Genomic DNA, 218793 nt, shown 5'->3' with positions numbered 1-218793 from the left:
TCTGGTTCGACTGAGACGGCGCACTAACAGACCACCGTTACCCAGTTTATTACTGGCTAATGTGCAGTCTCTGGAGAACAAGCTGTGCGAGCTTCGGGCACGGATCTCATTCCAGCGAGAGATGCGGGACTGCTGCGTGATCTGCCTCACAGAAACCTGGCCATCGGACAAGGTACCGGACTCCGCAATACAACTACCGGGGTTCTCCGTGCATCGCGCGGACAGGTCACAGGATCTTACTGGAAAAGCAGAGGCGGTGGTGTGTGTTTCATGATCAACAACAGCTGGTGTGATTATGCGAACGTGCACCCGGTCAAATCCTTCTGCTCACCGGACCTGGAGTACCTGATGATTAAGTGCCGGCCATTCTGGCTACCGAGGGAATTTACAGCAGTGATTATTACGGTTGTTTACATTCCCCCACAAGCCGACACTGACCGAGCACTCAGGGAACTGTACAGCGCGATCAGCAGCGAGGAAACCGCACACCCAGAGGCAGCGTTTATCACAGCCGGAGACTTTAATAAGGGAAACCTGAAGAAAGTCTCACCCAAACTCCACCAACACATCCATTTTAACACGCGTGGAGACCGGCTACTCGACCACTGCTACACCTCTTTCCGGGATGCGTACAAAGCCCTCCCCCGCGCCCCATTCGGCCAATCAGATCACCGCTCCATCCTGCTCCTGCCCACCTACAGGCAGAAGCTGAAACAGGAGGCTCCAACCCGGAGGGCGGTGCACTGTTGGACGGACCAATCGGAGTCTGCGCTGCGGGACTGTTTTGATCACGCGGACTGGGAAATGTTTCACGTGGCTGCTAGGGACATTGATGAATACACAGACTCAGTCTGCGGATTTATCAGGAAATGCGTGGAAGATGTCGTCCCATCCAGAACAGTTAAATCCTTCCCAAATCAAAAACCCTGGATTAACGGAGATGTTCGCGCGGCACTGGCGGCACGGAGCACCGCCTTTGCCTCCGCGAACACATCGGACTACAAACACGCACATTACCAACTCCGGAAGACGATCAAAGCAGCCAAACGTGAGTACAGGGACAGGGTGGAACAACAGTTTGACCACCCTCGGAGTATGTGGCAGGGACTAAACACGATCACAGACTTTAGAGGGAAAACCAGAACACCGCGGACCACGGCCTCTCTGTGTGAGGATCTAAACGTATTCTACGCTAGATTCGACACAGCGAACACCATGAGACCGGACAGTGTGCGCACCGCGGATGACGTCAGTGCGCACACTGTGTCTGAGGAGGATGTGCGGAGGTGCTTCAGGAAGGTGAACGCACGCAAAGCTACTGGTCCGGACGGGATTCCCGGCCGCGTCCTCAAGTCATGCGCGGCTCAGCTGGCTGGAGTGTTCACGCACATCTTCAACCTTTCCCTCTCTCTGTCTGTAGTCCCAGCCTGCTTCAAAATGGCCACCATCGTCCCTGTACCCAAATCCTCCACCATCTCCTCATTGAACGACTGGCGACCTGTAGCCCTGACCCCCATCGTAAGCAAATGCTTCGAGAAGCTGGTCAGGGACTTCATCTGCTCTGCACTACCCGACTCACTGGACCCTCTACAGTTCGCATACCGCCACAACAGGTCCACTGATGATGCCATAGCCCTGACACTACATACTGCCCTGTCACACCTGGAGAAGAGAGACACGTATGTGAGAATGGTGTTTGTAGATTACAGCTCAGCATTCAATACCATCGTTCCCTCGAAGCTGGACAGGAAACTGCAGGATCTAGGACTGAGCAGCTCCCTCTGCAGCTGGATCCTTAGCTTCCTGTCTGACAGACGCCAAGTGGTCAGACTGGGCAGCATCACCTCATCCCCCATCACACTGAACACTGGTGCTCCACAGGGGTGTGTACTGAGCCCTCTCCTGTACTCACTCTACACCTACGACTGCACGGCCACTAACAACTCCAACATCATTGTGAAGTTTGCGGACGACACTACAGTGGTGGGTCTTATCACCAACAGTGATGAGACAGCTTACAGGGAGGAGGTCAGCGCCCTGACCCACTGGTGTCAAGACAACCATCTCACCCTCAACGTCGCAAAGACAAAGGAGTTGATAGTGGACTTCCGGAGGTGCAGAGAAGTACACACCCCCATCACCATCAACGGCGCTGCTGTGGAGAGAGTGAGCAGCTTCCGGTTCCTTGGTGTACATCTGGCTGAGGATCTTACGTGGTCAGTACACACAAACAAAACAGTGAAGAAGGCGCAGCAGCGCCTCTTCTTTCTCAGGAGACTGAAAAGATTCGGCATGAGCCCCCGCATCCTCAGGACCTTCTATCACTGTGCCATTGAGAGCATCCTCACTGGATGCATCACCACCTGGTATGGCAACAGCACCGCCTACAACTGCAAAGCTCTCCAGCGAGTAGTGCGGTGCTCTGAACGGATAATTGGAGGTGAGCTTCCCTCCCTCCAAGACATCTACAGGAAGCGGTGCCTGAGGAAAGCAGGGAGGATCATCAAGGACTCCAGTCACCCCAGCCATAAACTGTTCAGACTACTTCCATCAGGAAGGAGGTTCTGCAGCATCCGGTCCCGTACCAGCAGACTGAGAGACAGCTTTTTCCATCAGGCCATCAGACTGCTGAACACTTCATAGACACCTCAGCTTCACTACTGGAACTTTAACATTATGCACTCCATACTGTACAGTAACGCCACTGTTTTGCACATGTCTCACTCTGTATATTTTATTTTATATATTTTATTTATTGTTTACTCTATTTAATTTGGAAAATATGTGTACACACACACACACACACACACACACACACACACGTAGAAAAATATTTAGTATACACATCCAGAAATGCATATACTATTATATATTGTACATATATTTATTAGTTTCAGATGTAGCCATTCTTGTATTTTGCTTGTTTACATTATTGTATTTTGCACAACTCTGTTGCTTGTGAAGCTCGCACACAAGAATTTCACTCACATGTGCTGTACCAATGTACCTGCACATGTGATGTGACAATAAAAGTGATTTGATTTGATTTGATCAATGCTAACAGCTGACCTGATTGGATGCCTCCCTGGACTTTTTTAGGGGGGAGGTAACAATGTTTAAAACAATAACAATAATATTTATATTTATAACAAGGTGCAATAATAATTAATGTGCAATAATAACAGTGTGCAATACACATACACTTATTCTTCTTTTTTATACGAAGTTAATATACTGTGTTGTGTTGTTTGTTGCGTTGTGATGTGTCATATCGTGTCGTGTTGTGTTATATGTAGTGCCGACGTAGGACAGTTTTTCCAATTTCATTGTACTACTGTACTATGTATGACTGTGCAATGACAATAAAGAGTTATCTTATCTTATCTTATCTGTGCCGAGTATAACCTGGAAGTCTCGAGGTCAAAATGGGAGACGCCCCCAAGGGTGGTGGAGATCGAGCTAAGATCCTGTGGGACTTCCAGATACAGACGGACAAAATGGTGGTGGCTGACCAGTGATAGATGTAGTGAATAACAGCAACATCAGAAACATGAGAGGCTCGAGGAGGAGTCACAGACACATGGCTAGGCCAGTGAGCGCCCAAACTGGGCTATTTACAAAGAGGATTGATGTGAGAGACGTAATCTTATCTGTGTTTTTTTTTTAAATACGACTAGAACTGGAGAGATGAAAAGATATTTGACAAATAACATTATAGTTGTCACAGTATCATGGTGTTTTCAGCGTGCTAGCAGCAAGGTGCAGAGCGAGTGGGGCTGTGCAGAAGAGCAGCTGCATCACGTTCCTGGGCATGCACCTGGCACATGATCACTGTGTGGAGGAGCAGGGACAATTACAATGACAGGATTCTTTTCTATTCACTTTTCTTTGCTCAAAGTAGGTTTTGATTCCAAATACAAACTGTGAGGAATGACGAAATATTAATGGGGGTTACTGAGGACAAACTGGGAGGAGTGGGGCCAGGAGCTGGTTTTCTCTGCACCTGTCACAGAGCGACACACACAGACAAAAACACCTGACGCTCTAGTGTGTCGTTCCTCATCGTCGTCGCTCTGTCAGAAATGAGTTGACTTTACAACATGTTCAGCAACATTTTGACATATGTACAGGAACGTGTGTGTGCATGTGTGTGTGTGGTGTGTGTGTGTGTGCATGTGTGTGTGTGTGTGTGCATGTGTGTGTGCGCGCGCGTGTGTGTGTGCGCATGTGTGTGTGTGCGCGCGTGTGTGTGTGCGCATGTGTGTGTGTGCGCGCGTGTGTGTGTGTGTGTGTGTGTGTGTGTGTGTGTGTGCATGTGTGTGTGTGTGTGTGTGTGAAAGTCAGCAAATAAGTAAACACACACACACACACATTCCAGTACATATACCAAAGTGAATCCAGAGACACACATACTGCATAGGTGATGTGTGGTACAGTAATAACACACACACACACACACACACACACACACACACACACACACACACACACACACACACACACACACAGCTCTCTCTCATGCCCCCTCCTCTCCCTCCCTCCCCTCCTCAGCCTCTCTCTCTGACTCGCAGCAGTTATTTCATCAGAGCAGTATATCAGAGTGGAGTGTGTATTTGCTGCGGCGCGTCTCTCCAAGCAGCGACTGCACGGAAAACAACAAGAGACGGACGGAGCAGCAGAAGAGGAGAGAGCGAGTGAGAGAGAGACATCCAGAGGCAGCACAGAGTGGAAGCAGCACTCCTGACCACGGTGAGTACAGTGCTGTCTGCACATGCTCTCCTCCATCCACTCAGTGCCGTGGGAGCTGTTTCCTGACTAACCAGTGTGTGGGTAATACAGCAGTGAGGTGGGCACAGTGCGGCACGCACAGCAAGGACTCACACCAGGAAGATGCTCTTTTTGCTTTTACTGCGCTCCTCAGTGGGAGACAGAGTGTCCTGTGTGAACGGCTGTGTCTGTGATTGTGTGTTTGTGAGTGGGATAATTTGTCTGAACAGTCTAGACAAAAAATATTATCTGGCTCTCACATAGAAACAAAGTAATGATAAGAGGTGTGTGTGTGTGTGTTAAAAACAAACACACACTGACAGACATGCTGAAAATGTATTTTTTAAATTTGTTTGTAATTTTATTCTTTAAGCGTTGTTGGTTGACACATTCAGACAGCAGTGCATGCTGCACCGCATGGTCAGCATTCACAAACACCAACGCCGCATGTGTGACCAACATGGTGACTGTACTCTGACTCTGTTCTCTGGGATTTCCCACTCAGCCACCAAAGGGTGAGGAAAGGCTGGAGTCGGCCGCTGTAACCATCTGTGCAGTCAGTTCATTTTAGAAATGACAAGTCAGATTTTACCTGAGGCGTATTGTAAGGTGCAATTCTGACGGACAGCATGGTGAAGAGTTTAAGAACTAAAAGAGTGATTATGATAACTGCTGCCATCCCCTCTCTGTCAGCGCTGTTTCCTTTCAGAGGGGACAAAGTCCAAATCAAATCCACTGCTTCACATTTCTGCTCTTCTCACGTTTACAGTGACCTCATGTGTTTAACAGTTGTGCTGTTGTTAGTGAATATTATCAGACATGTTTGATATTGGTTGGCTGACAGTCCAGAATATGTTAATACAGCAACAAAGAAATGTTCATATCTTCGATCTGTGTGCAGAGTCTCATCGAGGAAGTTACAAACAAGTATTTGTAGAGGCTCAGATGTTCAGCTTCCACATCTTTGCGTGCCGGTGTTTCCTGAGGCATCAAAGAATGTGAAACAGAGGACACCAGCTTCCAGAGAGAAGTGTTAGGCGGAGGATATCCGTGGCTTTTGTCGGGATTTACTCTCACAATAAGGATTTAGTGGATGACAGTTTAGCGGGGTGCGCCTACATCAAAGAGGCTTCTCAGGAGGGAGCAGGAGGGAGCAGCAGTGAGCGCTAACACATCAGGAGACGCTGCTGCTGATGTTTCAGGCAGTGAGACGACCGGCATCTTTATTTCTTCCCTTCATCTCATTTTCTTTATGTTCGGAAAACGAGTCCAGACAGAGTTTGAGTAAAGATGCAAATTTACAGGTTTGCCATAACTTGTCAAACAATCAAGAGCAGAATGAAAACAGCACCTGTCTGATTACTGAACATCATCCGATCATGTGTACAATAACAACGTATTCTGATATTCTTTCTTTTCCCCGTAAACATCAGTTTTCATAAGAGAACGTTACTTTGGCCTTCATCTCCTTCTGACTGTCAAAGTTTCCCCACAGAACTTCTTCAGAAGAAGCCTGTGAATCTCACATACAGCTAATCCTGTAAGCAGAGTTGTTATCCACCCCCCGAGAACTGTATCGGTACTGGAGCAACTACAAGCTGTTTTTAGTTGGTACAAAATAAATATATTGGCAGTGTGTGTGTGTGTGTGTGTGTGTTTTGCCGGAGGTGCTGTACTGACAGCACAGATAAGTCTTTCCTCCTGAAGCCTAATCCCTCCTCTACACAAGAATGTGAGATAGATGGAGAAAAAGATGAGTGACGGCAAGAGAGAGACATCGGTGTTGAACATGGCGATGAGTCCCCGAGAAGGCGAGCGTGCATTGTTGTGCACACTGGTGGAAACAACGTAGTGATGGAGGCTTTCAGGAGGGAGCGAGGGAGGGATTTGCATGTGAACAAGGGCTTTAACGGAGCCCTGAACCGTTAATTCAGAGAGGTTTTGTAGCGGGCGGCCGGAGCTGTTCAGAAACAGGTGTTCTGCACATCGCAGTAAATATGCGCTCTTCCTAAATCTTTCCCTCAGCAACTTTAAGCTCTTGGGAAAATCTGCAGTCTCTGGTGCAGTTTGCTTCGGGCTCTTGTTCAGGAAACATCGTGATTTGATGGTGAGCAAAAGACAGCATTGGGGAAGTTTTCTGCATTTTAATCCGTGGATGTAATGAATCCTGCTCCATGGAATAAAGTTTGGAAAGTTACTACAGGTTGACAGTGATTCCTAATCTGTTCTGTAGTCACAGCTGGTGTCAGCTTCAGCAGTGAGAGTGCGGGGTGAGGCCACACTTCAAATTATATTATTGTCAAAGAACATTTGACATAAATATTAAATTGCTTGAAGCAGTTTTTTCTGTTGCACCATATTGAAGTGAGCAGCTGCCACAGTGGAGTGTAGAACAAGTCACGCTCACAGATTCACCAACAGTCATTACAGGTGGAGAATCCACTCGGATACACTGAAGATAAGCAGAGGGGCTCGTGCTATTCGCATGTTTTGGACTGCACTCTACTCCCAGTGCAGTGTGTTTGGTCATGATTTGTCTTTGCACATAATTATTCAGATTTTGATTGAATATCAGGATAGAATAAAAACATGCTCAGCTTTGTTTCACGTGTGCTGTGCTTCATGGATCAAAGGCCAGCGGAGGCGTCCATGACTTACAGCTCGACTTATTACTGATTTATTTACTGTATTTATTATTAGCAACTTTGGATGCAATAAAATATCATTTTTGTAGCCAGAAATCTTTATAGAATATTACTATGAGTTATTATGATTTTATTACTATTTTATTTTATCACTATTACTACTGTTCTGAAGATTATAAACAAAATGATTGGCTTTAGATTAAGTCTGTCGACTTTGGCCATGCTAGTCATCCTAATAATATTTCTGATATGAATTCACATCGGCGTAAGAGCAGAATCTAAGAGTAGAATATTATTATTAGTATAATTAACTATAATTAGTATAGTAGTTATATAATTTTATATCCATCCAGCTTGTCTGTGCACTTTTATTTACATCGATCATAATTGTTTTTCTTTCTGAGGAGTCCAGTTTGTGTTCATAGTGTCCGTTTTAATTATACAGTGCAGCACCTCAAGGTGCTTTATGTTGTAAGATATGGACCCTGCAGTAACACAGAGAAGACCCCAACAATCAAACAACCCCTATGAGCAAGCACTTTGGCGACAGAGGAAATCCGCTCTTTTAAAAGGAAGAAACCTCCGGCAGAAGCAGGCTCAGGGAGCCACAAGGGGAGAAGGATGTTCGATTAAACCGAACCAGCAGCACAGAGTGCTCCGAAACAAACAGGACATCTTCTGGTTTGAATCTTCATAGTCCTAATTTCAAATTATGAATCATCTAAAATTTCCTTATTAATTTCTTGTCAGTGCTATGAACAAATGTTAAAAAGCATGTAATATATTTAGCATTTGCGTGTATACTGTTAGTGGACACATGCAGGGAAGGCAGCATAGAAAGTAAAGGGAGAGATGGACGGTGCTCTGACGTCTGCAGACACTCACCTCTGTCTCACTGCTGCTCCTCCAGTGCTTAAAGGTATCACTGTAGTTGTCTCACTCGCAGACGCTCTTCTTCTTTCAGAGTCGCTCCTCTGGGCTTTGAGCCAGGCTGGATGCTGTTAATGAATACATATTTTGCAGATGTGTATTGTTAGTATGATTAATAAATCTATTAAGAAATGGTGCCATATTCCTTTTGATCAATGTAATGTTTAATATATTATGTTTTTGGTAGTGTGTGCGTGGCTGTCATCATTCTGTCTGTAAACATGAGCTTGAGTTAAACTCTGGTAAAACTGGATCATGTTAACAGTCCATTAAAAACTGGTTAAAAATCCACTGAGGTCTGCAAGGTCAATGTAACGATTTACTGTTTAAATCCTGACAAAAAGCCTTCTAACTTAGAAACTATAGTCGTGTCCAAATTCATGGGCTGCATCCTCCTGAGGACCCGGCCTTCGTGATCTACTTGGGCCGGGTCCTCAGAAGGTCGGGTAGGCTGGAAGTAAATGGCCGTGAAACTGGACGGTCTCGCCTTCAGATTAGCGTCACCGCTGTCTCGGTGGAGTTTAATAAACTCAGCCGTCTGCTCCTTGCTGTCTAAAATATAACAGGACACTGGCGTAAACTCTCGACCGTCTCACACTTATGTTTAATCAGTTTTCTGTTTGATGTTATTCAGCTGTGTGAAAACTAAGGAGGAACCCACCCGGGGGATTAATAAAGTTTTATCTAATCTAATCTAATCTAATCTAATCTAATATAATAACTTTAATCTCAGCCAAACCGATTTACTCACGAACAAATAAAACACTGAAAAAAGCCCAACAATAACATTTTTAGGTTGTCTAAGTGACTTATATATCACGTTTAACCTGAGTAGCAAAAGTCCGCGGTGATCTGAAAATGATGTGCCAGGAGTTGTGCCGTTCTCGGCGGCTTCAGTGACCCTCGAGCTCTCGGCTTGCTATTGAGCTGGTGGGTAGCAGACTTCTCCGAAAACGTCGGAGCACTTTTGCAAATATGTCATATGTTGATAAACCGAGCAGATATTTGAAGTTTGCACAGCTACTTTCTGGCCTGAAAATATGTTAAAAGTTTATTTTGTGACCCAGAAAGGTTAGTAAGACTAATTTTAAAACTTAGTAGCAGTCGCCATTGCCGGAAACTGGAGTTTGGCTGGGCCGCGCTATGAATTCTGGGATATGGTAGGCCACGAAGGACACACCCAACCCATCCTTCAAATTCGGGGAAAAGGAGGACACATTTGTCGGCTGCATTCGGAGGAGTCAACGAATTTGGACAGCCTTCGGCGCGTCGCTGTGACGTAATCGGTCTACAAATGCGGCCTCAGGAGGATGCAGCCCATGAATTTGGACACGACCAATGACCCTGAAAAGTGTGCTGTATATTGTCATGTCGCAATACCTCTGACCTCTGACCTCCATAGATTAATGTCAGAGTCAAAGTGATGATAATGCTAAATAAATAATATATAAGTTCATATTGACAGCATATATGCATATAAGGAATGATATTTCATTGCAGTAACAGGTTAGAATCTGTTAATGTTCCTGAATAATATTTTTTTTAAAACAACTTTTTTCACTTGATATTTCTTCCTAAATATTGAAATGAATTTACGAACCATTGAAATGAATGCCCTGCCACATGAATAAAAAACAACTTATGTCTAGCCTACACTTGCTTTTACTGCATTAAAAACTTCTCAAAGTAAAAAAACAAATAAAACAAAAAATATTATATAGAAAATGATCACATACTACTACTAATAATAATATACCCATAAAAGGAAATACCTCACAGAGAGGGAGCTGCCTTGGTGGAAATTTGCGCTCTGTGGGCTTTTTGGGGAAATTGATTTGAACATCAACATTAAGATGATGAACACATTGTTTAATCAATAATCTTCTAACTAAAATAGGAGGTATGATTATAAAACAGGGCCATTCTTCATCTTTAAGTTAATTATATACTTTTTTATTTAAATAAGATTCGCAATGTAGCAGAATGTTTTACATTGTTACTCCTTGTTCAAAGACTTTTCACCACAATCAAAAACGATACATTCAAAATTTGGTGGTTTGGTGAACCAGCTTCTGCTAGGCAACAATGTTGCTTAGGCAACAAAACTTCTCGGTGAGGCTTTGGGTTAAAGAAGATGCTTTCACAAACATATGTTGGGAAGCTCCAGCTTGGAGGTTAGTACGTTAAACACAGTTTTTCACTAGATGGTTCTTAATTTTAAAATGTAACAATGAGTTAAACCACAAATAACTCGATGCAAATATGTATAAAATAGCATCCAAGAGCCACATAACAGCCTCTGATGTCCTAAAAGGTCAACCAGCTGCTGATTCAGCAGGGCGCTATTGCATGTGACAAGAGTTCTTACTTACTTCTCAACCAGCTTCAGGTTCTTGTTTGAGTGATCCTCCAGATCAGAGCAGATACAGCAGCACCATCACCAACTGCAGTCCAAGATGGTGGAAATGAGTCTGACAACAGTGGCCCAAAGAGCTTCCTAGCAGGAAAACAGGAGACAGGAAGAGCCAGTGTTTACTAATTGTGAAGGGACTTTCAAAATAAGAGCAGGTAAATTAACCAGTAGTTGATCATGTTGTTGTCCCTGCTAATTCAGGGTCGTAGGTGGGCTGTAGCCAGCCCCAGCTGTCACAGGGTGAGAGGTGTTGCATACCCTGCGTGGGCCACCAGTCTGTTGCAGTGCTAACACAGAGAATCACACAACTATTCATGCTCGCGTTCACACACAGTCAGTTTAGAGTCATCAGCTAAGCTAACATGTGTGTCTTTGGACTGTGAAAGGAAGCCAGAGTGTGTAGAGAGAGCATATGTGGGCTCAGTGTGAGCATCTGAATAATGATCCAGGTTTATTTGTAATAATCTGTCATGTTTAATAACATTTGTGAACTTCAACACATCTTTCTCTTTGGTTGTTTAATGTGCAGCTGTTTGCTTACTGTGCTGCATGAAAGTTAGTGCGACACCCTGACAAAAAGGACCTAATAGGTACTTTTAATGTCTAACAAGTTGCTTCTTTAAACAGGCTTTCTTAGTGAACACATGAACTGCAGCTCTTACAGTGCAACACTTTCTGAACAAAACAAGTATTTATACCCTGTTAGTTAAATCTATTTCCTTATTTATCACCTTTATACTTGGTGAGGACTCAAAGTGCTTTCTACTCTCATTCACCAAATCACACGCACGTCCTGCCCAAAGATGTCTCGACATGAGGAGAGCCCTGCTTTACCACCTGTGCCTCAGCCGCCCCAAATCAGTCTCTTCTCTGTTGTTTACTTCTTCTCATGCCGTTGTTTTATCAGTACAGTAGCACAGTGTGTCCAGTTTCAGGTGTGACCACAACACCTGATACAGTGTTCTAGTGGGCATTCAGGAACATTGGAGAGGGCTGACAATTTAAGTTTCACATTGCAAATGTCCAGGCCAATATGTGCAGTGTCTCCAGTCTAACGCACACAAACAGTCAATGCCGCACAGCACACTGAAGATTTTAACTGTGAACATTGCACAGTCATAAATATTCAGATGCCTCTGACTTGCACACAGCATGAACATGCCTACCAGCTACTGTACCTTTGATCAAAGTAATAGGATGCATCAGCACAGAACAAAGTTTTCTTTGCAGGGAATCATCACTCATTTTTAAGTTCTGAAACTTCCTGTTTACTTTATTTTATAACTTCCCTCTGGCTTTATGAATTTCATTTGTGCATGCAGGCACAGACTGCTGTGTCTCAATTAAGAGAGATGAAACATCTCTCTGCTGAAATGATAAAACAATTTGGATTTCACACTACAGTGTTGTCTTCAGGAACAAAAGGCAGGGGTAAAGGAATTTGACCGACTCCCTCTCTGCCATCTTCGTCTACCCATGCATGGCTCACAGCAGCCAGGCTGTCACTGGATCTTTTTGTAATTCTTCTAACCCAGCTCAGCTTCACTGTATGCCTCCAAAATGGTGCCACAAACCTACAAATCCATTAAGTAGTAACACACATCATTTTCCAATAGCTGGGCCAAATCCTCATTTTAGGTTCGACGGCGTATTTTAGTAGATAAAAGCAAATGGCAACACGGTGCCAGGAATGCACACTGTTATATTTTGTGATGATGGTTACTCCCCAACACCGGGACCAACTACATACAGGGGACGGTAGGGTGGGCACACAGACGACACCAAGGAAAGGGAACTCAACTCCTCATCCTTCTTCAGATCAGTTACGTTTTTCCTGGAGACAAGTGTAGTTCGTCACAGTGGACTGGGAGCAGTGCATGAACAGTGCTGTTGTACATCAGTGACACTCAGTACAAGTAACAGCGTTCATGCTTTTTGATCTTTGCTGCTGCCACTGTTGAAAGCAGGCCACATGTTGTAAATGATGGACTGAGAGGAACTGATTTGGTGGTTCAGAGAGAGAGACATACAATAGACAGCTTATATTAATCCAAACCAGGCCAGAGAGAGAGCCATGGGAAAGGAGGAGAGGAGGGATAAATGTGGAGGAACCGAGCTGACTTGAATGAATAATCATTTGCTACTTCTCCCTCTTTTCCCTGCATTTCTTCTTCTTACTTTCTACTCCGTAACATTTTACCCTTTCCATCCACCTTTGCTGTCTTTCCATCTGGCTTTTCTATCCATCGCCGTCTTTCTTTCTCGCTGTGCTCAGCCTCAACCTTCCGATTCCACACTCCAGACTGATTTGCCTCGCTCAGTGGTGGAGGTTTTCACAGACCTGCTGTGGGTAGATAGCACAATTGAATGTGAGTCCCTGGGGAGGGAAGAGGAGGAGGGTAAAAAGGGGTGAAGTGGTATTAGCTGGTGAAAAGAGGTCGGCATTAGATGATGGCAGGGACAGGAGGGGAGAGGGGGTGGATGGGATATAGAAGGAAGAGAGACAACCATGAGGCTTAGGGTGAGCCATGGAGACTGATGCCACTACAGAGAGACAGTGAGCTGGAGCAGAGATGGAAAGGGTGAAAACTTTGTTGACAAAGTCAGATGTCAGACATTGAGGGACTCAGCATATGTTGTTTTGTTTATTTCATGTTCAGGATGAGCCAGTTTCATACAAAATAGTAAATGGATTGGTTGCTATGTCAGGCTTTGCTTCTCTACCTAACATGCCTCATTCAAACACTTTTTTCTCTCTACTGAATGTTTTGTGTTTAACATTCACACTCCAATAGATGCATTAGAGAGCAATTTGGGGTTAGTATCTTTCCCAAGGGTATTTGGCCTGCAGACCTGAGCAGCCAGGGATCCAAACACCAACCTTCTGATCTGCTCTACCTCCTGAGCCCCAGATCATTCATACACACCATCGAATTCATAAACGCAAGTTTTGGCTCTCCAAACATTATGTCTCTGTGTGGAGAAAAGAGGTGAAGGTCATTTAGATGTCTTCATGTCTTCAAAGGGCGAGAAGTGTTTGATCACAGTCAGAATATTTCATGCTGAAACAAAGCAAATGTTTTAACATTTGCTTCCTTTCTCTCTGTCCTTCTTCATGTAATGTATTTATTACTTTTCTGTGTCCATCACTTTAATTCTAATTCCTCTCAGTCTAATAAGAGTGTCGTTGGAGCCCTGGCCTGTTATATGCAAAAGGCTGATTTGCTATCAGCCTCATCCACGTTTTAACTTCTCCATCCCGATCATCTTCTTCCAGTTACTCATCTTCCTCTTCCCCCCCACTCATCCACTGGCTCACCCCCAGTCAACCTCGGTGTTTCTGACAGATGAAAGTGAGAGAGACACAGTGGGGGAAGTAGAGCTGAGGGTTATCACAGTGCGTGCGTGTGTGTGCGTGTGTGTGTGTGTGTGCGTGTGTGTGTGTGTGTGTGTGTGTGTGTGTGTGTGTGCGTGCGTGCGTGCGTGTGCGTGTGTGTGTGTGTGTGTGCGTGTGTGTGTAGCCAAGATGGCTATGTCAGAAATGCTCCAAAATGGTACATCATAAACCAAAGGGTGACATCACAGTAGCTGCGTCCATGTTTTATACTGCCTCTGTGAGCCATGCTGGCCCACATGGTTGTCCTAGTCCTGTGAAGAGTCAGTCATTTATTTTATGTCTGTCTGTTTTCAGACAATAATTTATTTTACCAACAAATAAAGTTCTTAACCAATGAAATTCACATTTCTATCCATGGAAAAGTAGTTTATTTGACTTGCATCATGTTTTTCATTCGTTTGGTGAATCGCATGCAAAAGTCTGCAGGTCTGTCTTTGCGTGTCTGCTCTACATGTGTCACGGTCTGGCTGGCAGACCGTGGGGATGTGGGGAAAGGAGGACCCAAAACGCAGACTCTGCGATGCAAACAGTGCTCTTTATTCACAGTGAAAAGCTGTAAACACAATAACTCCCCGTTGCTCCCTTGAACCCCGTGTGCGTGCTTCCCTCCGACGTCTGTGCTCGTGCTCGTGCTCCCCGCTGTTGTGTTTCCGCACACCCCGTGCGTGCTGCCTTTCTGGACCACTCTTCCTCCTGCAGGGAAACCATAGAGGCAGCCGTCAACACCAACCCTCGGCGGGCATATACGAACAACACAGACATATGCTGACACACTAACTTGGTACGATAACTCAATGATCCCGCGCCGGTGGGAGCTCCAACACTCTCCTAAGTAGCTCCCCCGACGAGCCCTGATCACCAACAGGTGTGGCAGGAACTTCAGGTGTGGCCAGTCCTTCGCAGGGCCACACCCATCAGGCCTGCAGGTGGCTGTGCTCCATCCTCCAGCCACACCCGCAGACATACACACGTATACACCCACACCCTGCCTATACATACGAGTGGGACACAGACTAACACAGCATTGTGGAGAAAACACACATCACCAAATAATAATAATACTAACAACAATAACAACAGTCAAAACTGGTCACGGACCCCCGAGTCCTCCAGAGCCGGGTCCGTGACAACATGGAGGTTTGTAGTGATTTTCTACCTTCCTTAAACTCTCAGAGCTTTTGATATGAGATAGATGACTCCCATCCACCCACTGGTGTGGCCGCAGGGTCGTAGTACTGCAGACTAATGTTGTCAAATCAGTACTCATTCGCTTGCCTCCCTCTCTACATGTTGGAACCTAACAGAGCGCAGGGGAAATCTCCTGTGCCAGATCATAATACTAATCAGTAATCCATTAATTCCACTGATGAACACAGGAACACCTCAGCCATTGCCCTCTCCTTTGTGTGCTGGAAGAACCAGCCTAACATACAGTGGGGCAAAAAAGTATTTAGTCAGCCACCGATTGTGCAAGTTCCCCCACTTAAAATGATGACAGAGGTCAGTAATTTGCACCAGAGGTACACTTCAACTGTGAGAGACAGAATGTGAAAAAAAAATCCATGAATCCACATGGTAGGATTTGTAAAGAATTTATTCGTAAATTAGGGTGACAGGTGACAGGAGTTCTCTTTGTGTGTCTGTGTGTGTGTGTAGGAGAGAAATAGTGTGATAACGTGTCCAACCCTGTGTCACAGTATTACTACAGATATGCATTTCTGTGTGTATGTGTGCTTCAGTGCTGTCGATGTCAGTGCTCTTGTGTTTGTGTGATTATGTGTGTTCTGCACGAACGCATTTGTGTATTCTCCAGCTCTGACGATAAATGAAATAATCAAATGTTTATGGTGCGTAAAATGGCAACTGGCAGTAGTGGTGACCGTGTGTGTGTGTGTCATGCTGTCAGATGCAAGGTTGTTATTAACAACTCTACACAAAGAAATGGAGCAGAGGCAATACAGGGGATGTCAGCAAGCAGAGAGAGTGAGAGACAAAGCAGTAAACGTGAGAGATATGTATTACATTTTGGTTTTTGCCAGTAGCACAAACACATAAACCCACACTTGTGCAAACACTTGTCAAACATACCTGTTTATTTAGGTTCAGGTGAAGGTCAGATACGTGGCTCGTTGTTTAGCTGCACTAAATGAAGAAGGTTTAAAATAAGCCCAGGGGTTCGAGTGTACTCTTACTGTCACCACAAATGTCTAATAACTGCAGTCTAACCTCTTCTGCAGACATTCAATCATTTCTCATTGGATCTGCTGGAAATGGCAAGACTGAGCCACAAAACCACATTAGTTCTGACAGTCATTTGAGTAAACAGAGAGCGCATACAAACACAACGTTGTTCCTATTTCATCATATAAGTGACAGCTAAATCACTCGCTGAAGATCCTGGTAGCAAGGATAAATGAATCCATGTCTCACACACTCCTGGGGCACAGCTCGGTGTTATCCATATACAGCAGGTGACTTAATTCCCTCCACTCTACATATGTACTACTTCCAGTCCAGTGGGATTGAGGCCTGTGCAGAACAGCAGCAGGGACCGTCCATCAACCTGGTAGATTCTGCACTTTATGGAGACTTCAAGTTGGCCTCTATTGTTGTCTTCCACAGTCCCACTGAGTTCCTAATGAGTGTTATCTGTGCACTAATAGCCCTGTACAACAGGAAAAGCCCCACACCAGTATCCATGTATGGGCTTTCCTGCTGTCAGTCCAGGCAGTGGTCTGGTTGATCTGACTGGTCTTATAGTCCTGGTGAACTTCTCGTGTGCCTGCTCAGCTTGGTTGTTACGATGCCTAACAGGAGCTTTCATGTTGTTGAGAAGCAGGTAGCAGTTTAATAGTGTTGATCCTTCATGACCAGGATTTTCCTGCTCCATGTTATCCAGTCTGGATGATTACCTGCTGTATTTTGGAGTGCTGTTAGCTTCTTTAGCCAGTAAGTGTGCATCCTCCCAGGTCATGGTGCTGTCCAGTTCTTCATACTGGAGACTCATTGCCAGGTATCTGATCATGGATCGTAGTGTATGCACTGTGAGTAGTCAGCAAGACTACAAAAGTAAATGTGGGGTGTGAAAATGCATGACAAAAATTCATTGTGTTAATGTACAGAACCAAAATGAGAGAAAAAGTTTTCTCTGTCCAAATATTTATGGACATAACTATATCCATGTGTGGTGTAAAATTATGAAATTAAGATAATTAAGGATGCAGTTATTGATTATTTTAGTAACTGAGTATTTTAGCAGTTTAGTAATTAATTGGATTGGAAATTATTTTGTCTTATTAATAAGCCATAATAAATATTCAACAGAGAAATAAACACAGGTCTTTGTAAATGTCCTGCTCATTGGTTACCATTTCATAAACTGCAGTGTTTTAATCATCCAACTGAATCTGTCAAAAAAAGACGAATTCAGATGTGACATTAAAATTGACATTTTTAAAGAAAAATATTTCTTAAATACATAAAAATAAGTAATAAATGATCTCAGCACAGTAATGTCAAACAAAATCAGGTTGAACCTAAACCACCTAAACATGGAACTAAAGCGCCTTGAGGCGACTTTTGTTGTGATTTGGCGCTGTATAAAAAATAAGATTGAATTGAACTAAGGAATAAAATAAAACTCCCTATTATCTGTTCTTTTAGAAGCTTTCTGACATTAATAGGAGACAAATAGAAGTGTGACCGTGTTTTATGTCCTGGATGACAAAGATTTGGTGTGTATTCATGTGCATGTGTGTGTCTGCATATTTAAGTGTGCAAGTGAATGAGTGAGTTTGTGGCTCTAAGCCTTGACAGCCTTTAGTGGCGGCTGCAGTGAAGCAAAGCCAGCGTATCAGCATTCTGAGGTTAGCCCAGTTCTTTGGTGTACACGTTAATTAGTATTAATAATAATTCAGCCCCTCAGGTAAACTGTAGATCTTTCTCTGTGTAAAACAAACGGTGGTGGACGGAGCAGCTACAGAGTTTTCTTCACATCGGCGTTTGTGGATCAGGTGCTTTGATGGACTCCTGTTAGCTTTTTCCCAGTAAAGATTTTAATGGTGATCACAGGAACAACTTTGCTGTTTTGGACAATAGAAGCACGTTTTCTTTTATTCAACCTGAGGCTCCGCCTCTTCGCGGTGTGTAGGCCAGCGTCATCATCACTGCTGCCGTCGCGTTCTCAGTGTTTTTGTTTAAAAGTTCAGCTGTGTGGGTTTAATGCTGTCAGAGCTGTTATTCATACGCTGCTCCTAAATAGGTTTGTATTGCAGGTCACAAATGTGATTTGGTGCTGTATGAAAAACCAGAACTGAAATGTGAGCGAGGGCTGCAGAGTGATGCGATCGTGGCTCAAGAGTTGGGAGTTCGCCTTGTTGCCGAAGGTTGCCGGTTCGAGCCCTGGCTCCGACAGTCTCGGTCGTTGTGTCCTTGGGCAAGACACTTCACCCGTTGTCTACTGGTGGTGGTCAGAGGGCCCGGTGGCGCCAGTGTCCGGCAGCCTCGCCTCTGTCAGTGCGCCCCAGGGTGGCTGTGGCTACAATGTAGCTGCCATCACCAGTGTGTGAATGTGTGTGTGAATGGGTGGATGACTGGTTGTGTAAAGCACTTTGGGGTCCTTAGGGACTAGTAAAGCGCTATAGGGTACCTGGATAGACAACGCAGAATAACACAACATCAGTTTGTGCTTGTTACATGTTTAACCTCATCCTGGGGAATACGTAGCAGGTCTTTCACTAACGATTGAATTTAGAGCGCCATGCATTAAAACATGAGTAAAGGTTAACCTTCCCAGTACAGTCCAGTGTTTCCAGCACTGCTTTTAGGAAAGTCCACTTCATCTGGTTCTGTTCCCCACTCTGGCAGACAGCTGATACTAAAATCTGTTTCTATGTTCAAGTGAACCGCTAGCTTCCAAATCATCGCCCTTCCCTGGTTTGATAAGGTTTTGAATAATGATCCTCTGCACAGTGATGCATGGAGTGCTATCTTACATTCACAATCCTATCTTGTGCAGCATCAGCAGCTGGAGCACACCGCATCCATCATGACAGCACCGCTAATGCTCCTTATCTATCATTTTCTATGGAAATGAAATTCAGGCACCTGTTCAACTAATATTCAATAAGGTATCATAATCACCTCGTTTCCTTTTTTGACTTTTTAAAAAAAATGTTGCTAGCTGTCGTCAGGGCGGCTGTGACTCAGGAGGCAGACCAGGCTGTCCTACAGCTAAAAGCTTCAAAATGCTTTACAAGCAAAAAACATTCTGAAAATGCTCAGGTACCCGATGTCTGTGAAGGTTCTCAGTCCTCCAGGTCATCGTAGTCTAAGGAGCTTGGAAAGAAAAGCGTCTGAACTTCTTTAAGTTGTTTGAAGACGTTTCACCTCTCATCCGAGAAGCTTCTTCAGTTCTAAGGTCAAATGGTGGAGAGTCCCAGATTTAAGCTCTGTGGGAGTGTCCCCCCACCGAGAGGGACATGGACCCCCTAATGATCATCTACCTAATCACACGGGCCAAGGTGTGAAAGCGGGTGTGGGTCACAATCAGCCAGGGTTTCAGGTGAGCTCATTGGGAAACCTGGCCCCACCCTATCATGTGATTTCCTGAGGTCAGAAGGCCCAGGATGTGAGTGGGCTTTAAGGCGTCTGGGAAGGATCTCAAAACTGGATTATAGATGGCAGACAGTTGGTGTCATAAGATGGCTGTTCAAACCATCTATCTCTCTGTCCAAAATGTGAACACTGGCATCATCAAAAGAGTGACCTTTGACCTTTAGATGCAGATGAACTGCTGAGTCTTGTCCCGTTGAGTTGGCTCCTCTACGTTGTGCGTTTATGAAGAAGCTTCTCGGATGAGAGGTGAAACGTCTTCAAGCAACTTAAAGAAGTCCAGACGCTTTTCTTTCCAAGCTCCTTAGATGCAAGGATTGAACTGAAGATGAAGACTGATTGAAATGAAAAGAAAGTCTGGCTCCTTGGAAGCAAAGTGTTTCGAGGTGAAGGAGGGGAAGGATGGACCTCTCCGACCCCACGGCTCTCTGCTCGCTCATTTCTCTGCTGATTTCTTACCTGAGCAACAAACTTATTTGAGTACAATGAAGAAACAGATGATTATATGAAATGATGATGATCAGTGTTTATAACTTCTCATACTCAGCACACATATTGTTTGGGTTTAATTTGGCCAGAGTTCATTGTTTGCTAATTCTAGTGTGCATGTGCTTGTGGTCGTTGTGGGTGTTGACCAAGCTGACGACTTTCCCTCGTCTTACTGGACTTTACAAATGAAACTATTTAGTTTGTCCAAGTTTATTTCACAGCCTTGATTTTCTTCCGTGTGCTAGCTCACAGTAATGAAGCAGCACAGGGGTCACCTGCCGCCTCCTGAGTGGATGGCACATGTGAAGTGAGTAATCTAATTAAATTCTTGTTCTAAAATGACACTTCATGGTATTTGCAGCTGTACTAATGTCCCCCTATTACATATGACCACAGCCCGTGTGCTGGGCAGCGAGAGCGAGACATGAAATTAAAGCTGATTGGGGGGGTTACTGCTGGTGATGGGGCGGAGAGAGGAGGCGGGCCACTGCTGGTCACATGGCAGTATTGATCCAATTAGTACTGAAATGCGGTTTTCATGTTTTATGTAAATGAAATGGCCTCTGAACATATCCAAAGACATCAGTTCCTTCCTCATAGTGAGGAGGGATTTCCTGATAATTATGTTTCACTGGTTGAGGCAGCATGTTACCTCGTTAGTCAGCACAGAGAGCCGCACATTTCTGATGAGTAAGGGTGCAATAAAAATGAATGCGTTTTCTCACTGAGCATGATTTTTACAGGAAGGGTTTAGTTTTTTTATTAACCTTGACTTTGGAGGAGCTCACGAGGCTTTTCTTCGGTGCCTCGGAGAGTCCGATGCTTTGTTTTTATATTCTGAAGAACTTTTGCTTTGAGCTAGTTGACACGCTGAGGATTTGCTGACTTGTATTCCAGTCTCGTCTGCAGTGCTCAGAGTGTACCTGTGTTTGCTGTTTGGATCCTCAGAAATCGAAGCTGTGATTTTTCTAAATGCGCGCCCCCATGGCTTCTACCTAGGCTTCCCTCATATCTCCGTGGGGAACTGTGAAATCCATTTACAGCATAGAGGAGCTACAGGTTACCAATGTTCTGCCTAAAGCTTCAGGGAACAAATGACAGCATCAATAATCCACACACAGTGGAGTTTTGGTATTTTGGTATTCCACAGGACAAAGTGCCTGTGATGCCTGTTAGCTCCACCAGAAAATGAAGAACGTGTGAGCAAAAGCATCATCAACAACGCTGGAATACAAAAGCAGGATTTCAGCTTGTCGAGCACACGTGGCGGATCTTATTTATGCTTTGTTAAAAAGACATTAGCATCTTTGAACTCTCTCTGTCTGCAGTCTCTTTGCCTTTATGAGTCCAACAAACCACAAACTTTTCTTTGTGAGAGGTCACAGCACTAACAGACATTACACACAGGAGTGTAACGTTTCCGTTGTTACAGCTATTATAGGTCGTCTGTCTACCAGCTGGTGGGATGTCTTGAGTTGATGTGACAGTAGGGTCATTGTGTCTGATTTGTCTAATCGCAGCTTAATCTTTTTCAAGGTACTGCAGTGCCATGTTGACGTGGGGATGACAAGGCCTTGGTTTTAATCCTGGTATCTGAAGCGCCGCTGGTGGAGCAAATGAACCTAATCTGCAGTCAGATAAAAGGCGTGATTCCCAGCAAACACCGAGATGATGCTGTTTATTGTTTTACCCGACTTATCGGCTTAACATGTAAAGATTTCACAAGAAACAGCTTAGAGGTTTTAGAAAGATAAAGACGGCTTAGTACCAGAGCTGTGTTTTCCTCACATGGTGTCATCAGGAAAATGAGAGGAAGAGTGCAGTGGGACGTTAGAATGTATAGGCTCGATGGAAGAACCGTTTCACTTTGATGAGTAAGGTATGTTTTTATTAGTTTGTACAAGTCTGAGATATCCAAAATGACAATTATATAATGATAATTTGACAAGTAATAGTTGTCCTAGTATTAAAATGATTGTAGACTAATGCATTCAGCTCTAACTAACAGACTGCTCATCATTTTCACAGAGATTATCCTTCCTGTAGGAGCTTCCTGTAGGTAAGAGCTGGGAATATTTTTGCGAATGGTTCTTTGGAAAAATGAAAAGTTCTTAACTCACAAATGTCTAAGCTGAGTAAATTTATTCAAATTATGATCAAGTTGAAATAGTTCATGTACCTGGTATTATATTAATATGACACAAAGTTCAGTTTGCATTGGACAGAAATAGCTCGATGATGTCCTGCCTAACATCGTAGACATTTACAGGTTTTCTACATTTAGACTGTCTCCTAGAGTGTCTTTGACTTCTTTCTAATGCTTTCTCCATATTCTTGTGTATGCCTTATATCTCTGGGTGGAAGCAGGACTTGTGCAGACTCTCTTAAAAATCAAATCAGTGATGTGAAAATTGTCCAAGTCTTTAAGAAACTACTTACAGAGCGACCATGACACTACCCCCACCTTAATGGGAGCCTCCCGCCACCCTAATGAAATTCTCACAACACTTTTAAAATGAGAATGCAAGTCCAGGCACCCCTCTGAATGTTACCCCTTCCAGTTCGCAAAGTTTACGGTGCTTGCATACGTACTTCAAGTTATGGAGTAACTCTTGACTGTCATGCTCAGTTTGGCCATTTTTCTGCGGTTGGAAACCTGAAGACAAACTGACCCGGGCCCTAAGTTCAGCACAGAACTCCGTCAATACCCAGGGAGTGAACTGGGGTCCAGGGTCGAAGACTCTATGGTGGGATGCCACAGAGCTGGAAAACATGGTCCAAGGAGTTGGGCAGTTTCTATGGCAGAGGGTAGAAACTTGGGCAAGGCCACAAAAATGAGCTGCTTTAGAAACTATTAAAACCCGATTCTTTGATCCCCATAATAGAACAGAGAAAAGCTGACTCATAGAGGTCAAAACATTTATATTTCTTTTTTATTCAATCATCTTCCAGAAGAGAGGGCCCTGCACAGCCCCAAAAGCCAGCTGCAGAAACTCTAACATTAGACTCTAAGAACGTCTCACATATAGATGTTATTTTGGTACTTTACACGTCACACAGTTTCGAAACAAACATTCCTTATATGGTACAAGTTCCTCTTTTCTGTGTCTGATTTATTAATATTCCTGTGCACTAGTCAAGTCTGGGCCTCTCATAAAACAATCTAATCAGCAGATAAGCAATAAAAAATATATATTTATTTCTTAACAAAACACAACCTACAATTGTCACAATTACTGTGTTACCTGAGAAGGGAGGTAAACCAGTCAAAAAAAAATCCAGTGCATATGACCACGGTGGACCTGGCATGGGCGGGATTCTTAGCAGGACAGCTGGAGGAGAGGAGGTTTTGTTCTGAGCACAGATGGAGCAGGCAGAGACATTCTGGTTAGGGATGGTCACCAAAACAGGTTTTGCAAAAATGTGATTGTGTGCTTCTTCCTGGGTTAACAGGTAAATTTGGCAGTTGTAACCAGTGTATTACCTTAGCTCTGACTCCCGAGGGAATGTACAAAGGTCCATTCCTCATGTTCGGCTCCTCCCACTGGGCATCCGAGATTAGTGAGTCAATCTCCTAAATGAGGGCTTCGGTAACAATTGGTCTCCTCCTTGGTAGACTCTCTGTCGAGATAAGGTGTCAGGCTTAACGCTGCGTGACCATTGTTTATAAGTTACAGTAAAATTAACCCAAATGAAGAAGAGAGCCCACCTGGCCTGATGAGCATTGAGGCATTTTGGTAAATGGACTGGTTCTTATATAGCGCTTTTTCTCCTCTACCTGAGCACTCAAAGCGCTTTACACAACTGGGCCCATTCACGCCCATACTTTTCAAACTGTTTAGTGCTTATTGTCTAACATTCATACACACATTCACACTCCGATGAACGCATCGGAGAGCAACATGGGGTCAGTACCTGACATGCAGACTGGTGGAGAGCCTGGGATCGAACTGCCAACCTTCTGGTTAGTAGCTGCTCTACCACCTGAGCTACAGCCACCCCAGTATTTCGCATACTGTCAAAGGATTGGAGCAGGAGCAAAGCATTGTTTCAGCGTGTTGAAGGCCGAGTCAACTGACTGTAAAGTAATCTTAGGAGAGCTTAAGTGGCTCAAAGGGAAGGTAATCTTGATCAAATTCAGAATGAAGAATCTGTAAAACCTTCAAAGCCCAGAAAGTGTTGTTGTTGTTTTCTATTGGGAGGAACCGGCTGGTTGACCACTGGTTGGACCTTGACTGGGCCTGTTTCCACTTGACCCTTTGTCACAATGAAACCCTAGAAGGAGACAGACTGGACATGAACTCGCACGTTTCAACCCAGGAGACGTTGAATGTCATTTAAATAAACAAAAGATGAAGTGATTGATGAAGTATCTGAGGGCCTGAAACTATGCTGGGGCATCGTTAAACCCAAAGACAAGACAAGATACTCAGAGTAGTCTAGGTGAACATCAAAGGCAGTTTTCCCCCTGTGTTGGTTTGCATAGATAAGGAGGCTCCACAAGTAAGTTCTCTTCTGGGGTGCCAGCTAGATTTCTCTCCTGACATATCAGATTGATTTAGTTTGAAGGTAAACCACACAAAGGATGTTTGTACATTATAAAGAGACACAACACTCTGAACACTGAAGGAAAACAACGTAGTGCAATACACACAGATTCAAAACACCCAACCACAACAACAATACACAACGCCATCAACCAGTAAACTCAGTGCACAAAGAATCCATAATCTCAGTAAATAAGAGGTGCCTGCGTTCATTCACAAGACAAGAAATCCACTGTGGGGTTTTTAACCCGTCAAAGCCTGACCTGTCGCTCGCACCACACAGGTGTGTTTTGCACATTTCTTTTTTCAAGACACAAAAAACAACACACACATACACACCCCAACACTGTGTGTGTTGGGGTGTGTATGTGTACATGTGCCGGTGTTTTGTATTTAAAATACAAAATATGAGTAACTGTATTCAGTTACAGTTACAGTTTAAAAGGTGGTATTTAGAATACAGTTACTTTGTTATATTAAATGGATTACACGGCGCTCTTTTCCTGTTTCATATGTTCGGCTATGCTCTCTCTATTTTTGGTAATTCCACGCCGGTGGAAACCCAAACAAAACACGCATTAAGAGGCTCAAATGTCTGTGTCTCAATCTATTTTTAACAATGATTTAATATGAAGGCAACAGGCAGAGTGTTACAGGCATCGCCCTAAAGCATGCAGCCTGATGGGCAGTGTAGTCCGTGCTGCAGGGAGAATGGACTGCTGTACCCGTGATGTGTCTGTGAGCGAGGGAGGGAGAAAAAGGAAAAGTACGAGTTGTCACCGAGCAGAAACGGGAGCTGGAAGTAAATATAATAATAACCACTTCAGCCAAGAAGAGTGCCTGACGAGCCCAGTTGTAAGTAAGCTATTAAGACTCGACTGTACACTGTGTTCGTGTTTTCCTCCGGAACAATAAGTTCTGTTGGAGCAGCCTTTCAACGCCTCTCTCTGTCTCTCGCAAGAAAAGTTGACCCAGACAACAAAGTAAAGCTATTTTTCAGCTACGAGCCTGACACGAACCCGACGTATTAGCCAGAGGTCCCTTTACTACGGTTCGGAGCTCCGGACCTGTTTTATATACGCACGGAATAGTTTTCAAAATTCAAATTCAAATTTTATTTGTCACGTACACAGTCATACACAGTACGATATGCAGTGAAATGCTTAGACAACTGCTCGTGACCTAAAGAAAAAAAAGGAAAAGGCTATGAATAAGATAGGAAATAAATATGAAAAATTAAAAAGGGTAAATTTAACTAGGAAGAAATAAAATATAAATTAAGGTTAAAATGAAATAACTGTACAACACAAATTAGAATGAAGGGTAAATTTAACTGGGAAAGAATGAGATAAAATATATAAATTAAAGTTGAAAATAAAATAACTGTACAACAAAATACACAATATAGAACTATATAAGAATGTATGAATAAATATAAATAAATATATACACAATAACAGCAGCTGTACAAGTATTAACTGGAAGTGAAGAATGTAGTGACCAGTGTTGTGCAATCCACATTATGTCTTGTGCAGTGCAAATATGCTTAAAGTGATTTAAGTGATGAAGTGAAAACAAAGTCCAGAATGTCCAGTGTGTGTAAGAACTGTATGTGTGGGTCAGTACTGTGTGGTGGTGTGATTGAGAGACCGTATCGCCTGCGGGAAGAAGCTCCTCCTCAGTCTCTCTGTGTTGGTCTTCAGGGAGCGGAATCGCTTTCCTGACCTCAACAGAGAGAACAGTCTGTTGTTGGGATGGCTGAGGTCCCTCACGATCTTCCTGGCCTTGGTCCAGCACCGCCTGCTGTAGATTGAGTTCAGGTCAGGGAGCTCGGAGCGGATGGTGCGCTCAGCTGATCGCACAACCCTCTGTAGAGCTCGTCTGTCCTGCACGGTGCTGTTCCCGAACCAGGTTGAGATGTTTCTCGTCAGGATGCTCTCTATGGTGCAGGAGTAAAAGTTCCTGAGCACCTTGGAGGGCAGTTGGAAGTCTCTCAAGCGTCTGAGGTGGTAGAGACGCTGACGGGCCTTTTTCACCACGGTGTTGATGTGACAGGACCATGACAGGTCCTGCGTGATGTGAACTCCGAGGTATTTGAAGCTGTCCACTCTCTCCACTGGGCACTCGTTGATGACGGGGGTCTGGTAGTTCCTCTTCTGCTTAGTGCTGAAGTCCACTATCAACTCCTTTGTCTTACTGACGTTTAGAAGGAGGTTGTTCCTCTGGCACCAGTTCTCCAGATTCCTAATCTCCTTCAGGTAGGCCGTCTCGTTGTTGTCAGAGATCAGGCCCACCACGACGGTGTCGTCAGCAAACTTGATGATGGTGGTGGAGCTGGTAGTGGCCACACAGTCACAGTCAGTTCTACACGAGATCGCTGCAAAAAGTGCAGCCTTACCTAATGTCCACCTACTGTTACTCATTTATATTAAGATTTAAACATCTAGTTGGTGTTGGTGTGGAGAGTAACCTTCAGTAATAGTAATAAATCACACAGCAATAGTACATTCATGTAGTTGTAAACAGCATGAATACTTTTTAAAAGTAACCTTCCCAACACTGTGCACGCACACACACACACACACACACACACACACACACACACACACACACACACACACACACACACACACACACACACATAAATGGGGATAGAGGAGAAGCAAGAAGAGAAAAGAACAGTTATGGTGTCCAAAGCTTGCCTGCCTATCTGTGCAAGTGCTTGCCGTGGATTAAAAATGTAACTTTTAAACTTTCACATGTTCTGGCTTTATGTAGCTCACTCTTTCAATTATGACAGATTCCCTTCTTTTGACTTAAAATGAAGATTCAGTATTTTCCATTTGTTTTTGTGTGTTTGTGTTAATCATGTTAAATTCTTGAAAGAAAAAGCCTGCATTGCTCTTCGCCAACACACACTCAACATTTCTGTCTTGCCTCACTTTCTTTCACGCATCCTGCAGCAGAGATGATCCTTGGCAAATACTGAAGATTGAAAAGGATGGAGGGAAGAGACGATGTGTGTTCACAGCAAGGTTAAAGCTAGCTGAGACCCACCTTGAGCCCTGTGCTGGCTAACAGGCAGCAGGCTAATAACTTCAATTATCTCAGCACTCAGCTTCAAGGCACTGCTGACAGGACTGTACACACACACACACACACACACACACACACACACACACACACACACACACACACACACACACACACACACACACACACATGCCTGATAGATAAGTAGGTGTTGAGCATTTTTCCAGCTATGGTAAAAACGTTTGCTGCATGAACTGAAAGGAAGACCAGGTTTGACTTTCCTCAGCTGTATACTTGTATACTGTTTACTTGTAGAAATTTGAGAAAGAGCTGCGGTTGTTTGAATGTACGGGGTTAATGGCTGCTGTCATTTACTGTCTTTGCAGCAGATTTTGTAAGAGTGAATGGACTCGTTGGTTACTTTGTAATGTACACCGCTTTGTAGTTTTAGTATGTGCAGTGGTAACTTGTGCCACTGCACTCTGACTAAACATAGATATTTTTACTATATGTGAAATTTGAATGTAGAATAACCCGACAAAGATATCCAGTGTGCAACATGGACTTTTGTGGCTATCAAAAGCTTGTAAGAGATCTCAGAATCACTGTAATGAATAAAAAGAATGACAAAGGCAGAAGAATGCATAGAAGAGGCCATTTGCGCTCTTAGAATTACATCACCAGCATCTGAGCTTACAGTTCTGTATGGTCAAAATAAACATCACTGATAATAATGGATTGCATTTATATAGCACTTTTCGGGGCCCTCAAAGCGCTTTACAATTCCACTATTCATTCACTCTCACATTCACACACTGGTGGAGGCAGCTACAGTCGTAGCCACAGCTGCCCTGGGGCAAACTGACAGAGGCGAGGCTGCCACATCACACCATCGGCCCCTCTGGCCATCACCAGTAGGCAGTCGGTGCCTAAGGACACATCACTGACTGGGACAGACAGAGCTGGGGGATCAAACCGCCAACCTTCCGGTTACGAGATGAGCTTCCAAACCCCATCAACCACAGTTGCCCCAAGTAACAGATGATTCTAGTAACGTGCCATGAAAAAATAGAATAGACTAAAGTCCCAGGCACGTGCAGGGGAGGGAGGGGCTTGAGCACCCACCCCTTTCCTGATGGCTGCCCAAAGTGCCCTTTTATTCAGGCAATTTTAAAAAATTTGTTTATTTAAAAAAGAAAATGTGTGTGTGCGTGCGGACTCCTATCTGTGCCCCTCAACAATAATATTTAACTATTAATCACAGTTTTCTAAATAAAAGGATCAGTCACATGATGACCATTAACCAATGATCGCCCTTGACGGCACAGCGCGCTGGTTAGGAGCCGGAAACGAGCTCACAAACAACACGCACATTTTTTGTGGTCCAGAGCTGCAGGAGAAACACAAATTAACTCAGAGACACAGACTGATGCAACAAAACCAGTAAGTAGGTGTGCAGCGTACACTGTAGTCTATAGCACACAGGAGTATTAGCTTATCATGTACACGTTGGTAAGTTGTCTTGTGGCAACTGACGAACTGAAACAAACGAGCGTGCTGTGTGTGTAACAGCGTGACAAACATTACCTGTCCTTGTATTAACTGCACAAGTAGTGCTGGTCATAGCTGCTGGCTGACTGGGTAAGGCTGCCATGGGTCTGTAGCTCTGTCACCGTTTTAGGGAACATATTTAGTTTTAAAGTAAGTTACCGGGCTTTTCCTGCCTTTCTGGGGGGATTATATTGCACTAAAAACAATGTAATATGCATGTCCACATAATTATGGATTATTATAATTATGATATTTAAAAAACACACGCTGTATTTTAAAGAACATACATTAAGAAACAGATTATATTAGATTTATATTTCAACATGAGGAGGAAACAGCAGGGGCTGTGTGAGGATACTAAAGGCAGTGGATCCCTCAGCAGCTGGATTACAAAGAGCACAGGTAACATTAACACATGTACCAGTTGTTGGAGAGGTATTCCAGTATAAAAATAATAATAAGCACAACTGGAATGTTTTGTTTCTATAACATTTTTCCGGCATCATTTTATTACAGGTTAAGTGCAGGAGTTGTTAGGTGTGGATAATTAAATAATAGTTTATTGCAATAGCAAGTTGTGCCTTGTTCTCAGATGGACAACAAGTGGAGAGTGATATATGAGATGAGGAGATGAAGGAGGAAGAGAAGCAGAGAGTGATTCACAGGCAGAGCCGAGTTTATGTCTCATAGTTTGTTGTTGCCTTATGGTTCCAAGCGCTGTCACCTATCTTTGCATTTTGTTATTATCTCAAGACACTTGTTTAATCAGCTACCATCTCTCCTGTGGACTCTTTAATGTCTACAGTCTCAGATCAGCCCCGCCCTCCAGCACCATCAGCTGCAGGAGCAGCAGCAACTTCTCAACAGCAACATTGTACCCATCAGGTCAAACACAGGCTACATTTGCTTTGCATTGTCTCCACCTCACAACAGTGATATAGTATGATGCAATCCCATATTAGATTCTTGATGAATGTGTGTTGTTGTTATTCAGCCTGGTTCATTGTGCCCCTTTTAAACTTTGAGCACCCTTTAAACGTCTCTGCACGGCCCTGTAAAGTCCTAAATAGTAGCTGGGACAGGCTGTGTGGTAAAAAAACACACAACAAATAGTGAAGCTGGAGCTGTCGGTTGGCTTTGCTTTGCACAGCTTCGAGCATGTTAGTAACAAAAATGTTTCAAAGGAAAGAAAGCTGGGGTTTGGGCTGATGTCAGACTCTTTTTACACTGATGTTAATTGCACTGGAACAGATTTTCTATGTGCAGGTCAAAAATCACCAAGCTTTGCAATTCTAGACTGAATTTGACTGAAAGCCTCTGATTGCCTTAGTGTGTAAATGCAGTGCATCATAATTATGGAAAGCATGTTGAAATGACAGTTGTTACTTGTTATTTGTTTCTGCTTGGGTGTTAAAGTCTTCTTCTGCTGAACATTTCTGTTACGGGTCTTAATGTCAGTACTTTCTAAAAACGTGATGGAGCATTTTTAATCTTACAGCTATCTGAACTGAAGCTCATTTTTAAACTGCAGCTAATGGTTTTCTTTTTCAGCAGAAAGCAAAAACAACAACAACTGTGAAAAGTCAGTTACATGACAGAAAGAGCAGCAGCAGAATTTTTATACTTTTGTGTTTTGAGCCTTTTTCAGTTTCAGTACTTTGGTTCATTATTTCAGTTTTCAGTCTTTCTAATCATTCATCTTCGCTTCATTTCAGATTTGAGTTATTTTATGACACAGACCGCAAGAAGTTTGAAAAAGCAAAATCGTACTGAAGTGTCCCATTCACACACATCTGAAGCAAAGCCTCCTTTGGTTGTGCTGACAGACTAAAACTAAAGCAGTTTCCCCTGCATTTTCATTCTGGAGCTTTTCTACGAACAGATCGTTTATTTGATTTCAGTTAGCTAGAATGCTTTCTTCAAACAGTTTGTAGCTTGCTTTAAGCTAATAGTGCTAACTGTGTACAGCACACCGTTCAGAGACATCAGCAGGATTCATGGAAACAAAATACAGTCTACCACTAAATCACATCCACACACACACAACTGCTGAAGGAGCATTCAGGTCGGGAGCAGACGGGCCTGTGTGTGAAGGTTACAGAGGAGTGTGAATGAGCCTGGAGGCACTGCTGACTGCGCTCTGTTACTATGGAGCCACGTATTGAACCCCTTCCCCTTCTTCTCTCCAGTCATCAGATCGTTTCTGAATATGTACTGGACGTGTGTGTCCACGTGTCGGTACATGAATATTTATCTTTTTGTGCTTAGGTGACATTGTGTGTGTGTGTGTGTGTGTGTGTGTGTGTGTGTGTGTGTGTGTGTGTGTGTGTGTGTGTGTGTGTGTGTGTGTGTGTGGATTCGATTGCACTGAAGTCTTTAAAGGTGTTTCAGCACCACAGCACTCCAACAATAATCCCACGCCCCCATGCCCTCACGTGTCAGGTTTCCTACAAATCCTGAAGAATGCATGTATAATTGTAGCAGAACTATCACTAAATGACTAAACAGAAAGATTTCATGGACAAACAGCAACAGAGTGCTTCAAACTGTTCAAATGTCATCCTTGATGCCAGTCGATATCTGAGCTGGCTGAGCGCCTCAGAGGAGGCTCACAATTTCAACAGCACTGTCCTACCCTCACAGACCTCTTTATACAACATTCACACAAGCACTTTTCCTGCTTGTACAGTTTTTTCTGATGGCTTAAGCACATTTTTTGTAACTATTGGCTATTTTTGCAAAACTCTACACACAAATAAGAAAACCCTTCACCAAATCAGCAAAACATTGCAGTTTTCTTGCAAAAACTAACCTTGCTTAACTCTCCAAACCTTCGTAAAAATTGTATTTTCGTATCAAACAAGCCATCACATTAATAAGCACACAATGCACCAACTACACACTGATGGTATGAATGAAAAACACATCTGGCTTTTGCTTTCTCTGTGCACAAGGTAGGCCATGTCAGTTTGAGATCATACTTTTGTCATAGGTCCGTAAACATAGAGGGAGCCAAACTTCAAGTACTGGTGTTTATTCACACAATTCAAAACAAACACAAGTGTTTATTTCCAAGTCAAAACAGAATAGTAATTTCACTGAGGAAAAGAAGAAATTAGTCTACATCGTGTCGTCGTTATGGTTTGGAGGAGGACTCAAGCGCAGGACTCCGGGCTCAGATGCACACAAGAAAGATTTATTTACAATTCACCAGGTGTATACACAAGAAGGTGCAGGGGGGGTGCTATGTACAGCTGCGTGAAGGAAAAGGGGCTCCAGGGAAGTCCAGGGGAAAAGCCCGCGTTCTTCAGATCATCCACACACACGATCACAGGCTCTCACTCCAACACGGGAATTACACGGGGGGAAAATCCAGGGAGCTCTGTGGACAGGGAGATGGGGTTAAATACAGCGCACAAAGGAAACACACTGAACTGGACTTGCAGTAGCTTGGCTTCACTAACACGTGGTAGTGGTAGAGGGCGTGGGCCGAGGGCGTGGGCCCACAGTGAGTTCCGCCCCGGCGAGAGAGAAGAGGAGAGAGAGGAAGAGATAGAGCGTGCTGATCAGCGTGCAGCTGATCCGCCTGGCCGTGACAGTGGTCTCTCGGGGTCCAGCCACAAAATTTTGTCTACATCACATGCAATGTCCTCTAGTCCAAGGCACCGGGGAATATATCTTGTGGAATGGCGTATCCAGGCCTGACATGATACCTGGTCAATATCCCCACATGCCTCCTCCACTGCCTGTAAAAGGGCTATGCGTTGATGGGGATGACGGTCATAGACCTCCCAGCGCCAGGCAGAGAAGAACTCTTGGATTCAAGAATGGAGAGTATGGGGGGAGGTTGAGTACAGGGAAGAGTGGGTGATCTATAAACCAGTTGCGGACCAAAGCAGCCCTATGGAAACTAACATTGTCCCATATGATGATGTATCTGGTCTGCTCGTGTGCAGTGTTATATGGGCCCAGGGTTGCATGATGGTGAACAACACCATTTTGACTTATGGCTACACGCATAGTTGTGTTACCACCACGTTGTCCTGGGACATGATTATGGCACGGTGTCCAATGATGTTCCTGCCACGTCTCCTTGTCTTAGTGAGGTGGAAACCAGCCTCATCCACAAAAAACTGCTCATGACCCATCTGCCTCGAGCTCCATCACTCTCTAGACAAGACAAAACAAATTCAGCACAGCAGGCACATGCACAGCACTACAGTGTGCACTTCCAGATTCCGTACCAATGATACTATACCTGCACATAGTCATATCGCAGCTGTTTTACACGTTCACTGTTTCTTTCCAAAGGTGCTCTGTAGATTTGTTTCATTCAGATTCTGTTGTGGGCAAGTACACGACCTCATACAGAAATGCTCACATTTTGTATGTTTTGGAAGGTGGAATCATCCTCAATTATGCGCTGCTGAATTTCACGTAGCCTTATGGAATTATTTGCAATCACCATATTGACTATATGGGTTTCTTGGTCTGCAGTGGACATTCTTCCTCTGCCCCAGCATCTGGTCAGCTAGCAATTCTGTAAAGTAACAGTTTCAGTATTGTTACATCTATGGTATTGTTGTGTTCCTCATTAGCATACGGCAGTGCTACAAGTCTTAGTGCAAAGTGACTGTGCTAACGATGCTCATTTCAAAATGTCCTTATGATGCCTGGTATAGTGTAGCGGCTCAAGTTAGGCTGAACCCGTTGGCCAGCTTCCCTCAGGGTCACTCCACGGTTGATTACATGGTCCACTATTGTAGCTCTGATGTCGTCAGTAATTCTATTTCTTACTCTTCTTATCCTTCCTCTTCCCCCTCCTTGTCCTCCTCTTGCTCCTCCTTGTCCTCTTCCTCTAACTTCACCTCCTTGTCCTTGTCCTTGTCCTGTTCGTCCTACTTCTTCACCTCCACGTCCTCTTCCTCGGCCTCCTCTAATTCTCACTCTTCCTGCTCCCTCCATTGTACTCCACACGGACAGCTTACCTGTAGCTTATTTATAGTGCTTAGGCTGATTGCAAGAGTGCTGTGCAGTGGATTGTACCTACAGGTTTGCAAAGTGTGTGTTACAAAATGGCAAACTGAGTGCAAACAGTGTTTGTGTTTTTAGTTTTGCAAACTCAGTGAGTGGTTTTGCTATAAGTATCAATAGTTTTAGAAATTGTGCTGTAAGAATCACAGTTAGGGTTTAAGCATTCAGAAAAAAACTGTAAGCTTATAACTAACATTCACACATCAGAGAGCAACTGAGTGTTAGTACCTTACCCAAGGATATTTGGCATGCAGACTGGGCGGAGCCAGCGATTGAACCACCAATCAGTAGATGACCTCTACCTCCTGAGCTACAGCCACCCTGAAGAGGAGCACAAAGGGGGGCTTCCCTAGAAAACTTCCCACAACCTCTGTGTGTGTGTGTGTGTGTGTGTGTGTGTGCAAACAAACACTGTTATGAGAAAAGCTCCTGCTCAGAAATCGAACCAGTGATGTAGCAAATAAGATCAAAGCCCCAAACGTGTGCAAGTGTAGCAGACAGTAGAAAGTTGTGTTTTTATTTTACAACTCTTTCTTCTCACGTCAGAAATTGTTTGTCAGAAGCTCCACATTGTATATGAATTAATGTTCTGTGAAATTAAACCCTGTTAAAAAGCATCTTGTACGATAGCCACGTTTGTGCTCGGCCACCAAAAATGGAGCTCATCCCTCGTGGAGCAGGACTGTAGCTGACAGGAGAGGGAGGAGGGCCCGTGGCCTCAGAGGAAGGTCAAAACTTCTACTCTTGCTGTTCCAACAGTTTTGAAAAACATTTATCTTTTTCATTTTCTATTGACGTCCAGACATCCTCTGTTTTGGTTTGTTGTTTATTTTTTACTTCATTTGGGGTGTTTGGAAACCCTGCCTGGAGATCACTTTAGGTCAGCCATGTTGTTTCAAACGTCTACTTACAGTAAACAGTTTCCTGTTGAGTACATCGTCTCAGTCACTGGTTCTACCTGTGTTCAGCTTTCAGATTGTGCTTCCTGTGAGTGTCCAGGTGGACGCTAAAGTTAGGTATGCTTTCCCCTGTGACTCATCCTGTTTCAGTCAGATTGTCCCCTTGTCCATTACTCATGACAAGACGATGATGCTCGTCTTACAGCTCCATGATGAAACTTTGCAGTAGGTGTTGTCATAGTGACTGTATTCTCTCTATGGGTGGTTGTTGTATTATTTGCAAAAATTGTGTTTTTGAAGACAACACATGATGAAAATATATTTCAGAGAAGGCAGACTAACTGTGTCTGCAACAAGTGTGTGCTTTCAAGTTTGTTTCTTTCATTAATTTATTTGATAAAATCAAAAACAGTTTAACTGACACAGACACATCTGGCCTGACTGCCTCTATTATCTAGCTAAGAGATACTGTTTGAAGAGAAAAGCCACATAACACACCAACAGGCAGCTTTTAGCTGAAATAAACACTTTATTTATGGAGAAGCTACTAAACAGAATAATGCTGACAGTCTGAATGGATAACGAGGAGAACTGGAGAACAGAAGCTGATTAGATGAGAGAGCTGTTAGGCCCCGTCAAGGCGCGGCCAGACCACAACATAAAGGGTGATCCATCCCCGTCCGACCCCAAGCAGCACTTCACACAATTAATACTTTGTGACAGTGATTTATTTACAATTAGTGAATTTAAACAAAGGAAGGGAGCGAATTATAACTTTGGGGTGAAGCCAAGGCCAAAATAACAAACAAAAGGTAGCCTATCTCAGGAGTAAATACAACTTACCTAGTCAAAAGAACTAAACCAAATGACAATTACTTTCCTCCCTACCTAACAAAAACAGGAGAAAACTAATCAAACAAAAATGCTCCTACATTAAATCAACATAGTGAAACACATGGTCTGCCGGTTGGGTTGGGCCGAGGATGAATGACCTGGCAGTCCCTGGCGGGGTCTTCTTATGCGCTGCCTCCCGGTCGTTAGCCAATCGGTACGGTCCATCCACCCTGGATGCACCAATCATGGAGGAGCACCTGCACACTCAAATTTACATATTATAATTACGACAACAGTCGTAACAGAGCTGTATTTGAAGTGGAGAAGAGCAAAGCTGACGAATACGATAAGTGGAGGACCTCAAGGTCCCTTTAGCCACCTCAGTGAATGTAAGTGCAGAGCTATCAGCTATCTCTCTGAGCTTCTTCATCCATACATACCTTCCCGGTCCCTCAGGTCGGCAGACCAGCTCCTCCTGAGTGTGCCCAGGACTAATCGTAAGCTCAGAGGGGATCGGGCGTTTGCTGTGGCAGCACCAAAATTGTGGAATGAGTTGCCTTTACATGTTAGACAGGCACCTTCCTTATCTGTTTTTAAATCACGTCTTAAAACATATTTATTTACCTTGGCTTTTAGCACAGCAGGACTTGTTGATGTCTCTTAATATGTTTTCTTATTAATTATATTATTTTTAATTTTAAGATATTTTATATGTAATTTAAACTGTTTCCTCTCTTATATTTGTAGCACTTTGGTCAACATTGTTGGATGTAAAGTGCGTTATAAATAAAGATGCTATGCTATGCTATCAGGAAATAACCTAAGGACAATACACCGTGGCATTTTCCATGGCCATGATATCAACTTTTCTGAAGCTGCCACTCACTGCCTCATCCATCCATCCGTCCATCCGTCCATCCATCCATCCACTGCACAATTATCTTTTGGCATGAAAATGATGACCTAGAAAATGCTTAAGATAATTATCAGAAACATGTATTTTATTTAACCTACTCAGGTGACTGATGAAGGAATGGTCCACAGCAGCGTTAGCCACACATTCACAACTAAAACAACCCTGCTCTTTGACAGCTAGATGTAATATGCAGTCTTAGTCTTCTACAGGGCGTGGCTTACCCTGTGACAGTGTCATTAAGAAATTAATGTTCACTGAAGAGTATTGCCATGATTACGTTCAGTCCACTGAAAGTGGGTGTAGAAGTTTTAATTTCCTGTAGCGTCAGTTCACAAACCAAATAAATCTCTGATATGTGTCATATACATGGGCAGGTACACAATGCACTAATTATAATCTTTAAATTCAAGCCTGTGATATAAATCACTTACACAGAGCCCAGTCTTCCCAGGACACATCATAACTGTAGCTGATTGGATGAAAGACAGACTTTGTGTGAAATGGGCTTATATGATGCCAAATAACATCACAATACTAAATATATCCTAACATAAGATATTACTTACAAGCTATGCACAGGCAAATATAGCATACTCTAATGCCAGCTCATTAAAAAGATGGTGGATGTTGCAGACAGTGTGACTGCAGTTCAAGCCTAAGCATTTTAACAGGACAGCAAAGACAGGACACTCATTTCTCAAGTTACAGCCCAGAACCTGTTGGTGTGTCAGCTGACCACAAACCTTTATTTAAGCTTTATTTTAAAAACTAACATGATTTTAGGATTCTTATTATACCCACAGCCTCATTTTTATGTTTTGGATTTTTTAAAATTATGCAAAAGCAGCTGAGCCAAAGAACGTGCTGGTGTGGTAAAAAAGAACTGCACTGTCACTGTAATCAGTGCTTTCAGACTGACATCACCACAGGGTCAGGCCGCTTCTGCTCCGAGATGCAGTAAAACTGCAGTCTTACCAGGATTACAGCCAAACACAGGAGAACATCCCTCAGACTAAGCCAGTCCAGCAGCGTACAGATAAAACAATAAATATCAAACAGAAAGGACAAAACACATTGTGATATATAAATTTAGTTCACTGCTGCTTTTTATGTTTTAAGAAAGAGGATGGAGTGTTTCTGCTGCATCCTGTCATCTTACAGCTTGAAATAAAAAAAGTTTTGGTGAGTGAAAATCCACATTTGCTTTCACTGCAAGACCAAGGAGTTCATTTCCAGCTGTGTGTGTGTGTGTGTGTCTGTTCTTCACCAGGTCCAGAGACTGGTCATACACTGGCTTACCAGCACTACAAACCCTCCCTCATCCCAGTCACTGCTGCTGTCACTCAGCAGGAGTTTAATAAATAACATGAAGTAACATGTTTACCATGGATACACAAATTTCTATCCTCTCTCTGAGTCACACTAAAACGGGATTTTGTCATCTTTGTATAGACTCGTGTGTTGTGTGTGTGTCAGGCTGCCGCTCGGCCTGACCTTTGAGTTAAACGCAGCCATGCAGAACCAGCTGCTGCTCCTCCTCCTCCCCCTTCATCATCTTCTCTGTCTCAACATCTCCCTTTGTCCTTACTGACCACGCGTGGCACCTTTGCACTACAGTCACACTTTTACTGTGTGCTGTATTGTGTACTCTGTAAGCAGGTTTGCTGTTCTTTCTCTTTTTTCAGTATTCCACACTTACTTGCATGGATACAGTTTGGGTTTCAGTACCTCGAACAAACAGCGAGGGATTATAGCTCTGACCTCCCTGTTAGTAGACAACATGCTCTGTGTTCTGAGCCACAGCACAGAATACTGGCTTTTACAGCTTAAACATCTTGTGTGCAGATCTGTTTTCAGGTGTGCACACTTGCTCCATCCACGTTCACACACCCACGCTTTGATGGATGCAGTGGGATAATCTTGTCTAAGGATATTTCCCCACCACTTTCCAATCGGTAGACAACCCAGTGTACCACCTGAGCCACATCCCCAGTAACACCAGTCACCCTGTTGTGGTTGGCAGCTGCATATTATCCTGCAAACCACATACACGTGCTGCATTCCCAAAGTCAGCAGGCTCTTATTGTTTATCAGCCACTTTTAATTTCCACACTGTGCCATAAATCAAAAGAGACTCCAAAGTTCACCTTTTGAGCTCGAGTTACCTTCAGAGAGATCAGCGGGTTTTCTGACCACCTGTAACGGTAGGTTTTCTTCCTGCACCAGCAAACGGCATTAGCTGCAGAAACTCAGGGTTTAGTCAACTGATGCTCCTTTGTGATTATATGGCACTTCAAGAACAATGCAATTTATACAGCCAGGATGAGGAGTCTTACAGGCTTTTTAGGGCAGAGGGGCTGTTAGGAAAGATATTGGGGGGTGCTTGGCGCCAGAGCTACTCTCTAGACTAGACGCATGGTGTCAGGTTGGGCCTGTCAGCAGTAAGTGATCCAAGGATCACAGTAGGATGGTCTGTTTTTCAGACACTGGTAGACCTGCTACTTAACAGAAAAAGCTGATCTCATGTCTCGGTGCCTTGGAAGAGTTCAGTAGTGATCCAATAAATAAGAGCTACCGTATGTAAGATATGCTGAATGGCACAAAAAAAAAAAAGAAAAAAAAAAGAAAAGAAAAAAGATTTACTGTATGAGAGGAATACTAATGAGTCATACTCAAGACCACAGAGCTCTAAACTTATCGTATTGCTGTGATGCCGCCTACCGTTTAGTGTGAGATACATTAATGTCCATAAATACTTGGACAATGACTCAATGTTATTATTATCAGGATGTGATTGAAGTGCAGGCTTTCAGCTTAAATTTACCTAGTTCAACAAAACCATTGCATTTACTTTTTAGGAATTACGGCCATTTTTATCCAGTCCCCCACTTTCAGAGGCTCAGAAGTAATTGGATAAAACTAAAATCATTTTAAACCAAAGCATTGTTTTTAATAATTGGATGAAAATCATTTCCAGCCAATCACCAAATGCTGTGTTTCCTTCCTTGAGATGCTCTGTCAGGTCTTTACTGCAGCTTCACCTTCAGCTGCTGCTTCGGGTCATTATCCATTTGTATTGTGAAAGGCTGTCCAATCACCAGAGTGTATAGGCCTGTAGACTTTTGGATTCATTCAGCTACAGATATCAGCAGTCACATGATCAATAAACACTAGCGACCTGGTTCCACTGGCAGTCATAGCATTGGCCTCAGAGAGAATATGATGTGGCCTGAATCACAAGCTTGTTTTTCTCCTTCATACTTTAACTGATGGTTAATTTCATGGGTTTTCAGCCTAATTATGGCCTTCTTTACTTGCACTAAAAGCTCTCGGGACCTCGTATTGAGAGTTCCAGTGAAAAGCTATAAAATGTAATTCAACACTTGGAATCAGCGCCATATATTTAATCAGAAAAGTGAATAATGAGGGACTAGGCTTTGAAAAGGGGGTACTGTTAGTTTTTTTAAACTCTTGGCATTGAAGTTGAAAGTCTGCATTTTAGTGCCAACTAGGTTATTTAATTTTACATCTACTATGGTGATGTACAGAGAATAATTACAAAAATGATTTCACTGTTCAAAATCTTTTAGATTTAGAAATCAAACCATTTTTGACTCCTATACAACTCCTGCAGTGTTTTCCCCTCACAGTGCTGCTACAACAGGTGCTTGTCTCTGCAGTGCAACGAGGAAGCAAGCGGATCCTTCTGGTCCACCTCCTGTCTCTGAATTCAGACACCGTTCTGTTTGTCTCAGTAAATCTGTCGCACTCCAAACATTTACCATTTTCTGGGACAGTTGCTCAGCCAGCAGCTGGTTTTGCAGCCCCTTCTCCTCCACTTCCTGGCTCTTCTGGTCATAGTTGATGGCCAGTTCCTCCAGAGCTTGCAGCACCTCCTTCACCTCAGCCTTGGCGCAGTCGCTCTCCACCTGCAGCCTGCCGAGTTCAGCCTGGACCTTGTCCCCGTCACCCCTGGATGAGGCCAGAAGCTGAAGAATGGGAGGTAATAAAAAGAATGGGAGATAACAAGGAAGATAGAGGCAAATGTGGGCATTAAGAGGCATCTACCGTTGTCCAAACATCAGAGTTGACTTGGTCTCAGTATCGTTGTAGCTGGAGGGAGAGCAGCAGATGAACATGGTGGTGCGACAGTTACCGCCGAGGGAGTCCTGCAGGATGCGGGTCATTTTGCTGTCACGCCAGATCCACCAGGTACAGTTTTCCACACAGCTTCTGCTCCGTCTCCACGTGCTCCTGCTTGATGTTGATCAGGAAGATGCTGTGGCTACGAGAGCTGTGCTCATTCATGTCTACACAAACAACGACAACACAACATTCAGAGAAACATCCATTTTCTTCCGCTTATCCACTTCAGAGTCACAGGAGGGCTAGAGCCTAACACAGAGAGACAGCCAACCAGTCACACTCACAACTACGACCAACTGAGAATCAACAGTTAACCAAACTACACTAACTACAACTAACTGAGTCTATTAAGTAGAAATGCAGAAAATGGAATAAACAAAGGTCCTAGAATTGATTTTTTTTTAATCTATTTAATAACTACAATACTGTGACTCATCCTTTCTGCTGATGGAAGACAATTACACTTCAGTCCTAATCATGCTTTCACAACCAACAACATGAATTTAAAAAATGTGGCTTCTAGATTTTTATCCAAAATTTTGTTCAAAAGTTGTCTTTGTACCAAGAAAAAATATGTATTATGTGCTACATGTTATTATAACACAGTAACTCAGTAGAAAAAAAAAAAAAAGATATGCTGAATGATGATTGTGGCCACTGCTTTCAGTCGGTATAGGTGTGTGCACGTCTGTATATGTACCGTTAACAGGATATTGATTTGACTAGATGTTAGAAAACTTCCTTTATTAAGTGAGACACACAGAGTAGCCAGTTAAAATGCTTTATTTTACTTGCAAGGAAGCAAAGGTGTAAACAGTGAACGTCTATGTGCTCGCCGCGGTAGTCCCGCAAGATTCATCCAACATTATCCTGAGAACAGGTATGTGTGTGACTTACAGAAAAGGAGTTCAGGTACACGGTGTACTTATACATGATAACAGACAAGCTGCAACACGACCTGAGAAGAGGACACATTAGAGCGACAGAGAGACATTCTTTCACCTAAATGAGTTTAACTTTAATAATTTTCTATCAGTAGATGCAGGGACTGTGTCTATGCCCTGACGGTATCACTACATCGAATCAGGCTGAACCTCGTGTCAGCATAATATCTAAGGGGATGCGGAAACAAACAGCATGTTTAAAATGTGTCCTGCATACAAATGTGTCACTGTTCTGGACACTGAGAGCTTTATTGTGATTAAGTGCTGTTTCACAAACTTGTGCAATCCACTGTGACAAGAAAATCCCAAACTGTAGGCAGTGAAACATAAAAAGTGCTGAAACAATGCTGCGTTGTTGTGTTCATGGTATGTGTCTGCAGAATTTCATGGTGCCAGACAATTGCACTGTTTCATGCACTCATTATGGACATATTTGGACTTCGTCAGGAAGAGCCCAAATGAATAGGTCCGTGTTCTGAGGAAAGTGAAGGTAATAGAAAATCAATGTTTTTGTCCAATATATTTAGGATTTGGTCAAATGTCACAAAGAGCTCTGAGGAATATGCATGCTATTGTTGTAAAGCCACCAACATGCTGCACTGAGTTCCAGCTCGAGTGAACAGTAGAGGTTAGAAAAATGGGACAATTTGTGAATTTTTGTGTGGAAAGGTTTTTAAGGAAGGGTGGTGTGGAGATGGGGGGCAGATCCCACAGAAGACGAATGAAACAAATACATTTGAAATGCTTTTTGATGCTATGACTGCACAGAATGAGAACATGGAGCCAGGCTTTTCTCCCTAAAGGTTGGCCAGGGGCTCTCGCTTTCAACACAGCTCTGTCTCACGCTGTAACACAACAGCAGCTCAAATGGAAAGCTTCTCTTCATCCCAAAACTAATTACCTGAGGGTGCCTGTGTGCTTATTAAAAATCCCTTTAAAAAGTTCTTAGTGATTTTCTAAGCAGTCTTCCTTCTCAACTAAGAAAGTGAAAAACTGAGGATGATGATGAAGACAGAATCAAACAGCCTAGCAGTCTGTTTTTCTTCATCCGGAGAGAAAAGTTTTTTTCACTGGGACATTGTGGTAATATAGAGTAAAGCTGGCTGACATTGTGAATTCAGGAATAAACAAAGCAAGAAATAAAAGTGATGATGCTGTAGTCTTATGAAATTAATATTTCCACAGACTCCCACATAGCAAAATTGGTATGGCCCAGATCTGGCCCACACAATGTGCTCACACAGGGCCAGCAGTGTGTCTGCAACTGGCCCATGGCTGCACACAACTTACACATGGCCCACATACTGCAAAGAATGATGGCCCTTTGTTGGCCCTAATCAGGTTTGCCAGAGGTGGCCCACACATGGGCCAGCACAAGACCAGTTGCAGACACACTGCTGGCCCTGTGCTGGCCCAGAACAGTTTCAGCTCTGGCCCCAGATGTCAGCCTAATGTGTACCTAATCAAGCCATGTAATACCAAAATGTGACTAAACTCTGTTCAGACAGTGAATGGACTGATTCTTATATAGCGCTTTTCTACTCTCCCAGATTACTCAAAGTGCTCTATACAACATGCCACATTCACGATATCACACACTTTCTCTAAACTGAGTGCTGCCTAACTACATTCATACACATTCATACTCTTGACATGCAGACTGGAGGAGCCAGGGATCAAATCACCAACCTTCCAATCAGTAGGTGACCTGCTCTACCTCCTGCGCTACAGCCACCCACTGGCAAACATGAGTAAACCCTAACTAGGTTTTGGATAAAGTGTACACTCACAAACCTGTCAAACCTGCATTTGAAATGTTGGCTACCATAGCAGTATAGTATTGCAACATGGCATTTGGGTCTTCTAACTAAAATTGGAAAATGGGAACATAAATAGTGCCATCATTGCCAGACCTGGCCCACATCTGGTTGACATACACTCTGCCATGACACCAGTCAGTCAGAAGGACCAGCTTGATGCCGGATCAGGGCCAGACCTGTTTTTTATGAGCCTGGGCCACATAAACCAAACTCCAATCGAGCCAGATGTGGCATGCCATCACATAAACAGTGCCATCTATGCCAGGCCTGGCCCACATCTGGATGACATAAGTCTTATCATGCCAGAAGTCAGCCAGCAGTGGCGGCTTGATACCAGATCTGGGCCAGACCTGCTTGATATGTGGGCTACTTCTATTCAATCAGCAGGAGATGCTCCTGGGCTCATTGCTGACAGCTTTTATGACGAGATTTATTTTATTCAAATGAAAAACCAGAGCAGACCTCTGGTAAGAGGTCTGATACTCATGTTCAACTTCCCACTTCTGTTTTCTTTGTGAAAGTACCAGCGATTTATCGCATTGATCGAAGAAACTGCCGTACAATTAATGCTATATAACAGTTATTTATTCCATAGATAAAATGTCTATTCATTGATAGGGGAATTAATTCTTGTTTAATTGTTCCCCTATTACAGTGGTTGTGATGGCAGCAGCTGGGCTAAGGTAATTTATTTCCTGCTTAGGATGAGAGATGGTACACAGCCGAGGCTGCCGAGGGAGGAGTAGTTAATTGCAGCAGATTGCCTTATCTCCTTGTAATTATGCCTGTCTCTTTGGCGTCCCCTGACTCCAAATGGCCAATCGATACTATCAGACCACCGCCAAGGAGGAAGAGATGGAGGCAGGGATACGGGTCCCAGACTGGACTCCTGCTTTATGGAAGGCGGCAGCTTTGGACCACAGATAGCAAAAGACTAAATCATATCAAAGACAGATAAAAAAGGCTGTTCTGGTTTGGATAGTTTTACCGAAAGAGTGCTGGAACCACTGACTTTGATTCATTTGGACTTAAATCATCACGTCACTTAAAACAGCTGGAGATAAATAAATATAAAAACATCATCTCACTTTTTTTTATAAATACATTATCAAATGATTTATGTATGTGTTGTGAGTGTAAAGACAATTTTCACAGTAAAAACTAAGTGCAGTCAGCTGTTTCCATAGAAATCAAGAAAGTGAGGAGCAGCCAGGTCCTAAAATTCTTCCATCAGTGATGGGAGAGACTAATAAAGTCATACAGAAAATAATTACTTCATGTTATTACTGCTGAGGGTGTTTCTAAAAGCTACACACACAACCAAAACAAAGATGGTAATATGAGGAAAATCCACTAACCACTAGAACAATTAGAAATAACTTCAAGCTCACATTTATAAATGTGGGACTCATCGTGGCTCTGTCATACATACACGCAAACATTTTTACATCTGTCTTACATACACGCAAACATTTTTACATCTGTCATGCATACACGCGAACATTTTTACATCTCTCATAGATACACGCAAACATTTTTACATCTGTCTTACATACACGCAAACATTTTTACATCTGTCATACATACACGCGAACATTTTTACATCTCTCATAGATACACGCAAACATTTTTACATCTGTCGTACATACACGCAAACATTTTTACAACTGTCGTATACACACGCAAACATTTTTACACTGTCATACATACACGCAAACATTTTTACATCTGTCATACATACACGCAAACATTTTTACATCTGTCATACATACACGCAAACATTTTTACATCTGTCATACATACACGCAAACATTTTTACATCTCTCATACATACACGCAAACATTTTTACATCTGTCATACATACACGCAAACATTTTTACATCTGCCGTACATACACGCAAACATTTTTACATCTGTCGTACATACACGCAAACATTTTTACATCTGTCATACATACACGCAAACATTTTTACATCTGTCATACATACACGCAAACATTTTTACATCTCTCATAGATACACGCAAACATTTTTACATCTGTCGTACATACACGCAAACATTTTTACAACTGTCGTACATACACGCAAACATTTTTACATCTGTCGTACATACACGCAAACATTTTTACACCTGTCATAGATACACGCAAACATTTTTACATCTGTCATACATACACGCAAACATTTTTACATCTGTCATACATACACGCAAACATTTTTACATCTGTCATACATACACGCAAACATTTTTACATCTGTCATACATACACGCAAACATTTTTACATCTGTCATACATACACGCAAACATTTTTACATCTGTCATGCATACACGCAAACATTTTTACATCTGTCATACATACACGCAAACATTTTTACATCTGCCGTACATGCACGCAAACATTTTTACAACTCTCATGCATACACGCAAACATTTTTACATCTGCCGTACATGCACGCAAACATTTTTACAACTGTCATACATACACGCAAACATTTTTACATCTGTCATACATACACGCAAACATTTTTACATCTGTCATACATACACTCAAACATTTTTACATCTGTCATATATACACTCAAACATTTTTATGTGTCATACATACACGCAAACATTTTTACATCTCTCATATATACACGCAAACATTTTTACATCTGTCATACATACACGCAAACATTTTTATGTGTCATACATACACGCAAACATTTTTACATCTGTCATATATACACTCAAACATTTTTATGTTGTCATACCTACACGGCAAACATTTTTACATCTCTCATATATACACGCAAACATTTTTACATCTGTCATACATACACTCAAACATTTTTACATCTGTCATGCATACACTCAAACATTTTTACATCTGTCATATATACACTCAAACATTTTTACATCTGTCATACATACACGCAAACATTTTTACATCTGTCATACATACACGCAAACATTTTCACATCTGTCATGCATACACGCAAACATTTTTACATCTGTCATACATACACGCAAACATTTTTACAACTGTCATGCATACACGCAAAACATTTTTAACATCTGTCATACATCACGCAACCATTTTTACATCTCTCATATTTACACGCAAACATTTTTACATCTGTCATACATACACTCAAACATTTTACATCTGTCATGCCTACACTCAACATTTTTATGCTGTCATACATACACGCAAACATTTTTACATCTGTCATATATCACGCAAAACATTTTTACATCTCTCCAAAACATTTTTATGGTTCAACATACACGCAAACATTTTTACATCTGTCATATATCAAACATTTTATGTGATACACGCAACATTTTTATACATATCACGCAAATTTTACATCTTCATACATACACTCAAACATTTTTACATCTGTCATGCATACACTCAAACATTTTTACATCTGTCATACATACACGCAAACATTTTTACATCTGTCATACATACACGCAAACATTTTTCACATCTGTCATACATACACGCAAACATTTTTACATCTCTTGCCCTGCAAACACTATTTTACTATATTTAATAGTTTCTTGAATATTTACATTTAATACTGTATTCTAATATTTTTTTCAATTTGTATTTAATGCTGCACTATAATAATATAATAATAATATACTTACATGTTCTGTCTTGTAGTTGCTCTAAACTGTACTGTGAAATGTAAAAATAAATGTTATGACCAGTGCTGGTCAAGTTACTTGAAAGAAATAATTAGTTGCTAATTACTGATTACTTCTCCAAGAAAGTAACCCTGTTACTTTACTGATTACTCACCTTCAAAAGTAATTAGTTACTTTAACACTTAGATTCTTTTTAAAGACATGATACACAACCTGAATGCATAATAAAGCAATAAACCTTTCAGCCCAATTCTATTTTTTCGTCATATAAAATGTAATCAAATGGAAAAAGTCTCTTTTTAAAACTTGTTTTTTTAGTTTTAATCTTTTAACTTTTTGCATTAAGCAAAAATTAAATTATATGCAACAGTCTTTGACTGGAAGAAATGTGTTTAACAGCCTTAAACCTATTTTCTGTATATTCCAGCATATAAAATGAAATCATGTTTTGTGTTTACACTCTTTCAAATAGATGCAAATAAAACACAGTAAAAAATAAATAAAAGCAAAGATTCAGCAGCACTGAGTCCTGTCGCTCTTAAATCTATTGTCACCTGTTTAGCAGGAGTGGGGCGGGTGGAGGTTTGCCCACAGCGGTCATGTCAGTGGGGGGATCCGGGGGTTTCTCTGTGAATGTCACATTCCCGTGGCAGCGTGCTCGCTGCTCGCTCAGAATTGAAGTTTAATTTTTTGCTGTTTTCTTCCCACACAGAGTGAACAGTGGACGCTAATGTTTTTGTCACTTTTTACAGACTAAAACTTGTAATGTGAAGTAATGTGATCACTTCCAAGCTTTAAATGCTACATGGTCGTACTCTCTCCTGCTCTCCATAGTATCCATTGTTGATCTGCACACGTCTGTTGCTGCCACGGACGTCATATGCTCGTACGTTGTTGTCATGAGACACCCTCACAAACAAAATCACGTTTTAGATTGGGGCATCTAAAGTACTGGTGACAGCCTAATTGAACTAAACCACATGCTTCATTGCCTCGGGGTGTTTGGAGTTTGTTGAATTGTTTTGTTGTTAATTGTTGATTATTTTTGTTGATTATTGATTATTGTTTGTATATAAATATATGCATTTAGATACCATGTGTTATTCTACAAGTCAATATTGTGACCTTGCAACACGCTTAACAAGTTTGAGTAGTTTTAAATGTATATAACATTCTTAGACAATATAATACGGAGCCCCGCAAGGGACATGGGAGAAAAAAAATTGAGACGGACTTTTGCAAGATCTCGCAAAAGTTTTAGCCGCATTCTTCAGAGGCCGCCAGCTCGAAGCCGACCAGGAGATCGAGGCACGATGTGCCGGGAAAGCGGTGTTCCTCCCGGCTGTAGTAGGTCTTGACCTCCCGTTAGCTTCGAGATGGTGGATGTCAGATCTCCGAAAACGTCGGAGCACTTTTGAAAATATGTGATGTCTTGTAAACCAAGCAGATATCTGACGTTTACACAACTACATTCACGCCTCAAAATATCTTAAAAGTTTATTTTGTGACCCAGTATGAGTAATATTACAACTAAGTAGCTGCCGCCATTGTTGGAATTCAACTTTTGCGAGATCTCGCACAAGTTCATCGTAATTTTTTTTTCTCCCATGTCCCTTGCGGGGCTCCATAATATAAAGATCATGTGTACCAAAAATATTTGTCCTCTGCTGTATTTATCATACTTCCCATAACCTTTTGTTTAAGAGCTTTGAGGTATTCATCCACTTCTCAAAATCAGGACCTAAACAGCTCTGGTCATGTGACAATATACTCTACACATGTGTACTGCACACAGTTTCCCAGTCATTGTAATATCAAACAGTGAAAAATCCCTCAGCATCTTAGCTCCTAATAAGTAAAACTATTTTTACAGTCACTATTGTAACTGATTGGTTGAAATGGGGAACTGAGGACTAACACAATACAATCAAAACTAACATTTTACTAGCCGGGCCGACGTCCTCATTTTAGGTTTGTCAATGTTTTTAGATAAAGGTGAATGGCTTTATCAAGAATTGAGCTGCGGTTTGGGTAAGGCCTCGATGGGGCCTGGCAGATCCTAAAAGAAGGCACAGCCTAGAAGCAGTAATACCTGTGAGTTACGAAGGTCAAAGACCTCTGGAGTAACATAAGTGGTAGGCAGGCTAGAGGATAAGTAGCCCCTGGCCTCAAAAGGTACTTGAGAATTCTCTAGAGTGGAGCGGATGAGCCCGGAAAATTAGGAAGGAATAGTGGGAGAAAAGATCAAAGGAAATTTTGGACAATGAAAGACCTTGATGGATGATTGAGGGGAACCCTCGCTCAGGTAGAGATGTGGCTTAACTCTGAACTGAAGCTCTGACAGTGATGCCTGCTGGGATTTTGAGACTTGAGGTCATGGCTTGACGGATCGTAAATGCTTACGTGAGCTTGTCTACGTGAGCAGAAGGTGGAGAAGGGGGTTTACTTTGGGTAAGGTAGTGATAACTACTGTGCCGATTTCTTTCTTCTTTTTTTTTGCCTGTCCCGTTTGGATCTTTAGCCATCAGAATTGTTGTCTGAAGGCCAAGAAAGATGTCAAGCAGATTTACTTTACCAAGTGGATCATCATGGCCTTGCCATATTGGTCCATTTGATTGACCTTTATTATAATTATGTATTTATTTGATTTGATTTTTGATTGTTACAGACGGGACAGACATGACTGGGGGATAGGACAGGGAGAAAGAATGAAAGAAAGAGAGGGAGAGAAAGAAAATTAGAGGGGAGAAGAGATGGTGAGAAAGGGGGGAAGAAAAAAAAGAAAAACAAACAAAACACCTGGATCACCTTATGGAGATAAAAAAAACAATAGAAAAGAAGCAAAAAAGAGCAACATAATAAATACAACACCATCACAATAAACTAGCTAACAGCAGATAACAGTAGATACTAAATACTACATGTTATTGTGCAGCACGCAAGATCAACAGCGCACAATGTGCTTTGAGGTATCAACCAAGAAAGGTGTAGTTTGTGTCTGTGAACACCTGTGTGCACACCTGTGTGGATCAGCACGCTTGTATTCAAAAGGTTTCTCCATGTAACGATCTGCTAGGGAGTGTGGGGAGCCATAACCCCGTCCCCCAGGGCATGAAGCAGGTATGGAGGAGATCCAGGCCCCAGACATCCAGAGGCCCCAGAGTATGAGGACCCAAGGAGGACCACCAGGGGGGCAACTGTGCCACCCTCCTGGGAAGAGCTGAGGAGAGCCCCAAACGAGACGTCACCCAGCAGACACGGAGCAGAGGCAAGAGGGGGTTGCAGTGACATGCCCGCGTGCTCTGCCGGCAGACAGCTGCACAGGGGCCTGAGGGCACCCCACCCCCGAGAAGGGGCCCAGCCGGGCCACAGGCACCAGGCCCCACCAATCGGCCACCAGGAGTTAGTCGGTACATACATGAGCGCCCAGCTCCAGACACCAAGAACCACCAACACACCAACGTCTGAGGGCATCAGCCACTGGCAGGGAGTGTGGTGAGGGGAGATAAACTTCCATACCTCGGAGAACCTGAGATGTTCCCAGAGAGGTGGAGTCTAAGACCCAATCTGACACATAGACACAGACGAACAGGCGCACGCAGACACAAACATGCATTCCCACCCCCATATAAACAAACAAATACTCAGCACTCACCCGACGTCGAGACAGACACAAATATACACCGTACACACATTCACACTCCCCAAACATACTCTATATCCCAGGTCCAGGTACCCCCGCCCCCAGAGGGGCAAACCGTACCAAGACCCAGGAGATGTAACCCTTCTCTCTGGGGTGGAGGCAAGCAGACCGCCTCCTTATCTGCAGTAGCAGGGAGGCCCCGCATCCCAGACCCCAGCCCCGACGGTTAACAGAACGGGGGTGAGTGAAGACCCCAAACCTCCCTCTGCCCGCTCATATGTAGTGTTGCTGTGTGCTGTTCTAAAGTGCATTTAAAACACAGGAGGGCATGGTGCTTCCTGCACCCCAAGCCCTGCATGTGTGTGTGGGTGTGGTGGAGCGGGAAGAGGGAGGCAGCTGAGAATGGGGAGGGAAGAAAGGGAGGGGCAAGGGGCCCCTCCCTGGGGCCAGCTCCCCTGCTGACCCCAGTAGGCACCCCCACACTCTGGAACCCACCAGGGCAAGGGGGCCCAGGCCCATCTGGACCGGGGCCAACCGCAGCACTACCACCCCGCCCCACAGAGTCCGGGGCAGCCCACCCCACCCCACCGCAGAGAAAACTGCACCCACCCCATAATCCAATACTGTGCCGATTTCTGAAACAAGCAGAGGTGATGTTGAGCAGTTTTGGAAGGGTTGGCTGAATTGAAAGACTGATTAGAGGAGAACTTTCTTACATGATGATGACCCCCAAAACCGGCAAAGCCAAGTAGAACACCACCAATCGTGATGGCTAAACCTCACAGGAGATGATAATCCCATCTCCTCCTGTCTCCTCCGAGTCGGCTTGGAGGGCTGTCTTGAATCATTGTTTTAAGGAGGGCGGGTTTAGCAAAAGCACATGAGAAGTGAAGGGACACCTTGAGAAATTATGCGTGCAGTGGAGTTTGGTTGACTTAAAAGGAGCGTAGAGGTTGAAAGAAGGACCTAAGATGCTTCAGATGAGAGTGAGCTTTATTGTGACCGTGACGGTACAAACAGCAAAGGAGGTGGCAAGTGCAGAACCTAAGATTAACTAAACTGGAAAAACTAACACAAGCAGACCTAAAATGGAGCCTCAGGGAATGACACAGGGAAATAACGCAGACCAGCAACAGGCAGGAGAACACACAGGGCTTAAATACTCACAGCAGTAATCAAGGGATGGGAAACAGGAGGGAAACACACCTGGAAGAAATCAGAGCTGATGAGACAGGGGAAACGTAAACTGAACACACTGACATCAGACATGGACCTTCAAAGTAAAACAGGAAAGTCAACACACACGCAAAGATACAGACTCAGAGACGCGGACATTACACAGATACCTGACTACACTGGAACAGAGGGAACACACACAGGCAGGGATGACTAGACACAGAACAGAGGGAGCACAGAATATCATGAGGGGCAAAGAGATCAAAACCTACGACCTAGAATTACCAAAACTAAAACACAGACAGCAATAACATCAGAGAAATAAATAATAAACTATTCAAATCACTGGGTCACAGACCCAGGACCATGACAGATGGTAGGGCGATAACTGGCAACCCGGTGCTGATAAATTGTTTTTATGTTTTTGGCAAATGATAGATGTCAAAAGCTGCCAGTTCAGTGCTGGAAAAGTGAGCTGCTGTTTTTTGCGAAGGAAGGTTAGGGAAGAGAGAACCTGGCAAACTGGCGTAAAAAGGATTTCTGCCGCATTTGCAAATAACGGATAGAGCTGGAGAACCTGGTGTCTTAGTGCCATAAAGAATCGCTGCTGCCTATCATATGGAAGTTAGATGAAAAGAGAAACTGGCATCCCAGTGATAGAAAAGCTTGCTACTGCGTTAGCGAATGAGAACCTGGCATGCCGGTGTTAGGAAGTATGCTGCTGCATATTGCAAAGGAATGATAGTAGAGCAAAGATGTTTTTGTTTTGTTTTGTTTTTTGCAAACAATAGATGGCAGAGAACTAACATCCTGAAGGCAGACGGGTTCCCTGTTGGTTTTGCAACGATAGATGCAGAGAAACTGGCAACTCTTTGCCAAGAGCATGCTGCTGATTTTTGTGAAGGAGGGGAAGGGGGACTGGCAACCCGGTGCCTTTAAAACAAAAAAAAATCTATGCAGAGAAACAATGGCAATTTGGTGGTAGGAAGCAGGGCCTGTTTCAGAGCAATGTGAGTGGAGCTGTGAGCTTTGCTGGTGGGTAATCTTGCTGAATTTTGCAGAGATGATGAGTGGTCAGTGTTACTTCATAACTGGATTTAGCGGAGAGAAGACGACTGAATGGATCAATATAGCAGAACAAATTGTCGGGTGGCGAGAGAACTCCAAGAAAGTTAGAAAAGGAGCCAAAAGAAAGAAATGTCGATGGTAGTCTGTCAGGTCCTAACAGCCCTGTGTTGGTTCTAACTGGTGAAAGCATCAATAACGTGTTTGCTCATATCCACATGCGATGTAAGACATTCACCTACACACACATAAATTCATTCACTCATCGTAGTGATATCTAAAAAGTTGGGCTTCCTACTTGTCTTTAGAGTGAACTTGAGAATTTTACTCTACAAAGTCAGAGGATCAGAAATCATTTGAAGGTTTCTGGGCCTCTGAGACAAAGCTCCTTTTTCTCACTTTACTTCTGTGCCTTTTTCTCTCTTGGTTTTTATTTTCTTCTTTTTTTGTCTCATATCTAATTTTAAAGCTTAAAATCACTGACTGATGATGAGACAACTCTGCTCTGGATAAGCCCTTTGTTATATGTCCTGTAATTCTAAGGGGAAGTCTGTGGTCTGCAGTGGGTTTATTTGTTGGGTTTATTTTTGATAAATAATGTAATGTGTCCTGTAATAACAGACTTTTAAATGTGCCTCATCCGACTGGCCTAGTTATCCTGTTCTTCCTTGGCAAACAGAAAGAAATGCAAGTTGTTGTATAATTAGTGAAGAAGTGCCATTCAGATGTTTTCAGACAGTCTCCCAGCCACTGTTTAGGCCCACATGCTGAACAAGGACAAAACACCTGATTTTTATCGTCATGAAAAGCCTCCATTAAATGGTCTTTCCAAAATCATCTCTTTACTACTCTCCAGGAGGTACTGGACTTCTAGACTCTTCCTCTGCTGTGTTAACTTTGATTTAGCTCAAGGTTTCAGGTTTAAAAGCCTTTGGCTTCTCTGCAGCTGACTGAGGTTCAGCTTGTGTTGAAGCAGGAGGTGGGGGAGGGAGTTTCCTTTATCACCAGGCCTCCTTCAAAGAAAGGGTTCTGTAGGAATGAGAGGTTGGCATGGAGAGAAAAGGAGCTAAAGGTGTCATGGACTGGTATAACTGTTGAGTTGCAGTGTCTTTTTCTTCAAGGTTCAGAGAAACTTGCAGACATTAATTTCCAGGCACATTCTGTCTCTATGAGGTGACACAAAAAGGCTGAAGGCTGCGAGAGAGAAAAGGAGGGAGCCAAATATACCTGTTAGCAAATAAAAGCCTGTTGGACCCCATGCTGTGACCACAGTGGCAGTTGGAATGGGTGGGAGTGGGTATGAATAGTAGGTGGTGTGTATCAGTGTGTATACTTGTGTAAATGTGCAGCTTCAGTCTTGTTTGTAGCTGAAGAAATGAAAAATGTGTGTGCGAACACTTTTGTGTAAATGAATTGGTCAGTGATTGTAACTTGCGCTTAGTTTGTACTTTCTTTCACCTGCTGTCCTACCTTACTCTTAGGTGCACATTAGATTTCTATTTTCTTTGAAATATTTTTTCCATTTGCTATTAGAATTCAGCCGGCGGCATGAAAATGCATGCTTTATGGTTGATCTGGAGTGACTGTTAGTACTTCATCCTGAACATTTAACTGCAAATCTCTAACAAATTCCTCTAAATTCTCATTATTATAAGTAAGCAGAGCATTTGGTACACTGCTTCCCAGGAGTGCGGCTATAATGGAGCCACAAATATCTTTGCTCCTAGTTAATGTAATGCTGAAGGGCACTAAGGCACATGCGTTATCAGTAGATACATATATCTTAATTAGATGTCTTTTAAATTGAGAATAACAAGAGAATTGCAAGAAACGTCCTATTTGGCCAAACTTCATTCTCACATTTCCCCAGGACATGTTCCAGGAAATCACTCATTAGAATTTCTGGTGTGAAGGTGGAACAAAAGGATGAAGCACAGTGGAAACATGTCCACAACTTTGCTGTGCAAACTAATCACTGCTGGTTCTTTGACTGATGCAGTTTTATTATAAGCTGAGCTCATATGGAGCAAATTGTGATAACTTTATGACGATACATTTGGTAATGATGTGAACTCTGGTTGCGGAGACCCATACTCCTTTAAACTGTGCTCTTTACAAGTCTAATGAAACATATAAGAGATGTCAAGGACCGACAATGGTCAAAGTGAGCAGCGACAACTTGGAAGTCAAGGGCCTTTAAAATAGCTCATTTGCACATTAAATAATATTAGATTATTATTAAATCAGATTCATAATGAATAGAGTTGACCTCGTTACATGTTTGCATCTTCAAATATAATATATTGAAGCTCTCTTGGCTCTCGGCGAAGGCGGTCGCACTTTTCTCCTCTCCTCCTCTCCCTTAGCTTCCCTGCTTAGCCTCTATGTCCTTGTTTAGTCTCGTGTTTTTTTGTATTACTTTCCCTGGAACATTCTCTCACAGTCTTTTCTCTAAAACCTAAAAGAGAATTATGGATTTGATCAACTGGTCCCTGAATGCTATTGACACCCTTTTCTCAACGAGAAGTCTGGGCTCGGGTGAGCTTGAGTGTCCGGGTGGTACTTTCCCTGCCGGATACACGATGGACGGGTGGACGAACTGGAGGGTCGTGTGTCTGGCAGGACTGTCGATGCTGAAGATATCTACCTGTTCGGAACCATGATAACAGGGTTCTTGTTGATTGGAGCTGGCTTGGCCCTGGCTTATCGGAGAATTAAGAAAGCGGAACCGGCTGTTCAAACCCCCACAAGGCTGCCCGCTGGAATTGAAACGATGGGACGAGGCGCGACTTCTCAGAAAGGGCTCATGGAGTGCAGCATGGATAAGATCTTGGAGAAGCTTATGGCTGCGTAAGTTGGATCACATCTTGGAGCAGCTCACTGCGGTCGTGAGTTCTCAGAATCGGCTCTCTGAGCACAAGAATGACAACATCACAGAGCGCAAGTTTGATAACATCATGGAGAAGCTCACGGCTCTCCAACGGGAGATTGAGAGACCAGTGTCGGAGTGTTAAAGAACAGCTTTGAAATTCATATGAGCTGTTCGCACTAAAGAAAAACCACCATCATAATGCAGCTATCCCTTCGGCCCCAGCTGTGGGCTCAAGGCTGGAGCCGAACAACAACACCCTGATAACGACTGTGTTTAGACTGTTCCTCCCACTCCATGCAAGGCCACCTGGGTTGGCTGGTAGACTGTTTACTTAGCCTGGCAGGGAGAAGGACACTGTCTCAGCTGAACTCTGGACAGGCACACACATACAGTACACATACACTGATACGCACTCACTCATACCCCCCTCCCTTTCCAAACGCCTTCGATGCTTGTCCCCTCCCTCTGCAGGGCAACCTGCATGTGGCGAATAAAGCCTTGATTGATTGATTGATTGACTGATTGATATAACAGTGAGGTGTTTTACACAGAACAGAACTGTAGATCAGAGGTCATTCAAGACAGCAATGGCAAATTAATCTCAATTTATATGTTCAGCTAATACTCGTCCACTTCTGATAGGTAATCATGACTGGCTAATTTGTATGTCGACATGTAAATGGCTCTTTATGATGGGAGTGAGAACGAAACTGTGTGTGTGTCAGGCAGAGTAGGACCCAAACACAGGACTCTGAAAGTAGGATTTAAAACTCAGGAGCATCTTTAATGCCGAGAACTGCCGAGAAAACAAACTTAAGTCAGGAGTAAATAACTGGACAAAAGGGCAGGAGAAGACTGAGACAATGTATCCACACACGATGATGAGGGAACAGGTGGGAACAAAGCTAACGACAGACGACACAGAGGAAGTGGAATTAGACAAGATGCACAGGAGACCGAAGACCACCAAAGTAAGAGAGGAAGTAACAAACTTATGACATGACTGAGAGACAGAAAACAAACACAGAGGCTGAAGGAACAGACAAAAGGTGATTATGTCACGGTCAGTAGTAGGACTCAGGCGCAGAGTTCAATACAAGGAACGGCGTTTATTTACAAAGTCACCAGGTGCAGATATATACAGTGGGGGAATAGCAGGGGTCCAAGGTCCAAAGGGAAAGTCCGGGAAGGGAATCAAATTCACTCTCACTCCTCTCTTCACAAAGGTTCACACGTCGGGTTGGTCACGGGTCCGGGGAAACTGTGCACAGGGAAAGGTGGGTTACGCTAATGCAGAAAATCACAAGGACAATTCACAGAGCTAGAGATACACAAAGCTGAGGTTCACTAACGTGTCTCGCACAATCATCCAGCGATGAGACTGTCTGCATCCCGGCCTTAAGTGTCCAACCCGCAATTGGAGCCTGATGAGACACAGGTGTGTGTGCGCCGGGAGGCGAGAGGAGAACGTACACAAAAACACATGTGGCCTGACACGGGGACCATGACAGTTTAAAAACAACCCATCAAATAAATCAGGGAACTACAGGTAAAGAACTAATACCAGACTAGAACTAATACTAGAGCATTCATATTTATTAGCATTTCTAGAATCTTTGATTTGAAACTTGTTAAGACTGCTGAGCAATTTTAATGAAGTCTTTGATTCGTAATTATAAGCAATATTTTTTCCTTCACTCATTTAACATTTCTATGCAGCGTGATAGATGTTGTCTCTATTAGGACATTCTATAAAGTTTAGCTTCAAACACACCTTTTGAAAACATCACATCCAAACTGTTTTATTCATAAAGTAACAAATTACAAAAACAGTTCACTCAAGGTGGGTTATATTTGAATGTAAAGGAACGACAAGAATACAGAGAAAACCCAAACAATGGGAACTCTTGCTATGAGCAAGCACTTTGGCGACAGTAGGAAGGAAAAAACTCCCTTTTAACAGGAAGAAACCTCCAGCAGAACCAGGCTCAGGGATCTGCTGTGAAGCAGAAGGAGGCAGGATAAAAGACACACTGTGGAAGAATATCAATGATTAAATACACAATTTCATACAGGCGATGAAACTGTAAGTGAAGAAGAAACACCCAGTGCATCATGGGAATCCCCCGGCAGCCTACACCTATTGCAGCATAACTAAGGGAGGATTCAGGGTCCCCTGATCCAGCCCTAACTATATGCTTTAGCAAAAAGGAAAGTTTGCAGCTCAAAGTAGAGACAGTGTCTGTCTCCTGAATCCACACTGGAAGCTGGTTCCACAGGAGCTGAAGGCTCTGCCTCCCACTCCTGAGACCGAGACATATCCTCTCCAGCTTACAGGTTATCTGCTTCAAGGTCTGGATTTGTAAGTTATACCAGAGAATAAAGCACTTAGAGGCTTTCTTTTTAGAGGACACAGTATTCAGAGTCTTACACCGTGAGGATGTAACACTATGAATGACATAATTAACCTCTGTGGGAGTTCAGGTAGCTGCTCTGCATGTTTTGGGATATGGCATCGAAGAACACACAACATAGAATAAATTATATTCTAAAACGTAATTAAAGCTTTCAGGGAGAAATTTGCTATGATAACATTTATTCCCAACTGCAGTTTAACCAGTTATTATAATTTTATTAGAATATTATTTAGAATCAGAATCAGAGAAACTTTATTAATCTCATAGGGAAACTGAGCTGTCATAGCAACAAATATACAACAAACAACAAGCATTCATATAAAATGAGTGTAGAAACAGAGATGTTGATAGTTAAATATTAAGATAAATAGATAAATACAAAGATATAGGTATAAATATAATATAAAAGGACAAGTATGTGTGAAAAATGATCAGAAAAAAAGAGGGTTTTCGGGGAATACTTTAAAATGTTCGGTTTCTGTGCTGTTTCAGTAAATACTTGCATTTTAAATTCATCCACAATAATGATTTTTATCTGAACTGAGCACGGAATGAGATGAAAAGTCTGAGAAATCAAATAGAAACTCGGAGTGACAGCCAGACTGATGATGGATAACAAATAAAACTGTTCTGTGAGTTTTCCAGTTAGGCTGGACATATCTAAGCATCAGGTTTTCAAATCATCTCCGTCTGGGCCTTTGGTTGTTTAATGAGAGGAAGGTTCCTGCCACTCCTCCTCCTCAGCCTGTGCTCCCAGGAGTCTAGTACCTGCTTGGTTCAGCTCAGAATGGCTTGACTTGCTTCTTAGGGTTTTTCATTAGGTGGTAGGACTTTGTACCTGCTGCTTTTGTAGTAGCTGCTCAGCTCCGGTTCCAAGCAATATGTTGGCCACATTGCTTGAACAAACGCTTCCACATTGGGTATTACTTGATCGTACAGGAATGCAACAGAAACCGAGTCGAGTCCAGTTCAGTTGAGCCGAGTAGGTACTAGTGGAAAAGGGTGACTAGTATGAGGGGCTGCAGGGGGATGATAGATTATGCTTGTTTTAACCAGGTGTGTATAAGGCAGAATAAATCCATACAGTGCATCTGGGAAGGATTCACAGCTGTTTGGTACTTTTACAGTCTCATTCAAAAACAGGGTTAAATTTATTTTTCACCTCAAAATTCTGCACAAGTTTAAAACAGGTTTGCTTGAAATATTCGCAAATTTATTCACAAAGCAACAAAATGAAGATATAACATATACATAAACACTGAGCTACTTTAAGAAGTAAAATGAAACTTTCACCATCACGAGTCACATCTCACAATGTCCAAGAGTCGTCTGGGCTGCAGAGATGAAACCAGACTGGTGCAGAGCTGTTCTCTACACAGAGATTCAATAGCACTAAAGATTACTGGTGAACATGAGCTGTTGTCTAACTGAGAGACAGAATTCTGACAGTGTCACAGCTTTTTGTTTAAAACCAGATTATTCAAGTCCAGAAATTTACCTTAGATTTTCCCTTAAACTTCAAGCGATACAAGAAACTGTGTAGGTAGTTTTTCCAATTGCATTCACCCACTACACACACACACACACACGCACACACACACACACACACACACAAACCAGCTGCCTAACTGGCTGTCAGACAGTGGAGGTAAATGGAACAAAGATGTGTTGTGAGCGTGACGATCAGCCCCCTCTGCCTGACCATCTGCAGCAGTCCGCGCTCAGCAGGAGGACGGGGAAATGAGGTCAGCTCAGCTTTTGAAGCCAGCAAGCTGCAGGCAGATGAGGCACCATGCCGGGACTGGAAGCTCACATGAAAGGCAATCAACCAAAATAGCCAAATATTGTTGGGACTGTAGCTCAGGCTGGGGGCTGACAAATTTAAGGCAGAGTGACTCATTTTGTCTTTGCTTACCTTTGATGTGACCTGTCAATAGTGAGTCCCAGTTTTATAAATATATAGACTTCTGTGCGTTTTCCCAGGTGACTGACTCTTGTGCACAATTACAGAGGGAGAAATCATCTCTTCATGAGCACATTCAGAGCTTCTGACTGACTCACAACCAGTTACTGCTCGTATGTTCTGCAGTCTGTGCTCTGTGTGTTGACCTCATGCTTTAAACTGCAGGGACCGCAGTTCAAAACGTAAGTTCCAGTTTAAAAACTCCTTTATTTTTTATCCAAATTCTTAGAATCCATAGAAAAACAGTGATCAAAACATTCCAGGCTTGAGCAGCAAAAGTCGACCTCCCCCATCACCCACTCATTCACAAAAATCCCCTCGGGCCGAGAACAGGTGATATAGTAATCACTACTACTATTACAGAAACCAAAGCTACGCCTATCCACAGCATTCCAGCCCCTATTTATTACATCCTTACAGTAATAATTACACATCCAACGCCATAACTCAAGCTATCAGAGGTGGGTCGAGTACCAAAAAATTGTACTCAAGTAAGAGTAGCATTACTTTAAAATATTATTACTCAAGTAAAAGCGAAAAGTAGTCGTCAAAAAAGTTACTCAAGTAAGAGTAAAAAAGTACTTGGAGAAAAGTAGCGAGTAACTGTTTGAAATGTCCAATTTATTTTTTAAATAAATGCTATCAGACAAACAAAAATAAATAAATACACAAATTTTACCATTTTCAAAAGGAATATATGTAAAAACATCAACAAAATAAGGCACAACAATTCTAATTCCCAGATTTCAGTTTTTCACAACATAAAGCTTTTTTCACCAATACCTGCAGTAAATAATATAAATATATAAACAGTGCAAACAATTTCCAGTGACAAGATATGCTGTAAACTTTATATTCATTTTTGCTCCAAATGGCACAGCAGCCTCAGAGAAAACATTAGCATGAGGCATCTTCAACATATGTTCATACAAGGCAGCTCAGTTTACCATAAATTGTATGGGTGTGCATCTATTTCTGCATATTTAGCAAAAATGTGCCATTTCTTCACTCAGTGAGGTGATGGTTAAGCTTCAGCAGCAGTTTGCTCTCAAGGTTCTTGCTGTGAAGCTGTAACTGTTTAGCAGTGAACAGGAGTCCTGCATGACTAAGAAGTCCTTCACAAGCTTCAGATGCAGGAGGAGCTGTATTGATTTTGATCTGCAGCTTCTTGATTTGAGGAAAGCCATGCAATATATCCACACCCCCAGTGAATGGACATGAAAGGTACCTCTCCAGCTCCCCTGCTTCTGGCTTCCCTGACCCCATGGATCCATCATCTTCATCGAATAGGCCACTGTTTGTGCTGGCCTCATCCAGCTCTGAGTCTAGGTGATGTCTGATGAAGTGGAGACCTGTGAAAAGATGTAAGGTTTTCAAAAGAATTAGCTCTGGTCATTATAGTGCTGTATACACTGCCAAGCTGCGGATGTTTGGCAAGAAGATTTGATCACACTGGAGATGTTTTTACTAACTCTTGTAGAAAAACAAAATCTTGTCATTCATATCCCGCACAAACAGTTTGCAATGAATTCCAGATTACGTTTAAAATAAGAACGCGCGCTAAAAAGTTGGTTTGTTTTGGCTCTCACTGAAGACACCAACACTGAAGACATAGCTGTTCTTTTTTACTGCTTTTAAGCGAAACATGTGAGGCCAAGGGTGTTCATCGTCTTCAGCTCTAGCATAGACGACTGGCTCTGCCATGTTTTCATGGGTTTCTTCTTTCCGTGTGTCTGCCACTTTGAAACGCTTGGGCCGCTCTGCCTGCCACAGTTTTAAACTGGTCATGTGACTGCATGGCCACATCTGATAGGAAAAATGTTACTGAAAACTCCACTGGCGGCATGTTATCTAATGTGCTAAATAGGGATGGGTACCGGTATCCGGTGCCATGATGGCACCGGTTCTGACATAAACGGTAGTAACCAGACCGAAAAGCAGCGCACATTTCGGTGCTTTATTTCGGTGCTTTTTTTTCCTGAGCTGTGATACACTTTAGAGTCTAGCCAATCATTTTACGTTTCCGAGGATAGTAGGCGGGGCCAGGTACGTACGTTCTTTTAGAGCAGAGCTACAGATTAAAAGTGACCAAGGCAAAGCGGTCAAAAGTCTGGCTGTACTTCACAGCAAAATATGCAAACTCAGCAGCAACAAGTGCTTTAAGCTGATACTGTCAAAGGAGGTAACTCCTCGAATCTGATGAAACACCTGGCGACACATAGCGTTTTTTTTAAAAGCCGAGAAATGTGCCGTATGATAGCTTGCTGCGAGACCTCACACCGAGCACATCTACTGCGGGTGTGGTGCCTGTTATCGGACCCGGAGTTAGCAACATCCCCCAAAAACACAAAGAGGAGAGTCCTGGCCCCTAGCCCTGCCAGTGTAGCAGAAATGATGACGGATGATGATGGCAGCAGCAGCCGTTCTTCTCTGCGTGAGTAGCGTAATGTTGTTCGTGTGTAATTTACGTTGAGTAGGCTAACCACTTATTAAATTAATGCATGTAAGGTGAACTAGCAAACATCATCATAGCTACATGCGGCTGTCTTCTTGTTTGATGGCAGATACTCCCTTCACCCTGGCCAAAAAGGCTAAAATGACCAAAGAAAAAGTGGAAAACAGTTAAACATGAGAGGTTTTTGGACAAAGTTTGTGTTTTTTCCATTGTTTAAGCACTGCTTCCAGCCAAGAGTAATGCCATAAATCCCCTATAGCTGCAGAAAAGGCTAACATTGTTATCTTTTTACAAAAAAACAGCTGACCATGAGAGGTTTTTGGACCAATTTTGTGTTCTCCATTCTTTAAGCACCGGCACCGTTTCAAAAGTACCGGTTTGGCACCGGTATCGGATAAAACCTAAACGATACCCATACCCTTTTTTAAAAAATGTAACGAGTCGAATTTTGCAAATGTTGCAGAGTAAAAGTACCGTTTCTTCTTCACAAATGTACTCAAGTAAAAGTAAAAAGTATCGTGCAAAAAATATACTTTAAAAGTAAATTTTTTCAAAAACTTACTTAAGTAAATGTAACGGAGTAAATGTAACTCGTTACTACCCACCTCTGCAGCTATACACTTCATCACATCACAGACACCCAGTGAGACAACATAACATACTCCAAAGTCCACCAATTTTCTCTTTCTTCTCTTTTCTTCTGTCTGCACATGGTCAGTCAGTCATAGGCCAGAGGCTACCAGCACTTAGCTTAAATATAGTCAGTCTGTGATGTACATCTCATGACATTAAAGTCAATTCAAAGTTATTTATGTCACGGTGTGTCAAAATGTCATCGTCATGGGTCAGAGGCCCCCTGAAGAGGGCATATCTTTGTGACAGGTCTGCATACATGGCTGGTTGGGGTCCTAATAGAGAACTGATGTACAAGCCCCCTTTTGTCTGGCACAGCTCCTGTGACTCTACCAATGATCCAGGATCTGCGAGGTGCAGAGTCATCCACTATGAGGATCACATCTCCATGAACAAAGTTGCATTTAATCCTTCCCCATTTCTGGAAGTTGTGGCAAGTATTCTTTAGTCCATCTTTTCCAAAACAGGTCAGATATATATTGGACTTGTCTCCATCATTTACATGCGTAGAGATCATCCCATCATGTTCTGCCGGAGGTTTCTTCCTGTTAAAAGGGAGTTTTTCCTTCCCACTGTCGCCAAAGTGCTTGCTCATAAGGGGTCATATGATTGTTGGGTTTTTCTTATGAAGCGCCTTGAGGCGACTTTTGTTGTGATTTGGCGCTATATAAATAAAATTGAATTGAATTGAATTGAAATTGAATCCCTCCGGAACAGACATGGGTTGGACTTGAGAAGAAGGAGATGGTTTGGTGTTAAGGCTTCCAAATCATTTGGATCGGTGGATTCCAGCGTAATGGGTCTACTGTTGAGGATTGACTCCACTTCACAAAGAGCAGTTTGGAGCACTTCTTCGTCCAAATGCTGTGTCTGCAGAGTGGAATTAAGGACCTTTCTGACAGAACGAATCAACCGCTCCCATGCTCCGCCATGATGCAATCCAGTTGGAGGATTAAAGATCCATTTAACTCCCTTCAAGGATAATGCATCAGAGATCTTTTAATGATTCCACTCTTCCGTAGCTCGTCTCAGCTTGCGCTCCGCACCCACAAAGTTGGTCCCATTGTCAGAGCGCAGTTCTTGTACCTGACCTCGTCTTGCAATGCTTCACTTCAAATGGACCAAAATAGTCAAAGCTAAAAGGGGCTTTCTCAGGGGTCACTCTGCTTTCAGGCAAGTCAGCCATCTGTTGCTGGCCTGCAGCTCCATGAAACCTTCTACCAGCACCAGGAATCCAGTATTTTTGATGCAGCTTTGAGAGTATGTGGTTCCTTCCACCATGACCCACGTCTTTATGAATATGCTGTAGAATGAGATTAGAAATATGAAGCTCTTTAGTGATTATGACAGGATGCTTGGAATCTTCTGACATGACTGCCCTACTGAGACGTCCGCCAACCCACAGCACATTATCCTCCAGAACAGGATTCAACCTATATATGTGGCTGCTTCGTTTCACAGACTCTCCCCTTTGGAGACAGGAAATTTCTTCGGCATATCTTTTCCTCTGACAGAACTTAATCATTTGCATCTCAGCATCCTCAATCTCTCCCACTGACAGAAAGCCATGCCAGAGCTCAACCTTATGTTAAGCACCTTCAGACTGAATTGTATCAGATGCAGACTGGAAATGTATTTTCCTGCGATGCAATAGCAATGTCTTGAACCTCAAAATCCAACCCATCACCCTGATGAGACGAGTCCAGGATGAGGCACGATGGATTAAAGGGGTCAGAGGATGATCATCATCATGTGCTTGTGGGACGTCAATGGCAGTAGATACCTTCACTTCAGGATCTTCATGTGGAAGTTCTTTGCAAGTTTTCTGGGTTCACAGGCCAATTGTTCTCTGGCTGTGTAAGAAATGCAGGACCAGATATCCATTCAGTATCAGGCAAGGTCTGCAGGGTTATGTGTGGTCATCACATATCTCCATTGGGAGGCAGTGGAAGCCTTGAGGATTTCTGACACTCTGTTCGCCACAAAACACTGCTACCACTACTGCCATCAATTCCATGCAAGGGATTGTGACTGGTTTTAAAGGTGCCACCCTGGACTTTCCCATTATGAAGGAACTGTGTGTCTGTGAGTGACTGTCGTGCAGCAACAGTTAGGTAACAGCGCCTTCTCACTCGCATCTGCAAAGTGGTGAAACTGAGCAGTGGTCATCTCTCCATTCTGGCACAGATCTTGAAGGATCCTCTTGGCCGATGACAGGAGCAAGGAACCCCAGAGGGTCATAGAAGGAGCTTACTGTGGATATGATCCCTCTCCGAGTCAATGGCCTGTTTGGGATGGATATGCAGAACTTAAATGCATCTGACTGTAGGCACCACCTCACTACCAATGCTTGCTCAACAGGTAAAAGATCACAATCCAGGTCTAGGTCCTTAACTTCATTTGCTCTTTCCTCCTCGGGTATAACTGCCAGAATGCTGCAGCTATTAGTTATCCACTTTGTTAAGTGGAAGCCGCCCCTAGCGCAGATGTCTCTGAGATCTGAGTAAAGATTGATGACTTCTTCTTCAGAGCCTATTGAAGCAAGACAGTCGTCCACATAAAAACTATTCAGAACGGTGTCAATCACCTGCTGGCTAAAGAGTGCTTTGTTGCCCTCTGTGCATTTCTGCAGGGCATACACTCCGGATGACCTCCAAAGGTTCTAGAGCTCTGGGCATATTCATGCCGATCAAAAGCTCCACACTGGCCTTAACTTCTGGCAAATGAACATGCTTCAAATGTGGCCAGTCATCCAGGTTTTGTTGATTTGGGATGTTACCAATATCTACAGGCATTTTGTGCTGAGTGAAGAGGTCAGGCATATCACAGTACATGTCACTGTCCAATCCAGCAACTTCAAGTTCAGGTACAATGAAACTGTCCACCACTTTCTCCTGTCCCATGGTGCGCAGGAGAATCTTTGTCCTCCTCCCAGCAACATTCAGCTTGTCCATAAGACCCATTGTACAAAAGGATGCTGAACTCCCTTGGTCCAGAAAGGCATATGTTTCCACCATTCTTTGACCTCTCTTTGATTTTACTTTACCTGGCACGATGGCAAGCTTACCGTCTTGTTCACCGGCTCCAGTAGAATAGAATAGAATAGAATTCAACTTTATTGTCATTGCACATGCACAGGTACAGGGCAACGAAATGCAGTTTGCATCCATCCAGAAGTGCTTTAGTGATATAGATATATTACAATATATATTAGCAATAATATAGATATGTGAGTATATTACAGAAATGGGTCTATTATGGTATGTTATAATGTACACGGTATGAAGTATGTTGTGAATATTCTATAACTATAAGTATGTACAGGCTGTAGTGAGTACAAGCTATGTACAGGCTATGAACAGGATATAAATATGAAAAACTATACAGAATATGAAATAAATAACTTTACAGAATCTGAGATATACAGCTATACAGAAATGGGAACTATGCAAGTTGTAAACAGTTTAAGTTTGTAAACTAAGACCACTAGTCTGGATTGTAACAGGAATGTTATCTGCCTCATTATCAGGTTTGGCTTTGTTCTTCTCCTTGTGGTGGATATGGAGTATACTTGCATGTTGGAGACCACAGATTTTACATGAAAGGCGTTTTCTGCATTCTTTGCTTATGTGCCCAGTGCACAAACAGCCATTCAGATGCCATTATTTTTAAGAAACGGAATCTTCTCATTATGAGGTTTCTTATCAAGCAGAGCACATGACTCCAGTGTGTGTCCGCCTTTGCAGAAAAAACAAGCCTTCACAGTACTGTGGCGATGTTGATCCCCTGTCTGATTCTGTCTCTCGACATCAGAGACTGTTGTGCCAAAGCTACTTCCTTTAGCTCTTAGATGTGGAGAACGTTTCCCTCCATTGCTGCCCTTGGCTGCTAGATGTGTTGCTGGAATGTCACACAGATTTCCAAAGACTGGATCTGTAGCAATTTTGACTTGACGCTCAAGGAAGGAAACAATGTCAACGAATGCAGCTCTGTGATGTTGCCTCTCCTGGATGTCACATGCTACTGTTCGCCATTTGTCTTATATGGCAGGCTTCTGATCACTTTGGCAGCCGTATTTAATTCAGAGAGATCATTCATCTCTTCCATTACATTGCAGCATCCACGTAGAAACAAACAATATGCCTGAAGAGGTTTTCCATCTTCCGATCTAATCAGTGGCCATGAGTGAACTTTGTTCAAATAAGCAGATGCAATCACATGTCCATTCCCAAAGTGCTCATACAGCAGAGTCTTTGCCTTTACATATCCAGCACTCAGACATATGTTGACAGCTTTTAACAAGTTCATTGGGCTGCCCCTTGGTGTACTGTGCAAGATATTGCAGGCAGTCGCCAGCATCGCCAGTCTTTGCTTCTATGACCTGTTCAAACGAGCGCATAAAAGCCTGAAAATGTAAAGGATCGCCATCAAAGGTTTGAATCTCCCTTTTGGGCAGTGAAGAAAGACTTTGTTGATGAACCAATGTACGAGTTAATTCATTTTGTTTTTCCATAATGGACAACAGATTTTCATTGGCTACTGGATGAGCAGCTTGTGGCTTAGACAAAGGTGGAATTGGTCCAAAAGCGTCAGAAGGCCCCATAAGAGCGGGTGCAGGCCTTTCCCTTTTCATATTCTGTTGCACTGTTTTTACTTGAAGCTCTGCATTCCCAGTGATTGCATTTCCTTTTGTAAGCGTCTGTGGAACAAAGGTCTCTGCATCAGCATTAAGAATTTCAAGGATGTTTCCCTTTGTTTTAAAATATGATTCCATTCCATTAGATTTCCGTGAAGCGACGCTCCGCATAGTGGATCCAGTTCTCAGCACGTTCACCTTTGCAACAGTTGCAGCTATATCCGCTTCCAGCTGAAGTTGTTCTTTCTTTCTCCTCAATTGTTCCTCCTGTTCTTCAAGAGAGTGTTTTTCTTTCAGCATATGTTGAGGCGGCCATTTCAGCTTCTGCCCTGAGACGTGCAGATGAAGTAGATGATACTCTTGAGCTTGACCTACTGCCTTGATTTGACACACTGTCGGATGGCAACACGTCATCATTAACATCATTCGGAGGATTAAGAGATGATTGAGGTTCTTTTCCAGTGTGCTCTCGCACCCCCATTTCTCCTCCCAGGGAAGTTTCCTGTGACTGTGCTTTGTTAGAAAGCCATAGCTTAACATCCTCCATAAACGCTTTATTGTATTTAGCGATTCTTGAGAACCATGTATTTTGTTTATCTTCCTCGTCAAATGAGATTAGAGAAAGCAGAGATTCATACAATGCACTGGCATCCTTAAACAGGTGTGTTAACTCATCAAACTGTGATTTAACTTGTGAATATTTATTATTTATATAACAGCAGTCAGTGCAAGGAGACAGAGACGACACAGCCATCACTAATGTGGTTCCTGCGCTATGATCAATTCTAAATCATATGTAAAAAGCACTTTTTGAGAATTTTTAAAATGAACGGAAGGAATTTCAACTGTAATTATCCAAAGCAGATGTTACATATGTAGCTAACAATCAGTCTAAATACTTACCAGCTGTTGAACGTGATGATACATTTGTGGCATCTTCGAGGTGGCTGTGGTCTTTTCTTTTTCTCAAAAGTTCATGAAGCTAAAGGAATACAAGGGTCAACACAGCCATGACTATTTATCAGCCTGGCTGCTGTGCTGAGCAGCACCCTGGGGTTCTTCGTGTTTGCCTCCATCAGTGATGAATAGTAAGCAGTCCCAGTTTTATTGAACTCGTTTTTAATAAGTAATTAATTATTTGCCAGGGTGGGTGAACGTCTGTGCTTTGCTGGCATGTGTTAGTGAATGGTCAGGAAGCTGACCCTCTCAGGGACCCTGCTCCTGCTATCATAGCCCTACACTGGGAGCCTGCAGCACTGTTAACAACATGATCTCTGTGGGATCAGCTGTAGGTAGCTGTTCCATTGACAGACAGAGCAATACTACTACTAATAATAATGGAATCACATCCTTCAAATAGTTACAGCACCTTCAGATAAACATTGACTGAAAAGAGTTTCCAGGACATCAGTGACCTCAGAGATGACCTGGACCCTCCAACCAGGCAATCAGGCAGTACCAGCGACAACTCTTCATGCTCTGTGTCAGCGTCTTTTCCACATACTGTGCTCCTGTAAAAAGAGGACGACAATGTGGAGATTGGACCCTGTCCTGAAAATAATAATCAGCAGTCTTTGAGATACTACGGAGCCCTGCAGGGGACATGGGAGAAAAAAAAATCAAGACGGACTTTTGCGAGATCTCGCAAAAGTTTTAGCCGCATTCTTCAGCCTACTACAGCCAGGAGGAACACCGCTTTCCCGGCACATCGTGCCTCGACCTCCCGGTCGGCTTCGAGCCGGCGTCCGAAGAATGCGGCTAAAACTTTTGCGAGATCTCGAGTTTGTTTTGCAAGATCTCGCAAAAGTTTTGCGAGATCCCGAGTTTGTTTTGCGAGATCTCGCAAAAGTTTTGCGAGATCTCGCAAAACAAACTCGAGTTAGTTTTGCGAGATCTCGCAAAAGTCCGTCTTAATTTTTTTTTCTCCCATGTCCCCTGCGGGGCTCCGTAAGATACAGATCACACACACACACACACACACACACACACACACACACACACACACACACACACACACACACACACACACACACACACCGATGTCCTGTACTGATGTGTGGTTTATAGTCCTACTGCCCAGTATTAGAGGAGCTTTCACTAAATTAACGTGACCAGAGGCTGGCTTACTTCTGTTTACAGTCCCGATGATTCGGCTGTCACAAACCTCACGGCCTGTAAAGAAGTCAAGTTTGTCTATAGCATCAATGACCCGACAATGAAATACATTTTTTACTTGCTTTTCTTCTGATTGAGTTGATTACCGGAAGTAGATTAATAAATAAAAATGTAACCCTGGTGCATACCACAGGATTCTATCTCTGCGTCTGCTCCACTTAATACAGAGCATTTGTCTTCACCATAGAGGCGTTACAGTAAAATGTGTGATCGATATGAGTTACACAATGAATCATCTCTTTGTTTGCTTTCACACTGATGTGGGCAGATGTGTCTCTGATAAAGTCACACTTGTGTCCTTTTCAAACCTCAACCACGCAGGTTCATTCCCCAAAGATGAACCATCAAGGTTTTGGTGCCTGAACTGAACCCAGCTTCAAAGTAACTGAAGTGAAAAAAACAAAGAAAGCGTACAACTCTGAGGACGTGAATCGGTACATCCAGGGTTAAGTGAGTGAACCATTTAGTCACTAATTTGTATCACTAAAGCACATCTGTCCTAAGATGGCTGTAGCTCAGGAGGTAGAGCAGGTCACCTACTGATTGGAAGGTTGGTGCTTTGATCCCTGGCTCCTCCAGTCTGCATGTCAAGTGTCCTTGGCAAGACGCTAACCCCAAGTTGCTCTCCGATGCATTCATCAGATGTGAATGTACTTAGAAAGCACAAAGTACAGAGAAAGTTTATGTGAGAATAGGTGTGATTGGGTGAATGTGGCGTGTTGTATTGAGTGCTTTGAGGGCTCCGGGAGAGTAGAAAAGCGCTATATAAGAATCAGTCCATTTACCATAACCCTAAGCTACCATATTTTGTTGTTAGTGACACTGATCTTGAATCAGCGCTAGCTTTAACACAGCAGTCAACAAGTACGAGATGCACTGATGCACATCATTGTCTGACTTTCTCCTTTGCTCCTTTCTGGCACTCACCACAGCAGCAATGAGGACAAGCTGCTTCCCTTCGCATAAATATTGCGACGCTGTGGCTGACGGGCCGGCTCCGCCAGGAAGCAGGAGGAGCGGATGTGTGTGACACCCCGGTCGTCTTCACGGTGCCAGTTTGGTGCCCTGAATCAGCTTCAAACATTCCCTCTGGGTGGAGCCCAGACCTGTTGTTGCCATCCCTCCACTCTTTCAGCACAGAGATGCCCCTCCACCCTCTGCTCCCTGCCTCATCAGCTGACAGAGGAGGAGGGCTGGGCACTACGTTGCTGCCAGACTGAAAATGCTGACATGAACAGGCTGGCATGCCTTCACCTGGAACAATCTCCCTATTCTCCTTTTGCCTTTTTTTCTTCCTGCCTTTCATTTTCTGTTTAAACCACACGTTCAGCCAAAGACAAAAACAGAATATTTATAGAAACCAAATAAACTTTTTCTCTGTTTGTCCTTATTTCCCTCATTATCATTCGTTGCTTTTTTAGCCAGTTCCTGACCTGTTCAGTCACTTGTCCTTTATTAATCTTAGAAAAATAGAGAAGAACAATACATTTACTGCAACTAATTCACTCCACTTTAACTTTATTTATATATAGCATCAATTTACAACATTAATAATATACATGCACAACGTCAATGATTTGCTGTGGGGAGAAGGAACGCTTGTCTAACAGGAAGATACATCCACCACAACCACGCCCATTGAGGGGCAGCCAGTAGGGGTTCAGGGGTCTCCCAGCAGCTGGAGCCAAAGGCAGTATAACTAAGGGATGTTCAGGGGTCACCTGATCCAGCTCTAACTTATCAAAAGGACAAGTTTGAAGTCAAATCCTGACGTGAGTGCTCTAACAGGGCTAATATGGTACCGTGAGGTTTTTAAGACTAATGGTGAGATAACTGTAGTAAAAAGAATCAGATTACATGCCCAACAGAGTGAAGTTGACACAGACTGATGGAGCTCCACCATCACGAGTATATCTCTTATGCTAACATCTTGTTGGAGGAAGTCCTCTGCTGCCTGTCCTGTAAGCGGAGCAGTGGTCAGGGGTTACTTAGTGACCTCTTCTCCACCACAGTTTGGTGCAGCCAATTACAGAGTTACACTATATTGGCAAAAACAGTCACTCACCCATCCAAAACAGTGGATTCAGGGATTCCAATCACCTCCATGGCCACAGGTGTATGAAATCAAGCACCGGGCCTTGCAAACTGCTCCTGCAAATGTGCGTGAAAGAATTCCTCGCTCTCAGGAGCTCACAGCATGGTACCGTGACAGGATGCCACCTGTGCAACACGTACCACTGTGAAATTTCCTTACAACTAAATATTCCACACATAACTGTTAGTGGTGTTATAACAAAGTAGGAGTGATTAGGAAGGAGAGCAATGACAGCAGCCACGAACAATCAGAGAGGGGGTCAGCTGATGCTGAGGCGCTTAATCCAGTTCAATTTACAAATCACAACACAGTCGCCTCAAGGGGCTTTATATTGTAAGGTCAAGACCCTGCAGTACACAGAAAAACCCAGCAATCATAAGACCCCCTGTGAGCAAGCACTTTGGCGACAGTGGGAAGGAAAAACTCCCTTTTAACAGGAAGAAACCTCCGGCAGAACCAGGCTCAGGGAGGGGCGGGGCCATCTGCTGTGATTGGTTGGGGTGAGAGAAGGAAGACGGGATAAAGACATGCTGTGGAAGAGAGACAGAGGTTAATAACAGGTATGATTCAATGCAGAGAGGTCTGTTAACACATAGTGAGTGAAGAAGAAACACCCAGTGCATCATGGGAAACTTACAACTATTGCAGAATCATTAAGGTTCCCGATCCAACCCTAACTATGTGCTTTATCAAAGAGGAAAGTTTTCTCTGTCTCCTGAATCCAAACTGGAAGCTGGTTCCACAGAAGAGGGGCCTGAAAGCTGAAGGCTCTGCCTCCCATTCTACTTTTAAATACTCTAGGAACAACAAGTAGGCCTGCAGTGTGAGAGCGAAGTGCTCTGATAGGGTGATATGTGTTCTTGCTGTAGCATTTAGGATCAACAGAGGTTGCCAACTTTCTGCATGTGGCATTTAGATTAGCTCAACAACAGTGCATCGAGAGCTTCATGGAATAGGTTTCCATGGCGACCAGCACAGAATTCCTCGTTAACTTTTGTGTGTGAGGAAGAGTTGTTGAATCTGACACATACATGAGATTTCAACCAGCATAATCCATTCTTTAATTCCAGTTCCAATGGTCTTGTCACTGAGGCAGTGCAGCAGGACGAACACAGACACAGGTTATCCTTGGCCATCATGAAGGAACTTCATCAATGCTGTTTCTGTGCTATGGTGAAGTTCATCACTGACTGCCTCTGCAAATAATCACTCAGGTGATTTACAACAAGAACTGTTGAAATAAAAACGTCAGTCTGTGGTCACCCGACACAGCTGGATTTAGGGAAAAATGTACTTTTTGATACACCAAATAAATTTAGCTCATATTTGTAACAAAAGAAAAAGACTTATTTTCAGAATTAGGACATCACAGGTTAGCATTTAATCTTTAGTTGATCAACTTGATGCAGAAAATGTCTTTACTGTCCTCTCTCCCTCTCTTATGTCTTTCTCGTCTCTGTGAGTGAAGTTAATGTTTCACCTTGTTTTGTTTGGGAAACCAGCTAGAAACACTTCCCCTGCAAAGCATGTGTGAAAGACCCAAACTGCCCTTCCAGAGGTAAAACAACATAAAAGGGACCTTGGTGGGAGACAGTGGGAGTCGTGTATACATGCTACAATATGACAGCTGTGTATAGAGCTTTGATTGTTACTGTTAGTTTATGAGCTGTAACACAGCACGTATCTGCCGTACAGTAAAAGTACAGTAAGAGCTGAATGTTGTTAGCAGGAGATCTGTGTTGTCACATGCTCAGGAAGTGTGTGAAGATACACTTATTTTGCACATACAGTTTGTGCATATCACAGACGTGTGTGTGTGTGTGTGTGTGTGTGTTTATGAGGCTGTTCCTTTGTTCCTTGTAGCCAAAGCAGTAGGAAACATGATTCTTACTTCCGTCTCACACCAGTGAGCAGGTGTGGGGGTCAGGCGCTTGGAGTGTGTGTGTGTGTGTGTGTGTGTGTGTGTGTGTGTGTGTGTGTGTGTGTGTGTGTGTGTGTGTGAGTGTGTGAGTGTGTACTGAGAGTTGCTATAGAATATATCGAGACATGGCGCTCAGTGGCATGGAACTGATTGCCCTGCCAAACCCTGCCAATTACCATCCAGTCTCAGAGAGACCACCGCTCACACACACACACACACACACACACACACACACACACACACACACACACACACACACACACACACACACACACACACACACACACACACACACCTTCCAATTCCAGCCTTCAGTTTCTGTTCTCCTGCCCAGCACTCAGTGGTGTTTCTTGCGTACCCTGGCTGCCGTGTCTCACAGGGAGATGTGTAGCAGAAGCAAATACTGTGAAGCTCATTTCTACAAACTGCTTGTGAAGCTTTTCCCTCAATGCACAGCAGTCCCAAAGCTGGGAAAATGGCAAGATTGGATACAGAGGCTGCAGGTGCTCTCTGTGGGCACGGAGAGAAGGGCTAACTGTGCTCTGCTCTCAGAACATTCTTAATGACAGTTAAAGGTACAATCCAACTGCCAACTTAATAAAGACTCTGAGCTTTTGAAGTTATCCAAATATGCTTATGGCATTAAATTTAACCGTCACCCTGACAGGGATGGCAAAAGCAGAACCTGGAGGTATATTTTTATCATGTTTCAGTTTAATAAAAAATCGTGATTTATGACTTAGTCAAAATCAGTTTGGTCTTCTTTGTTTATTCTCAATAAGCTTTTAAGTAATAATGTGGATGGTGCTCTGTAGTACCAGCTTCAAGCTGTATTAAAGCTTGAAGCTTTAATAATATTAAAAGCCTCACATGATGTACTCCCAGATGGTTTCCTCTACTAAGAACTGACAACAGACAAATACTACAGGAAGGAGAAGCTCTTAGGCTCAAGGAGTAGAGATGTAGAGACCACTATGCTGATCGCTGCATCGATAGGGTAACAGCTTTTGGTGGAGGTAGTGTGATTGTGTGGGGCAGCATCTTCTTCACTGGAAAAACAAGGCTCATCATCATTGGAGCCAATCTCAATGCAGAGAGATATCAAGTGGAACCAGCAGCAGTACCATATCTCCACAATCAGGGCTCAACTCTGTCCTCTAAGATGATAACCTTCATCCCCAGGGATGGGGTTTATCAGAGACTACCTCCAGATTTTGGGAATAGAGAAGACTGAATTGCCTGCCCGCAGTCCTGACCTCAACCCCACTGGACACTTGTGGGACCAGTTTGGATGTGCTGTTTGTGCCAGAGCGACCAACACAACCACTTTGGCTGAGTCGAGACAAATAATGGATAAAGAATGGGATGATCAAAAGGGTGACCAGCAATGTCCCCTCTAATGTTTCATGTGTCTGAGCGAACACACAAACTCCCTGAGTGTCCCTTGGACCACTGTGAGCAACAGCAGACGTGTGCACTGTGGTCACGCCAGCATCCAAGTTACATGTTTATTAAAATAATCAAATTACAGCATTTATGTTAGACTACTTTTAATTAACTGCTTTAGCCCACTTACAATGAAAATAAAAAAAATCTTGTTCATGACCTGTAGTATGTTAACACTGTTGGAAGTAAAAATAACTTGAACTCCAAGTTTGAAAACACAACTTTATTTTTTCTTTTTTTTTTATAAAGCTCTGACTGTATTATGAGTCTGAGTCTGTGGTCTGGGAGAGAGTCTGTAACTCTGTCTGCAAAATACAGTAAATAATGACCAAGTAACTGAGTTTTGCAAACAACAAAGTTTTTTGCAGCTGTTTACCTAAAAATGCAGCCAATGCGTTTTTTTAAACAAACATTTCAAACTATTTACAGAACAATCAGCTGTTCTGCATCAAATCTGATGCCACACAAATTATTTGTGCCACTCCAAAAAATAATTTCTGTCCACTATGAGATGAAGGAGAACAGCAGCCTGATACCTGCAGGCCTGACAACAGCAGATGTTTCACTGCTGTAACACCTGTAACACTCAGCAGTCGCCTCATTGTTCTGACACACACAACAAAACTGCTGACTACACTACACACTCACTACACACTAACTACACAAGATTTGCGCTAAACTTGGCAATCGCATCTCAAACACGCTGTCACTCCTAAAACTTCCCTCTTCCTAAACAACTAAATGCCATGTTGCCAGATAATTTTTTGATTGGTCGACATGGTGCATTTTTCCACCAATAGGAAAGGCTGGGGGGTTTTGGTGTTGTTTTTGCTCACAGGCTTTCGAGCGTTTTCCTTATAAAACGCCGTTTTTACCGTTTCTTCCCGCAGTAAATATAAACAACGACAGTATTCAGGAAGAAAACCAAACATTGCAGATATTTTTATCATAACTCTGGTTGTACGCGGCCGATCAACACAATTTAAAAACTGGTATAAAGTCCACACTTTGTCCGTCAGTTGTTCCGTCTGTCCTGCTCACATCTCCAATGGTTGTACACGTTGTCATTAGGCAAGGCAAGGCAAGGCAAGGCAAGGCAAGTTTATTTGTATAGCACAATTCAACAACAAGGTGATTCAAAGTGCTTTACAGAGACATTAGAAACAAAAACAAATAAAAAGCATGATTTAAAATTGATTAAAACAAGCAAACAAACAAACTAATTAACAAACAAACAAAACAGTATATAAAATCAAAACAGATAAAATCAGAACAGTAGATAAAATCAGTAGTTAAAATATAAGTTTTGAAATTGAGCTTAAAAGTAAAACAGTGCAGATTTGGTGCTTTATTCAAATGCAGCTGAGAACAGGTGAGTCTTCAACCTGGATTTAACTAAACTGAGTGTTTCAGCTGATCTGAGGCTTTCTGGGAGTTTGTTCCAGATATAAGGAGCATAAAAGCTGAATGCAGCTTCTTCGTGTCTGGTTCTGACTCTGGGAACTGATAAAAGACCAGACCCAGATGACCTGAGGGATCTGGAAGGTTCATACTGGGTCAGGAGGTCACTGATGTATTTTGGTCCTAAACCATTCAGAGCTTTATAGACCAGCATCAGGACTTTAAAGTCTATCCTCTGACGGACAGGCAGCCAGTGTAAAGACCTCAGAGCTGGACTGATGTGGTCCACTGTTTTGGTCTTAGTGAGGACTCGAGCAGCAGAGTTCTGAATGAGCTGTAGTTGTCTGACTGATTTTTTAGGTCGACCTGTAAAGATGCTGTTACAGTAATCAAGCCTACTAAAGATGAATGCATGGACTAGTTTTTCCAGGTCCTGTTGAGACATCAGATCTTTTATCCTTGAAATATTCTTGAGGTGATAGTAAGCTGACTTTGTTATTGTCTTAATGTGTTTTTCTAAGTTTAGGTCTGCATCCATCACTACACCCAAATTTCATTAGCGTGGCTTCACTCCACTCAGCCATGCCGCTTTGCTAAAACACCGGTGTCAGCACATAAGGATGCTGTCATAGCCTGTCAGCAACGTTGATTAGCTGCATATATACGAATGTGAATCGCATCATTGGCTGGACTATGGGATAAGGTGGCATCGTTCTAATCCCATACGGGAGCAGCCAGTCACTGACTAACACTGCAGAACAGAATCGTTAAAGTTTTAATTTTAATTTCAATTCAGGTGATTTTTTTTTTTTGTGCACAACGCAGATTTTCTGTGCGCAGAGACCGTGCTAGCAGTGCGCGATTGTGCACGCTTGCAGCTTAGAGGGAGCATTGGTGACCAGCATAAGGAGGAGGAGGTGCTAGCCGGTTGTGGCTGGTTAGGATACTCCTACATGCTCCCGAGACCCCGTTTGTTAAACATATAGTATGTTTCGATCATGTGTATGTTTTATGTTAGAAATATTCAACAAAACAAAAACAATAAAATTATTTCTTTTTAATAATTATCTTGTCTATTAATACAGTATATCTGCTAAACCTCTATATCATATGTTTGCAGTACATGCATTTGTGTTGCTAAACACTACATTTATAGATACTTACATTGTGTAAGATGGCTTCTGCCAATGACAGGTGTATGTTGTAAACTTTAGGTAGTTTCATTATTGTTGCTTTAAATTAAACAATAGAAATAAAATAAATACAAACAAAATGGGAAATCATCATATTTTAGAAAGTGTAGCAACAGAATAATAAATGTTTGATGTGTTAATTAACAGCACTGTTACCAATTACACTGCTTTAACAAAAAGTCATCAGTCAGTTTTCCTAGCTCTGTGCTGTAATTTAAAATATATATAAACTTAGAAAATTGCAAAGAATTTCTTGTGGTTTTGACAACTTTGGGTGTGCCTTCAGTTCACTGAAGAGTTTCTGAGTTTTTAAAGAAGTTCCCTGTGAGATGAGAAAAGGAGAAAGTGGAAAAAGAAGGAAACACAAAGACAAAATTCTCCTTGAGAGGAAGAGGAAGCACCTTTCATGACTGCTACTGTTTAATTATAAATGCCAGCAGCACTGCAGGGCTACAGTCCAGGACCACCACCCATCCAGCACCACAACTGCACCTTCAGTCTGCTGGATCACTGCTTTAATTTTGAAAGGGTCCTCTTCAGTGGGGCGAGGTCTCATGTGTTTTTTTTAATCTTTGTTCTTTTAAAAAAATCTTTCTGAACACTCAGAATCAGAGGTGGGACCAAGTCATTGTTTTGCAAGTCTCAAGTAAGTCTCAAGTCTTTATCCTCACGTCACAAGTCAAGTCTCAAGTAATGTCAGGCAAGTCAGAGTCGAGTCTCGAGTCACTGGTCCAAGTAAAGTCACAAGTCTGAAACTTTGAATTTCAAGTCCTTTCGAGTCTTTAAAAAACAATGAAAAAAGCATGTTGCAGTTATATGCTAAATGTAAATATTAGACCATGTGATTTTTAAATCTGTGTTTTTCTCAACACATGACGAAATAGTGAACTTAGAAAATACACACAAATTGTGAAATTGCACCTCTTTAAAATGCAGCTCAATCAAACTTAGCTCCAAGAATAATTTTCACCAACAGTTCTGAGATAAGCTGCATGTTATTCTTGGATGCGCTTGTAGGACCGGCTTTAAAATCGCATGACAAAAATATCATACACATTAAAAAAAAACGCATCACCAACGTAGCCTGGACAACATTTGCTAGTTAGATGAAGTCAGCTATCTCATCGTAGCAAAAGAGAAGCACCACCTACCGTTCTTTATGCAACTTCAACTGTCAGACAAAGTTGGAAGTTGTTCCATCTCTGTCTGTGATTCTCTTCTTGCATGTTTTGCATATTGCATTTCGGTTTTTTGTTGACTACTTCATAGTTTATGTACCTGAAAAAAATAACTCTTTGCAGCATTTTTGAGCGTTTTTTTTTCTTTTCTTTTTAAAAAAAAATCTGGTTAATTTGATTGGCTGTGATACAGCTCACACATACATATGTACGGAGTGTGGTTTGAAAAAATGAATTGAATTAATGGTGCACACTTTCTATATAATATGCGTGTTAACTTTTATATTTGGGGTGAAATATCAAGTCTCTTCAAGTGAACCGGTTCAAGTCCAATTCAAGTCCCAGGTCATTGGTGTAAAAGTCCAAGTCAAGTCACAGTCTTAGAACATTTTTTCAAGTCAAGTCTAAAGTCATAAAATTAATGACTCGAGTCCAAGTCATGTGACTCGAGTCCACACCTCTGCTCAGAATACTGTTTATTATATAACGCTCTACCAACATACTACACAAGTATTTATTAAGTACAAAATCATTTATGAAGGACAAAATGTTGTAGCAGTTTGTTTCCATTGACCCATCACTCTGAAATATCAGATGTGACTGGGTTTAAGCTTTAATCACATTTGTGTAATTATTACCTTTAATAGCTGAAAGCTCAAGGCTGTTTCAGCCTCGAGCTTTCAGCTCTGTAATATTAAAGATATTTCTGATACACATGTATGTGAGACCCTGATTAAAACACTGGGTGGAGCATTAATCAGAGTCTTCTTCCTGCTGCCATGTGATACTGATAATTAATATTAAAGGTGTTATTTATACAACTGTAAGTGCTGACACAGGACACAGGATTCAGTAAAGACAGGCGGAGTCACCACACTGAGTGTGGGCTGTAACAGCAACTACGATTCAAACACTGCAGCCGACTACAGGCTGAGTGAATACAGAGGACTAAGGCCCCGACATAGAAGCTGGTGTGTTGTAAGCAACCTGAATATAGTTTAGCATTTATGGCAGTGGTAGCCACTCAGCATCTGCTAACCCATATGGAAAAGAAATAGTAAAAACATATATGATTTACTCATGAAAGTGGCCACTTTCTCATTACTTTCATATATTTTTTTAGTAAGTATACAAAACATACAAGTTTCATTATATAATTTTTCAAGGGATCTTATATGTGTTTTCACTCTTGTATGCTTTTCATACAAGTTTCATACAAGACAGATAAAAACTTTATAAGATTTATGTATATCTTTTCCATATAGAATAGAATAGAATAGAATTCAACTTTATTGTCATTGCACATGCACAGGTACAGGGCAACGAAATGCAGTTTGCATCCATCCAGAAGTGCTTTAGTGATATAGATATATTACAATATATATTAGCAATAATATAGATATGTGAGTATAATACAGAAATGGGTCTATTATGGAATGTTATAATGTACACGGTATGAAGTATGTTGTGAATATTCTATAACTATAAGTATGTACAGGCTGTAGTGAGTACAAGCTATGTACAGGATATGAACAGGATATAAATATGAAAAACTATACAGAATATGAAATAAATAACTTTACAGAATCTGAGATATACAGCTATACAGAAATGGGAACTATGCAAGTTGTAAACAGTTGTAGGATTAAAGATTATCGAATGTACAGAATGATTATTTACACAGAGCTATACAGTAGTGCAGTTAAGATAAGTGAGGGTGTAGATAGTTTCTACAGAGGCTATATAAAGTGCTAGTGGTTGTGAGTGGTGGTTCAGTCCATGTTATTATTGTGTGTTTGAGGGTACAGTTGTCCATTGTGGGTGTGTGTATGTTCAGTCCATGAGTTTAACGTGGGTCAGATGTCAGGAGGCAGAGTTCAGGAGTCTGACAGCTGTGGGGAAGAAGCTGTTCCGGTACCTGGTGGTCTTAGTCCGGAGGCTCCTGTAGCGCCTCCCAGAGGGCAGGAGGGTGAAGAGTCCATGTGATGGGTGACTGGGGTCTTTGATGATTTTCCCAGCCCTTTTCAGACACCGCTTCCTGTAGATGTCTTTTATGGCAGGAAGTGGTGCTCCGGCGATGCGCTGGGCAGTTTTCACGACCCTCTGCAACGCCTTCCGGTCCGAGGCAGAGCAGTTCCCGTACCAGACTGTTATACAGTTGGTCAGGATGCTCTCGATGGTGCAGCGATAGAAGTTCACCAGGATGTCTGAGGACAGGTGGTTCTTCCTCAGAGTCCTCAAGAAGAAGAGGCGCTGGTGAGCCTTCTTGACCAGCTTGGAGCAGTTGGTCGTCCAGGTGAGATCCTCGGAGATGTGGACTCCCAGGAACTTGAAGCTGCTCACACGCTCCACAGCCGTCCCCTTAATGTGGATGGGTGGATGTGGGTCAGCATTCCTCCTGTAGTCCACGATGAGCTCCTTGGTCTTCTCGGTGTTAAGCAGCAGGTTGTTTGTGTCGCACCACTCAGCCAGACGATCCACCTCCTCCCTGTAGGCGGCCTCATCGTTGTCACTGATGAGGCCAATCACCGTGGTGTCATCTGCAAACTTAATGATGGTGTTGGAACCATCAGCAGGTCTGCAGTCGTGGGTGAAGAGGGAGTAGAGGAAAGGGCTCATCACACAGCCTTGTGGTACACCGGTGTTCATTGTGATTGTAGATGAACAGTGGTTATCCAGCCGGACATGTTGGGGGCGGTTGGTCAGGAAGTCCAGTAACCATTTGCAGATGAGGGAACTGATGCCCAGGTCTGTCAGTTTCCTGATGAGTTGTGAGGGGTGGATTGTATTGAATGCTGAACTGAAGTCTATAAACAGCATTCTGGCGTAGGTGTTGTTGTTGTCCAGGTGTGAGAGGACAGAGTGCATTGCGATGGAGACTGCATCCTCTGTGCTCCTGTTCTGGCGGTATGCGAATTGGGGGGGGTCCAGGGGGGGGGGGGAGACAGGATTTGAAGTGTGCTAGGACCAGTCGCTCTAAGCACTTAGTGATGATGGGGGTGAGTGCTACTGGGCGGTAATCATTGAGGCAAGATGGGTTGGAGTTTTTGGGTATCGGGACGATGGAGGTGGATTTGAAGCAGGCCGGTACCACAGCGTGGGCCAAGGACAGATTGAATATGTCTGTGAGCACTCCTGCAAGCTCCCCAGAACACGCTCTGAGAACACGCCCGGGGATGCCATCAGGGCCTGCAGCCTTGTGGACATTGATCCTGCTCAGCACCGCTCCTACATCGGTGGGGGAGAGAGTCAGAGGTTGGTGGTCTGGCGTCATGTCTGCTTTGGTTGTGGTTGTGGGGTTCCCTCGCTCAAAACGAGCATAAAAGTTGTTGAGCTCGTTGAGGAAGGAGACATCAGAGGATGCGGGGGAGGGTTTGGTGGTCCTGTAGTCTGTAATGGTCTGGAGTCCTTGCCACATGCGTCGGGGGTTGGAGTTGGAGAAGTGTTCTTCTACCTTCTTTTTGTAATGGTGTTTGGCTTTTTTGATGCCCTTCTTTAGATTAGCCCTGGCTGTACTGTAGGCGTGTGCATCTCCTGACCTAAAGGCGGTGTTGCGGGCCTTCAGGAGGAGACGAACATCCCGGTTCATCCAAGGCTTCTGGTTGGGGTACATGGTGATCCGTTTCTGGGTGGTGACACTGTCTGTGGTTTTGGAGATGTAATCCAGTACAGATGAGGCGTACTGGTCCAGGTCTGTGTGGGTGAACATATTCCAGTCTGTGTTTTTAAATCTGTCCTGGAGCACTGCGTCTGTCCCCTCTGGCCACACTTTAATTGTCCTCACAGCAGGTTTCACACGTTGGATGAGTGGTGAATACCGAGGTGTGAGGAACAGGGAGAGATGGTCCGATTGTCCAATGTGGGGGAGGGGTGTGGCTTTGTAGGCTCCAGCCAGGTTGGAATACACATGGTCTAAAGTCTTGTCTCCTCTGGTGTGGCAGGAGACATGTTGGTGGAATCTGGGGAGGACTGTCTTTAAGTTGGTGTGGTTGAAGTCGCCAGCAACAATAAAAGCAGCCTCGGGGTGTTTATTCTGGTGTTTGTTAATGGCTGCAGAAAGTTCTTTCATGGCCAACCTAGCATTAGCGTCGGGGGGGATATACACGGCAGTGAGTATGATAGAGGTGAGTTCTCTGGGGAGATAATAAGGTCTGCATTTGACCATTAAAAACTCCGCATTAGGTGAGCAGTGACTCTCAGTAGTAGTGGAGTTCATGCACCAAGCATTGTTAATATAAATGCACAAACCTCCACCTCTGGTCTTGCCGGAGTCATCTGCTAGCCTGTCGGCTCGGTGTGTGTGGCGTCCTGCTAACTCGATAGCATTGTCCGGGCAGCTGTTGTTCAGCCATGTTTCGGTGAAAAACATGACATTTGAGTCCATAATCCGTCTGTTGTTAGTGATGGAGAGCCGTATCTCATCCATTTTGTTTGCCAGAGAACGGACATTGGCGAGAAAAATACTGGGTAAAGGCAGCCGGTGTGGTGTTAGCTTTAGCTTAGCCCGTAGCCCTCCGCGCCTACCTCGCCTTTGTTTACGATCTCGGCGCCGTCTGCGTGCACTTCCGCCCGGCCGGGGAGAGTGGGCAGCCTCCGGTGTTCTGGAGATCTCTGGGATGAGTCGGAGATCGGCGATAAAACTGTTGGAGTTGTGAGTCCAGATGTCCAGAAGCTCTTGTCTGCTGTAGGTCAGCAACGCACAGCAATTCTGGACGAATAATCCGGTTAAAAGTAGATAAAAAACCGCTAACTAGCAGATTCTGGAGAGACACTGAGCCTCGCGTTGTTCACGCGCCGCCATCTTGGAAAATATATATATATATATATGGGAATGCACCGTGCACCGCCACCGCCACTGATGGTAGAACTGAACTCAGGACCTTCTTGCTGTGAGGCAACAGTGCTAACCACCGTGCTGCCCATAAAGCAAGTGTGCAATAACAAACGGGCATATTTACATCTCTACTTAGTTCTATAAACATGTAAACTTTCACTATTTATTTATTTATTCTGCAATACTTTTTTGGCTGATTGACTTCAGCTGATGAGAAAGAGAGAAAGATGAAACTGAAGGACTGAATGGCAGTGAGCTGCATCTCTCTGTTGCTCAGTTGGATCTGTGTTTCTGCCACTCGCTGAGAACAATCTCTTTTTTTAGAGCAGTGTTCCTGTTGTTCTCATGTGCACTTCTTCTAAAGCTGTAAGCTTTTTGATTTACTGTTGGAAAAATATCCGAGAAACGTGCAAAACAGTTCTATAGGAGAGGTTGAAGGAAAAATGGCTGAAGTGCTCATGGTGACCTCTGTGGAGACAATCAAAAACAGAGATTGTGTTGACGGGGTCATATTTCTGCTGCTCATTTCTCCTTTCCTCACCTTCCTTCTCCCACTGGAAATAGAAGACAACTTTATTAACCCGCGACTGATTTATTCGGAGATGCATTTCATTTGGGAAGTGGGTGCTTGTTTTTTAAAAGGACAGGAGCGCTATCATTCTTTTGAATCTCTTGTTGTGTGTTTTTTCTTTTCTTCTCTGCACCTCTTTCTCTCCCTCGGTCTCACTTGTCATTTTTTTCTGGTGGATGGTGAGAATAAATCAACCAAGCTGTCATAAAGCTGCTTTTACCTTGCTGTTTCCCAAACCGGAGGAGTGGAGCACCTACTCCATCAAAGTTATTACTCAGTCAAAGTGTGTGGAGCTTACACTCCATGTGACCCACTCCAAACGACATCTGAGGGTCTTCAAAACGCCATAAAGTCTTTTTTAGAGAGTTAAAGAACCCGAAACAATGGATGAACCTGCACACTATAAATCTGTCCCTCACATTAAAGCACTCTCTGTAACATGTTGATGATTTATGAGCTGAGAGCTCGTCTGCCATCGTGTGTCGTTTGGTGCAGTGGCCACCTTCGTGTGATGTACTGGTGCCTCTTTGCTGCTGATTCTCCAAATACTGTTTGAACAAACTCGGGTAGCTCATTGATGTGATTGGGGTTTCTCCTCTTAGCTCGTTGTCATGCTGACAGATACATTCTGGTCTCTCCTCGTCTCGTGCCCCTCACTGTGAAACCAAGAATGACATGAGCTTCATGTTTCCTTCATTTTTTGATGATTTGATGCACTTGCCTTGTTTGTTTCAGAAGCTGTTTCAGGTTTTCCTTTGGTGAGTACCAAACTGCTCTCTAAGTGAACGAGCAGGTTTATTAATGTGAAAAGTGTTCACATCTTTGCTTTCCCCCAAACTGATTCCTGGCTTAAACACTAGCTCTGCATGACTTCCGTCCCACTGCTCGCCCCACCATGCACTTTGAAATCAGTGTTAGAAACTAACATTAGTATAAGCAGTGTTTTTGAATTCTTTAGGACAGAAAAATCCGGAAAGTGTGTGCACAAAACTGGAAATAGTTTGCATTCCTCAACCAATCACAGCAGATGGCCCCGCCCCTCCCTGAGCCTGGTTCTGCTGGAGGTTTCTTCCTGTTAAAAGGGAGTTTTTCCTTCCCACTGTCGCCAAAGTGCTGCTCATAGGGGGTCATATGAATGTTGGGTTTTTCTCTGTATGTGTTGGGTCTACCTTACAATATAAAGCCCCTTGAGGCGACTGTTGTTGTGACTTGGTGCTGTATGAATAAAGTTTAATTGAATTATTTTTGGACTTGTTTTGCGAAATTTTGTTTTTGCAAAATTTTGTAACAGTAACAGTGCACGAGCAGAAAAAAACAATTACTTATGAACACACATGTGGCCAAAGCCTGACATTACACCGACTGTTGTTCACGAGATCCTTTCTCTCTCTCTCTCTCTCACACACACACACACACACACACACACACACACACACACACACACACACACACACACACACACACACACACATTAGAGTTTCATACAGTAATCAATAAGAAAGACTCATTACTGTGTTGTCACACACTGCTCTCTCTCTTCATTTATGCTTTGGCTCGTTTTACCACTGGTGCCTCCTCTGTTGTATTGATTCACATCAAGACTGAATGTTTTGTTGCAATGATGAACAACTGCTGCATATTAGACATTAAGATACAAAGTGTAACCATAGTTCATGTGTTTCAGTGCTGATAAATCTCCCAGTATTTCCAGTGTGCAGCTGTAATATCGGTTCCTGGCCCCAGGATTAGACAGAGTGGCTGCTCACAGTGTGAAAGTGTCACTTTGTCTGCACTTTAGTTCAGGTTTGTGTCCAAAACCTGATCTAATCTTGAGCTTCATGAGAGTCATATTGTTATGGAACTGCATGCATAAGCTATATATGATGACAGGAGGTCAGGTTTTGGTTTTCCATGCCCCTCTGATGGACTCATGCTCCTTGCTGTGCAAACCCCTTTAAAAATATCCACCTGCCTCTTTTTACATTTTAAATCTTTCTTTCTTTTTCTTTGTCCTTCTTTGTTTGTCCACATCTAGTTAGGAGGAAATCGTAATTCCTCTTCTTCTTATAATGAAAGCAACAGTGATGGGCAACATAAATCTGGGCACATGGAGGCACACTCTGCTAAATTTATGAAACTATTATTGCTACATTATTTCATTTTTGCCACCAGCATGGTCTTTCCTAATGTGCAGTTTTATTTGAAACTTCAGGTTGAACTGGAACACAGTTTCATGTCGTATGAGTGAAATGTGTGTGTCAGCAGGGTGCCAGCCTGAGCATCTTTATGCAGCAGACGAGTGCACTCTGCAGACACACACACACACTCACACATATGCATGTTATTGTGTCGCAGACCTCGCAGAGACTTTTCTAAACAGCTCCAGCCCAAACCTCATTAAGGGAAGCTGCATCCACAACATGTGGTGCTTGTGCAATAACTTGTAAACAAATTAAAAATTAAATTGCACCTACAGGCTTTGAAGCCACATATGCATTTTAATTTGTAGGCCTCCAATTTTTTTATTAAGAAGTGTTGACCCTCTATGAGCTCTGAGAAACTGATATTCTCAATAACTGCAGATTACGTTGTTGTGCAGGATTACAGTGCAGCAGAAAAATGCTTTGACTTGACATCTTCACTTTGTACAGTGACAAATGATGCTGGACGGTGTTTGCAAATCTCTTTAACCATTTGGTGTACCTCACAATCATTATTGGTCACAGGAAATAGTCACCACCGAATGCACCTTTAGTGCAGCTGATTCTGAGTTTTGCTTTTCAGTAAGCTGTAAGCTCTAACAGTCCTCCTTGTGCTGCTCATTACAGTGTGATTGTGATGCTTGCAGGTCTTCAGTGAGCTACAGGAAGAAACAAAGGTTCAATGTTGTGAATCTCAGCTGTGCACTTGTTGCTAGTTTACTGTAAGGAAAACTTAAAAGGATGAGAACAGAGACGCTGACCGTGGTCACGACATTGATCAGCACTGATCCAGGCCTCAGTGAAGTCATAATGCTTACAGTTTTTTACAGACGCTAGGACACATTTCTCAATACTTAGGTCACTTTTGCAAAACACTTCAAACAATCCTCATAACTGACCGTCAGCTTGGCAAAGCAGTTCATTTCACATTCAAAATGCACTACAACTACCAAAACACTTTATTCAGGTCTCAAATAAACTCATTCTTCCAGAACACTAGCAAAGGTTGACAGCCGACAAACACACTTTGTCACCCACAAAACAATGACCTAAAAAACACTAACAACATGTAGCATTACACAGTGTTTTCTTGTGTAAAACAAGGACACATCTCTGTTTATAATTTCAATATATGTTACTGGAATGAATCAGACATCATGCAGAATTCGTTAATATTTGTTTATGTATTTTTATTTTTTTGCACTAAGTAATCCCAAAATACAAGAATTTGTATACACACCATCCACTGATACACATACAATAGTAATGCTATTCTACTCGGTCTTCTCCATTTCTGGCTGGGTCCATGTTTACATCACAAAAAAACCTATTCAGCAGTTGTCTCCTTTTGTAATGAAATTGAAGGAGTAACGCCTGTGTAGATGTTCATCTACAATGGGAATCAGCTGTGGCTGGTTAAACTGCATTTTTAGATTTAAAATATGTTTCAATAAAATATTGCTGTTGGATTTTGCTGTCTTTTCAAGTTTTGCATTGTGTTATTGTTTTGGCCATAAGTTTAACAGTTTTGAAAACAGTATGTAAGCACATGCAAAATGTCCTGTCCGTACAAAGATTTTTGGCAGTTGTTGTGTCTGAGTGAGAAAATAATTCATGAAATTTGAGAGATGTAGTCATTGAATGCATTTTGTGCCAAAACAATGATAACTGATCCTCAGTTTAGCCCACATAGACTTCTGTTGTGCTCACTGTGTGAGGAGTTTTGCAAAAGTGACCTAAGTATTGAGAAATGTGTCCTAGCGTCTGTAAAAAACTGTAATACAAAAAACTGTCAAACTGTTTTGAGCAGTTGTTTGGTTTCTGACACAGCTTTGATGCTGAGGAGCACATCCACATACTGCAGACAGAGCAGGAACGTTTGCACCAAACTTTAAAGCACAGTCTCAGTTTTTAGGATTGTCCACAGATGGATCCAAGTAAACAGTCACAGAATGACAAGTTCAGCAATAACGTGGTGAGAGAGGTGTGCAGGTACACTGATGTCCACACGGATCCTTGCACTCACCATCTGATGAAGGAATTTAATTCAGATCCAGATGGACTTGTGGAAACATAATGAAGTCGCTCTGAATGGAAAGGCCCCAGAGTATCTGTCTGACTTGCTGCAGTCTCATAGGCCTCCTAGAGCTCTTAGATCAGGTGATCTTTTGCTCTTGGCTACACCAAAGTCGCCCGGTCACGACCGCAAACGCCCTGTCGGTCGCGGCGCCTAAATTGTGGAATGATTTACCTCTCCACATTAGGAAGGCCCCTACCCTCAAACTTTTTAAACCCTATCTCAAAACACATTTTTACTCATTGGCCATCAACACAGCATGACAGTTAATATTTTACTTATTTATCTGTTACTTGGTATTTGGTATTTTATATTGATGCTATTTTTGTTGCATTAATTTTATTGTGTAATTTCTATCTTTGTACAGCACTTTGGCCAACACTTTTGTTGTAATTAAATGTGTTATATAAATAAATAAACGAACGAAAAGCCATATCCCAAACCTACTCATGCTAATAAACATTTTTTCGGAGATGATGAAAACACCAACAGTAATTCAATTCAGCTTTATTTACACAGCGCCAAATCACAACAGCAGTCTTCTCAAGGTGCTTTATTGTCACAGTCCGCAGTGGCAGACCGTGTGGAGAGTGTGAGGAGGACTCAGGTGCAGACACAAGTGAGGATACGGGAGTGAACTTTAAACAAAAGCGAGCCTTTTATTGTGGCTGATGAACACAAAAGAAACAAACAAGAATGAGGGCAGCACAAGAGCAGTAACTAAACAGAAACCTAAACTGGGAACAAACTATGGTAAGGCTATGGCTTGGAATACAAAAGACTGGGCATGGAAACACGGAGGGTGGGAACACAGACGACGCGACGCAGACTACATGAAACACAGAGACTAAATACACATCAGGGATGATCAGGGGAAGTGGCCACACATGGGAACACAGCTGACACACATGAACCTAACGACAGGACAGGAGGGTGCAACTGAATACACTGACATGAATACGGATTTACAAAGTAAAACAGGAAACATGGAAATTAGACATGACAAGAACTAAACATAACCACGCAGACATGACTCACGACCCAGGGAAACTTAGTACAGGGGAGATGACATAACTGACAGCATGAACTTGACAATACAAGACACACAGACATAAACACACGAAGGGCAAGGGAGACTTAATACAAGGGTAATATATACAAATGGCTGGACTACCTTAGAGAACCTAAACAAACAATAAACATCAAAATAGACTAAACACAAAACACTGGGTCGCATGACCCAGGACCATGACACCACCCCCCCTCCAAGGGCTGGCCCCAGACAGCCCCAAACCAAAAAAACAGACCACCGAGCCCGGGCGGGCGGCAGGGGACCAGGATGGAGGGCCCAGAACAGGAAACAAAAAAACAGCCGACAGAAAACATTGGAGCACCCGACCATAGTCCAAACATAGGTCAGGGGGCCGGCCAGGAGGGCGGCAACACAACAGCCCACAGTTCATGAGTTCAGGGGGCCGACCTGGAGGTCGAGGGGACCACAGGTCACAGTTTATCAGTTCAGGGGGCCGACCCGGAGGTCGAGGGCACAACAGGTCACGCCATCGCCTATCAGGAGGCCGTCCATGCGGGAGGCAGTGGCGGTGCAGGACAGGAGGCTGCCCCCGACGACAATGTCCAGCTGACGGCCCGGAAAGTGGCCGGCGATTCCGAGGGGCAGAACGTGGCTTGGGCGGCGGCAACACAGCTGCAGCACCAGGCGAGGCCGACACAGAAGCAGAGGCTGAAGCTAGACCAGGCGAGGGCGAAGCTGAGACAGAAGCTGGATCAGGCGACGGCAAAGCAGGGGCTGAGGCCGGAGCCGGACCAGGCGGAGCAGAAGCAGATGGTGGCTGGACAGGCTCCTCTGGCCCTCCAGCTGACGAAGAAGGCTGCTGGACGGGCTCCTCGGGCCCTCCAGCTGACATGGCATGAGGCTGGTGTGGTTCGCCTGAACCACCAGCTGACGAAGAAGGCTGCTGGACGGGCCCCTCGGGCCCTCCAGCTGACGAAGAAGGCTGCTGGACGGGCTCCTCGGGCCCTCCAGCTGACGTGGCATGAGGCCGGACAGGCTCCTCGGGCCCTCCAGCTGACGTGGCATGAGGCCGGACGGGCTCCTCGGGCCCTCCAACTGACGTGGCATGAGGCCGGACGGGCTCCTCGGGCCCTCCAGCTGACGTGGCATGAGGCCAGACGGGCTCCTCGGGCCCTCCAGCTGACGTGGCATGAGGCCGGACGGGCTCCTCGGGCCCTCCAGCTGGCATGACGTGAAGTGGTGTGGATGCCGCAGGGTGCCGGATAGGCACACCTGGGCATCCAGCAGCAGGCGCAGGATGAACAGTTATGGAGGCCCTTGGCTGGACCAGGAGCAGGGCTGCCACCCGGACAGGGAGCTGAGTAGGAGGCTGTCGTGGCGGCGATGGTTCTCTTGAGCCTCCAATGGAAACATGAGCTGGTGCAGGCGCCTGCAGAGCGACAACCGCTCCCACCCGAGTACCTAGGCTGGGTGCGGAGCTCAGCTGTGTACTGACTGGCATAACCTTGGGAACCAACCTGGGTGTAGGAACAAACCAGACGGCAGCCATTCCCACCTGAGGTGTAGATACAGGTGGAGGATATGGCTGACCTATGGCTGCCCTGACCCTAGTGGTGGGAACTAGCTCAGGTGCTGGCTGGGTGACCACTGCCTCTACCTGGAGATCAAACGCAGGTGAGAGGTCAGGCAACGCCACAGCCACCCTGAGAGTGAGCACAAAGTTCCGGACATTGACTTTGTCAGGTGTAAGCAGAGGAGCAATGACAGACAAAGACCTTAAAGTCTCTAAGTCCTTAACATAGTCCAAATTGTCCTTAGTTGCCCTTCTTGGGGAGCTAAACACACCGTCTGTCTTGGAGCACGATTCAAACAACATTTCAGACCTGAAATAAGTTGGCTCAGTGACACAAGTGATAGTTATACTGTCCCAGGAAGCATGATTCTTAAGGCCAAGACTTGATTCATGAACCCACATAAAACACCCAGGACTATGTGCAGATGATTTTAACACAATTATTTGGCAGTCGCATAGGAAATAACTACGCTTATTGGAGTCTAAGCCCCCCGTAGGCGAGACTGAGTTAAGGAGGGGTTCAGCCACACACCCTAATTGGCTGTAGAAGGCTAGTGAGTGGAATGCACATGGACTTGGCTTTGCACAGAAAACATAGTGGACTGGCTCTGAGCCATCCAGCTGAATTGTCTTTAGATCGGCCAGTTCATTAACTGCAGTCAAAAGGTCCTGGCCCAGGGGTGCAGTTAAAGGGCTAGCTGGTTTGTAATGACTAGCACGGCGCTCCCCCCTGACAGTCTTGGAAACACAAAATTCAGCCTTGTCATTGGATAAAGCGGGAGCATAACTTAAACAGTCCTTCAGTTTTGTATTAACGGAAATCGCAATGTCATTCACAGACATAGGGAATCCTGGCAGACCCATAATAATTGTCCCGGCCCGATGGACTGGTGTAGAAAAGCAGTCGCTGATGTCGGGCTCCAAAGCACTCACTCTGGTCAAACCATCAGCAGAGTGAGGAACATGGGGACCGATCAGCACAGGATCATAACAGACATTTTTATGATCAACACTGGACATTTCTTCTTTCGCTGGTCTAGTTATACAAACAGAACATATGTTATTTGACTTGGGAACAAGGAAAACAGACTCGGAAAGGGGGGTGCTAGCCAAAGGCAATACAGCCTTACTACTGGTCAGATCAGAAGCTTTCTCACTTAATTTGTAGTTAACGGACAGCAGGGGCTGAGACACGGTCTCAAATAAGGCCCCAGATGCCCTAGCGGTCTTAAAAGAAGCCCTCTCAGTGGAAGATGGAGGTTCTGGGTGTGCAGAATCATCAGTACATTCTGTTTCGCTAATGTCCCCCTCAGCCTGCTCATACATAATACCAGGGTTTAACAGTACATAACTTGGTTTAATTCTCAGGACTGAAGAGTCTATGGTCGGTTTGGCAGTGTCGGTTTCACAGTTCGGTGATGGCAGTGTGTCCTCCCCAAGAATAGCGTGCCCAACATCAGAAATTTTAGCTTTGTTGTCAAAACACAACGTGGGCACAAGATTAACACCTTCAACATTAGCAGTCAGAGCCATGGAAAAGGCAGCTCCTTCACTGGCCCCCGAGAAAACAGACCGCGATGAGGTGCATGGGGGGGGTGACAGAGTTAACAGTACAGGTAAATTGTGTCTCCATCTCCGAGACCTTAATTGTCTCTCCAAGCCCCTTGCCCTCACTACATCCAGGGTGTTTCAGTGGCAACAGAACGTTATCACTAACCTCTGAGTGCCGTGTAGAGCGACGCCAACGCCGCTTCCTCCTGGGAGCGGCCGCGAGCGCGGCAGCGTTAGCTGTTGGGATCGAGTCTTCCTCCTCTGCCCACATCCTCGCCAGACAAGCGGCCGGAGACGTGAAGTCCTCGCGAGGGGGTGACGGTGAGCGGCCGGTCTGAAGCAGGGCGATAGGTGAGAGCTCCTCCTCGGGAATGAGCCAAGGCTTCCAACGGAGCTCCTCCTCCCGATAAGCCCGTAACACCTGCTGACGCTCATCGTCACCAAAATCTATGGCCTCCATCGCCTCCGTGTGCTGGTCAGTGCAGCTTGACTGTGGCGGAAATGAGGAAGCCAATCCACGGTGAGGCGATGGCTGAGCGGAAGTGGGCCTCAGCGTTCCACCTCTCACAGCCTCTGGCTCATGAGGCAGCGGCGATGACACCCGTTCACGGGGCGGAGGTGTGGGTGCTGAGGCGGCATTCAGGACCCTCTGGGCCAGCGCACGGGCGCGAAGCTCCTCCTTAAGGGGGCCCAGGGAGTCAAACGCCTCGACGAGGTGGGGGAGCTGTCGCAACCGTGGCTCCCGCAACAAAATGGCGTCCACGGCCGCCAATCCCGTGGAAACCACTCTTGGATCCGCACATCCGATGATGCGATCCATAATGCGGCAGAGCCTGTTCAGCTCCTCTCCTACCTCCTCCGAAATGTCCGCTGAGTCCGACATGGTCGCGTCGTACTGTCACAGTCCGCAGTGGCAGACCGTGTGGAGAGTGTGAGGAGGACTCAGGTGCAGACACAAGTGAGGATACGGGAGTGAACTTTAAACAAAAGCGAGCCTTTTATTGTGGCTGATGAACACAAAAGAAACAAACAAGAATGAGGGCAGCACAAGAGCAGTAACTAAACAGAAACCTAAACTGGGAACAAACTATGGTAAGGCTATGGCTTGGAATACAAAAGACTGGGCATGGAAACACGGAGGGTGGGAACACAGATGACGCGACGCAGACTACATGAAACACAGAGACTAAATACACATCAGGGATGATCAGGGGAAGTGGCCACACATGGGAACACAGCTGACACACATGAACCTAACGACAGGACAGGAGGGTGCAACTGAATACACTGACATGAATACGGATTTACAAAGTAAAACAGGAAACATGGAAATTAGACATGACAAGAACTAAACATAACCACGCAGACATGACTCACGACCCAGGGAAACTTAGTACAGGGGAGATGACATAACTGACAGCATGAACTTGACAATACAAGACACACAGACATAAACACACGAGGGGCAAGGGAGACTTAATACAAGGGTAATATATACAAATGGCTGGACTACCTTAGAGAACCTAAACAAACAATAAACATCAAAATAGACTAAACACAAAACACTGGGTCGCATGACCCAGGACCATGACACTTTATATTGTACGGCAGACCCTACAATAATACATATAGAGACAAGCCCAACAATCACATGACCCCTTCCTGTTAAAACTACCTTTTCACAGGAAGAAACCTCCGACAGAACCAGGGACTTTTTAGGCCATCCTGACAGTGATGAAAAACTAGTTCATGCATTTATTACTTCCAGGCTGGACGACTGTAATTCATTATTATCAGGAAGTCCTAAAAACTGCCTGAAAAGCCTTCAGTTAATCCAAAATGCTGCAGCAAGAGTCCTGACAGGGACTAGAAAGAGAGAGCAGATTTCTCCTGTTTTGGCTTCCCTTCATTGGCTTCCTGTTAAATCCAGAATTCAAAATCCTGCTCCTCACATACAAGGTCTTAAATAATCAGGCCCCATCTTATCTTAATGACCTTGTAGTACCATATCACCCTATTAGAGCACTTCGCTCTCACACTGCAGGCCTACTTGTTGTTCCTAGAGTATTTAAAAGTAGAATGGGAGGCAGAGCCTTCAGTTTTCAGGCCCCTCTTCTGTGGAACCAGCTTCCAGTTTGGATTCAGGAGACAGACACTATCTCTACTTTCAAGATTAGGCTTCAAACTTTCCTTTTTGATAAAGCATATAGTTAGGGCTGGACCAGGTGACCCTGAATCCTCCCTTAGTTATGCTGCAATAGACGTAGGCTGCCAGGGATTCCCATGATGCATTGAGTTTTTCCTTTCCAGTCACCTTTCTCACTCACTATGTGTTAACAGACCTCTCTGCATTGAATCATATATGTTATTAACCTCTGTCTCTCTTCCACAGCACGTCTTTATCCTGTCTTCCGTCTCTCACCCCAACCAATCACAGCAGATGACCCCGCCCCTCCCTGAGCCTGGTTCTGTTGGAGGTTTCTTCCTGTTAAAAGGGAGTTTTTCCTTCCCACTGTCGCCAAAGTGCTGCTCATAGGGGGTCATATGATTGTTGGGTTTTTCTCTGTATGTATTATTGTAGGGTCTACCTTACAATATAAAGCGCCTTGAGGAGACTGTTATTGTGTGCGCTGTGTAAATAAAATTGAATTGAATAACTTTGTTACGGGGGTGGTGAGTAAGAGAACCCAGACGCGGATCGCTCGTTAAGGTTGAACAGTGTCTTTATTTACAGTGAAGCCAATCCAAAGTAATCCACAGTGCTAAGTCCCTTCCGTGCTCCCCTCGTGTGTCCATATGACTTTCGTGAACAGTGACGTCTCTCCTCTCGTATCTCCGTCTCACTCGTAGCCCGGCTTGGTGGAATACTCCAGCGCTGTCTGTCACTCAGCCACACCATTAAATAGCTCTGTCACAATGGTGGATGATTGGCAGCAGCTGGCGAGGAATCAGTTGCAGGTGGGACCGCTCAGAGTGGCGGCACTTCCGGGTCGGACATCTCCCGTTGCTACGCAACCGCGTAACAACTACAACGGAGACGGAGACAAAAACAGAGCGGGAGAACAAACACACATACACACACACAGGTCGCCGGTCGGGGCACCGTCGAACCTGACAAACTTATAAAGAAACAGCTGTCACCTTCCCCTAAAGTCTCAGCATTTCCTGATATCTTATAAATAATTCTGTTCAACAGGTTTTTGCAGTGCAGAAGAAAAGAAATACATTTGGCAAAATACAATCTTGAAACCATTCAGCATTTTCTGGCTTAATGAACCTGGTGTAGTGGCACACTGTGGCTTATGTCAGTACTAAGATGCTCTTTAGATTTAAATTGAACTTCAAATGTAAAGAATTTCCCAAATATGGAAACGATACAGTGTTTATCTTTACTGAGAGCTAATAATCACCCATCTGTTACATTAACACCAAATGTGCAAAGGGTTTGTTATGAACATTTGCAGGCTTATTAAGTCCAGATGAGCCTGGTTTCCCTGCATGCAGTCAGGCTCTCAGCCGTTTTAGCAGCCACTCTGTAACGGGACCCTGCTGAACTGTCACCACTCAGTGAGTGAGCACAGTGCATAGCTTTATAAAACAGCACATGTGGAGAGTATAGATGGTCTTTCATTCCACTGTAGCTTTAAGTTAATGCTATATGAAAAACACAATGTAAACTATCACAGATAAGACTCACACTTTGTCATCTGAATGTCTCCTAACTAAGCACATAGATGCCAGGACTGCACACCAGAGTAACAGGGTGTCTGACACAGGGCACTGGCTGGCAGACTAAGACGAACACACAGGGTGAACTCACTCACCCTGCAGTGCACAGATGGACACATGGACAGGCCTTCAATGACCAACGGTCTCCGAGGACAAACTGATTGCCCATTTGCAGCCGTGTGCACACACACCAGGCACAGCCACAATCACAGGCTTTGACACACAGTCACTGAGTGGGCTGTTTTGGGACATTCGGTCTTTACAGATGGACTTGCAGTGCCATTAGGAGACATGGAGAGACATGGCATCATTAATAATACAGCCAAAAGCCTGCTCAAAGGACCTGGGTTTACCATTAACAAGCTGCCAAGATGGCACACACACACACACATGCAGTGGTTGGATACACACTCCCTACTGTGTGACACTTTAGCTCTCATAATGTCAGGTAGGATTTAGATATTTTTTTGTAAATATCTTACACATACACACACACACACATCATCATCATCATTCTCGTCATCACCATGTAGCTCCTACAGGCAGCAGATGGTGTGGTGGCCATCAGGTACAGTAGCAGCCTCCTGACACCCCAAACAGCTCTTACCGTTACAGCATGCTAACTGCTATCAGTCAAGACAGCACCTCGCTATATTCAGAGGCACGGTTCATACCTTTGTCTGTGCCATTTGAATTGTGTGTATGTGTTACGGCTGTACGACAGAAAGTAGAAGGCAATGACAAAGCTTTCCCTGTCATTACATTAACTCCAGTTCTACAGCAAACATCCTGTGCTGAGTAATAACAAAACAAGAACTTAGACAACAAGATCCACATTGTTCCAGGTGCTCATTAGTGTCCAGCTGCATGTCTGCCTATTGTGTATATGTCAGTGTTGGATTTCTCATGATAACACACATTCCTGTGCGGTAAAAGCTGGTATTTTCCAGCTAGGACCTAGACATGGTGTTTAAGTAGCAAAGGCTGACTTGGATTGTCAAAAACAAGGCAGTTAATGTAGGCGAGGCCAAATGAATACTGTTACATGAAGAAAACTCTGGTTCAGCACACACACACACACACACACACACACACACACACACACACACACACACACACACACACACACACACACACACACACACACACACACACACACACACAGACTACCAGAGGAACTTGAAGGTCTTGTGCAGCATCCTTGCTGTTCCTAGGACATCTCTCTTCTGGACAGGGATCTCACATGCTGTTCCTGAAAGTCCAAAAACCAAAACCCAGCTCTGAAGCCCAAAAGGTGGCAGGGTGGAAGCCACAGGTGGCTGAGCAGGCTGTGCCTCAGCCAGCCTCACCCTGGGAACCAGAACTGGTGCCGGGTGGACCGGACGCCAGTCACTCCCACCTTAGGAGCATGTACAGATGCAAGAGTAGGCTGGGTCACGGCTCCCCTCACCCTGGGCATCCACTGTTGCAACCCAGGGAACAGATACAGGGAGTGCAGAATTATTAGGCAAATGAGTATTTTGTCCACATCATCCTCTTCATGCATGTTGTCTTACTCCAAGCTGTATAGGCTCGAAAGCCTACTACCAATTAAGCATATTAGGTGATGTGCATCTCTGTAATGAGAAGGGGTGTGGTCTAATGACATCAACACCCTATATCAGGTGTGCATAATTATTAGGCAACGTCCTTTCCTTTGGCAAAATGGGTCAAAAGAAGGACTTGACAGGCTCAGAAAAGTCAAAAATAGTGAGATATCTTGCAGAGGGATGCAGCAGTCTCAAAATTGCAAAGCTTCTGAAGCGTGATCATCGAACAATCAAGCGTTTCATTCAAAATAGTCAACAGGGTCGCAAGAAGCGTGTGGAAAAACCAAGGAGCAAAATAACTGCCCATGAACTGAGAAAAGTCAAGCGTGCAGCTGCCAAGATGCCACTTGCCACCAGTTTGGCCATATTTCAGAGCTGCAACATCACTGGAGTGCCCAAAAGCACAAGGTGTGCAATACTCAGAGACATGGCCAAGGTAAGAAAGGCTGAAAGACGACCACCACTGAACAAGACACACAAGCTGAAACGTCAAGACTGGGCCAAGAAATATCTCAAGACTGGTTTTTCTAAGGTTTTATGGACTGATGAAATGAGAGTGAGTCTTGATGGGCCAGATGGATGGGCCCGTGGCTGGATTGGTAAAGGGCAGAGAGCTCCAGTCCGACTCAGACGCCAGCAAGGTGGAGGTGGAGTACTGGTTTGGGCTGGTATCATCAAAGATGAGCTTGTGGGGCCTTTTCGGGTTGAGGATGGAGTCAAGCTCAACTCCCAGTCCTACTGCCAGTTTCTGGAAGACACCTTCTTCAAGCAGTGGTACAGGAAGAAGTCTGCATCCTTCAAGAAAAACATGATTTCCATGCAGGACAATGCTCCATCACACGCGTCCAAGTACTCCACAGCGTGGCTGGCAAGAAAGGGTATAAAAGAAGAAAAACTAATGACATGGCCTCCTTGTTCACCTGATCTGAACCCCATTGAGAACCTGTGGTCCATCATCAAATGTGAGATTTACAAGGAGGGAAAACAGTACACCTCTCTGAACAGTGTCTGGGAGGCTGTGGTTGCTGCTGCATGCAATGTTGATGGTGAACAGATCAAAACACTGACAGAATCCATGGATGGCAGGCTTTTGAGTGTCCTTGCAAAGAAAGGTGGCTATATTGGTCGCTGATTTGTTTTTGTTTTGTTTTTGAATGTCAGAAATGTATATTTGTGAATGTGGAGATGTTATATTGGTTTCACTGGTAAAAATAAATAATTGAAATGGGTATATATTTGTTTTTTGTTAAGTTGCCTAATAATTATGCACAGTAATAGTCACCTGCACACACAGATATCCCCCTAAAATAGCTGAAACTAAAAACAAACTAAAAACTACTTCCAAAAACATTCAGCTTTGATATTAATGAGTTTTTTGGGTTCATTGAGAACATGGTTGTTGTTCAATAATAAAATTATTCCTCAAAAATACAACTTGCCTAATAATTCTGCACTCCCTGTATGGCTGCAGAAACCAGCAAAGCAAAGCCTCAGCTGGCCTGGGAACTGACACAGGGACCAGCTGAGCCCTGGCCACCCTCACCTGAGGCACCGGTACGGGTGCAGGGAAAGCCAGAGCACTGCTGCCCTGGGAACAGGGCTACGTGGAGTAGCAGACTTGGTCAGCACAGGTGAAAGTGTTCGGATGGATCCGGGGTGAGAAATATGAGTCTCTGGACAAGGAGTAAACTGCTGATTCTCTAGAGGAGCTGCCACAGCGGAAGAAAGTCAAGGTTTAGAGATAACGGGCCGTGTTCCAAAAACAGTCTTAGACATACTCAGTTCAGCTGAACAGGCTGTCACAAGGAGTGTGAGAACCCTGCTTTTGCATAATGGTGACCAAAAAACACTTCTGGTTTTCACAATCACCGGGAACATTATTTCAAAAAAACTGTCTCAGAACTTAAGAATTTCTGAGAACTGCACCACTGTTCGTTCGACAGTGGAGTTCCTCCACCTTTTGTCATGGCGCTCAGATTAACAACTGATCTGCAGTCAATCACCCGTCACTCCCACACTGTGTGACGTGTGAGCAGATCTCACTATACTCACGGTATTCTGGCTGGAGTCAGATACGTGCAGCACAGATGCTGTTAAATCCCAAACTTCTACTATGATGGAGACAAACTTTCTGACAGAGCAACACTTTTGCCACCACATTAGCAGGAATAACTCGATGCTGTAATGTTTGACATTTTTGAACTGTTTTTTAAAATGAGTTAGTTTTCATGGATTCGTTGAGTCTGTTGTAAAGGACGTTACTCCATCTTGGCCATCAGAGTCCATCACGTGGTGGCTTTCTGCGCTCCCTTGCTGAACGTGTTACTGCTGAGCTCTGCTTTCTGCTGAAGGAGATTTCAATGTAAGACACAGCGTGGCTACTGCAGTGTGCACAAGCACAAATTGCTGAGTGGCTGGGCTCCCTTGACTGCTGATATTCGTGTTTGTCATTTACCCAGAGGCTTTAGTTTGCTTCGCCTGTTTACCCAGCAAATCCAAAGCAAACTATCAGACTTACACTTCAAAGCTCATTTCCTGCTGCTGCTCATTTGCATATTTCAACTCACACCCTGCTGTGTCCCAAATTGACTCAGCAAACAGATCCAGGATCAGAACATCCACAAACACTCCTGCTCTTTATTTATTAGTAATAAAACATGCCGTTACAGTGATATCATTATTGGCCTTCTCTGTTGGCTGGTGTTTGGACCTCACCTAACTTTTGTTATAATGCTACATTATTGTTTTGTTGTTCTGATGTCAGCTCATAATGAAAACATGCTTATATATGAATGAGAACATTAATGAGCGTCAGCATGCATGGTGTTTCTGGGACAATCCCCACAAAATGACCCAGAAGTATGGGCTCAAATTGTGGTCATAAATATTTTGTACTTGCAAATCAGTTTTGTGTGTGTAAAAATAATTTGTGTGTGCGTAAAAAAGATCTGTGTGTGGACTTAGCCAAAAAATACGTGTGAAACTCTGCACTCAAGTTTCAAGTTACAAGTACGAATTTTGACCCTATTTTTCTTCCTTTCATCTGATTGGCCAATGCCATGTCAATCACAAATTTAGCTATCCAGTCAGAGAAGAGATGGGTTTGGCTGTCGGAGGGGTGCTTTATGGAGCTTCAGGCCCTGATGGAATAAATACCCTTTTACATGCCAGCCCAGCGTTTTCCTTCATCACCACAAAGGAAAACAGTCTGTGGTCTCAGTTTGGTGATTTTTGTGTCACAGGTTTACGTGCTTAATACAGGGACCTCCAGAGCCTTTTCAACAGCGCTGCAGACCTGGGGGGGGGGGGGGGGGGGGGGGCAGAGTTCAATCTCTGACATAAAGTCATGGAAACGACGAGGAGCAGGTGCATCTAGTGCAGGTAGAGCTGCCGCAGAACCCACAGAGCTCAGCAGCCAGCGCAACAAGTTCTGGATCCTTGGCTTTTAGTTAGCAGTTAGCATTAGCAGCACATGCTGCGTCTGATGTGAAAGGACCTTCATGCTGCGCACTGTGACTCACAGCCATGGTCCCGGGTCAGCCCTGACTTTGTGTTAAACTAATCCTTAAGTAATAATGGTATTTCTAACCACTGATATACAACTTCATCCTTTCAACAGCTCCTGAAAGTTAGGGGACCTAGCTTCTATCGGATATTTATAGGGCTTTGGAGTTCGCCTTGTAATCGGAAGGTTGCTGGTTCGAGCCCCGGCTCCGACAGTCTTGGTCGTTGTGTCCTTGGGCAAGACACTTCACCCGTTGCCTACTGGTGGTGGTCAGAGGGCCCGGTGGCGCCAGTGTCCGGCAGCCTCGCCTCTGTCAGTGTGCCCCAGGGTGGCTGTGGCTACAGTGTAGCTGCCATCACCGGTGTGTGAATGGGTGGATGACTGGTTGTGTAAAGCGCTTTGGGGTCCTTAGAGACTAGTAAAGCGCTATAAAAATACAGGCCATTTTGACGTGACGCCGCAGTGCATTGTGGGATCGCGGCGCCATGTTAGAAGGCCGGGAATCAAAACAAACACACTGTGTTGGAAGCAGGACTGCCAGAGCCAAGCTTAAAGTCAGCGCAAAAGACAAAGGGCTGTATCGCGACAGATTGCCCAGACTCCAAGAGACGGTACTTGGAAAAAATAGCGTGCATCGGTAATGTGGACCCATATGAAATAAGGCAGTGGAGTGGAAACCCAGACGACCTACCGCCATTGTCCTATCCTGATATCATCGCGTACCTTGTCTGTGGAGTCAGCGCATACACAGCGAATCAGTTTAGGAATTATACATCCCTGGAGGCGCACATCCAGTTCACAAATGGCTGGGTGCAAGATTTGTCCATTTTTAAGCCTCCATTCTTGTTGGCAAACACTTCTCCAAACAAAGTGCTGCTCTAAAAAAGTAGTAGTGTTTCATTTTGTGGTTCACGATTGATGCCAGCTGTGCGTTGCCATGTAAATAGTTTGCATTTCATGTGTATGTACTTGCTAAGTACATGTGAACAGATCTTAATTAAAAACAACCAAAACATACTTTTCTTTTTTATTGAAACCACTTTACAGAAAGTACAATTATTTACAATGAACTGTACATGCAACACAGCAGTTTTATGAATATTCAACAAGAGCAAGTTTCATTTGGCCCTGGTTTGACAACCACACTGAGGCACATATTCACCAAAACACAGCAAACCTTAACAATCTTATCAAGCAGTGTCTTTATCAAGCAGTGTCTTCACCCTCACATGATATAAGTAATCAGATTGGCATTGTAGTGTGTAGCATTTTGAACTTGTTATGCAAACTACCTGTTACTCGCTCAACATGAATTCTCAGGTGGGCACTAAAAGCTTATTAAGAATTTATTTAGAACTCACCGGAAAGAAAATGTCGCAAGCAAACCAACAAAAAACTGGGGATGGCAGAGAACTCGATATCAGCTTGTTTAGTCTTCGTTTAGTAATATCGGATACATGAGATCCCTCCCGTTGCCTCCAGGAGGGGAAACGATGAAAAGAGAGCCCATTTCCAGCTTCTTGCCTTCCCGATCGTGTGATCTAACGTTGCAACTAGGGATGCACCGATACCACTTTTTTGAAAACGAGTATGAGTACGAGTACTTGCATTTCAGTACTCCGCGATACCGATACCGAGTACTTAATAAAAACATGATTTAAATTTACGGGTAACAGCTTTAGTCCTATAATTTAACAAAAAACAAACAAACAAGGGACTAGTTTGGAATTAAGAACATTTATTTAAAATGAAAAGCATGTTGTATGCAACATATTACAGAATAAATAATTATAAAAAAAACAAAATTTAATTTTAAATTTGTTCGTCTGTTTCTCTGTTTAGAAGTCTCACTAGCACAGTCACAGCTGGGATGACATCAGAGGCTAGTGCGTCGTAGCTGCTCACTTTTTTAGTTAGTTCCTCAAAGCGGGCGAGGATGGCAACAGTCGTCTCCATAAGAGCCCATTGGTGAGCGGCGAGATAGTCAGGGAGTTTGTGCTCGGACACGCCCAGCACTCGCTTTTGCTCAATGAGGGACTGGAGCATGTAATACGTGCTGTTCCAGCGCGTCTGTACGTCCTGCTGCAGTCTCTTTATTGGCTGGTTGAGCTGTCCCTGAATGTCCTCGAGGCGGGAGTAGGCTAAGGCGGAATGTTTAAAATGCCCAACTATTTTCCGCCCCACTGCTATAGCATCAGCTGTGCTCCTCTGTGCTAATAAGCCCTCGTGAACAGCCAGTTGGAGCGTGTGCGCGACATATGGCAGACTTGGGAGCCCTGCGTCATTCATGGCTTTAATCATGTTTTTGGCATTGTCACAAAGCACAACATGTACCGATGTCTTAGGTATACCCCATGTCTGGAGCATTTCCTCAAACACATGCGCTATAACCTGGCTGGTGTGCGAGCCGCGGAATTGTTTGGCATATAATGGCTCGTTGCGGCGTGAAACTCATCTATCCACTGGGAGGTTAGACTAATCAGCGACACGGGGCTAACACTGCTTGTCCAAATATCCGTGGTGAAACTAAACGCAGAGGACGCTTGCAGTGGCTGTGGATATGTTTTTTCACGGACTCGTGTAGTTTAGGCTGCTCCGTGTCAGTCATGTAGTGGTGGCTTGGGGCATCATATCTGGGCTCCAGAACATGGAGGAGACGCAGGAATCCAACATTTTCTACCTCCAAGAGTGGCTGGTCACTCAATGCAATGTACTCGATAATTGCCTGTGCTATTTTCACAGCACGTAGATTGTCTCTGGACATTTTCTCTCGTCTTGCAAGAGTTTGCTGCAGCGTGAATTGTGTTGGTTTAGAAGCGTGGGTAAACTCCTTGTACTCGTGTTGGGATTTTAGGTGTTTGATTAAATTGCTTGTGTTAAATGCGCTACCTTTTGAGCCTCCTCTGGACAATTTCGCTGAGCACAATTTGCAGTCCGCCTTTGTTTTGTCGTCTTCATTCACACGGCTGACATGTCTCGCCTCCCCTTCTCCCCCCGCTCTGAGCTGCAGCCGGGGCCTGGGGGCGGGCACTCGGCGCCGGGCACTCGGCGCCTGTGATTAACCCCTTACACGCCACTCAAACATAGACGTTTCTCAGACCGTGGTATCGGTCTCCGGTATCGGGGGACTTTTAACGAGTACCAGTACTTTAGAAAATGTGGTATCGAGGCCGATACCAGATACCGGTATCGTATCGGTGCATCCCTAGTTGCAACCAACAACACAACACGTACGAACCATAGCTGATGCTCCCGTGTGCTTTGTTTGGCCTACTAACATAGCGGCTCGACCAAAAAACCTGGTCACGCCCCCTCTCATGACATCACATTCCAAAGCCCTATATAGAGATCCTCCAGCTTCAAACTGTATTACCCTTCAAGGACGTGCAGTTCAAAAAAGCGCCCCTCCGACAGCCAAACCCATCTGTTCTCTGATTGGATAGTTAAATTTGTGATTGACGTAACATTGACCAATCAGCTAAAAGGAAGAAAAACGGGGTCAAAGAACTTGAAACTTGAGTGCAGAGTTTCACACGTATTTTTTGGCTAAGTCCACACACAAATTCTTTTGACTTTTTCCTGATTTACAAGTACAAAATATTTATGACCACAATTTGAGCCCATACAGAAACAGCAGTATCTATTCATCACAGATTATCATATTTGACATTTTTAAACGATTATTCACCCTTTGTACTTCCTTCAAGTGTCCTCCACCAAGGCTGTACTTCCTCAATACATCACAATATTCACAATGTGTTTTTGAAGCCTCTGCTAACCATCACACCCAATGTGGGATTCGTACTATAGTTACATGAGCCGACCTCCCATCCAGCTGTTGGCATTATTTTGACTTTTCTTTTTACACTTTGGGTAGAAGTACATGTTCAATTAACCAGTGATTCTAAATTAGCTACAGGTGTGGATGTAAGGTCGATAAACTGCTGTGCAAAAAAGTTGTGAGGCTTGTTTGTGTGGTCAGTGAGACTAGAGTGTTATATAAATAAGATTCTTAAATTCATCAAGTCTCTCTGTGCCTGGTCCTCGTCACAAAACATGACATCACTGTTTTGTACATTTTAACACAATTTAATCCCACATTTGTGAAAGAAAAGCAAAACACTTTTTGAAAAGCCTGTAACAAAACCATCAAATCTGATAAAGTTTATTTAAAAGCTGCTAAAGAAGAATGGATTGGAATAAAAAAAATACATATCCTAACCTTAATTACTGCGGGAGAATGCACAAGTGCCAAGGTACCTGCGTCGGGAGCAGCGCTGGGCTCTCCAAATCACGGACAAGCAGGATCCCACAGCTGTTTAAGTTTTTGAACCCATTTTGCACAGAGAGGCATTTTTTGAAAAATGTATTGATAACAATGTTGAATATTATTACACAGGAAATAAACAACTACACGTAAAATAATGACACCGTGACGCCTCTGCCTTTCTAATGGAGGGACAGTAACTGTGTGTGAAACCTGCAGACAGTCAGATTAACAGCATTGTGTCTCTATCTGCCATTCTGCAATTCATCTCATGTAAACAATAAGGTGCCGCACAGCGTGACGTGAAAAAGGCACATACCTTTGGCGTTGCGTGACGAACTCTATATTCCTCATCCGCACGTAAATGCAAAAAAGGAGTTTTAAAAAGAAATCTCTGTTTTCGGTGATTCGAAACACAGTTTACGTGTGAACAAAAGGTCCAAACGCATAGAAACAGCTGCATTTTCAAAAATACCCGTTTAAGTGTGGACGTAGCATACCTGTAATTTCTTGCAGTTTACTTTTATTTGATTAATTGTTGACGAAATGTTTGAGGTTTTGAAATAAACAGCAATGGAGTTTGAAAACAAAATATGGGTGTGTATAACTCTGCAGCTCACAGACCTGAAGAAATAATTTCGGTCTATATTAGACAGATAGTGCATTTGAAACAATTATGATCGGGGCCAATGCAGGAGGTTTTGAGAATTTAGGATGGAGGATTTGGAGGGGTCTCTCTTCTCAGAGGGCCACATGAATCAGTTATTGCACCCTGTTGCCTTTATCATTCATTACTTACCTTTGTGAGAGGAAGAAGTGTGTTTGCAGCTTAGCCTTCTGCTTCTTTCTTTTCCTCCTTGTTCTTGTAGTTTTTCCTTCTCTTTCTTCAACAAGCCGTTCTGATAGTATCAGTATGAGACTTGACTGACTTCGAGAGAGCGATCAAACTGCTGAACATCTCACAGGAGAGCTTGGAGCACTGTTTAGCTCTTCATCTGCTGTAAGTCCCTGAATCTAGGGTTGTTCACTGCATGGCTTTCTGATACAGCAGTGAGCAGCTGCTAACACCTACAGTTTCAATTAAGGAACATCCTCCACCACGGCTTCAACCTGCCATCTACACATCTCTGAGAGGCCTGTGACTTTAAAACATCACAGTGAGTGAGACAGCTGTTATGACTGCATCATGTAAGGAAAACGGCACACCTACACACACACACACACACACACACACACACACACACACACACACACACACACACACACACACACACACGCACACACACAAACAAACACAGAGCCTCTGTCCTCCTATTACCAGGAAGCAGGGACTGGAAAGCTGCATTCACTCCCAGCCTGTTAAATGAAGCCCCGAGCAATCATCCATCACCTCACCTGGCGCACCTGAGAGAGGGAGGAACTGGATGGGTGAAGGAGGGAGAGAGCAGAGCAGCAGAGAGAGGAATAGAGGAAGCAAACACAACAGGAGGGCGAATAACAACAGTGTCATTTTTGTTGTGTGTGTGTGGCTCTTTAGCTGGATGTGTGTTAATTGGGCAACCCGCAGATTATTTCTGACAAGGATGGAGTGTGATGTGCCGGCTAATTTGGCCTGCTTGACATTTTCACACTATGTGATAAGAGACAAAGTAGACTGGCTGACAGCATCAATCTTTTACTTACTGGCTACAGATAAAACCATTAATTCTTGTTAATTAATGAGTGTGTGAGCCTAGAGGGGAGAAGGTGGGGGCAAGGAGGCACATCTGCAAGCACTGAGACACACACACACACACACACACACACACACACACACACACACACACACACACACACACACACACACACACACATAACCTGCTACCTGCTCACATACAGAGTCACATCTGCAGGACTGGATTATGTTAGAATTGTTTTAATTCCTCAGTCTTTATAAGATGAATATAAAATGACAGTACATCACATTTTTTAAGATAATAAAAACTATCATATCAATAAGTATTTATATTCTGGGATTATTTGTATCCAGTGTTCCACGACCACGATGAAAACCACATTGTTCCTCCTGTATCCGAGGTTCAACCAATGGACCGACTCTCCTCTTCAGCACCATGGCATAGACCTTCCCAGGGAGGCGAGGAGTGTGTTCTCCCTGTAGTGGGAACACACCCTCCGGTCCCCCTTCTTAAAGATCGGAACCACCCACCCCCCGGTCTGCCAGTCCAGGGGTACCGCTCCTGATCGCCACGCAACATTATAGAGGCGTGTCAACCAAGACAACCAAGACAGAGTTGTTTAACTGCCTCAGTGACCTCGCTCTCGGAGATTGGCGGGACATCCCCCTCATCCCCAGACTCTGCTTCCTCCATGGAAGAAGTGCCGCCCCACAATTTTCTCAGTCAAAGTCAGCAGCGCCCCTCCAGGACTCACTGCCATTGCCCACGTGAGCTTTGAAGTCTCCCAGCAGGACTCCCCAGGTGAAGCACCCTCCAGTACCCCACCCAGGGACTCCAAGTGTCAGGCGTTGTGTGGAGGCGAGGAAGAAGGAACCCAAACGCAAGACTCGCAGGTAGGTGAAGATTTATTATAAGGAGTGGATGAACAGAACAGAGGTAGGAAATGGCTGGCTGGCTGGCTGGACGACTGACTGAAGGACTGAAAGACTGAATGGCTGGCTGGCTGGCTGAACGCAGGCGGAAACGACAACATAACATCAATGACACGACCGTGAACGAGTAGCAACAGAGGGCTTAAATACACAGACTGATGAGGATGATAATGAGAGACCGATGAGTACACAGCTGAACATAATCTGGCTAATGACACGAGACGAGCTGACACAGGAAAAGCAGGAAGTGAGAACATGGAAGTGGCAAAATAAACTGAACATGAACACAACTGAAAACACTGGGTCACCGACCCAGGAACCCTGACACCAAGAAGGCCGGGTACTCTAAACTGCCACTTGACACATAAGCTCTCCCCCGGAGGACCCGTTCCCTGACCCGGAGGCGTAGGGAACAAACCCTCTCGTCCACTGGGAGAAACCCCAACATACAGGCAGCAAGCCGAGGGGATACCAAGATAACCACCCCAACCCTCTGCCTCTCACCAGGGGCAACTCCAGACTGAGACAGAGTCCAACCCCTCTCCAGGAGACTGGTTCCAGAGCCCAAGCTGTGCGTATAAGGTGAGACCAACGATATCTAGCCGGTACCTCTCAACCTCAGCCACTAACTCAGGCTCCTTCCCCACCAGAGACGTGATATTCCATGCCCCAATTGCCAGTCTTGGTAGCCAGGGATTGATTCGCGGAGGGGATGTATGGATGGATTATTTGTCATTTTTCTTTTAAAAGAAAAATCCAACCAATCTGATTACTTTTAGTAAAATACAGTTCCCTGACTCTTATTTTGATATCCCTGTCTCTGGTCCTCACATGCTGGTGTTTCCCTACAGACAGGCTGCTCTTCTGCTGTCTCAAGGCTTACACTCAGACAGTCTCCAGCTGAACTTGAGCTGGACTCAGTAGTCGTCTGAATATCTGCACAAAGTTTGCGGGTCAGTCTAATCCAACCCGATCGCGGGCTGAGCGCTAGTGTCAGTACACTGTTCCTGAAATATAGTAAGATTCTGTTGGAGGCAACACAAAACAATCTTAGTATTTAGTATGAATTACATATTTCACTATATATTTGACTTCCATCTTACCCTATCCCAAGCCCTCCTCTGTCACACCAACCCTCTACATGTCCTCCTTCACTCCATTCATCTTCTCTGAGGTCTCTCTCTTTTCCTCCTACACTAACCCTAACCATATTCAACATAGTCTTGTCCCTATGTTTGTCTCCAAACCACAAACTATAAGAAAAAGCCAATCATGGAAACAGACATGCAGCCTACCTGCAGCTGTTGGAAAACCCGATGTAAAACACCTGGCTTCAGCCCACAAATCACTGCCAGACAGCTCTGGAGAAGGCAAAGCTCCCGGAGACGCCACCTCATAACTAAGCTGCACGTGTGCTTCATGAATAGAACATAAGAATGAATGATTGCTCTACAGTTCAGTCTGTGTTTGCTCTCAGTGGCAGGACCAACCTGATTGTCTCCATTTCTGCATACCGTCATCACCCATGCTACTGGAATGGACATTTCTGAGTGGGATTGCTTAAGATTCCATTTCCCATTTTTCTCCCGTCACCCTCTTTGCAGATTGTTTACAGGCGCTAATTGAATAAATGCGCATCATTACTGGCTTTAAACAGTCTGAGACAATGAAATGCCAAGACATATGTCAAAAGAGACACATGCATGCAACCATCACTTTAACAGTAATAAAGAGCAATGTAGTGTAACTCATGACAGACTGCAACCCACAACATCCAATATTACTGAGAGGAAGCACTGATTCGATAAATGCAATCTCAGTCTATGCCAGTTCTCCGGTCTAAGTAATGATTTGAGGTTTTAAGGGAATGATTGTAATTTGTCATTGGTTACATGCACCAATCAGAAATGAGGCTCTGAGGAGTAAAGTGTGATTAAAAAAGCAAGAGCAGGAGTAAAATGTGAACAAAGAGCGATGGGACACAGCAGCTCAGCAGCTGGACGCTCTTTATTAACGTTTCACACGTCTCGGCTGGATTACTGTGTGTGCTTCAGAAAGGGACATCAGTCAGCTTGATTTACATAAATATTTGCAAATATTGTTTGTAGACTACTTGTGCACAGAGTGAGTGATGTCGGTCCTGCTCCTGATTCATCTGCAGGAACAGATTCACAGGAAGACTCTCTCCATGGTGCTGAGCAAACACTGAGCAACGACTAGATTTATCAGGATTATCACAGAGGATATTGAATCAAATGAATTTCACATTGTTTTGGTTCATGTCTTTATTACTTTCATGATCCAACCTGAATAATCTCTGCATATGTAAAGACTCTTTCCAGTCTGACGTTTAACTTTATTAACGAGCAGCTCTAAGAGTGCACTTAGTTATGAAATCATAATGTTAGCTGATGCTTTTCTGCACAGTCTTGCTTTACTTAGTGTTGCTTTTTGTGCTACTGGAAACCAGGCACGCTCCCCGCCTCCACATGTGATTGTGGATGCGTCGTATTGCGAGCCATTGCACATCTCGTGTCGTGTCCTGTCATCATTCTGGTGCAAGTGGCTCTTCGTTCCATCTGCCTTTGGGAAGCTGTTTCTGACTCACTCTTTTCCTCACAGTGTCGTCTTATATTCACTCTAAAATGTTTTTTTAATAGCCCACTCCCAGCTTTAGAGTGTATTGTCCAACATCATTTGAGTCACTGATATCATGCACAATTATTCCTTAATGCTAAATTGAGTAATATTGTTCAACCCGTGAAATAAAGCAGAGTCTGCAGTTTATTTGTATTTTCATTGTTTTATTCCAAAACTATTGCACAGATCCAACATTTGGAAAACTGTACAGCATTCAATACCAGTGAATATAAATACTATATATGTTAATTATATATTGTAAATAAGCTCAAAGAATGTACAACCAATCTTTTTGTGTTTGTTTCCTCAGACTGAAGTTTGTTCGCTTTCATCTGCATTTCTGGAGTGTTTTCTCGTAATCTGAATAAAGGAATAAAGAGATGACTTTTAGCCCCGCCTCTGGCTTTACTGCCCAAACATGTCTGAGCTGAGGGAATAGAGCAGACTGCAGTTTCTCCACTGTGAGCAGAGCTGCCACAGGCTGATAGCGTCACTCTGCTCCTGAGACGACTAAAGAAAAACCTGCGTGCACTGCTGCTGCAGCAACGTTACATGCAGTGGGTCACAGACACGATGGGTCTGTTCTTAAACACACAAAAAGAAGCATCTGGAAGCAGGCAGTGAAGTTTTTGTACGTGAATGTTTGGTACGTATTAAAAGAGATTTTACAGATAAAATGTAAATCCAGTCATTTCCACAGGTCTCATCTCAGGCTGAAAGAGTAGAAGCTGACTGTCCTCCACTTTTCCTTTTCTTATGTTAGTCTTTTTTTACATTGCATGCAGTATTTACTGTTTTGCTGTTTTTCCTTATAGGTAGTTCTAAGGAAACAATGAAGGAAACTGTGGCTTTGTTCGGTTGTGAAATGTCACCATTGTCTCTTGAAACACTTCTATGTTTCTGTATGTAGAGAGGGGCTACAGAGAGACAGGGCTGGCATGTAAACTGATTTGAAGGCCTTGATTCATCAGGATTATTACACATTTAAATGCTTCATGTTGCATGGGTGTATTTTAATCCAACACATGATGAACAGCAGTTTTGTTCACTAGCTGGTTGACAGTCTTGGGATTTCTGACACTGACATAACTCTTAAACTCTTACTCAGCGTTTGTTGCTGTTAGCTTAGTATTGAAATATGAAAGGATTCCCTGCGTGTTTCTGAGGTGTCGGACGCCCTGCAGCTGTAGTTCACTCTGCTAAGGACAGTTAAATCTGACTCAACTGCCATGCAGACGCAGACAGCTCCAACCTTATCTGACCACAACTGCTCATAGTTGCACTCTTCATGATGATATAAGATGAGCTGTGATCAGAGAGGCTGACCTGATGGAAACAGACCTCTGTGGACGCTAGCGCCGCCCCCCTCTCTCTGTCATAGACTCGCATACTGAGCAGCTGTGTGTGATTGTTGTTATACTAAGAAGTGAACACAGAGCCAAATAGGATGGCCAAGAAAAGACAGGACGGCCTGCTGCTGTGTCTGATGATCACTCAGCTACTGCTGTCAGAGGATGCTGAGACATTGTTGGGAAATGTGCATCACATCAGGATCTGTGCAGCCTGGCAGGGAGGAGGGGAGCAGAGATGCATGTACCTTTACTGACTTTCAGTAGTGAAAAAGTTCTTATGGTAAGACAAGGGTAGTCCCGATACCACACTGCAACACACAATACTTTAGATCTTCATCACTACAAGGCTCCTCATCTTCACTGAAGACAACAGGGTGTAATGGAGTTCATCTGTTGTTTCATTATTATTACATGCACAGGTGATTTCTGTAATTTAGATCAGAACACACTATTTGACACAGAATCGTGATTCTCTTTGTTTTTGTTTTGTTTTTTAAATAAAATCTTCGTGTCTGAAAACAATAGTTACTCAAATTGTGCTTCTGGTTTGTTGACACAAAACTGCTGAACTCCACCGACTTAACAAAGTAGCATTAAGAAGGCCATCTAAGTAACTTAGTTAAAAACATGACTTTGCTGCCAATGGGAGCATTTATGATTAGGAATGGAGCAAGTTCATTTCAATAATGTTCTGTGAAGACCAGAGAAAATTAGCAAGTTAATTTGGGCTGAGGTAGGAGGTATGTGCACACTTTGAATTGTCAGAAGTTGATGGATTTTAAAGAAGGTGCCTTGGTTTACCATCTGCCTGTTAATCCCAGTTTTTCTGTTCCAATACAGTAGGTACAGTTATATCTGCAACTATTTGGATATAACACAGTGTTTGTCATTTTACCTCTGTACACCATCACCATGAATTTAAAATGATAAATGTGACTGAACTAAAGTGTAACCAGCAGAGGGCGGGAACAGATGGGCTGTGAAGGATGGACGCCAGGGAGGGAATGGAGGATCAAAAGGAGGAGTGGAGGATGTACTGGCAGGCCTGTTATGAGAGAGGGGGTTGGTGTGTGTGTGTGTGTGGGGGGGGGGGGGGTGCGTAGCATGAGAAAGAGATGGAGTGATGTAACAAGCAGGAGGAGTGCAGGATGGAGAGGAGAAGAACAGCTTGTTTGCAGTGACAGGTACATGGAGGTCAGACCTTAGCAGGTGTTTAGTAATCATGCTGTTACCAGTACACGCTTACTCACACACACGCACACACGCACACACACACACACACACGCACGCACGCTATGACACATGAAGAACATGTCTGCCTCTTATCATGGTGATCCCTTCCTGTACCTACAGCCTGATTTAAAATGACATCATGCTGTTTTTATTTCTATATTTTAAGACAAATTCTTTCTTATTGGGCGGAATTCTTCCCCAGGAAACACCGTGCGTATATTTGTGGAAACATTTGTGTGGTTGGGCTTTAACTGATACAGCGGTCCCTCGTTTATCGCGGGAGTTACGTTCTAAAAATAACCCGCGATAGGTGAAATCCACGAAGTAGTCAGCTTTCTTTTTTACAGTTATTATAGAAGTTTTAAGGCTGTAAAACCCCACTACACACTTTATACACTCAGACAGGCATGAACATCTTCACACGTTTCTCTCTTGTTTAAACTCTCAAAGTTCAAACCTTCGTAGACAAATAAGTCCAGTATTACAGGATGAAACCAAAGATCAAACTGTGTTTTCAGGTCCAGAGCAGCTGCCAGAGGATTCAGCATTAATGAATCATTAATGAATCAATGGTACAGAAGCAGAGGAAGCAAGAAGAATGAGTTGAGTAACGTTTGACTTATCTGTTTTGTTTCGCTTAATGCGCCTTATAATCTGAAAAATACGGTAACTTCTACCTTCCTTTAGCGTGTCCAGAAGTCCAACTTTTCGTGCGATGGTTAGCATCTTCCTCTGCCTTTGGGTGCTACCACAGGTGACTCTGATGGTGCACAACGTTTCATCAACAGTGTTGTGTTTGTTGGGGAGAAAACGTACAAACATACAGTGCAGCAGAGTCACACTGCTGGGATCGAGGATTTATGTAAATTTGACAAGCTGAACACACTCTGCCCTGGACAGGAGACACAGCACGAGACTGATTGACAGTGGTCTACAGCCAATCAGGACCCAGAACACATGTGCTGTAAAAATCAGAGAAACAGCGAGGCCATGAAAGGTCAGCTGCGTTATAGTGAGAGACCACTGTACTGTTAACAGTATCATAAATGGACAGAAGGATAGACCCACACACTAACTACCGACAACTTTTATCAGATTTATTTTCACATTTCAGGAGAGCAGAGTTGGTGATATTCCCGAGGCGAGGGGGTTTGGTGCTGAAAGCGGTCTTTTGTAACACACTTTGGCTTATGGCTCTCTGGGTTAACAATGAGGTCTGCACAGAATGAACAAATAATCCTGGGCAGGATGAAAGTCAGAACAGACTAAGGCCAAGTTACCTGGCTGATGCAACGGTCTGCTGATGATCAAGTCTCGAGGTAAATAGTTGCAGGTGAGTTGATTAACTGAATGCTGAAAGGTGAGTGACTGACCAGGGGGAAACCAGGAAAACAATGCAAACGATAACTTCCTGTAAGTGTGACTGCGAGTTCACATTAAAAGCTTTCCAGTTATATAGATTTAACTGTATTAAAACAAAGCTGGAGAAAAGGATGTATATCAGTTGGCTGAGACATGAAGCTAAAAAGGATGTCTAGCATCTTGGGTGATTAAAGATAGAGACACATGTACTAAAGAGTAAAGAGAGTGTGTTAGGAAGATGAGCAATAGTGAAAGGGAGGATTTACACGTTGGTGACCTGCTATGATTTACAGTTTGGAAGGTTTGGTAAGGATTTCATTGGGAGTGACCAGGGTGTACAGGATTAGACACGAATCCATCAGAGGGTTAGCTCAAAGTAAGAGAGGCAAGGCTGAGATGGTTTGATCATGTGCAGACGAAGGATAGTGAACATACTGGACAAAAGATGCTGAACAGATGCCAGGCAGGAGGAAAAGAGGAAGACTGCAGAGAAGATTCATCTGAAAGATAAAAGAAGAAGATAAATAAAACTTGGCCATAATACTATACTCATAGTTGACTGTACAGCACGTATCTCTTTGTGTACAAACAGCATAATAAGCTCTGAGGCTCATGTTTTTTAAAAAGGAATCCATGCCCAAGCCTTGCTGTTGGCTTGTTAGTTTTGGTGTAACCTCTGTTGTACCTTCACTGCTCAGACTGAATGTCAGTTGAAACAAGACCTTCAAACACTGTTATTTTTTTTACCCTGATAGCTTATGGCTTATCAGGGTACTCGCTAGTAATATTCGCTAGTCTGCATATGAACTAGAGTGACATCCCATTCTCAATCCATAAGGTTAAGTATGATGTCGGCTCTTTGCAGCTAGAACAGCTTCAGCTCTTCTGGGAAGGCTTTCTAAAAGGTTCAGGAGTGTGCCGGACTCTGTGCAGGCCTGACATGTTCTTTCACACCAAACTCGATTATCTTTATGATCATTCATGCCTTTCATTGCTGGGCCCACATCCTCATTTTAGGTTTGACAGCGATTTCAGTAGATAAAAGTGAATGGCTTTAACTGAGCTGTGGTTTGGGGAAGGCCTCTGAGGAGACTGGCGGTGGCTCCCGAGGCTGCCAGATCCCCAAAGAAGCAGTACTGTGCGTTAGACCTCTGCAGCAGTATCACTGGTAGGTAGGCTAGCAAAGATAATTGGCCCATGGCCTCAATAAGGTGGTCGAGGATTCCATAGAGTAGAGCGGATGAGGAAATTTCGGACAATGAAAGACCTCGATGGATGACTGAGGGGAACCCTCGATCAGGTAGCGACGTGGCTTGACTCTGAACTGAGGCTCTGACAGCAATGCCTGCTGGGATTTTAAGGCTTTGAGGTCATGGCTTGACGGCTTGTAAACACCAACATGGGCGACCGTGGCTCAGGGGTTGGGAAGCGTATCTGTAACCGGAAGGTCGCCGGTTCGATCCCCAGGCTCTCTGTCCTGGTCGTTGTGTCCTTGGGCAAGACACTTTACCCTACCGCCTACTGGTGTTGGCCAGAGGTGCCGATGGTGCGATATGGCAGCCTCGCTTCTGTCAGTCTGCCCCAGGGCAGCTGTGGCTACAACTGTAGCTGCCTCCACCAGTGTGTGAATGTGAGAGTGAATGAATAGTGGCATTGTAAAGCGCTTTGGGTGCCTTGAAAAGCGCTATATAAATCCAATCCATTATTATTATTACGTGAGCTTGTCTTGGAGTCGAAGATGGAGAGGCCGTGCTTAGCTGGTTAATTACTTTGGGTAAGGTAGCAATAACTACTGTGCCAATTTCTATAACAAACTGGGGATGGTGAGAAGTTTTGGAAGGGTTGGTTGAACTGAAAGACTGATTAGAGGAGAACCGCCTTCCATGATGATAACCTTCAAAACAGAAAGAGAGCCAATATTCCACCAAGTGGGACAGCTGAACCTCATGGAAGATGATAATACCATTTGGGATGTTGTCAGAACTCTGAGTCAGCTTGCAGAGCTGCCTTGAATGACTGTGTGAAGGAGGGACGGTGATGCTAGTGAAAGCACACGAGAAGTCTCGAGGAATTATACAGATGGCAGAGTTCAGCAATAGAAGACAGAGAAGCTGGCATCCCAGTGCCAGAAGGGTTTGCTGCTGCATTTTGTGGAGGAGGGAACAAAATGGAGAAACTGGCATCCTGGTGTGAAGAATGCTGTGTTTGCAAATGACCAACATAGAGAAGAAGACTAGCACGGTGCCAGGAATGTGCATTGTTAGATTTTGTGAAAGATGGACAGAGGGAAGAGAAACTGGCTACTGCAAATTGCAAAGGAATGATAGCAGAGCAGTAAACTGGGAACCAGGTGCCAATAATAGCTTGTTCTTTTTTTGGCAAATAAATCTGAAATTCGGATTTATCTCCATTTATCTTTATGGACTTTGTTTGGTGTGTACAGTTCCAATAAAGTTGACAGCATGAAATTGTTCAAAATGTCTTAGTATGCCGAAGCATTAAGAGTTCCTTCACCCCACACCATCCCTCCTCCACCAAACTTTACACTCAGTGCAGTCAGACAAGGCCCATTCTCTTAGCAACTGCCAGACTCATCCATCAGATAACCAGATGAAGAAGCAGGATTCGCCATTCCAGAGAACACATCTTCTCTCCTCTAGAGTCCAGTGACGACATCTGTTATACCACTGCAGCCGACATTTTGGATGCAGCTGCTCGGCCATGGAAACCCATTCCATGGACCTCTCTACAAGCTCTTCTTGAGCTAATCTGAAGGCTACATTGAGTTTGGAGAACTGTAGTAATGGACTTTTGCACACTATCCGCCTCAGCATCCAGTGACCCTCCTCTGTGATTTTATGTGGTTTACACGTAATATACGGGCAATATACTGATATTTTCTGCACTATGAAGTCGTTAAGATTTGATTGGATGTATCATTCCAAAATTTGTCTGCAACGAAAAAGGATGTGAAATTATTTTGTCTTGATGCTCAGTCATCCAGGTATGAAAATCCTGTTCATCTAGACCAGGGGTGTCCGACTCCAGGCCTCGAGGGCCGGTGTCCTGCAGGTTTTAGCTCTCGTCCTGGGCCAACACACCTGAATCACATGATTAGTTCATTATCAGGCCTCTGGAGAACTTCAGGACATGAACTTCAGCCATTTGAATCAGCTGTGATGGATCAGGAACACATCTAAAACCTGCAGGACAGTGGCCCTCGAGGCCTGGAGTTGGACACTCGTGATGAAGTTTTCTTGTGAAAAATGTGAAAAAGCAGAGCAATAAAAGAAACAAAGAGAACCTCATCTCACATCACAGCTTTGATTACACTAGTGTTAACACAGCTAGTGTGTTAATGGCACTGAGCTAACTGCTGCTCTGACACATGTGAGACACAAACACAGTGTGTGACACGCATGATCACAGTATTTCCACAAAAACATCAGTGTATCCATCCATGTCCTGGCTTCCTGCTTGTAAATGTCATTCCTAACAAAGGCCATGAGCCCCCTGCAGACACGTGTTTCACCCTTCTGACCTCATCAGTGCCCAGCTTTTCAAGCAGACATTGATCCTAACTGGTGATTGGCGTAGGTGTTTTGTCTGTTGATTGCTTTGACAATGCCATCGCCATGTGGCATTTATTTGCATGGTGTTTCGTCTCCCTGAGTCCCAGACACAAATCATGTTTGGTGTTTGTGATAGCTGGTGTCGCTGAGGCGCTCTGTGGATGTCACAGAGCATCGAGTTTGCTGTCGTTTCATTCGGTCACATAATGTCAGCCTGTCAAAGCATTATTGATATTCTTCCCAACCAACACAGCTGAGAGAACACTGCTGTCAGGTGCTGGTACAAAAATCCCTTTAGTTTTTCTGAAAGCCACCTTTCAGGAAGTACAAAATCTTGGTTTGAGGATTTTGTTAGTGTTGTAAAAAGTATAAATTGATTTAAAGTCTAAAACAATAACTAATCTATAGGTACATTTTTATAAAATGAGTGCAAAGATGGACAAAACATCAAACATAGGGTTAATAAACCAATGATCCTCAACTGTTTTATATTTAAACTTAATTTACATTGATAATTTAACCCAGCGGTCTCCAAACTTTTTTGTGCCACAGACTGGTTTATGCCCGACAATATTTTCACGGACCAGCCATGTCGCGTGTCGCGGATAAATACAACAAAATAAAACTAGTACCGGTACCGAAAAAAAGAAGATTTATTCATAACACACATGAAAAGACCCAGGAAAACCGAGTTAACGATAAAAACGATAACAAAATAACGCTGAAAACCAATAAAAACCCTGAAAAACATACTTTTCACACCAGAGCCTCAACTCTCGCGGCCCGGTACCAAACGACTCACGGACCGGTACCGGTCCGAGGCCCGGGGGTTGGGGACCGCTGCTTTAACCAACTTTTTTCATCTTCTGTCTTTTTAGTCAGTCTCACTAATCTCCCTGGCATGTCCTCAGACACAAAGGTGGAGATGTGTTTCTATACTGTCACAGCCTCAGTGTCAGCAAATGATCATAGATTAACCCTTTAAAGCCGGTCGGAGCGGACACGCTCCATTTTGCGTAACTATTTTTAAATCCCGGTAGCACTGCAACCACGTAAGCTAGCGCAATAATTTTTTTTGCATATGAAACCGGAGGAGTTGTACTTACATCTTATGCCATCAGCTTGTCCTGCATAAAAAGCACTTGCAGCAACAAAAACATAATATTCCAGAAACACGCTTTGCCGATCCGATCAGCTGTTTGTAACACTTCCTACGTCCATCAGCGTGAACTATCACATGTCCGGCATGACCTGCCCGAAACCGGAAGTGACGTCATTTTGCGGAAATGTAGTTTTTTTTTTACCATTGTGGCCTTATGAGCCTATACTTGTGTTTTTAAAAGTTATGTTTGACTTTATGACTTTCTGTGTCGATTCTGGGATGCTGAGGACTCATATTGCACTGCTGGAAATAGTTTATTTTGATGCATATGCTGTTATTTTGCAAATTTGCACTATAATATATTTTTTCGTTTTTCCTGCAGTATATGAAAATTGGTGTATCTCAAAAATAAAACTATGAAGACACTTAAAATAAATTTCGTTTGGTGGGAAACTAGTTTGTGCAACTTTTTTGTATTTACAGTTTTGAGGGATAAGCCTCTTAAATTTCTCTAACTAGAAATATATGTTAAAAAATCAAAAACAATTTTAAATTTTTTTGTAGTTTATTGCACTTTTTTGCAATTTATGTAATTACTATGCACTTAATGCAGACATATTATTAAAATTTGGGCTATAATGCTTGTATTGATGTATAGCAACTTGAAATGCTCCAAAAAATGGCTCCACAGCATGTAAAAATATAATATAAGCTCTGGCGGACTTGGTTCTATGGTAGGTAGAAATAATAAAAGAAGAAAAGAAGAAAAACCCCTCCATGCTCTTCCATACGTACACTTGGACAGCCTGAGGCTAACATGTCTAAGTGTCATTTGTGCTTTTGCTGCAGTGACAAATCAAAAAAAGCCGACTGTGAAAAGTGATGATGGTTACCAGTTTATAAGGTGTCATGATAACAACAGTCCTCCTTAAAAATGTGTTTCCACATTTAATTCCACACCATAACAGAATGATGTTCTTTAAATGATGCTTCCCTCCTTCAAACCCTAACATGTTCAAACTGTAACTGCTGCCTTCTTCCCAGCAGCATGTCATGCATACAGGGAGTGCAGAATTATTAGGCAAGTTGTATTTTTGAGGAATAATTTTATTATTGAACAACAACCATGTTCTCAATGAACCCAAAAAACTCATTAATATCAAAGCTGAATGTTTTTGGAAGTAGTTTTTAGTTTGTTTTTAGTTTTAGCTATTTTAGGGGGATATCTGTGTGTGCAGGTGACTATTACTGTGCATAATTATTAGGCAACTTAACAAAAAACAAATATATACCCATTTCAATTATTTATTTTTACCAGTGAAACCACATTCACAAATATACATTTCTGACATTCAAAAACAAAACAAGGTTCTCAATGGGGTTCAGATCAGGTGAACAAGGTGGCCATGTCATTAGTTTTTCTTCTTTTATACCCTTTCTTGCCAGCCACGCTGTGGAGTACTTGGACGCGTGTGATGGAGCATTGTCCTGCATGGAAATCATGTTTTTCTTGAAGGATGCAGACTTCTTCCTGTACCACTGCTTGAAGAAGGTGTCTTCCAGAAACTGGCAGTAGGACTGGGAGTTGAGCTTGACACCATCCTCAACCCGAAAAGGCCCCACAAGCTCATCTTTGATGATACCAGCCCAAACCAGTACTCCACCTCCACCTTGCTGGCGTCTGAGTCAGACTGGAGCTCTCTGCCCTTTACCAATCCAGCCACGGGCCCATCCATCTGGCCCATCAAGACTCACTCTCATTTCATCAGTCCATAAAACCTTAGAAAAACCAGTCTTGAGATATTTCTTGGCCCAGTCTTGACGTTTCAGCTTGTGTGTCTTGTTCAGTGGTGGTCGTCTTTCAGCCTTTCTTACCTTGGCCATGTCTCTGAGTATTGCACACCTTGTGCTTTTGGGCACTCCAGTGATGTTGCAGCTCTGAAATATGGCCAAACTGGTGGCAAGTGGCATCTTGGCAGCTGCACGCTTGACTTTTCTCAGTTCATGGGCAGTTATTTTGCACCTTGGTTTTTCCACACGCTTCTTGCGACCCTGTTGACTATTTTGAATGAAACGCTTGATTGTTCGATGATCACGCTTCAGAAGCTTTGCAATTTTGAGACTGCTGCATCCCTCTGCAAGATATCTCACTATTTTTGACTTTTCTGAGCCTGTCAAGTCCTTCTTTTGACCCATTTTGCCAAAGGAAAGGACGTTGCCTAATAATTATGCACACCTGATATAGGGTGTTGATGTCATTAGACCACACCCCTTCTCATTACAGAGATGCACATCACCTAATATGCTTAATTGGTAGTAGGCTTTCGAGCCTATACAGCTTGGAGTAAGACAACATGCATGAAGAGGATGATGTGGACAAAATACTCATTTGCCTAATAATTCTGCACTCCCTGTAGTGTACAATTGTTAAAAAAAAATACACCCCCACAAGAGCAATGGCATCATTCTTGTAGTGGTGCCAAACCAAAGATGAAGAGGTCGTCAACACGGTTCTGCGGATCAACAGTATGAAGACGAGCACATACAGGAGAATGCACTGAGGAAACTGAAATAAAGAAATCAGGAAATGAACATATGGATTTGCAAATTCAGGCAAGGCTGTATTTCCTTTTTCTTACTACCTCCACCATGGAGCTTTTCTTATTCAGTAGTGTTGCCATGCATGTCATTCGGTCTGTAAATGCAGTAGTTGGGGTGTAGAGTAGGGTCATATTAGCAATTTATTAAAATTTTCTAACATTCACCAGAGTCTGCAAGTTCAGCATGGTGATGGCCTGATTGTTGGACAAAAATCCTTATAACTTAAAAACTGATTCTTACTCGTGTGCTGTGCATTGTCCACATGTGGAGCCCATATACGTATCAGCGTTTAACATATCTGCAGCTGAGCCCTCACTGACTGTTCCCAGGAGAACGTCCAGCAGGAAGCAGCAGCAGTAGAGATGAACTGTTCTGCTGATTCAGATGAGGAAATGGCCAATTTATTTAGAAAAATGCAGGAATGCAGAGGACACCCAGTGGTTTAACAAATCCTCACACGGTGTCAGATCAGCGTGGCTCACAGAGCTGCAGCTGTATTTCATAGATAATCATACGTTGTAAGACAAGCAGTAACCCTTACCCCAGCCATTAGTCAATACAAAATAAAATGTGTTTATATGTTTAAAATAGACATAATTTACTCAGCGTCTGTCATCTGTACGATGAACTGACCACTCCTACACACAGTGGAATTTTTCGAGAATGCGCACATGTGAATTAACGGTACGGTACGTATGCTGAAATATCAAAACACTGAAAGTCCCAGGCCATTTGTGCACATATGTAAGGTTTTGTAATACATTTTCAATACATGCACAATGGTCCTCAATAAGGTTTCTTGGAAAACAAAATAAATGATCAAAAACTTTTTACACTTGATTTTTATTGCGATACTTTTAAATGAATTTACTAAACAAGGAAATAAATGCTACACATGCACTATATACACATAAATATAAAATAACAAATAATTGTACTCAAAATTATTTCAAGTATATTAAAAAAAGGTTTCAGTAGGGTTAACAAAAGCCTGCACGCTACTGTCTTAAATATAAGAACTGGTTTTTCTTCCTTGGCTGTAAGCAGTGGTGAGCATCTTGACATCAAGCCTCTGTATTTACCTTCACTTGTGTGGACGATGCACTGACTCTTCAAGACTTGGCTGTTGTGAAGAGGTTTTTCTTAAGCCAGGATTTGTGATAATGCATTTTGGTTTTCTTCGATGGGGACCACGGGGGGGGGGGCTGTGTGGTGGAGTCAGTGGAAAGTTCAAAAAAAGCTCACACTCTCTCTCTTTCACACACACCCGTGAACACCACCTTCGACTAGGTCAGTGTGTGCTATCATCACACGTCTTCTGTTCATCCCGTCACTACACTCTGTCACACACGTGCTTTATATAGCTGCAAAAAGCCCCGTAGAGCTGCACATAAGCCTGCCAAGATCTAATTAATGTTGACTGCAGTTATTTTTTTATGACAGGACATAACTGGCCACTAATTAGTGTGAAATAGTGCCCAGTGTTTTACAACCAGTTAGGATGATTGTTGGGCGGTGATTTAAGAGCCCAAATTTCCTTCTCAGGTCTGCACACGGAGTCACACTGGAGGCTTTGCACAGACCCTAACTTGAATCACTGTTTCACCATCTTCTAATGTCAACGTTTGATTTATGAATTTCAATCTGAACTATAAGCATTTTGGAGAACCTCTTACTTTGAAAGCAACCACTTTTTTCTGAAACTGCTTAACCATTCATGTTCACATCCCCCTGGAGTATTCAATTTTTTTTACAGAATATCTTTGACAAGAAAATAAACTCAGGTCTTGTTGTGTAACACCACGATCCTCCCTGCAGGGCACAGGGATCCTGTCTGTTGCTCGCCTTTAAGTGTCAAAGATAAAGCTGACTGACAGAAGCTAGATACTGTGTGATGATGGAGGGAGATTCAGACACCATGGACCTCACCAGAGTCCATATACAGAGAATAAGACAGCAGAGGATGAATGCACACTGTGCCTGGACTTCACACATGTGTGTGTTTGTGTACTTTTGTGTGTGGATTGCTTCATTCCTTTTTTTCCCTCCGGCAATTCCCTGACTTTTAAACTACCTTGAACAGAATTATGTCTCCACCTTGAGAGAGCTCATAAAGTAGCAGAGAACAGCTCTGAATTTACCAAACCTCATCTGACACACACTGAATTAAAGACGCTGATGGAAGTTAAATCAATCAGAAGAACATGTTCACACCTGTCGACACTGTCGTAGTTATGATGAATGGTTTCACTGGATTTTAATGTCAACAATCTCAGAATTTTTTTCTGCTTTTTAATAGTTTAATTGGAATAAATATAGTTGGCTTTTTGTGCAAAAGTATTGATGCATGAAAACTAATTTCACTGAGCCTAGATTTGGTAAATGGTAAATGGCCTGTATTTGTATAGCGCTTTTACTAGTCCCCCCTAGGGACCCCAAAGCGCTTTACACACCCAGTCATCCACCCATTCACACACACATTCACACACTGGTGGAGGCAAGCTACAGAAGCGAGGCTGCCATATCGCGCCATCGGCCCCTCTGGCCATCATCAGTAGGCGGTAGGTGACGTGTCTTGCCCAAGGACACAACGACCGAGACTGTCCGAGCCGGGGCTCGAACCGGCAACCTTCCGATTGCAAGGCGAACTCCCAATTCTTCAAATCAAATCAAATCAAATCAATTTATTTATATAGCACTTTTCACAGGATAAAAACCACAGAGTGCTTCACAGTATATACCATTCTAATGATCAGAGGGGTGAGAGAGTGTTGCTCGACATGGATTACAATATGCAAATCAAGAACATCCAGATGTCTTTTAAGATCAAAACAGTCGAGCTACAGCTAAGCCTAACCCTATGCAGGGTTAAACTGAGGTCGCAGAAGACATTATTTTGTCAGAGCATCTGTGTTTCTGATGTACGTTTCACCTGGTGTGACAGGTCTATGTAAGTTAAGGTGGTCGCTCTGGAGCAAAAGGAAAAGCGTAAATGCAGAGTTCCTACTATGCACCACTCTGTATATGCATGCCAACACAGACGGTTTAGGAAAAAAAGTAGATACCAAATCTTTTACTTTAAAACAAGTGGTTTGTGCACACTATTGTTGCTAGCTAATCAGATGACAGGGCAAGTTACTGGGATTTGAAATGTTGCAGAAGCAGTACTCTACATTCAGATTGTTGCAAAAAATGAGAGGAAAACACGTTGTTTGGATAATATTTTGTGATTAAAAGTGGCCGTGGTTCATTTACTTACTTGTGCTGCATTGCTTGTTAACTTGATCTTTTTTTTTTTTTTTTTTTTTATCCCTGTGACATTTAGTTGTATATGCCTTTTGTGCCTCACTAGCTGGTTACACTGTCCATCCTAGTTTACTGTTTAAACTGTTTGGATGTCTCAGTAGATAGTGCAGGTAATCTGCCAAAAAAAAGGTTGATGGTTCCATCCTTTGCTGTCTGCATGCCAAAAATCTTTGGGCAGAATACTAACCCCATGATCTTCTTATGGCCTCTGACAGTGGACTCATCTCTGTGCTTGTCCTGCTAGACCTCAGTGCAGCGTTCGATACTGTCGACCATAATATCCTATTAGAGATTAGTACCTGTAGGTATTACAGGTACTGTGCTGCAGTGGTTTGTATCATATCTATCTAATAGACTCCAGTTTGTGCATGTAAATGGAGAGTCCTCTTCACACACTGAGGTTAATTCATGAGATTCATGTTGATTCATGAATGTGCATGATTGAAATTATGAGTTAAATTATGCAGTTAAACGTAGAAAAAAGTACTTGTATAAATGGATGACTGAGGCAAGTTGTATAAAGGGTCTTGAGTTCTCAGGTAGAGCAGAAAAGTGTTATATAAGAATCAGTCCATTGCATTCACCATTTACCCAGATCCAATGTGAGAAGCCCATAAGACTACCAGTTTAAGTTATGGAAGAATAAGGTGGTAAAAATGCTCTTAATATCTCATTTTTAATTCTGTGCATTTGTTTTGGATCTTATTTGCACTTCTTCTGATACATTTTGTGGCTTCTCACTAGTCTGTGTTTAAGGATTGTCTGGAGCCAACACTGTGAACAATCTCATATTCAGATTCAGGAAACCTGGGTGATAACCACCACTCTGACACCACTCGGTGTGACTGGGAGCTTGATAGGCATTTTGCTGAACTTGCTGCAGAGATGATAAGACTCGTTTATTTTTCTTCAATGATGTTGAAACTGTTACATTATAAATGAGAAGAGATGAATTATTGAAAACCTTCTCCTCTTTGATTAGGGCTGAATTTCACACTGGCAGATATTGTGGTGTCAACTAACAAGCACATTTGTATGACCATGATATTGTGTGACCTCTAAGAACTAATTGGCAGCAGCAACCAAAGCAATGGGAGTAAAAAATAAATAGTAGTGATGGTAATATTTAAAAATGAATAACTGCTGACTGGAAGCGGCATTATGTCACTGTGGGCTACTCCTCCTCTGTAAGTCATAGTGGGCACACCTGGACCAGTGTCCCTATGCCAGCTTCACCAGTGTGCCATCACCACAGGCATAATTAACTGAGACTGGGCTTTTTCACATCTAAATCTACATCTGATGCAGATTTTCATTCTCATTCCTGTAGACTGGGATTTGAAATATGTAATGGATGGCACCCAGAGCCTGTCGTGGTGGCTTTGTGGTGATTTGTCTCATGGTTAGCTCACTGCTGTTCTGGCAATAATCAGGCACTGATTAGAATATGGAAATGCTGAAGCCATCTGTAGTTGAGTATGAGCATAAGAGAGATTGTGAATTCTGTATCTGGTTGGCTGATTTGTTTTTGTCAATCCTGCCAGCATGCAAGGAGAGAGATGACTGTCTGTCTAATGTTTAGTCACGAGTTATGGAGTGAGACACATTGTGACCATGAGGTACAACAGTGATGCAAACAACCAGTCAGCCATCATCTCTTACTTTTTCACTACTACCCCCTCAGTTTTATCAAGATACATGAACTTGAAGTTTTCATTCAGTCAACATTACACCTGCTTCATTAAAGCTTACCACATACTAACACAGAGATGTTTTTAACTTTGCATTTTCTGAGATGTGGGATCTTCCCAGATTCCCAGGGATCATTTAGTTTAATTCCCAATGGATTACTGAACCAACTCATGTCACCATCTAGGCATGTTTTCTCACTTATAGACAAACCAACCTTACTGCCTTAGAAGAGGTAAAAACACCCCTGGGGCACTAGAGAGACAGATAGAAGCCCGGTCCAGTGAAGCCGGGAGGATCTGAAGGACACAAGAATATAAAACTTCAAAGGTAGTTTTAATAATAATAATAACTTTATTCATAAAGTGCTGAACAGCTATTTGAAACTCCATCCATCCATTCGCATCCACCTATCCTTTTCAGGGTCACGGGGGGCGCTGGAGCCTATCCCAGCAGTCATAGGGCGAGAGGCGGGGTCCACCCTGGACAGGTCGCCAGTCTGTCGCAGGGCCAACACACAGGGACAGACAACCATTCACACTCACATTGACTCGTGCATTCATACTTATGGGCAACTTAGATTTTTCAATTAACCTATCCCCCTATATGAAACTAAAAAGATAAATAAATAAAAGTGATACATAGCAATACAAGTAAAAAACAGAAAGAATTTAAAAACTTGAAGGCATAGAATTAAGACATGTTGGATAGGGTGAACAAATGTGTCTTCAACTTAGTTTTAAAAACCTCCACAGAGCAGCCTGCCTAATATCTTGAGGAAGGTTGTTCCACAGAAACGGGGCATGAAAAGAAAAAGCTCTCCAATAGTCTTTTTTCTGGCTCTAGGAACCTTTAGACAGCCAGAGTCCTGAGATCGTAGAGCACGAGATGGAACATAAAGGCGTGAAAGGTCGGAGAGGTATGAAGGTGCCAATCCATTTAAAGCCTTGTAGGTGAGCAGCACGACCTTAAAATCTGCTCAAACCTGACAAGGTAGCCAATGAAGGGATTTCAGTACAGGGGTAATGTGCTCAAATTTCCCAGTTGTAGTTAAAATGCAAGCAGCTGCATTTTGCACCATCTGTAAACCTCTTACCAAATTTTCTTTAGTAGCCCAGAAAGTATAGCGTTACAATAATCAATACGTAAAGACACAAATGCATGGACAAGAACCTCTGCAGTGTCGCTTGATAAAACTTGTCTGATTTTGGCGATGTTCCTCAAATGATAAAACGCGGTCTTTGTTATCTCTTTTACATGAGATTCAAAGGAGAGCACCATGTCGAACCACACACCCAAGTTTTTAACCTTGTCCCTGCAATTTATGACATAGTCATCAAATTTCAAGATGAAATTTTGGGGACAAGTGCTGAAATTTTTGTGGTCCAATGACCATCAACTCTGTCTTATCAGTATTTAGGAGCAAGAAATTATCCGATAACCAGCCCCTATAGACACAATTCTAATTTAGACACTTCAGCACAATTTCCAATGGTTAGAGGAACATAAAGCTGCAGGTTGTCAGCATAACAATGAAAAGTTACATTAAAACAATGTAAAAGAACACCAAGACGCAGCAGGTACATAGAATTCAATTCAATTCAATTTTATTTATTTTATTTATATAGCGCCAAATTACAACAAAAGTTGCCTCAAGGCGCTTCATAGATACAGAGAAAAACCCAACAATCATATGAGCCCCTATGAGCAAGCACTTTGGTGACAGTGGGAAGGAAAAACTCCCTTTTAACAGGAAGAAACCTCCAGCAGAACCAGGCTCAGGGAGGGGCAGGGCCATCTGCTGCGACCGGTTGGGGTGAGAGAAGGAAGACAGGATAAAAGACATGCTGTGGAAGAGAGACAGAGGTTAATAACAGGTATGATTCAATGCAGAGAGGTCTGTTAATACATAGTGAGTGAGAAAGGTGACTGGAAAGGAAAAACTCAATGCATCATGGGAATCCCCTAGAAAACAGCAATGGTCCAAGTATGGAGCCCTGAGGGACCCCATGTCTCACTGCACAGGTCTAGGAGAGATCATTTTTCAAGCTAACAGTCTGAGATCTCCCAAGCAGGTAAGATCTCAGCCATGATAAAACATTTCCTGTAACTCCAATAAAATGTTCGATCCTATCCAATAAAATGCAGTGATCCACAGTGCCAAACGCAGCACTTAGATCCAGCAGTAATAACACTGAAGTGCGATCATTGTCTATATTTACCAGCAGATCATTTACCACTTTGACTAAAGCTGTTTCTGTGGAGTGATTTGGTCTAAAAGCAGACTGAAATGCTTCAAACAGATTGTTAGTTGACAGATGCTCAGTGAGCTGCTTAAAAACAACTTTTTCAAAGACCTTAGACAAAAAAGACAAATGTGAGATGGGTCTATAGTTTGCAACCATGTCAACGTCTAGTCCAGGCTTTTTCAAGATTTGTTCTACCACAGCTGATTTAAAACAGACAGGGAAGACTCCGGTCATCAATGAAGTATTTAAAAGAAACAGAATGTAGGGTCCTAATACTGACCACAGTTCCTTTATAGCCCAGGCTGGTAGAGGATCCAAAGAACAGGTTGTACATCGAGCTGCTTTTACAACCTTAGTTAATCCAGACAGAGAAATAACCTTGAAGTCAGAGAACAGTTTATCAGCACCAACCGGCAAAGCAGCTGAGTAGTCTGACGAACTGCTCAAGGAGGGAGTAATCTGATTCCTAAGTGTTGCAGCCCTGTCTCTGAAAAACATAAGAAAGTCATGAGCTGTCAAATTTGAACTGACTGAACTGACTAATAGCTGACTTACTCTCTGTAAGTTGTGACACTGTGTTGAATAAGAGTTTGAGTTATGTTTATGACTCATGATGAGATTTGAAAAATAATTTGCTTTCGCTGCTGATATTGCTGGGGGGCGATCGTGGCTCAAGAGTTGGCAGTTCGTCTTGTAATCGGAAGGTTGCCGGTTCGAGCCCTGGCTCCGACAGTCTCGGTCGTTGTGTCCTTGGGCAAGACACTTCACCCGTTGCCTACTGGTGGTGGTCAGAGGGTGGTCAGAGAGCCCGGTGGCGCCAGTGTCCGGCAGCCTAGTCTCTATCAGTGTGCCCCAGGGCAGCTGTGGCTACAATGTAGCTGCCATCACCAGTGTGTGAATGTGAATGACTGAAAGCAGTGTAACATGCTTTGGGGTCCTTACGGACTAAGTAAAGCAAATGCAGGCCATTTACCATCGCTGATTGAAGAGAAGACAATGAGTCCTTCCAAGCCTGGAGAAATACTTCAAGTCTGAAAGATCTCCAGCAACGCTCTGCTTTTCTACAGTTTCACAAATTTGAGAGCTCCTCATTTAGCCAGGGCATAGGGTTCCTTTTTCTGACATTTTAACTTCTTTACAGGAGCAACAGAGTCCAACAGTTAAAGAAGTGTATTATTAAGGTTCGCAGTCAAAGTGTCCGCACATAACTCCTGGGTAAAAATGGGCTCCAACACATCAGGTAAATGTAATTTAACTCCAAGCAATGCTTTGGGGCTAATATGACGAGATGATCTGAGGGACCAGACAAAGAGCGATTCAGAAGACCCTTATGAAAAGAATATCGAGGGAACAGTTTACCCTGCCCGGGATAGGGTTACCGGGGCCACGCCCTGGAGCCAGGCCCGGGGAGGGTGCCCGAGGGCGAGCGTCTGGTGGCCGGGCCTTAGTCCATGGGGCCCGGCCGGGCACAGCCCGAAGAGGAGATATGGGCCCATCCTCCCGCAGGCCCACCACCCGCAGGAGGCGCCATAGGGGTCGGGTGCATTGTGTGCCGGGTGGCGGCCAGGAGCGGAGGCCCTGGCGGACTGACCCCCGGCTGCCAAGATAGGGACATGGAATGTCACCTCTCTGGTGGGGAAGGAGCCTGAGTTAGTGCGTGAGGTTGAGAGGTACCGGCTAGATATAGTCGGGCTCACCTCTACGCATGGCTTGGGCTCTGGAACCAGTCTCCTGGAGAGGGGCTGGACTCTGTCTCAGTCTGGAGTTGCCCCTAGTGAGAGGCGGCCGGCTGGGGTGGGTATTCTAATATCCCCTCGGCTTGCTGCCGGTACGTTGGGGTTTTTCCCGGTGGACGAGAGGGTTTGTTCCCTGCGCCTTAGGGTCGGGGAACGGGTCCTGACTGTCATCTGCGCTTATGCGCCGAGTGGCAGTTCGGAGTACCCAGCCTTCTTAGAGTCCCTGGGGGGGGGGGGGGGGGGGGGGGGGGGGGGAGACTTGCTGGGAGACTTCAATGCTCACGTGGGTAACGACAGCGAGACCTGGAGGGGCGTGATTGGGAGGAACGGCCTCCCTGATCTGAACCCGAGCGGTGCTTTGTTATTGGACTTCTGTGCTAATCACAGTTAGGCCATAACGAACACCCTGTTCGAACATAAGAGTGTCCATAAGTGCACGTGGCACCAGGACGCTCTAGGCCGTAGGTCGATGATCGATTTTGTAATCGTATCACCAGACCTGCGACCATATGTTCTGGACACCTGGGTAAAGAGAGGGGCTGAGCTGTCAACTGATCACCACCTGGTGGTGAGTTGGATCAGGTGGCGGGGGAGGACGCTGGACAGACCTGGTGCACCTAAACGCGTAGTGAGGGTGTGCTGGGAACGTCTAGCAGAGGCCCCAGTCCGCGAGATCTTCAACGCACACCTCTGGCAGAGCTTCAACAGCATTCCGAGGGAGACTGGGGACCTTGAGTCCGAATGGACCATGTTCAGCGTCTCCATTGCCGAAGCTGCTGCATTGAGCTGCGGCCGCAAGGTGGTTGGTGCCTGCCGTGGTGGTAATCCCCGAACCAAATGGTGGACACCAGAGGTGAAGGGAGCCACCAGGCTGAAGAAGGAGTCCTATCGGGCTTGGTTAGCCTGTGGGACTCCGGAGGCAGCCGACAGGTATCGACAGGCCAAGCGGAATGCGGCTTGAGCAGTGGCTGAAGCAAAAACTCGGGTGTGGGAGGAGTTCGGAGAGGCCATGGAAAAAGACTTTCGGACTGCCTTGAAGAGATTCTGGCAAACCATCAGGCGTCTCAGGAGGGGAAAGTGGTGCTCTACCTGCACTGTGTATAGTGCTGGCGGAGTGCTGCTGACGTCAACTGAGAAAATTGTCAGGCAGTGGAAGGAATACTTCGAGGACCTCCTTAATCCCACTGACACGTCTTCCGAGGAGGAAGCAGAGTCTGGGGATGAGGGGAATGACCCGCCAATTTCCGGGGGCGAGGTCACTGAGGCAGTTAAACAACTCCTTGGTGGCAGAGCCCCTGGTGTTGATGAGGTCTGCCCCGAGTTCCTGAAGGCTCTGGACGTTGTAGGGCTGTCCTGGTTGACACGCCTCTGCAATGTTGAGTGGAGATCAGGGGCAGTACCTGTGGACTGGCAGACCAGGGTGGTGGTCCCCATCTTTAAGAAGGGGGACCGGAGGGTGTGTTCCAACTACAGGGGGATCACACTCCTCAGCCTCCCTGGGAAAGTCTATGCCAGGGTGCTGGAAAGGAGAGTTCGTCCGCTAGTCGAACCTCGGATACAGGAGGAACAATGCGGTTTTCGTCCTGGTTGCGGAACACTGGACCAGCTCTTTATCCTCTCGAGGATACTTGAGGGTGCATGGGAGTTTGCCCAACCAGTCTACATGTGTTTTGTGGACTTGGAGAAGGCATTCGACCGTGTCCCTCGGGGTGTCCTGTGGGAGGTGTTGTGGGAGTATGGGGTGTCTGGCCCATTGCTACGGGCCATTCGATCCCTATACAACCGTTGCAAGAGCTTGGTTCGCATTGCCGGCAATAAGTCAGACTCATTCCCGGTGGGTGATGGGCTCCGCCAGGGTTGCCCTTTGTCTTTGGTTCTGTTCATAATTTTTATGGACAGGATTTCTAGGCGCAGCCAAGTGGCGGAGGGCTTTCGCTTTGGTGGCCTCAGAATCTCATCTCTGACTTTTGCGGATGATGTGGTTCTGTTGGCTTCATCGAGTGAGGGCCTCCAGCTCGCACTGGAACGGTTCGCAGCCGAGTGTGAAGCAGCGGGAATGAGGATCAGCACCTCCAAATCTGAGGCCATGGTTCTCAGCCAGAAAAGGGTGGAGTGCCCACTCCGGGTAGGGGATGAGTTCCTGCCCCAAGTGGAGGAGTTCAAGTATCTCGGGGTCTTGTTCGCGAGTGATGGGAGAAGGGAGCCGGAGATCGACAGACGGATTGGGGCTGCAGCTACAGTAATGCGGATGCTGCACCGGTCCGTCGTGGTGAAGAGGGAGCTGAGTGTAAAAGCGAAGCTCTCAATTTACCAGTCGATCTACGTCCCTACCCTCACCTATGGCCACGAGCTGTGGGTAGTGACCGAAAGAACGAGATCGCGGATACAAGCGGCAGAAATGAGCTTCCTCCGAAGGGTGGCTGGCCTCTCCCTTAGAGATAGGGTGAGAAGTTCGGCCATCCGGGAGGGGCTCAGAGTAGAGCAGCTGCTGCTCCACATCGAAAGGAGCCAGCTGAGGTGGTTCGGGCATCTGACAAGGATGCCCCCTGGGCGCCTCCTGGGTGAGGTGTTCCAGGCATGTCCCACCGGGAGGAGGCCCCGGGGCAGACCCAGGACATGCTGGAGAGATTATATCTCTCGGCTGGCCTGGGAACGCCTTGGTGTTCCCCCGGATAAGCTGGAGGAGGTGGATGGGGAGCCTCTTTGCTTAGGCTGCTGCCCCCGCGACCCGGTCTCGGATAAAGCGGATGAAGATGGATGGATGGATGGATGTTGTCGGGACCATACTGAATTTCACCAGAGAAACACACACATATGAAGAGAGAGAGAGTATGCATAGTATTCAAACAGCTACCAAACAGCCATCATAATTCATTATACAATGAGGAACAAATCAACAATTGACAATGACTAATTAATATTAAAATCTGTAACATAATGTTTGGAGTTTAGTCTGTTACTGTTACTATTTTTACCATTTCTTCTTGGAGCAACTGTAACCCACATCATTTCCTTAGGGATTGATAAAGTATTCTGACTCTGATAGTTTCAGGATGACCTGCCATTATCCAATCACACATCTGCTTACCTGTATCTGTTGCTCGTTTCTCCTCCTCTTCTCTTCTCTTTCTTCTAAACTGAGCACCTGATGGCTTTGAACTTTTCTTGTCCATCTTCCATTGGTTTTAATTTTGCACTCCAGCATGAACACAAATCCACCAACCCGAGGATCACCACAACATAACCTAACAGACCTACACCTTAGTTCACAGATTCAGTTTGTCTCTGGTTTATTTCTGGATTCAAATTATGAATCCATAATGGGCTTGGATTTACATCATTATGAATGAAATGTGCTCTATTTGGAAGCAGCTGGCTCGCCTCCCCTATCGACGGGTTGTGTGTGAGACTTTAAATCATCAAACTGTAAATTATAAATTTTAAATTGTTATTGATCCCTTTACCCCGAGTCCTAAAGTGTATATTTATTTTCTTACTCTTCTTATATATACTGTTTGTTAACTTGCACTGCTGTAACTGGAGCCTCGTCGTCTCATCTCTCTATATACTGGACTGTATGTAGCAGAGATGACAATAAAGTTTACTTTGACTTCAGCAGCGAGCAGGCGCACTGAGGGCTCTCGCTCACTTTCCACGTATAGAATTTCGAAAAAACATCGGTGCAAATTATAATGTCTGGTGTTTTCGCGTTTGTTGGTTTGTTTTTATTTTTGTTTTATTTTGCGAGTTGGTTATTAGATGCTGCTCCAGCCAAGGCTCGCGTGCGGAGTGAAGCGGAAAAAAGTGCGAGAGAGAGGGTGAGAGAAAGAACAAAATCCCCCACGGCTCGCGATAAGGCTCGCGTCGTTCATGTCAAAGATCCGGCTCTAAGAGCCGTTTCGTTCGCGACCGACGCATCACTATTTCTAATGAATGGCACCGAGAGCCTGTCATGATTACTTTGGAGTGATTTGTCTCATTTTCAGCCCACTGCTGCTCTGGCAACAACCACACACTAATTAGTATATGAACCTGCTGAAGCTGACTGCAGTGTGTGTGTGTGTGTGTGTGTGTGTGTGTGTGTGTGTGTGCATGTGTGTGTCTGTTCCTGTCTAGCTATCTTTGTGAGGACTGAAATCTGCATTCTACTATACTTGTGAGAACCAACAGTCATTTGTGAGGACACACAACCCGGTCCTCACAAATTTGAAGATATTTAAAGGCTCAAAATGTGGTTTTAGTGTTAGGGTTACAATTAGGTTATGGTTAGGTTTAGTGTTAGGCATTCATTTTTAATGGTTAGGGTAAGGGGCTAGGGAAAGCATTATGTCAATGAAGGTCCTCACTAAGATAGCTGAACGAGGTTGTGTGTGCGTGTGTGTGCGTGTGTGTCTGTGTGTGTGCGTGTGTGTGAGTCTGCATGGCTGATTTGTTTCATTGGATTCTGCCAGCACTGCAGGGAATGAGATGTTTGTCTTTTATGTCTTTAGTAACAAGTGAGAGCCTCTGTGTGAGGGACATTATTCACCCATCCAAACAAATATAGTTAAATCATCTCCTACTTTTTCACTGTTACTATCTCATAGATATTATAGAAATGTTTTAAACTTCTGTAATTTAATAACAACCAACATTCCATCTGTTTGATCGCTGGAGAGTTTACCACATGACAAACGGGAACCATACAGAATCTTCCCAGATACAGGACATCTCCCCTGAATTCAACTGAGTCTTGGTTAAACAAAGTAACTGTCTAAGTCATAGTCGGTGTCAGATTCTCATTGCAGTAAGGTGTCACTTAAGACTGAACAATAAGGATAGTGGAAATAATAAAAAATTAGTTGATCCAACAACAGGGTTTGTACAAGTAACTGAGGAACGTGATGGTTCCACCTTGGCTTTTTGTCTCTTCAGGAATAGTCCTGTTTGAAGGAGCTTCAAGAAGCTCTTCTTTCACTGCTTTTTGCTCAGTTCTTTATCAAGGTAACACTGCTTCAGTAATTCTAGTCATAAAATTGTCCCTGTTGTTGTCACTGAACTCAATGAGAATTGTTTTGATTTGATTCATTTTGTTTAATTACAAAACATGTGTTTGTCAGGTTTCATTATGTGTTTTGTGCCAATTTTGAGGTCTAGGGAGGCCAACTCATGGCTGATGGTGTGTTTTTCCTATTCTGTTATCCTTTATTACACTAGCAGATGTTTCAAATACACCATTAAAATTCGACAGAACTTGTTTGTGCTCGTTGCATCAGTTTTGACAAGATCTCTAACACCACTGCAGCCCAAAACCATTGAAACTTGAATTTATCACTCCATCAGACCTGCTGCCCCTGATTTCCAGTCCAGCAGTTGTATAATTCAGCATAACTCACCTTTTTCTTCCTGTTTTTATTTCTTAAGAATTGCTTCTTGACAGCGACGGCTTCACTAAGACCATTTCTGTCATTTGGTCAAGATATTTACAGAATAAGGAAAAAACCCTCATATGTGTGGATGCAGCACAGGTACCTATGTAGGCTCCGTGTAAGCCATGTGTTGGTCTGACAGCCATTCAGGGTGTACACTGCTTGTCCAGTGACATTTGGGATAATATTGTACCTCTCTTTAACACTAAGCAGGACATGAAGAACTTGGGTGGATGAATATGTAGAGGTCAGTCAGTTTATATTACTTGAACTGTTGTTTTTTTGTGCCTTTTAAGACATTTTATCTCAAGCATTATTATAAAATGCTGACCATCTTCCGTGGAAAGAATAACTTTTCATTTTCTTTAATCCTCGTCATTAAAACAAATAAACATGCTCTGCAGTAATACAGAGAAGGCCAATGTTTGAAGACTATGTGAAGGTAAAAGAACACAAGGAAAGAAGATTGAAGGAATTACTGTTGAAGAGTGGAGGGAATTCTAAACAATCATCGTGAAAATAGACTAAAGACTGGGCTAAAAAAGAAGATTGAAAAAGAGAAAGCGAGGTGTTGTGGCCGGGTGGATGCAAGAAAAAAATCAAGTCTCCTAATTGGCTTGTTAAGACTTGAAAGCCTTAAAGGAGAGACGGGTGGCCTTGACTGAGGGATTAACCAGGGGAAGATGAGAGTAAAGAGAAGGTACTAAAAGCAATCACATCCATGTGAAGGAGCAAAACACAGAGAGGGAGAGAGATCATTTGAAGGTGGGCAAGTGGTGAAGTTAAGTCATTTTGTTCAGTTAGTGAGTCTTTTTGGAAAGACTGATTCTTAGAAGTGCTTGATCTTTGGGTGAAGGTCAACGTTTTAAGGCTGATGGAATGAAACTAACGTATTCAGCTCACTGCTGCACAGGGCTGGACTGGTAATCTGGCATGCCCGCCATTTACCTGGTGGTCCAACACACTGATGGGATGGTCGAAGGGTCGCTGTGCATGTCCCTACATGTGCTGACAACAGACAGAGAGACATAACTGAAAGGGATCGATTCAAGGATTCAGCCACTCCAAAGTCTCAGGTCCAGTTTGGGGTTTCAGAAGTCAGAAGTGTAGCTGTCATGTCAGAAATAAACACAGCACTGAGATCGCCCTCAGCATGAAAATACATATAAATCTGTGTTAACATTTTGTGGTGGGTGTGGTCTGTTTCTCAGCAGCAGAGGAGCGATGGGGTCGTTACTCTAACCATCTGTCCCCTATCAAAGCAGCTCCAGGACCCAGAGGAGGCGTGAGAGGTTCGGATAGCAGAGCGGTGGCTGGAGCACACTCAATAGTGTAAAACGTGTGTGTGTAAAAAACTAAATAAAAATGACAACCTCAGCAGTTGTAGGGTGTAGGTGTGGGGGTGATGCAGAACTATGCACAGGTTACTTTAGCTTCCTCAAATGAGTGGCTTTTGTTTCTTATGTGACAGACATAAAATACGAAATGTGAAAGTAGAAAATAGCAGACAGAAGTGTGTGTACCTGTATGTGTCTTTAGTGGGGGGTGTGTCATTTTAAATTTAGGTGGTGGATCCACTCCACAGTGGGCTAACAAACAATTAGGCTGGAGGCATACAATCCATCCTTATTTAGCCTGCTCAATGCCAATCCCACTGGATTGGATTCCCACATCCACGAGTGAAGTTTTCAGTCTGAGGGCTCTATTGAGACTTTTCGTTGTCCTCTGTTTTACACTCCTCTCAAACTGAACTGTTACGTGATCACACAACTGAAGCTTTTTAATGAACACCTCCAGCAACTATAAAAATGTCCCTATGGTGTATGTCAGGTGATGTCGCCACAAATGCTCCCTAATCCAGGTATAGTAATGTTTTCCAGCTCCAACCAAAGAACCTTTACTTCAGTCTGTACCTGTATCTAGTAGTAGTTTTTTATTATTATTATTATTTCATATTTTTCTGTAACAGAGCCCTGTGAGCTGGTGACAATGGGAAGGAAGAAATCCCTTTTTACAGGAAGAGACTTCAGGCAGGACCAGGTTCAGGAGGTGGGCAGCCACATACTGGGACCCACTGGGAGATGTGGGGAAATCAGTGAAAATCAGTCAGGGGCAGAAAGGAACTGTGTAACCTTTGAGAATACACAAGTTGTTGTAATATACACTCAACGTCTACCCTGAACACACACACACACACACACACACACACACACACACACACACACACACACACACACACACACACACACACACAGTCTTGTAGTGTGCAGTATTTCAATAAATCCCACTGTGACAGAGGCCACGTGTGTGTGGAGGATTTCCCACACTGACACACACTGCAGCTGTTTACTGAGGAGTTTCACTGTTCATGTCTGGAGTTCAGCAGTTTCTCAGTCTGTCATGTGTCGGTGTTTGACGAGTCCACCTTTAAAGTTGGTGCCCTGCTCCATGGACTGTAAAACCAAACCCATAACATTTACTTACCTGAAGATACAAAAAGTGAAGCAGCCGGGTTCTTGAATATGAACTCATGTCAGTGATGGGCCTGCCTACAGACCAGGGTCTGTGTCTTTAAAATGTCACCTGATGCAGGTTCTTTCTCCTTTTTAATTGGTTAAGTGGAAAATGTTGTTCTTCACTCGATCAGAGCGCCCAATAGGAGGAGGGTGTAAACTGTGAATGCCTTCATATAAAGCTCAGGCTTTTAATGCTCCTGACTAAAAAGCCATGACGGAGGCTCAGACAGCATCCAGGCTGTAGTTCACCTATCTGACTCATAAACGAAGACAAAACTACAATATTCAAAAACTATGTAGAGGTTAAATGTGTAATGCAGGCTGAAGGCCACAGAGTTGTGTTTGCAACAGGAAAAGTGCTTTAAGCAGTTTGGTCAGTAAGACTTGACAAGACCTCCCACGGTGAAGTCGAGCCTCTGAGTACAGAATAAATCTAAAAGCACAATGCAACTGTACGTGCAAAGGTCCCCGACCTGCTTTGGAATCATATTTGCGCTTATAGAGCAAAAACATGAGTTTAAAATTATTTGAAACCAACTGAACAAAGAAGTTTCTCCTCAGACACAGAGGTCAGGGGGATCGTCCAAGAAGGGTGATGCTTTCCTCTAGAATTGATCGGCGGGTGGTGTTTCCTTAGATCAAAGGACTGAAGTGATGTTGTTGTTGAGTGCAATGTTCAAATAAGTTCTTTAGATGGTTTAATATGAAAGTGTCCTCCAATGAGACCACAGTGCCAGCAGAGCCCTCAGCTCGTTTCAGTGTGAGACCCCTGGTTTATATAGTGGTGCCTAATCAGACACAGAGCCAGCTGCAGGCCAGGGCTGCAGCATAATTCATCACAGTGATAAGAAATGAACTCCCTCCATAAAACTGAAAACAGTACTGGAACACTTCAGCATTTCCCCACATTCGCTCGTTTCTTCTAGGTTTAGGCTTTTCATACATTCTGCTGTGACTGTTTGGAATGATGGGACACAAACAGGAGAACAGCAGCAGACTGGGTTAATGACGTGCAACAGTGGCATGTAAACACAAAAGGGCTGGAAAGGAATGCTTGGGGAATGAAAAGTGGCACCTTTAAAATATCATAGTTGTAAGGCAAGGCAAGGCAAGTTTATTTGTATAGCACAATTCAACAACAAGGTGATTCAAACAAACAAACAAACAAAACAGTATATAAAATCAAAACAGATAAAATCAGAACAGTAGATGCAGTAGATGTAGATGACAGAGGCAGATCCACCAGGCTGATGTGATCCTGAGGAGATGAGTGCAGGTTCACCAGCAGTCTCTTTACTGTGCATCTCCCTGTCAGGGACGAGGAGCCAGTGTCCAGGCCACCAGGACCTGCAGCTCTATGCAGCTTTATGGGAAACAAACATACTGTCACACAATGGCTTGTTGCAGGTGGAGTGTGTGTGGGGTCGTGATGTTTTTCTGATTTGCATTGTATCGTTACCATGGAAACAGAGTTTGGCATATTATCTTTAACGAGAGTGCGTTCCCACAGTTTTCCTGTCCTCTGTTCTTGAAGTGAAAATATTTGAGTGGCTCAGATTCAAGTTTGCAGCTTTCACAGCTGACCCACAAAGACAGACGAACAAGTTACAGCAATGCAACAAAGCAAAGCAGTGTGTGTGTGTGCGTGTGTGTATGTTTGTGTGTGTGTATGTTTGTGTGTGTGTGTGTGTGTGTGTATGTTTGTGTGTGTGTGTGTCTGTGTATGTTTGTGTGTGTGTGTGTGTGTGTGTGTGTGTGTGTGTGTGTTCTATTCTCTTCATGACGTTCCTGGTGCAGTTTTTGATGTTATTCCCAGAGGAAATGTGACGTCACTCTGTCACTTCATGGAGGAGTTACTGTGTTTCTTCTTTGCAGTAACTTTATGGCTGATTGTGGAATATTTGGGAGAGAATAAAGGCCGGGTCTCAGTCCAGTTCTTCATTGCTTCTATCATTTATTTTATTTAAGTATTTTATATGTGGATTTTTGTCTGCGTGGCATCTTTTGTGGACAGAAACATTTCATTGTTCAATGTTTCTTTACTGAGAATATGCTGATAAACTTTGGATACAATAGAAGCGAGCACAGCTCATTCAGCCGCATGCTTTCAGTTTTGTAGATTTCAGGAATAAAAGTATCTCAAAATCATCATAACAGTTGCTCTTTATCACTGTTTTATTTCTGTAGCTTTGGTGTGAAACTGTTCAAATGTCTCTTTGTCTCTTTGTTTATTCACAGGTTGGAGAAAAAACATCCACTTTGCCAACATCTCACCGTGAGTAGGCAACATTATTTCCTTGTTTCCTAAATCTGTGAAATTAAATCGTCACATAAAGGCTGCAATGTGTGGAGCAAAAAGCAAAAGGTGGATGTTTCACTGAGTCAGGTTCATTTTTAGTTGTCCTTGACTCTGTGCTGTTAGTTTTAGCTAAATGTTGCTCTGTTTAGGCTCTGTTTAGGTAAAACAAAGGTCAGTAATTGGCCTCATTTAATCAAAGCCCAAACTCTCGCAGCCACTACGTTCTGCTATTTTGATGTGCAGTAAAATGTTGTGTGCTTTTATTAACTTACTGACTAACTGGTGTTCCCTGCTCCAACCCTTTGCTTCTTTACACCACAGAAATAACAAAGTGTTACTGTAACCTGGTAAAATTAAGCCTACAGGTCTCAAACCTGTAGTCTATATTACGGCCACCAGATGGCGATAAGTTTCAGCCCAGTGGAAGTCTGAGAGTTCTACTGGTTTTACCTGTTATTACTTTGCTGCTGAGTTACTGAAGTAACTGGCTTATCTTTGGTCATACTGAATAAAAACTTTGGTCCATGTCTCTCTTTGTGTAGTCGTAACTCAGTCTAAGGGTGAGGGTTCACGTCCAGTGGGAAACAAAGGAGAGCTGAGTTCTCTTCAATTTATACTTTTAAAAAAATGAGCAGAAAAAAGTCAAAAAAGATGAACCGAGTTTGTGGGTCCTCAGTGTTCGGGCGGTGTTACTTGCTGTTATTTCGAACTCTGGACCCCTAGTCTTCTGCTTAAGTGTTTACTTTGAATCTCCTTTTCATTATAAACTTTCACTGTGGCTGAGGCAACAGCATTGAGATAAACTAAGGCACATTCTCTGTGAGGTGTTTTTGTAGAGCTGCAGAAGCACCAAAAGGACTTCTGCCAGAGCACTGCTGGCATTGACAATTTAACAGCTCTGAATAATTTATTTCTCAGCATCCAGCAGGTTTTTAATATTTCTTTTTTTATTATTTGACTCACCTTGGAACGAATAGCATTTCATTCATTAGTGAGAATGAAAACCTGTATGGTTGTATTGAATATAGCCTCAGGTCACAACAACTCAAATGAGCCAAACTCGATTAATTTGAGGTCTGTGAAACAGAGTATGTGTGTGTGTGTGTGTGTGTGTGTGTGTGTGTGTGTGTGTGTGTGTGTGTGTGTGTGTGTGTGTATACAGAAACAAACAGGTGGTGTCAGCACTTCAGTGGCTATTCTTTTGCTTTTTTCACGTTAGCTGCACTTTCTCTCTCACACACACACACACACACACACACGGTAAGAATGGACACTCATATAAAGGATATGCCTCGAGTCTGATTACGTCCCATTTGTCCTCACATGACCTGTTGCTATAATAATGACCACTCTTTAAGGAGGAGGGGGATGTCATATCATCCAGATGTTGGTGGCATTTTCTCTTTCCATCATGTTTTCCCTGCTCAGATGATAAAACAGAAATATTAAGGTGCAGACACAACACACCACTGCCTACCAGTTTTCTTCTCCTTTGACATACTACATGTGTCCATCTCCGCCACTGTGCTAAAGATGTCAGGGCAAAAGGGTGTAATCCACAAATCAGCGCTGGCTCCGATGTATTTTTAATTCTAAGTTTATGAGAACACATTAGTTTGTTGCAACAAGAAATAAAGGTGAAAACTAAACTAAGACCCAAACTAACAATCAAAACTATGACGAGAGGCACGTGGACCTGAACAGGGGCAGAACTCTGAGACCTGACCTGACGTGGAACGAGGGAAACAGACGACCCGACACAGAGGACTGAAATACACAGAAGGGAAAGAAGGGAAGTGGAAACACCTGGAGAGACACAGCTGACACAAAAGACCACGATGCCACAGGGAAAAGAAAAACTAAACACACTGAGCATAGAAACACCAGACCTTTCAAAGTAAAACAGGAAACATGGAACACACAACATGCTGGACAGGAAATATGACATACAAAAAAGGGTGGATGGATGATACTACTGGCTAAACTAAAACTCAACTAGACCCTTTTTATGCAAAGCTAACTAACCACGTGCTACAATAATAATAACATTAATAGTGGTATCACTGTTGTGTGAATGAGAGCTGTTTGAAGTGCTGGATGGGTGAATGTGGCGCCTCCTGCTGTCAGCAGAATTAGAAACATGCTCCAGGATATGAATACCAGTTGTGAAATTAGTCTAAAACTTTTTGCATCTATTTTTAGTTCAGTGTTAGACAACGGACACAGCACTGAACAGACCGGTCCACAGGAAACCCTCTGTGGTGTTTTGGTGTGTGGGTAACGTCGTTGTTTCTCAGTGTTTGTGTGTTTGGGGAAGGGTGTGCTGTGCTCCTGGCCAACCACACCATCCATGTTCCTATTTACAGACAGACGCACACTTTCTCCTCCAAATGACAGAGTGAAAGGCTTCCTTCCACCTGTACATCACACTAATGGAAGGCACATGTGTTTGTGTGTGTTTGCATTCAGGTAAACACTAGTACCCATTCTGAAGAGTCATTCAGCTGGACATGAAGAATGATGCAGGGGGATTATTTCTACTTGTGATAAATATGTTTTAGTAAATATCAGCTCAAAAACATATTTTGCAATTGTTGCAGTTTTTGGAAGATGGAAAACAGACAGACTGATAACCTGATAACCTGAGAGGTAATCAATGAGAAACATGGTGAGACAAAAAGTGACAACATGCTCAGATAAGATCAGTGCCGTGTGTAAGCAAGTGTGTGCACTGTGTGCACTGTGTAAGACAGACAGAGGCCTGATGTAACCCTGTAAAACTGAGCATGCAGCAGCTCCTAGTCTCGTTAACTACATAGGAACCGAGAGAGCTGTAGCTGTCCTCACACATCACATTGCAATAAAATGAATCCTGACCATAACTCCTGCTTGTTTAACTGGAACCCTAACTACACTGGAAAGCCCACTCTTACTTCTAAAGGCCTTTACACATCAGACCTTTGTAATCTGTGTGAATTTTTTGTGCCATCAAAATATTTCTCAGGCTCACCAACCACGTAATTTCACTGGATGAGTTTCCTATTTTTCAGATTTTACCCATCAGATCACTGCAACAAATCACACACCAGTACTGAATATAAAGTGATGCAGAACCAGTAAAATAATAACTCAGACTGATCCCTGAAACTCTGCCTCCTCAAACGTGGTCACGACTCTGCCAACAAGAACTCAAACTGCCCCAGAAATACTAAAGCACGACACAGTGATACAGTTTCAGCTCTTTGATCAAACCATGAAATGAAGCCAGAATCTCCTTTGCTTCAGTTTCTTGTTCAGAAACAGAAACCAGCTCAAACATGGATGTTTCAGCTGACTAAATCATTTCGTGTGTAATGTTTTCATCTGTGTCATCAGCAGTGCAGGGACTAATTAAGTAACGTGTTACAGTAACTACATTATTATTGTGGTAACGAGCACGGTAACTAGTTATTATGCCAAAACCAGGAACGTGTTACTCGTTACTGGGATTTCGATAGGCTCGTTACTCGTTACTTCGTGTGGTGGCTATCGCGGAGCTTCCACAGATTCAGTAACATTAGCAAGTGGTGGAGGCCAGCAGGTGGAGGAGGGAAAGTGAAGGCAGAAGGAAAAGAGACCCGAGGCGGCCGCCGGTCCAAGTGTGAACTGAACTTCAGGTAAGAAGTTAAAACCTGCAGTCTATCTGGGTCAGATATGAACCAAGTTTAGGTGGAGTTTATTTTTGTTATGCTGACTTTTTCGTACTGCGTGCTAGCTAGCATGACGGAGTTTCTATACAGCTGGGTGGGTGCTATGATGTTACTGATATTTTGTTCATAAGGTTAGTTAGTAGAGTTGCCAACCGTCCCCTAAAAAGCGGAATCATCTGGTATTCAGAGAAAATATTACGCGTTTCGTGTTGAGGTGAAAAGGAACAGTTTGTCCTGTAATTCAGCTACAACGAAAAAGACACAAAGCTGGAGTTTTTCTGTCTTTGCTGCACGACTGCCTCTTCTCCTCTCATCCTCTCCCCTCTCTCTCCTGTCTCTCCTTCAATCATGAAACTGATCAATGATCAGCTGATCGACTCTCTTGTTTGTTTATCGCCCACTTTGCGCCGAAAGAGGAAACCAGCGGATGTCGCGCTAAACAACAGCAGCACGTTTAAGCTTGATCAGCTGTTGTTAGAATTTATTTAATATTAATTTCTAGTATCAGCTGATGTTTGCTGGAGCCACAGCTGTAAAGCTGCTGCTCATGATGTCGGTTTGGTTATGTGGTGAGAGGGAAACATGAAGATGAAACCAGGAGATGTCCTTACTGGATCATCAGAGCTGTGATGGAGAAACAGGTTCACCTTTTAGGTGACATGGATGAGTTGAAGGGAAGTTATGAACTGTTTCTGAGAGACAAATAACACCAGGATCCTTTTCTAAGTAGCTGACAGCTGGTAACTGTGCAGGGGCGGCTCTAGCAAAGTGTTGCCAGGGGGGGCATTAACAGGGAGAGGGGGGCACAAAGAAATACTTTCTTATTCTCATTTAAAATGTCTGTTATTAAATAATTATCTGAATCTTACAACCAAAGTTTTTATCTGACGTAAAATGTATAGAAATCATACATATATAGGGAGTGCAGAATTATTAGGCAAGTTGTATTTTTGAGGAATAATTTTATTATTGAACAACAACCATGTTCTCAATGAACCCAAAAAACTCATTAATATCAAAGCTGAATGTTCTTGGAAGTAGTTTTTAGTTTGTTTTTAGTTTTAGCTATTTTAGGGGGATATCTGTGTGTGCAGGTGACTATTACTGTGCATAATTATTAGGCAACTTAACAAAAAACAAATATATACCCATTTCAATTATTTATTTTTACCAGTGAAACCAATATAACATCTTCACATTCACAAATATACATTGCTGACATTCAAAAACAAAACAAAAACAAATCAGCGACCAATATAGCCACCTTTCTTTGCAAGGACACTCAAAAGCCTGCCATCCATGGATTCTGTCAGTGTTTTGATCTGTTCACCATCAACATTGCATGCAGCAGCAACCACAGCCTCCCAGACACTGTTCAGAGAGGTGTATTGTTTTCCCTCCTTGTAAATCTCACATTTGATGATGGACCACAGGTTCTCAATGGGGTTCAGATCAGGTGAACAAGGAGGCCATGTCATTAGTTTTTCTTCTTTTATACCCTTTCTTGCCAGCCACGCTGTGGAGTACTTGGACGCGTGTGATGGAGCATTGTCCTGCATGGAAATCATGTTTTTCTTGAAGGATGCAGACTTCTTCCTGTACCACTGCTTGAAGAAGGTGTCTTCCAGAAACTGGCAGTAGGACTGGGAGTTGAGCTTGACACCATCCTCAACCCGAAAAGGCCCCACAAGCTCATCTTTGATGATACCAGCCCAAACCAGTACTCCACCTCCACCTTGCTGGCGTCTGAGTCGGACTGGAGCTCTCTGCCCTTTACCAATCCAGCCACGGGCCCATCCATCTGGCCCATCAAGACTCACTCTCATTTCATCAGTCCATAAAACCTTAGAAAAACCAGTCTTGAGATATTTCTTGGCCCAGTCTTGACGTTTCAGCTTGTGTGTCTTGTTCAGTGGTGGTTGTCTTTCAGCCTTTCTTACCTTGGCCATGTCTCTGAGTATTGCACACCTTGTGCTTTTGGGCACTCCAGTGATGTTGCAGCTCTGAAATATGGCCAAACTGGTGGCAAGTGGCATCTTGGCAGCTGCACGCTTGACTTTTCTCAGTTCATGGGCAGTTATTTTGCTCCTTGGTTTTTCCACACGCTTCTTGCGACCCTGTTGACTATTTTGAATGAAACGCTTGATTGTTCGATGATCACGCTTCAGAAGCTTTGCAATTTTGAGACTGCTGCATCCCTCTGCAAGATATCTCACTATTTTTGACTTTTCTGAGCCTGTCAAGTCCTTCTTTTGACCCATTTTGCCAAAGGAAAGGACGTTGCCTAATAATTATGCACACCTGATATAGGGTGTTGATGTCATTAGACCACACCCCTTCTCATTACAGAGATGCACATCACCTAATATGCTTAATTGGTAGTAGGCTTTCGAGCCTATACAGCTTGGAGTAAGACAACATGCATGAAGAGGATGATGTGGACAAAATACTCATTTGCCTAATAATTCTGGACTCCCTGTAAGCCTAAGTCCATCGAGCAGGTTGGGGCAGTGTTGCCAACTTACCGACTTTGTCGCTATATTTAGCGAGTTTTCAGACCCCTTAGCGACTTTTTTTAGAAAAAAAGTCGCTATGGGGTCTGAAAAAAAAAAGACGTGAAAGCGCGTATCGCTTTTACTCTCGACAAGCAGCGGGTGCTGTAACGCAGTCAGTTCTTCTTTTACTCTTTTACTCTTATGCTGTTTTGTGGATCACAAGGTTTAAAACAACTTATAAACACACACACAAAGTAACTCCGCCAGAGTGCCTATTTCGGGTCACTTTTGCTGGTCCAAGCCCGGGTAAAGGAGCAGGGTTGGAATTGTGACATTAAAAAACAATAATTGCTAAAAGAAATTTAATTTGTAGTTCTAAATGAACTCTAAATGCATTTAGGATGTTTTTTACTCACTTTATGTCTCTTCCACGATGTTATTTGTCTCTCCAACAACATAGGTTACAATTAGATTACCATGACCAATTATGCAAATTAGGCGATGACGTCATTTAGCGACTTCTAGCGACTTTTAGGACAACCAATAGCGATTTTCCTTACTGAGGAGTTGGCAACACCGGGTTGGGGAGGAGAGGATGTTGTCTAAGCTAACAGCCATCATGGACAACACCTCCCACCTCCCTGCGTGAGACTGTACGAGCACTGAGCAGCTCATTCAGCAGTAGACTTTTACACCTACAGTGTAGGAAGGAGCGCTACCGGCAGCTGTCAGACTCTATAACACAGTTTAACATAGTCTAAGGTGCTTGAAGACGTTTCACCTCTCATCCGAGAAGCTTCTTCAGTTCTAAGGTCAAATGGTGGAGAGTCCCAGATTTAAACCCAGTGGGAGTTTCCCCCCAAAGACGGACAAAGGACCCCCTGATGATCCTCTACCTAATCACATGAGCCAAGGTGTGAAAGTGGGTGTGGGTCACAATCAGCCAGGGTTTCAGGTGAGTTCATTGTGAAACCTGGCCCCACCCTATCATGCGAATTCCTGAGGTCAGATGGCCCAGGATGTGAGTGGGCGTTAAGGTGTCTGGGGAGGGAACTCAAAACTGGATTATAGATGGCAGAGAGTTGGTGTCGTAAACCACCGCCTCTGTTCAAAGATGGTCACTCACAGTGGACATAGATGCTTCTTTCACTCCTCTTTCAAACCATCTGTCCTCTCTGTCTAAAATGTGAACATTGGCATCCTCGAAAGAGTGACCTTTGACCTTTAGATGCAGATGGACTGCTGAGTCTTGTCCTGTGGAGGTGGCTCTTCTATGTTGTGCCATGCGCTTGTGAAGTGGCTGTTTGGTCTTTCCAATGTAGAGGTCTGGGCATTCCTCGCTGCACTGTACAGCATACACCACATTGTTAAGTCTGTGTTTAGGAGTCCTCAGGTGTGTGTTCTTCTCTGAGTGGTGTAGGTTCAGACTGAGTGTTTTTGAAAGCAAGGTGTGGGATTTCCTGCGTTGTCTTTCTAATTTTGTTGTCTTTCTTATCTTTCGTTATCTTTCTTTCTCAATTTTGCCATTTCTCCGCAACAGTTGCCCATATTGGACCTCATCACAGCCTGGTTCCTGGGATGAGCAGGTTTCTGTGTACTTTCCTTAGTAGCTTAAATATACAGTGTGACATTAAATTGGTATCTAGGAACATTATGATTAAAAGCTACAGAGCAAATAAACTTATGATCTTCCAAAGTAAAGCCTGAACTGTCAGCTGTGGCTTTAATTGGGAAATGCAGCTATTAGTAAACCCAGGACTGCAGCAGAATAGAGATATCTAAACAAAATAAAGGTCAACAGGTGGCTTGAGTTGGGTTGCCAGGTTGGAGTCAAAGCAAACTGCCTCAAAAGTTATATTGATTAAAACAGGTGAATCCTGTCTGGGTGGCATTTCATGAATACTGTAAATGTAGGAGGACGACTGCAGTTTCAAGTAAAGACAAAATAAAGAGTTTATCTACTTGGAAATAACCGATAAATCTCTATGCAATGCCTGTATTACTACTAATGTTCTTTGCTTCTTTCTTTCTGTTTTCTTTCTTCTTTCTCAAGATAAAAAGTATAAACGTCATAATGTAGAGCCACATTAAATTAGTAATACAGTAATCAACACAGGATTACTATGGGGGGTGTGTGTGTGTGTGTGTGTACAGACTGACAGATGCATATGAACTGCATATAAGTGGTGAATATGTGTCTATGAGGGAGAGGAAAACAGATTATGTATTCTTAGTGAGGGTTGCCAGGTTTGTTTTTCCTGGGTTTTTTCAGGTTGTGACTGCCTCTAAGAGATTATCTACACATTTTCCTTTGAACCAAATACATTTTAAGGAGCTGGCTGCTATAATTAACACAGCAGTTTCCAAAACATGTCCAAAATGTGCTTTCTTCTTCTGTTTCTGTTTTGATTCCCTGTGTATGATTCAACATTAGCACAGCATGTTGAACTGTCGCACACTGTTCTGGAACTATGTTCCACAGGAATGAAAGACAGTGCTGCACGTGCTCCCTGTTACTGCTATAACCCCGGGGCTGTGAAGTGCTCTGAAGATGAATTTTGATTGTAATATATTTTTACAACTTTCAGGTGTGAAAGAAATAAGCACTTGATGAAATAAAGGCTTATTGCAACATCACGTTTGCACATGATATATGGCCTTGTAGTTCAATAAGTGTTTTCTTCCCAACATAAATTATTCATTTTAGCCTCTTTTATAGAAAAAGCTAATTTCTCATTCGAGCCTGATAAATTGCTCTTTTTGAACACTTTCCTTAGCCCCTTGTGTGCACTGTCCATTGCTTTGGATGACTAACCCCACCTTTCCACCTGTCTCCATCTCATTCATACACTTATTCTGTCTTGCTTCTTCTTACTTTCGCTCCTCTTCTCACCAGAGCATAGCTTCACCTCTCAAGGCTCTCCTCCACCTGCTTCCTACTCTCACTACAGATCACAATGCTCAAATCTATCATATGGTTTTTCTGGATCCTCAAAGTCCACCTCCTCCTAACCTTCTCTGTACTTATTGTAGTTACTACTAGAGCAGGGCGATATGGCCAAAAATATTTATCACGATATATATTTGAAAATTTGCGATAACGATATAACTGACGATATAATTGATGCGAGAGAAAATACAACTCCACAACATTACTAGCGCAAAAAGACAACCTTCCATTTATTTTCACTTAAACAAGAAGCTGGTTTTTATGTACATTAAAGCTTTATAAAAATTTAACAGTGCAAATGCAAATTCCTTGCTGAAAGTTTAACCAAAAGGCATTTCCAGTAGAAATGGGCTGACATATCCTGAGCATAACCATGTATAATATCCACTGAAGTTAAAAAGAGGTGCTTTGCAACATTAAACTACAGTGTGCAGTACGTATTTTTTGGACCATAAGGTGCACAGGATTACAAGGCACATTAAGCGAAACAAAGCAATCAGATAAATCAAACTTTATTAAACTCATTCTTCTTGCTTCCTCCACTTCTGTACCATTGATTCATTAATGTTGAATTCTCTGGCAGCTGCTCTATTCCCATGTTGTTGCAGTATATTAATGACTAACCTTGTATTGTGGATGGATTATCTCAGTTGTTCTCCTGACTGAAGTTTGGTCCTGCCATGCGATTGCATTTGTCTCTAACTATCAGGAACCTTAACGTTAACTTTTATAAGTGGAAAAGTGTTAGTGTTCGTCCTCCAGCTTCACTGTTTATGTTATGCTAACATAGCTGTGTCGCTAGCGATCACGTAGCACATCATTATATACCAGCTAGCCCAACTTCAGTAACCCTACAAACGTCACTGCTGTTTAGTTTCCTGTCTTCATTTATGTTGGACGTGATAGCAGAGCTGTACGTTTGAATTTTTCCAGAAATTTCTGTCAGAACATGCTATATCATGCTTAGGTAACTAGCGAAACTAGCGAGCTAACTTCCGCTAGCTTCCTGCTAACTTCTAACTCCGTTAAATGTAATAAATTTTGTTTTCATGGATGCCTGGAAGTTAAACTTCATAGTTACATCTGGTAAAGCAGCAATGCTGATCGTTTTATTAAAGATGAAAGAATTTAGACAGTTTTTAACTCTCAGTGATGCTGCAGTGTCCGTTTGACCTGAAGCATACGGAGTTTAGGACCCAGATTACTCCCAGATTTAAGAGCATCTTAGTCCGACAAATACGACAATAACGACGGCCGCTTGCATGTTCTGCAAAAAAATGTGCTTTGTCGTATATCTGACCGACAAACACCAAACCAGTTCCACATCACTGAAGTTGCACCATTTGTACAAACCAATTCTGGTTCATCTGTTTCACTCAACAATCGGCCATGTGCGTATGAAAACAAAAGCACTGCGCATGCGCGTTTTACTCATATTCTATCGCGATATTTCATTTTCCTATCGTTGCCTAACATTATACCGGTATTACCGTGAACGGTATAATATGGCCCAGCCCTAGTTACTAGAACTCTACACATCATCTTTATTCTTAAACATTGATCAGACATCCTCTCACTCTCCAAGACTGCCCTCTCTCCTAGAGCTCTCCATATCTCCACAGCTTTGTCATCTGTACCGACCACCTTCCATCTCTTCATCCTCTTCACATAACTGCCTTCACTGTGTCCTTCCTGTTCCTCTGCATTTCCACATTCACTAACTGTCCAGATTGGAGTGTTGCCATTGGCTTGTTATTTAGTCCATCCTATAGTTGGCAAACTGAGTAAGGCTGTGGTGGTGAAGCACAATAAATACAGGCCTAAAGAGAAAGAAAGACAACAGAGCGTTGTATCTGTGTTTATCTGAACAAACAGCTGAGCTCAAATGAGGCTGCCTCTTATCACGTCGCCTCTGTCACCCAAATTTCCCTCTGAGGTGTTTCTGCAAACAAAGGCATCGCGCACAGTGCTTAACGTGGTGTAATGATATCACGTCTGAGAGTGTGGCACTGTGTGTGATTAACCTAATGGAAGATCCTATTCACAGACACCTTGCTCATTTGCTTGTTTTGATATGATTGGATTATACTGATTCCAGCACAGACATGATGATTGCTTAAAACAACACTGCCCTCTCTGCTGTCACTGTATTTGTCAGCATGGCACCTGTGCACTCTGGTGTGATGGGTACAGGGAGGTCTCTGATATATGATGTTCAGTTCACATACACACCCACCATTCTGTCCTGAGGATGCTGTTACTAACCAATCTGGTTGTTAAGTGATGACATATAAAACCTGGGCTGCTGGCATTTTAATGTGTTGTAATGTTTTAGTATATTCTTTATTTACTATAAATGAGCCCCTAAAAATAATCAGTGATCACTGTCGAACTCTCTGAGTTTTTATTACCATTATTCATCTGCAGCACGTTTTAAAGCTCAGCTTTTAAAACCTTACGATGCAACTACAGCCCATCGACTCACGATTTGTCAGACACCAAATATTTGGACGGGTCAGAAAAGAATCACTGAGGATAACAGAGAATACATGAAGCTGAGGATCAGGAATTTTTCACAGCGAGTAATTAAACCATGCAGCAGTATATTAATGCCTAACCTCGAGGTGTGGATGGATTATCTCAGGTGTTCTCCTGACTTAACTTTGGCCCATTTACACCATCTTTATCCAGTGATGCTGTTGCATTTGTCTCTGCCCATCTGGATCCTTCACATTAACTTTTACTGAGGGGAACAAACTTAATATTCATGCTCCAGCTTCACTGTGCGAATCTGTTTATATTATACTAACCATAGCACTCCTGCTCGCCACCAGGTGCCGCACCCTTATATGCCAGTTAGCCCAACTTCAGTAAAATTACAAATGTTGGTGCTGTTTAGTTTCAGTCTTTATGTCCAAAGTGATAGCAGAGCTGCATGTTTCAGTTTTTTTCCATTCTGACCATTGTAAATCATCTTTAGATGGAATCTAGTGAGCTAACTTTAGGCTAACTTCAGAATAAAAAGCTGATGTTGCTGTGCTGATAGTGTCTGATTATTATGGTGGTACTGCCATGAAGTCACAGGTTTGTGAAGCGTTAAAGCACTCAGCTGCTGGCCTGCTGGGACCAGTCAGTGGTGGTGCCATACTTTGCTGTGCATTTTGTTTTGGAGTGAAACATGCACTGGCTACATGGAGAAGGAGAGGAAGAGTGTCTTAAATAACATGCTACACTTATGCATTTTATTATCTGGCCCAGGAATAGAGGAGTGGAAGGAGCTGAGGGGTGATAGAAGGAAGGATGGAGAGGATGGAGGCTGACCTACATACAAACACCAGTTGTTGCTCCGCTGTCTTACCATACTGATACAAAAATAATTAAATATAGCTGACTATATGAGAGGCAACATCAATATGTCACAGTTATCATTCAACACCACATTTTTCCATTAAAGAAGATCATTCCAATTGCAGATCGATTGAACATTTAGATCAGCTGATTCACATATGTACAGTTCCACATATGCCAAGCATGTGTCTACCTCAGTCTTATCCCTCTGACACACCTTCGATCAGCTCCATAATCATAATATCAGCAGCAATTTGTAAAAAATAAAATGTCCGAATGCCTAACATCCTTAGAACTTTCTCTTTACAAAGCAACCAGAGAACCATTACTTAATGCCCAGGATCTCCAGGCCCTCAAAACACCCTCAGTATTGGAAAGTCACTGCGTGGGCTCAGGAGCACTGGTCCGTCTGTGCGTCCACATGGTGGCTGATAAAAGGAGATCATTTCCCAGAAAGCTTTGCTAAGGTACGTGGAAAGCAGCTCACCTATCTATCTCGATTCCACCCATGTGTTTGTGTGAGTTCTCTCTCTCGGTACTCTGACGTCTTCAAACAATCCCAACACACACACTTCGTGGTGTTGGGTTACTTGGGGAATCTAAATCGGTGTGAATGTGAGTGCAAGTGGTTGTTTGTCTCTCTGTGTTGCAGCAGACTGGCAATCTGTCCAGGGTGAACTCTGCCTGTTGCCCTACTGGGAGCCTGCAGCTCCTCCACGACCCTGAATTGGATAAGCGTGGATGGACACATGGACAGATTTGTTATGTATTTGTAAATACTACGCTTGATATTTGCGATTGATCATCGATAGCTGCAGTCCTAATCCTAATAGAGGCAGAGCCTGAGCTTTGAGGCCTATCTCCTTTGGAACCAGCTAGGACACACTCAGTCTCTGTGTTCAGGCTTCAAACTTTCTTTTCTGATAAAGCGTAAAGATAAGACTGGATGAAGCTGTCCCTTCATCATTTGGCAGCAGGGTGAGGCTGCTGGGGCTTCCCATCATGCAGTGAGTGCTTCCACACCACTCTCATTTTTCACTCTTCATGCATTTGTATGTAACTCCTGCATATCTTTCTAGCGTGCTGTCTCCTGTAGTTTGTGTTGTTCCTCACAGTCTGCTCTTCTTTCTTACCTCCTCCCATCAGCTGATGGAGGACGATGTGGGGTCTTTCTGTTATAAGTGATGGAAACGTAGGAGTCAGTCCAGAAGGTTCAACAATCAAAAAGAATCTCTTCAGTCCTGCTGTCCGACTGTTTTCAGTGTTCGCTGCTTGAATGTGAATCAGCTGATTCCTGGATGTGGCTCATGTGTTTCTGGCTGCTGTACTGTTGATGGTTAACAGTGCATAAATCAAATGTCCTCTGTCTTACACCAACTATCTGTAGCCGTCGTGAACAGGAATCAGTTCATGGCAAATCCAACTATGGAAACAAACTCCAGCTAATTAAAGCAGACAAATAGGGAGCAGCGACATTAGCATATTTTCATGTGGGCCAGACCTCGTCAGGGCTGAGGTGTGTGTGCAAGGCTCTGAGTGTAAACAAGCTGTCACCCAGAGGGTACAAGTCTTATTTTCTTCTCACTGGGTGTGTCAACATTATGTTCAGTAAAATGCTGTGGGTCCATATTTTTCCAGGAACTGAAGAGCTTCCACCAGTTATAATAAGATTCACCATCAGCGTCTGTGCTGATATCCAATCACGCTCATATCCTAAAGCATATACTCTTACTGTACACATGATGCGATGTGTGAACCCTCATTAATCATCATGATGCTGTAACATGGTAACATGAAATGAGATCAGCTCTCATCTTTATCTTCATAGAAGAGCCTTTAAAGACAAATATCTGGCATATTTACTTCTTATAGGTGAGTACATACTTGTTGCTTATTCGTTGAGACCCTACGATCTGTAGCCTCAGGTTCCTGGTCTTCTGCTGCTGTTGCCCATCTGCTTCAAGTCTTGATTTGTAGTGCCTTCTGCATATCTTGGTTGTAACTAGTGGTTATTTAAGTTACTATTACCTTCTTATCAGCTCCAAGCAGTCAGGCTCCTGACCTGAAGTGCCACTCAGCAGGACATTCAAGTAGCCAGACCAGCCCATCTGGCACCAACAGCCATCTTGAAAAGTCATTTAAAGAACCTTCCTTCTCCATGACGATGCTAATCCTAACCATGTGCACATGCCTGGTCAAAGTTTGAGTGACCAAAGCAAGTCACTTATGTCAAGACGAGCAGATAGAGAAAAAAGTAGAACTTTTACTTTGCACTAAAGAGCGCACACTTGTGTTGACCAACATTAACATTCATCATTGATCCTTAATATGCAGTTAGAAGGTGAATTCTTACACAAAGGGCTTGTAACTCTGAAAGAAGGAAGTCTTTGATTCAGAGGTTTGCACAAGTTTTCCTTTGATCGTGTGCCAGGGTCAAAGTATATGTTGTGAATATTATCTTCAGAGGTGTGGACTCGAGTCACATGACTTGGACTCGAGTCAGACTCGAGTCATTAATTTTATGACTTTAGACTTGACTTGAAAAAATGTTCTAAGACTTGTGACTTGACTTGGACTTTTACACCAATGACCTGGGACTTGAATTGGACTTGAACCGGTTTACTTGAAAAGACTTGATATTTTACCCCAAACATAAAATTTAACATGCATATTATATAGAGATTGAAAATGTGACGTCATTCACGGGTAGAACCGCAAAGGATTCTGGGAACTCGTGGCAAGCGGTACTAGCGCACGCAGGCTTTCAATTGAAATCAGTCACACAGCGATAAAAAGAAACACAAAAATGTCAAGAAGCTGTTGTATTATTAACTGCAATAGCCGGTCGCATGACAGCCACGGGAGCCGACGGGTAAAGAGATCGGTTGTTATTGGATTACGTCGTTGAAGAGAAATTGTTCAGCCATGTTTCCGAAGTAACAAAGAGGCGACAGATGGCCTGGATTGCAGCCACTCAAAGATCAAATATAATGTCCCAGAACACTCCAGCTCACAGGTTAGTCTGCTCCAAGCATTTACACGAAGGTCAGTGTTTTTTAGTAGTTAATACGTCATTTTCATAACATAATTAGTGATATAGGTTACAAGCAAGTCTGGCGCTGAACAGAAATTGTCGCGCTATGCTCCTTTGTTTATTGTGCATAAATAGTGAATTGTCCTGACACAATATTGCGTTTCGCTTCTGTTATTATGGTACATTGACAAAAACATATACTTTTATTCACAGGATAAAACAGGTTTTTTGTATCACTAATTGCCCAGTGCGATTACAGCATACAGTATTATTGTCACTGCTACATTTCTGTGATGGGTACCAGAAATTATTTCCACTGCTAATTAATTACCGTTGAGCTCAAAGGTCCTATTAATAAACGGTTAAGGAATGTGTATTTATGACGACAATTTGTGAGACTGGTAAACTTATGATATGTACGATGGTCTTTCGTTCTACACGGTGCATTTCAAGGTCCTGCACCCATCCGTCGGTAAACTGTACCTGGGCTTGTTGCAGTGACCTGAAGTTACTAAACTTCATGAGTGTGTGCACTCACTCCAAGAACCGTATGATTATAAATATGCATATAAATATGCTACAATGAGATAGCTGACTTCATCTAACTAGCAAATGTTGTCCAGGCTACGTTGGTGATGCAGTTTTTTTAATGTGTATGATATTTTTGTCATGCGATTTTAAAGCTGGTCCTACAACCGCATCCAAGAATAACATGCAGCTTATCTCAGAACTGTTGGTGAAAATTATTCTTGGAGCTAAGTTTAATTGAGCTGCATTTTAAAGAGGTGCAATTTCACAATTTGTGTATATTTTCTAAGTTCACTATTTTGTCATGTGTTGAGAAAAACACAGATTTTAAAATTACATGGTCTAATATTTACATTTAGCATATAACTGCAACATGCTTTTTTCGTTTTTTTTTTTTTTTTAAAGACTCGAAAGGACTTGAAATTCAAAGTTTCAGACTTGTGACTTGACTCGGACTTTTACACCAGTGACTTGAGACTCGACTCTGACTTGCCTGACATTACTTGAGACTTGACTTGAGACTTGAGGATAAAGACTTGAGACTTACTTGAGACTTGCAAAACAATGACTTGGTCCTACCTCTGATTATCTTTCCTATACCTCTGGCGTGTGATCGTCCTGTGCTACATGATATCTGCTGATCGGGAAAATAAAACCAATTATTAAAAAAGAAGAAGCTGATCCTTCTCCCACAATCAGGATTAAGATGACAGCAGAGTGTGGGGACTACCTTTTTTTGCTGTCTTTCTCTTGTTCTGTCTTGTTTTGTCAAAGAGCAAAAATCTGGAAACCAAGAAACTCTTTTTAAACTGATATTCACTGAGAAAAAGGATTTAAATGACTTTCATGTGGCGAGCTTCAAAAATCCTAAAGACTTCTTACTCCAAGTCTACGTCTCTTATGTCATGAAACATGGCAGTGGATGGTTGTAGTGATCCATCTCTTGTTGAGTCTGTATGTGCATGTACGGCATGTGTGCTGAAAGAGAAAAGGCTGTAAATAGTAAACTGACCAGTACTTAGTTTCTCATGCAAACTGCTTTTATCTATGCTTTAGCATTTTGAATGCTCACCAGTCACACTAGTGTCATCACACACACACACACACACACACACACACACACACACACACACACCTTGAGATTCAATATCTTGGCCAAGGATCCTTTAGCATGCAAAGTGGAAGAGCCAGTGATTGAACTACAAACCTTCCAACTGGTCAACAACTGTACCACCTGAGCCACAGCCACATCCCAGTTTAGAGGTATTTCCAGATGCAATCATCCAAGTACTAATCAGACAGCAAATCATAGTGAAGCCAGTTGTATTAAACAGAATGTATCTGCACGCTCTGAAGAGGTGGATAAACTGAAGATCATTAAAAAGAGAAATAATTAATTATATTTAGCTCAACAGCAAACGTTAGCTCTGATTTTTCTCACTGTGTTATTTAGATGAAATCGAAGAACCGTTAATATCTAAATGTGAAGTTTGATCAAATACTGAACAGCAGAACATGAACATGTCTCACAGCAAAGTTCCAGTTTGACTCTGCCTACGTCCAGTCTGGGAGACTGGTGAATGTTAAATGAGCTGGTTCTTATATAGTGCTGTTCTACTCTACCTGAGCACACAAAGCACAACACAAGTTGCCTCATTCATCTATTCACATCAATTCATGCAAGCATGTTTCTCTAAGTGTAAGTGCTTTCTAGCTAGCATTCACACACACTCCAATGGATGCATCAGAAACTTAGGCTTAGCATCTTGCCCAAGGATATTTGGCATGAAGACTGGAGCAGGCAGGGATCAAACCAACAACCTTCTGATTAGAGGATGACCTGCTGAACCTCGTGAGCTACAGCCAACCTAGTGAAAGTTTTACATAAGGCATATTTGTTTAAACCTTAGAGACTGACTGAGAATATAAATGTTCTAACCTAACCTTACAGGATACCAGACAAAAGTATCTGACCATTGCAGAATGAATAACAGCAATCTAAGAGAGGTTCTAATCTATCATCAGTCTATTTCTGCTGCTCTGTGCTGATGCAGACTGAGCCGCTGAACACAAAGACCTCCCTCTCCTCCGTCACCCTCTCCAGCTTGTCCTGTCATACTGTCTGAAGGCAAACAAAGGTTTCCCTGGCCAGGCAATACTTGTAGCTTAGGTCTGCCCCAGATCCTCCTCCCAGTAGGACATGTTGTCACCTACAGGTGAAGGTGAAGTGTTTCAGGTCCTGGAGTTATCCTGGTCTGGAACACAACTCGCTCCTTCCATGGTGGAGTAGCAGCTCCACTTTGATCTCCTCTGATCCCATGACTGAGATCCCCACCCAGTCTCTAAAGCTGAACACAGACACCCTGTGGGGCAAACTTATTTCTGCTGCTTGTATCCAGTCTTATTATTTTTGGTCCATCCCAGAGCTCGTAAGCAGCTGAGCTTAAGAACGTAGATACCACAAATATTCCACAGCCTCGTTGTCGAGCTCAGGTCTCTCTTCACCGCTGCAGGAGCCTCCCACTGTAATGACTCAGTGACTGGGAGACTTATGCACCTTTTCCTCAGACTTTGCTTCCTCTACATGTCATTCACACAGAGAAGACTTTCCAAGCGTTCCTCCTGCCACCTTATTGTGTCCCCAGTTGAAATCTGTAGCACCCCATTCCCACTGTGGACAGCGCACTCCTTCACCCTCTTAGGTTGCCGAGCAGCTTGGCACAATCACTTCAAGACCAACTGATATTCTTTCAGTTCAGTTTAATTGGATTTTATTTATATATCGCCAAATCACAACAACAGTTGCCTCAAAGTGCAAAACAGAGAAAACCCCAACAAGCAGACAACCCTCTGTGAGCAAGCACTTTGGTGACAGTGGGAAGGAAAAAGTCCCGTTTAACAGGAAGAAACCTCCAACAGAATCAGGCTCTCCCATCACTGGCTGGCTCAGGTAGTGGAGATGAAGACAGGACAAAGACACGCTGTGGAAGAGAGCCAGAGATTAATAATTTCCTCAAACTTAACAGTAATAAAACTGAAGTTTTACTTGTTGGTACACCATCTATCTTAACCAAATCCCACAGCTTTTCCATTAACATTGAAAGTTCTCCCACCCTTCCCTCCCCTCAGGTTAAGAGTTTGGGTGTCATACTTGATAATACTCTTTCATTCCAGTCTCACATTAATTACATAACCCGGTCTGCTTACTTCCACTTATGTAATATTAACCGACTCCTCCCCTTCCTTACCCCCCATGCTGCTGCCATCCTTGTCCATAGTCTCATTACATCCCGTATTGATTACTGTAATTCCCTCCTATTTGGTCTCCCTAAAAGGTCCCTTCATAAACTCCAACTTCTTCAAAATTCTGCAGCTCGGGTCATAACTTGCACTCCGTTAAGTGCTCATATTACCCCAGTTCTTCAGCAGCTTCACTGGTTGCCCGTAAAAGCCAGGATAAATTTTAAAATCTTACTTCTTACATACCAGTGTGTCCATAAATCTGCTCCTCCATATTTGTGTGACCTGCTCCATATCACTACTGTTTCCCGCCCTCTCAGATCATCATCTTACTGTTCCGTCCTCACACCTTATCACTGTGGGGAGCAGAGCTTTCAGTCGCTCTACTCCTCGGCTCTGGAACTCTCTTCCTCCTGCACTAAGAAATATTGTCTCCCTTTCCATATTTAAGACACAGCTCAAAACACACCTGTTTAAACTGGCTTATTCGCTTTAATGCTGATTTTATCTGTTGTCACGCTCTGTTTTGTAATTTTAACCTATTTTATGTATTTTATGACTTTTATTCCTTTTATTAATTGTGTTTTTTGTAAGGTGACCTTGGGTTTCTGAAAGGCGCCCTAAAATAAAATGTATTATTATTATTATTATTATTATTATTAGTTATTATTATTAATAATAATAACTAATAATTAACTGCAGAGAGCTGTATAAACACATGATTGAAGAAGAAACACTCAGTGCCTCATGGGAACCTTCAGCAGCCTATTGTAGTGTAACTAAGGGAGGATTCAGGGCCACCTGATCTTTGTCAAAAAGGAAAGTTTTCAGCCTAATCTTAAAAGTAGAGAGGGTGTCTGTATTCTGAATTCATGTACAGTTTTATTTATGTAGCAGATTAAACTCAATGTGCTTAATGTGGAAGAAGAAAACATCAAAACGTATGTGTTTACAATGAAAACAGCAAAGTCGAGTACACATGCATATTCACATGCACACAAACACTGAGCTACTGCACGTAGGCTCATAAAAATAAAAGGCTTTCAGTCTGGACAAACACTGTAGCTGTAGCTGACCTGAGGTCAGCAGGCAGCTTGTTCCAAAGTACAGGACCACAGTAAGTAAAGCACCGTCAGCTCACTGAGATCTGATCCAGGGACAGTTCAAACATTTGCATCAGATGATCTGAGAGGACTGACTGGGTCAGAGAGACCGAGCAGGTCAGAGGTGGTCTGGTTGGGAGTATCGTATCTTGGAAATTTAAGAAAATGTCCTCAAACAAAAGTCCAAAATATCATAAAGTTCCACATGTATTACTTCAATGTAATATATTTTATAGTTGCATCAGTGTCTGTATACAGTTATTCTTTATATTCACAATGATATGGAGAATACTCAAAAAAAAGTTCTTTTTTCATGTTAAATAAAATGATCAAAAATATAAAGGCGCTTTTGAGTTTCGCCCTTTTCCTTTTTTCCTTCATCTTACAAAACCATCTCAGCTTCATCTTTTTCTTATACTGCTTCAAAGTTCTGCATCTTGTCTCCTCGTGGAAGTTTCTGTTTTCAAACATGCTCTGAATAAATGATTTGACTGGCTGACTGTTATCACATAAGATGCTCACATCCTCACACAGGATGCACATTACAAAGCATGTGACTTTAAACTCAGTTTTAAACTGCAGGGATGCATCAGCAGCTTGAGTCAGGGTGGCTTTAATGTGTACAGACCAGAGGGTCTTTGAGGGTTACTTACTGGCTAGTTGTTAGTGATTAGTCTGTTATTATTTATTACTTTCATAAAACAAAGTGTTTGTAAAGTTACATAGTGATGTATTAGCAGTTGTAACCAGAGAGGAGTTCAAGGGATCAAAAATAGTTGGTTCTCTGTGGAAAAGCTCCCATTATGAGAATTTCTAATATTTACTGAGGGTCCTGTTACAAGCTACTGAGCTAACCTTCTTTCTTTACATGACTCAAGCTGATAAGATGAGAACCAATGAAAGAGGAGGAACCTCAGCTGAACTCTAACAAAGACAGACCGGGCCTGCGTGACTGAGCAGGCAGCAGAAATATGCATACGAGGTTACCTGAGGAAACTGTTGCAGTGATTGTGGATGAGAGTATGAGCAGAACAAGAGGAGAGGAAGAAACTCTAGTCTGCAGGGTCATGCAATAAATGTAGATACAGCTGTTCCCTATTTTACAACATGATTTAATACAAACTTTGTATGATTTCTTTCCCCTTTTTATATGCTGTATTTTTAGCAGAGCAGGGGTAAGATGCACTTCTATTTCTATACTTCTCCCACCATCTAGTGGTAACACTCCTGCATTACAAAGCATACCGCCCTACATGCAAATCGATGATAAGCTCAAAGAAGAACCTGGGCCCTCTTCACGGTGGAAACCTGGTGTTTGTTATGCTGTGTGTGTTGCTGGTAGAGAATGGGCCAGTTTCAAATCAATATGAAGATGTTGTCAGTGATCATCGTCATCCTGTGATGAAGTATGTCTGTACTGATAATGGTGGTACCTTCTAGGATGTAGGACAGGAGTACTCAGTGCCTGGTTTGAAAATGGCGTAAATCAAATGTGCTCAGAGATTCTCAGACTCGCAGAGAACCTGTGGGAGGTTTGGGTCAGTATGTTTAAAGCAGCACTTTGCACTATCATCACTTGAACTTCAAAATGAAAAATCGTCTCATATCTTAAATAACATATCTGGAAAATTCATAATTTTCCTTCCATCCCATCTGCTTATGCTGAAAAACTAGTTCATGCATTTATTACTTCCAGGCTGGACGACTGTAATTCATTATTATCAGGAAGTCCTAAAAACTCCCTGAAAAGCCTTCAGCTAATCCAAAATGCTGCAGCAAGAGTACTGACAGGGACTAGAAAGAGAGAGCATATTTCTCCTGTTTTGGCTTCCTGTTAAATCCAGAATTCAAAATCCTGCTCCTCACATACACGGTCTTAAATAATCAGGCCCCATCTTATCTTAATGACCTTGTAGTACCATATCATGGTTTGATTTTGCATTATGGATTGTATTCTGATTCTCTTGTTGTGCTTTGTTGATTATTATTACGATTCTATGTTTCAGTTTATTCTGGTTAAGGGTTTAGTTCTTAGGTTTGGTTCTTGTGCTCTCGTGTTTACTGTAGGTTTAGTTCAGTGTCAAGTCTGTGTCTTTATGTAGTTGTTTCTTGTCTTGTTCCTGTTTTATTGTGAAGGTCCGTGTCTCATGTGAGTGTATTCAGTTTTGCTTCCCCTGTCTCGTCTTGTCAGTGACTTCCAGCTGTGTTCCTCTTTGTGTATTTAAGACGCGTCTACTTGTATGCTGGTCGCTGGTCTGTCTGTGAATCTACTGTGTGTTCAATCATCATCTGCCTCTGCTCAGCCTCCTTCATGTTCATTTTCACGTTTGCTCTTTAGTAGTTTAGTTCCGTTTGTACATTTTTTCACCTTGTGCTTTATTTTACAATAAACCACCTCAGCAAACAGTGAGTGCCTGCGCTTGGATCCTCTTTTAATTCCTCCACATGGCTCATCCCCGTTAGCCATGACAGTACAGACTAGAGATGGCACGATACCACTTTTTTATGTCTGATAAAAACCATAAATTTGGATATCTGCCGATACCGATATGAATCCAATATAGTGTTTTTTAATCAATAAAACTGTTTTTTAATATCTTGCTGCATTTTGTATAAGTTCATACTCAAGTTTAAATAAACAACAACACTAAAGCTATTCTGTTACACCTGTATGTAAAAAATACACTGCACCCAAAATATTTCATAGTTCAGCAACACTGATCAATCTAATGAACTTAAACCTGCTCCATCCTCCCTATTCTGGTGTTTTAAAGAGAACTTAGCAGAAATATTAAGCAACCTAACTAATAGGGTTGCAAACTCCCAGCAAAAAAAAATAGGGAACCACCCTCCAACCTCCACCTCATGATGCTTAATCGACGTAATCAACTTTAATTTGATGGAGTGTGAAAAAAAATGCACAGAAATAAATTATTTTTCAAGAATAATTAAATAGATTCAACATCTTTCTTCAACATAACTGCAGACTGCACAGATGGTACTGTCACGATCTGGTTGTAGGGACTCAAGCGCAGAGCGGTTAGATGTCTCCAAAATACAGTTTATTACGGCTCCAGTGCACAATATATACAGTGAAGGGAATCCAAAACTCCAGGGAATCACAGGGTAGCTCTCTCACACTCGCTCACGTCTTCTTGCCCACACTCACACACACTCACACGGCAGGGAGGTCGCAGGTCCGGGGGGGAAGGTCTGAAGCAGAAGAGAAGGGAAGTCACAAACTAATCACAAATCACAAGTCCACAGGAGCTGTGAGAACACTAACGTCAGTAGTACAATCATCCAGCGACGAGAGGATCTGTGTTCCAGCCTCAAATAGTGCTCCCGGTGATGACAGGTGATTGTTGTCAGGTGTGTGGGCCAAGGGTGGGAGCCCACAGTGAGCTCCGCCCAGGCAGAGAGGGAGAGAACCAAAACAGCAAATGTAGCCTTGTGGGGCCGGCCGGGCAGGCACGGAGACCATGACAGTACCCCCCCTCAACGGGAGCCTCCCAGCGACCCACCAGGCTTACCTGGATGCCTGCGGTGGAAGTCCCGGAGCATTGCCTTATCCAGGACAGCAGCTCGAGGCACCCAGGAGCGTTCCTCTATCCCGTAGCCCTCCCAGTCAACCAGGTACTGAAAACCCCTACCCCGGTGTCGGGAGTCCATGATGCGGGTGATGTTGTAAACCAGCTGACCATCCACGAGCCGGGGGGGCGGCGGGGCCCTGGAGGGAGGGCACAACGGGCTGGAGAGCACTGGCTTGACCTGAGACACATGGAAGACATTGTGAATGCGCATGTTGCGCGGCAGTTTGAGGCGGACAGACACAGGGTTCACAATGGCGTCAATGGGAAAAGGGCCAATAAACTGAGGGGACAGCTTCTTCGACTCAGTCCGTAGCGGCACAAAACGGGTAGACAGCCATACCCGTTGTCTGATGGCGGTACTCGGGGGCTGGTGTCCGGCGACGGTCAGCGAGGGCCTTGTTCCGCTCCTTAGTACGGAGTAGGGCAGCCCGAGTCGCACGCCAGGCATGACGGCACCCGCGGAGGTGAGTCTGTACTGAGGGAACGGAGTGCTCACCTTCGATGGCCGGGAGCAAAGGCGGTTGATAGCCCAGTCCTTCGAAAGGAGATTTGCCCGTGGCGGAGGATGTGTGGCTGTTGTGGGCGTATTCGATCCATGGAAGCTGTTCACTCCAGGTTGATTGGTTGTGCGAAGCGACACAGCGGAGGGCAGCTTCCAGCTCCTGGTTGGCCCGCTCCGATTGCCCGTTACTCTGTGGATGGAAACCGGAAGAAAGACTGACCTTGGCCCCCAGTGCGGAGCAGAACTCCCTTCAAACTCGGGACGTGAATTGAGGCCCTCTATCCGAGACGATGTCCTCGGGGATCCCGTGAAGATGGAACACATGGGAGGTGAGGAGCCGGGCCGTCTCCAAGGCAGAGGGGAGCTTTGGGAGGGCGATGAAGTGTGCAGCTTTGGAAAAACGATCAATAATGGTAAGTATGGTGGTGTTACCTGCAGAGGGCGGCAGACCCATGACAAAGTCCAAAGAAACATGGGACCATGGCCGGGCTGGTGTAGGGAGAGGCTGCAGAAGACCCGGTGGAGGGCGGTTCGAAAGCTTGTTCCGGGCACAGGTCGAACAGGCTGACACGTACTCCTTGGTGTCCTTAGCCATAGCGGGCCAAGAGAAGTAGCGTCGGAGGAACGAGAAGGTGCGGAGGACCCCAGGATGGCATGAAAAGTGGGCAGTGTGAGCCCACTGGAGAACCTGAGAGCGGACGGCTGAAGGAACGAAGAGGCAACCAGGTGGGCCAGTACCAGGATCCTGTTCGGTCTCCTGCGCCTCTTGGATGAGTCTCTTGATCTCCCAGGAGATGGCTCCAATCACGCAGGCGGCCGGGAGGACAGGCTTGGGGTCCGAGTCCTCCCCAGTGGTGGAGAATTGCCTGGACAGGGCATCTGGCTTTACGTTCCGTGATCCTGGCCTGTAGGTGATAGTGAAGTCAAAACGAGCGAAAAACAGCGCCCACCTGGCTTGCCGGGAATTGAGACGTCTAGCCGAGCGCAGGTACTCCAGATTCTTGTGATCCGTCCAGACGATGAATGGTTGTGCTGCTCCCTCCAACCAATGTCTCCACTCCTCCAGGGCCAGCTTGACGGCCAGAAGCTCCCGGTCCCCGATGTCATAGTTACACTCTGCTGGAGAGACACGGCGAGAATAAAAGGCACACGGGTGCAGCTTACCGTCCGTCTGTTGAGACAGAACTGCCCCCACCCCGGAGTCCAATGCGTCCACCTCCACAACGAACTGCCGTGTAAGGTCCGGTTGCCGGAGTATGGGTGCAGTGGTGAACCTGTCCTTGAGCAGGGCGAAGGCTCGCTGAGTGGCAGAATCCCACTGGAAGGGAACTTTGGGAGAGGTGAGTTTAGTAAGAGGGAGAGCGATCCTGCTGAAATCGCGAATGAACCGTCTGTAAAAGTTAGCGAATCCCAAAAAACGTTGCACTTGGCGGCGATCAGGAGGAGTAGGCCATTCCACCACAGCCCGCACCTTCTCCGGATCAGTCCGCAAGTCCCCCTTCTCGATGATGTGGCCCAGAAAACTCACTGAAGTCACGTGGAAGTCGCACTTCTCCCCCTTCACAAAGAGCCGGTTCTCCAGAAGGCGTAGCAGGACCTGCCGGACATGGACTTGGTGCTCCTCGAGTGTCTTAGAAAAGATCAGGATGTTATTCAATTCAATTCAATTCAATTTTATTTATATAGCGCCAAATCACAACAAAAGTCGCCTCAAGGCGCTTCATAGATACAGAGAAAAACCCAACAATCATATGACCCCCTATGAGCAAGCACTTTGGCGACAGTGGGAAGGAAAAACTCACTTTTAACAGGAAGAAACCTCCGGCAGAACCAGGCTCAGGGAGGGGCGGCCATCTGCTGCGACCAGTTGGGGTGAGAGAAGGAAGACAGGATAAAGACATGCTGTGGAAGAGAGACAGAGGTTAATAACAGATATGATTCAATGCAGAGAGGTATGTTAACACATAGTGAGTGAGAAAGGTGACTGGAAAGGAAAAACTCAATGCATCATGGGAATCCCCCGGCAGCCTACATCTATTGCAGCATAACTAAGGGAGGATTCAGGGTCACCTGGTCCAGCCCTAACTATATGCTTTAGCAAAAAGGAAAGTTTTAAGCCTAATCTTAAAAGTAGAGATAGTGTCTGTCTCCCGAATCCAAACTGGAAGCTGGTTCCACAGAAGAGGGGCCTGAAAACTGAAGGCTCTGCCTCCCATTCTACTTTTAAATACTCTAGGAACAACAAGTAGGCCTGCAGAGCGAGAGCGAAGTGCTCTAATAGGGTGATATGGTACTACAAGGTCATTAAGATAAGATGGGGCCTGATTATTTAAGACCTTGTATGTGAGGAGCAGGATTTTGAATTCAATTCTGGATTTAACAGGAAGCCAATGAAGAGAAGCCAAAACAGGAGAAATATGCTCTCTCTTTCTAGTCCCTGTCAGGACTCTTGCTGCAGCATTTTGGATTAGTTGAAGCTTTTCAGCGAGTTTTTTGGACATCCTGATAATAATGAATTACAGTCGTCCAGCCTGGAAGTAATAAATGCATGAACTAGTTTTTCAGCGTCACTCTGAGACAGGATATTTCTAATTTTAGAGATGTTGCGCAAATGGAAGAAAGCAGTCTTACATATTTGTTTAATATGTGCGTTGAAGGACATGTCCTGGTCAAAAATGACTCCAAGGTTCCTCACCGCGTTACTGGAGGCCAAGGTAATGCCATCCAGAGTAAGAATCTGGTTAAATACCATATTTCTAAGATTTTCAGGGCCGAGTACAATAACCTCAGTTTTATCTGAATTAAGAAGCAGAAAGTTAGCGGCCATCCAGGTCTTTATGTCTTTAAGACATTCCTGCAGTTTAACTCATTGGTGTGTGTCATCTGGCTTCATGGACAGATAGAGCTGGGTGTCATCAGCATAGCAGTGAAAATGTATGCTATGTCTTCTAATGATACTGCCTAAGGGAAGCATGTATAATGTAAACAGAATTGGTCCTAGCACTGAACCCTGTGGAACTCCATAATTAACCTCAGTGTGTGAAGAGGACTCTCCATTTACATGCACAAACTGGAGTCTATTAGATAGATATGATACAAACCACTGCAGCGCAGTACCTGTAATACCTACAGCATGTTCTAATCGCTCTAATAGGATATTATGGTCGACAGTATCGAGTGCTGCACTAAGGTCTAGCAGGACAAGCACAGAGATGAGTCCACTGTCAGAGGCCATAAGAAGATCATTTGTAACCTTCACTAAAGCTGTTTCTGTGCGGTGATGAGCTCTGAAACCTGACTGAAACTCTTCAATAAACCATTCCTCTGCAGATGATCTGTTAGCTGTTTGACAACTACTCTTTCAAGGATTTTTGATATGAAAGGAAGGTTGGAGATTGGCCTATAATTAGCTAAGACTGCTGGGTCTAGAGATGGCTTTTTGAGTAAAGGTTTAACTACAGCCAGCTTGAAGGCCTGTGGTACATAGCCGATCATTAGAGATAGGTTGATCATATTTAAGATCGGAGAATTAATTAATGGCAGGACTTCTTTGAGCAGTTTTGTAGGAATGGGGTCTAAAAGACAGGTTGATGGTTTGGAGGAAGTAATTATTGAAGTTAACTCAGAAAGATCAATTGGAGAAAAAGAGTCTAACTTAACATCAATGGTACTAAGAGTAGCTGTAGATAATATTACATCTGTGGGATGATTATTGGTCATTTTTTCTCTAATGATAAAAATTTTATTTGTGAAGAAGTTCATGAAGTCATTACTAGTTAACGTTAAAGGGATGGTTGGCTCAAAAGAGCTCTGACTTTTTGTCAGCCTGGCTACAGTGCTGAAGAGAAACCTGGGGTTGTTCTTATTTACTTCAATCAGTGACGAATAGTAAGATGTTCTGGCTTTGCGGAGGGCTTTCTTATAAAGCAGCAAACTATTTCTCCAGGCTAAATGATGATCCTCTAGATTTGTGACACGCCATTTCCTCTCCAGATTACGAGTCATCTGCTTTAGGGTACGTGTTTGAGAACTATACCACGGAGTCAGGTACTTCTGATTTGAGGCCTTAGTTTTCACAGGAGCTACAGTATCCAGAGTCGTACGTAGTGAGGAGGTGAAATTATTAACAAGATAATCGACCTCTGTTGGGGTAGCGTTCAGATAGCTGCTCTGCTCTGTGTTGGTACAGGGCATTGGAGATGATAACAGTGGGTGGATTATATTCTTAAACTTAGTTACAGCACTTTCAGAAAGACATCTACTTTGATAAAGTCTACTCTTCACTGCTGTGTAATCAATTATTGTAAAAGTAAATGTTATCAGGAAATGATCAGACAGGAGAGGGTTTTCAGGAAACACTGTTAAATGTTCAGTTTCTATGCCATATGTTAAAACAAGATCTAGAGTGTGATTAAAGTGGTGGGTGGGTTCTTTTACATTTTGAGAGAAGCCAATTGAGTCTATGTACATCTAAGTACACAAAATCTAAGTCTTATCTAAGTACACAAACACACAACGGTTAACAAAATCACGAAGGACATCATTAACCATCGCCTGAAACACTGCGGGGGCGTTGGTCAGCCCAAACGGCATCACGAGATACTCAAAGTGGCCCCGATGCGTATTGAACGCGGTCTTCCACTCATCCCCCTCTCTGATGCGCACCAGGTGGTAAGCGTTGCGCAGATCCTGCTTGGTAAAGATGGTCATGCCCCTGAAGCAGTTCAAAGTCCGAGGAAAGCAACGGCAAAGGGTACTTGTTTTTAACAATGATCCGGTTAAGGCCCCGAAAGTCAATACACGGCCGCAGCGAACCATCCTTCTTATCCACGAAAAAAAACCCCAGCTGCGACAGGGGAAGAGGAGGGGCGAATCAACCCCGCTGCCAGCGACTCTGCGATGTAGCGCTCCATAGCATCCCTCTCAGGCCGGGAGAGGCTGTACAGGCGGCTAGACGGCAGCGGAGCTCCAGGAAGAAGATCGACGGCACAATCGTACGGGCGGTGCGGGGGAAGGGACCGCGCACAATCCTTACAAAAAACATCCCGCAGATCATGATAAACCCGCGGAACCATCGAGAGGTCCGGGGCGTCTGACGGCGAGGCCGTGGGCGGGAGCGGAACGGGGGAAGCCGCAGCCCGGAGGCAGTTCATGTGGCAGGCCACACTCCAACCCAGGACGGCACCCTTCTCCCAGTCAATATGCGGGTTGTGGAGAACAAGCCAGGGGTGACCCAGAACCAGCGGAGTGAGAGGAGCTTTATACGAAAAAAAAACAAATCCTTTCTGAAAAAGGCAGGGAGGTCGCAGGTCCGGGGGGGGAAGGTCTGAAGCAGAAGAGAAGGGAAGTCACAAACTAATCACAAATCACGAAGCACAAGTCCACAGGAGCTGTGAGAACACTAACGTCAGTAGTACAATCATCCAGCGACGAGAGGATCTGTGTTCCAGCCTCAAATAGTGCTCCCGGTGATGCCAGGTGATTGTTGTCAGGTGTGTGGGCCAAGGGTGGGAGCCCACAGTGAGCTCCGCCCAGGCAGAGAGGGAGAGAACCAAAACAGCAAATGCAGCCTTGTGGGGCCGGCCGGGCAGGCACGGAGACCATGACAGGTACCTTCCCAAAGGAAAAAGTACTATAGCTTACTAGGGTATATTAGACTTAACAGTTACTATATACAGTAATGGACTTCTATACATTTTACATCAGATTAAAACTTTGGGTGTAAGATTCAGATAATTATTTATTAAAAGCTCAACATTTTAAATGAGAATAAGAAAGAAAAGTATGTCTTTGTGCCCCCTTTCCCTGTTAATGCCCTATCGGCCCCCCTGGCTAAACTTTGCTAGATCCGCCCCTGCACAGTTACGTCAGCTACGTAGAAAAAAAATCCTGGTGTAGAAAGTAATATTAAATACATTCTAACAACAGCTGATCAAGCTTAAACGTGCTGCTGTTGTTCAGCCGCTGGTTTCCTCTTTCTGGTGCAAAGTGGGCCAAAAACAAAGAAGAGAGACGGACTCGCGACAGAAAAGCCGATCAGCTGATCATTGATCAGTTTATGATTGAAGTAGCAGCAGGAGAGAGATAGAGGCAGTCGCTCCATATATCGGTTGTTAAGCTTAACGCTGGAATGCTTTACAAACATTCAGAGATGAACTTACACACTTGTTTTACTTCTCTCTGGGATAACTTCCTCGGAGATGAAATGCTGGTTTGGTAGCGAGGCTACAAATACACACAGCTGCTCTATCACGTGATGCACACTGCTCCTATGTGCTACGGTTATGAGCCGAGTTACGCCATGTCGCAAGTTTTGTGAGGTGCTTTTGTGATATTTAATGGATCGATTACATTTTTTATTTCTCTCCGATATCCGATCCAGTAATTTAGGTCAGTATCGGACCATCGATCGGATCGGTCCATTTCTAGTACAGACCAGCCAGATTATGGATCCAGCGGCATTCGCCCCACCCAAGAAGCTTCGGGAGGACTACCTGCTTCGAGGTTGGTTAACCTATGGCTGAAACATGAGGGAGAGGGATTTCTCTGCGCTGTGGAAGCCAGGCTACAGCAACTAATTTCCGGTCACCCCTGGGTACTGGACTCACTGCACCCGCTCATACAGGATTTTATCCTCCATGAGCTCCCACACCCCAGCCGCTACAGCTCGCCTGCTCGGTTCGACGGAGGATATGTTGTCCAAACCACTGGATGTGGAGTTACCCGGCCCGTCGGAGCCGTCTCCGAGAAGGAAACGGCAGCCGCGCCAACGGCGCGTCACCTCGCAGCCGGTCTTTGGGACATCTAAACAACTGGCTGTGTGAAAAGGACACTTTTTCTGCCATGTCTGACACTAGGACTATTTTTCCTGGGGCAGTTTTTTGTGTTGCTGCTGAGGATAACGGTGGTTTTTCTGCCTCATCCATGTCTGTTGCTTCAAAGACCTTCTGTCTGAGCCCACAATCAGTGTGCATGACTGTGTTCACTTTGTTGCTTCTGAGCCTGGAGTTATTATGACTAGGACTGTGATTTTAGGGACTAAAAATATTAAGGGTACTTCTTCACCTGCATTGGCTCATTCAGGGAAAGAGGGAAAACTCACTGAAACTGTTGTTTCTGAACTTTTTCTTCCATCACCACTCTCAGCCCAGTCAGCTGCCAGGCCAGAAGCTCCATTTTCACCTCAACCTTCACTTCAGTCATTAGCTTGACCTGCTATGAAGCCACTTGTGTTGCCACTAACCCAGTCTGCTAATCAGTGCACAGCTCAACCTTTAGTTTGGCCACCAGTGCAATCCATAACTCGGTCCCCTGTTCAGTTGCCGCTACCTCAGTCTCCTGTGTTGCCGCTAGCACAGCCATTAGTTCAACTGCCTGCTCAGTCCATCGCTCAGTTGCCTTTTGCTCAGCTGTCAGCCCACTCATTGATTCAGCCACCATCTGTGCGGGTCTCCGCTGGAGGGTCCGAGGGGCCCGTTCAGCAGCCGGTCTCCGCTGGAGGGTCCGAGGGGCCCGTTCAGCCGCCCGTCTCCGCTGGAGGGGACGAGGTGCCCGTTCAGCCGCCCATCTCCACTGGAGGGTCCGAGGGGCCTGTTCAGCCTCATGTCTCGTCAGCTGGGAGTTCTGGTGGACCCAGCAAGCACATCCTCGTGTCCACTGACGGCTTTGAGGAGTCTGTTCGGTCACCACGTGCTCCTTTACCTGAGGTTTCCACACCGTCGCCTGCAGCGTCACCACCTGCAGCTGCCACGCTGCTATCTGGTCCTGCCTTGTCTGGTCCTGCGGTTGTTGCACCGCCGTATGATCCAGCTTGGCCCGTACCACCTCGCCTTCGCCCTATGATGAGGCTATGCCCTCTCTAGTTTTGGTAATTCCACGCTGGTGGAAATCCAAACAAAACACTCATTAAGAGGCTCAAAAATTATTTAATATGAAGGCAATAGGTAGAGTGTTACAGGCATAGTTTTTTCCTGTGAAACAATAAGCTTCGTTGGAGCAGCCTTTCAACGCCTCTCTCTGTCTCTCGCTAGCAAAGTCGACCCAGACAACAAAGCTAGTTTTCAGCTACGAGCCCGACACGAACCCGACGTATTAGCCAGAGGTCCCTTTACTACGGTTCGGAGCCGCGGACCTGTTTTATATACGCGCGGAATAGTTTTCTATACGAGATCACTGCAAAAAGTGCAGCCTTATCTAATGTCCACACTGTTAGACTTTTCATCGCCACTTTATGGTAACATACTGGCGTCACTGCTGCCAGCGTCATACCGTGACGCCGTGTTACAGTAGCTTACCGTTCTGCAGGATGATACCGTTTTTTGCTGGTGTAATGGTAAATGGCCTGTATTTATATAGCGCTTTACTAGTCCCTAAGGACCCCAAAGCGCTTTACATATCCAGTCATCCACCCATTCACGCACACATTCACACACTGGTGATGGCAAGCTACATTGTAGCCACAGCCACCCTGGGGCGCACTGACAGAGGCGAGGCTGCCAAACACTGGCGCCACCGGGCCCTCTGACCACCACCAGTAGGCAACGGGTGAAGTGTCTTGCCCAAGGACACAACGACCGAGACTGTCCAAGCCGGGGCTCGAACCAGCAACCTTCCGATTACAAGGCGAACTCCCAACTCTTGAGCCACGATTGCCCCTGGCTAAACTTTGCTAGATCCGCCCCTGCACAGTTACGTCAGCTACGTCGAAAAAAAATCCTGGTGTAGAAAGTAATATTAAATACATCCTAACAACAGCTGAATGTATAATATTCGGTATAATACTCTTGGACAAATTATGGTGACGCACCGTAGCCTTTTTTACGGTATCTCACTGGCGACAGTGACGCCAGTGAGATACCCTTATGTCGTTATGTCGTAACAAAGTAACATCATACTGTGATTAAGAAATTGGTATACTACCGTTTATTCACGGTATGTCACTGTAAGCCCGCTGCAAGGTAATAAACTGCAATATATTAACCAGTAACTTACCGTTATCACGCATCATCAGTACCAAAAATATTCATCTCTACTAGAGGATACCGTGTCCCAACAGGCGGTCATTTACTCTTTTAACAGGTCGTAATTTACCGTAATTTCAGTTAACAGTAACATACTGTAAGAGACTGGAGGGTTCCAAAAAAATTGGATGGATGGATGGATAGATACAGTGGGGCAAAAAAGTATTTAGTCAGCCACCGATTGTGCAAGTTCCCCCACTTAAAATGATGACAGAGGTCAGTAATTTGCACCAGAGGTACACTTCAACTGTGAGAGACAGAATGTGAAAAAAAAATCCATGAATCCACATGGTAGGATTTGTAAAGAATTTATTCGTAAATCAGGGTGGAAAATAAGTATTTGGTCACCTCAAACAAGGAAAATCTCTGGCTCTCACAGACCTGTAACGTCTTCTGTAAGAAGCTTTTCTGTCCCCCACCGCCCTCTAAATGTGATTTAGAGGGCGGTGCCTGGAGAACTGCAGGGCGGAGGACACTGCGTTGCTGCTCCTTGGGTTTCTGACTAGGGACACCTGAACTTGTGTCCCTAGAATGGCACCTGTTTGAACTCATCATCTGTATAAAAGACACCTGTCCACAGCCTCAAACAGTCAGACTCCAAACTCCGCCATGGCCAAGACCAAAGAGCTTTCGAAGGACACCAGGAAAAGTATTGTAGCCCTGCACCAGACTGGGAAGAGTGAATCTACAATAGGCAAGCAGCTTGGTGTGAAAAAAATCAACTGTGGGAGCAATCATCAGAAAATGGAAGACATACAAGACCACTGATAATCTCCCTCGATCTGGGGCTCCACGCAAGATCTCATCCTGTGGGGTCAAAATGATCATGAGAACGGTGAGCAAAGATCCCAGAACCACACGGGGGACCTGGTGAATGACCTGCAGAGAGCTGGGACCAAAGTAACAAAGGTCACCATCAGTAACACACTACAACGGCAGGGAATCAAATCCCGCAGTGCCAGACGTGTTCCGCTGCTGAAGCCAGTGCATGTCCAGGCCCGTCTGAAGTTTGCCAGAGAGCACATGGATGATACAGCAGAGGGTTGGGAGAATGTCATGTGGTCAGATGAAACCAAAGTAGAACTTTTTGGTATAAACTCAACTCGTCGTGTTTGGAGGAAGAAGAATACTGAGTTGTATCCCAAGAACACCATACCTAATGTGAAGCATGGGGGTGGAAACATCATGCTATGGGGCTGTTTTTCTGCCAAGGGGACAGGACGACCGATCCGTGTTAAGGACAGTAGAAATGGGGCCATGTATCGTGAGATGTTGAGCCAAAACCTCCTTCCATCAGTGAGAACTTTGAAGATGAAACGAGGCTGGGTCTTCCAACATGACAATGATCCAAAACACACCGCCCGGGCAACAAAGGAGTGGCTCCGTAAGAAGCATTTGAAAGTCCTGGAGTGGCCTAGCCAGTCTCCAGACCTCAACCCCATAGAAAATCTGTGGCGGGAGTTGAAAGTCCGTGTTGCTCGGCGACAGCCCCAAAACATCACTGCTCTCGAGAAGATCTGCATGGAGGAATGGGCCAAAATACCAGCTACTGTGTGTGCAAACCTGGTAAAGACCTACAGTAAACGTTTGACCTCTGTTATTGCCAACAAAGGTTATGTTACAAAGTATTGAGTTGTATTTTTGTTATTGACCAAATACTTATTTTCCACCCTGATTTACGAATAAATTCTTTACAAATCCTACCATGTGGATTCATGGATTTTTCTTTCACATTCTGTCTCTCACAGTTGAAGTGTACCTCTGGTGCAAATTATTGACCTCTGTCATCATTTTAAGTGGGGGAACTTGCACAATCGGTAGCTGACTAAATACTTTTTTGCCCCACTGTAGATAGACACACACACACACACACACACACACACACAAAATATAATTCATGTGCTTTACACCACTTTATTTCAATTCTGATTTTTCCCTGCTGAAATACACATTTCCAAAATCAAGAACTGAAAAGAACTGAAAACATATTTTCATTGAGCAAGCACTTGTTTTTACTAAACCATGTAATCCATTATTTTCTCAGATGGTTGTACAAACAATAACGATATTATGTCATATCCATATCATGGCAGACAACACATGCTCAAGTGTTGGGTTTCCTTAGTTATATTTTGTAAGGTCTCAAACCTACAATGTGAAGTGCCGTGGCATTCATTTTGTTGGCACCATACAAATAAACTGAATTGTAATGGATATAATATCAAGCCCCACACGTCTGCCTTTATATACACTTTGTCCAAAATACTGGCTCACACCACCAAATCAATGCACAAAGCAGGGTCCACGACATGGATGAGCGTGTGTGGTGTGAAGGAACTTGACTGACCTGCACTGAACCCTGATCTTGCTTTGTGGACTGAGTTCATTGATTTGTAGGGTGAGCCAATACATGTGACAATTAAAGTGTAAGTAGCTGAAATAATTTTTAACAAACGGGTAAAAGAAGGAAAAAAAAATCAAAACTGTTGCACTCAAAAAAACCTATTGGACAGAGACAGCGTCTTGCAAGAGTGGCGAGAGAGCTTGTCTTCATTGTTGCTCGTCTTGTGTAAATGTCCAGAAAGCATGGGCTAGGGCTGCTCGATTATGGCAAAAATGATAATCACGATTATTTTCACTGAAATTGAGATCTCGATTATTTGACGATATTTATTTAACCCTTTAAGACCTACCATAGAACCAAGTCCGCCAGAGCTTATATTATTTTTTTTACATGCTGTAGTGCCATTTGTGGGAGCATTTCAAGTTGCTATACATCAATACAACTGTTATAGCCCATATTTTAATAATATGTATGCATTAAGTCCATAGTAACTACATTAATTGCAAAAAAGCGCAATAAACTACAAAAAAATTGAAAATCGTTTTTGTTTTGTTTTTTTTACATATATTTCTACTTAGGGAAATTTAAGAGGTTTATCCCTCAAAACTTTAAATACAAAAAAGTTGCAAAAAATAGTTTCCCACCCCAGGAAATTTATTTTGAGTGTCTTCATAGTTTTACTTTGGAGATACAGCAATTTTTATATACTGCAGGAAAAACAAAAAACAATCCTTTGATGCAAATTTGCAAAGAAAACAGCAGGTGCATCAAAATAAACTATTTCCAGCAGTGCTATTCGAGTTCTAAGCATCCCAGAAACTATTCAGAAAAGTATAGAGTCAAACATGACTTATAAAAACACCAGTATAGGCTTTTAAGGCCTACAAGTAAAAAACTACATTTTCCGCGAAAATGACGTCACTTCCGGTTTCGGACAGGAAATGGCGGACATGCGATAGTTCGCGTTGACGTCGCTTTTTATGCAATTTTTGCAAAGCTTTATGTGGAAGGAAACCGTGACTTAGGACAAGCTGATGACATAAGATGTAAGTACAACTCCTCCGGTTTCTTATGCAAAACAAATTATTGCGCTAGCTTACACAGTTCCGGTTCTCCAGGGATTTAAAGGGTTAACAATAACAATGTATTGAATAATGACTTTAAAAAAATAATATAAAATAGTGTGCAAACACTGATAACAGTGCAAATGTTTGCAATATAAAAAATAAATGAAAAATGTAAACATCTATGTTTAGTGAACTTTGCAGTGTTGCTCTGTGGTGCAGCTACTACACCGTAGCAAAGTTTACACACTATGTCTACTTGATGTCTGACTCTGACCCATAATGTTTCCACACCACTGAAGTTTTTTTTTTACCTCTTTTCAACCAACGGCAGTCACTCTCCTCTCCAAATAACTTCTGCTTAGCTTTCCGAGCTTCCCTTGGGTCCTCTTAATTGTTGTGACGCGTGTTCGAAATGCAGAGAGGTGCGCTCGATTTGCCACACGGAGCAGCGCGAGAGTAAAGCACGAGGGAGGGGCTAATAATCGGCTCAGTCATTTTTAATGATCGTTGAAAGCCCAGATCGTAATCGTGATTAAAATTCGATTAATTGAGCAGCCCTAGCATGGGCCATGGATCATCTGTGGAGACATGGGTAACAACACATTGGTCACTTAAATTATACAAGAAATTTACTAAAAATGGCAAAACCAGTTACCTAATTTGAAGTTCTCCACTCAAATTCAGTAAGCCACTGGAGGAAAGTTGTGACATGAGGGTTAATGTGAACAACCTTTCGCTTCACAGTGGTCCCAGTCTTCCTGCTTGTCCCAACCTTGGAGGTACATTTTGTTCCCTCTTCAGGGTTTATCCTTACAAAAAACCTTGCACACGCTGACTCCTGGTATTCCAGGTTCAATACATAGAATGAACCAAAGAAGACTGACATTGCATCAGCAAAGGTGTTCTCTTTGTCCAGCTCAACAATTACACGCCCCTCTGCACTCACCATCCAGCAGGTGGCGGTCATTGAACTTTGTCCTTAAATGTATAGGGGCAACATGTTGTCATTATGCAACATAAAATAATTTCAATACTTCTTCACACTGTCTAGATAGTCATAAAGCAAATACCTACGTACAGTTAATTATTAATGGCCTTGTGTACATAAGTCCATTTTAACATATTATAATTGTACATAATTGGGAATTATTCTGCACATTAAACACACCTAACAAAGAGTCAGCCCAGTTAAATTACCGGAGGTGAATCAACTGTATGGTTATTTTGGAGTTTATAGTTTGTGCTGCTGTTAAACTTTACAGTATTGACTTCAGTATTTCTGCTGTTGGTGTAGCTAGACTACTGTTGATCAGTAATATGTAATGTGAAATTTGATATTGTTACTTTGCTGGATTCACTGAGACACATGTCCAACAACCTTGGTTTATAAAGGAAATTACAGAAATTTGAGCTAACAAAACAGAGACTGGATACCTGTGTCCACGAAAAGCTCCTGTGCCAAACAGAAATTTTAATATGGTCTAATCAGCTCTATTTCATAAATGACTTCTTACCAAGCATAATCAGCCTTGGGGTGATGGGCAGGCTTTTAACATGCAAACTGAACAATATAAATTTGCGTGCACTGAAGCCACAAAATTTAGAAATACACAGTTGCAAAAACTTCAGTGACCAATTACCTTTCCTGAATGACATATTCAATGCAAAAAATAAGAGTATTGTCAATAGGGACCAATTCCCAGTTTTTACATGATCAAAATTATTCACAAAAGGCTTCAATAAACAGAAAATGTGTGCCGACAAGAGAACAGTGCACAAAAATGAAAAGATATTTGAGCTCGACGCTTTAATGGGTTTAACATGACTTAGTCAGCACTCCGCACTGTACAGGTAGTACAAGCACACCTGAAAACACTGACCAGCTAACAGCTTTAAGCATTTCGACACAACCTCGGTAGTTCACCGATTCACCTGTTGCAAACGTCCAAGTTTCTATCAAGTCTCAAATCCATCGGCAACTATTATGGTAAATGGCTTGTATTTGTATAGCGCTTTTCTAGTCCCTAAGGACCCCAAAGCGCTTTACACTACATTCAATCATTCACCCATTCACACACTGGTGATGGCAAGCTACATTATAGCCACAGCTGCCCTGGGGCGCACTGACAGAGGCGAGGCTGCCGGACACTGGCGCCACCGGGCCCTCTGACCACCACCAAAAGACCTAACTAGTCTTTTGATTCTCCACATTCATAGATATTGACATTTTGTCTTAGCATTTGAATGAAAATATCCTGGTAGGGTAGCTTAAAAGTCAAAACAAACAGTAATAAGAACGCATTTCGGACTTCTCTCGAATAAGTGAAAAAAAACACTTACCTTCAGACTGATTAGCTGGTTCCAATCCAACTTTAATGTGTCCCATTTTAGTCCGTTTTAGGGAAAAAGTGTTAAGTGGTTTCATTTAATTTTGAGATACTCCCTCATGGATGAGCAATTTGGAGTCTAGCAGAGTTACCACGAATAGCATATGATCTTCAGATATAATCCAATCAACCTTGCATTTAACCCCATTGAACATCCAGTTACCTCTGACTACTTCTAAGTTGCACATGTTAACGGTCTCATCATCACTCTGTGCTGCAGCGAACTGGATCTGTGGCACAGAATAGTTGATGGCCATGTTGTTCTCCTGCTTTGCAGCTTTTTTTGAGTCTGAATTGCGGCTTAAACGTGCAAAACTAAGAGAAGCAGATCAATATTTTCTTCTTGTTGTTATTTAATGGTGGTTGGCAACCAGCGAAAGGAGCATTAACCACCTCGAGCAATATTTTCTATCCCCATTATTGTTTAGAAAGTGAATACCCGACATGTGCGTCATACGTCACGTTGTACGTCAGGTGAAGGTGTGGTGTCGGCTATCGCACCTGTGGCATTACAAAGCTTTAAAAACACAACCCAACGCGCTAAACTGTGATAATGTTTTACATTATCACGTATATCCAGGACATCTCTTCTGAACCAAGACGAAGTGGTGCTACAAAGGAATTATTTCTTTAGGAGAGTGCATTTAATAGCAGTCTGGCCTGCAACAAAATGCACCGCTAAAAACACAGTTTCTGCTTGTCCCAGAATTTATTAATTTTGAGAGTGAAGTTGTAGGACTGATGCTGGTTAGTGGTGTAGGTTTCATGGATGTGACACCTTGTGTAAAATGACGACCAGAGCATATTATTAGGTCAGTTCACTGTAGTTAGGCAGAGGTGTCTTAAAAAGTACCACCTTATACAAAACAAATGAAGGTCCAGTATAAGAAAGAATAAGAAGAGAAAAAAGGAACATCCTGCTAAATTAAGTCATTTTTAAACATTACTCTAAATGTAGCCATTAGTTTTTGTTGCTGGCCATACAAAAAATAAGCATACTTCAATTATATTTCCCAAGTATACCTTACCTACTACGTATACTAATAATGCTTCTTGGGACTATATTGGCCCACGTTTTAGTACATAACAGTATTCTTGAAATGAACTTTTAGATGTACTTTTTGTTCACCATAATTGTACTACCATAATGTCATAATGTCTACAAGAGTATAATTAAAATATACTCGACTCTATCACAATACTAACCTTACAAGTATACTATTAATTAATAGTATTACTAATGTTTCACATTGTTTGACTAAACAAATACATTTATTAATATATGAGGTTCCATTCAGTTCAAGGAATTAAATTTTAGTGTGGCTGCAACTTACTCCTTAAGTTAAAAATGATGCTGTATATTGTAGTTTATATGTTATACTACTCTCACAGTGAATCACATTTTATAGTAATACACTCTGAATGAGGATTTAAGTAATTACTCTTAGATCTACAGTAGAAAACAACAGAAATCCGGATGGTGTAATAGTATAATCTCAGTAACATCACCAATTGTTACATTTGCTGTATTTTACAGCTGTTTCCATGAGTACGGTGAGTTACCGTAAAAATAATGTAATCTCATGGAATTTTCCCACAATTACATGAGATTACAGTACTAAACTGCTAACATCCTTTAGAGTTTTTTACTGTTGATTTTGCAGTACTAAGCTATGGAAATTACTGCAAAGGCTAACAGTGCACCTACTGTTACTCATTTATATTAAGATTTAAACATCTAGTTGGTGTTGGTATGGAGAGTAACCTTCAGTAATAAATCACACAGCAATAGGACATTCATGTAGTTGTAAAAATCATGATAATATATTAAGTAATCCAAAGTATTCAGAATACGTTACTGTCATTGAGTAACGTAACGGAATACGTTACAGAATACATTTTGGGGCATGTAATCTGTAATCTGTAGTGGAATACATTTTAAAAGTAACCTTCCCAACACTGATCTGAGAGGGAGAAGAGAGCTTAGATTTAAAGGTACGCACTGCTCAGTGATGTTTGATAAAGTGTAAATTTAAGCACATCGAAGGTTTCTTGTTTTTAAATCACATATTGGGTTTGTACATGTTACATTATGTTTTTTCTCATATTGTGAAACCTGCTGCAAAACAAACTGAGTTAGGCTAACTGTGTTATTTAAAGGTTGCATGGAAAAACTTAGTGCAGGTTAGTTTGCTGCACTGTGATGGATTCAGATCAGCTGATCACAGCCTGTACTGTAGGAAAACCCACTGGAGCTTTCAATAGAAATGATTGGGAATTATAATTCTTTCCATTTTCAGGTTCCCCCACCTGCTGAATCCACTTTAAACCTTGAGTGTACACACCGTCCTGTTTAGGGTCAACGTCCCCTCTGGAAAGTAGACAACAGAAAACAGAGCTTCTTTTTCTCTGCTCATCTTCTACTGATGAGATAATTGTGACAATTCAAATTTAGTCGCTCCTCCCTGAGCCTTGTTGCTTATAGGGAGTCATATGACTGTTTTCTCGGTAACTGTTATTTTTATTTGCTACTATTTAAATAAAAAAATAGTTTTTCATTGATTTGTAATTCAGTTTATAAAAAAAAAATCCACATAAAAATAGAAAAAAAAATTCAAATAGTCGTAATCTGCAGTTTGACACACTCTATACTCACTCTCTGGTTTTAAAGCTTAAATTCAAATATGCACTGTACTGAAGGTTTGTAAAGAAACTCACGAGACCTGGGCTGGAGAGTCTTTCTGAGATGTGTCTTAGTGAAGTCCAATGTGACAGATTGTCTGTGGATAAACTACCAACAGATGGCAGTGCAAACATGTAGCACTGCCAGCATTCGAGGCTGGAGAGGGACATCACACCCTTACCAGCTATTTAAGGCTTGTGCATAAAAATATGGTAATTTTTCTACTACTTCTTCTTCTTATTATTATTATTATTATTATTATTATTATTAGTTACCATATCGGTCTATGCAACATTTTGATTTACAAAATCAAAGAAAAACCATACAAAACACGACTGTATCAATAATATTTTGATTTGATTGGTGATGCCTGGTTGTTCTTCATGTACCAAATTCTGTATATAAAAATAATGAGTAAATCTTTGAAGCTCAGCTAGCACTCATGATGAAACTGAACATTTCAGTACGACCAACAATGCACGTTTCTTTTATTTATACTCCCACATGTCACAGACTTTAAGCATGTGCACGTGCATGTGTGCGTGTGTGTGTTTGTGTGTGTGTCTGGTTGTGTGTCTTTAATCACTCCATGCACAGAGGCACAGTTGGACAGAAAAAATAAGACCCAATAAGAGTGAATTCCTAGTGAGTGGTAAAAGCCTGCATTTATTTCCATTATTAATTATAGTCATTACTGTGTCTCCTCCTGCTGAGGGGAGGAGAAGAGTGAGGGAGGAGAAGAGGAGAGAAAAGAAAAAAGAATTAGCACCTCCAAGTCTGAAACCATCCACAGCCTCAATAGAATCAGTCGACCTGCTGCCCCAAGTGGAGGGTTCGAGTATCTAAGTATCTCAAACACACAATAATAACATGGACTGAACCACCACTCACAACCACTAGCACTTTATATAGCCTCTGTAGAAACTATCTACATATCTCACTTATCTTAACTGCACTACTGTATAGCTCTGTGTAAATAATCATTCTGTACATTCGATAATCTTCAATCCTACAACTGTTTACAACTTGCACAGTTCCCATTTCTGTATAGCTGTATATCTCAGATTCTGTAAAGTTATTTATTTCATATTCTGTATAGTTTTTCATATTTATATCCTGTTCATAGCCTGTACATAGCTTGTACTCACTACAGCCTGTACATACTTATAGTTATAGCATATTCACAACATACTTCATACCGTGTACTTAATAACATACCATAATAGACCCATTTCTGTAATATACTCACATATCTATATTATTGCTAATATATATTGTAATATATCTATATCACTAAAGCACTTCTGGATGGATGCAAACTGCATTTCGTTGCCCTGTACCTGTGCATGTGCAATGACAATAAAGTTGAATTCTATTCTATTCTATTCTATCTAGAGATCTTGATCATAAGTGAAGTGAGAAAGGATTGGGAGATGAAGCAGGGAGTCTCTTCCTTAGCAGTAGGGTGAGAAGTTCAGTCATTTTGTAGGAACTCAAAGAAGAGCTGCTAGTCTTCCCTATTGAAAGAGTCAGTTAAGGTGGTTGTGGGTCCTAAGTAGGACGCTTCCTCGATGGCTCCAAGATGAGGCGTCTTGGGTGAAGAACCTGGGGCAGATCTAAGAGACACAGGAGATGTCTCTTGGATGGTTTTTGACCCAGATCCAAATAAGGTGCAGAAAATGGATAGTTTGAAGCATGTGTACAGGCAATAGTTTGAACATAATTTCCTGTACACATGCTTCTGTGGATAAAAGCTCATTGCAGGTAGAAAGACATCTAAATCTATGAACCTTAATTAAGTTTAGATTCATTTCAAAAATGCTGTCCAGTACATGTCAGCTGAGTCCCACAGGTTAACCAACCCTGATAGAGCTCCTTCTCCAGGTCATGACTTCAGTGTTCACCATCTGGTTCAGAGACCGCCATTTGCAACAAGCACCGCCACCTTGTGGATCAGCTCCGAACATCGGCAGTGAGGAACATGACGCGTTTGGACTCAGTGTGCTAAGCTTGTCTCAAAATGCTGGTGAAGTTCTGCCAGAGTTGGAAACTGAAGCTCTAGGTCATGTATGGGTGCGGCAGAGCCACCCAGTATCCTCCCTCACAACCTGCAAATATGCAAGTAAAAATAAATACATCTATTCATTATCAGTTACAATTACTCTTTGCTCCAGGTCTGAACTCTTTAATGACGGTGATTTCTCCCTCCAGCTGAGAATAAAGACTCCAATACGACTGTGTCCAACTCGTTTGGCCTTCACTGTGATTTGTACAATTATCTTTTTCTTAATATAAATTATACATAAACTATGTACATTAATTTTCCATGAATCTCACTTTGGTGAGCTTGTTCTATGTTAGAGTAATGCTGCAAAGGAAAACTGCAATGGCATCAGGAGACACCAGTAGTAGAGTAATAGTTACTGTAAGAGTAACTCTAGTAGAGTGAAACAAATCTATACTCTGGCACAAAGGTGAAAGGTTATGTATAGTAAGATGTTTTTCAAGTCATTGTCAGGTGAAGGCTGGACAGCACTGCTGGTTATGCAGAGACACACACATTTGTTTGTGGTGAGTTTTATGTTGGACTCCCATTGTGGGAGGCACAGCAACAACTCTTCCACATGTTAATACAAAGTTCCAGGATTTCAAGATATTTTGAGCCCCTTGAGAGAACAATGGAGGGGTTCCACTATTGTGGATCCTTAAATTAGCATTGTGATGTATTTATGGCAGTCCTGTGCAACATTAACGTTTTGGGAGGAAAAATGATGGCACATTCGGTTGGGGGTAAAGACCCTGTAAATCTGGTGTCTTGCACTTAGCATGCTTTATTATGCAGACTGTCGAGCCTCCCATCAGGATCATCTTACTCCGAGCTCATGCTTGTTCTTTCCTTTTCCCTGTAATTGTCTGCCTCCACTATTTTCCATCCGACTTGCTTAGCCCATCTTCCTTTTTGCTCCACATACTCTTCTTCCGTCTTTAATTTTTAATTCAATTGCTCAACATTTTATTTAAAAATGACTCTTTTTATTTCTGTGTGTCACTATACAACATATCCTGCATGCTGCAGTTCTAGATGAACGACATTTTGAGCATTCAAAGCCTGTAAGGACACTCTTTAAAACCCTGTGCATGCAAAACAAGGGGAGGAAAAAATCTCTCTATATATAAACAGGAAAGCTCAAATTTCACTTAGCGAGAAAATCACTAAGCAATTAGAGTTAATTAGTGCTCAGTGAATATCTTGGTTTTGCTGGATGATAGTGGTTTATTGGCCCTCTAATACAGAAAAATATTGATCCAACCTAAAGCTGTCAAACTGAGGACAGTGTGTTACATTATTTACCGCTCAACGGTACTTCTAGTTTTGAATTCATTCAGGAGCTACACTGCTGTGCTGTGGTATCCCCTGACTACCATATACATTTATATATATATATATATATATATATATATATATATATATATATATATATACATTTATATATATATGTTAGGGGTGCAACGCTACACAAAATTCACGGTTCGGTTCGATACTTTGGTGTCACGGTTCGATATTTTTTCGATACAAAAAAAATGTTCATGCCTTTTTAATTTGTCATTTATTAAAATTATAAATATATATTTTAACTCAAACGTACAGTTTTTAAATTTAATGTTGCTGAAACAACAAAGTAATAAAATAATAAATCTATCTGATGGAGAAATCACTCATCTTTGGAAAAGAGAGTTTATTACAGAGAAATGGCTCTTTCCAAAATAAAAGCTATACTATACGCTTCTTCTGGGCTGTATTCTCAGCAGCATATTAAACATATCAGGTCCCCATAAGGAGAATCATGTGCTAACGGCTGTCTAAATGACTCGAGTAAAGTTTGTAGCATGCGTGTTTGTCAGCGTTAATCTCGTTAAAATGACGTTAACGCCACAACACGGCAAATCTCCGTTAACGAGCTACCGCGGATCGCCCTGTGCGTGGGGCTGGACGGCCAACATGTTAACGAGCTAACTGCGCTAACACACTAGTTCCCACCCATGTAATTGAGCATTGCGTGGCACATCCAACATACTGTTTTACTTTTGTCCATGACACGCTTACCTTCAGGGTCATACGTCACATGAAAACCAAAATAGTTCCAAACGCCAGATCTGAATGAGGGTGGGGGAGGTTCAATTTGCCATGTTGCAACGAGTTTAGCTTCTGTCTCGCTAGCTTGCCCTGCGCTCAGTGAATCTGAGTTCGACTACTCCGCCTAGGCTGCACTGTCGAGCGCAGATCCACTGAGCGCTCAACACAGACAGCATCGTCAGAAGGAAAGTTGATCAAATTAATTAAAAATGTTGTATTGTTCGATACATATGCGTACCGAACCGAAAGCACTGTATCGAACGGTTCAATATCGATACGAGTATTGTTGCACCCCTAATATATATATATATATATATATATATATATATATATATATATCTTCTGCCCTCAGCTGAATGTCTCTATCCAGCTTATGCAGAGAGCTAAACATTAAATGGCTTCAGTAAACACTCAGGAGACCGTGTGGCATTCTTCAGAGCTTTACTGATTCTTATTTTTCTTTTTGTAAAACTGTAATAACAGAAACAGAATACAGTGTATTCACTCTCCATACAAATACACAAAGATTACATTAAATATTGTTGACTTATGTAAACAGTCACTACACAATTTCAGTATCAACACTACACCCGCGTAGCATTTCAAGAGATACAGCTAACACCACATGCTGGTATGTTTCATGCTAGCAGGCTAAACAAAGGGCTAACAGCTAGCTTGTGCTAGTAATGTAACAAACTCGCTAAACACACAAGAACTCATTACTTTGCTGAACAAGGTACTAATAAGTGGGAACAATAAACCGTTTTGCCACACTTACAGATTATGCCTTTTCAAGGGCACCAGATGCAGGAAATTACAGAGACACAGAGAAATGGACCTTCCCTGTCGAGCGCTGGGAGAAAACCACTGCTTGCGCTCTAACATGGCGCTACCCTGTCAACCCACTAGATGGCAGGCTTTGCCCAGACAAGATCAGGAATAAACATATTTTCTGACATGTTGCTACAATTAATTACAGAACAGATGATTATGACCCGCCATATAACAAACTTATAAAAAACATACCTTAGAAATAACAGGAGAGACAGAATATATATATATATATATATGAAAAAACTCTTTTGTCCCTCTGAGGCGGCCTGCTCAGTATTTTAGCTGTTCCTAGGACTTCACTCTTCTGGACAGAGATCTTGGATGTTGTTCCTGGGATCTGCTGGAGCCATGTGCCTAGCTTGGGAGCACCTAGTGCTCCGATTACAACTGGGACACTGTTACTTTCACATCCCGATGTCATTGCTGTATATCCTGGTGGTGTGGATCAGTGAATCGATGTCTCGTTCACTCTTGGCATACAGCTTGATGTCATCCACAATCAGGAGGTGGCTGACAACTGCTCCATTTCGTGGTCGGTATCCGTAGCCAGTCTTATCAAAGATCTCACTGAGGGGGTTCAGTCCTATGCAGAACAGCAGTGGGGGCAGAGCATCTCCTTGGCAGATCCCGTACTTGATGGTGACTTGTGCTATGGGCTTGAAGTTGGCCTCTAGTGTTCTCTGCCACATCCCTGTTGAGTTCCTGATGAAGGCTCTCGGGGTCCTGTTGACCTTGTACAGTTCTAGGCATTCCAGGATCCAGGTGTGGGGCATTGAGTCATAGGCCTCCTTGTAATCAGTCCAGGCAGTGCACCGGTTGGTCTCGGCTGACTGCTCAGTCAACCAGTAGCTGGTGTTTTGCGCCTCTGGTATTCTTGCCCATCCCTTTCTGTGCCTCGCTCATGTATTGACCCGTGTGCCTGTTCATCTTAGCCGCTACGATGCCTGACAGGAGCGTCCACGTGGTGCTGAGGCAGGTTATTGGTCGGTAGTTGGAGGGGACCGGTCCCTTCTGGGGGTCCTTGAGGATCAGGACCGTCTGGCCTTTGGTTAGCCATTCTGGGTGTCTCTCATCGACTAGCAGCTGGTTCATTTGTGCTGCCAGGTGCTCGTGGAGTGCAGTCGGCTTCTTCAGCCAGTAGGCGTGAACCATGTCGGGGCCTGGTGCTGTCCAGCTCTTCATACTGGAGACCTTTTCTTGGATGTCTGCCACTGTGATGGTTGCTGGACCCTGTTCAGGGAAGTTGCTGTGGTCTGCTCTTAGATCCACTAGCCAATAAGTGTTGCTGTTATGGGTTGCGTCCTTCTCCCATATGCTCTTCCAGTATAGTTCCGTCTCCATCCTTGATGGTGCTGTTAACATATTGTTCCCCTGCCACTGAGAGTACACCTTGGCTGGTTCTGTGGAGAACAGCTGGTTTATTCTCCTGCCTTCTATCTCTCTAGTGTACCTCTTTAAGTGGCTGGCCAAGGCTGTGAGTTGTTGCTTGGCAGTTTCCAAGGCCTCAGGTATGGACAGCTTGCTGTATTTCTTAGGCACCTTCTTCATCGCACCTTTCTGCAGCTCTGACAGTTGGCTAACCTCCCTCCATGCTGCCTTGGATTTTGGCCTCCTTGTCCATGGAGGGTACTGCTCCTTATGGTGTTCTTGTAGCCAAGCATCTCACTGATCGCTGCTGCTGTGGTGTACATCAGCTGGTTAGTCTCGGTAATGGTGGCTGTAGGTATTGTCCATAGTACTCCATTCACATCGCATGAATGAGATTCAGTCTCATTTATCAGTCTGTAGCTGTGAGAGCAGTTCCTTCTTCCGAGTGTTGGAATACTGAGCTACTAGTTGTTTCACTGTCAGTCTGGATGTTGGAAATCAAAGATTCCATAGGTCTTTAATCCTATTCATGTAACCACTTCTGCTGGGGCTACTTCCATAGCAACATTCCAACAGTGGCTTATTTTCATCTCTTGCCCACCGATGCCTTCTTGTTCCTGTAGCGCTCTTCTCATCAGTGCGTCCTGGTTCCTCAACACATGACGTGGACCTTGTTAATCTGGGCGATGTCCGAGCTGAGCTGGTATGGCTTCAGTTTTATATATTTTTATATGAACAATATAGGATGTCAAACAATCTGACATCTTGAGAATGGGCTGATGATTCTCAGCTCTAGGCCCTCTTGTTCTCATTGAATATTGCAGTAATAAGCCATTTGTTACAGAGTACAATGCAGTGGGCCTACGTTTCATCAGCTTCCTTTAACAAACACCATAACAATTATTCCTGACCTGATAAAGTACAGGCTGAACGGTTAAAGTTAGAATAAGCTGCCATGGTTGATCATCTATGGGGAAAATGAACTCTTGTATTTCTATCACTCTCTCTCCTCCTCTGGTTTTACTCGGGTGCTCCTTCTGGGTATCTATAGGAAGACAGAGAGCATATTAACTATTGATAATCTGTGAAACAGCATCACACACAGACATAAAATTGCTGTCTAAATGTATTCAGAGACTGCTCGTAAAACTGTAATTATACACATTACTTTGAATATGAAATGCTGGGTGACAGTTATTGTCGGAGGCTAATAAAATCCATGCATCTTCTAAGCTCCTGAGTGCAACACGCACAGAGCACCTTTAATATGTCTTATGGGCTAACACACTATAAGGTCTTTCTCCTGAGCCTGGTCTCAGCCAGCCTATTGAAGCTTGAATCATATGGTGAGAAGCTCAAAAGGGTAAAGAGGAAGGAGGCTACAAAAGGAACAAAACAAAAAACTGACAAAGCCCGTGGGAAGCCACGCAGGCTAAAGACGGACCAACTGAACTCCATCTGACAAGAAAAACAGACAGGAAAAGAGAAAAAGGGCGAAATAAGCCACACAAGGAAATAATCTTTAAATTCTAACAGGAAGTTACTGAAAAGAAGACATGAAACACACACACACTCCTTTTGATAAAGCGTAAAGTTAAAACTAGACTAAACTTAAGACCAGTAATGAACCTAAAACACAAAAGAGAACACAAACACAAGAACTGAAAACACAGGGTCAAATGACCCAGAAACATGACATATTAATCTCTGTCTCTCTTCCACAGCATGTCTTTATCCTGTCTTCCTTCTCTCACCCCAACCAATCACAGCAGATGGCCCCGCCCCTCCCTGAGCCTGGTTCTGCCGGTGGTTTCTTCCTGTTAAAAGGGAGTTTTTCCTTCCCACTGTCGCCAAAGTGCTTGATCATAGGGATAGACTGATTGTTGGGGTTGCTTCTGTATTATTGTAGGTATTTACCTTACAATATAAAGAGCCTTGTGGCAACTGTTGATGTGGTGCTGTATAAATAAAACTAAATTAAGCTGAGTTAAATTTTATCTTTCAGCTCATGTCCCCAGTTGGTCTCAGCAGATGTCTGCCATGCCCTGAGCCTAGTTCTGCTTGAAGTCTGCTCCTTTTAAAGGGACTTCCTCCTCCCCATAGTGATCACTCATACCCAGATAGCAAAATTGGTATGGTCCGGATCTGGCACACACAATGTGCTTACACATGGCCCACATATAGCAAAGAATGGCGTCCCTTCGGTGGCCCAGATCAGGTTTGCCAAAGGTGGCCCACACGGGACCAGTTTACTTACTTACTTGACATACATCCTGCCATGACACCAGGCAGTCAGAAGTGCCGGCTTGATGCGGGACCGGGGAGGACCTGTTTTCTATGAACCTGGGCCACATAAACCAAACCATAATGGGTCCAGATATGGCATGCCATCACATAAACAGTGCCATCTATGCCAGGCAAGGCCCATATCTGGATGAAATACCACTTACCATGCCAGAAGTCAGCCAGCAGTGTCGGCTTGATACCAGATCCGGGCCAGAACTGTCTGGTATGTGGGAAGGGGATCATGTGATTGTTGGGGTTACCCCCTCTAATGCTTTGGGCTGTTTACCTTACAATAGAAAGATCTTCCAGGTACATTTCCTTATACGGACACTATTTTGGTTTTCCTATCTTCCCAAATCATCACTCTCTTTATCCATGTAGGATAAAATGTGTGTGTGTGTAACAGAGAGAGAGAGAGGGAAAGTGACATGTGTTTCTTGTCTTTGGCTTGTGGCTGAAGGAAGATCTGAGAAAGCTAGCTGATGCCTGGAGGATAGATAACTGAAAATCAAAGGAGGACCATATTAATTTGATTAGGCAGCGCTGGATTGCTCCAGATTAAATTAGATTTCATTATGACATGCAATTAAAAAGAACCTGCTGATGAAGATGGCTGGGGAGGGACAAAGGAGAAGTGACATAAGGTGGAGAAGTGGAGAGGAAAGGTGGAGAACATTTTTTTTAAATACACGATCTGATGTTCTAAAAACTAAAAAACAAAAACGTAAACTGTGACATGTTGCCGTTATATATAACTAAAAAAAAAAAAGGTGGAAATAGACATGATAGGTCAAGACTAGGGATTTGCACCACTAGTCGACAACATGTCTAATTGCAGTTATGGTCACCAGTCAGTACTAGACATATTAGTCCATCCATCCATCCATTCGCTTCTGCTTAATCTTTTCAGGGTAGACATATTAGTCATTTAATCTAATTGTTAACATTTGAATTGATGCCCATGCCGGTAAATGTTCTGCAGCCATCTGTCACCAGCTGCCACAGAGCTGCAGCCCCGAGATCATTGGGCAAATCCCATAACTCTGTTAATCTAGATCCAATCTTTTTGTTAGGTTTATTATTAGTTATTTTGAAGGAATGAGACTGCAGATGCAAGCAGTGAAAATGAGCTTTCTCCACAGGGTGGATGGGCTCTCTCTTAGGGAAAGGTGGAGGAGTTCAGTCATTTGGGCTCAGAGTAGATCTGTCACTTCTGCTGCTAATCGAAAGACAACACGTTCTCACTCCCAAAGCGTAACATTTTACGCTAGGTGACAAATCGTCACCATATTACGTTTTCAGCTACCCACCACGTTCCTAAATGACGACCTCGGAAAAAAGAGGAAATATGAGAACCGTCTGGACTCAATCTACACATGTTCGCTCTTTTTCTTCAAATCGCTTAGAAACACGCTGTTTAACATCATTAAAGTCCTGGTTAAGGTCAGGAATAAGGTTATGGTCAGGGCTAGGGATAAGGTTAGGTTTACGGCTGGAATACAGGACTGGAACGTCTACTACCGCGGGAGCGTCATTGCACTGGATTCTAGCCATAACCCGCCGCATACCATAAGAACGCTGAAGGTCTCCTTTCGCATTCCTCAGGAACGCCGCGGGACGTGACAAAACATCGACATGTTATGCCTCGGGAGTGAGAACGGGCTGTCGAACGAAGCTGCGTAAAGGGAGGTCTGGGTTTCTCTAATCAGAAACTTTTTTGTCGTTTTGTTTGATTTTAGCTTGTATGGAGAAAAGTGTTATCAATTGTGGAATAACGTGTAGCGTTCATAATGCATGCACAATACTTTTTCAGATGTTATTTTGTCACATTTTAATAATATGTGATGATCTTTCGTAGTAATAGATTTCCATATCATATTTACCATACTTTTTTAAAGTCTTCTTTTTGGACCACAACACCAGAATGAGTGTAGGTGTCCAAAAGCTGCGCTTGGGGTACTGAAGCTACAAAAGAGGAGTGAACATAAAGGGAATAATGTGTTTTTAGTGTCATGTAAATTCAAATGTAACGTTTCTATCAGCTCAACAAACACCAACAAACACACAAACTGTTTGTGTCGCAGCTAAAGGTCCAGCTGCTGTATTTGACAAGGAGAGGAAAGAAAGAGAGCTAAGTTCACTCACAGATGGAGAAAGATAAGAAAGAAGAACAGGAGAGGAAGAAGAGAGCTTAGAGTTAAAGTTAAGGACTGCTCAGTTTGATAAAGTGGAAATTGAAAGTTTACACGTAAGGCTTCTTTTTTTTTAAATTAGATGGGTCTGTACATGTTACATTATATTTGTTCATGTTGTAAAACATACTGCAAAACAAACTGAGGTAGAGTAGTGTGTTCTTTAGAGGCTGCATGAAAATCCTCTGCAGGTTAGTTTGTTTATCTGTGATGGATTCAAAGTAACGAACAGTGTGTGGCTGGTGCTCAGTGGCTGTGCTGCTCGTGGTCAGAGTTAGGTTACATAAAGGGCAGCAGAGATTATTTTGATGTTAAGCTGATGATGCTTAGACTCAGTCACTGAATTTTTCCTTCATACTAACTTTATACTTTATCCATCTTCTTCCGATTATCTGGGGCCAGGTTGTGGGGGCAGCAGCTTTAGCAGAAAGGCCCTGCTTTTGCTAAGGCTGCTAGCTTGTCCATGGGAAAACCAAAGGCCAGCCAAGAGATATGATCCCTCCATTGTGACCTGGGTCTGTCCCCGGGCCTCCTCCCGGGGCGATCGTGGCTCAAGAGTTGGGAGTTCGCCTTGTAATTGGAAGGTTGCCGGTTCGAGCCCTGGCTTGGACAGTCTCGGTCATTGTGTCCTTGGGCAAGACACTTCACCCGTTGCCTACTGGTGGTGGTCAGAGGGTGTCCGGCAGCCTCGCCTCTGTCAGTGCGCCCCAGGGTGGCTGTGGCTACAATGTAGCTCCCATCACCAGTGTGTGAATGTGTGTGTGAATGGGTGGATGTGTAAAGCGCTTTGGGGTCCTTAGGGACTAGTAAAGCGCTATACGAATACAGGCCATTTAGCAACTTGCCCAAGGATATTTAGCATGCAGACTGGGATCAAACCACCAACCTTCCAATCGGAAGATGACCTGCTCTACCCCTTGAGCTACAGCCACCTCTTTCTTGTATCTGCAATCTCATTCTTATGGTCACTACCCGCAGCTCATGACCATAGGGTGAGGGTATAGGGATGCAGATCGACTATTTAACCAAAAGGAGCAAAGAAAAACATTGACAACTTCACAGGACACCTCCTGTGATATTTCATTAAATTCAGCGTTATTTTACAACAGCCACCTCAAGGTGCTTTATATTCTAGGGTAGATACCCTACAATAATAGAGAGAAAACCCCAACAATCACATAAAGTATCTGGTTTAACTCCATGTTTCTATAATTGTTAGGGCTGAGTTTTATATAGATTTAGAAGCAGGAAATTCGAGGTCATCTAGGTCTTTAATACATTTATGGACAGGTGGCATCCCTGAGTCAATGCTGGAATTCACTGAGCTCCTGAGAGCGACCCATTAATTCCAAAACGTTTGTAGAAGCTGTCTACATGGTTAGGTGCTTGGTTTAACAGTGATTGGGAGACCTGAATTCAATTATTTGGATGAGTGAATATTCTGGGCAATTTGGTGTATCTACCATCCCTCGTCCACATGTCCAGTTCATCTCAGCCTTGTCTCTCGAACTTTGTTTCCAAATTGCTGAGCCTGAGCTGTCCCTCTGATGGACATTTCTAATGTTGTCCATCCTGCTCACCCACAGTAAAAACCTGAACATGTTCAGCTTGGCCTCCTGTCCTTTGGTCAGAGCTACAGTCTCCAAACACACTTCTTTGTCCTCATACGTGTCCTGCAGCATCCTCACACACTCCTCTGCCCCTCCTGACTTCCTCTTGCAGTACCACAGTTCCTCTCTTGGTGCCCATCGCAGTATGCTCTAATCACCTTAGGCAAACTCTCTACCATCTTATCCAGCTTACTTATTCTTTGTTCTGATATCCGTCTGAGAGGAATACATATGATGAAGATTCAACATCACTCCTTCCCTTTCCAGCTTCAAACTCCTGATCCTGTCTGGCACTCTTCCCCTCCACAGCACTCCTACTCCATGGTGGAACAGTTTGAATCCATCTGATGCTCCTGGCCTTGCTTCCCTTCCACCTGCTCTCCAGCACACACAATAAACCTTCCTTCTCTCCATCGTGTAAGCCAGCTCTCTCCCCTAATCAGTCACCTCCACACTATTTATTCAGACCTGGGACTTGCACTAGGAGGAAAGTGACTTGAACTTATAGTTGTGGCACATGCAGATAAGTTAAAAACACTGGATTTAATCTACCTCCCCACACCTGGCTCCAGTGACTGATTGAATCACAATCACTCCATCAATCACTGGAGTCGGAGCGGGCACGCTCCGTTTTGCATAACTATTTTTAAATCCCGGTAGCACTGCAACCACGTAAGCTAGCACAATAATTTTTTTGCATATGAAACCGGAGGAGTTGTACTTACATCTTATGCCATCAGCTTGTCCTAGGTCACGGTTTCCTTCCACATATAGCTTTGCAAAAACTGCATAAAAAGCACTTGCAGCAACAAAAACATAATATTCCAGAAACACGCTTTGCCGATCCAATCAGCTGTTTGTAACACTTCCTACGTCCATCAGTGGGAACTATCGCATGTCCACCATGACCTGCCTGAAACCAGAAGTGATGTCATTTTGCGGAAATGTAGTTTTTTGCCTTCAGGGCCTTATGAGCCTATACTGGTGTTTTTACAAGTTATATTTGACGTTATGACTTTCTTTATCGTTACTGGGATGTTTAGGACTCATATTGCACTGCTGGAAATAGTTTATTGTGATGCACATGCTGGTTTTTTGCAAATGTGCATCATAATATTTATTTTCGTTTTTTCTGCAGTGTATAAAAATTGGTGTATTTCAAAAATAAAACTATAAAGACACCTAAAATAAATTTCCTGTGATGGGAAACTATTTTGTGCAACTTTTTTTGTATTTACAGTTTTGAGGGATAAGCCTCTTAAATTTCTCTAACTAGAAATATATGTTAAAAAAAACAAAAACGATTTTCAATTTTTTTGTAGTTTATTGCACTTTTTTGAAATTTATGTAATTACTATGCACTTAATGCAGACATATTATTACAATTTGGCCTATAATAGTTGTATTGATGTATAGCAACCTGAAATGCTCCCAAAAATGGCACTACAGCATGTAAAAATATAATATAAGCTCTGGCGGACTTGGTTCTATGGTAGGTCTTAAAGGGTTAATGTACTGCTGAGGAGGACGAATGGATTATGGAGAACTGCACAACACCACTTATGATATGTTCACGAATGATGAGCGACGCTAAATCCTTTGGCACAGTCTAAACATCCCAAATGTGAATGATCTTTATACCTGTGACTGTGTGATAAGGGGACACAGGACATGGGAGGAAAGGAGAAAATATTTAGAAAGATTAAAGCAGAAAAAAGCGTTTAGTGTGACAGAAGAAAGAAAAGCTAGTTCTGTGACAGAAACGTGACCATCCGCCTGGAAACAAACTGTTCACACTGATGTCCCTCAGTCCTGCTTCCTGTTGAATGAACGTCGTTGAGAGAATTCATTAATTAATATGGCAAAGTATTAAAGTTAACAAACAATATAAAGAACATAAAGGGAGCGTTTAAGGAATGATTGTTGCAGTGAGGACAAATTAATGAAAACGTCTCTCGAGGTTAGAAATGAAATATCTAATTTTCCTCTTACACCATAACATTTCCCCACAGAACGTCCTTGTCTGTCATAGTTTGACCCCTGAGTATAAGAGCGAGAGATTTATAAAAGTCCATAAAAAGATAAAGGTCCACAGAGGAAAAATGCGGGAAGCGAGCATTGTTTCATTGTTTGGATGCCTCTGAGAGAAATTTGGGGCTAATTATTTTCATCTAAATGGTCACTTGCTAATATGCCTGGAACAACTGTTCATAAAGAAGCGAAAGACTTTGAAGTCTCTGTTTTATTGAATGTAATGTTTAGGAACGTCATACTTCAAACTATCCTTCTAGCAACTCTGAGTAGCTCTCTCTCGTGACTGTACGACAAACTGGAGCGAGCTGAAGGATCTGTAATCTCTGTTCCATTTCTAATAAAGGTCGCAGTGCTGCAGCGTTAAACAAAAACTATTTCCTCAAAGCTCTAACTGTTCTTAGGCTGACTGTTGATTGTTCATGTAGCTTTAGCTTGTCGACTGGGATGCAGCACGCCACCACTGGACTCTAGAGCAGCAGAGACGTTTTCTCTGGAGTTACAAATCATGCTTCTCTGTCTGGCAGTCCGACAGACAAGTCTGGGTTTTGGTCTGCCAGACTGTCCTCGTCTGTCCAGTGTATTCAGTGTGGGGGGGAATTATGGTGTGACCAACTTTAGAGAACAGCTTTGGGATGCATTAGAGCGGAGACTGCAAACAAGGACTTGTCATGCATCAGTGTCTGATGCTTTGGGAAGAACAGTCAAAAATTCAGAGACAGAGAGTGAAATAGCAAGAAGAGGCACTAGTTTGCTATTGTACTGGTGAACGTCTGCGCGTGTGTGTAGCTGACACAAGTATTTACTATTTATGTTCTGGAGTGTGCACAAAGTGACATGGCTCTTCCTTCTTATCCTTTTCCTTGTCTTTTGCACTCCACACACCCCTCTCTCTTTCCCCAGACTCCTCCTCTTTCTTGCTTTCTTCCCTTCGTCACCTTCACCACTTGTGCCATCCATCTCTCCCACCAGGCTAATTGTGCATAAACTCTGTGGGATACAGAGACTCATGTGGGGGTGTATGTGTGTGACACGGGAGGAGAAAGAATCAAATAAAAAAACTACAGTTCAAAGCTGGGAAAACTACAATGCTGCTTTGACTTCAGTGGGATAAAAGCGAAGGAGGAGCTGTTTGTGTTGGGAATTTGTTCTGTTCAATGAAAAAAGAAACAGCTTCTGTCAACCAGCAGGACAGAAGACAGGAACACCAGTCGAGGTGCTGTTGTCAGACAGCAAGCAGGAGGCATCGTGAGTTTATTCACAGAATAAAGTCTATAAGAAAAAACCAACAAAGCAGGAAACCTCTCGGTTAAGATTTAAGACAATGTGACTTTAGAAGAAACTATTGTAAAAAAACAACAACAACAGATCATCTTTGGATAAAGACAAGAAAAAAATAATAAAAGCCAAACTGCTGCATCATTACCTCTGAGTTAATTGTCTATAAACCTTGATCAGATGAAGCTGCGCTCTCATATAAAGTTTTATGGAAAATAATCTTTCTTACTCCTGCGTAGGGCTGAAAACAGCGGAGCTATGTGCTTTGCCTAGATCTTGGTTATGCATGTTTTCCTCTTGTATATAGCAACTCTGAGAGCGATTTATCACAAAACCACAGGGTCTTGGCCAGGAGAATGGGGTTATATTTCATACAGGCACTCTGTAGGGCAAAACTATTGTTCTACTGGTGCAGGGCCCCTGAAGACAGGGAGGACTGGTACAGTTTCTAGGTTGTGTACATGTGTGTGTGTTTGTGAGAGAGAAGAGTTGAACCACCAAAGTTGAAGCAGGACTGAGAACCAAATACAGACCCGACAAACTCAAAGAATGAACTAGAACGGAGCTTTGATGACTGACGGAAAAAACACAAAAAATGAAAACAAATCTAAGATTAAAAAAAAAAAAACTAAAGGAAAAGGGAAAAAGGAAATAAACACGTGCACAGACAGAGTACATGCTTGTAAACAGGATCAGAGACAAAGGAGCACAGACGTACCGAGCCACAAACATCGAGGCGCCTCCTATTCATGCTGATAAATATTAACCAAACATAGCTGGACTGGCCATCGGGCACACCGGGCATTTGCCCGGTGGGCCGCTGGCGATTTTTTGTTTTTATGGGCCGATGGATTTTTTATTATTTTTTTTATGGTATATATAATGAAAGGTGTTGGATTGGCCAATTGGTCACGATCAACTCTGGGCTGGACCAATTACAGCCGAGGAGGCCGGATGCACCATCCCCCTTGTTTAGCAATCACGTGATTTTCGCGCATTGCATGCCGGGAACTCGTGGCAAAACAATCCAAGTACAGCATTAAATGCAAGCATTTGCAGCACCGCAAAACGTTCATTCTCCAGTTCCAATACCTTCTTGTTTTTTCTTTGCCGCACAAAAAAGGTATGTACAAAACGAAGGAGAACAATGCCGGTCCGTACAAAGACAGACTCAACGAAAAGACAAAGAAAAGATACGAGGAAAAAATCAAAGAAGTGAAAGGGTCAGACCCTTAGAGCACACAGAGTGGACAAAAGACGTTAGCGTGCTGCCCAACTTTCACCACGCTCAGATTTATAATTATACGCTTCTTGGAGTGAGTGCATACACTCATGAAGTTTAGTAACTTCAGGTCACTGCAACAAGCCCAGGTACAGTTTACCGACGGATGGGTACAGGACCTTGAAATGCACCGTGTAGAACGAAAGACCATCGTACGAACAAAGGTAAGTTTACCAGTCTCACAAATCGTCGTCATAAATACACATTCGTTAACCGTTTATTAATAGGACCTTTGAGCTCAACGGTAATTAATTAGTAGTGGAAATAATTTCTGGTTCATTACAGAAATGTAGCAGTGAAAATAATATTGTATGTTGTAATCGCACTGGATAATTAGTGATACAAAACAACTGTTTTATTCTGTGAATAAAAGTATATGTTTTTGTCAATGTACCATGGTAATAACAGAAGTGAAACGCAATATTGTGTCAGGACAATTCACTATTTATGCACAATAAACAAAGGAGCATAGCGCGACAATTTCTGTTCAGCGCCAGACTTGCTTGTAACCTATATCACCAATTATGTTATGAAAAATGACGTATTAACTACTACAAAACTCTGACCTTTGTGGAAATGCTTGGAGCAGACTAACCTGTGAGCTGGAGTGTTCTGGGACGTTATATTTGGTATATCCAGACCATCCGTCGGCTCTTACTTTGGAAACATGGCTTAAAAAATTTCTCTTCAACGACGTAATCCGATTAAAAAAAAACGATCTCTTTACCCGTCGGCTTCCCGTGGCTGTCATGCGACCGGCTATTGAAGTTAATAATACAACAGCTTCTTGACATTTTTTGCGTTTCTTTTTATCGCTGTGTAACTGAGTTCAATTGAAAGCCTGCATGTGCTAGTACCTCTTGCCACAAGTTCCTAGAATCCTTTGCGGTTTTACCCCTGAATGACATCACATTTTCAATCTTTATCCTGGTGGGCCGGTCTCTAGTCAAAATGCCCGGGCCGATTTTTTGTCCCAGTCCAGCCTTGTAACCAAACATGAGAGTTAATAAAGTAACAAGAGGACAGAGAGGCTCAGTACAAGAACAAAGAATTGTGTTTTACTACAATGTTACAGAAAAAAGAACATGACTCCAAAAATCCAATGAACAAAAAAATCACAACTTCAGTCACTAGAACAATAAAACACTAAAAACCGCTGACTAAGCATCTCTGTGTCTCTGTAACAACTGAGCAGTGTGGCACATGGTGCCTTAGACCTTCTTCCCCTGCCCCTTACTTTAAACTCAGCTGTTTCTTTGGGGTTAGTTGTCTGTATTCTCTTTGTCTTTTTCCAAATCAGCAGGCTTTGCATACATAAATATCCACCACCACACTATTTTCTCTTCTTCTTCTCCAAGGCTGTGGGAAGTACCGTAGGGGTGCTGAGGGTGCTGGACCCCTGGAAATCGTAAAGGATCTTCCTGTCTACCTACAACTAACTGAAAAGTCATTCATTCATTTATTCAATTTAATTTATTTATTTAAATAAGATCGTAGGTTGATCTGGTTAAAACTGAAAGCACTCTGAGTGCTCAGCTGAGGAGAACGGGGCTATATAATTACCATTTATTATTTACCAAGAAGACATTTAACAGTAATAATAATTTTTGCACATCAGGTCATCTCACATATCAAAGCAGCATATTAAGCTCATAGCTCGTTTGCACATAACACAAATACAAGCAGATCCAGACGGCAAGCTGCACACTGGCGCCATCTTGAATAAATTTATTTAACACTTCAATTTTTGTCTCCACTTATTTATCCCTGCTATTTGTATTTTATCTATTTGTACATATTAACCAGCATCTGCGTGTGGACAGCAGAGAAAGAAATGCTTTTTCTTCGCATACATGACAATAAACGCTTTGATTTGTGAATCTTGAATATAAGCTTTGCTTCTTGGTCCCAAATCTGTATAGTAACATTTTGGTATTAAATTTGGCCAGATTTCTAGAAATGAGAGCTCCTCTATCCAAAATGCAGTAGATGGCATCTTTCCTAACAAGAAACGTTCCCAATTCTGTGTGAAGCCAACGTCATTTTTGGGACACCACATAGACCCCCAGCAGATAAAGGAGAACATGCGGATGATACTGCTCTGACTCGGACCAGAGAAAACTACAGTCCAACACTGTTTCTAAGAATAGACTTTCCAGGTTTTAAACATGTCACAGAGTGGAGGAAATCAATTCCAAACATGAACAGGTTGGCGGTGTACCAGGGGCTTCAGTTTAGGCCTATGCTGGCCTGCTGAGGGGCAAATAACCGGGACTAAGCTACGTTGGCCTGCTGGGGTTTGGCTAGTTACAGGATTATTTTCAGCAGTGCAAAGCTGGTCTGGGTCTCCAGTTCACACAACCTGCTGTCCAAAGATACTAGCATGCTATATGTACTACAAGTACCAATAGAAAGAGACATTCTTTGTAAATTCCAAACATAATCCACATGTCAGTTAAACCAAGTGTGTCTCCCTTCTTTGTTGTGACTGGACACACCAACATGAAGCCACACAATACAAAACTACATCACAACAAAATGACAGAGAGCTTAGTCTAAATATTAGTGGTGTGCGGATCGATACTGAAATATCGATTCTTCCGATACCAGCAATTTATGTTCCAGAATCGATTCTCATATTATAATATCGATATTTTAGTACTCTGGGGTAAATTTGTAGTTTTTCCATTAAAATGAACGCAGTGGAAAGAAACTATAACATTCAGATCTTCTAAATTTGAAGGAACTACTTCCTCTTACGCCTTTCATAGTCATATGCGAAATACGGCTGTATAAATGTGTCGCAGCCCCTGGCGTGCACACTCACAACAATGGCTGAGCGCAAACAGAGTCATGTGTGGATGCGTTTTACCTCCACAAACAGCCCAGACGCGGCAAGACAGTGGGGTGTTGTGGCAACACCACTGACCTCGTCAAACACCTCGGAGTAAATCACATCACAGAATATGATGAGCTTATGTTGAGGCGAACTGAAGAGGAGGACAGGGACAGGTGCTGCTAGGGCGAGAAAGACGTCTCTCGCAGAGTGCTGCAGGCAGGCAACATGCTCAAATAGCGCACAACGTCAGTTTTTTTTTTTTATTTCTATATGATTATTCTGCATTATTAAGCAATAAAAACAAGTTGTCTGATGTCCTCTAATCATTATGAAGCAATATGGTTATGTTATTATTACAATTACATAATAAAATTATATATTGTATTATGAAATGCAATGAAACATTAAGTTTCAATTGCAGGAGCAATATAAAGTATCTGTACTTCACAATGCCCACGATACTGCAGCTGCAAGGTTCACGTTCATTGTTTTTCTCACACAAAGAGATCACTTCTTGGATCATAAAGCCTGAGTACGATGTGTTTCTCTTCTATTCTCCACAAACCTACCCCCCACCATCCTCGTGTTTCCCACTGCTTTCTCCTCCATAATGAAGTAAAAATTTACAAGAAGCCCCAAAAGAGGCCATTGATTTCACCAGGTGTTTCCTGTCTCCCCCTCCTTCTTAAACAGTGTGCAGTATCTTGAACTGGCTTGCTATTGCTATTCCACATCTTAATAGCACCACTATTGAGAGTCTGCCGATTGTATTAGCTCATAGAGTAGGGCTATTGACCGAGCATGAGTGTTTTGCAATAGGTGCTGTGGGGATAACAAGCCAGGTCCATGGACAACAGCGGCTGAAATAAGTGCCCTCCCCCGAGACTGTGCTGGCAATCAAGAGGCTAAACAGATGTGGCAAGCGAGAGAGAGTGAAGGGAAGAGGAGGACAGACAGGTGGCAGGAGTCATGGAGAAAGGCTAGCTTAAAGGCTAGTGTCAATCAATGACCATAGCTGAAAGTCATACCTATGAGGACTCTAAGGCTCTGTCCCAATTCAGGGTCTGTACGCTTGAAGTATGCATTTCAAGTGCGGTTACATCACCGCCACGCGACGACGGCTGTCCCAATTCGAAGTGTACTTCAAATGCATACTCCAAATGCGCCGTCGATTTCCCCAAATATCAAGCGTGGTCCGGTGCACGCTTCGTGGTCCCATATATCCCACAATTCATAGCGCGGCGGTGGGTGTGGATAATTTTGCCGCAAAATACGGCAGAAGGGAGTGGCCGAAGAGGGTTTTTTTTTTTCCAAACTTTATTGAACTTATAAAGCAAACAGTCAGTCATTCCAGTTCGGTTTGTACAGTAGACATACAAGGCAAATAAGAGTAACAATATACAGTACAATGAAATAAGAAGGATAAATAAATAAAGGAGAAAAAAAGAAAAAAAGGGGGGGGAATGTGACAGACTTCATAACAACTTTGTACTTGAAAGTTGTGACAGCTGATTCGTTAAACATTTCTGAATGAATTTCAATCAATGATAAACCTTTTTTATTGGAAGTTAATTTAAGAGAGTTTAAGTAATATTCAATTTCAATCAAAAACAAATTAAATGATGGGGTTGAGTTCTGAAATTTACATTTATGTATATGGAATTTCCCAAATAAGATGGAGCGGCGGAAGAGTGAACTGTCAAAAGTACTGAATATGACGTCACTTATTTATGTGCGAATGTTTAATAATTAAAGTCAGTCATATATCCACAAACATAACAAGCTGAAAGTCAGTGATGTATGTATATACATGTGTGTGTGTGTGTGTGTGTGTGTGTGTGTATATATATATATATATATATATATATATATATATATATAGACCCCAGGTGCAGGCTGTGTAAAGATGCCCCAGAGACAATCCAGCACATAACAGCAGGGTGCAAGATGCTAGCAGGCAAGGCATACATGGAACGCCATAACCAAGTGGCCGGCATAGTGTACAGGAACATCTGTGCCGAGTATAACCTGGAAGTCCCGAGGTCAAAATGGGAGATGCCCCCAAGGGTGGTGGAGAATGACCGAGCTAAGATCCTGTGGGACTTCCAGATACAGATGGACAAAATGGTGGTAGCTAACCAACCGGACATAGTGGTGGTAGACAAACAGAAGAAGACGGCCGTAGTGATAGATGTAGCGGTTCCGAATGACAGCAATATCAGGAAGAAGGAACACGAGAAGCTGGAGAAATACCAAGGGCTCAGAGAAGAGCTCGAGAGGATGTGGAGGGTGAAGGTAACGGTGGTCCCCGTGGTAATCGGAGCACTAGGTGCGGTGACTCCCAAGCTAGGCGAGTGGCTCCAGCAGATCCCGGGAATAACATCGGAGATCTCTGTCCAGAAGAGCGCAGTCCTAGGAACAGCTAAGATACTGCGCAGGACCCTCAAGCTCCCAGGCCTCTGGTAGAGGACCCGAGCTTGAAGGATAAACCGCCCACAGGGGCGTGCTGGGTGTTTTTTTTTTATATATCATAGTAATCTGACAATACTATAATATCACTGTTATGCAGATGACTGCCAGATTTATGTTCCTCTTAAAAAGAAAGATGGGTCATCTGTAAATCGCTTACAAACACGTCTGGTCTGAAGGACGTCAAGTTGTGGTTGGCGCTAAACTTTCTTTGTTTTAATGATTCTAAAACTGAAGTAATGGTGTTCAGACCTGCCTCCACTGCTGTTCCGTGTGTTGATTTGCAATCCTTGAAATCATTCTGTAAACCAGAGATTGTTAATCTGGGTGTGACGGAGTTACATCGCCCCAGCCGCAGATAGCTGATCGGGGCGCATATACGCACCGCCACCATTAGTTCTAACAGACACCAATAAATAAAAAGGGGGTGAGGGGGGGGGATTTGGAGCAGCATAGAGGGTGGCCAACTTATTTCCCCTTACCTTGTTAATAAAGTCGGTGGAGGAGACGCGCTGTGATCTCCAATGATGCGGGATGATGCAAGCCGATGGTATGGTGTTCCGGGGTTTAAATAATGGGTTCACGTGGGCTTGGACGGTCACGTGAACTGCATCCTTTGTTTGGATTGTTTTAATGTTTTGTGAAACATTGTAGGCTGATTGGAAGTGGCCTAAGAGTCTGTAAATAGATATGTGTGTTGTGAGACTACAGCGGGAAAGAAGCTGAGGTGGGACAGTGAGGATTAAAGTAATAATAAAGAAATGATTGTTACGCCTAGGGGGAGGGGCTACGGGATATAAGAGACAGGTCATACGGGGTGGGGAGAGAGTCCAGTGAGCTGTTACAAGGAGGGTAACATGCAGGCTGGGTCGGGTATACAGACGTTTTGTTGACACTGACCTAAGTCAATTCTATTTGCTGTAAATAATTTTCTGTGCACTGGGGAGGCCGGCTAAATAAATTATCCACCCTAAAAGACCTTACCGACTACGCCTGTGTTTGTTGTCCGGGAGAGGGTTACAAGAGGACCCCGCGACATATGGTGTCAGAAGTGGGATGGCTAGTCGGAAGAGGAAAACGCGCCTCCCAGCTAAGCGCACAGGGCTGCGGTCCCAGCAGCATGAGCTTCCGGTGGAGAAGACAGCAGAGGAGCTGGCGTGGGACACAGTGCCGGCGTCGTCTTCTTCAGCAGAGGAGGAGGAGATTTCCGGCAGGATTGGCCCGGAGTTGCCTACCACCTCGACCGCAGCACGTGATGGAGAACTGATTGCGATGATGAGGGACTTCCTGGCGGGACAGCAAAGGAGAGAGACGGTGTTATTGGCAGAACTCCGGGGACTGAGGACCGTTTCCCCTCCTAATGCGCCGCTGCCCGCAGATGTGGCTGGTCAGCAAAGCCCAGGTCCCGCGCTAGCCGGAGCTAGCACCACGGCAGCAACGGCTACGCCAAGCACGGCAACAGCAAGCAGCCCCCGAATGGTACTGCCTACACCGGCGCGGCAGAGGGAATACGGGGAGTCGCCAGCGGAGGTTCCCTCTCGTCAGTCCCAAGGAGGGATTAGCAGTATCGACCCGTCAGGGGGAGAGTGGAGGCGATCGGCGGGGCCGAAGATCCCGCCTTATCAGATGGGGGAAGATATTGAGAACTATTTGTTGCGTTTTGAGCGGGTGGCCAGAACATGGAGATGGCCAGAGAGCGAATGGGCCTGTCGGCTAGTTCCACTGCTAGCGGGGAAGGCGTTGGAGGCTTATACTGCAATGGATGAAGAAAGAGCCCATCGGTATGAAGATCTCAAAACTGCCTTGTTAATTAAGTTTGACATTTCACCGGAAACGTATCGGCAGCGGTTTCGCTCTAATATAATTCCACCTGGTGAGAGCCCCACCGAGACCTATTATCGCCTGAAAGGACTTTATCGACGCTGGCTCCGACCAGAGCAGCACACGAAGGACGAGATGGGAGAAGCGATCATCTTGGAGCAGTTAATTCGAGTACTGCCAGGGGAGGTGAGGACCTGGGTGAGGGAGCATGAGCCAGCAGATGGACTGGCTGCTGCTAAGCTGGTGTCACAGTACTTCAACGCCCGTAAAGGAGCACCACCTGCACGCTCATCTGGGACGCCACAGCGACCACCACTTCCATCGTCTGGGTTTTTGAAGAGGGAGAGCAACCCCGAGCCACCCGGAATCCCCAAGGTATCTAATCTACGAGGAGCGGGTAAGGACTTTCTTTGTTATTATTGCCAGCAGCCAGGCCATAAAGCCTCGGTGTGCCCTATTCGAAAGGCCAAAGTCACGGGTGCCTGCTATGCACCCCGACTGGAGGCGGAGCCTACAAGGGTCCAGCCAGTGGATGTGCAACGCTATAAAAAAGTGATAGTAAATGGTCAGCAGGTTACTGCTTTGCTGGACACTGGTAGTTTCATGTCATTAATTAAGCAAAGCTTGGTACCAGTGAACTGTGTGGATTACAGCAGACAAGAAGAAGTGTTATGTGTGCATGGTGATAAACACCCATACCCAAAGGTGGAAGTAACAGTGACTATTAATGAACAGCCATACCTATTGTCAGTTGGGGTGGTACAGAATTTGCCGGTAGAGGTTATTCTGGGGATGGACTTGCCTGTGCTTATGGATTTGTTGCAAGAAGAAGAAGAACGGGCCACAGAGACTGAGAGGGGGGAAGCGGGGAAGGTTAAAGTGAATGTGTTAGGCCCGGTGGTCACTAGGGCCCGGGCGAAGGCTGAATGCCAACCCCTGCCAGACTTTGACAGTAGTCTGTGCGAGGGTGGCACGAAAGGGCCAAGAAAGTCTCGCCGCCAACGCCGCTTTGAGAAGCAGCTATGGTCAAAAGAGCCGGACACTAAGAACATGAAATGGGATGTGCCCGAAAATATCTCTGTGTTGCAAAGGGAGGATGAAACGTTAAATGTGTTGTTCGCTAATGTGATTGAAGGGGGAACGGGGAAATGGGGAGGGAAAGAGAAGTTTATTCTTGATAAAAATGTGTTGTATGCAGTTGACGGGGACCACCAACGGCTTGTGATTCCTGCTAGTTGTAAATCCCTCATTTTGCACTTAGCACACACCCTCCCCTGGGCAGGTCATTTGGGGCGCCAAAAAACTTATCTGCGAGTTAGCTCTCGTTTCTTTTGGCCGTCGATGTACACTGATGTACAAAATTATTGCCGTACATGCCCTGTATGTCAGAAAACATGTCTAGCCCGCAAATCGGACCGGGCCTTGCTACAGCCCCTTCCAATCATCTCCACACCCTTCCGTAGGATAGCTATGGATATTGTGGGTCCGCTGGTAAAAAGTAGCCGGGGTCATCAGTACATTTTGGTGGTGTGTGATTATGCGACCCGTTTTCCAGAAGCGTTCCCGTTGCGGGCGCTCACGGCGCCTAATGTTCTGCGTGCACTGGTACAGTTGTTTTCCCGGGTGGGGATACCAGATGAGATTTTAACTGACCAAGGGACTAACTTTACCTCTAAGTTGATGCAGCTCTTCCACAATCAGCTAGGCATTTCTGCCATCAGGACGTCACCTTACCATCCACAGACAGATGGGTTGGTGGAGAGGTTCAACCAAACTTTGAAGAGGATGTTGCAGAAGTTTGTGTCAGACACTGGGAAAGACTGGGACCAGTGGCTACCCTTCCTGCTGTTTGCATACAGAGAAGTTCCCCAGGCTTCCACCGGTTTCTCACCATTCGAGCTACTCTATGGTTGCGACGTGCAGGGGCCATTGGATCTCCTCCGGAAGGGTTGGGAGACTCCTGCTTCGGCTCAAAATGATAAAGGAGTGGTGCAGTTTGTGCTGGAGATGAGAGATCGGTTGGGGAGATACCAGGCAGAGGCCGAAGTCAACCTGCGAGATGCTCAACGAAGCCAGAAGATCTGGTATGACCAACAGGCCCGGCAACGTGAATTCCAGCCCGGTCAAAAAGTGTTGTTACTTCTCCCCTCATCCAACAGTAAACTGCTGGCGAAATGGCAAGGCCCCTATACCATTCTGCGCAGAATGGGACCCGTGGGACATCCCATCCGCCAACGGCCATACCGGGTTCCACAACACTTGGTGGATAAACTGCGACAAGAGGTGGAGCAGATGCTGGAGCTGGGAGTGATCGAGCCGTCCTGCTCTGAATGGTGTAGCCCGGTGGTCATTATCTTCAAGAAAGATGGCTCCCTACGTATCTGCATTGACTTCCGGAAGCTTAATGCCATTTCTGAGTTTGATGCTTACCCCATGCCCCGAATCGAGGATTTACTGGAGAAGATCGGAGCAGCCAGATACATCACTACTCTGGACCTGTGCAAGGGTTACTGGCAGGTGCCACTGGAGGAGTCGTCGAGACAGTACACCGCCTTCAGGACCCCTGCCGACCTGTTCCAGTTCACCGTGATGCCATTTGGCTTACATGGGGCACCAGCCACCTTTCAAAGGCTGATGGACAAATTACTACAGGGGTGTGACCCCTATAGTGCCGCTTACCTGGATGATGTAGTGATCTTCAGCAACACCTGGGAGGAGCATCTGCAGCACTTATCCGAAGTCTTGGGAAGAATTCATAAGGCAGGATTGACCCTCAACCCCATTAAATGTGAGTGGGCACGGCAAGAGACCCGCTACCTTGGCTACCAAGTGGGCAGGGGTGAGGTGCGGCCGCAGATGGATAAAGTGGAAGCTATCCAGAACTGCCCTCGGCCTCGCACTAAAAAGGAGGTCCGGTCTTTCCTGGGGCTGGTTGGCTGGTACCGAAGGTTTGTGCCCCAGTTTGCAACCATTGCGGCCCCTCTTACTGCGTTGACCGGTAAGAACCAACGGAATCCGGTCACATGGACCGCAGAATGTGAACAAGCTTTCCAGGGGCTGAAAACCTGCCTGTGTACGACCCCAGTTCTCTGGAGCCCGGACTTCAAAAAGAGGTTTTTGGTCCAGGTGGATGCCTCCAAAAGTGGCCTGGGAGCAGTGCTGGCTCAAGGGGACCCTGGAGAGGAACATCCAGTCCTATACTTAAGCCGCAAGCTGCTGCCACGGGAGACCAACTACTCGACGGTGGAAAAAGAGGCCTTAGCTATTAAGTGGGCGTTGGAAAAGCTCAGGTATTATTTACTTGGAAGAGAGTTTGAGCTGGAAACCGATCACCGAGCGCTCACCTGGATCCAGTCCATGAAGGATCATAACAGTCGACTCACCCGCTGGTACCTGTCACTGCAGCCTTTCAGATTCACCATCCGTCATAGACCAGGCAAGCTCAATGTGGTGGCAGATTATCTTTCCAGGTTGCCGCACATCGGCCACCTCCGGGTGGAAGGGGATGATGTGACGGAGTTACATCGCCCCAGCCGCAGATAGCTGATCGGGGCGCACCGCCACCATTAGTTCTAACAGACACCAATAAATAAAAAGGGGGTGAGGGGGGGGGGGGGGGGGGGGATTTGGAGCAGCATAGAGGGTGGCCAACTTATTTCCCCTTACCTTGTTAATAAAGTCGGTCGAGGAGACGCGCTGTGATCTCCAATGATGCGGGATGATGCAAGCCGATGGTATGGTGTTCCGGGGTTTAAATAATGGGTTCACGTGGGCTTGGACGGTCACGTGAACTGCATCCTTTGTGTGGATTGTTTTAATGTTTTGTGAAACATTGTAGGCTGATTGGAAGTGGCCTAAGAGTCTGTAAATAGATATGTGTGTCAAATCAAATCAAATCAAATCAAATCACTTTTATTGTCACATCACATGTGCAGGCACACTGGCACAGCACATGCGAGTGAAATTCTTGTGTGCGAGCCCCACAGGCAACAGAGATGTGCCAAACACAACAACACAAACGAGCAAAATACAAGAATGGCCAACCTGAAACTAATAAATATATGTACAATATATAATAGTATATGCATTTCTGGATGTGTATACTAAATATTTTCCTACGTGTGTGTGTGTGTGTGTGTGTGTGTGTGTGCATACACATTTTTACAAATTAAATAGTAAAAAAACAAACAAACAAAAAAAAAACCAATAATAATAATAATAATAATAAAATATATAAAATATACAGAGTTGAATATGTGCAAAACAAGTGGCATTTATATACAGTGTGGAGTGCATAATGTTAAAGTTCCAGTAGTGAAGCTGAGGTGTCTATGAAGTGTTCAGCAGTCTGATGGCCTAGTGGAAGAAGCTGTCTCTCAGTCTGCTGGTACGGGACCGGATGCTGCAGAACCTCCTTCCTGATGGAAGCAGTCTGAACAGTTTATGGCTGGGGTGACTGGAGTCCTTGATGATCCTCCCCGCTTTCCTCAGGCAGCGCTTCCTGTAGATGTCTTGGAGGGAGGGAAGCTCACCTCCAATTATCCGTTCAGAGCACCGCACTACTTGCTGGAGAGCTTTGCAGTTGTAGGCGGTGCTGTTGCCATACCAGGTGGTGATGCATCCAGTGAGGATGCTCTCAATGGCACAGTGATAGAAGGTCCTGAGGATGCGGGGGCTCATGCCGAATCTTTTCAGTCTCCTGAGAAAGAAGAGGCGCTGCTGCGCCTTCTTCACTGTTTTGTTTGTGTGTACTGACCACGTAAGATCCTCAGCCAGATGTACACCAAGGAACCGGAAGCTGCTCACTCTCTCCACAGCAGCGCCGTTGATGGTGATGGGGGTGTGTACTTCTCTGCACCTCCGGAAGTCCACTATCAACTCCTTTGTCTTTGCGACGTTGAGGGTGAGATGGTTGTCTTGACACCAGTGGGTCAGGGCGCTGACCTCCTCCCTGTAAGCCGTCTCATCACCGTTGGTGATAAGACCCACCACTGTAGTGTCGTCCGCAAACTTCACAATGATGTTGGAGCTGTTAGTGGCTGTGCAGTCGTAGGTGTAGAGTGAGTACAGGAGAGGGCTCAGTACACACCCCTGTGGAGCACCAGTGTTCAGTGTGATGGGGGATGAGGTGATGCTGCCCAGTCTGACCACCTGGCGTCTGTCAGACAGGAAGCTAAGGATCCAGCTGCAGAGGGAGCTGCTCAGTCCTAGATCCTGCAGTTTCCTGTCCAGCTTCGAGGGAACGATGGTATTGAATGCTGAGCTGTAATCTACAAACAGCATCCTCACATACGTGTCTCTCTTCTCCAGGTGTGACAGGGCAGTGTGTAGTGTCAGGGCTATGGCATCATCAGTGGACCTGTTGTGGCGGTATGCAAACTGTAGAGGGTCCAGTGAGTCAGGTAGTGCAGAGCAGATGAAGTCCCTGACCAGCTTCTCGAAGCATTTGCTTACGATGGGGGTCAGGGCTACAGGTCGCCAGTCGTTCAATGAGGAGATGGTGGAGGATTTGGGTACAGGGACGATGGTGGCCATTTTGAAGCAGGCTGGGACTACAGACAGAGAGAGGGAAAGGTTGAAGATGTGCGTGAACACTACAGCCAGCTGAGCCGCGCATGACTTGAGGACGCGGCCGGGAATCCCGTCCGGACCAGTAGCTTTGCGTGCGTTCACCTTCCTGAAGCACTTCCGCACATCCTCCTCAGACACAGTGTACGCACTGACGTCATCCGCGGTGCGCACACTGTCCGGTCTCATGGTGTTCGCTGCATGAAAATGCCATTGTTTACAGTAAATGGCACATCCTACCTAAGCACTGTTGCTAACCATGCCCCTCATTTAATCACATCAGAGTACCCATGATGGGTACTCTATGCTTTGTCATGAAAATGTAGCTCTGACCCAGTACTGGCTACGTGGTCCCAATTAATCCAGATTAGGTCCAGCTTGCTTGCTGAATCCAGTTTTGCCAACAAACTGTCTCAGTTATTTGATGTGAACTGTGTGACATGGTTAAGGTTGCCAACTCCCTGAAAAATAAATAAGGGACACCATGTGGCAACCCAGTTCACCCTTCCCAGTGTGGTGAATTTTGTAGCTCTTTTTTTGTGTGTGAAATTATTTTTTAACCATTTGACTTGAATTTGATTTAAGCAGATGCATATTCTTTGTGATATGACCATATGGGAAACAAATGATCATTTAACCATTTATTTTTAGCTCAAAATGACAACATTAACACAGTAAAACGGGTCTCTTTCTTAAACAGAAGCCTGCTTAACTTTTGAGAATATAAGTAAATCTTTCTTTAAAAGAACTCTGTCCTGCTTAACTTAAAATTATATAAATTAATAGAAAGCAAACACGTAAACACGTAAACGTCGGTGAAAAAGACGGAGCAGCACGGCTGTGCAGCGTGTGATCTGGACACAAGTGATGGAGGCACAACTTGTAGAACTTTGGAAAGCTCATCCGAGCTTTTTCGATGTGGCCTCACAAAATTATCATGACCACAACAACCGTGAAAATAGTTGGATTTACACTGCTGCTCAGTCACAGCTGCCTGATCAATGTTTTTCATTAGCAATTTAGCAAAGTTGATGGTGGTGGTGTGCGTGTCTGTGTGAGTGAAAGACAGAGAGAGAGCGAGAGAGCGACAGATTTTCTGTTATAACCTTCATTTTATGGACGCACAGTGTGAGCACTCAGGTCGCATCAGAGCATCGGGCGGTATAGTGTGAGACCCTGCATCGTGACCTGCGAACTTCTAACCCCTACGAGTCAATCGTGCAGTTTGAGCAGGAGCTGAATGACGTGACTGAAAAAAAAATCGCACAGTGTAAGCCCAGCTTTAGGTGTACTGTCGTCCGAGACTTGCACCGCAGTGTCGGCGTTTGTTTCCCTGTTGGCCATGCTTCTTGTTGTGGTCATCTGTTGTCTTCCAGTATTTTCTCCGTAAGCGACCTTTCCTCGACCAATGAGATGAGCGGTAATCTGAATTGTCATACTCGAATTGTCATAAGTGTGCTGTCAGCTCATTGGTCACAAAGCAGGAGAGGGGCTGGGAATTATGTTTTCAAACAAAGCGTTAATTCCATAAACATTTATAGACTACTTTTGATTCTCACTGTATTACGGGACAAAGTGCGTCCCTTATTAGCTCAATACGGGACGTGTACTTTTGTTTCTAAATACGGGACGATTCCGTTTTTTAAGGGACGGTTGGCAACCCTAGACATGGGTATGGGTATCATTTAGGTTTTATCCGATACCGGTGCCAAACCGGTACTTTTGAAACGGTGCCGGTGCTTAAACCGGTGCTTAAAGAATGGAGAACACAAAATTGGTCCAAAACCCTCTCATGTTCAGCTGGTTTTTTTTTGTAAAAAGATAACAATGTTAGCCTTTTCTGCAGCTATGGGGCATATATGGCATCACTCTTGGCTGGAAGCAGTGCTTAAACAATGGAAAAAACACAAACTTTGTCCAAAAACCTCTCATGTTTAACTGTTTTCCACTTTTTCTTTGGTCATTTTAGCCTTTTTGGCCAGGGTGAAGGGAGTATCTGCCATCAAACAAGAAGACAGCCGCATGTAGCTATGATGATGTTTGTTAGTTCACCTTACATGCATTAATGTAATAACGTGGTTAGCCTACTCAACGTAAATTACACACGAACAACATTAAGCTCCTCACGCAGAGAAGAACGGCTGCTGCTGCATCATCATCCTCATCATTTCTGCTACACTGGCAGGGCTAGGGGCCAGGACTCTCCTCTTCGGGTTTTTGGGGGATGTTGCTAACTCCGGGTCCGATAACAGGCACCACACCCGCAGTAGATGTGCTCGGTGTGAGGTCTCGCAGCAAGCTATCGAATATGGCGCATTTCTCGGCTTTTAAAAAAAACGCTATGCGTCGCCAGGTGTTTCATTGGATTTGAGGTGTTACCTCCTTTGACAGTATCACAGTATCAGCTTAAAGCACTTGTTGCTGCTGAGTTTGCATCTTTTGCTGTGAAGTATAGCGAGACTTTTGACCGCTTCGCCTTGGGCATTTTTAATCTGTAGCTCTGCTCTAAAAGAACGTACGTACCTGGGCCCGCCTACTATCCTCGGAAACGTAAAGTGATTGGCTAGAATCTAAAGTGTATCACAGCTCAGGAAAAAAAAGCACCGAAATAAAGCACCGAAATGTGCGCTGCTTTTCGGTCTGGTTACTACCGTTTATGTCAGAACCGGTGCCATCATGGCACTGGATACCGGTACCCATCCCTAGTGCCCACTTGGTACAAGGGTCCAAACAATGCCAATAAAATCCTCTGCACACCATGATCCTACACATCCCTGAATCACTGATGCACAGATCCAGTGCATGGTTGTTTTAAGTCTGACTCTAACCACAGTTAAGCTGTGTCCCAATTCAGGGTCTGTACGCTTGAAGTACGCGCACTACGCATACTACGTACGGTGCGTACTATAAGTACGAGAAGTGCGGAAGTGTGAGGCTTGTGAAATGGGACGGTATACGCTTCGTCACGCTGTTCAGGTTGCCTAGCAACCATGATACTAACCGCGAGACACGTTACATACAGCTTTGTTTGACAGAAATGAAGGAAAAAAATGTTTTGTTGGTCATTCATTTTTGTCATGACATCACTTTGATTAGTTGAGTATCTGAGGCTGAGACCACGGGACTGTAAATCATGATTGTTGGGCTTCATTTCTGTACTGAACAGTCATTTAAGATTAGTTAGTAAATAACAATTAGTTAATGTTGTTCATGAGACTAAAGTCATCTCACTGTGGTAATGTAAATATAATATGGCCAATAGCATAGCATAGCATAGCATAGCATCTTTATTTATAATACACTTTACATCCAACAATGTTGACCAAAGTGCTACAAATATAAAACAGAGAGGAAACAGTTTAAATTACATATAAAATATTTTAAAATTAAAAATAATATAATTAATAAGAAACGTATTAAGAGACATCAACAAGTCCTGCTGTGCTAAAAGCCAAGGTAAATAAATATGTTTTAAGACGTGATTTAAAAACAGATAAGGAAGGTGCCTGTCTAACATGTAAAGGCAACTCATTCCACAATTTTGGTGCTGCCACAGCAAACGCCCGATCCCCTCTGAGCTTACGATTAGTCCTGGGCACGCTCAGGAGGAGCTGGTCTGTCGACCTGAGGGACCGGGAAGGTATGTATGGATGAAGAAGCTCAGAGAGGTACACAGGGGCAGCATTGGACAAACATTTAAAAACAAATAAAAGCAGCTTAAAATGCATCCTAAAATGCACGGGCAGCCAATGAAGTGAATATAAAACTGGGGTGATATGCTCGTATCTACGAGTGCCATTTAAAAGGCGTGCAGCAGCATTCTGGACTAACTGCAGTCGAAAAACAGAAGATCGACTCACCCCAAAATAAAGAGAATTACAGTAATCCAGCCGAACGGTTACAAAAGCGTGGATTACTGTTTCAAATTGCTGTCTCGTAAGAAAGTGCTTAATTTTGGCCAGTTGCCTCAGATGAAAGAAACTAGACCTTACAACCAACCCGATCTGGCTTTCAAGCTTAAGCTCAGGATCCATTTTAAAACCCAGTGTCGCGGGGTCCTCTTTTAACCCTCTCCCGGACAACAAACACAGGCGTAGTCAGTAAGGTCTTTTAGTGTGGATAATTTATTTAGCCGGCCTCCCCAGTGCACAGAAAATTATTTACAGCAAATAGAATTGACTTAGGTCAGTGTCAACAAAACGTCTGTATACCCGACCCAGCCTGCATGTTACCCTCCTTGTAACAGCTCACTGGACTCTCTCCCCACCCCATATGACCTGTCTCTTATATCCCATAGCCCCTCCCCCTAGGCGTAACAATCATTTCTTTATTATTACTTTAATCCCCACTGTACCCCCTCAGCTTCTTTCCCGCTGTAGTCTCACAACACATCGGACTACAAACACGCACATTACCAACTCCGGAAGACGATCAAAGCAGCCAAACGTGAGTACAGGGACAGGGTGGAGCAAACAGTTTTGAACAACCCTCGGAGTATGTGGCAGGGACTAACACGATCACAGACTTTAGAGGGAAAACCAGCACACCGCAGACACGGCCTCTCTGTGTGAGGATCTAAACGTATTCTACGCTAGATTCGACC

General features: G+C 43.5%; 1 protein-coding gene and 3 long non-coding RNA genes across 4 annotated transcripts; 3 read left to right on the top strand and 1 right to left on the bottom strand.

Moving 5' to 3' along the window:
• The first annotated feature begins 4493 nt into the window (after window positions 1-4493).
• Window positions 4494-145790, top strand: LOC120718014. Its single transcript, XR_005692345.1, has 2 exons — window positions 4494-4749; window positions 142434-145790. It is a non-coding gene; the product is annotated as an uncharacterized LOC120718014 (long non-coding RNA).
• On the bottom strand, window positions 14669-15275 carry LOC120718015. The gene is made up of 2 exons (XR_005692346.1): window positions 14931-15275; window positions 14669-14845 (listed from the first exon to the last, which is right to left on the bottom strand). It is a non-coding gene; the product is annotated as an uncharacterized LOC120718015 (long non-coding RNA).
• A 46552-nt stretch (window positions 145791-192342) lies between the features above and the next one.
• LOC120718107 lies at window positions 192343-204219 on the top strand. The gene is made up of 3 exons (XR_005692380.1): window positions 192343-192353; window positions 192820-192824; window positions 204041-204219. It is a non-coding gene; the product is annotated as an uncharacterized LOC120718107 (long non-coding RNA).
• A 2572-nt stretch (window positions 204220-206791) lies between these two features.
• On the top strand, window positions 206792-212180 carry LOC120718122. Its single transcript, XM_040006473.1, has one exon. The coding sequence runs from the start codon at window positions 207858-207860 to the stop codon at window positions 212163-212165; it is 4308 nt and encodes a 1435-aa protein (XP_039862407.1). The 5' UTR covers window positions 206792-207857; the 3' UTR covers window positions 212166-212180.
• Window positions 212181-218793: the final 6613 nt, after the last annotated feature.

This window comes from Simochromis diagramma, unplaced genomic scaffold, assembly GCF_900408965.1.
Source record: "Simochromis diagramma unplaced genomic scaffold, fSimDia1.1 OVJJ01000024.1, whole genome shotgun sequence".
NCBI lineage: Eukaryota > Metazoa > Chordata > Actinopteri > Cichliformes > Cichlidae > Simochromis > Simochromis diagramma.
Note: the sequence above shows the minus strand (reverse complement) of the source record. Positions and strands in the feature narration are given on the sequence as shown.

Coding starts and splice junctions, on each gene's coding strand:
- LOC120718122 (XM_040006473.1), top strand. CDS start 207,858: ATGGCTAGTCGGAAGAGGAAAACGCGCCTCCCAGCTAAGCGCACAGGG.